This window comes from Dermacentor silvarum, chromosome 1 (genome assembly GCF_013339745.2).
Source record: "Dermacentor silvarum isolate Dsil-2018 chromosome 1, BIME_Dsil_1.4, whole genome shotgun sequence".
NCBI lineage: Eukaryota > Metazoa > Arthropoda > Arachnida > Ixodida > Ixodidae > Dermacentor > Dermacentor silvarum.
The window spans coordinates 225572766-225857197 of record NC_051154.1 but is presented as its reverse complement, the minus strand read 5'-3'; the positions used below and the strand labels follow the sequence as shown (position 1 = coordinate 225857197).

The 284432-nt window shown below is 46.4% G+C and overlaps 3 protein-coding genes and 1 pseudogene across 5 annotated transcripts; 3 read left to right on the top strand and 1 right to left on the bottom strand.

Annotated features, from left to right (window-relative positions):
* The first annotated feature begins 6701 nt into the window (after positions 1-6701).
* Positions 6702-48418, top strand: LOC119436848 (WD repeat-containing protein 46-like). 3 transcript variants are annotated; one of them, XM_049660033.1, is made up of 14 exons: positions 6714-6860; positions 7696-7826; positions 11415-11633; positions 11735-11847; positions 11925-12074; positions 17394-17649; positions 19652-19787; positions 27929-28028; positions 42958-43111; positions 45444-45591; positions 47095-47189; positions 47321-47416; positions 47926-48015; positions 48274-48418. In XM_049660033.1, exons 3-14 carry the CDS (start codon positions 11415-11417, stop codon positions 48370-48372), a joined length of 1656 nt encoding a protein of 551 aa, XP_049515990.1. In that variant the 5' UTR covers positions 6714-6860; positions 7696-7826; the 3' UTR covers positions 48373-48418. The 3 variants fall into 3 exon arrangements, with proteins under 3 accessions (XP_037559780.1, XP_049515990.1, XP_049515991.1); XM_037703852.2 differs by lacking the exon at positions 7696-7826 and having other exon boundaries at positions 6702-6860; XM_049660034.1 differs by lacking the exons at positions 6714-6860; positions 7696-7826 and adding an exon at positions 8620-8641.
* LOC119436849 (uncharacterized protein C1orf131 homolog) lies at positions 48384-51491 on the bottom strand. The gene is made up of 6 exons (XM_037703853.2): positions 51351-51491; positions 51032-51291; positions 48891-49064; positions 48740-48826; positions 48602-48651; positions 48384-48521 (listed from the first exon to the last, which is right to left on the bottom strand). The coding sequence occupies exons 1-6, from the start codon at positions 51391-51393 to the stop codon at positions 48431-48433; spliced, it is 705 nt and encodes a 234-aa protein (XP_037559781.1). The 5' UTR covers positions 51394-51491; the 3' UTR covers positions 48384-48430.
* Positions 51492-53853: 2362 nt separating this feature from the next.
* On the top strand, positions 53854-233287 carry LOC119437479 (ribonuclease 3-like). Its single transcript, XM_049660036.1, is given in 33 exon segments — positions 53854-53952; positions 56739-57010; positions 60374-60466; positions 63426-63486; positions 69724-69825; positions 77356-77724; positions 86332-86467; positions 92309-92465; positions 96132-96268; positions 96487-96654; positions 106850-107156; positions 111312-111448; positions 118108-118265; positions 143004-143065; positions 143068-143131; positions 155783-155795; positions 161409-161474; positions 164366-164473; positions 172832-172970; positions 179422-179642; positions 183546-183648; positions 188993-189108; positions 192790-192843; positions 197990-198093; positions 199303-199408; positions 215634-215705; positions 215707-215739; positions 215741-215767; positions 218910-218990; positions 226281-226387; positions 228074-228166; positions 228594-228646; positions 232203-233287. Coding segments are annotated over 33 exon segments (4020 nt in total). The 5' UTR covers positions 53854-53926; the 3' UTR covers positions 232478-233287.
* On the top strand, positions 88594-90584 carry LOC125942084 (uncharacterized; annotated as a pseudogene).
* Positions 233288-284432: the final 51145 nt, after the last annotated feature.

Here is a 284432-nt window from a genome sequence, read left to right as displayed (position 1 = left end):
TTTTAAAAAGTTATAAAACAGGTACAGAGTGCATACAGTAGGGTTTTTTTTTTTTTTTTTTTTTTTCTACACTTCGTGCAGGCTCGCGTAGATTAAAGCCCCTCCATACATGTTTCCGCCGCCCGGCGGTGGCGCGTGGTTAGTAGCAGTAGTGATTTTATTGAAGAAACATGACGCTTATTTCTGGTGCCCAATATGGAGCACGGCGCAGCGTCAGGGGAAGGGGAACAATGAGATGAAGAGGTTGAAAGGAAGGGAAGAGAAGGAGAAGCAGCAAGAGTGTCATCCGATCATGGAGGAGGCTGGTGATGGAGGCGGTGGCCCGCTGGGGGCGAGCGCTTAGCGATGGGCGGTGATCCCGTTCAATTCCACAAACTCCATGAGGCCATGGAGGGCTCGGAGGTGGGGAGGCGACGGGAACAGGAGGTCGCTGGTTGTCGCAGCAGGTAGACCCTGTTGCCTGTAGGCAGTGATCACCCTTGAGCGGTCCTGTGCCAGCGCTGGGCAAGCACAGAGAAGGTGCTCGAGGGGCTCGGGGTAGCCGCAACGTTCGCAGGCCGGTGAGGTGGAGCGTCCCTTGGCGTACAGCCGCGCCGCCATCCAGACACAGCCCGTGCGCAGTCGATGCAACGTTGCGCGTTCCCTCCTGGTAAGGCCACCCTCTGGAAGTGGCCTGAGACCCTTGCCGTTTGCCACTATGGCATCCGGGTCGATGGTTGCGAGCAGTTTTTTTAGGCACTGCCTCGAAAAATCAGAGGAAGCGACTGCACGTGTGAGCGGCACTTCAGCTGTGAAAGCAACTTTAATACGGGACTCCAGATTATAAAGTACCTGCAAGCATTTTTTAAAATGTAGTTAAAATAAACATGTTTAGTTATAGATTAGATCATGCTGTCATGCACATATACATTAAATATTACACCTCCAAGCAAGGAATGTATTGTCTTCCTCAGAACATGGCGTAGTACGTGTCCTTTCCTGCAGTCATTTTAAATTGCTATGATGTTTTCAGTAAAACAGTGATGCAAGTGCTGAAAATGACTTGTTTTTGCTTTCTACGAAGAACACATTGAAGCTGATGGCCATTTTTAAGAACTTAATTCTGTTCAGCCCGATAAAAAATGTCGCAGTTTCACCAGAAAGGCGAAGCATGAATTGCGATAGCAACTTAGTAGAGAGCTATACGGAGTAAGGATAGTAGTTTTATTAGCTGTATAAACTTGGACATGCAGCAGTAGCACAAACAATGCGCAGAACTGTTGTTGACGCCATCGCCGTTTTGCCCGCGTTCGCACCGAACGCGCGCGGCGTTGGTGGCTGTTGCCAGGGCCTCTGGGGGCGGCTCGGGGGTTTTCGACGAGATCAGAACGGGAAACTCGTCGAGCAGCGTCGGAAGTTTTTACCACCTTCTCGCCTCGCAACGTTTTTATATAAATACGCATTTGGTGCCGCAGCTAAACGTCGCCTCCCCTCCCTCCTTCCCTCCCGCCCCCTCAGGGCCTTCGCGCGACGGAAGAAGTCGCGTTTGCTCTCTATATATATGGTGATTGTGAAGGAGGAAAGAGACGCTTAATTCTGCAGCCCTTCATGGAGCACGGCGCTGAACGCGCGTTTGTTCTCCGCCGTTCGTTCGCTCCCCGTGAAAGCGCGCGTCCCTCGTGCCCTTTCACTCGCACATACAGCGTCCGGCGCGCGGCGACGATTTCATCGCCGTTGACGTCATACGGAACCTCACGGCGACGGCGACGACGGCAGAAATCCTTTTTGAGTGTCCATATAATTGCTATCACAATAAATACATTTATCAATTTTATTGGGCATGGACTGTTAGGAGAGTTACTGTGACATGCATAAATGGTAAATCTGTGAATGCTTGCAGATTTAATTTTTTTTCTTTTAATCTTATACAATGCCTGTGACATGTATGTGACAGGTATTTTCAATAAGTTGTTTTCTAATACACAGAAGCCTCTTGTCTTGCCAGAGATGTTACTGTATTACATCTCGATGCCACCTTAGAAGTGCAGAAATGGTGCTCGCTGGATGCCGCAAGTGAGCAATAACGATAATCATGAAGGCAGCAGGAAGGGGAAAGCAGAGGAAGCACACATGAAACAAGCAAGCTGAAATGCCAAAGCAAAAATAATTAGCACAAGGCTGCACACAGTATAATGTCACATTGCTTCATCATGTTGAAAACGTTGCTTTTTATGAAAAGATGAAGGCACTAGACAGCAATTATAGCATTTATTACATTGATGTGAAGGCACATAGTATGCAAGCAGTTTTAATGACTGTTTCTCACTGATTACTACACCATTTTGTGCAACTTTTCCTGCCAATTAAAAGTATAATTTTCTGTTTAATAACATCGCAGTCATTTCCATCAGTTTGATGATGAAGGAGGAGGAGGTGGAACAAAGTTTTATTGAAACCAGCAGTTTAGTTGGCTGGGCCTAGGCCTCCCACGTGGGGACGTCGAGGTCTTGCCTCTTCGCCGCCTCGCAGGCTTGCTGGGTAGCCCAGAGTTGGTCGTCGAGGTGGGAGCTGCGCAGGGCGGCGTGCCATCTCGACGAGAAGGTCACAGTATTAATTGTCGAATATTGGTCTTTACATTCCCATAGCATGTGGGGAAGCGATGCTGCTTGAGTCTTACAGATCTTGCAAGTGTTACTAGGGTAGGTGTCTGGGTAGATCCGGTGGTAACGTGTTAGTGATGGGTACGTGTTTGTCTGTAACAGGCGAAGGGTGGTTGCCTGTGCTCTGTTTAGCTTGTGATGAGGGGCGGGGAAGGTTCTTCTTTCGAGATAGAATGATTTCGTAAGGTCGTTGTAGCTGGTGAGGCGATCGCGTTCCGCGGGTGCACCTGCGCTGTCTCCGGCACGGTTGACAAGGCCTCGTGCTACGGAGTGAGCAGTAGCGCACCCAGGATCTCTGCCAGGGGGCGTTGACAGTTTGCCATGCATGATTCTAGTGACTCTAGTTTTGGGGGGATAGGGCGACGGCGACGGCAGCGCCTGGGGCAGCCTGTAGATCTGCTAACTTGATTCAGGCAAGGAAAACTATTTTTGACAGTCTCACGTACCATGTTTGCAACCCATAACTGGGTGCCCCATTTGGTACCACATTTAAAGCAGCCGTTTAAGCTGCTCAGTTTAGCGGACAGACATTTGGGAACGGCATTACATTTATGTATGGATATAGGATAAGCGTAATATGTTTTTCTCGGAAATCAGACTCGAGAATAATTTATTTTGTTTACACTCCTAGAAAAAAGCCGAGGAACGCAGCCACCTGTTTTTTTTTTTTTTTTTTTTTTTTTTTTAGTTTAAACAAATTGTTGGGTTTTATGTGGCAAAACCACGATATGATTATGAGGCACCTGGTTTAGATTTCTCCACCTGGGGTTCTTTAACGTGCTCCTAAATTGAAGTACACGAGTGTTTTGGCATTTGTTCCCATCGAATTCCGCGACGGATTGAACCCGCGAGCTCCAGTTTAGCAGCGCAACGCCGTATCCACTATACCGGGTGTTCAAAATTAAGCTTTAGGGAATTAAAAAAAATATCGCCTGTGGCAGCTAGCACAATTCTTATTGATGAGCTGGGTTATTCGAAGAGGCGGACATTAGTAGCACGAGAAATCGAAACACGTACATAGTCAACTTATTAACAAAAATTGATTAATGAACTTCTTATTTAATTACTTTACGACACATATTGCAATTTACGAATTGTAGCTAGCCGGTGAGGTTGCAAAACGCATCCACTTGAAATGAATTTCCAGAATAACACCAGAATGACACCGACCGCGATAAATGATCCCGTACCAATTACTCCGCATTCTGTTGCGCGAGGAAGGCGGAAACATTGAATAGAATGTTGCGCTGCAGTTTTTTTTTTTTTTTTTTCGATAACAATGCTTCCCGTAAATCTGACTACCCGCCGCGGGGGCTCAGTTAGCTAAGGCGTCGCGCTGCTGAGCACGAGGTCGCGGAATCGAATCCCGGCCGCGGCGGCCGCATTTCAATGGAGCCCTCCACTACGGCGTGCCTTATAATCAGAACTGGTTTTGGCACGTAAAAACCCCCCAAAAGAAGAAAGAAATCTGAGTACAAGGTGCGGGATGGGGCAGATATGTTTTACTTGTTTGAAGCGGCAAGCAGGAAGGTTACATATATGTTTCCCTGTCCGCGTTTCGCAAGACCTACTGATGGAAAACTATATGCGGAACAATATACACGAGAGATACACGATGCTTGAAGAACGAGCAAAATATTTGTTCTCCAAAGGGAACCGTACAACATAGTAGAATGAAAGCCGACACTGCGGCCGCAATGCACGCGCAATCGCCGAGCGGCATTAAAGAATAAAATAAAGAGAAAGAAAGGCATTTATTCTTAAGGCATGAATACATGTCATATTCAATTATGAACACCATTTGAGCGGTATGAACGCAAATACCAGCGCGCGAAGTAGTACGAATTACTCTGCCGAGCAGTATCGCCGGATGGATGGATGGATGAGGCTGAACCCTTTAAACCGGGCGGTGGCATACGCCACCTAGCCATGACTATTAACATATTTTGTACTTTGTGGTGGGTGAAATTTCACCCCTGCCTTGATTTTATCCACCAATCAGATAACCTCTGTTTGGTTATTTCTACCCGCTTAAAGTCTATTTTGCCTTCACTGTCCCTAAACCCCAATGCTTTGAAAAAATCAGCCCCGTTGCCTTGCACTGTAGGGTTAAGCCCTTTACAGAAAAGTATGAGGTGTTCAGCCGTTTCCTCTTCTTCTCCACACGCACAGCACAACGTGTCTATACCTTGGTACTTGACTCGGTACATATCTTAGTCCTCAATACTCCCGTCCTGGCTTCAAACAAGCAGTTTGAAACCAGCAGTTTGAAACCAGCAGTTTCCAACGGCGCGACCTACCGGCAGGCCACAATGACGTTTCTACGATCCACGTTGGGATTGGTTCCCCGTACTTGCCGCATGTGCGTTTTCGCAGAGACTCCGAACATCGAAAGATCGCACGCGTGAAGGGTCGGACGGCCCATTTGCCGCAAGTGCGAAAACGAAGTCAAATTCGCACCATGTGAAACGGGCTTAATAAAGCGGATGAGGCCAAAGACACATTGTCCGCGTCTTTATCTTGCGGTCGCCTTTTTTGACGACCACAACCAACTGCACGAACAACTGCACAATGAAATTGTGAAGTTTATTACTTATTGCAGAACGAATAATACTCTTCTTCAAGCATGTTCAATTCAGCAGCCATGTCGTCTCGCAGTGCCTTCAACCGCTGATCACAGTCTATTTGAAAAACACAGTAGCGCTGACTGTTCTGGGCAATGGAGTCACACAAATGGGAAGTCAGGTACTATTTCATGTCTGATATTAATTTCATCAACGACTCTCCAGCGCGGACCTAAGAAAAAAGAAAGTAAAGGGATTACTACATGGCGCTCTTCCGACTTGCAACCGTATATATAGAGCGCCGATCCGATGCGTACTCAAAATGTTCGCAGCTCGGACGGTCATTTCATATAATGGTGCAGAGGTCTGAATACCTGTCCCTCTTAATTCTTCGAGAGGTACACGCGTGGATTTGAGAATTTCCGTGAAATTGTTGACCATATAACTGATGTCATCCTTGAGTTGTTTGGTGTAAGATTTTAACAGGGCTTCTTTGCTTTGACTGAGTCCTTTTGCTTGCGCCATCTTGCATGTTACATACACTAATCGAGTACAGACGTCATGAAGTTGGTCCAGTATATAAGGGTACAAGAAATTTTTGGAAGAGAGGACGATTTGGCCGTGGTAAAGTAGATCGCGCACAAATCGCAGCACAAGTCGAAGAGCAGCTAGCAGCTTGTTAATTGTAGCCTATCTCGAATGTGGCTACGGGGGATTGGCCAAGAAGCCGGCGGTTAAAGCAATGGTTAAAGGTTAAAGGGAAGGGGGAGAGAGAAAAACCTAAACGAAAAAGTAAATGAGGGCCGGCCTCTCTGCCTTTCCTGTCAATAAATTCTACTCTTAGCTAGGGAGCCTACATGCATGTAGGCTCCCTACTCTGCTAGGCCAGCGCTTCTGGCGCTTCCTCTGGTGTGACTTATGTTAGGGCACTGTATCGATGGTAGGGTAGAGTAGGGTACAGTGGGTACAGTGCTAGAGTGTACTAGTACACTCTAGCGACGGTTAGGATGGGTCAGCGTTGAATGGGTTTAATACCGATATGCGGTGGTTCGGACCAAGAAGCTTGGTTCGGACCACGGTTTGGACAATGTTCGGGCCAAGAAAGTGTGAACTAAAATATAACCAAGGCGCGAACGGTCACTTCAGAGTAATAGAACCTAATAGGACCGAGTTTAGGCGGTGTAAGAATACGCGTTCGAAAGCGACTTCTCTCTGAGTACCAAAGTATCTCGAATACCATGCTCTGCCATTCTGCAGGTACCGAAAACAATCCGTTGACGTCATAGCAGGTTTCGAATGTCACTCACTATTATACCAGAAGCGCAGGCGAAGGCAACTTCGCATTTTACTTGATAAACCAGGCAAATAACAATGCCAAGTGTCATACTGAACGATCCGAACAATTAAATGCGAGTTTGCTCCGAAACATGGCCTTCGAGATTTGTGTGTATTACTGCGAGGGAGCCATCTCATTCTTTATCATGCAAAAGTCAACGTCGGCTAAAGCCGCAGCCATACCGACCATTAGCTTTCCTTGCGTGCTGTGCCGGTTGCATGCGGTTGCGCTGTACACGTGTTTTGGTTGTGGACTGCTTTTCGTCATCTCTACGAATGTATTGCATTTCGTCCGCTTAGTGCTCAGGAGCGAACGCAAACGGTGAGATATGTGGAAGTGTTCATATTTATTGTACAATTAATTTGCTGTGTTGTGGCCCGCACTAAAGAGGTTACGTTTGTTAGCGCTGCGTGCAAGTGCGCGGATAGAGGCATCCGCGTCAGTGCGTACCAGTGGTTATTGCAATTTTGTTAACGCACGTGAGGAAGAACAAAAGCGCATCTTGTTTGTGCATGACTTTGTGCTTGTATGAAGTTCCCTTTGTGAATCGTACAATGGAAACTAGCCCAGCAACAGTGTCTACGTACGTACCTTCTGAAAAAGTGTGTACTTCTGAAATGTGTTTTATGAAACTGTCTCTGATCACTTTGTACGCAGTCCTTAGGTGCGACAAATGTGGATCCTGACATAGCTACTGTCATACAGGCGAGGAGAGAAAGGCCGGAATTCACAGAGCTTCTTCAAGAAGAAGAAAAAAAAAAAAAAAAAAAGAAAAGAATGCAGATCCAACGCATATATATTCGAATCTACACGAAGCCAAACTTTAGTAAAGCTCTTTGGATTAAATTCTATACATCTAACGGCGATACGTGCAACTGTGTTTACTTTCATCCTATGCAACGCGGAACCTTGTGCGATGGTTGTCTGTCCACCACAACAAAGGCCCCGAATTTTTAGATTTATGGACTACACCGCTCAGAAGCTCTGCCGAAAGCCGAACACCAAATCCAGCGGATTCGTGTCGTGAGAGGGTCTTGTAGCTATGTGACTGGGTATGATGCTTGACAAGGAAAGGATGGCGATGATAGGTCTATGCACAGAGATGTGCGGCACATATCTTGCTACATTTAAGGATTCTGTACCTGTTGTGTTACAGTGGCACATACGCATCCTGAAGGACTGGCGAAGAATGGGCGCACACCCAGTGGCACATACCGAATGGCTAAATCAAAGAAAATCGTGTAAATCCGAGAGTACCTTAAATACAATGTGACATTTCTTTTAAAGGTTGGTGTGCTTGAGAGATACCTATGAGCCAACATTATATGCTCAGGTTTTTGTAGGAATTTATTATGTAGAACAGAGGTGCGCTTACTGGCACCACTTTGTCGGTCAGCATATAGGTGTTGTATAAGCTCGTTTGCTGGTACTTGCATTCGGTCCACATATAACCTTCATTGTATATGTCCAGAAATATGCCAGCCGAGAGGCCAACCAACCCAGAAGCAGGCAACAGTAATCCATCCATGCCAAAGGCTGGAGGGTGGTAGGCAAAGAAAGCTTTGCTTTAAAAAACTGTTGCTTTTATGGTCACTCATATCCATAACTGCTACAGCAAAAAGTGGCAGCAAGGAGGCAAGATGTACAATTTGGCTATCACTGTGTGCTCGTGCCTCCCATACAGATCTTTCCTTGTCAGCTAAGGAACAAACAAGCAGTTTCATATTGGCTGTGCTTTGATGATCTCTAGTTTGAGTTGAACTCTGCATTTTTCAAGGTTCAGTTGCCACAACCACAATCATTGCAATTAGTGGCAAAAGATAGCAATGAACATTGTAATAATGCTCCATAAGCTGGCTATTCTGGCAGTTACTGGTTTATCATGCGTGGACTTTGTCAGAAAGAAGGACATGAAATGAAAGAACACCAATTGGTTCATAATTTTTCCCCCCTTTTTTCGTACTGATGCTTCTTGGACATGCCTTAATTTATAATTCTACAAGGGGAGACCAGAATATGCTGCATTTATTTTTACATGCCTGGCCATTTTCTTCAGGTTGTGCCTATATCTTCATCTATCCACTTTTATTGCCATTAACCAGGTAGGCCATTTGACCAGCAGATCATGACGGCATTTTGTTGCTTTGAGTAAAAGAGGTAGAGGGGTGCTTGCTTGCGCCCCCATGTTGAGATGTGATGTTGAATGTGATATGGAAGAGTGAAAAAAATTGAAGAGTTGAAGATATGATGTCTGTGCTTCTTTAAGAGGATGCATTGGGCACCACCTGCACACACCACCATCTCCTTTTACACAGATAATAATAATAATAATAATAATAATAATAATAATAATAATAATAATAATAATAATAATAATAATAATTTTAAAGTAGTTACATAATAGTACAACTAAAAATACAGCATTTATTCGAATATAAGGCGAGGTTTTTTCCCAGAATTCTTAGCTCCTCCGCCTTGTATGTGAGGCTGATAGATTTAGTTACTGTTTCAATATGCAGGCAGCAGCACCACATTTCCAGCGATCCAGATTTTAGATGGCAGCGCAAATTGTAGCAACTAATAAACCTTGGCAGGTGAGGCAGTACCCTATTTTTGTGCCTAATGTGTAAAAAAGGTAACAGTAAGGTGGGGTGTGGGTTATATGCAAATATTGCCTCATAGTGTGGCTTCACAGCAGTGTGCGCCGAGCTGCCGTAAAGCCACACTGTAACGGGAAATAACCTGCCCGACTATTCCGAGGGCTTCCAATTATATGGTATTTCCGGGAATTCCCCCCGGGCCTGAATATATTATCCATTGGCTACTCTTTATCTTGGGTCCCCCAACTAGCACCCTTGCCTTATAAACGATTAAATACGGTATTGTTATGAGAAAACAGATATTTACAGCTCCATTTTTTCTGCTTAATGTCAACTAGAATATCGGCTATCCCCGTTCTCTGATCCACACCGCTCTCTTCCTGTCTCTTAACGTTAGTCCTAAGATTTTTCGTTCCATTGCTCTTTGTGCGGTCCTTAACTTGTTCTCGAGCTTCTTTGTTAAACTCCAAGTTTCTGCCCCATATGTTAGCACCGGTAGAATGCAATGATTGTACACTTTTCTTTTCAACGACAGTGGTAAGCTCCCAGTCGGGATTTCGCAATGCCTGCCGTATGTACTCCAACCCAATTTTATTCTTCTGTAAATTTCTTTCTCATGATTAGGGTCCCCTGTGAGTAATTGACCTAGATAAATGTACTCCTTTACAGACTCTAGAGGCTGACTGGCGATTCTGAATTCTTGTTCCCTTGCCAGGCTTTTGAACATTATGTTTGTCTTCTGCATAATAATCTTCAACCCCACTCTTACACTTTCTCGGTTAAGGTCCTCAATCATTTGCTGTAATTCGTCCCCATTGTTGCTGAATAGGACAATGTCATCTGCAAACTGAAAGTTGCTGAGATATTCGCCATCGATCCTCACTCCTAAGCCTTCCCAGTCTAAGCACTTGAATACTTCTAAGCATGCAGTGAATAGCATTGGAGAGATTGCGTCTCCTTGCCTGACCCCTTTCTTGATAGGTAACTTTCTACTTTTCTTGTGGAGAACCAAGGTTGCTGTGCAATCCCTGTAGATATTTGCCAAGATATTCACGTATGCCTTCTGTACTCCTTGATTACGCAGTGCCTCTATGACTGCTGGTATCTCTACTGAATCAAATGCTTTTTCGTAATCTATGAAACCCATATAGAGAGGTTGGTTGTACTCCGCAGATTTCTCTATTACCTGATTTATGACATGGATATGATCCACCGTAGAATATCCCTACCTAAAGCCAGCCTGTTCTCTTGTTTGGCTGAAGTCAAGTGTTGCCCTGATTCTATTGGAAATTATCTTGGTGAATATTTTATACAATACTGAAAGCAAGCTAATGGGCCTATAATTTTTCAATTCTTTAACGTCTCCCTTCTTATGGATGAGTATAATGTTGGCATTCTTCCAGCTTTCTAGTATACTTGAAGTCGTGAGACATTGTGTATAAAGGGCTGCAAGCTTTTCAAGCATGATATCTCCTCCATCTTTGATTAAATCGACTGTTATTCCATCTTCTCCAGCAGCTTTTCCCCTGGTCATGTATATCAAGGCCCTTCTAACTTCATTGCTAGTTATAGAAGGAGCCTCTGTATCCTGTTCATCTCGAAAGCAAGTGAGCGATTTCTCTTCTTGCCTTTGCTAACCACTTCACATGAGCTCTCTCCTTCTTGCAACATTCTTCTATAGAAGACATATTGACAGTACAGCAATACCGAACATCACGTTGGCACTCTTTTCTTGTTTGAAAACACAATAAACTTTTGCTTATCAGTACTCCGCACTTTTTTGGCTACATACTGTTACCGCTGCACGCACAGTGCAAAATGCACTACATGAAGTCAAATCAACTGGTTGCACAAACAGGCACGCGAGATAACGCGGTAGCATGGGTATGCAACTGCATGGTATAGGTGTGCTATTAGTTGGATTGAACTGATGCCCCTCGTAGTGGGGGGGGGGGGATGGACCAATAGACAGCGTTTACCCTGGTGACGCTACGTTCATGACGCTATCGGTGCACAACGCATGAAGAAGCCACCGGAAAAGCCCAAAGGAGGAGCACACATTTAACTTGTACTCAATTTGAGGGTTAAGAGCTAAATTTTCCACTTGATTCTGAAAAGCGCCTGCTCAAGAGTCTGCGGTTAAGTCATAGTGTTTTGCAAAAGGGTCATATGGTGTAACGTTTTGTGCATCATCTACCTTTTGCGTAGTCTCAACGATTATGTAACTGCCAAAGCGGCCGTCCTGAAAGCTTCTAGTTGCATTTCTACTTTGCAGATGAGTCGCTATTTCACAACACAAGCAGATGCGTCTGAAGAAAGAAGTCACCCATTGGCACATGCAGGTGACACCACAAAAAAAGTTTTGACTAAAAATGGGAAGAAGCAAAACCAAAACGTGGTGAAGCATACAGCAAAAAAACTGAAGACTACTGTCCCATCTCCTGCTGAGGAGATTGCAGCAGCAAAGTACAAGCGATCAGGCCACTTGACAATTGTAAGTTGTGTGCTTCTTAAAGATATGATTTTGAGAAAGAAATTGCTTTGTAATTTCTGTATTTATGTGGGATGATGGATTTACTTTTGTCTGCCCTGTAGAAAGGCATCAAAACTCGTGTTCAGCGCAAAAAGATCCAAGCTGGTGTCAAAAAAGTGAGGCAGTCAGTGCTTCAAGCAGCTCGTGCAGAATTACTGCTTCCCGAGGATGTTGGGTAAGTTTTTTAAGTTTTTTAGAATTCGCTCTGTACAAGATTGTGCCTGTGAAAAAAATAAAAAAAATTTCATGCAGGTATCTGCAGGCTGATGATGGTGAAGAAACGTTTCAGCTTTTGCAGCAAGATATTGCAGATGCAGTCGACATTACCAGCTGTACAAAGTATTTTGATCTGAATCTGCCACAGTTTGGGCCCTATTCAATAAATTACTCAAGGGAAAGCCGGTAAGCAGTATATACTTTGGGACATTACACGTCTTATGGTGTGCATGCATTGTTTGGGTTCTAAATGTTGATGCCATGTTTCACTGCAACTGTAATGAATGACATTGCTTGTTTAAGGAAGTCAACATCTTTTGTCTGGCATTGCCAAATACACATTGCCTGCCTATGATTTATTTTGAGAGTAAATGGAAAGTACTGCATCCAGACATGGTACTAAACAAAATGACCCACAGAATGTTAGGTCCGTTCAAAATTTAAGCATAAACAAGCCAGCAGTTTAGTTGGAAGAGCCGTTTATATCTGTTTTTATTTGCTCAACGTTTAGTGTGTATTGTGTATGGTGCAAGAGGCAGGCTTTCTTGCTCTGCTCAATTGTCTGGTGCTTGACCTTGTTGCAGATTAAAGTGGGAAATTGCGAAAAAAAGCTTGCCAATATGTTTGAAGCTAATTTCAACTACATTCGAACCCACTTATAACAATACCGGTTTTAACAATATATTGGATATAAAATGAGCAGCCGATGCATCGTCAACTTTTGTGTGTGTTCTGTGGTAAAATAAACCACTTGCTACAATGCTCCCATGCCGTGTTGTCGGTTTTAACAATTAAATCTGGCTAGTGGTTGTGTGAGCGGAAAGGAAAAAGAATGCAAAATCCTCGAAAAAAGAAAGCAGAGTGCTAAAAGCGCGAGGTGCTGCGTCATACTCGCCTGTGTGCCGCACACTCTGCAAGGCATGCATTGCATTGCCGGCCTTGCACACCCCTCTGCCGTCCCCCTTTCACCCTCTTGCCGCCGTTCGAGGGGTGGAAGGGAGACCGGAGAGGGGCGACAAAGGCGTGCCATGCAGGGTGCGTAACACAGCGCAGACACCAAGTGGCTGGATTTATTTGTTATAGCTAATAATGTGGCATGGGGAACATTGCACTAAGTGGTTTATTGAAAGGGACTCTTAATGCAAAACACTAAATTAGTTTAGACGGATAAAGCATTCTTTGAAAACTCTGTTGTTAATTTTGAAATAATAGGTTGATAATTAGAAGAGAAAATGAAGGTCAAAGTTTCATATTTTGAATTTCGCGACGAAAACCCAATGCTGGTACGTCACTGTGACTTCACGAATTTTTAGGCTGTGTTAGCTCAGCAAACATTCTCAAAACTCGTCATGTTCAATCTGTAGCTCCTTTAGAACACAGTGTAGTCTATCGTTACTGCTAAGTAATTAGGCCCTAGAAGACGTGTCAAAATCCATGACGTCACAGCGAGCTGGTCTGGGAACTTCAAAGAGGCGTCGCCACGCGTCTTCGTTGTTGCACTTTTTGTGGCTTACCAAGCATCTTATCATGGTAAGTATTTGATATTGTTACCAAGTAATGCTCGAGACAACACTGAGGACTATACAGAAGACGACGACGCTCTCTGATGTCGCGCGGACTGGTGTTGCATCTTGTATGCTTTGTATGCCAGTGGGCACTTTGTAAATGTAGAAGGGTAATTTACTGATTCCGAAAAAAATAGTTTTTCTCTTTAGTGGTCCCTTTAAATATACAACACACAGAAGAGTGAGGGTGCAGCAGCTGCTCATTCGTACATCCGAGTATTGTTCAAGCTCGTAATGCTACCGTACTTACTCATGTAACTTGCGCAGCCCTAATTTATTACCCTTGTTTTTGAAAAAAAAAACAAACAAAAAAACTTACGTTTATTGCATATTTTCCGCTCCCTGTCCTTCCCCGCAGCAGCCCGTCGGCGCGCGTGAGCAGCCAGCAGTGTCGGCATGAAACAACCCGCACGAAACCATGAACCCAACGACAGACACTTGCGCATAAACAAAGCTCCGAACTGCGTGCGTGAACACGTGTATTTGATACAATCTGCGTGCGGGAGCTGAAAAAAAAAAAAAGGCATCGTAAACAAAGAGCATGTGGCAATACAGTAGAACCCCGCTGATACGTTTTTCACGGGACCGTAAAAAAAACCTAAGAGCCGGGAAACGCAAGAACCGGGAAACAGGAAAAATTAAGAAATGGGGAGTAGTGTTGAACTGCACACAATATTATTTTAATTCTTATTTGTGAAAAAAAAGTCGTAGTTTCGCCCGACAGCCGAAGTATCGATTGCAATAGCAAATTTTAGTAGACAGCTATACAAAGTAATAATAGTAGTTTTATCGTCCGTATAAACTTGTAAACATTCGCTTATTAACTATATTGACAAGCATGGTGTCAGCGCCCACAGGTAAACATGAACATGTCACACTCGATGAGTGCGGACACGCGCTGTCAAACGCTGGTGTGCGGAATTTGAGCATCGCTGCAGACGCGAGTGAAGTGACCTTCGTGTTGTTGCATATCGCTTCAACGCAAACTGAGCGCCGAGAACACACAGCACGCACAAAGCTACGAGCTGCCGACGCACCTACACTGTGTAGACTGCCCCCAACGTAGATCGCTTTCAAGATACGCCCTGCGTGGCCGCGCGCCGCCGCGCAGTACGCAGTTGATGCCAGAGTACAGTACAACGCTGCCCGCTATCCCTACTCCCTCGCTTCCTTGCCAGTGCCTCGAGCACAACGGAAGAAGGTGCGCTTCCTCCCTGCTTTTCTTGCGTGCGAGATGTGGACGCGGTTATCGCCCTTGGACTTTATACGGAACATCTATGAGCCAAAACTAAATTTAGGGCCGCAACGCATCATAGACACCATCTTTAGATAGCAAATACGGATCTCAAGGGCCATACTTTTGCTGGCGGAAACCCCAAATACGTCCTAAGTGTCGCCCCCGGCACTTTGGGTGGCCAATGCCATTGTCAAGCAACCAAGCCAAGCAACATGAAAAGTAAAAATGGCCGTTCGGGCCGGCGCGGGGTGGCAGTTCACAACATATGATGCGGGAATGGTTCCACAGCTGCAACGTAACAGCGGGGTTGCCAATGCATTGGGTTCTATGGAAGCTGTGCCGGGACCGGCCGAAAACAACGTAACAGCCGGGAAAACACAGCACCCGGGAATGTAATCGGTCGAATTATCCAGTGGGTTGAATTAAACAAGATGCAGAAAAAAATGCCAAGAGACCACTGATTTATTTGGCAGTATTTAGTTTAACACGCCTCCGAGTCAAACGCGCCAACTTTCTATGTGTCCGAAGTAGAAAATTAAACTAGAAATTACTTAAAGCTTCTAACCAAAGTAAAAATATATCGCGCATCTGATTTTTTAAAATGGGGGCCAGTTTTCTCAAGTCAGCTTTGCTGCATGTTTTTTTTTTAAAGTCAGCTTCGCCGAAATACAACCATGTTTTGCTTTACGGTAAAGCGTACGAATGCTGTTAAGGTGGTTTTGGTTTGTATCCGATTGTACCGCACAGGAAGTTTTCCGCCTCATTTTCTTGGAAAACAAAACGCGGCCATTTGAATCGGGTAAATACCGTAATCAAACATTGTGAGTTACCGTTATTGCTTGAAAATCGTTATTGCGTGTTCAACACATTCACTGACCCTTAAGTTCTGCCAAGACAGACACTGCCACTAAAGGGGTGGTTATTGGGGTCACCATATGGGTCAGGCTTGTGCATGCGGGTGGGCAAGTTGGAATTTTCTGGCAAATGCCAATTGTAGGATCGAAATAATGAACGTTTGGGCCCATAGAAATGCATGGACGCCGGCTGGGACCTTCGGTCAGGATCGAATTAACGAAAAAATCGAATTAACCGGACTCGAATTAATGGAAGCCCATTGTATATTCTTTTATGTTCTTTTTTTCCCTTTGTATGTGAACCTACATGTACCTGAAGAAGGCCTGTATGTAATGAAACATGCTTTAAGGCTCCAAGGTACAAATATTGGAGTAGAGTACATGTTGCGCCTGTGATTCTCAGTTACAATTAAACTTTCCTAAAGATGTGTGCAGACTGTTTTTTTACCTTATGGGAGGGGAGGCAGCGCTGCACAATCCGTGTTGTGTGTAAGTGATTGAACAGGATGCAGTTTTTTTTTTTTTTTTGTACACAGGACTAGTGCTATGTTTCTTTGTAAACATATATATTTAAAGGGATACAGACACAAAAGCTGAAAATTTTATGAAAATGCTGAAAATGAATCCTCAGTGTGCGATTACACTGAAAAGAAGTAGTCGCTTAGCTCATTTTTCAACGATGGCTTTATTTTTGGCGTTTTCATGAGCGCGCGCCACGCCGCCAGACCCGCGCTAGTTGGAAGGCCTGAGGTCACGACACCCTCGCCGGATAGGCAGCCGGCCGGCCGCGGTCATTCGAAGTGCGCCGACGCCGCCATTGCGAGCATGGATTCGAGTTCTGGTGCCTCTACCAGCGATGAGTACACGTCTGAAGACGAGGACCATTCCAACTTGGCAAGAAATATAATCGCTTACGGTTACGAGCCTTCAGCGTTAAGCGATGAAGAAGAGCATGTGGACGTGCCGGTCAGGTTTTCGCAAACCGTAGCGCAAATATTTCGCTCTGCACCATACACTTGTGCAAGAATTAGTCATTTCCACTCTACACTTGCTTTTTCAAGAGCTCACGCAGGCGAGGCAGCTGTGGGGTACTTCAACACTACGTGGATGACTGAATAGTAGTTTATGCCGTCGGCGTGAGCAACTGCACAAGAAGGTTGCAAGTGAGCGAAATCGGTACCGAACTCTTTCGCCTCCGCTTTTCAAACGTGCCGCTGATCCTTTCTGCCTTGCGTCTTCATGAGCAGACCGAGGGCACAGCGTCAGGCTTTAGTCGTTGCCGAGGCGTTTCAGTCCAACTGGGCTGGTCACATAATCATCGTCGACGAAGTGGTCTGCGCAAATGAAGTAATTTCTTAGAGGTGTCCAGGCTGGGCGTAATGGCTGACTGGCACGTATCCAAAGTTTACGCACCTTCTCATCTCTAGGAAACGCGGGAAGGCACATGTAACGCACCACCTGCGTGGAGCGCCGACGGGGATAAACGTTGCAAGGGACCTGACACCCCCGAAAGACTGCGACGGCTGTGGCCGTCCTTGGCTGCGCGTGGGTGTTATGACGTCAAATTTCAGCTTCTGCCGGCGGCCGCTTGTAGGCAAGGCGCAACAGAAAATCGCAAGAAAAAAGATGTTTCGCATTCTTTTTTTCAAAGCAGCTTGTTGTATTCATCATTTTCGACAGTTCAACTTTTGTTCTGACGCAAAACACCACCCGCCAACTTTTGTGTCCGTATCCCTTTAAGAGAGTGCATGATGAAGCCTACAATTTCAGTTCGGTTTTCAGTTCACTAGCCATCCTTATAGCTAATTTGATGAGTCTGATGAAAGTGAGTTGGTGTGGTTACCTGCAGGCACCTGTTGCTGGGTGGTGGTCGGGGTCATGTGGCTGCTCTGGACTGGGTCACCAAGCGCCTTTTATGCGAGACCAATGTGATGGAGTCAGTGCATGCTGTCCAGTGGCTGCACATGCCCACCATGTTTGCTGTGGCACAAAAGTCTTGGACATACATTTATGACAGCCAGGGAGTTGAACTGCACTGCCTTAAAGCCCTGGACAATGTGCTACGCATGGCCTTCCTGCCTTACCACTTCTTGCTTGTCACAGCTGTATGTTCCTTTTGTTTATTCCTTTTTTGATGCGGTTTTCTTTATTACTGAGCCTCCTGAGCCCTTTTGTTCATTCACTGCCACATGTATGCATGTGAAGTCTTTTATTGTAAGGCAGGTGTTGTCTTTTATTAGTAATTAAGGAGCCACAAGGCTGGTGATTGAACACTGTTACATTGAAAATAGCAAATTCTGCATAAACAAGCCTTTCATTGTGCTCTCTTAGAGAGAAGTACTTTGCTTTACTAAGCATCATCTGTACTGTAATGTTAGCACATATTCAGTTATACTGTAGCGAAATTCATGGTCAGGTGTTTGTTGTGAATAGTGGTAATTTTTTTTTATGCTTGCTCCCCACTGGATTGGTGCTTGACATGTACAGCCACCATGTCTTTTGAAGCACATAAATTGTGAGGGAGTGCTTAACTTTCCACCATTTTCTCGTGTCTTGTTTTTCATTCTCTTTCTGTTTAATATGAACAGGATCCAACTTTCTGTATTTCCTACAGAGCCATTTGCTGTGCTGTATGCATTTCACAAAGCATACACTGTAGTAATAGCTTTCCTAGATGGCATGCACTAAAATTCAGTTTCAGCATGCAAAGCAATGAAATTTTTGAGCAGTGCTGCAGAAACTGGAAAGTGCTTTACTTTGGTAACAAGGTAGTAGCAATAGCTAGATTTCACCATACGTTAAATTGAGATAAACCTTAACTTTGTCATTTTGGCTGATGAATGATTTTGTGTGTTTAAGTACTATTACTGTATTATTATTCGTGTAATATGCAGTGTTGGGAATGCTGCTACAGTTTCTCCAATCTGTTACGTAAATTCATGCTACAAATGACAGAAATTGCTCCAAAGCTGCTCCAGGACGAGCCGTGCCACCGCGGCTCCAACACCGCGGAGTGCTCCGCGGTGTTGTGGCTGTGCCGACTAGACGTATGAATTCAGCCACTGTCAAATCAGTTAATTGCTTGTATTTTTAAAATGCAAATTAATGTCTGTACGGCAGCATTGCATTGATTTCTTTTTTTTCTCCACATTTTTATTCGAACAAGTGGAGAACTCTATTTTCAGTATCATCGAACCTCAATGAATATTTTATTACAGACTGAAGCAAAACTGCACAGTAAACCACCCTGTGACCTGCAGGGAAGCTTCCAAGTAAACACCTGCCAACAGGACCACTTCTCAAGGCCATTTAGTCCAAAGGGTTCCGAACTGTGGCACTACATCTCGCTGCGCAAGAATTTGCGCTTGCGGGTCGCGTAGCCTTGCTTCTGTTGCACAGAACAACTGAAACAGAGTATAGCTCAGCTATTTTAATAAAGTTAGGCAACTTTAGGCCTAAAATAATTTTGCTTGAATGGCCATCTTGCATACCACGTGACTGTATTGCCGTGAGTTTTTTGTGCCTTTGTGCAGTTTGATTTACCACTGTGGACACATGGTATATTTTCTGTTTCGAGTGTGCAGGTCAACTCAGTGTCGCTGCATGATGGTTGTAATTTGTTCTTGAGTGGTTGCATACGTGGATTATCTTCTTCGAGAATATTAGCAGTGATGTGAGCCGGTACTCTGGAACTATTTTTGAAGTGCAGGAATAGTGCCTGGCCGATAACCATTCAGAATCATCATTGTTGACTGCTACAAAATCTGCTCCAAAATGCCTTTGGCCATTCCCATCACTGAATTATGCCAACTGCTGGTATTAATAGTGTAATCATTTTTTTACTATCTATATATTCCTTTAAAATTTTTTCTTTCCTGTTTAGTAGTTTTGTTTTTCTTTGTAACATATTATAAGAGGTCTCCTTACAAGTAGTTCACTATGGGTCCTATTTCTGCAGGATAAATGTACCCATTTCTGTATTATGTATATGTACTAAATTTGAATAAATATTCAGCTTCAACTTAAGGTAAATTCTGTAAAAGCAGTTTGTAACAGCTATTTGTTATGCTCCACGAATAAATTAAGCTTTTTTTTTTTTTTTTACAGAGCGAGAAAGGTTACCTTTCTTGGCTGGATACATCCATAGGAAAAATGGTGGCTCAGTTCAACGCGAAGTCTGGCCGGCTCAATGTCATGAAGCAAAATCCACACAATGCTGTCATCCTAACAGGCCACACAAATGGTGCGTATAATGCATACCTGTGTAAATGATAAAGCTAGCCTGTGAATTGTTCAACCTCTTGTATGAGTACTGTTTGTTCATTCGCAACAGTAACAAAAGACCTTTGCTATTTTATGGCATCTCTTAATGTTTAATGGCCTGAAATTTTATTTAGTTATGAAACTATTAGTTAGGCTGATTGATGTATGCTCACTTCATTCCTTGTATGCAGTGCGAATTAGGTGGAACGATTCGTCTGTCCAGGACAGAGTGGAAACAAACACCGCATATAGTGTGAATCAGGGCGGCCTGATTGGCCCATAGCGGATATGTTGCTAAGAAGCTCCGGATATAGCATGAATTAGGGTGACCTGTGGCAACAAGTGATGCATGTGAGTGCTGACGTAAGCACCAACACGGTGTCGACATTCTGTCGTCACTTCATCACCTTCATGCCACTGGGATCATTCTTTCGCTGTCATGGCATTGTCATATTTCCATGGTCGCGGTCACTGCATTGTCATATCGTCCTTATTTTTGGCGTAGTGATTCCACTGTCATGCCATCCTCATTCAAGCTCAGTCATTCCCTTTGTCACACCATCATTGCCATGATGTTATACCATTGGCGTCATGCTATCTTCACGTCACCGTCGTCATACCATTGTCGTCACGCCAGCATCGTCATTCCATGGTCGGCGCACCGTTGTCGTCACACCACCGTCTTCATACCATCATTGTCGCTCCACCATTGTCACCCCTAGTCGCCATGGAATCGTCATACCCATGGTTGGCGCACTGTCGTCATTTCATGGTTGTCACGCCACCATCGTCACTCCAGTGTCGCCATTTCATGGTCGGCATGCTGTAATCACGCCATCGTTGTCACTCCCACGTCGTCATCTGATGGTCTTCATGCAGTCATCACCACACCATCATTGTCATGCGATTGTCGCCCCTTTAGTGTCATCACTGGGTCGTCGCGTCGTCACCTTTGCACCATGGTTGTCATGCAGTCATCATCAAAGCGTTGTGGTCATTTTGTCATAATGATTTTAGTGTCATTATGCCGTTCTCATCATGCATTTGTCATCATTTCATTGCCGTCATTGCATTGTTATCATACCATTATCTTCATGCCATCGTGATCGTTCCATCGTCGTCATGCGCATGATCGAACGCAGCATGTTTATGTTGAACGAGGCGGTTCCCAGTGAAAATGTCCATCTGGGTCATGTGGTCTGAAGTTGCAAATTGTTGCTGAGCAGCAACACCGTTCTTCACAAATACCAACGAAAGCTTCACTTAAAGGGTCCCTAAAACGGATTGGACAAATTTTGTAGATGCGTGGGGTACAGCTACAGTAAAACATTCGCACCCCAATTTAAGTGAAGTGTCTCAAGAGAGCTATGGACGATTGCAAGTTACCCTCCTCCCTAGTATGCTTTTTCTCAACTTGTTCGCCGAGCGATTGGAGCTAAGCTCCACCATCACTGGCTCTGTGCCATGATGTCACATCATGACGTCTACTTCTGGTGTTTTGGATCCAGTGCGCGAAGCCTCTCCAACCTCTGCTAGCCACTTGGCCGTCAATCACCAGTGAGAGCTATCCAAGCAGCGTGCGGTGAGAGTGTTCTGTCGCAGCGCTGAGCGTCTCTGGCATTCCGGTAAACGTACCTTAGCCCTGTGTTGGTATGGTTGAGCTCTGTGCCACCAGGCGCCTGCACCTTGCAAGCTGCTCACGTTTGAGCCTCTGCCCATCTGGCAAAACGCCAGTGCGCCTGCATTTACCGAAATACTGAACACTAAAACTCTTTATTGTGGCAGTAATCCTCTGGCTTGAAGTGGCGGCCCCAAACGCTTAGATCCTCGCGCCAATTGGATACCGACAGCTCGATGCACTACAGCCACTTCGCTCGCCTGTTGCCTTGCATAGGGACAAGATGGTGCAGCTTGACATGTCGCAGATCGCTAGATTTGCAGCCCACAGCGTAACAAAGGTGGTCTATGGTGCTCGCAAAAAGAAAGCTCGAGACCAGCGCTGACCACGCAGCCCACATCAACACGGAGTACGGTGTAACACAAGCAGCCACTTGCTGTATGCCGGAAGCGCTTCAGTGTAGCGATAAATTGTGTAGTTTCTTTCTGTTGCTTTTTTTTTATAGAAACAAATTTACCGACATTCCAACCATTATGAACAACATTTGTTCACCATTAACTTGGAAAAACTGTTGATGACACAACCTGGGTAGCCAATCAGATAGCTCGCCCATCTGACGCCACGAGCGCCAGCTACGTACAGTGTAGACCGCTTATAACGTAAGTCGCCGGTGTTGCGAATATCCGCACTATAAGCGGTACCGCACTATAACCAAATCAACAATTTTCAAGGCCCATACATATGCAAAACATGTGCACCGAGCCGCCATGCGTATGCGACAGTCGAGGGATGCGGCTAGAACGTTTGCATTCAATTTACAGTCGAATCTCGTGAATTCGAACCAAATCACGCGGCGGCACTTCCGACCAGCATTGCTCTGGCACCGCCATAGAGTAAAAGCTTAGGAGAGACCCCTCAATGTTGCGCGCGAAAAAAAAAAAAAATGCGGCGGAAATTTTACCCTCTCTCAAATGGAAAGGTCGCCGATTCTGTGTTACGCCGGAACATGCTTGTACGTGCCGACGTCTCAGCCACGCTACCATAGCCACGCGTAGAAAATGGCAGTGAACCCTTCTTTCTCCTTTATGCTTCCTCTACTTTCTAGTCACGTGTTGACCTTGCACGCTGCGGCTATGGCGCAGAGGGAAGCAGCAGCGCTCCCAGGCCGGCCAACGAAACTGCCCATGCCGGCAAACGCCCGCTTCCCGATAACGGCAGAAAACGAAACTTCGGGAAGCTGGTGCCGGGCCGGCTGGAGTGGCGGCGCCTGCACGGCGGCGGGCGCGCACGGTGACAGTCAAAAGTGAGGGAGCTACGAGGGAGGGCAAGGGGAGCCACTTAAGTGGCGGAGTTGCCGGGGCGAAATCCGCTTCCCTGCTGCCCTCCTCCCTCACATTCCACGGTCTTCACGTGTGCCCTTCGCTGTGCCGTGCCGGCGGCGCCCGCTCCCTGAAGTTTCGTTTACTGCCGTTATCGTGAAGCGAGCATTGGCCGGCGTTGGAAGTTTCGTGGCCCTCGCTCGCTATGCTCGCCGTGATATTTCACGACTCGCACTCAAGATTCTGGTTGCCTCAAGCCTCACTGGCTGCTCGTTCGCACCATGTGCCCTTCTCCGCTTCGTCTCTCTTTCTTCCTCGAGCACTCCTTGGGGCGCCCGTTTGAGGGGAGCGTTCGCCGTCTCCGCTGACTTCCGTATTCCCAGGCAGCCGCACTGTAACCGGTATTTAGTTTCCCGCAACTGCACTATAAGCGATACGTGTATACACGGAGTGCTATGAGAAAATTAACGGGAGTCTGAAAAGACCGCACTATATCCGGTCCTGCACTATAAGCAGTTACGTTATAAGTGGTCTATACTGTAGATGGTAACGAGGCAGCTGAAAGCTCAGGGGAGCGGTGTTGCTGCAATCAGTAGCAATTCACATTTTTAAAACCTTATAATAAGTTACATGCTTTACATGGAGCACTTATATGTGCCACTTTTAAAGATCAGAAAGACCTATCCTAACAACTTGGTACGTTTGTGTAACATCGTCAGAATCGTTTCAGGGTCCCTTTAAACCGATTCCCACGGCACGTGAGATCCTCAGATTTTTTTCTTGTTTGCACGAGATCTAGCGGCCGTAAAACATATTAATAGGATCATAGTTTGCCGATGTACTGAATGTTGTTGCCGAAAGATTGTGTATTCCGGGAACGTATTAACCAGTAAAAAAGAAGCATGACTGTGTTGGGTCATTTTTTGTGTTGTCGGTTGGAAATGTTGACACTAGGAAATTGTACGAAATGGGGTCATATCAATGAGATTCTACTGCATATTGAACTGTACACATGAACATTAACTACTTCCAATATTCCTGTACTTATTGTATACTTATTGTATATATTTATTCTGTACATTCTACAGTTTTTGTAGTGAAGTGCCTCTAAAAGTGAACTGCTTCTGTCTTTACTGGCATTAGTCATCCGACCCGCCGGGGTGGCTCAGTCAGCTAAGGCATTGCGCTGCTGAGCACGAGATCGCGGGAACGAATCCCGGCCGCGGCGGCCTCATTTCGATGGGGGCGAAATGCAGAAACGCCCGTGTGCTTGCGTTGTAGTGCATGTTAAAGAACCCCAGGTGGTCAAAATTAATCCGGAGCCCTCCACTACGGCGTGCCTCATAATCAGAACTGGTTTTGGCACGTAAAACCCAAGAAAGAAGAAGGCATTAGTCATCCGAACTCTCGGCCTCGTGGTGTCAGTGTCTATCTAACGTAAACTCAGTGCACAGCCTACAGGAGTGGCTGTTCCAGGAATGTTATGTGCTAATTTCTACATTCTACAAGATAGTAAATGTTATTGTATTACTCTTGCAAAAATGTGCTGTTGCTGTATTTTAAATGTTTCGCGTACACAGCATGATGCTGATGCTCCCAACTAAATGTCATCAAGAATTTAAAAAAAGCAGGGCCTTGTGCAAACAGCACCCACTGTGTGTTAATGGTCGTTGTTCATGTTTACCAGAAATATGTTGTGCAAACAATTTTTCAAAATTATGTTTAATTAATTACCTTTTAATTTACTTACATATTGACAAGGTGTCGATTCAAAAGTTTTGAGGATGTTGAGAAATGACCAATAGCAGCTAGGTTTGTGGTAGTCTTTTTTTTTTTTTTTTGAGAGAAAAAAATAAGACGGCTAAAATAAAAGTATGTGACAATGCACCGACACATCAGCGATTGCAGCATCCCCAACATAAACCTCGTCAAGTACTGGCCTAGCTTATCATGCTAGTAACAGGCGGACGCACTCATTCCTTGACATGTCAGCAGTTTCCAGTGGCCATCTTCAGTCATGATCAAATGCGAAACCCTGGCTTCCAACCTACGTAAGATGCATAGTGTATTAGATGACAAAGCTTACGTTTGAGACCGCTGTAGTCGCTGGCGTACAGACATGTAATCCTTTTTTTTTCTTCTTCCCCGCGGGATCAAATCCCGGCCATGGCGGCCGCATTTCGATGGGGGCAAAATGCGAAAACACCCGTGTACTTAATGCGAAAACACCCGTGTACTTAGATTTAGGTGCACGTTAACTCTTTCCCTACCGTGGGGAAAATAGGCCTTTTTTGTAAGTTACGGCAGATGTTTTTTCCTGAAGGAACTACTGCACTCAATATTTAATGTAATACATAAACAGAGAGCAAAATGAATGCACTTTTCACGCATAATAATTTTATTAACGAGATGTATGTCACAAAAGAAGATATAAATTGTTAAAATCAAGATTGTGCAATAAAAGTTAACAAAGTTTGTAAAGACACGCTTGTATCTACTAAGAAAAAAATGTTATGAAAATTATGAGATATACCAAATGTATTGCCGTCTATTAGGCACTATTTCCGAAAAAATCAAAATTTTTCATTGAACAGGTATTGCGCTACAGAAAAATTAAATTGCAAGCACTTCAGTTGGGCGTGCCGGGCTGCGGCCGCCGATGTTCCTGGCTGGTTTGTGTCGTCGTCGCTTTCAGACTCAAAGTCCGACGAAAATCCAGCATCCTCTGACTCGCTGCTATTCGATGTATTGATAAGATCAGCTGCAGAGGCAGTGGAATCGCGATATCTGCGATCTCCCGAAGCGCGCGCGCTGTTTGCGGAGCCGGACATTTTTGCATTCTGCTTTGACGATCGCGAAACTTCGGAGCGTGTTTAAAAATCACCACTTGGCGGGAAAAAAGCGAACTGTTTAGAAAACAAAAATATAGTTTCTCCTCTTTCACGCCTGATGGTGCAGTGTGTCCGTGAGTGGCGCGGAAGGTCTCGAAAGCGGCGTTTCAAACCATCGATAGCGGGTGGCTATTTTTTCGTTCTCCTTTGATGATCGTGAAACTTCGGAGCGCGTTTAAAAATCACCGCCTCGCAAGAAAAACGCGAACTGTTTAGAAAACTAAAATATAGGTCTCCTCCGTCACGCCCGATAGCGCAGTATGTTCGTGAGCAGCGTAGAAGGTTTTGAAAGCGCCGTTTCAAACCATCGATAGAGTGCTAACGATGCCCAATGGGTGTGGTACAGAAAGAGAAGAACCCCGGGTGGTCCAAATTATTCTGGAGGCCCCCCACTATGGTGTGCCTTATAATAAGATCATGGTTTTGGCATGTAAAACCCCTAATTTTTTTTCTTTTGTTTTCTTTTTTTAAGTTTGCGGTTTATTTTCAAAGGAAGATAAAGACAACAAGAGGCCTAGATTGCTTTAAATTCTGTTATCAGTGATTTCCCGGCATCCTCCACAACTTCTGCATTGCCACCTTATCGATTATGTAAGTTACTTAAATGTTAGATAATCAACTAAATTGAATTATTATTTGTGCACAATGAAAAAAAGTACTCCTGACTAGCACGAACAGTGCCCATCAACATGCAGTTAGTGCCTTTTGCGTAAAGCCCTTTGTAATTTTGTATTACTTGGCGAAAATTAGTTGGTAGAGCCGGTGTAATTTAGAAAACAAAAGATGACACAGCAGGATTGCAGTCACTTAACCCTTTGAAGGTCGAATTATTTAAAAAAAAAATTTCCCAGATGGTCAAATTACTTTATTGCGGATATTGAATGTACAAAATGTATAAAGTCGGGAATAAATAGTGAAAAAAAATTAGAAACAGTATTTTGATGTCGGCATCACTCAGAACTCCAAATGTTCAATAATATTTCAGTGTGTGGTATTCCTTGAAACACGGTTCTACGCACAGCGCCTTATCGCAGTCTGCACACCAAAAACGCGTGTCTGTTCTCCTCTTGGGTTGACAAGTTGTGTTGGCACACACATGACATCTTCTCTGCGTGCGGCTGCCTTGGGCAGAGGTCTGAGGCACCCTCTGAGCGAGAATACCTCATGAGCGGCGGTGATAAACAAGCTAAGAGCAGCGCCAATCAAGGTAGAAATCAGCTTCCGCCGCATCTGCAAGAGAGTGCCAACAAAGAGAAAACTCACGTTTCGCGCGCCTCTGTTGCGATCATTCGGCGGAACCGAAACCGCGTAAGCGTGTTGCCGTAGAGAGCGAGAATACCTCGTGATCGGCACTGATAAACAAGCTAAGACAGCGCCAATCAAGATAGAAATCAACTTCCGCCGCCCCTGCAAGAGAGTGCCGACAGAGAGAAAACTCGCGTTTGGCGCGCCTCCGTTGCGATCACGCGGCGCAACCGAAACCGCGTAAGCGCGTTGCTGCAGAGAGCAAGAATACCTCGTGAGCGGCGCTGATAAACAAGCTAGGACAGCGCCAATCAAGTTAGAGATCAACTTCCGCCGCCCCTGCAAGAGAGTGCCGACAGAGAGAAAACTCGCGTTTGGCGCGCCTCCGTTGCGATCACGCGGCGCAACCGAAACCGCGTAAGCGCGTTGCTGCAGAGAGCAAGAATACCTCGTGAGCGGCGCTGATAAACAAGCTAGGACAGCGCCAATCAAGTTAGAGATCAACTTCAGCGCCACTGCAAGACAGTGCCGACAGAGAGAAAACTCACGTTTCGCGCGCCTCTGTTGGATCACGCGCAATACCGAAACCGCGAACTGCGCGACGCACGCGCTGAAACTAGAAATCAGTTCTGTTTATCTCTGCAAGAAGGTAGCACAAATGTCAAACGCTTCTTGTAAGTCCTAAAAGGTGGCAGCACCTCCCGGTGAGCATGCATCGTCATTATGGCGCGAAATTTCAAACGGAGGATTGAAACCGTACCCGTACGGCAATGACCTTGCGGGACAGAAAACAGCCGCCATACAAATACGGCAAAAACCTTCAAAGGGTTAATACATTGACTCAGCAAATGGTTAAGTCTGCAGAACTGCAATAGTGCAAGTGTGCTAACTTGTGTATGATGAAGTGCGCTTTACTCTGACCAATAGTAGTGTATTGGTTGAAAAGTAAAAACAATTTCTAATACTTTTCATAATGTTGCCATATTGTCTGCTTAGTGCTGTCTGCTTAGTGCTGTCACAACAGCGCAATAAGTATCTCCTGTTGCAGGTGTCGTCAAAATGTGGACGCCTAACATGAGGGAAGCAGCAGTAACCATGTTGTGTGCTAAGGCACCTGTGAGGGACCTTGCAGTGGACCAACGCGGCCTGTGAGTAATCTGGCCCTTGCTTAATATTTGACTCAAGGACAAATGGAAATCAAAACAAAAAAAATTTAGTTCATGCTGTAGCATGTTCACATTCATGAATTTTGGACCACGTAAAAAGCCTAGTTGCAGATTTCAGATTATGTAGGTGCAGGGGAGCCTGTGCGGAAACTTTTACGATTGAAATACGAGTGGATACGTCACGAAAAGCTAGCAAAAATATACACTTTTGATACTGCCAATGAAGGTATGAACCTGGTTGTATAATACATTTATATTGCATGTCGATATAAATGAGCCCTGAAAGTGAAGATTGTCCACCTGAAAGCATGAAATTTGGGTGTCTCAGTGCTCTTGGTAACAAAGTACACAAGTGCGAACATACAAAAAGGGCACTTATTGTTCCTTTTTTTTTCTACAATGTTGCCAGCTAGCCAAATTACCATATTTACACTATTCTAATGCGCCCCTGAATCTAATGCACACCCAGTTTTAGTGAGTTGGAAGTAAGAAATTAAAAGTGCACCTGAATGTAACATTCCCCTGATTTATAAAAGAGTAATGTGTGGCATTCCCCCCATGTTTGTGATCAGAAAAAAATTTTTAAAAAAGAGAAATGCTGAATTTAACTTCACAGAGTGAGTGAGTGAAAACTTTATTGAAAATGTCCGGCGATTTAGGCGGGTAGGGGAAACAGAAGGGAAAGTTTTTTCTTGAAAATATGGTTTCGTAATGAAGGCGGCGCGTTGTCGTCGTAATTTGCACTTTATTGTTCAAGATACCAAGCACACAGGGTCAGCGTTCGTGAGCGTTCACATTTAGAGATACTGTCACTTTCGCGACATTTTACGTGACGCTGAATCGGATTTGTTAAAGTATGCAGCCAACAGCATTCCTGGCACTGTGCGCAGAAAGCGAGTAAGGTGCCTCGCCCCTCCTCCTCTCGGCAGGCGAGGAGGCCATCAAGGCACCTAATAGCAAGCTCGGCGCAGCGCCAGAAACACTGCGGGCCAAGTACGCCTACGAAACGTGTGCCTAGTTGCGCGAAATCTTGTGAAAGTTGTAGTGTCTTCAAAATGATTCTTCGAAGTCTAACGGAAAGCTTTTCATGGGACAATCCCGTGAAGCGCGCCGAAGAGTGCATGCTCGGTTTGCAAATGCAGCCGTCTTGCAGCCAAAGATTAGGAAGGAAGTTGCTCTGACACCCGAGTTATCCATGCCATCAGGTGGTGCTCACATAGGAACACTCACGCCATCTCTCGTTGCAGCTGCGCAGCTTATGACGCCGACTTCCGTTGTCGCCTGTGTGTCACACGAGGAAGCCGAATGACACGAGACGGGGAATATAGGGAATGTTGGGGAGGGGGCCCTTATTCGGAACTGCCCCAAAATTCAAGATGGCGGCCAAAAATGGCCCCCTCTTGAATGTGAAAAAATTGGGTGCACTGTAACTAAAAGGCTTTATTGAAGGGCATTCATTCTAATCGCTTTCGAAGCCATCAAAAGATTCTTTCGAGTCAGATTCGAAAGTTACGCCTAGGCAATCTCTCTGCAAGCCCTTGCAAACTTCTGATGCCACGGCGCCGATTTTAACAGCTTCTTCAGTGAGAAATCTGTTGCTTACAGCATGTCCTGTGCTTCTTTCCTGTTACAGAAATTCAAAAAGAGCGTCATACACTTCCTCGCTAAACACCGCCGCTCCGTTGCTCAACTTCCGCTGAAGCTTGGCCTTGCCAAAGTTCTGCTGCAGCAAACTCTCATACTTTTTGTCCCACTCGCAGCTCCTTTTTCTATCTATATTGAAGTGACAAGCTGTCGTATGCACATTCTTTCCGGTTCGGCGATGCCATTCCATGACTTCGATTTTCTTTTTCACTGTATCTGAATGCATGTCACGAAGTCACAGCCACGTTTGGCACCACCAGTGACAATAACAAAATGGCAAGCGTCGTGCGGAGGTTCTTTGATTCAATTTTCGATTCGACAGAAGCGTAGCCAGAAGCACGGTTTTGGGCACGGTTTTGCTAGTGTTGGGATGAGTTGGCAAAGAGAGGGGGGCAAAATATCAAGCAAAATATCACCACACTGCACCAAAACCAAACCAGTCTCAGAATTTGGTTGTATCTACTGCCTCTGATAGCACCTCTGCTGTGATAAAATGTGCATTGCCTGACAAGCTCCATACAATGCATTCCCTGGTGCTCAAGATTCTCATTTCTTCGTAACTGTGCAATGCTAGAGAAAGGGATCACAAAAGGATTAGCGGCGAACAATAAAACGCGCAGTCAGTTCTCAATATTGTGCGGCTAATGTGACAGTTTTTCAGCACTGCACAGAACTGGCAGCGCATCTGCTCAATGTTGCCATAGCTCCAAAGTTGACACACACAAATAAGCCACTAAACATAGGCCTGGTGAGTTAGTAAATGTGTTATCGGAGTAGGTATTGCAAATTAAACATTAACCACACACTAATTTTATTTGTTGTCTTAAAACACTACGCAATTATAAAATGACAATGCGCATCTCAGGCCACTCAGGCCCGGCAAGCTTGACGTGCATTAATGCCTCATGCCACAACGATTCATACCAAGTGTGCACGTCGAGACTTCCCGCCAAAATGCCCCACTCAAAGAAGCTGCTGACTCAGGTCGAAGTAGAGGAGTGCAAACGTAAGGTTGCCGAAGCCGTATAAACAAAAACGCACGGCTTAGACCCTGCATGCTCAATGCTCGTAGGTGTCTTGTGCAGCAACAATTCGCACTGAGTAGGCACGTGACCCAGCCCAAATTCGAGAACCGCAAATGTAAGTTTACCACAGCTGCAAAAAATGACAGTGCACGTCTCGTGCCGCTCTGTCCTCACCAGCGTGGCGGGCGTCGGCACATGGTATACGTGCTGCAATGATTCACGGTACACTTCACATTACGTAGATGTCAACTACAGTTGAGTCTGCCTAATTTTCTTAGTGACATTGGATTGTATGTTTTCCCGGTTAGTATGTAGGTATTTTATCGCATATTTTTGCCAAACGTATGAACGAGGTTCTATTCTATATTTAAGCGGCTTTCGCTTCGTGAAAAATGGCCATAAGATCGATTTTTTGAAAATCACATTTTCAGTTTCTGTAACTCTTTTTCTATCTGATTCCGAAATATCATCACTGAAAAGCACGTAGAAGTGCTCTAAGAATTTGTTGTATCAGCCAAGGTGGTGAAAAATTTCGCGGAAATCACGAAAGAACACCGTTTTTCAAGCCACATTATCTCCGGAACAGCGCAGCCGAGCGCTGCCATCTTGGTCTCGTCGGAAAGCGCATTTCTCCATCTTCAAATTTTCCGCTTCAGCTATCTCCTCCATACAGAAACAACCTCACAAAAAGAAAATGATTGGAAGGTCGTTCCGGAGTCTCCAATTGGCTGCGCCCGCCACGTGACACCATCGCGATTCGCCATTGGTTGGGTGCTCGCTCCGTGGTGGCGTCGAGAGGTCTTTGCACCTCTCGAGCTTTTGACAGTCTCCGTAATCTCAACGAGTGTCCAAATGGCCGCTGCGCGGACATCGCATTAGCGTGGCCGATCTCTCCGCTTGTGGACGTCTCACACCCGCGGCTAAGCATGTCGAGCATCGGCGAAATGGACTTCGCGCACGGAATCCTCAAACACGCGGCTAAGCCTTCCAGCTATTGGTGTTTCGGAATTCGCGACCATGCACATTGCGTATGCAATCCTCAGACCCACGGCTAAGCATTTCGCGCACAGGCTTCTCTGACTCAGCGATCAAGCACATTGCGCGCGGACTTCTCGAACCCTCGCCTAAGCATTTCATGCATCGGCACCTCCGACTGTGTGACTAAGCTCATCGAGCGCCGACTTCTCATTCCTGCGGCTAGGCATTTCGCGAATCGGCACCTTGGACCTGCAAACAAGCACGTAGCGCGCCGACTCTATTATCATATTGTCATGATATCTTGTAACATTAGCTATCATACCACCCCTTCATAAAGAAGACCTCATCATGAGCTCAAGTTCACTAGGCCCTTTGGGATGACATAGACACCTGGCTGCAGCAGTGAGGCATATCATACAAAAGTACAAGATGCAAAGCATCTAGCAGCAGCATTGCTGCCTATCTATCAGTGGCTCTCTGATCCCAAGCTCCACAGCCAATGTCAATGGAAGATGTCTCGGAAAGTTGCTGAGAGCCTTCATTCAGTAACATGGTCGATTCTACCTAAAAGAAAACAATGCCTCACTGATTGCACTGGAGACTATCAATCAAGCAGTCTGCAGGCGCCACACTGGAACTATATTCATGCCCACACACAGTTCTGTACCTCACTTGGTTTGAAACCGAGGCACCATGCTCTTTGTGGAGCATAAGTAAAGAATGCTGTACAAAAACAAGGAGGCGGGGGGGGGGGGGGGGGGGGCACATGTGACCAGAGGCCACATGTCTAAGAAGCCCCACATCACAAAACACACCAAAGACTACCAATTTGGAGCCTTTTATTGAACTGAAGAGGTGACACTTTGAGAGCCGTTTTTTCAAAACTGTTTTTTGCCCTTCTGCACAGTTTCTGGAGCTGATTTCTTTGTTACCGTTGAGCCTATTTTGACTCCGTTTTTTTTTCCCACATTCCTTGGCCTACAGTGCAAGTCGTGACTGTCTCGCTTTTTTATCTTGACTTTTTATAAATTTATGACGTGGCTATTCGTTCATCATGAAAGTGTGCTTGACGCGAAGTTAACATAAAAAATGCCACTCCGAAAAATTTGTTTAGCAAAATAAAAAGCAAGACTGTCACCACCTTCAGCACGCATTTAGCTATGCAGTCAATACTTAACGAGCCTTCCATCGTGTTTTTTAAGCACCCCAAGCCCTCCAGAAAGTTCCAGAACGTTTAAGGGAGAAAAACTCTGCCCAATAAAATGTTCTCAAGGTATCACTCTGTAACTTCTATGGAAGCATCAGGGAGACATTCTAAACATGTGTGCCAATTTTCATCAAAATCCATGAAGAAATAAGGAAGTTGATTTTCAAAGCCACGTCCCCCGTTAATGCAAGCATTCCTTGCAAACTTCAAGCGTTTTCACTGTATTTGTATCTATCTATCCTCCTATGTATGATGCAGTCGTGGTTGTTTCTTCAGCTGGTTATATATCAGAAGAGGCATGGGGGGGGGGGCATGACATGCTTGCATGTATAACATGAATGACATGGTGTCGTCATGGTCGTTTCATTAACTCAAAACAGTATAGACCACTTATAACATAACCGCTTATAGTGCAGGACCGGATATAGTGCGGTCTTTGCAGACTCCCGTTAATTTTCCCATAGCACTCCGTGTATACACGTATCGCTTATAGTGCAGTTGCGGGAAACGAAATACCGGTTACAGTGCGGCTGACTGGGAGTACGGAAGTCGATCAGCGGAGACGGCGAACTCTCCCCTCAAACGGGCGCCCCAAGGAGTGCTCGAGGAAGAAAGAGGGACGAAGTGGAGGAGAAGGGCACGTGGTGCGAACGAACAGCCAGTGAGACTGAAACCAGAATCTTGAGTGCAAGTCGTGAAATATTACGGCGCGCATAGCGAGCGAGCGCCACCGAAACTGCCAACGCCGGCCAACGCTCGCTTCATGATAACGGCAGTAAACGAAACTTCAGGGAATGGCCGGTGCCGGCACGGCATGCCGAAGGGCGCACGCGGAGACCGCAGAATGTGAGGGAGGAGGGCAGCAGGGAAGCGGATTTCGCCTCGGCAACTCTGCCGCTTCGGTGGCTCCCCTCGCCCCCCCTCGTAGCTTCCTCACTTTCGACTGCCCGCCGCCGTGCAGGTGCCGCCGCTCCAGCCTACCGGCGCCCGCTCCCCGAAGTTTCGTGTTCTGCCGTTATCGGGAAGCGGGCGTTTGCCGGCGTGGGCAGTTTCGTTGGCCGGCCTGGGACAGCGCCGCTGCTTCCCTCTGCGCCGTAGCCGCAGCGTGCAAGGTCAACATGTGACTAGAAAGTTGGAAGAATAAAGGAGAGAGAAGGGTTCACTGCCATTTTCTATGCGTGGCTACGGTAGCGTGGCTGAGACGTCGGCACGCACAAACATGTTTCAGCGCAATGCAGAATCGGCGACTTGCCATTTGAGAGAGGGTGAAATTTCCGCCGCATTTTTTTTTCTTTCTTTTTTTTTGTTTTATTTGCACGCGATATTGAGGGGTCTCTCCTAAGCTTTTACTCTATGGCGGTGCCGGAGCAACGCCGGTCGGAGGCGCCGCCGCGTGATTTGGTTCGAATTAACGAGATTCGACTGTAAATTGAATGCAAACGTTCTAGCCGCATTCCTCGACTGTCGCATACGCGTGGCGGCTCGGTGCACATGTTTTGCATATGTGCGGGCCTTGAAAATTGTTGCTTTGGTTATAGTGCGGTACCACTTATAGTGCGGAAATTCGCAACTCCGGCGACTTACGTTATAAGCGGTCTACACTGTATCAGGATATCCGTGACATGAATGAAATCATGACATCAGTGACATTAATCGTTTGAATTACATGCCATGCATTTCTTTACCTGGATATACAGTCGAATCCCCCTACAACGAATACTGCTACTATGAAATTTCAGCCACAACGAAGATTTTCCGATTTTGCGTCAGCTGCCCATAGAAAGTAATATAAAAAAAGTCCCTTCATAAGGAAGGCGTTTTATTCGGTATTTCCGCTTCAACAAACTTTTCGAGAATGAAACTGGGACTTAATTGAAATTGGAACTGCCGAGTAGTCAAATTAGAAGGCCCTTCCAAAGCTGTGACGATCATATGTCCTTTTCAACGAGGTTTTCGCGAACGAAGGCGCGACAATAGCAGCGAGCGAATTGACCTCCATGCCGTCTCGCTTCCCCGCGAAGTAAACATCGAAAGCACAGCGCACACGACTCTACCGGCACTAGTTGCACTTTGCCCACATTGCAGATCGCTTTGAAGATGAGGCCCGCACGGGTGCTCACTTTGTGCACGTCGCAGATTGCTTTCATGATAGCGTCCGAGCAGCCGCGCCGCAGCCGCTGTTGTCAACAAGATGCTAACGTCTCTTCGTCTGGGGAAAATGACAATCTGCTAGACACACTGACTCCGGCGACTGCTTTGAAAGTAATGGATCCTTTTCACCTCGTCTTAAAAGTTATCAGAACCTACGACAATGACATTGCGATGGCTCTTTTAACGGACTGTGGGACTCGCGTAACGCGTTTGCTTGCCGTGAAGCGTAAGAAATCCAGGCTGACCGACTTCTCGAAATAAAACTTCCGGTAAGCGCAAGCTTGCCAAGCTTTCTGACTTTGTCATAAATATGCAGTGAAATTGTGATAATTCAAACCGCTTCATTGCGACGGTGCATGTGCTGCAAAATGAGTGTTGAGTGTGTCTCAACCTTTGGCCCCACGCCATTGCGAAGATTTCCTGGATGATGGTTTCGGTTCCGTTCGCAGCTTTGCCGTTTGGCGTACGTATATACTACATACCAATTTCGCGTTAACGAAGTTCCGCCACATCGAAATTTTTCGCGTGTCGCGTGAACTTCGTTGTAGCGGGACTCGACTGTATTCTGAATATGTATATTGTGACATGCATGTCCTCACATCATTGGCATGGATGCCATGAATGCATATTATGGCATGTCTGTATGTCAAGCCATGACATTATTAGCATGAAAAGAACTTATGCCGACCCAGTGAGCCAAGTTGTCTACTAGGGCCCATGGCTTTATGCTCGTCTTCGTAATGCCGTGATGGTCATCGTCATTCCAGCTTCGTAATCGGACTCTCACCTCTGATTCTCGCGCGCTAGCTGGGCTCGAGCCAGGTGGCAAGCGTAAGATTCTGGCATCTTGGCCGCAGAATACCGGGTGGTGGTTGCATTTGTTCAAACAGCTATTGAAAAGCAAGTTCCCCATGAGCGTTAATTTCCGAACGTCGGACAGCAACGCACCACCTCCTCATTCCTCCGGAAGCTCGTACTTTCACGGCCCTTCTAGTCTTACCGGACCGCTTAATGAAACATTTAGGCCTGCTGCACCAAGGCGAGCCTGTACCATGCCACTGGTTTGAATGGCTATAAAAGGACGCGTGTGCTACAGTTTCACCGTCAAGCCACCCGTTTGTGTTCTCCAAGGGATACCACGGGCTGCCGTCCGTGATACTTTAGTTTTTTGCGTTCTTACCCACCTCGCACCTCCATGCCTCTCTTTCACATGAATTAGATAATTCATAGAAATCTTGCACTTGTCGGTACTGTTGTCGTCTTGCTGCTGTCATCACACACACACACTCAGGTTAATTCTAGTTCAGTGAACTCACGTCGCCCACACAAATGCTGGATTTACACAAACACATTGGTCAGCCTGGTAACACTTTGCAGAATCCCAAATAATGGCGCATAACCAGCTGCCTGCAAAATGCTTTGTATAACGTCAATTCCCGCAGTGCGTGAGATTTGCACATTTCTATTTTTAGAATGCCTAGCTTCTGAGTGGTGTACAGGGCACCGCCCTGGTGCAATTGTGCACCTCTAAGCTATGACAATGAACGGTGCTGAGGGTTTTCTATCCATTATCTGTTTCGAGTAATTTGGGATAACATAGTAGTCTGCATGCTTTAGAGATACCTATGTACCATGATTTATGGCATGATTTATTGTTTATATGGAACAGAGATGTGCTCACTGGCAGTACACTGCTGGAACAGCTGCGCCAATTGCGCTAAAAGCAGTTTTTGCGCCATCCTGCTTCAAAACAGCATTTTAGTGGAAAATTGCACCTGGAACAGCTGCACCAATTGCGCTAAAAGCAGTTTTTGCGCCATCCTGCTTCAAAACAGCATTTTAGTGGAAAATTGCACCTGTCCTGCGCCAAAGAAGCTAAAGAACGAACGTCCATTTCATTTATGCTGCTTGCTAGTAAAACTGAAACCAAAACTTAATGTGTATCATCGTCATCATCATCCTGGAGGTCAACTGAGCAGCCATAGCCATAAATATAACCAGCGCTGTTTTGGCTCTTTTCTTGCATTTCAGTGCGGCAAAAATTCCTTTGTACTCTGTGCAGTCTTGTTTATGTTGCAGTTGTGTATTCCTCATACTATTGTGGCCTGGAGCTTGCTGAAAGAGGCTGTCGGTTCAAACACAAGCCTCAGATAATGTCCGGTCACAGATTATTTATCATGGTTCTTGATGGTGCCACCGTGTCACTTCATAATTACCGTGTTATATGTGTACTCAACTGCTGGCACATAACTTGCTATTAGTGGGAACCTTCCTTGCAACCCTCCATGATTGGAAGAGCAGATCCCGTGGTTGTAATATAAACGGCTTTCTCATGATTAAACACGGTTATGCAGCAGAGATTTTGCATGTTAGAAGTAAAGAAGCGTCTGGACGTCTTCATTGTGACTTTGGTTTAGGCATGCGCATTCTATAGGGCGTCATCTTCCTTTCAAGCCCTTGTTCCACTATCTTTTGAGTTTTGCGTGCTTGAAGCGTGGCAAACGCAAAAATGCCTGTTGCAGGTCGAAATGGTAGACGAATCCATCCTATTAAAAATTAATTAAACTTGTTAGGTCATTCTTATCCCGAAAACTGCAAGGATGTGATAAAGTCAGCCCTGCTATATTTATTTATGAATTCAATTGATATTTAGACCATATGGTGTATAGATATACATTCAACACTGTGCCATAAGTGCTTATCACTGTGCCAAATCAGCGTTTTGCGTGCACCGAGGACCGTGACAAAAGGTCAAATGGTTGTCCTACCACTGGCACTCAGATTGTCATGCCATATTAGCTGGTTTGCTGGGGCTTGGATTGTCCAGTGATGCTACCGCTGTGCCAATTGCGCCGAACTGCGCCGAGAGGCTAACATTGCTACATCCGGCTACATTTCAGCACAATATGAGAAATCTGCGCCCACTTTGCGTTGAAAGGGTTGTTCGGGCTTTCAAAAACGGAACTATGCCCTCAAGCGCCGTTTTACCCCACCATCTGAAGTGTCATTGCGTAGACCAGCAGCTGCATTAGCTCCGTGGTGAACCGAGTCAAGGGATCGTACTGCTGTTTCTTCCGTGGGTTACTGTCTATATTCAGTACGTTCCACCCCTACGTGAGCCTGAGCAGCGAGCGATCGTGCTGGTGCCAAACCTTACCCCTATTGCGACTCGGGGTTGGGGACGAGAGACTGAGTCTTGAAGCATGCGAAGAGGAGACGAAAGTTTTATACAATATGTACAAATATGTACAGATATAGCAGGAATAGCAGGTAATAGCTGGTAATAGCTGCCATTAGCTGGGGATAGCTGGCCAAAGCAGTAAGAGCTGGTAAGAGCGCACCAGACCGACGGGGCGGCCGGTGGCGACTCTCTCGGTTAACAATGGGCCGGTTCCTCCTTAAATCCCCTTGGCGGAGGCTCCTCGTCGACAGGAGGAAGAGGGGACGGTTGCTGACGTCACTCGCGTCGCATTGTGTCGTCGCGTCCCCCTGGCGACTCGTCGACAGGACCCCGAGGTGGCGATGATGGCCGGGGCTGCTTGCACGTCGGCAGGACACAGACGGGGCAGTTGCCGAGGTCCCCCCGCGCCGTATTGTGTCGTCGCGTCCCCTTGGCGACTCTTTGGCCGGATCCAGACGGGGCGGTTGCTGAGGCACCCGCGTCGCATTGTGTCGCCGCGTCCCGTTGGCGACTAGTCGGCAGGACCCAGAGGGACGGGTGGCGATGATGGCAGGTGCTATGGCACAACACCCCGCACTCCTGTATGACCAATGTAAAACTGCTGACCGAAGTTTCGGACGCTGTGTGGTGTCTCGATCAATTTTTCAAACATAACGCACACATTGACGCGGACATGGTGGCCGCGAACAATTTTTCGCAATCAATTTCCCGTGCGTATATTTCACAATTTTTCACAGTCAAAGGTCCCATGCTATATATCTGCACTCTGTGACGGTGTGAGATGTACATCGAGCTGCGCGACGAGCGAAAGCGAAACGCTACGGCAGTGTCGACCATCGCAGCATTTCAAGAACAGTCAACGACCGATTTTCCGGACACCTTTGCAGCACCGCCACGTTCCCCGTATACAGTCGAGTCCCGCTACAACGAAATTTACGCGACACGTGAAAAATTTCGTTGTGGAGGAACTTCGTTGACACAAAATTAGTATGTATATGTGTACGCCTAACGGCAAGCCGCAAACGAAACCGAAACCATCGTCCGGGAAATCGTCGCGATGGCGTGGGGGCAAAGGTTGAGACATACCGAAGGCGGTCAATAAAGTGTCAACTTCACGAGAGAATGCATTTCTCACCGCTGTTACAGCATTTTTTGTACATTACGGCCAATGCCTAACTGAAAGCGTGTGCCCGGCCGATCGCGAAACACTCATTTTGTGGCACATGCACCGTCGCAATGAAGCGGTTTGAATTATCACAATTTCATTGCATATGTATGACAAAGTCGGCAAACTTGGCAAGCTTGCGCTTACCGGAAGTTTTATTTCCAGAAGTCGGTCAGCCTGGATTTATCATGCTTCACGGCAAGCAAAGCCGTTACACAAGTCTCACACTTCGTTAAAACTTAAGAGCCATCGCAATGTCCTTGTCGTGGGCTCTGATAACTTTTAAGACGAGCTCAAAGGATCCATTACTTTCAAAGCAGCCGCCAGAGTCGGTGTGTTTAGCGGGTTGTCATTTTCCCCAGATGACGAGACGTTGGCATCATGTTGACAACAGCGGCTGCGGCGCGGTCGCCATATCTTGAAAGCAATCTGCGCCTTGCACAAAGTGCGTGCCCGGGCGGGCCTCATCTTCAAAACGATCTGCGATGTGGGCAAGGTGCAACTAGTGCCGGTAGAATCGTGTGCGCTGTGCTTTCGGCGTTTAGTTCGCGTTGAAGCGAGAGACGGCATGGAGGTCAATTCTCTTGCTGCTATTGCCACGCCTTCTCATCCCAGCGTGTTGACACCGAGTTTCCGCTGTCATCGAGCGAGTTGTTTTCATATTTACCCGTGCGCGCGTCACACCATGCTTGGTAATTTTGTTCGTAAGTGAATGTTTACAAGTTCATACGGCCGATAAAACTACGATCCTTAGTTCGTATAGCTGTCTGCTACTCTTCTATTGTAATTGATGCTTCGCCTTTCGAGCGAAACTGCAAAATTTTTTCCTTCCGCTTTCTGCCTTGGAGATCATATGTGCCTTTTCGAGAGAGAGAAATTTACGCCTCTTCATTGGCGTAGCCATTTCGATTGGACACACATACACACCACAGAAAACAGCAGCGATTGTGGTGATCTCGTGCAGTCTGGCACAGGCGCGTGATGACCACGCATGGCTTGATTTCGCGAAAGCCTCGTTTGAGCGGACATACGATCGTCACAGCTTCGGAAGGGCCTTCTAATTTGACTACTTGGCAGTTCCAACTTCAATTCAGTCCCAGTTTCGTTCTCGAAAAGTTCGTTGAAGCGGAAATACCGAATAAAACGCCTTTGTTTGGGAGTTACTTTATTCTATTACTTTCTATGGGCAGTTGATGGGGAATCGAAAAATCTTCGTTGTGGCGGAAATTTCGTTGTAGCGGCATTCATTGTAGGGGGATTCGACTGTATAGTCAATGTAAAAAACATCTAAAATGATGGAAGAACTCTTCGCCGTCCGATTTTTGGGACTTTTTTCCATGACCACAGGTCCGAGACGACTTTATCGAAGCCACCACTGCCGCCATTTTCATTATCTCGCCGCCTCGAACAGGCGCTCTTGCATGCAGATCTGTTGGCAGCCGCAGCCACCGCCGCGGCAACGCTAGGCATACCTGCTTCGACGTTCGCTACCAAGGCTCTTCCTTTTCGGTGCCGTGTTTATCATTTAAAGAATTCGCCGCTATCAGCAATGGCATCGTCTCCACCTTTGTAATCATCGCCAGTGGCTTCCAAGCTCAGAAAGCACAACGCATTGTATAGTGTCTTCTCCTGAAACTCAGCTTCGCCTCAATACAGCAGTCTTGCGCAGTACGTGAAGCATACCAAAAGTGGGTAAGGGCAATTGTCACGGGACACAGTATGTATTCCTTAATTATACATGTGGGCATCTGCCGTCTCCTATCACAGTACGAGCACACCGACACGCCTTCAGAGCTATTTCCGATGCATCTCTGGTGATTTGAGCCCCTGAGGGCAGGAAAAGGCATACATTAATTTTTTGTGGACTGCCTGACTTTTGGATGTTTTCGCGGCCCCTAGAGAGTCCAAAAAATTGGACTTCGACTGTAGATGCTTATCAATGAATCGCAGCACAGGAAAAACTATGTAAGCTTTTCATACCGCTGGCGGTAACTTTTTACAAAGGAGTGCTCCATCTTAGAGGATATATTTATGGGAGCAAAATCACGCTGAAGGTTGCCAAACGTTTCCGAATTCTGCACGTAGCCCATCCAAGTGCTTCTGTGCTTTTCAAGCACATCTTAGGACACCACCGCTTTGTCGCAGTCCATACTAAGGACTGCGATAAAGGGGGGAGTGGGGGGTCATCCTTAGTGTTTGGATTGAATTTATGAACCAGCGACCACTTACTGCTTTCACATGCATTGCCCACTGTAAAAGCCCCATATAATAGTTTGCAATCGCTTTCATAAACCTGCTCCGAAAGTCCATTTTACTGCTCCAAAATGTATTTTTGGCTGCTCCAAAAGCTGTTCCGAAAGGGGATGGGCCAGTAGCATCACTGATTGTCTGCAATATGAGCAATGCATTGGTGATGGTGGGCAAAGTTTTATTTTTATTTTATGGTTAGGGTGAAACTATTGATAAGGAATTGCTAGTAACGATATAACATTGATGACTTGATGATAATGGGCCATTTTCAGCATAGTGGAAAGGATGGATGGAAGGACAAAGCAAACCCAGTTTAGAGCTTTTAACTGCTACTTCAGTAAAATTCGGTTTGCGTTTTAGGGCTCATGCTGTCATTAATTCATTTGCTTCAACTTTGGTTTGGTTATTGCTTGAATTATCTTTTTGCAACATAGATTGTTACGTTTATAGCCCATAAAAGAATTGTTACCTTTGCACTCTCTACCCACCCCCTCTTTGGGTTTCTTGTATGTGTTTTACATTTGTTTTATTTTTCTTGTTTTTCTCTCTTCATCCTATTTTTTCATCCTATTTAACACCCTGCACACCATTGTGCAGGGTAGAAAACATGAAACTTGCATTTGGTTAATCTTCCCGTCTTTCCTATCCCTCTCTCTCTTTTTTCTTCCTATTGCTACTTAGGGTATTTGCCGTGGTTATCGTACAAACTTAAAGTGTGTGCACCTGCATACCTGCCAACTCTGCTGATTTGTCCGGGAGACTCCCAAATTCCAACCAATCCTCCAGATTATATAGTCACAGGTATAAATCTCCAGAAAAGTTGTCCCCAACCTCACTGCGAAAAAAAAACCTCAACATAATTGCAATTATATCCTAGTTAGCTAGCTGACATTAGGTTTAAACACAAGCCATTTGGGTGTAGGCAGTGTAGGCCTAACTATACTATTTCCATTCACTTCATATAGTGGAATGCATTGAGAAGTGTGTGTGTGTAGCAAGGGTTATTATGGCTGTGTTTTTATAAGTGTGCTTTGCCACAGTAAGCAGCGTTATGCGAAAACACATAAGCAAAATACTGCCGTGAAGCATATCAAGAGTGAAAAAGCTTCACTGTCGTGGGACATGGTCAGTGTTCCTTAGTTGTAAAATTTGACTTTTTTTGTCATTGTTACTTCCCCCCCCCCACACACGCACGTTTCCGCTCTACGCATAGGTTGGCAGGTATGCAGCTGGGTAATCTAACGAAAGTTTTCTTTGGCTATTACACTTTCGTTGTTGCAACAATACTGATTTTAGTTATGCCATGTTAGGTACCTTGCGACGGTTGCTGCTGATAGGACGTTGAAGATCTGGGACGTAAGGACATACAAGACATTGCAAGCTTACAAGCTTCAAGCTGGTCCTGGCCATGTCAGTTTCAGCCAAAAAGGGATGGTGGCCTTATCGCTTGGCAGCTATGTAGAGGTATGTATGTTTTATATTGTGTTACAGTCAGGTGATGAGAGTGTAAGTGCATACTGTGAAAGATGAAATTAAGTAAACAAATTTAATGAAATTCTGGGGTTTTACTGGTCAAAACCATGATCTGATTATGAGGCACATTGTGGTTGGGGACTGTGGAACTAACAAGTTTATCTGTGTATCTATTGAATAAAGTGGGTTAAACTTGCGTGAATGCAGAAAGCTCCAAACTGAATTCGTGCAACACAACCTTATCTATCGGTGTCACATCTGCACTTTGCGGCATCACGCAACACACATTGGGCTACTTGATAGGTGAACATGAAACACCCCTCCATGACCATCAGAAAATACTAGTAGACTGAATGAGAACACAAAAAAGAAGTTTGCACATGAAATTTTCTGTACTGGTAATTTTGTAAAAAAAGAAAGATATTTAGACTTTTTTAGAGTAATTCGTCTTTAGACTGCCTGATTATTTGGCCATTTCTTAGTGTCCAAAAAATTGGTTGGCAACTGCATGCGTTTACAAAAAATTAAAAAAAAGTTTCTATTCTTAGCTTTATCGTTGGGAGATTCGCTCAAAGAACTACTCCAGCCATCATGATGGCTTTCTTATTAAATGAATCTTTATTTGGTCATCAACAAATGTAGAAACAACAATAGATGAGCTGGCATTGAATAATGCACATCCATAAATACATGCTGCATACTCAATGGCGAGGGTTAGATTGAATAGAATACTTCAGCTGTAGTATTAATGGCAGCTGAACTGAAGGTAACAAAGAAGCATTGCTGCACTTCATGATAAGCCTAAAGTATAAACCTGGTGATTGCTTCAGGGGGGCCTAATTCTAGCATATTACATACTTGCAGCAGTCAACCAAGCCGGTGTACTTTTTTTTTCTTTTTGCGTAAAGAGATTATCTCAGAAACATATGTGATTGTTATATGCAGGCTCTACTCATTTGTGAAGCATTTTTAACAGCCTTTTAGTGAATGTTAGTCTGTCATCCTTATAAACTCTAAAAGCACTAATTACAGATTCCTCCATTTGCCAAACATTGGCCTGCAGTCTTCTGTTCACTACAGATCTAAAATTTTTGCTATGCCTGACAATAGAATCATTGTTGAGGGTTACCAAGAATGCATCATCAAAAGTCGTATTTTCCAATTGTTACAGTACATTCACACATTCGTATAACACTTAAAAAGAACAAGCCACCAGTTTCTTGCCCTGTGGAGATGGGTTTGCACTAGGCTCACTCTACGAGTGACGGTCAGGAAAGGGCACGACGCTCCTCCACTTTGCAACGCACAAAGGCGCTACGGCAGGTTTCATCGACTCTCCGACACGGCGCAGAGAAGGCTCCGGAGTCAGTTTGCCAACGGACACGGGTTTATTTACCCAAGATACAGCACAGTGCGACAGTCACGGTGCTTATGGGCAAAGGCTCACCGCAAGACCGATCAAGTACGCGTGCCCACTGCACTAGGGCTGATCGGGTAGCGTTCCACCCTCACCGCAAGACCGATCAAGTACGCGTGCCCACTGCGCTAGGGCTGACCGGGTAGCGTTCCACCAAGTGCGAGAACGAGGAGTCGCGAGAGAAAGGTCTCACGTAACCACCTCGTTGCGAGCCTGTGAGCATCTCCCGCAGCGATGAGGCGCTCAGCGAAGAGAGATCGGGTGAAGAGGGTGCCCAGGGGCCGCCAGTCGGGAGGCTAATCAGGGCGCGTCATGTGTTCTTGCGCGGCAACTCGATTCTGGGGAGGGAAAAACACGGGAAATTGGCTCCGGCGTGCTAGCCATGTCTGCCATGTTGCCGTAACGGCGGTGGTTCCCGGAGATCGAGCTAAGCACAACGTGCGAGCTTGGGGATGAGGCGCGGAAAGGCACTTCGATCCCCACAGCCCTTGTTTCTTGTATATATAGTTTTTCGGTGAATTGCTGTTAGCAGAGCTGAAAGCTGTATTGAGTTTATGCTTTCACATATGGCTCCTGCACTGCTGTTTGCACGAACATCAAACTTCTTTCCACACTTATAGCCATTGTTCTCTCGGAGTGTTTTTGTTCGCCTGGCCAATAGCATCCCCTGACTTTGGGCACCCTAATCTTGAGATCCCCATATGGCATCTCTCATAGATCGTGTGTTGCTTTTGGATAGCAAACACCATAATTTAGTTTTACTTAATTTTGTTGACAAGTAACTGGAACATAAACTTCCTGCTTTAGAGTAGGAGCAGCCTACTTTAGCCTGAGGTAGTGATGTTTTTACCAGGAGCATTGATTTTTTGTTTTTAATATGAACTTTGTGGTCTCCGTGGTGTTCAGGTGTACAAAGATTGCTGCCGCAAAACAGTCAGCGCACCCTACCTGCGCCACAAGGCCCCTGGCACAGTTTCTTCACTGGAGTTCTGCCCTTATGAGGATGTACTGGGGATTGGACATCAGAGAGGCTTCACCAGCATCCTAGTCCCAGGCTTGTTTTGATTACTCATTTTTTACAGTGCTTTCGTGATGACCTTCAGTAATTAAGTTACCAAGCTCCATTTACATAAGGTCAATCTGCATGCAAATATGAGGAACTAATAGTGATTCATTATCCATGTTTTACATCATACCATGCGTTGCTGCAACAGAAACGAACTTGATGCATTCATAACATTTTCTTTTTGTCATGTGGTACAGATACTATACCGGTATAACAGGTAATACTTTTAAGTGGGGGTGTGCAAATATTAAAAATTTCAAATACGAATCAAATGGTATAGACTGTTTAAATAGAATAGTCTTGACTATTCAATTCATACTTGTATTTGAAAATTTACTATTTAAAATGGACGAATATTTGTTTCTCTTCGAATATAAGGAATAATAGCATTGATTTGAGCTTTGGAAGAGAAAGGCAGTTGCAAATTATTTTGCTGCAGGAGACCTGCGGTAGATGTGCAGAGGTACCAGCTCCTGTGTAAATTCATGAGGCAGATACCGTATTTTTTTGCGCATATAACCCGCGCCGAAAATTTTAAAAAGTTAGCGGTAAAGTTGGGGTGCGGGTTAGTATCCGCGAATTTTACTTGGAGGTGGGGCTTCAAAGCAGTGCGGCGCGCGCTGCAGTGTAGCCACACCTCGGGCAACGTTTTCCGCCATTTATTTTAGTTATCTTCTAGGGAATCCTACCCTCTCCCCACCATTGTGTGTTGAAGATACCTTTTCCCCTTTATCATGGTCGTCCATTCTCCTCCTTTTTACGGGTCGGCATTTTGCGTATAGCGAATAATGCACGCGGCCAACGTGTCCGGCCAACACGAAACTTCAGGGAGCAGGCTAAGCTGGCGCCAGGCGGGCGGGAGTGGTGGCACCGGCACGGCAGCGGGCGTGCACGGAGACAGTCAAAGGTGGGGGAGCTACAAGGGAGTTGAGAGGGAGGGCGAGGGGAGCCACCGAAGCGACGGCATTGCCAAGGCCAAATCCGCTTCTATGCCGCCCTCCTTCCTCACCTTCGACGGTCTCCGTGCGCGCGCGCCGTCCCGCTCTCTGAAGTTTCGTTTTCTGCTGTTATCGGGAAGCGAGCGTTGGCCGGTGTGGGCAGTTTCGTAGCCCTCACTCGCAACATGCTTGCGCACCGCATTTTCACGACTCGCACCGTTCGTACTTCGTGCTATGGTGCACGAATACTACAAAAATAAGTCTTTCTTTTAATTCGAACTTCTTTTAATTCGGACACATTTTCGGGCCCCTTTGAGTTCGAATTATCGAGATTCGACTGTATATTATGCATTGTTCCCTCTTCGTACAACCAAGCTGCTAAGTCAGCATATAGTATACTACCTGCCATGGAAGTTTACAAAAATTAGCTGAGAAAAAAAGGTAGTAGAAAGACAGTAGGCTGCACGCTGCATTTGGTAGTTGAAATGTGTTGGCAAAAGGGATAATTGAAGTTTTTGCTTAATGGTATGGTTATTTTTGTGATTGTTTTCAGGCTCTGGAGAGCCGAACTTCGATGCACTTGAGAGCAACCCATACATGACGAAGCAGCAACGAAGAGAAATGGAAGTAAAGGCTCTTCTAGAGAAAGTATGTTTTTTTTCTCGATATTGAAGTTTCCCATAACTATCACAATTTAGCGTTCTCTGGGCTTGTTCAGATAAACTAGGGTTATTTTCACAGGTGCATTGTTGTCATATCAAATATATCGGTGGTTTCAGGTACAACCAGAGCTCATCTGCTTAGACCCCAAGCGCCTTGGCCAGGTGAACGTTGAAAGGATGCAAGCAAAAGTGGATGAATCCAACAAGAAATTGGTATGTCAATATTATTTAAAAGCAGCTTCATGTACTGCGTGCAGGCAGGAAACCAAGTGTGGAAATTTAAATGCCCACAATGGGCACATTCTCTACAGTTGTCACTTACGTTTCATTGCAAGCACTTTGGAAGAACATTTCCAACGTGTGTAGATGCGAGGCCAAGCTGTGTGCATGTCATGTGTTCTTGTGTAATCAGTTATTCATTAGAGCATTGCTGAAACTTGGCAAAGCTCCTTGTTGCGATCGTGTTCACTCATGCTCTCCTTGATTTGCTGTTCTGGACTGCCCGAGATTCTCCTTTCAGCCAAGCATTGGCGTACATGCTGTCTCATGCAGCCTAGCATGGTGAATCGGAGAGACTTTAAGTAGTCTGATGAATGATCTCCCTATGCGATCTGTTCAGACATGGTGACCTTGAAATGAAACTTCAAGAGTTTCACTAGAAAAAACATGGGTAATAGCTGTAATAAAGCTTGTAACTTAATGCTATTTTTCTGTGTTTGCAGTGGGTAAAGCCAAGGACAATTGACTACACTCCCAAAGTTGGGAAGAAGGCTGCCAAAGTTAAACAGGCACTGAAAGAGCAGAATGTCAAGGTAGAGTTCATAATTTCTTGCTTCACAGCAAACGTTTTCCATAACTTGATTTTAAAAGGGCTCATTGTGAAGTATTCCTCTGTTTTTCTTTCTCTCAATTTGTGTCTGCCACCAATGTATGTCACCAGCATTCACTATCAGTACAGTCTACCGCTGTAGGCTACATCATACGCACCTTCGCACGAGTTTGTGCTCACATGTGGCAACCAGAGTTTCATATTGTATATAAGTGTGGTACAGTGTTCTTTTGCTATGCAGGAACACATTAAACAGCTTCGACAAGAGAAGAAGGCTGAGGTGAAACGACAAAAGGACAGGAGCTCAAGCAATGTCCTGGACCGGTTCAGGCCAAAGTGACTTAGTTGTGCCATTTGTACAAATAAAACAAATTTTATTAACCATATGTACAAGCAGCTTACTTTGACTTTGCTATTTTGTGCTTTACTTGTGATAGCAACTCTTTACTGACATAATGCACACCTTCATGTTGTGCACGGCTTGTTTTCCTGCAAAGAGATAAGTTCCTTGTTTTATTCATGGCTTAGCTAAGTGCAGATGAAGTTGCAACTGCTAGTATGCAGCTTACCTTTGCCTGACATTTCCTTGCCTTTTGGGCTTCAGACCCATCCTTGCATTCTGAAATAAAACAAAACGGTTAATGATTTAATATAAATGTGTTTATACTAGATCTTCTGTCAAGTTTGGTAAGCAAAGGGGGACCCACCAGAATTCGCTCTTCCCGTTCCTTCACTTTTTTGTCTTTTCTGTCATTAATGAGCTCCTTGTAATTCAAGTAGTTGTTCTTCGGTGGCTAAAAAGAGAGCGAGAGGGGGAATAACTTGTTTCCATGTGAAGCATGAGATAAAAGGACTCACCTTGGCTCCAAGCTGCACAGCTAGAGCTATCTTGGCTTCTTCTTGTTTGGGTTTTTCCAAGCCTTTGATGCCAAACTTCAAAACATCATGTCTTGCTTTCTTGAAGCTTATTTCATTCACATCCTGATGCACGTTACTGCAAGTGTTCTTCTCCTCAAGCTTACGTTTGTTTGCCTAAAAAACAATTTAAAGAAAAACAGTGCATGTAAGTTTTAACCCATTCTTGTGCTGCATGTGAAATTGTACAAACCAAGATCAACGCCTCAAATTGGAAAATGAAAATAATGGTGTTTAAAATATGTTGCATGCTTCTGGTTGGACCTGTCACACAAGATGTGTGTTGCAGAAAAGGACTTGAAAGACTAGTTTGCTGTCAACGCCAGTACCTGGTTATGTAGCAGGTTCACTTTTATTGCTTTTGACAGTAATGACTTGTGTCGGGTAAATTTCTGATGTCACTCGGTGTTTTTCAGGTGCAATGCATGTGAAATAGTTTTTGTGTCAAAAGGTGTGGAGTCCATGTTTATGGACTCAATAAAACTCAACCAATTAAAGCTTCCAAAAATCCACCAGCCAGAATTTATTGATTTTTGGTACTCGACGACCTTTTCACACTAACTGCATTGTGAGAATCTTATGAACTCTGATTTCTTTTTAAGGTATGCTAGACCTTTATTGGAACAAAACCCAATGCAGCTAGAAATATATATCTTTTAACTTCATAAAACAAAAATGCTTGCAACAAAGAGTCCAGCCACACTTTATACAGGCCCACTTAGCTTTCCGATGGGATGCCAATATTCCAGTTCTAGTGGCAATTATTTTTTGTTTGTTTTTACTGTTCCAAGTATGTTGATTTCTTGCATTAGAATCCTGTTGGGATGCTTTGACAACATCCACAAAAACATTTTTGTTAGAATTTTCTGGCCTATAATGATATGGACCACCTATTGCTTCAAATGGTCATTACGAAAGTTTTATTACATAGCTCATTTGATTTAGCAGAGGAATGTACATTTACGTTTCCCTCCGACTTATACGGTTTCACACGGTGCTCTTTTGATCACGATCGAGCCCGATCAGGATCAAATTTCTTGGTTGTGATTGGTTTCTTTGCTCAATTGCAATCGAAAGTGGCCATATGACAACCGGTATTACTTTGGAATCTGCAATAAAATCATTCATAAGTAATCTCTCCCTATCAAATATCTAAGATGTCCAAATTGATATTGATTAATCTAAAGTTACTGCAACATTGTTTGCTATTGACTGTGAAGGCAAGAGCATAATCTTTCTTGACAGAAGGAGAGGTAGAAATGGGGCAGGAGAAATAACCGAGTTGATTTGACACTTATTCTGTCTTCATACCTGCAACTGTCTACGAGTTTTTGTAGTCAGTAAAGACACTTTTAGAGGTAAAAAACCATCATGTGTTTTGATAACAAGCAAGTCTTTCTAGCATACTTTATAAGGTACATCTGCATTTATTTTCTTGAAATGCTATAGTATGCCTTCATCATTCATGCCATTATTTTTCTAAACCTTGCACATGAGTATCAGCTTCGAGAAACAAATACTAAGCATGATAAAAAATAAGCTGCGCGCCTGCTACATTCAGTGCTTACAAGTTAGCCAATGCAGACATCGAAGACATCATACACTTGACAAAAATGTGTGGTCACTTTGGCAAGACCCCTTCCCTTAAGCTGGGCGTCAATGGAAATATTTACGTAATCAACATTTTTATGGCTTCCTTAAAAAGATGTTGAAAAATGTGTTAAAACTAAATTATCAATAGACAGAATGACTCCCGTTGGGGTTAAAGTTCCAATCAATGTAAGCCAGTAAATTAAAGAAAAAAAAAATGTGTTGTACATAACACGACCAGTTCCTGTCAAAATCTGAAACTGGCGATGTTTTGTACCACCTTTTTTTTTTTTTTAAACTTGTGCACACAAAGTTATAAACATAAGCAGTAGTAGTTTTTGGTGCTAAATGATGCGTAGTAAAAACGGCAGACTGCAATACATCTACCATGCAGGAACGGATGTGCAGTACGACGAGGCATTTCTGACCAAGAATGCATTGACCATCTCTGTGCATGTCAAATAACGTTTTGAAAGTTGTGCGGAAAAGCAAACCTTCCGTTTCGTAGGATCTTTGAATACTACTATAGGCACTCGATCTTCGTGTGCTGGCTCTGTCTGTGCGTCAGCAGCTGGCTCATCGCAAGCGTCGTCAAGGCCAAGTTCCAATCTCATGCGCTCTATCTCGGTAAGCTTCGTTGCTGCAGTGGTGCACTTTCTACGCTTATCGGTGTTCGAGCGTCTTGATTTCTTTTGGCCAAGCTTGGATGCATCTGACCGGGTGATTCCGTCCCTGTCATCCAGAAAACTGTCTCCTGAAAAGATAATGACGCCTTTTAATAAAGTCTGGACAGCAGTAGCCGTGCACATTTACCGTAATCGTACAGCTTCTTCAATAATCTGCTTGATAATCCCATTGCAGCATATGACAATTGACGTGCTTCGGGGACGTAGTCGACACGCACGTGGCAAAGCAGCGGGCGCAACCGGAACACAAACAAACATGAAGCCTGGAAGTACACTAATGATGACGATGATGATCTGGATTTTTTTTTTTTTTCGGTTGATCCGCGAGAAAACGCTAAACGAAATGTGGGGGGTCAGGTTACTAGAATATGGTGTGGTGTGGCACATAGAGTTTGCTTCTAATATTACGTTTGCAGGAAACTCGATGGTGTGGTAAGCACTTTGGGCTTTGGCTTGGCTAGCCGGTGAGCAGCTGTTTGTGGCGGATGGCTGCGCCCATCTCATGCCGCTTGTTTGCTTGGTGCTTTGGTCGAAGTTTTCAATAGAAGTGGCATGTGAGGTGGTACGCGTTGTTTATGACCTTACCTCTTTAGCGTTCTTGGGCGAAAATAGCCCACGGCTGTTTTTTCTCGTGATTAATTAGCACGCACCTTAAAAGCAACTTGTTTTTGAAGTTTCGTTGTTTCAAATTAAAATGGTGAACCAATGCGGAGTCAGTCAGTGGTAGATGTTAAATATCCGACATTTAAATGTCGACTTTAACGAACTTTGTCACCGATCAAGAAACAACTTAGCTGCATAGGTCCGAGATGCACTCATCAGGGTGAGTCGTGCATTTTTTGGTGTCCTGATTGGTATCCTCGCGTCAAAACAATACTAGTCATTACGTGAAATAGACTACAATTTTTTTTTTCCTGGAAGGAATTGTGGTTTTAAATAAGATCAGTGAATTGAACGGCCTGTCGATGTGTTATCCTTGTCTCCGTTTTTTGGTGCTTTGTTCCTCCTACTCGCATGCGACAAACTAGCCCAAGAAAAGGTTTTTTTTATAATAATGTAAGTCGCTTGTTTTCTTTCTTTTTTTCGATACAGTCGTGCGACTTAAATGGTAGGTTGCCGTTGCAGTTTTATTGCGTTCTTCTTTGTTGTTGTTGTTGCCTCGAACCATGGCTCGTTTGTTTCCTATCAAGCATGTGGCGTCTACCTACTTGTCGCAGCGACAATTTCATTCTCTCTCTCTCTCTCTCACACACACACGCACGTACACGCATGCACCAACGCCTCCTATAGGCGTTGCACGCACGCACGCACGCACGCACGCACGCACGCACGCACGCACGCACGCACACACACACACACACACACACACACACACACACACACACACACACACACACACACACACACACACACACACACACACACACACACACACACACACACACACACACACACACACACACACACACAAACGGTGCTAAAATCACGTATTGTTCTTTTCAAAACCTTCCACTTCGTTTGTGTTTTCGAGTTAAATAATTGCCAAAGTTGAACTTACTTTGCCAGTGTAGTGCATGCATCCATTTCCTTTTTTGTATGATGCAAATACTGAAATTTTCAAGGTGCCAATTTTATTGCTGGTGTGTGTAAAGTGTATGCTCATAATTGCAGTGTGCTTGTTGCCTGTGCAAACGTTATTCTCAAAGAATGTCACTTGGGCAGTTCAGGGTACATGAAATTTAATATGCATTGTGTTTTGCACCCCTTTTACACAATGGCTTTTAATTATGCATGAGTCAATACTGATTGAACGCAGTGCAGACCAAGTGTTGTCTCAATAATTTTCAAGCGTGCCTCTCAATTCGTCATGTTCATCTACTTGTGCTGAGATTCTTGAGCAGAATCAAAAGTTGCTGTTGGCACCATTGTAGTAACTGGGAAAGTAGATGCCATACAAGAGCAGCAAATTTAAGAAATGGTGATCTAAATAAAGTTAGGTTGTTTCAGCATTATTTTCAGTCAAAAGAGCCAAAAATTCAAATGACAGAAAAACGATAAAAAAATTATATCACCTGCTGCGATAGCTGAGTGGCTATGGTGTTGTGCTGCTTAGCACAAGGTTATCGGTTCAATCCCGGCTGTGGTGGCTGCATTCCTATGGGTCCAGAATGCAAGAGCACTCATGTACCATGCTTAAGGTGCAAGTTAAAGAACCCCAGTTGGTCAAAAGTAATCCGGAGCCCTCAACTATAGCATCTCACATAATCACCCATGCAGTTTTAGGACATTAAACTCCACAACTGAATTTTAAATGATAAGTAATGGGGGGTCGCTATAATAAAACTTTACCTCTCTGTTAACATCTGCATATCTTACTAATTCGACAACTGTTTTATCGTAAGTTGTCACTCATTACATTTTGTCTCTTTCATTGTGACATACCTCTAGACAGCCTTTCTTTTGACATTCCTGTAAACAGAAATAATACAAGGTTCTCTGAGTGCAATAGCCGTCTCTTACCTAAATACTGATCTAATGCGCAAAATTTACACTTTGCTTCTGTGGTATTGTACTTTGAAATTGCATCCCTGCTAATATTAAATCACTTGTTTCCTTACATCGACATAGAAAAACTTTGGTCTTCAAATGCCATTTAGAAAATTATCACAAAAGAAAATGTGACTTTTCCGTGATGCTAAGTGGATGAAGTCATCTTCAGAGTGGGAAATGTATGCGTACTTAAATACACTGTCCTGCTAAAAAAAATTACAAAAAGTTCATTTGTACTTACAGCATATCTTGTGTGAAAATCCTACTAAGTTTTGGAGGGCTGAAATTGAGCAGCGGTTCCCACAACATTTGCTTGTGTTATCTAGATAGCTTTCAGGTTCCACGAGACCTGGGTTCAGATGTAACATACACTTATTTTTCCTCAGTTATCATCTGCAAACCCTCTGTTACAAATTTCATTCTGCCCAGCTATAAATTAACACTGATGCCCCCAAATACCATGACTAGTGAAAGCATTGGAATGCTCATCGACAACATTAAAATCTCAAGTGCTCCAGGGTCAGACAATGTTACTGCAAAGATTTTTAAACATACAAAACCCTTTTCCAGCCATATCCTAGCAATACTTTTTTCACAGTTTCTTGAACATATCTTCTAACGCATGACTGGAAAGTTAGTAAATTTACCCTGTTTTTATATCAGATGTCTGCTGTAATTCATCTTATTATCACCCCATTTCTTTTACCTGTATGGCATCCAACTTCTTGAGCACGTAATATATTCGCACATCATTTGCCACCTTGACAATCAGTCATTCTTCAGCCACCAGCACAGGATCCATCCCGATCTTTCATGTGAAACTCAATTGTTCACATTTCCAATTTATCTACACTTAAACATTTCAGACAGATGTTATCTACTTAGGCTTTCCAAAAGCCTTTTCCATGTCAGAGACTAATAGAAAAGCTTTCCTCTCTCCACCCTTGCATGTATTAGCTGCTTCCTCATTGGTCACTCACAATTTACTGTTGTTGGCACTGGTTTTCCAGACACCATAAAAGCAATCTCCGCATTCTGCAGGGCTCAGTCTTGAGCCCTCTGCTCTTTTTAATTTTGATTTACAATATTTCCAGTACCATCTCTTTCCCAATCTGACTCTTTGCTGATGGTAGTGGCGTTTTATCATCATATAATTTCTCTAATACCAAATAGTGCTGCAAGAACACCTAAAAGCAATTAAAAGCTTGGGCACTCGCTCTTTAATGAAGCTCAACATTAACAAATGTGAGCTCATTCAAGTAATGCACAAATTCTACGCTCAGCTACCCCTACTCTTTAAACTCAACATCCATAGCATTAGTTGACTTGCATCATCACCTAGGCATCACTATTACAAATAAACTTACTTGGTCCTAATACATAGATAAAATAGAATCTGGTACTTCAATATCTCCTACAAAACATTGTGTTGTGCCCTCTCTCCACTTGAAAGCTAGCCTTTGAAACCTTTATGCGACTGAAGCTTGAATGTGCTTCTGTGATTGGAGTCCTCATCAAATATAGTTTACACATTGGAAGCAATTCAAAATTGCGTGTTTATCACATCGACGTACATTGATCAGCAGAGCATTATGCAAATTAATGTGTCTGTTGGACTCGATACATTACACCACCACCACAGAATCACCAGACTTTGCCTTTTTCATAAACTGTACTCGACTTCAATCATTTACATGGAAAACTTCTAATCTCACTTACCTGTACATCACGCCTGCTTTTTAATTTTTGAATATTTTAGTATACAGCGTATACAGGGTTCGACTAACAGCTTCAGTTGGTCATTTTTACCATTAGCAATTGAAAAATGGAACAAGCTACCAGATCAAATTATCAACGAATGTAACCTCCTGAAATTCAAGCAATTATTGACACTTAGGTTCAGAAATTAATACTCAAAGTTATTCCACTTGCATTCATCTGAGCCTTATGAAATATATAGTTGTTATACATGTTAGGATAGCCAGGTTATGATGTATCTTTTCTTTGAACCCCCTTCTTATGTAGTGCGCTACATAAGAGTTGAATAAATGGTGGTGACGATAATAAACTCGAACTTCTGCTAACTTTTGCCAGCATACTTACTGTTTGCAGAGTTGCTGTGGGCTCTTGTGGAATCACACTTTGATACAGCTGAACTATAATGAACTAATTGTGATTCCTGAACAGATATCAGTAACATTGAATGATTTCTCAGGAACAAGAAAAATGTGCTTATTGTAATTATCTGTTGTTAAAATGCTTTCAGATTTGTTGCTGGTGTTTGCTAACAATCATGTTTTATTTGAATAAAACTCTTCACTTAGGATACAGAATTGCATGTTTCAAAGTTGTGTTCATATGTGTGGGCTCTGTACACAAGCATGAACGGTGTGAACCCAGTTTCTGGGTCAATCTCCAGAAGATGAAGGTAGCCCCACCAAACATGAGGTTCGACAATTTTTGAGATGTTAAAAACAGTTTAAATAGGACAGTGGATTTGAAGTTAATGTGTGAAACTTTCGCTAGAGTCAAGGATTCAAAAGGAGAAGAGTCTTTGCATGTTACCAAAGCTTCCATATTACATCAGACTGAGTGTCAGATGCCATTAATTTCCTTAAGCAACGTGGTGCTGTTATTGAAGGATATGAAAATGGATTATTGCAGTACTACAGTATGTGCAAACTCATGCTAAAACCTGCACAAAAGTTACATTTTTTTCTCCACAAAAGGTTTTCTTGTTTGCAAGATTTTTTTAGCTTTTTTGGTCTTGCATAGCTCCTGATTTAATGAAGTAATTTTCAGTGCCTACCAGTTTGGTTGGACCGACATTTAATTTTAGCATTGAAAAAGGAGCACAGCTCCATAAGTGAAGGCAACGCTCGCTGTTTGTTCCATAAAGGTTTGATTAATACTTTGCACTCTTGGCATTCTTAATGCACACCTGTTTCTGTTTCATTTGCTGCAGCATCAACCTGACTAATCAAGCTACTCCAAGTGCCTTGGTCCATGCAGCCCTGGCATCTTGCAGTTCACAACAGCAGCAGCAGCAACACCAGCAACAGCAGCAGCAGCAGTTAGGTGCTCAGGCTGCTGCACTTTATCATGCAGCCAACCCTGCTATGGCCAGCATACCTCACTGGGCAGCCCCAATGGCAGCACCGCCATTTCCAGTTGCCCGTCCAAGCATTCCCCCACCCATTCCCTACAGAGCTGTGCCTAGGGCAAGCTATGATGCAGGTAATACTCAGATTTTTTTTCATAAACAAAAATGATATAGAAGTGAACTTGACTGAGAAAACCTAAACAATATACTTATCAACTTACCAGGGCCCGCAGTTAGGCAATGTTACTCACTCTAGGGGTATTGAAGGGCCCCTCGCCAGGCCCCATTTGAAATTTTTGTTATACTCGGGAAATTCTAAGGTGCCATCTAGGGAGTGTGTTACCAAAATAATTTTTCAAATTGCTTCATTGTTAGAGGAGATGTAAGAAATTAAAATGTTATGTTGCCATACCACTAGAAAACAAGCTTCACTGCCAGCGGAGACTAGCATCCGCAAGCGACATTCGTTCCCTGCCTTCTACCATACGAAAGCGGAGGCACTGTGTCACGTTCATGTCACAAGCTTTGCTTCTTTTTTTTTTTTTTTCTTCTCTTCCTTTTTTTTGCTGCACAGCACACTTCCAGTGGTGGCATTGCTCATGCTGCATTGGATGACTTACTGAAGTTACGTGCCATAGTCTGTGATTTTGCTGGTAGTGCATCTTACATAAAGGCATTTGTGCATGTGACCTTGACTCATTGGAAGTAAGGCTCCCTTGAAAGGAAGGAGGTGTGAGCTCTTGTTTGAAATTTTGGCTGTTCTTGCACCGTGCATTGCTTCGATACTTTGCAGACAGGATTGTCAGTGCATTATCTATGCACTGCACTTGTCTGTTTGCAGTGTCCAGATGTGGTGAGGGCCCCTTTTAGAAAATAGTTCAACCCACAGGTCTCTTCAAACAGTCTTAGATAGAAGTAGCCTATTAAAAAAAAAAATGTGCATAATTACATCTTGGCATGCTTTCAAGTGAATAGTTTGTCATGGCAGCTATGATTAAAAAACGGCCTCTTTATCTGCACTTCTCCAGCCTGTACAAGATGTCTTGATTGAAAACTCCTTACACTACTCCAGCTTTGTATTGTCTAATGAAAAAGAATGTCCACAAGTAACACTACAGTAAATTCTCGGGAACTTGAACTCTGATACTGAAATATCGGTTAAGTCAAAAATTTTTTCTGGCCAGGGCGTCAACTCAAGTGTTTTTCACCCCTTATCTCGAAAAGATTTGTGCTGGAATCCAGATACCTTGAAACCTCAACTTCAAAATACGAGCGAAAAGGCAACATGGAAGCGTTGGCAGTGTCACTAGCACTCTCATTTTACCCAGCGGTAGTTCGCTAGCTGAGCCAGACGCTATGCTTGCACGGCGCTTCCCACTTATCTTTTCCCCTTGTTTCTATCATTGCTTGCGCGCACTTGCTCAGCTGTTGGCTGCCATTTTATTGAGGCCTCGCGCAGCAGCGGTAAACTGAGAGTCGAAGTCTTTTTTTTTTTTTCCCCCTCTCATTAGGACGCTGTCAGTGATGCATCAATATGGTCACAGTGTATTAGTTGCGACTTTCGGCAAGATGATCGGCACTTTTGATCAGGAGCAATCAGCCCACGTGCTGCGCCCAAAAGAAGCCAGCATGCAAGCCCACAGCGTTTCAGCGGAAATCGCGGCTTGATAAGAATGCTTACTTCATGCTCGCGCGACAGTGTGGCATTCACTTGTGGGTGTCTGTTAACAGCATGACAATTGCGCTCTTGGGCAGTTCAGTTTCGGTTTTCGAAGTGAAATTGTCCAAAATTTGTTATGATGCAGAAATTAGCAGTGTCAGCTTTTTTCATGTCTAGAACCAGTTATGCTTGGATGACTGGCTTAAAATATTGTATTAAAGGGCCCCTCATCAGGCCAAATAGAAAATTTTGGTTATACGCTGGAACTGCAAGAGTTTTTCAAATTAGCTCATTAATAGTAGAGATAGAAATACTTGAAGTGCCTCACACCTATGATTTCAGGAGGCGAACGTCACTGCCAACATAGACACTGTTTCCACTTGCCCCGTCTAGCCTCCGCAAGTGAAATTCCTTCCCTGTCTTCTCCCATACCAGAGCCAGAGGATCGTGTGACGAATATGTCACGAGCTCCGCCTTCTTTTTTTTTTTTCTCTCTCTCACGATTTTGCTGAGTGGTGCACTTCCGGTGATGGTCTTACACGCGAGCTGTTGCGATGGTCTCATTTCGCGCACAGGACGATTTTGCGCGCTCTGCACGAGAACACCTGATTAGCGTTATAAGTCAGTGCCACAATCACAAGCACTGAGGCAGGCATGAGAGGTGAAAGAGCATGATCGTGGCGCTGGAACATGGTAGAAAATGACACAGTTTCATTCTCTGGGCACATGACTGCATGACGTGAGAACAAGTGGACGAAATGGAAGTGCATTTCTCTTGCTACGGTACGAAATAAAACAAAACATGCAGACATTCAGTTTGTATGTTCTATTATTTTTCTAAACTTTAATTCGTCTATTGAAGCACCAGATAAAACAAATAACTTATCTTGCCTTAAATAATTCTCGAAGTTGTGTGTCACTGTAAGTGACATTACAGAACTTCCGTTTACATAGGCGCACTTGTGCGATTGACGTCGACTCCCCGGCTGGGAGCGCAGTGCCTGCGAGGAGAAGGGTGCACAGCATTTGGTTTGAAATTTCAGCCCTTTTCGCGGCGCATAGCGCTGTAATACTTTGCAGGCCTGATCATTAGCACGCATTGTAAGCACTGCGCTTGTCAGCTCGAAATGCCCAGACCTGGGGCAGTATTCTGTAAGAGTCTACCTAGTGGACTGTCCATTTCGGCTGTCGCTGATTGGCTGCTGCTTGACATGCAGGAAGGTGCCAGCGAGTCTCCTTCCTGCACGTCAAGCAGTAGCCAATCAACGACAGCCGAAATGGACAGTCCACTAGGTAGACTCTTACAGAATACCGCGCCTGGTGAGGGGCCCTTTAAGATCAATCGTCTGGACACAGTTCCAGTGACCGAGAATATTATTGGTGACCTTTTGGAAAGGCCCCATGTGGTCTATGCATGGCCAGCGAGCTTCTATTTTCCTGATTTCGCTTATCTCAAAACTCTGCTTATCTCTAAATGTTTTCGATCTTTACAGCTTCAAGTTAACAGGGGTTTACTGTACACCCTTGTTTACTGCACACAGTCTCAACTCCACAGCACCTAAGCTTGTGCAATATGTGCTGCGACTGCTGCCAGCAGTGACTTAACACATATGATATGCAGACTTATTTTATTCTGTGGACTAGCTGGCCTTAGTTTGTTCCACAAGCTTTGCAATTTCTGTCGAGGTTGACAATGTGAAGCAATGACAAAGACACCACATTGTTAGGGTGTGGTCTTTGTAATTTGTGCGCTTGCCTGAAATGACCATAAACTGCATTGAATCTGCTCTGCTTGTGTGCAGAGTTGGCCTGTAATGGAATTTTATCTGTTGCACAGGCATGCTCCGTTCACAAGGGCAACTGCCGTTGCAGGCGCAGCCACAGTGGAACGCATCCTGTGTCCCTGTTCTTCCAATCTCTTCTTTGTCTAGTAAGTGTTTTTTTTTTTTTTAATGAACAGAATGAGCACTGTGAATGTACAGGGCCAAACATCTATTGTATTATTTTGCAGAACTTATTGTTCTCTCCTACCAGTAAATTACAGTCAAAAATCTTTATATCAAAGAGTGCCGTGATCACAAAATAATTCAATATAGCTGAAGATTAAATGTATAAAATTTCTAACGAAACAGACCGATGAACACGAAGGTTTAAAAGTCGGAAGCTCATGATTGAACAAACACTTAGAGCATTCAAACCATTTATTGAGGGGAGATTAACTGTTGCAGAGAAGCTTGTTTCTTAGAAATATAGTCACCGACGGATAATTCGTATCGGCGGAGGACCAGGAGTCGTAAAAACAGATTTGCCAGATTATTATGTTAATGTGATTAGTTAGCATTGTTAGGGTAGTTCACTCGCTTTCCATGGGCTGTCTATCTATGTCTCTCACCGTCTTCCCACCAACCTGGGTCACTGGGTAGTCCATGTTCGAATGGGTAGGGCATCGGGCTGCTGTGCGGAGAAGGAAACGGACGAAGTGCTGTTCAGCTTCGTCCGTTTCCTTGTGTCTGTCCGGTCTCTTGCACTGTTATTCTATCTAGAAAATGACAAATTTCGAAAGAAAAATCAGTTGTGTCTTTCATTTTGTTAATTTATGGCCTTTTGCTTTGTCTTGTGCTTTGGTGAAATTTTTATTGGTCAGTTGCACTAAACCGGTTCACATTGGCACATTGTGCTGCCTTATTGTTGCATGTGGCATTGACTGCCTGACAGTGGCTGTTTTCCACAAACTCAGTTCAAAGCTTCCTGCCTACACACTCGCCTTTCCTCGTTTTGTTGATTATGTGCGTAGAACTAATTTCTAGGCACACTCGCAGTAGTTGTCGGCCTTTTACTGTGGGCTGAATGTCATTGTACACCCGTGTGCACAACCTCAGGCCTGATCATAGATGAGCCACTTGTTTGAACAAAATAGCGGAAAGTTTCATCGAAGGCATGTTGCATGGCACCACGTTGGCCAGTGGCGAATTTTCACCACGGCCACAGCCAGCCATTGGCCTAATCGCTGTAGCTTCTTCGGATGTGAACGACAAATTATGGTTTGGTTCCTAGTAGATACAGGTGTAGTTGCAGCGGCCACATGCCACTTGCAAGAAGCCACCTTTCCGTTGAAAGCGATAATACGGCAACAAACTGAATGGCACAAATTAACTTTGTTCACTGCCTCCATCTTTGAACCTTGAGCATGAGTGAGCGTAACCGTAGTATCTGAAATTTTTGTTGCTGTTATTGGTTGTGTGAAAAAGTGGTTGTGCCCTAAGGAAACCTGAATAATCAAGTCCATAAAAAATTATTGGCAAAAAACATGCAGATCAACCTTCATAGGAAAAAATTAATAAAACATATTGCACATATAGATTTTTGTAAAATGCAGCTCACTCAGGTTTTTGTCTGCAAAAGTGACTGCAGCTCAGGAATAAAGCATAAATAACTGGGACAGATCTGAGCACAGACTTCCAACTGACAGTTTATGTTCAGTATCACAGATATATTGTGCAGATGCATGAATTCATGACCCCCAATCGCAAGACAAAGGCAAAGTAAAACAAAAACAAAACACCGATAGAAATCATACAAATGCAAAACAGTAAATATCTATGATGGAACATTACATGTCGCACTACCCAAGTTTGTCAGTTCTTTTTTTGTGGCAGGAAATCGGTAGTTTGCTCGCACTGCCATCTCTGGTTGTGACTGCTGCTTCTATGATTAATCTTGTACAATAATTGTGATGTTTGGCTATAATGCTCGCATCTTGAAACTGTGGAATGCAATGCAGTGCAAGGAAACCCTTTGTGCCTTTTTTGCCTTCAGGTTATGTTCTTTCAGCCAAATGTTCACACATCTGTTGGTGTGCTCTATGTACCTCAGTCACAACTCCTTCAGAACAGTAAAAAAAATTGGCGTTTGTGCTTACCAATGCATACATTCCTTTCTTTCCTGACTGGGCATGTTGTGCCACATAATTGTGTGATTCTGGAAGGTGCCAATCAGGGCGTTTGATTGAGAGAGAGAGAATGAACTTTGATAACAAGGATGGCTCAGTGGCTCAAATAGAGGTGAGGGTAAATGGTGGGGATCATAAAATAAGTAAATAAGCAAGGAAATATAAAAGAAAGAACATGATCGTAACCTTCTGGTCAATCTGGTCTCGCACGTAACTCCCATGGAGAATTTATAGCTTGCCGGGCATCGGCCTGAGAGTGTGGCGCAGTCCTTGCCTCCAGTGATGTAATGCCACATTCCTTGTGCTTCTTTTTTACCATCACAAGATCAGTTCACTCTCGCAATAGGTGCCTGACTATTGGATGAGCACCAAATGTTTACAAATTCACGAAGTTTACAAATTTGTAGTTCTGCACCAAGAACAGATATCGCACTGCTGTAAACTGCATCCATTAGATCATCCAAAGCGGACAAATTTGATATGTCAATTTATATCTTACATGAATTTGTTACATTGTTTACAAGGGTTTTGCAAAAGCTCTACTCACATAATAATCGTTTTTTTTTTAGGGCCATGTGTAATTGTATCAATTTTGTCCACTTTAGATGTACTATTAGGTGTAATTTACAGAACTGTGATAACGTCTTTATTGCTGAGATACAGAGTTGTAAACGTGATAGTTTTGTTTTCTAAGTATTGCGGTTTTTGCCAATTTTTATTAAAGAATTGACGACTTAAATAAAAAATTCACGACCAACAGTCACTAGATTTTAACTTTTTCTTTTAAATGCAACAAACCTCATCAAATTTGGTGTAGGGGTTGCTGAGAAAAACGTTTTCTCCTTTCCCATGTATTTGATAGGAGGCCCCGAGCTAAAGCGTCCTCTTAAGAGCACACGTGTTTGTCAATTATCTTATTGTATAACATTTCCTTTGGCAGGTCAGTATCGCAGCTATCAGGCTGCTGCTCTACAACAGCTAACATCTCAAGCTTACTCAAGGTGAGAATGACTTTACTCCTTGTGTCGGATGGTGAGCAACAATCATTTCATCACACCAGTAATGAGTCTTTCTGTATTATCTCCAGAATGGACATTTTGACCAGTACTAGAAGCAGGGTCCGCCATCAGCATGTACTAGCTTAGCCTTTTCCCTGTGAACTTTTTTTTTTAGAAAACCACCAAAATTTTTGGATTTTTTTGTGACTGATTTATTGTGAACCGTTTTCATTATTGCAATATCAGCAGTTCATTTGTTGTTTTTGGTTGTCGTTTACTGCCAATTATTATTGCTATGGCAGTTATATGGACACTCCAGTGAATTTCTGCCATAGTCGTGATGTTCCGTATTACGTAAGTGTCTAAAGTTTCGTGTAGCATCTGAGCGAAAGCTTGCGAGGGTGAGCTGAGAAGGATGGTGGCTTGTTGTGGTGGTGTCTTCTCACAAGGAAGGAAAGCGGTGAGGGTGTGTGCCGTCGTCTCAAATGCACAAGCGGATGAGCAGGGAGATGTGTGTGCGCTAGGAGGGGGATTGGGGGGAGGGCGCAGGTTAGTGTGCATCTCCTTTTCTACTCCAGTTGCGGCAGCTGAGTGCGGCAGCATGCATCGGATCTTGGAGGCAATCTGTGCTTGGCTCGAAGGCTAGCTGACCGGAGATAGCTGATGGCTTCGTGTGTGCTTGTGTTCTCGCGCGCCTAGTTCGCGTTCAAGTGAGAGGCAGCACGAAGGGAAATTCGCTCGCCGCTGCTACTGCTCTTCATCACGCCAGCATTCTGACTGCGAGTGTCTGCGGTCATCGAGTGATATGTTCATGTTTGCCTGTACACGCGTGACCACTTGCTTGTTAATTTACTTAGTAAGCGAATGTTAATATCAATTTATGCAGCTGATAAAACGACTAACCTTACTTCGTATAGCTGTCTAATACTTTGCTATTGCAATCAATGCTTTGCCTGTCGGGTGAAACTGTGACTTTTTTTTCTTCATGTTCTTGAGTTGCACGTAGGCAAGACCATAGAAACAGTCTATATAATGTGTGATACTTCTTGAAACAGGAGTCAAGCTTGATTTTGTTGTTTGGTGTGCGGTGCATTATTGCTGGCCCGGTGAGGAATGGAAATCGCATAGGTGCCAGAATCAAAGTACAGTATAGACCACTTATAACGTAACCGCTTATAGTGCAGGACAGGATATACAGTATAGACCGTTTATAACGTAACCGCTTATAGTGCAGGACCGGATATAGTGCGGTCTTTTCAGACTCCCGTTAATTTTCCCATAGCACTCTACGTATACACGTATCGCTTATAGTGCAGTTGCAGGAAACGAAATACCGGTTACAGTGCGGCTGCCTGGGAGTACAGAAGTCAGCGGAGACGGCGAACGCTCCCCTCAAACGGGCGCCCCAAGGAGTGCTCGAGGAAGAAAGAGAGACGAAGTGGAGAAGGGCACGTGGTGCGAACGAACAGCCAGTGAGGCTGAAACCAGAATCTTGAGTGCGAGTCGTGAAATATCACGGTGCGCATAGCGAGCGAGGGCCACGAAACTGCCAACGCCGGCCAACGCTCGCTTCACGATAACGGCAGTAAACGAAACTTCAGGGAGCGGGAGGCGCCGGCATGGCACGGCGAAGGGCGCACGCGGAGACCGTGGAATGTGAGGGAGGAGGGCGGCAGGGAAGCGGATTTCGCCTCGGCAACTCCGCCGCTTCAGTGGCTCCCCTCGCCCTCCCTCGTAGCTCCCTCACTTTCCACTGTCACTGTGTGCGCCTGCCGCCGTGCAGGCGCCGCCGCTTCAGCCGGCCCGGCGCCAGCTCTCCGAAGTTTCGTTTTCTGCCGTTATCGGGAAGCGGGCGTTTGTCGGCGGGGGGGGAGGGGGGGCAGTTTCGTTGGCCGGCCTGGGACAGCGCCGCTGCTTCCCTCTGCGCCATAGCCGCAGCGTGCAAGGTCAACACGTAACTAGAAAGTAGAGGAAACATAAAGGAGAAAGAAGGGTTCACTGTCATTTTCTACGCGTGGCTACGGTAGCGTGGCTGAGATGTCGACACGTACACGCAACTTCCGGCGCAACGCAGAATCGGCGACCATGCCATTTGAGAGAGGGTGAAATTTCCGCCGCTTTCTTTTTTTTTTTCTTTTTTTTGTTTTGTTCGCGCGCGAGATTGAGGGGTCCCTCTTAAGCTTTTACTCTATGGCAGTGCCGGAGCAATGCCGGTCGGAGGCGCCGCCATGTGAATTATTTTGAATTAATGAGATTCTACTGTAAATTGAATGCAAACGTTCTAGCCGCATTCCTCGACTGTCCCATACGCGTGGCGGCTCGGTGCACATGTTTTGCGTATGTGCGGGCTTTGAGAATTGTTGCTTTGGTTATAGTGTGGTACCGCTTAAAATGCGGATATTCGCGACTCCGGCGGCTTACATTATAAGTGGTCTACACTGTATTCGCGTCGAGCTGCCTCCACTTCTAGAGAGGCTGCGAGAGGCTTGAACGCTTGCTCACAATCGTCATACTAAGTTGAAGCTTCAAACAAGACTTGCTAGAGCGTTCCAGGTCTAATTGTTTACTTGAGGTTAAAGAGCATTCTAAAACACCACGATTTCGGCATTGCGAGAACCGGCCATTGTCGCTGCAGTCGCCTCACTTCGCGCCACCATTTTTAATGCCAGGAGAGCGAGACTTCCTCTTTGTTTCCGCCCACGACAAATCAGTTTTCTGGGAAGCTGGTACCATTTTGCAGCATTCACACCAGAATAATGAAAAGACTGCCACTCAGTAGACGAAAGGAAATCCCTGAGACTTGTCACTGGCATATATTGGAGATAACGCCTGGAGGAGTGAAACTCTTCCTTGGCACGGAAAGGGTTGAAGGGATGAGAAAAAAAAAGAAATCTCTAAGATTATATTAGTAACTTACCATTCTACAATACCAGAAAAGCTACTCTTGCTGTGAGAGGAGGCTTGGTAAGCCAGAAAAGATTAAAAAAGCAAAAGACAGGTGGTGATGGTACCTTGAAGTTTCTGCACTGGCACACTCTGACGTCATGGAATATCACAGCCTCTGTCTGCACCTAGTTAACTTTTTGCACTGCTAGATGGACGACATTGTAAGTTTTGAGAATTTCTGTTCGGCCATCAACGGCCCAAGTGCAAGAAAAGTCTTTGAAATTTGTGATGTCACACTTTCACACCAGCACTGACGTTTCAGCTGGAAAAAAAAAGGAACTTTAACATTTATTTTTTCTTCTGGTAATCAACCTCATACTTTTGAAAGAATACGGTATCAATTTAAACTGATTTAGGGGTGCTTCTCTTTAGCGTCCCCTTAACATTTTCTGGCCTGAATTTTTTTTCCTGAAGAAAAAAGTATTGTATAATTTATTACTTCCAGAAAGCAGTAATAATAGGATAACTTTTCCTAAATAAAAGTTTAGTTGTGTTTAGTTGTATGTCAACAGACCTGTGAAGATGCTTATAGACACCCGTGTCTGCTACTGTGCATGTGAACTTTCTTTCCTTTTTCATTCTTTCTTTCAGTTCGTCATCCTCTTTCCCTCGTGTAGGTGCTCATCCGGACGCCTGTCTGGTTAATCTCCCTGCCTTTCCTTGTTTTCTCTTTTAGTTGCATGTGAGCTTCAAATTCATTGTCTATTTAAAGCTTTAAATTAATTTTAAATGTCAGCACAGTCGAATCCCCCTACAACGAATGCCGCTACAATGAAATTTCCGCCACAACGAAGATTTTCCGATTCTCCGTCAGCTGCCCATAGAAAGTAATACAAAAAAAAGTCCCTTCAGTAGGAAGGCGTTTTATTCGGTATTTCCGATTCAACGAACTTTTTGAGAACGAAACTGGGACTTAATTGAAATTGGAACTGCTGAGTAGTCAAATTAGATGGCCCTTCCAAAGCTGTGACAATCATATGTCCGCTCGAACGAGGCTTTCGCGAACAAAATCAAATTCAAAGTACCGATTGATACTGCAATCCATAGCCACGCTTGGTCATCACGCACCTGTGCGAGACTGCAGGGGATTAACCACAATCGCTGCCGTTTTCAGTGGTCTGTGTCCGGTCGAAATGGCTATGCCAACGAAGAAGCGTAAATTTTTCTCAAGAGAGAGAGAAATTATCACCGAGGCAGAAAGCGGAAGGAAAAAATCTCACAGTTTTTCCCGAAAGGTGAAGCATCGATTGCGATAGCAGATTAGTACACAGCTATACGAATTAAGGATAGTAGTTTTATCGGCCGTATAAACTTGTAAACATTCGCTTACTAACTAAATTATCATGCTGCACGCACAGTTGTCATGCACGCATAGGTAAACATGAACACATCTCGCTCGATGACCGTGGAAACTCGGTGTCAACATGCTGGAGTGAGAAGGTGCGGCAATAGCAGCGAGCGAATTGACCTCCATGCCGTCTCTCGCTTCACCGCGAACTAAACGTCGAAAGCACAGCGCACACGACTCTACCGGCATTGAAGAAAAATTCGTCCTGGTCCGGGACTTGTTTGTTCACAATATCACTTAAGCTGTAACTTCTAGTACGCTGAAGTTTTCTTTGCCATTTCCAATAGTGACGTTCAAAAGACAGATAGAGGGCACCATACATCTTTTGGCACTGAAACAGGGTTGCCTGTGCTTTTTTGAACACCAGTGGTTCGTGAGTCGTGAGTGGTCTGCGACAAGAAGAAAAAGTAGTGACTGTGGGGAGCACACGCCGCCACCTTCTCCCGCGGGCGCTCACCGTCGCTTGCGCACGTAGCGAACGCGGCGGGAGCCGGGCGGACACCTTCTCCCGCGTACGTGCGTCGTCACAAGCGTGCGCCGGGCGGACACGAGAGAGAGGCACTTTGCCCTCTCTCGGTTCTCACTCGCCTCTCGCGACGTGCGCACCCTCCTAGGAAGAGGGAAAGTATCCGACGGGCGAGGAGGACCTTCCCCTCGTAAAAAGGTAAAAAGGTATAAAAGAGCGCGACCGAGAGACCCCCGGGCCTCTCTGACGTCGCTTGACCTACCTGCCCATACAGATTTACCCGCTGAAACCCGTGAGTGACCTCGTTTGCATGACTACCACACTTGACGAGGCAAGCCTATTTTATTACTTATTATACAGAGTGGACTTCCCTCTCAAGTGTGTTTTATTGCCCACAGCAATAAACGTTGTTGAGTTGACTCGCTTGTTGCCTTATTCGCCCGAACCCTACGTAGCTGCGATTACACGCGCTACGGGTTGGGGAAGACCCCCACATTTGGCGCCCCACGTTGGTCGCCAGATGTGGTGTCTCACACATGCTCTTGGGACAAAGGAATGACAACACAGTAGTGTAAACAATCAAAAGGGCATTTATTGCGCCTTTCATACACCAATGCCTTTCATACACCAAGCCGAATTACAACCAATAGAACATTCACATGGGCGCACGACAAATCAAGGAAGTCCGACTCACCGCGACCGGATAGCGAGTGAATATGTTCGCCCCATGCTATGACACCAACGCCTAGTCGTTCACGTGTACGGTCACGTGAACGGTGGCGCATTTGAACGATCCGTGTTCGTCCATACCGGTGTCCTGCTCTTAGCCTAGCGCGACGGTCGCGCGAAGCGGGCCGGCGCACGCGCGGAGCGTTCATCCGTGTTGGCCGCCGATCCCAAGCCAAAGAGGAAGCGCCCTCGACCTTTTTCTCCCAAGTCACCCCGCCGTTCGGCGGCATTAGCATCTCGACACTCGCGCCATCTCCCGCAATGCACCGCAACCACCACGACTGCCGCTGGGCTTAGCCACACGGAGAAGCCGGACTACAGGAGACATGCGGGGAAAACAACATCAGGGGATGCGTGAGAGTCACGCATCCCCACACGACAGACGCTGAGCACACTGCACTGTTGAAAGAAGAAAAGCCATTGAAGGTGGTGGCACCACAGGTAGTAAAAGACACTATATGGTAGCCATTTAATGCTCACTTCTACTCCAAATTACGGGAGAGCCAGCATTTTTTTTTTTTTTAATTATTGTTGCCCTCATTTTCATGGGTGCACAACTCACTTGCTATCATTTCTGCATGTAGTTTGAAATGTATGTGTAGAGATGGGGACACAAGTCCTGAATCTATTGGGTCAAGTCATTGTTTGTTGTAGCATGTGCAACCATACTGCGTTTTTACATGTGTATGTCATGGCTAGGAAACAGCAGGAGAGGGTACATTTAGAGAGTATGCACTGTATATGTTTGCAGCACGTCTAGTCAGGCTTGTGCAAGCTGGAAGCAAGAAAATACCAGTGACATGAAAAGTAGCAGTACGGAGAGACGCAGGAGCTCCTATCGCAGCAGAGACAGGTATGGTTTGTTCTATTTTTACTATATTGGCGGGAGGGAGGCTCTGCAAATTCAGCTTTTGGCCACGAGTACACCCGTGAGCGAATGTATACAGACCATAGGCTCACAGTAAAAACTGAATTTATTCAATATTCATATGCACAAACTGAAATTGATGTGTGCACTGGAAAGCTCGCAATGCCCAGTTTAGGACTGCAGTCAGGCAGAGAAGATTGTCATACCACAGAATTCCAGGTTTATGTGTTTTTGCTCATTACTGAACAAAACTTGAATGAAACCTGAAGTGCAATACAGCTGAGTGAATGATGAGTGGCGACGCCGCTCTGAAGTTTCCGCAGTGGCTCGCATTGGGTCGTTAATTTTGACAGCATATGCTTGTGCTTAGTTAATATTTTATTGCAGAAGTTTACCTACATTTTATTCTAAACGAGCCAAAAACTGAACTTAGGAAGTTTTGGGGTGTTTTACTGAGCCATAACAGCTGAAATACAAGAAAATAGTACTGAAATACATGATGATGCATAGACGTACCAGTGCTGGTGTTTCGGCATGAAATTCAAGAAATGGAAGTTTGGCCTTGACTTTATTTTGTAACGAACCTCTTACTGTAAAATCAATGAAGGTCGAGCTTTTAAAGAATCCTTTATCAGTATAAACAAATTTAGTGTTTCTGTTTAGTGTCTCTTTAATTTGGCAAACTGGATGCTTCAGGCTGAGGGAGTCACTACGATTGCAGTGTTCTGGCATATGCACATGTGTGACTGCTTTTCAACATCAAGCTATGCCATGGTGTGTGTGACTGTAATCTTGTTGGCTTGCTCAGCCTTTGCCTTCACAGTTTTCAAGGTTAAGTGAAGTAGGGTGTATGTAGGGTTTGTTTTCGGATTTTATTTGGTCACTACGGTGAGGGGGCCCATCATAATAGTATGTGCACTATTATGATACCCTTCTTATTTCATCGCATGTTATGTGCACGAAGTTTTGCTAGTCAGTAGTGCGCCCATCTTACCGGGGGGCACAGTAACAACATAATGCATCATTATTTATTGGTCTGCGGCCAATAAAGTGGCATCTACTCAAGGCTACCACCCCCATCCCCCTGGGCTACACAACGGGCTGCTTTGCTCCCCTTGGCAGGAGCTTTCCATTTCAGGCGTGGTGGTGAAGCTTAGGACAAAATAACAAGTATGGCAGAAGTCAAACAAGAAAAAAGCACTTAACCTTGCACTCGGCCGCGCAATGCTTGAAACAGCGAGCTGGGCGGTCGTAGCCCAGCATTTTCCTGAAGTGCATGCAAACTTTTAATCTTATTACTCATGATGATGATAATTTCTTTTCGCGCGTCTCGGACTTAGGGCCGTCACTGTGCGTTGCATAGCACAGCTTGCAACATTGACACCGCGTTCCAATGCCGACACCACGTTCCAGGAGACCCGCTTCGTGAATGCGTCTCTGCCTCTCTCTCTCTCTCTTGCTCTCATAGCGCGCAAAACCTCTTCACCTCGCAGAGCTTCCACCCAGGATGTCATGCTCCTGCTCAAAACACAGATCATAGACTCTCAAAGCAAAGATGTAAAAGGGGTACTCGCACTAGATCTATCCAAGGCCTTCGATACAATTACACATGACTATTTCCTTAAGGAGATATCAGCCTTTAACTTGGGAGTTAAATTCTTCTCCTTCGTTGAATCCTTCCTTGAGAGCAGGACGGCGGTCATAAAGTTGAGGCAATCAGTGTCCGAGTCTTTCACACTCGGAAGAAGGGGTACTCCTCAAGGGGCAGTTATCTCACCACTTCTGTTCAACATAGCAATGCGCAAATTGTTGGAAATCCTTGCAACAATTCCTTATGTTGGTCATGCATTATATGCCGATGACATTACAATCTGGTGTCCCAGAGGATCGGAGGCGACGGTCAAACAAGCTCTACAGGAGGCTCTAGACGTTACAGAGTCTTTCCCGGACGGTACGGGACTGGCACTCTCGCCTGGAAAGTCGGAACTCCTGCTGTACAGACAGGCTAGACGAGGTGCTAGGGGACTCACCCCACTCGATCAGGTGCCCATTAGCGTTCGTACCAGGGATGGGTATACCATCCCTAGAGTAGACTCTATCAAAATCCTAGGGCTTTTATTAGACACGAAGGGCTGCAACGCAATGTTTATAGCTTATCTCACCACAAAAACGGAGAACATTCTCAGATTAATTATGAGAGTGTCTAACAAAAAAAGGTGGCATAGGCGAGGATATACTCCTTAGGGCTCACCATGCTTTCCTCATGAGCCATGTCATGTACATAGTCACGGCTCTCAATTGGACCAAAACAGAGAAAGATAAATTAGACACGCTCATGCGCAAAAGTGTCAAAAAGGTGCTCGGCGTTCCAATCACAGCTAGCACAGAGAAACTCATGAAGTTGGGAGTACACAACACCACTTCGGAGTTAATTGAAGCACAAAGATCAGCACAGTTTTTTAGATTATCAAATTCCAAAGCAGGCAGAAGACTGTTGGATGCGGCAGGCCTCCGTCCTAGTTTTAATCAGGGAGAGACCACTCAACTTGATAATCAAACAATGAATTCCTTTATTGTAGACCCTTTTCCAAGAAACGTCCACCCACAACACAATAAAGGTCGAAGATTGGCAAGGGCTAGGGCTTTCCTAAAGAACTTATCCGGAACGGAGACCTTTGTTGACGCGGCGCGACGCACCAGCTCTGACAAGTTTTCAGTAGCTATAGTCAATGACAGGGGAGATCTCCTCTCGGCAGCTTCGCTAAAGACCTCGTTGGTCGACGTGGCGGAACAGGCTGCTATAGCTCTCGCATTACTTGACACAACACGCACTACAGTGTACACAGACTCCCGAGTGGCAATTAGAGCGTTCGCATCGGGATTGATAGCCAAACAGGCAGCCAGGATTATCAACGGCAGACCCTCCTCAGACAGTATTCATCACATAGTCTGGTTCCCAGCACACATGGGACCAGACGTATTACCGGGTCACCTGAACCCGAATGAGATAGCCCACGACCGTGCGCGAGGTTTCATATGCCGCGACGGGACGATGTCTCGGGTGAGTTCGGGAGAGCTCTTCCACAGTGATCCTCTAGTTACTTTTCACGAAATCACATCACATTACAGAAGGGATAGGCAGAGTTTTCCCTCCCCCCATCATAAGCTCAACAGATCACAATCTAGTACACTCTGCATGCTCCAGACGGGGTCCTACCCCTCTAGGGTCTTTTTGAACAAGCTTCACCCCGACATCGATCCAGTCTGCCCAGATTGTGGCACTGAATTTTGCTCATTAAATCACATGCTCTGGCAGTGCCCTGTGTTACAGGATTTTAACCAAGAAGAAGACTGGACAAAAGCCATCACAGATCCCAGACAAGACGTCCAACTCATGGCTGTCCAGAGGGCCCGTGAACGAGCGGAGAGGCACGGCCTCTCTGTTCCGACATGGGACTAGCCAACGGCTAGCAGGCCCCCCTGCCTAGCTTCTCAGGACCTAAATAAAGTGTTTACTACTACTACTACCTCACAGAGCACGAGAGTTCGAACGCGCAAGCTGTGGACAAAGACGACGACGACGACGCTCGAACGCAATCATATGATTCGCATAAATGCAGGTTCTGCAAGCGTGGCTGTATATCCTAGTGGTTACGATGCTCGCTTTGGGACCGGGGTACGCAGGTTCGAATCCCGCCTCTGCAAGTTTCTTTTCTTTTCTATCTTGGTAGTTTCTTGATACGTACCACAAATTATGGCTCGCTTAAACAGCTTCGCTGTTAAAATAATAATGCAGCAACATTAAAAAATGCCGGCACGACCTGATTCGAAACCAGAACCCCCACAATCATGAGCTCAACGCTTCTCTGCAGCGCCATGAAACCAGTTGGAAAGGTCCACTATTACACAGGTTCTGCATCGACTGCTGTTGCCCTGTTACTATAGTGTTAAGGCTTTAGTGAAGGGCCCCCTCACTATAGTCAGTTCCTTTATATTTTTTTTAATTTGGGGGATAAAAATCGGGTGTTATTAAAAAAAAAAACAAGAAAAAAAAAAAAAACGGGACCAATCAAGTGTTTAGTTGTCTGGCAGGCAAACCAGGGAGGAAACCAGGGACATTTGTGCCTGGCAGCCCAAAGTTTGAGGTTTATCTAGTAACCTTTACTACACAGTTAACACAAGCAATTGTCTTCCTTTGGACAGAAACATTCTATACAATCAAGTGAAATCACTCACAGGAACTTGTAATGTCAAAGCAAGCTGCTCACAAATCATGTGACAAACTCATTTCTACAAATCCTCATTGTCAGGCATTGTTAATACATTTAAAAGAAACTGCATTTACGAAAACAACAAATAGAGATGGGTTTGGCAATCCCTTGTTTAGTTGGTTCTCTGCTCTTCTCTAACAAAGGAAAAATGCAAAAAGTAGTGCACATGGGCATGTTTCACAGGAAATGTAATGCTTTTAATTTCTTATATTACAAGCCCTTGTTGCTGTTCAATATCTTGTGGATTTTGAGCATTTCTGTGTCCATACTAGACCTGTCGGGCCTTTAGCCCATGTCTGTTCTGTTTTATTGGTTCCCAGTACTATTGACCCTTTTTGCGGTGCTTCCATGGGCGCTGCCATGTTTGATCACGTGGTGATGCGTCCATTGCTTGCCTCAGCTGCCTCCGTTGCCTCTGTGTTTACAATGCAAGTGCGTGACGCTGGTGCGGCACAGCAAACCTTCGTTTCGACGCATATCGTAGACGGTGAATGTGGGCACAACACGAAGCTTTGGCCACAGCTTTAGAGGACATATAAGTGCTTTCAGAGCTCATTATGCCTTGTCCAAACGGTGCTAGCAACGTATACGGTGCTTGTACTAAAAGCGGGGCTAGAAATGTATTCCTAGTTGTCCAAACATTCCACTTATGTATTAAATCGGGATCAATGTGCTCTTCGTTCTTTATTTGGCAAACATTTTGAAGCAATGGCTTGTCATGTTTCTGACTCAGTAAAGTTCATCGATTCCTTGGTGCTGCCACTATCTGATTATTTTCAGCCTAATCGCTCACGGGTATGCTCTGCTGCGATAGGTTTCTTTTTGCTGTGCACAAAGCTTGGAATGTAAATGTTCTGTACTTTGCAGTAGCTTGTAGCAAAGACGTATTAACGCGAGTCCCTCGCTTACTCTGTGGACCGTCACGAAACATTCAGCTTCGAACATTTGTGTGCTGTCGGTGTAGTCGCCGTCACTCATGCTTCAGCACATTGATTCAAGTGGGCGCCCATTCACTTATCCCGATACGCTGGTGAAGTGTGGGCCCATTCACTTATTCCTGATACGCTGGCGATAGGGTGAGGGTAAGGTAGAGTGCCAGTTGATGTAAATGAGTGTAGATAACGTGTGAGAAACTTACTACAGTGCAGACCACTTATAACGTAATTGCTTTTAGCCCGGGATTGGTTATAGCGTGGGTTTTTTTGACCACTGATATATCTCCCATAGAACTCAATGTAGAGGCGGACCGTTTATTGCGTAGGCGCGCGAAGCAGAATACTGGTTATAGCGCAGTTCTTCTAAGCGCGCGACCATGAAATCGGCGCACGTAGCACGGTCTTTTCTAGGAGGCATTGAGCACGGCCGCACGGTTATCGGGCGCATAAACGTGGAGTGGGAGCGCGGGCGTGCATGTGGAGACCAGCTGCGAAAAGCGAAACAAAAAGTCGCAGTTTCCCCCGAAAGGCAAAGCATCAATTGCGATAGCAAATTTACTAGTAGAGTATACGGAGTAAGGATAGTAGTTTTATCACCTGTATAAACTTGAACACGTCTGCTTACTAACTGAATTAACAAGCATGGTGTCAGCGTGCACAAGCAAACATGAATAGATCACACTCGATGACCGCAGACAAGCACTGTGAAAACGCTGACGTGAGCAAACGCGGCAGGAGCAGCGACCGAAGGTTCGTGTGGTCCGGAAACTGAGCGGCGAAAGCACAGCGAATACAAAGGTCAGAGCTGTGTGGAGATCGCTTTCAAGATATGGTGCGTGCGACAGCCCTCAGGCACGCAAAGTACGCAGTGGCTTCCAGAAAGCCGCGCCCCCTCCCTCCGGCGCTGCCTTCGCGCTTTCCTCATTTCGCGTGGGAGCTTGAGTTGCCAGTTCCCCTCGCGACCGGTCGCAAGATTTAGGGTCGTACTAACGCACACGCAATTTTTGGACCTGTTTTATCGGAAAAAAAGTGCGCATTAGATTCGACTAAATACGGTATTTGTGGCTTGAGGGGAATGTTTGCAGTCTAGAATGACTGCCAAACTTCCAGGCAGCCGCACTGTAACCGGTATTTCGTGTCCCGCAACTGCACTATAAGTGATACGCTTATACATAAAGTGCTATGAAAAAATTAACGGGAGTCTGAAAAGACTGTATTATATCCGGTCCTGTACTATAAGCGGTTAAGTTATAAGTGATCTATACTGTATTGTTTAACTTGCCTAGTTCATTCACCGCAGTTGCTGCAGCACACAGGTTGCAAGGACCTAGGTGAGGGCCCCTATGCACCCTCTGCGTACCGCCTCTCCGCTTCTCATTTTCTGCGCAGTGGCACAAAAGACAGACACAAATAAGAAAAATATGTAAAGATATCCTGAGCGACAGGCTGATGCTTGACCTTGGCCTCACGAGGCTCTTTGCATTACAGGGAGTGCTTGTAAGCTAGCAGCTGTGCATGCTCCAATCACTGTTTTGGCGGTCTGGTAAACTTGCTTTCGCTGGCCCTTTTTTCGCTAAAACCAAATTCGGGAATTCTGGAAAAAAAATTACAATATTGTCATACTTTCATTGTCTTTAATTTTAGTTTAAGCTTGTATCGCTATACTTTAAGTATAGGCATTCTAGACACTGTGCTTGATGCTTCAGTATGTCCGAACCTGTTTATGGGCTTAAGTTTTCACCCGCTCAAAGGCATTTCAAAATTATTTTTGTTACTTTCAATTGCGTACACTTTAAAAAATATTTGATGGTGTTACTTTTTTCTTTATTGTTATGTCTGCAATCTTGTGTTATATTTCTTTTCTTCAGTCATATGCTTGCTTCCACCTGAACTTGACTTACTTATTTTGCACTAACTAGTGCTGCATATAGCTGTAGCTCCATCATCCAAACTTAAGGTGCGAACTGTTCTTTCCTGATTTTATTCAAGGGGTTATGCTGTGTCTTGTACTTTTACTTTAGATTTTATGCATTTTTTGATACTTTGCCTGTCATTATACCTTTACATTTGGCACCATGAGGCAAAGTATGCAGGAAGTTGCAGCTGAGTGGAACACATCACATTAGCTCTTCTCACCCTAATGTAGCACGTGTAATGTGGTAAGGCATTCAAGTAGCTGCAGGGCCTTTCAGATATTGTCTGCATATTTTTCTGCCTCATATGCTAATGCTTATGATACATTTTACAACGTTAAGAAAGAGGCTGCTAGCAATCTCGTAGGTGACAGTGTGCTTCTGCTCTGCATGCAGGTCACGGGAGAGGCGAAGAAGTCGTAGCCGGGAGAGACACCGCCGGAGTTCGCCTGGTGGTAGGCGAGATGTCCGGCGGCACTCGCGAGATGGTTCTTCAAGGCAGCATAGTTCACACCGAAGCCTGTCACATTCCCATTCACCGTCTTCCAAAGACCGCCGTCGTGACTCATCTCGCCCAAGGTCATCTAATTACAGTGGGGCTTCATCACGTTCTCACTCTTCACGAAGACTAGATCGACATACAGACAGAAAACGTGACTGCCATGAAGAGAGACGAAAGAAGGATGGAATAGAAGAGAAGGAGAAGAGGCGAAGCAAAGGCAGGAGTGCTTCAACAAAAACTAGCAGGCAATCTCCAGAGGAAGGGTGAGCAAAGAAAACAGTGCTGCATATTTTTAATAGCAATATGCCTATTTGTTTGTGCGAGCAGAATCAGGGGAACCGAGGGTCTCGATTAACAACCATATCAAGCGAAGACTAATGCCAAGGAAAGCACTTCCACTTTCGTTTCCATTTTTCTTTATATTAAGGATATGAAACTTATTGCAATTTTAACCCTTTCGTAATTCTTACATTTCAATTTAAATAAAGTTATCCAGATTCAATGCACGTTTTATAAATTAGTAAGTGTGAGGTTGTGGGTTTGATTCCTAGTTACTGAGGCTACATTCTCATGGGGGTTGAGCGCTAAAGCGCATGTGTACGTTAAAAGACTACCAACAGCGGAATTTTTTTTTGTTTACTTTTATGCTTTGATGAGTTGATCTGTGTCTGATAATCACGGAAGGAAATCGTTAATTCTCTGACATGAAGAATAATGAATGATAACATAATTAATCATGATTGTCTCTGAGGCAACTTCAAAAGGAGTGCCAAAAAAAATAATGTCACAGTTTCGCCCTAAGGGCGAAGCAATGAATGCGATAGCAACACAGCAATGTCATACGAAGTAAGGTGAGCGGCTTTGGTAGCAATATGAATTGTAGTAAACATGAGCTGATTAAGTAAGCAGGTGTGCTGCGGCGTAAGTAGACCGACATGAAGAGAGACTCGATGACCACGAGAAGGCGCCTGTGAAACGGTGGTGTTGATGAGAAGCGCTTCCCGTGGGCAGCGCGTGCGAAGGGACACATCTGTAGCGCTGCACTGCCGATCCGGGCAGCATTGCATGTGTAGCGTGCGTTGGAAAATGTGACCCGACTATTACGAACTGAATGAACAAGCGTGGTGTGAGCGCGCACAAACAAACACGAATAGATCACACTGAATGACTGTAGACAACGACTGTCAAAACACTGGCAGCAAGCATACGCCACTGCGGGCGAAGATACGTGCGATCTATCGCTTCAACGAAAACTGAGCGGCGAATGCACGGCGCATAAAGGTCAGAGCCGTGTGGAGATAAGAGATGGTGCGGACGAGCGACGAGCGCGGTTGTTGGCGGAGTAGAAGTGCGCCCTCCCCCTCCCCCCGCTCTTTCCGGCGCTGCTTCCTGCTTCCTGCTTCCTTGCTTGCGCGTGGGAGATTGAGTGCGTTCGCTCTCCGTGATAGCGCGCGTCCCCGCACGCTTCCACTCGGGCATACGGCGCGCGGCGAAGATTTTATCTATAGGGAACCTCACGGCGACGGCGACGGCAGAAATTCGGTTGGAGTGTCCATATAATTGCTATCGCAATAAAAATAGTTAGCCAAGTGCCGCACCGTGGTTGCACCATGATTGCAACTGACTGGACACGTTATCACGTGGGCTGACAAAACAGTGATGTTGAAGAGCAAGCTTTTTGATTTGCCAGTCGCAGCATTTGTCTTCTTGTCGCGAGTGTGTTGCACTATGTTGTCCCCATCAAAATCATGGTTGTTGCCATTGTGCTATTGTTAAGTGAGGCTGCCGATTTTATGCAAATCAGAATCGCTGCCATAGTCGATGTAGGGAACCATTTCCAGTTAGGCCCCCGCAAAGCAGTGACGTGCTGATGCTAGCCATTTGGGTAAGCAATCATTGACTGCCAAACAGTGAGCTTTTGGCGTCATAAGCACTAATTGCTGTTGAAAGGGGAACTGGGAGACTGTGTATTCGAAATATAGGAAGTGAAAGTGGGAAAAGTACAAGTGTGACAGAGCAGATATAGTGGAAAAGTATGCACTCTCGAGTTCATTGACACTGGTCTGTTGGTCCGCTCTGTGTAACTGTACTGTAGGGGCTACCGTATGACCGAGTATATTGAGTTTCCCAATGTTATTCGTGAAAAGTGTGCTATCCCTAAGTTTATTGGGGAAGACAGCAGCCACACCATTGCCGTAATGTTACCAAGGCTCTTGACTGTTAGCCACCACACTTAAGTGTTGCCGTTATCTCAAATATGTAGCTGCTCTTCATGCCAAAATGTGCGCATAAATATAGTGTTAGAAGCGGCAACTTCACCATTGTGAACAATTAGGTGCCCTGTTGATATGAAAAATGCACCTGTTCAGATGTACTTAATAGTTTGCACACATTTTTGAATAACACCAATGGTGGAGGGGTGCAGCTACTTGATGCAGTTAACTTCATTTAACATGAACAAAAAGAGACCTTTTAAATCTATTTGTCTCCTAAGTACAGCTTAAAAGATGTGCACTGAGTCTACAGGAAACCTAAAGGCTACATTCAACTAGTTCTTACTGCACTCCTACCCAAATTGAAATGCTCAATTTTGACCAGCCTAGTAATTAGCATAAACCATTCAAAAGTAACCAGTTTAATGTACTATAGGCAGAGTTTCCTGAACTGTAATAGTAATAATAATAATCTTTATTTTTCATCATCACACTGATAAAGGAAGCTGTAGGTAAAAGCTGCTCTTTTTAGTGGCAGCTTGACAAAGGCCCACAGCTACCTTTGTACAGAACAGTCAGCAACGGCAATTACAATAAAATGCAAATAATACAGCAATTTCAATTAAATGCAATACACAGCAAATCTGCTTTAAAAAAGTTACAGAGAAATATCTTAGTCTCATAATCATACAAAGCACAAGAACAAGATAAAGGTGAACAAAGGGCCAATGTAATTTAAAAATCTAGCATATGCAGCTTTCGCAATTCAATCAGTGTGCATTGAAGAAAATCTATACCAGCTTTCACATAGTTATTTAGTAATGTTATTATTATGTAGGAGAACTTATCGACGGAATAATTTGTTTTCGGGGTTGTAATTTCCCACGGTTCTTTATTTCGTGTATGAAACGTTGTAATGTTTTGCTGTAGATGACAAAGGGGTCATATAGAAAATGTCAATTTTCTTTCACTTCGCATCTGATAGCTACAACTAATTTAAAAGTATAGAGGTTGTGGATAGGTAAAATTCCAGCCTGCTGAAACAATTCACCCTTGTGGGCATCATTCGGTAAGTTAAAAAGCATTCTGATATATTTTTTTTTGCATCAGGTGTAATTTCTGCAAGTTTGTAGAAGTTGTGGAGCCCCATACGAGAAAACAATAGGTGAGGATTGAATAAAAAATTGATTTATGAAGTAAAAGCTTTACTTTGAATGGCAACACTGATTTGCAGCTATATATCATACCAACAACGTGTGATAACTGCTTCAGTCGATATGTTGTCGATATGTTCGTTTCATAGCATATTGCTTGAAAACGTAACTCACAGAATTTTTATATGGTTTACCAGCTCAATTTCCGTATCACCATACGTAAGACGCAAATTTTCGTTTATTGGCTTATTTTTTGTCTAAATAATACCGCCTTTGTTTTACTTGTGTTTATGTTTAAATTACTAAAACATGACCATTTTTTAGTTTTGCAAGAATCTCGTTCATTTTTTCCTGGGATGTTATACTGTCTTCAGCCGAAACAAATATGCTGATATCATCAGCATATAGAACATATTTGGCGTCGGGATAAATGTAAGTTAGATCATTTATGTAGGCTATAAAAAGAAGAGGCCCAAGGATGCTTCCCTGCGGTACGCCCTTAGAAATAGACATTGAACATGAACTTTATTAAGCCAAAGATTTGTTAGTGGTGTTTATCACTCTCAAAACCACCGTTACTCAAAACCACCGAAAGAACTACAGAAAGAGCGCATCGACGCTGCACCGGCGCGTTGCCGCGACCGGCGACACGAACATTGGTTATTGGTTATGCAGCTTCTATTCCAGGCAAACTTATATCCGCTATAGAGTAAAGTGACGCGTAATGTTCACTTTATTAAAAACCATATGTCCACGGTGAAACGTTTAGCGCTAATGAGAGTTCCGATACAAGTGAAGCTCAGCTGCAGTCCATGGGTACCGACGGCGGACAGCGAACCGCGGCTCGGCCATGCTCGTATCGCAGCTGGTGGCGCCGCAAATATCAGCATGTTTACTTCATCGTGAGAAATTATTGCGAGGAGAGGGTAAAGCGGCCACGGCGGTAACAAAACATTGCTGCTTGGGAGCGTCGGCGGTTCGTGCTGAAGCGCCGTCTGCTACAGATTCGAAGTGAACTGAATAGAAATAGACTAGCTCCAAGCAGTTTCTGTTACTCTCGACCATCTGTTTGCGATCTATTAGATAAGATTTCATTAAGTCTAGTGGATGACCACGAATACCATAGCAGTGTAATTTCTGAAACAACGTAGAAGGCTTAATATTATCAAAACCTTTGATAAAATCTATATACGAGGTCTGTTACGAGGACCTTTGGCCGAAGAAAAAAAACTGGCATAACTGGAGCGTTGTAAACCTAATCACCCTCAAAGTAGTCTCCTTGGGACTCCACACACTTCTCCCAGTGATGCTGCTATTATTGGAAGCATTCCGAGAAGGCTTCTTTCGGAATGGAGTTTAGCTCAGCTGGCGTTGCAGCCATAACGTCCTCTCTCGTTTGAAATCGCGCTCCTTTCAATGGCCTCTTGATTTTTGGAAACAGCCAGTAGTCACAGGGGGCCATATCAGGAGAGTAAGGAGCCTGTTCAACTACAAGAGTATGGTTTTTTGCCAAGAAAGTCTCAATCAAGTGCGAGCTCATGTGCAGGAGCGTTGTTGTGATGGATACGCCATTTACCGACAAGAGCACTGCGCGCTACCTCACTCATACGCTGCGTCCCAGCGATTGACGCTATCGGCAGGCAGGAAGAAATTTGCGCATGCGCACGAAGGTTCAAGGTCGGCTTTTGCAAGCGCGCTTGTTTCATATCCATCAGGTATTCGCAAAAAAAATAATAATAATAAGGTCGGATACTTTTCTAACAGACCTCATACATACCTAGCACAACATGTTTGTTTTCAAATTGGGATAGAATGAACTCTTTTTGCTCCAGTAGTGCCATTTCTGTAGATTGGTGTTTTCTGAATCCAAACTGAGTAGGTGAAAGCACATTATGTTTTTCAAGGAATTGGTACAGTTGACGGTGCATAAGTTTTTCTAACCCTTTCGAAAACACTGGCAGTATGGATATGGGCCTATAGTTTCTAACATAATTTTTTTTCACCCTTTTTGAACTGAATGCTGATTTTTGCTACCTGTATTTGTTCAGGAAAAACTACACGCGACAAATAAAGGTTAAAAATATGAGTGATATAAGGGAGAAGAATATCCAGCGCATATTTGATGGGTCTAATCTGCATGCCATCAACATCACGAGATGAACTATTTCTAAGTTGCGAGAAAACGTAATAGATATCTTGTTCCACTACAGGCTCAAAAAACATGAAGATGAATTTGGATCAGGAAGAAATTGAATTAAATCATTAGACATCACGTCATCTGTAACATTCACCAAGTAGTCATTAATTATATTTGCAAGTTCGACTCCTGATATTTTGTTTCCGTTGATTGTAAGGTTTTCCACACTTTGCCGTGATGTATTTTGGTTTAGAAATAAGTTGAGTTTTTTCCACAGGACGTCAGTCTTATCTGCGCTTGCTTGTATTTCTGTGTGTATATAGTGTGATCTGCGCTTTCTAATTTCCTTATTTATTCAATTTCTGTACGTCTTGTATTCTTAAAGAGTGGTGGAATTTCTACTTACCACGAACTTGTAATAGAGTTCATTCTTATGTTTAATTTTACTTAGCAGATCAGGAGTCATCCATGGCTTACGTTTTTTTTTTTATTCACATGGAATTGCTTTTCTGGGAAGTGGTGTCTATAAGTGTTGGAGATTCGGCGTAAAAATTTATTGTAGGCTTGTTCAGCGCTTTTTATCAAAATTATCTCATTCAGATTACTCTAGACTAGACCCAGAGATATCTTGAATACAAACCATCTGTTTCTTACGTACCCGTGAACTGCACTTTTTTTATGAACAGAAAAATAGGAAGGTGATCGCTGATATCCTGTGACAAAACTCCACCAAAAATGCTGTTACTGTTGATATTTGTGATAAACAACTCCAGCAACATTGCACTTTTTTCTGTAATTCTGGTTGGTGAAGCAATAGCAGTAGGAAAACCATTTGATACAATCAGTGTATCCATAGTTTGCTGTGACTCAGAGTGACCTAGAATATCTATGTTAATGTCGCCTGCAGATACCAAAAGATACAGGTTGTCAAATGAAAAAATAAGAGCTTTTCATAAAAGCAAAAAAAGCTGCCAGGGTTTCCGTCTGGTGGCCTTTAACACACTGAAAACAGATATTTCCTGGCGCGAGCAGTAAGTATTTCAAAATCATAACATGTGACGTAAAAGTCTGAAAATAGTTCGCATTGCATGTCTTCCTTCATTAGTAACATAACACCGCCCCCACGGCGCGTTGCATGATTCAAACAGAAAGATTGATAAGAGATGAATGTGGGTGCGTCATCCTTATCTTTTCCCCACATTTCAGTAAGCAATGTGACATCAAACAAGAAAGAAAATTCAGGGATAAAAAATTGAAGATCGGCTTGTGTATTCCAAAGGGTACAAATGTTTAAATGTAAACATTTCAAGGAATTTTTGTAATTTGTGGCACTGACACCATTTAGTTATTGCGAAAAAAATGCAAAATTTTTTTTTCTTCATCCATCTTAGTTAGAATGGCAAGGATATACAATGGACCGAAACAAGCTTAAATGGGAAAGTCATGTGCGTTTCGTACAATGATAGCACGCTTGCCATTTGCTCTGCACACAAAAATCTTTCCGTTCCTGTGCCACACATAGTGAAAGGCATTTTCTTTCGACCATTCTTTCGCGACGTTAAGCAACTGCCTGTTGTGATTAGTTAGGTTTTCCTACACAAAGACATGACACCCTTTTTCCCTCAATTTTTGCCGGTTTTCCAGCCACAGGTCTCTCACCACCTGCCTTGTGCACTTCCCAATTATGCCTGGAATTTTCCCCGGTCTTGCAGGCAAACAATGAATGGCAGCAACTTCTAGTTCTGAGAGTTCCGGCACACTCATCACATCAGCCAAGTTGTTTACTTTTTATAGCAGGTTCTCAGTTTCAGTTACCGGGATGCCATGAAATTCTAAATTTAGCTTCCTGTTTCGCCACTCAAGGTCATTTAGTTCAGTCATTCAACTATCATCTATCAAGGTCATTCAACTTATCAGAGAATTCATTTTTAACAGAGTTCACATTAAAGGAGCACTTATACAAACAGGTTGTGGCCCGCCTTTTTTGCTTTTTAGAAAGCTGTCGACTCAATAATTATTGGGTACAAAGCCTCCAAACCTTCAAAATAGCCACAAATGACTACAACACCCTTTATGCAACCTGTTCAAAGCGCGCTTCATGTACATATCCCATTTTTAAAATGATGTGTTTATGGTCACTCCCTATGCTGCTATCCCCTTCCTCGTCAATGACCATTTCTTTCAGCTTATCATAAATTCCTTCTATCATCAGACAGTAATCGATGGCCGATTGTCTATTTCGGCCTTCCCATGTGATCTGGACATCACATTTTGGCCCCTTGTTCGCGATAACGAGGGCATGTTGCTCACAGAGATCTAGCATTAACCTCCCATTGTTGTTGGTATAACCATCTAGATCCTGTATGTAGGCATTCATGTCACCCAACAGGATAATTTTGCCCTCCATCCCGAAACTCATAATGTCAGCACTTAGGCATTTCACTAACTCTTGATTCTTTTCTTTTCAATTTTTTGCTGTCCATAAATACGTCACTCCCAGCCAAGTTTTCTTTCCACTGACTGTGCCTGATAGCCAAACATGCTCTTGACACTTTGAATTTACTCTTCCCCATTTGCCCCCCTGATGTATGATGAAACACGCTTCATGTGCAGTGCGGCTTTGGACTGAAAAAGCAGACTATGTATTGACATCACTGAAAGTGGAGGTGGCGGTCACGTGATATCACAAACAAATAAGGAGTTTGCCAGTCAGTCTGGTGCGATGGTTGAAGGCCATATAACAACCGTGTTGCCGAAGAATGCCAAATGGGCCTTTCAATTGTACACTTCTCTTGAAAACACAGGGGAGTGCTCTCTCTCCTCTTGTCCAGTCAAGTGCTGAATAGACACGGCTTTTGGCAGCACAGCCATAGTGTGTGTGTGTGTATGCATCAGTGGTGTCTGGTGCCACAAGACGGCAGCATCTGGTTTCGCTGACCTGAATGGTCTTCATTTTCATGTCCAAAACTGCATTGCACTTGAGAATATTTTGAACTGGTTGCGTTAAAAGGTAACTTAATTATTATTTGTTGTGCTCTTGAGGAATTGAGGCCCCATAGCGTAATTAGTAGTGACAGCTTTTCAATAAAAAATTAAAATGGAACAAAAATTTTCTCTCAGTACTCCTAGCTTGATCATCTCAATGATTCAAAGCTTCGCTCATGCAATTTAGCAGAGTGCAGGATGTAGTATAATAGCTACCTTGGTTTAAGTTGTGTTGAAGATTAGAGGCTGCAGATTTCACTATGGATATTAAAATGTGAATGTGTCATGACTACTGCTTATGTTTGCCGTTTAGAAGTGCCTCAAGAGTTCCAGTTCTTTCAAATATGTGTTTATTGTGTTTTTTTTTTCTTTTTTGGCCAGTGATCAGTCAGATGATGAAATGTCTGCTAGTCAGGAGCCTGAGCCAGATGACCCAGAAGAGGAAGATTATCTTTTGGAGTCTGCACGCTGGATTCGTAGCAGTCCTGCAGAACTGTACTACCAAAGAGATGAAAAGGTATTCAACATAGTGAAACCAGGACTGAGGCACATAGGGATAAGTGAGGCATCCTGATTACATTTTTTTTTAACCTTTCAGTAGTCTGTGATTTGGTGTGCATGTACGTGTAATTTACGGTTTATTATTATACAATACAGTAAAAGCTCGATGATACGAATCTCACGGGGTCACGAAAAATATTCGTATTAGCCGAAATTCGTATCATCGAAACACAATTAAAACTACTGTCGAATCTCGATAATTCGAACTCGAAGGGGCCCGAAAATTTGTTCGAATTAAAAGGACGTATTTTTGAAGTATTCGTGCATCATAGCACGATGCACGAATGGTGCGAGTCGTGAAATATCGCGGCGCGCAAGCGCATAGCAAGCGCGGGCCACGAAACTGCGCACGCCGGCTAACGATCGCTTCCCGATAACGACAGAAAACGAAGCTTCAGGGAGCGAGCGGGCGGCGCCGGCACACGGGTGCGTGCGGAGACCGTCGAAGGTGAGGGAGGAGGGCGGCAGGGAAGCGGATTTGGCCGCGTCAACTCCGCCGCTTCGGTGGCTCCCCTCGCCCTCCCTCTCAACTCCCTCGTAGCTCTCTCACCTTCGACTCCGTGCGCGCCCGCCGCCGTGCTGACGCCAGCTTATTTTACCCGCCCCCTGAAGTTTCGTTTTCTGCCGTTATCGGGAAGCGAGCATTTGCGGGCGTGGCAGTTTCGTTGACCCGACTGTGCCTCCGCCGCTGCTTCCCTCTGCGCTGCTGCCGCAGCGTGCAAGGTCAACATGTGACTAGAAAATAGAGGAGAAGGGTTCACTACCATTTTATCCGCGTGGCTGAGACGTCGGCACTAGTGTGTGCTAGGATATGGTTGTCTAGAACACTCTAGTCGGCACGTACACGCTTGTTCCGGCGCGATGCAGAAATGGCGACCTTGCAATTTGAGAGAGAAGGAAATTTCTGCCGCGGGTTCTTTTTTTTTTTTTTTTTTTCCCCCATTCCTTCGCGCGCGGCATTGAGGGGTCTCTCCTGAGCTTTTGCTCTATGGCGGTGTCGGAGCAATGCCGGTCGGAGGCGCCGCCGCGTGATTTGGCGCGCTGCTAAGAGCATTGTCGGTGCGCGGTATGTTCGAAATAAGCGTGTTCGAATTCGCTTGCTTCGCGTTGACGTTGAACGAAAGCACGTTTTTCATGATAGTCTCGCTGTGCAACAATTGTGCTCAGTGTTGACGTTGCGAGGCCTAGCTCCTTAGCCAACTCCGTCCGCTTCCTCTTGGGATCCTCATCGACCTTTCAAAGAATGTCTAATTTCTCTTTAAAGGAGAGTGCTTTCCGCTTGCGAGACATAGCTCACTGCGACTAGGCAAAATGGCGCAAACACAAAGAACGCGGCCCGAAGCGCAGCAGCCACTCCATCTGATGGCTCGTAGAAAAGGAGGAAAAGTACAAAAGCACCAAAAGCGCCACCGCTTCAAACTCTTCGCGCCCAGTCGCGACGTCCGCGCTGTCCGGCGCCGTGCCTCCGCACTAAAAGAGAAGGAGAGAAAGCGCGTGACTGCGCACTGTTCTCTTTCGCGGCCGTCGGTGGGGCGGCGTTTATTCGTATCAACCGACGCAGGCTGAAAATCGATTCGTAACAACCGTTCTCTAGCACGTTGCAAAGTAATGGGGCTCGGCCGGGACCACAGAAAAATTCGTATCATCCGGAAATTCATATTAGCCGTGATCGTATCATCGAACTTTTACTGTATTGTTATACAGGATGCATTTTAGTGAACACATTGTTTGATGGGAAGTGGCCTTTTGATAGATAACAGCAAATGTTCCCATGTCTTAGTACAGTCAAAGCTCGATATATCTAAACACAGATATATCGAATTATTGCATATATCGAACACTTTCTATATCACCAGGATAATCGCATGCATTTTTTATTTCGAACGGGGTCGGACGTAAAATGGATATATCGAACTCCGCCACCCTAGAACAAATGCGCTCTGTTCACAGGCAGTGAGCTTTTCCGCAACACCCTCGAAGATAGTGGTGGCGCGATGGGCGTTCTCGACTGCTGTGCACTATAACTGCACACACCAATAGCGCCGAGGCCACCATTTGAATGTAGCGGCGTACGCACGCGGTGCATTTGCTGCACTGACTCTTCGATGCTGCTGCTAGTGCTAAGCCAGTCGTTGTTATCGTGTGATTAGAGTTAGGCCTGGTGTGGTGTGGTTGGTGTTGTGATGGCTGCAAACATGAAGAAGCGAACAACCCTGACATTTGCCGCAAAATTGCAAGTCATTCAGCGCGTTGAGAATGGCGAAAATAAGTCAAGCGTCGTCGATGCTTTCAACATACCAAGAAGCACTTTCGAGTACGCTACTAAGAAACAAGAGCGACATCAAGGCCAAGGCAGAACAAAACCAGCACTCAGGCACGCGGTGTGTTCGCAAAGCTGCCTTTGAAGATGTTGAGAAGTAGCTGCACAAATGGTTCGTCGATGCAAGGGCCTGGAATATTCCTTTATCAGGACCGATGCTACAGCAGAAGGCTAAGAACTTCGCATTCATTCTCGGCGCCGAGAACTTCAATGCCAGTAGCGGTTGGCTGCAACGTTTTAGGCCCGCTTCAACATTGTTGGGAAGACAGTCTCGAGGGAAAGTGAGGATGCCAATGACAGAGATGTCAAGAAGTGGCTTGAACAAAAGTGGCCCCAGGTTCTCGCCATGTATGAGCCGAACCAGATATTTAATGCGGACTAAACAGGCCTGTTCTGGCAAATGCCTCCGCACCCGCTCGATCCCCGCAGGGACAAGTGCCACGGCGGCAAGCAAGGCAAGGCTCGCATAACAGTTCTGTTGGCTGCTAATATGGACAGAAGCACGAAGCCACGGCCACTTGTCATAGGCAAGTTTCTAACCCTGAGGTGCATGCGCAACTGCCCCACTATTCCGGTGACATATGCCTGGAATAAGAAGTCGTGGATGACTCGGGACATATTCCAAAAATGGCTAAAGGCATGGGACTCTGAGTTGGTGTCAGGGACGGAAGGTGTGCTTTATCATCGATAATCGCACGGCACACTAAACCAATGTCCAGCTGAGCAATATTGAAATTAAGTTTTTGCCGCCGAACACAACGTCGTAGCTGCAGCCATTGGACCAGGGCATTATCCTCACTTTCAAGTCCATCTATAAGCGTCGGCTAATTGACATTTTGCTTGTGAAGCTCCGGATGGGCCAAGAGCTAAAGATAGACCTTTTGGGTGCCATTCGAATGCTGAAAGCCTCTCTGGACAACGTCAAGCAGTCGACCATAGTTTACTGCTTTCGGCATGCGGGTTTCGTTGGCCGCACTTAAGAAGCTTCTGAGGAAGCAACCGAAGAGGCAGGATTGGATGATATGGAGGAAGAATGCCAGCTTGAAGAAACATGGAGCAAGCACGTTGTAGCGCTTTGTCAGTGCTGAGCCACAAAGCATGTGCATTGAAGGCTTCGTTGGCGGTGATGACAGCACCGGAACAATGGCGGAGTTGACGGACGTGGAGATTGCAATGGAAGTTACTGCTGAGCGGCCAAGCGAAGATGCTGCCGAGGTTGATCCCACAAGCTCTGGCGTTGCCCCGCTCCCGACTTCAACCAAGGCTGTAGCTGCGTTGACCCTTGTACACCACTACAGCAGCGCAATAAAAGGCACCGGCCTATCACTTGTGGATCGCTTAGACTATGTTGAGGACGCCGTGGTTAAGCACGCAGTTACCAATACAGCAGGCTACACTGCTGCAGTACTTTCAGCCAAATGAATAAATACTTTGTTTGAAACTTCAAGTCAGTATTTACTGTGCCACTTTTGGTTCATTGATTGATTTTTACAAGTTTTTAATGTGTTTTTTTTACGTGATTTTATATATCGAATTCTGGCTATATTGAACTATTTCGCGATCACCGCGCTGTTCGATATATCGAGGTTCGACTGTATAGTGTGACATGGGGAAAAATAATCCATCTCGGCTTCATTTCATTTCCTATTCACGTTTACACTTATCTAGTCCTGGCATTGATGTTATTGGAGCATGGCTCAACCACCGTTTCACACTTCAGAAAGAGAAGTTAACTTTTTAAAAATACTCCAGCTTCCTTAAAGGCCGGCTTGCTGCAGGCATGAAATTGTAGAAAAGATTAATCCATTCCAAGCCTATGTACTTTATTTTTTTAATTTGCAAAGAAAATTATTTTACTCCATTATTCTGGCTGAAAAATGTGTACTGTTTTCTTTTTCATAAAGTTTGCTAACATTTTAATTAAGTGTCCTTGCATTTTTCATACCACACACGCCACGGTTAGTTTTAACTTACTACAGTGTAGACCGCTTATAATGTAAGTCGCCGGAGTCGCAAATATCCGACTATAAGCGGTACCGCATTATAACCAAAGCAACTATTTTCAAGGCCCGCACATATGCAAAACATGTGCACCGAGCCGCCACGCTTATGCGACAGTCGAGGAATGCGGCTAGATCGTTTGCATTCAATTTACAGTCGAATCTCGTTAATTCGAACCAAATCACGCGGCGGCGCCTCCGACCGGCATTTCTCCGGCACCGCCATAAAGTAAAAGCTTAGAGACCCCTCAATGTCGCGCGCGAACAAAGAAGAAAAAGAAAAAAAAACGCGGCGGAAATTTCACCCTCTCTCAAATGGCAAGGTCGCCGATTCTGCGTTGCGCCGGAACATGCGCGTACGTGCCGATGTCTCAGCCACGCTACCGTAGCCACGCGTAGAAAATGGCAGTGAACCCTTCTTTCTCCTTTATGATTCCTCTACTTTCTAGTCACGTGTTGACCTTGCACGCTGTGGTTACGGCGCAGAGGGAAGCAGTGGTGCTGTCCCAGGCCGGCCAACGCCCGCTTCCCGATAACGGCAGAAAACGAAACTTCGGGGAGCTGGCGCTGGGCCAGCTGTAGCGGCGGCGCCTGCACGGCGGCGGGCGCGCACGGTGACAGTCGAAAGTGAGGGAGGTACGAGGGAGGGCGAGGGGAGCCACCGAAGCGGCGGAGTTGCCGAGGCGAAATCCGCTTCCCTGCCGCCCTCCTCCCTCACATTCCACTGTTTCTACATGCGCCCTTCGCCGTGCCGTGCCGGCGCCGCCCGCTCTCTGAAGTTTCGTTTACTGCCGTTATCGTGAAGCGAGCTAGGTCGGCCTTGGCAGTTTCGTTGCCCTCGCTCGCTATGCGATCCGTGATATTTCACGACTCGTACTCAAGATTCTGGTTTCAGCCTCACTGGCTGTTCATTCGTATCACGTGCCCTTCTCCTCCACTTCGTCTCTCTTTCTTCCTCGAGCGCTCCTTGGGACGCCCGTTTGAGGGGAGCGTTCGCCGTCTCCGCTGACTTCTGTACTCCCAGGCAGTTGCACTGTAACCGGTATTTCGTTTCCCGCAACTGTACTATAAGCAATATGTGTATACATGGAGTGCTATGGGAAAATTAACGGGAGTCTGAAAAGACTGCACTATATCTGGTCCTGCACTATAAGCGGTTACGTTATAAGTGGTCTATACTGTATATGCAAAATTTTATTTCACGCATCCTGACTGAATCAAGCAACCTTCCATTTCCCGTTTCAGATTGCATTAATCACTAACAACAATCCCTTTCATTGTTGTCTTTTCTTCAATACTTGCCTTTTAATTGTATAACATGGTATTTCCTTAATTATTGCTCCTGGGACTGACATGGTGACTACTGTGGTGATTGCTTTACGTTTTCTTTTTTTTTTCAAGTTATCTCTGTAATGTTTTTTACAGCTTTGTTTGACAGTGTCAACAATTTTTTCATGTGGTTTTGCTGTGGCTGCAGGTTTCAGGGCTTGTGACAGGAACAGCCAAACTACACACACTGCAGGATAAGTTCAGGCATGAGTTGGTGGAACGAGCAGCATGGGTCAAAAGCAAGCAAGAGCCATACAATCCTCCTCCTCGAAAGAACAAGCTCTGCAACCCCAAGTCTCACCCTAGTGAGTTAACTTGTCATTCAAAACAAGCTTCATGCATGGGAGCTGTGAAGATGTGTTTTGCAAGGTTTTATTCAGTTTAAGACGAGGATTGCATTTTTGGTACACAACATTCAGAAAAGCACACGGCATGGCAGCAACCTCTCCCCCTTCTCCAGTTGTGTCCGTGGGATTTTTGTGAATTCTAAAGTTCGCAGATTGGCTGGTATGCGAAAGAGAAAATTAATTTCAGCTGTATTGGTTAAATACCCTTCTGCAATACAATCGAACTTCGTTGATTCGACCCTGATGGGACTGACAAAATTGATCGAATTATGCAGCAGGTCAAAATAAACAAGATGCTCTAAAGAACGCCATAACACACCACTGATTCAATTGGCAATATTTTCCCAGTTCTCACTTGCCCAGGAATCAAACGTGCGCCCAATTTTTATGTGTCCAAAGTAGAAAACTAATGTAGAAACGACGTTAAAGCTCCTGAACAAAATAGCAATCTAACACGCACCCGATTTTTCAGCAAGAAATATAGGCAATGATCTAATACGAGTTTCATAATGGTGGCCGGTTTTCTAAAGTTTGCTTCGCTGCAATACATCGACGTTATGTAGTAAAACATAACCCCACGAAGGCAGTTTTGGTATCGGGTCTGTTGGCCCAACTTTTTCTGGCAAAAGAAGATGCATGTTAGAATCGGATAAATAACGTAATCAGAGATTGTGAGCTACAGTTTTTGCTTTAAAGTTTTCCTAGGGCAGGTCAAAAATAGGCGTTTTCGACGGGAGATGATGTGTGATCAACGCATTCACTGCCCCCTAAGCTCCGCCAAGAAAGACGCTGCCATTAAAGGGGTCACTTTTGGGGATTACCATAGGGGTCACGTGCGTCCGTGCTGACTGGTCAAGTTCGAATTATCCAGCGAAGGCCAATTTTAGGATCGGAATAACGAAAGTTTGGGCCGACAGAAATGCATGGGCACTGGCGGGTACTTTTGGCCGAAGCAAATTAATAAAAATCTTCTGTACCAAGAAAGATACTCTTGCCATGAGAAGAGGATTGGTAAGCCATAAAAGAAGCAAAAACAACATGGGTGGTGATGCCACCTTGGAAGTTCCCTCACTAGCTCGCTGTGATGTCATGGATTTAGAGGCCATCTGCTTGAGCCTAGTTAACTTATTAGCAGTTAATGTGGCCTGCAGTGTAGAGCACTGCATGGGCTCGGGCTTACCCAAAAGCCCGGGCCCGGCGCGGCCTGTGGGCCGGGCTGGTTAGGGCAGTTTTCTCACGGGCTCGGGCCAGGCTCAGGCATGGTATGTGCTTTTTGACCCGGACCCGGGCCGGGCTCGGACTTTAGTTTGGTGTGCATGTAATGTGCAGCGAGTTAATCTTCGCACGTCTCAACTCTGAAAAACCTGTTGCTCCGGCGCAGCTGGAAGCTAGCAGTGCTACTCCTCTGTACTTTCCTTTTCTTCTTCTGTTGTATTTTGCTCTGTTTGAACAGAATGTAAATGTCCAGAAAGACCGAAGTCACCTCAAACCAAAGGATGCCATTGTATTCCTTACCTAAATCAATGTAATTAATGCTTTCAACGCGGTGCAAGCGCTTTCGCGATTTGCTGATTCTTCAAAGGCGAATTGGTAAAACGATGACTGGTAAGATAAGATAATTCGTCACGCGACGAAAATATGGCGCTGCCTTTATCCATGATTGCATGCATGTTCTCAACCGGCTGCCTAGGAACAGCGCATTACGCTACCCCATGGAGGAAAGAGAAGCTTTCTTTCTCCATATACTCCATCCATGCGCTGCTGTGCTCACGACCGGTCGTGGCTGCACTTCGGCTATAGTGTACTAGAATACGGTTGAGTGGGACGAGAGGCTGGGGCGGTGCATGCTTTGCAGTGAGGCGCCCGACGTGGAAAAATACTGTGGTGGCGCTATGATAGAAGTGCAATGGGCCGCATCAAGGTCGCGCCGTTGGAAACCCCTGGTGATACTGCTCGGCAGGGTCATTCGTAGTACTTCGCGCGCTGGTCTTTGCATTCAGACCGCTCAAATGGTGTTCATAATTGCATATGACATGTATTTATGCCTTAATAATAAATTCCTTTCATTTTCTTCTGTATTTGATTTTTTTAAATCCCGCTCGGTGATCTTTCTTGGTCTCGGGCCGGTTTCGAGCCGGTTTCGAGCCGGGCTCGGGCCGGGCTCGGGCCGGGCTCGGGCCTAAGGTAAAGGGGTGGCGGGCCGGGCGGGTAACGTAGATTATTTCTGGGCTCGGGCCGGGCCCGGGTCTCGCCATAAAACTTTTGGTCGGGCTCGGGCGGGCAGCCCAACGTAAAAACAGGCCCGGGCCGTGCCCAGGCTGAAAAAATCGGCCCGTGCAGTGCTCTACTACACTGTATCCTTAGAGAGCGAAAGACTGTACTTAGCAAATTTCAATAACATTTAATACTGAGGCACTATGGCTCAAAAATATATTGAAATCTGTGACGACATGCTGATATACTGGTGCTGCGATTTAGGCATGAAATTTGAAAAAATGGAAGTTTGGCCTTCATTTCCTTTTTTGAATTCAACCCATTACCATAAAATAATGTTAATGGAGTTTTGAAAGAATACTTCCTGTATAAACTGATGTAGTGTTTCTATTTTAGCTTCCCTACCAGAAATTTTTCTTACCGTGCTCAAAAACTGTTGCAGTGACGCTCTTCTTCCGTGCAACACCTTCTCGTCAAAACTGAGAACACACTGGAGGGAGTGTGGTGCCTTTTAATGAACATATTCTCATAGCAACTAATAATAATTTAGATGTAATGAGGGCAATGTTTACTTTCCCTGTTCCTCTTCAGCACATTTTCTCTGGTGATAGCACTGCCTTGTTTATTGCTCTGTTCTTGCTTTTTTCTTTCCACAGTAAGGTGGAACCCTTCAAGGTTATTGTCTGACAAATGTGCTGGAGAGCTATAAAAGAGCCGTGACAGGATGGGTGGGGCCCGTTAACTGCCACTTCGTCGTTTGCTAGAAGATTGGATGGGTGTGCATATGTTGGTTTTGAACAATCACCCAATGGCTGGCATCTATGGGCCATCGTACTATTTTATGCAATTTTGTGGGCTCCCTGTTACGTGTAATTGAATGATATTTGGCTCGCATGTTCATGGCAGCATGAACCCTAATCAGAGCAAGTAGTGGCACTCTCCTTCCCAGTCTCACTTACCTGCTAGCTTGTGCACAGCACATGTACCATGCTTTTTTCTAGCTGCAGCACACCCACAGAACTGAACAGATACACCAATAAGTTTTGAAATTTCCATAAGGATAATCATGTTCCGCCACATTCACACCCTGCTCTTTTTATTGTAGTTGGAGCAAAAAATATTTATGTTCACATTTTATATCATTAAAAAGCATGAGTTGTATTTTCACTTGGCCTCAGTCCAGTAATACCCTAAAATGGAAATTCTTTTGTTTTTCTATGTGGAAAACTCAGTACTGCTAACTGATCTGCGTAACATACTTGCATTGCTTTCATGCAGCAGTAGTTGAGCATTGCTAGCGGCCTATGCATGAAACCTGTGCTGTAAAATAATTTATGTAAGGGTCCTTGAGTACTGCTAGCCATGAAGAACTCCAGAGACTCCCAGATGATCAAGTCGTTCCATCTGCAGTTGCCAATCCTGGTACGAGTGATTCCTCAAGCAACGAATCTGAATCAGATGATGACAATGCCATGGAGGAGTTAGAAGTGAAAAGAAAGCATCCATACCGACTACATCAGGAACTGTGGTACAATGACCCTGGGGAGGTAAGCAGCTGCACTGTAAGAAGAAAAGCAATATTGTAAAGATCTACCTCAGCAAAGTCATGTGTGAGCATAGTATAATGTCTCATTTCTAATTGGGAAATAGTTCTCTATCACTAATCACAAAAGTACATAGTGATGCATCATTTAAACATGAGAGAAAATGCAGGTGGAAAATATTTTCGGCTTAACAGCGGTTTACTGTATTATTTTCCTTGCAGATGAATGATGGTCCTTTGTGCCGATGCAGTGCCAAGGCTCAGCGCTCAGGTATTCGGCACGGAATTTATCCTGGTGAGGAGCCACTCACTTCCTGTGACCCCAACGCTAATAATGTTGGACGGCTGTACCATTATCGTGTTGTGGTCACTCCTCGTACAAATTTCACTGTGAGTATGGCAGTGGGCCGCTTGCTTCTCTGGCTGGTGTTTGCAGCACCTTGTTGCTGTGTCATAAGTTCACCAAAATTTACCCATTGTGGACCACCTGATACCTTGACAGATCATTTAGGGACAATCCTTCAACTATACGTCATCTCAGTAGTTAACTGCAGCACTGTGGAGGCTATGAACATTGCTGGTCAGTGTGGAAGGCGAATGCCATCGAAAACATTTTCATCGATGCCATGCCTTCTGCTTGTTGTCTGCTTGAGGCATTATAACACTTGGCTGACATGACACAGATGCTGACAACACAATGACGTTGACAATTAGCTGACCAGTTGGCAGATTGCGGAAAGATCATTTTCCCATACTAGGCTGAGAGTGACGCCAATACATCCGATGACGATGAGTTGTCGCAGAACCTTTGTGTCGACACCAACAAAGCTAACCTGCCAACCCTCTTTGGACTGGTCTCCACATCATCAGCTGCTGAGCAAAAACATTCCACGGTCAACATGATTGTGCACCAACTTTGCTTGTATGTATATTCCCTTCAGGCACAAAAAATGATGCATCAAAAGTAAAAGCATTGACAAAAATAATTATATGCAGAATGTGTCACATGCATCATGCAACGCTTCGTATTTTTCCTTTGCTGCAAGTTTGAATCATATGCGTAAAGTCAATTAGTAAAATGAGTTCGAAGGAAAACGATTGGTTGTTAGGTCATGGCGTCAGGATGCTGTCATTAGCGGGTTAACTTTCATTGTCTCATGTTTTGCCTATGGCATCCTTTTTAAGTGGTAAGATAGATGCTTTTCAAGTGGCTAAATATATGTTTTTCAAGTACCGTATTTACTCGAACCTGACGCGCACATTTTTTCCGATAGAGCAGGTCCCTAAATTGCGTGCGTGTTAGGATCGAGTACAGTAGAACCCCGCTGATACGTTTTTCACGGGACCGTTAAAAAAAAAAAAAACATAAGAGCCGGGAAACGCAAGAGCCGAGAAATAGCAATTGGGAAAATTGGCAAATGGGGAATATTAGGAAATAAAAATTGGGAAATGCAAGTACAGTTGCCGACCGATTTTTTGTACTCCAAAAATTCGGACTTGTTGGATATTCCGGAGTTCATAAATGCACCGTCAGGGTTCCCATAAAGCTAATGTATTTCCGCAACTGATTTTTCGGACGAATTTAGGCTCCTAAGTTCGATTTTCCGGACTAAATTGTTCGTCCCGAGCCACGCTACCTGTTCGTGGAGGCCGCCATGTTGGATTTTCCGCTCGCTTGCCCAGGCTTGGCTTCCAGTGGCCCGCTGTATAGCCTCCAAGATTGGAAAACACACGAGAGCGTGCCCCATTTTCCCATCTCGGAGGCCATACCTGCTCTTTCTTTGCGGATAAAATACTCTAGGGGATGGCACTTTTTGCTTTTATTAGGTCATCAGTATCGTCATAAACGCTTTTTGCGAAATCTGTTTATTATTACTGTTTTAAAGTTCGGTTGCTATTTTGCACGTGGTGTGCGCGCCTCAGAGACGTGGGTGGCTTCGCATTTGTGCGATTGGCGTCACCTCCTGTGCCTTCGTGAGAGCCAAGTGGTGCGAAGTGTAGCCTCCGCGATCAGCTCCGGCAGCGCGTCGTTACTGAGCTGTTACAGAGTTAGCAAGATTACACTTCTCCACTGGGCTATGCGCAGAATGGGAATGAATCAATGAAATCAACTTTATTCAAGGTTCTGCCGAATGTGAAGGCCGGAGCGAATGACGCGATGCCGAGCTGATCATGGAGGTCACGCGTGAAGTAACAGGGCTCATTTCTTCGATCTCAGTGGCGATTTCCGCTAGCGGTGATTGCCAATGTGGTGACGCTCTTGTCGACTGTATGCGGAGACAACATCAGTCTTGCGCAAATCCGAGCAAACCTGATGACCTCCAAGTGTAGTACGAGGCAGGGCATTATTAAAGATGTTTTTTTATGCCACTTTAAGCCTAATAAATTTTGTTTTATAGGGTGAACGAGTTTTTTAGACTATTTTTCGGTCCCCACGAAGTCCGGCAAATCGGTTGGTGACTGTAGTGTTGAACTGCACACAATATTATTTTAATTATTACGTGTCAAAAAAAGTCGTAGGTTCGCCCGAAAGCCGAAGCATCGATTGCGATAGCTAAGTAGTAGTAGACAGCTGTACAATGTAAGGATAGTAGTTTTATCGTCCATATAAACTTGTAAACATTTGCTTATTAACTATATTAACACGCATGGTGTCAGCGCGCCCACAGGCAAACATGAACACATCACACTCGATGAACTCGGACACGCGCTGTCACACGCTGGCGTGAGGAAGTGCCGCTACAGCAGCGACCGAAGTGACCTTCATGCTGTTGTCTATCGCTTCAACGCAAGCTGAGCGCCGAGAACACACAGCACGCACAAAGCTACGAGCTGCCAACGCACCTATACTGCCTAGACTCTGCCCTCAACATAAATTGCTTTCAAGATACGGCCCGCGTGCCGCCGCGCAGTACGCAGTTGATGCTAGAGTACAACGCCACTCGCTATATCTTCCCTCCCCCCTCGCTCCCTCGCCGGTGCCTCGAGCGCAACGGAAGAAGGCGCGTTCCCTCTCTGCTTTCCTTTCTTGCGCGTGTGAGATTTAGACGCAGTCGTCGGCTCCCCCTTTCACTCACACATACAGCATATGGCGCGCGGCGACGGCGTTATCACTCTTGGACTTTGTGCAGAGCATCTATGTGCCAAAACCAATTTTAGGGCCACCAGGCGTCATAGACACCATCTTTAGATAGCAAATACAGATCTTAAGGGCTATACTTTTGCTGGCGGAAACCGAAAATTCGTCACAGGTGGCGCTCCCGGCACTTCGGGCGGCCAATGCCATTGTCAAGCCACCAAGCGATGCAACATGAAAAGTCAAAATGGCCGCTTGGGCCGGCACGGGGTGGCAGTTCGCAACGTATGATGCGAGAACGGTCCCACAGTTGTGACGTAACAGCAGGGTTACCAATGCATTGGGTTCTATGGGAGCTGTGCTGGGACCGGCCGAAAACGACGTAACAGCTGGGAAAACGCAGCACCCGGGAATGTAACAGCGGGGTTCTACTGTACGACCCTAAATCTGCGTTACCATATAGCCGTCGGCATTTCAAAATGGCCACCTCGCACGCGCTTCGAGCCTAGCTGCACTCTAGCTGCACTCTAGCCTAGCTGCCATAGCTTCCTCCGTGTGCTGCAGTACATGTGCTTAGGCATTAGTCTGCCGTCTTCCTGTTTTCTGCATCTGCTCTTCCTTGAAATGCCGAGTTCATCATGATGCCGCATTTTAAAGGAAAGTGATCATGTGGGCGGAGACGGACCGAAATCAGCCGCATCACAGGCGTTCGGAGAATCCGAAACTTGCGTGCGGGACTGGCGCAAACAGAAGGAGAGGATTTTCACCAGCAAAGCAATGTGCAAGAGTTTCAGTGGACCGAAGCAGGACGTATTCTGCGACGATCCACTTCGGCGATACGATCGCCTTGGCCCTATCTTGAAAGCGATCTGCGACAGGGAATGTCCGCCGTGCGCTGTGCTTTCACCGCTTATAGTTAGCGTTAAAGTGAGAGGCATACTACCACAAAAGTCAATTCGCTCGCCGCGCTTCGTCACTCAAGCATTTTGACAGCGAGTTTCCGCGATCAACGAGCGAGATGTGTTCATGTTAGCGTGTGTGCGCATGGCACCGTGCTTGTTAATTTATATTTAGTAAGCGAAGGTTTGTACATTTATGCAGCCAATAAAACTGCTATCCTTACTTCATATAGCGGTCCACTAATTTGCTATCGCAATCAATGCTTCGCCTTTTGGGCAAAACTGCTAGTTTTTTTTATTCATCGCAACATTAGTGCATCGGGAGTAAATCTTTGTCTTTCCAAATGAGAGAAAGTTGTATTTCTGTATGAAAGCATGAGGTGTGCAGTACTGTAAAGGCTTTTTTTTTTTTTGTCACGGAAAACGGGTGCGCGTTACAATCGAGGGCGCATTAGAATCGAGCAAATACGGTATGCTAGACATGATCTACAGTAAAAAAATGTGTACTGTTTTCTTTTTCATAAAGTTTGCTAACATTTTAATTAAGTGTCCTTGCATTTTTCATACCACACACGCCACGGTTAGTTTTAACTTACTACAGTGTAGACCGCTTATAATGTAAGTCGCCGGAGTCGCAAATATCCGACTATAAGCGGTACCGCATTATAACCAAAGCAACTATTTTCAAGGCCCGCACATATGCAAAACATGTGCACCGAGCCGCCACGCTTATGCGACAGTCGAGGAATGCGGCTAGATCGTTTGCATTCAATTTACAGTCGAATCTCGTTAATTCGAACCAAATCACGCGGCGGCGCCTCCGACCGGCATTTCTCCGGCACCGCCATAGAGTAAAAGCTTAGAGACCCCTCAATGTCGCGCGCGAACAAAAAAGAAAAAGAAAAAAAAAACGCGGCGGAAATTTCACCCTCTCTCAAATGGCAAGGTCGCCGATTCTGCGTTGCGCCGGAACATGCGCGTACGTGCCGATGTCTCAGCCACGCTACCGTAGCCACGCGTAGAAAATGGCAGTGAACCCTTCTTTCTCCTTTATGATTCCTCTACTTTCTAGTCACGTGTTGACCTTGCACGCTGTGGTTACGGCGCAGAGGGAAGCAGTGGTGCTGTCCCAGGCCGGCCAACGCCCGCTTCCCGATAACGGCAGAAAACGAAACTTCGGGGAGCTGGCGCTGGGCCAGCTGTAGCGGCGGCGCCTGCACGGCGGCGGGCGCGCACGGTGACAGTCGAAAGTGAGGGAGGTACGAGGGAGGGCGAGGGGAGCCACCGAAGCGGCGGAGTTGCCGAGGCGAAATCCGCTTCCCTGCCGCCCTCCTCCCTCACATTCCACTGTTTCTACATGCGCCCTTCGCCGTGCCGTGCCGGCGCCGCCCGCTCTCTGAAGTTTCGTTTACTGCCGTTATCGTGAAGCGAGCTAGGTCGGCCTTGGCAGTTTCGTTGCCCTCGCTCGCTATGCGATCCGTGATATTTCACGACTCGTACTCAAGATTCTGGTTTCAGCCTCACTGGCTGTTCATTCGTACCACGTGCCCTTCTCCTCCACTTCGTCTCTCTTTCTTCCTCGAGCACTCCTTGGGGCGCCCGTTTGAGGGGAGCGTTCGCCGTCTCCGCTGACTTCTGTACTCCCAGGCAGCCGCACTGTAACCGGTATTTCGTTTCCCGCAACTGTACTATAAGCAATATGTGTATACATGGAGTGCTATGAGAAAAATTAACGGGAGTCTGAAAAGACTGCACTATATCCGGTCCTGCACTATAAGCGGTTACGTTATAAGTGGTCTATACTGTACTTTCTTGAGACCTTATTGACCCTTTTCGCTGAACAGTTTGCTCTAGAGCAGGGGTTCTCAAGCATGTTCGTTCCGGGGAACCCTGCTAAGCTCCATGAAGCGCCAAGGAACCCCCCCCCCCCCCCCCCCGAATTAACCGAAATAAAATGTCCTAATTAAACTAATGTCGAATTATCCAGAGTATCAAGAAAACAATAAATGAATGCTTACTACATCAACACGCTTTTATTTACTGAATGCATCATCAAATCTTGTTTCTATTTTGCACAAAAGCGGTGAGGAAGCTGAAATTCTTGTTATCTCATGACTGATTAATGGCTAGCAGCGGCGAAGGCCTCGATCCTTTGCAGCGCGGCCGCGGCGCAGGTCTTCATCTGCAGACACGCTTTTCACTACCGCGCGCACATCCGGTTATTTTTTCGCTAGGGAGCTGGTCGCCAACAAATCGTCCGTCCATCGCGATGTAGCTGGTGCTCTTAATCTTTGACATTTTTGCACTGAGTCAAAGCGCAACTACTGCTTGCCGCAACCGCTGCTGACGAAACTGCGGCCGTTATCGACGCAATTATGGATGGCGACCTTCCGGTTCAGAAGACAGGCGGCCGACGCACACACCAAGTCAAAACGAAACTACCATTTGCTGCAACAAGTATGGACGAATCCGCAGTTGCTATCAACGCGATCATGGATGGCAACTACGCAGTTATTAAGGCACACAGTCGACGCGCGCACCGAGTCAAAACGAAACTACTGTTTGCCGCAACCGCTGCAGACGAAACTGTGGTGGCTATCGACGTGATCACAGATGGCGACTACGCACTTATGGAAGCACGCGGTGTTACACGTGGCGATTAACGCAACAATAAGGGCTTTGAGGGCACAAATAAGCACAAAGCATTCCGGCGTTACTGTCAGTCACGTATCGCCTACGATTGCCGCTGAGGACCATGGCGATGCGGACTGCGCCGCTTCGTTTTTGAGCGCTAGCGCCGTTTTTGCTCTTTCCCGACAAGCGTTTGTGGTGCTCCTCGCATTAATTTTTTTATTCCTCCGATGTATACGTCAGTGCGCGCGCTATCGGCACCTACCCTATCTACAAACGGGAGAAATGCGCATGTTGGTAAGTTGCGGCCTCCGAGATTCAAGTGCGAAAGCTTAGGCGTACTGCCTGTTTTTGAAGGTTGGGTGACTACAAGGTGCTTGCGGATTTATTGCGCAGTTCACGCATTGCCGTTACGCGCTGTGATGTGCTTTTTGACACTCGGGCATGGGTAATGGAAGTTCTGTGGATCGAGCACACCTCTTGTTCGCCGTTTTAGCCACTTAATTGGCGAGCGCGGGACCACGGAAAATTTATCAGTGGCTCGCGGAACCCCAAGCAGGGGCCTGCGGAACCCACTTTGAGAACCCATGCTCTAGAGAAATGAGATGGTGTTTTCGGCAGCGCTCCGCACATTGCCTCAGCTAAAGCTCACAAATATGAAACTATTACCGCTTCTGCCCTGCTACTGTGCAGTCGGCTGTCGGAAATGCAATTGGGTGTTCCCTAACGCCCTGTGCTCCATTCATGCTGCAAAGTGTTGAGCATTAGATGGAAGACGTTTGCAGTAATTGGCTGGAAAAATAGTGATGGGCATATTAAGGAATGAAATGAATTTCTGTGACCAAGTCCACAGACGACGGCTGCTACATAAGGACTGCCTGCGTTGCCGGCCACCCTTTAAAATACAGAGCTTTTCTCAAGGATAAAAAATATCACTTATCTACCAGCATTGTATCGGTAACCTCCAGAGAACAAACTTCAAACCCGGAATGTCAGCAAGAGTGTGTACTGCTCGGTACAAAGGGAGTAGTGCCGCTTCCTGGCATAGTAAGCTTCTCCCACGTTATCTATACACATCCACCCCAACTCACACGAATACTTACGCCCACTATGTCGCTCACGTACCACAAGTGAATAGGCGAACACTTGATTCAATGCATCAAAGCATGGATGACGGCAACTACACCGACAGCACACTGTTTGAAGCTGAACATCTCGTGACAGTTTACAGAGTCAGCAAGTGACTAGCTATAATATGTCTTTGCTACAAGCTATTGAAAAGTACAGAACATCTATGTTCCAAGTCCTTATGCGCAGCAAAGATAAATCTACAGTAGAACTCCACTGTTACGTTCCCGGGTGCTGCGTTTTCCCGGCTGTTACGTCGTTTTCGGCCGGTCCTGGCACAGCTCCCATAAAACCCAATGCAGTGATAACCCCACTGTTGCGTCGCAACTGTGGGACCGTTCCCGCATCATGCGTTGCGAACTGACACCTCGTGCCGGCCCAAGCGGCCATTTTGACTGATTAGGCAGAAAATAAACAACAGATAGTGATCGCACACCGAGGAATTTTACTGAGTCAGAAGCATGACCAGCCTTGGCTCCAAACTGTTTGCCAGATAAAGAACGAAACTCAAAACACACTGATCTTGATTTAATTCATAGGCAGAATGTTTGGGAAACATTTGTAGCCCTGCTTTTAGTGCAAGCACTGTACACACTTCTCACGCCGTTTAGACAAGGCGTAATGAGCTCTGAAAACGCTTATAGTATGTCCTTTGAAACTGTGGCCAAAGCTTCGTGTCATCCACCCCGTCACCGTCTACGATATCCACCGACGCGGAGGTTTGTTGAGCTGCACCGGTGTCATGCACATACTTTGTAAACATGGAGGCAGCTGAGGCAAGCAATGGATGTGTCACCACTTGATCAAACATGGTGGTGCTGAGCTGCACTGGAGTCATGCAGATACATTGTAAACATGGAGGCAGCTGAGGCAAGCAATGGATGTGTCACCACTTGATCAAACATGGTGGTGCCCACGTTATCGCCGTGAAAAGTGTCTATAACACTTTGTGGGTTATATTTCGAGAAACACTGCTCTTTCTTTGTAAGTCCTTTGATTGACTTGCTGGTTACAGAGTGTTTTTTCCTTAACTGGAATAATATTACTATGCCCCTCTAAATGAGCTCAACAGTGGTTGTTGTACAGTTAAACCTGCTTATAACGAACCTCCATATAACGAATTCCTGGATATAACGAAGTTTTTCTATTCCCCGCCATTACTCCATAGAAGCACATGTATTTGAGACCTCTACGTAACGAAGTTGCAGCAGGAGACCCCCTTGATATAACGAATTTCCCCCTCCGACAACCTAGAGATTTCGCCCCAAATATTGTCATTTTTGCGCGAGCGGCAACCGGAAGCACCCTGTCCGCCGCGACGGAATGCGAAGCGAGCGCACGTGTGCGTGCGTGCGTGTGCGAGACGGGCCTGCATCCCTCGACCTGGCGATCTTGCCGCCACGGGTGTGACCTTTCCCCCTCCCTTCATTCAAACGTGATCCTGCCGCTTGCTGCAGCTGGCCTAGCCCGCCAAGCCGGCACTCTCTCCTTTTCCATTTGATGTTGCCGACGCGCTGGTACACGCTGTGACGCATCACACTCGATGAGCGCGGACACGCGCTGTCAAACGCTGGCGGCGTGTGGAAGCGCCGCTGGAGAAGCGAGCGAAGTGACGTTCGTGCTGTTGTCTATTGCTTCAACGCAAACTGAGCGCCGAGAACACACAGCACGCGCAAAGCTACGAGCCGCCGACGCACCTACACTGCTAGACTCTTCCCCAACGCAGATCGCTTTCAAGATACGGCCCGCGCGACCGCGCGCCGCCGCGCAGCATGCAGTTGATGCCAGAGTACAGTACAACGCCGCCTCGCTATCCCTCCCCCCTCGCTCGCTCGCTGGTGCCTCGGGCGCAACAGAAGAGGGCGCGCTTCCTCCCTGCTTTTCCTGCATGCGCGAGATTAGACGTGGTCGTTGGCTCCCCTCGCACGTTTTCACTCGCACATACAGCATACGGCGCGCGGCGACTGCGTTATCGCCCTTGCAATTTATACGGGATATCTATAAGCCAAAACCAATTTTAGGGCCACAACGCGTCATAGACACCATCTTTATGTAGCAAATACTGTTCTCAAGGGCCATACTTTTTCTGGCGGAAACCGAAAATACGTCATAGTTGTCGCCCCCGGCACTTTGGGCGACCAATGCCATCGTCAAGCCACCAAGCCAAGCGACATGAAAAGTCAAAATGGCCGCTCGGGCCGTCGTGAGGTGGCAGTTCGCAACGTATGATGCGGGAACGGTCCCACAGTTGCGACGCAACAGCGGGGCTACCAATGCATTGGGTTCTATGGGAGCTGTGCCGGGACCGGCCGGAAACGAACAGCCGGGAAAACGCAGCCCCCGGGAACGTTACAGTGGGGTTCTACTGTAACACTATACGACGCTACAACGCCATCGTGACGCTCGCTCTTTGTTTCCGATGCCTCGTGCTTGTGCGAAACGACACGCGTCCACGCATCCGGTACCTGGTGTGACATTCCAAGGATGAGTGCTTCGATGAAAACGGAAAACGGGTGCGCGTTACAATTGAGGGCGCGTTAGAATCGAGTAAATACGGTAAGCGTTGCTTTTTCGAATTTTCGTGCCGAACCTGCATATAACGAAATCCTCTTTATAATGAAGTTTTTCGGGAATTTTTCAATTTCGTTATATCTAGGTTTAACTGTATTCTCAAACTCTTTGATACTAAGGTTAATTCATTTGTATTTTTTTCAGTAAATATTAAACCAAACATTTGAGTACAGTGATATGCATACTTTCTTCAAAGGCACAGCTCTGCTTTGTATTAAACCTTGTGATTCATTTTCTTACCGCTTTATTGTTTCCTCCCATTTTTTTTCTCTTCAAATAGATGAAGTGTCCGACCACCATCAAGCATGATGGACATGAATTTGCATTTGAGGGCTTCTCTCTGCTTTCGCACTGGCCACTTCCAAAGCTGCCTACATGCCGAGTGATCCGATTTAACATTGAGTATGCAGTACTCTACCTAGAAGAGCAAATGCCTGAGAACTTTACTGTTGAAGGCCTTGAACTCTTTACACGTTACCTGTTCTTTGAAGTGCTTGAGATGCTTGACCTTGACTGGCATGCACATGGAGATAAGGATGGGTGCCCTCGATTCCACTTCATGCCTCGCTTTGCACGAAAATTAGAAGGTGAGTGCAAGTTGTGTTGTTCAGTTTAGTAGTATATATGCCTAAACATTTACAAGTATTCTTTGATAAAAGCCTTTTTCAGAATATAGTGTAAGCAGTTTGTTGATGGAATTTTTTTTTTGTAACTGCTGGTTTTGAGCCGTCCTACATATGGGACACTAGGCAAATGTACTTCTTATTGGGAGTGATAGAATTTAGGATATTCCTTCTCAACTCCGATGTCACATTTCTCACAATGCATGGTAGTTTTCTCATGGTAGTGGCAACAAATTGTTCATTTGTCCTGCAGAATTGCAATGTGATCTCATTGGTCAAATCAATTTTGTGTTTTCAGCAAATACTGTTGGCTCTTTGCATGCAATGACTTATAGATATAAGCTTTCTGGTATATGACTGCTATGGGACTTTGAAATGCGAGCATGTCAGCTTTATCACTTCCTATCCTGTAATGCTAGACTGCACTCTCACGCATCAAGAATATATGTAAGTCGCGAAAAATACCGCTTATTTCTCATGTAGCAGCGGAGTGTATTGCTGATGGTTTGCTGAAGTCTCTTCACTCCACCTTTGTTAGCTTAGATCGGGTAATTATAAAAGGCTCTTGACCACGACATTTGAATAGCTTTCTATCTAATGTTCTGTATTACCAGGTTCTTGGGTTCCACACCATGAGCGTTAGATTCACCTTCAACATTACTGTAGCATTTGAAGTGATAGACGATTACCTCAGAATCACAATCAGCTCAGTAATCGAAAGCTGGTAGCCGTAATTTGAAAATTACTTTAAAAAAGTTTCACTAATTCTATATGAGTCAAGGAAAGACTCACAGAAAAGAGAGCGCCTGAAAGCTCTTCAACCTGTCTCACGTATCGTTTAAGCATAGATTATTTTGCTGTGCTTGTTTGTGGTATATAGAGGAAAGGCGACTAGTTTATCTATGAAGATGTTTTTTGGTGTATTCATTCCAGTCATCGATTGCTTCTTCATGAATTGGCGTGCCACAGGTCTAGGTGTTAAGAAAACATGTTCAGGTCACGCTTGTGCTCACTATCTGCATCTTTTTAATTTTACTGGTGTCTCCGTGATAACCTTGTCATCATCACTGCATTATAAAGCTTTGCCTATTGCTTCGCCACAAAAGGGCTACCCGGTGAGTAGTTCATGCCCGTGGCATATTCATAGATCTTTAACCTTGCACATTGTCTGTGCTAGCAGTATTTTTTTTTTAGAATCACTTGAGTGGTGCCTTGCTGTTTTGAATGGTTTATGTGGGTTTCATGAAAGCTCATGAAATGTGATGTCTTTGTGATGTCATTATAAGAGCTAGCAATCACAGAAAATTCTTCACTATGAACTGAACCATTGCGAAGACATCACACTGTTTAGCAGTAATTTCATCTTTTCATTTTCAGAGTTAGACATCATTATGTGGCTCAGATGGTCATGATCTAATGCTTAAAGGGACACTAAAGAGAAAAATGATTTCACTTGTATTAGTAAATTACCCTTCTACAGTACAAAAACAGCACTATTACCATCAAAGGAGGCTTGGTACACCAGAAAAGGTGCGAAAAGAATTGGCGCATCTTCACACAAGTGGTGCGAAGGTTGGGCAAACAGCGAAGATGGTGACCACACCTAGCTTTATCTTGGATCGGCTAAAATTTGCAATGTTATTCTTCGAGCCTCGACCAAGTCTTCGCGAGAGGGGTCACAGCAGGAACGGCCGGTTCTTCACCCTGTGGTCAAGCCAGGGTAGGTGGCACCTCCCGTCCGTCGGCACCTCCCGAGGCATTCCTAACTTGTCACCAGAAATTCTCCATCACCTGCAGGCCCAGGTCGTTTTGGCGTCGCTTCTGCATGCACAAATGAAGTCGCTCGTTTTCACGAGCTCACAGCTCTGGATCTTCCACAATTCGCTGTCGCTTGGCCGCCGCTTCACCGGCGCTCAACGCACAGGCGACGCTGTGGGAGCTGGGGGTCGTGGTCTCGGAGTCTGGCGTCACACAGAAGGTTGCGCTCTAGCCTACGCCACCGGTGCGTCACGTAACGGATAGCTGGCCTACGCTACCGGTGCGTCACATGGAGGGTTGCTTCGTCCGTGATGAGTACGAGGTTGAGAGGTAGGGTAAATGGAACAGGGGGTTTATTTACATGGAAGAGGCAAACTTATTTACTGAACAAGGGGATCATCATTGTACTGGCCAGAGTACGGAGTGCTGTACATCGTAGCATGTCAGCGCTACTACATCTCAGCAGACTACATCGTTCCGGAAGAGCATTATCTACATGACAGAGCAGATGGTAGAGCACTAGCTACATCTCGGAGAGCACTCTGCTACACCTCAGAGCAGTTGGGAAAGCACTCTAGATGAGCCGCAAACGTCTGCTTAAACGCCCTCTGTCCTCCCTAGATCCCTAGGCCAGGGAAACCTGCGGACACACCTTCCTCGAACCGGAGCGTCTAAAGTCACTGAAAGCTCCGCTTTGAGGATGAGGGGGTGCATAAACACTGCGGTGCTTGTATTCCCCGAACACACTGGGAAACGTAGCTTCGGGCGCACACGACTCACTGTCACAGAGAATGGAGGGGATGCCCGTAGACAGGGGGCGTCACGTTTGACCCAATCTGGCGTGTCTTGGTTCCTGGGATGGCCCAGCCATTAGCGGGTTCGTCTGTCGAATGGCCTTGGCGGATAGCCACGACCGTGGGGAAGCACCGCACGCACTTTTCCACGCATTGTTTGGTCCCAGCGTCGTGGTCGGCGGCCGGGTGACATCCATCAGCCCCGTAGCCATCAAACGTGTCTCGCCTTGGTGTCACCGCTGATCTCTCCGATGCAACGTATAGTGGGCCTCACCAAGCTGATTCATCTCAGGAAATCAGAAGTGGCTTGAAGGTTGCTTCCCCCGCTGGCCGATCATAACAACACTGACTCGCGCAGCGGTGCGTCCGTCACCTTCCTCTTCTTCGGGAGTGACGCTCTTCTTCTGTTGTCGCATCTTCGTCGTCGCAGGCACGGCGGAGGCGGTTACGTCGCCGCCGCGGCGAAGCGGAGCTGCTTTTATACCCCCATGGTGACGTCACGGCTTAGCTCCGCATCTGCGCGTGTGTGGCCAGGGGAAAGCTACGGCAAAGTTCTGCTGTCGCGGGTGATGACGTCGCGGCTAGCACAGCTGTGGCGGAGACGCAGCTGAGGCGAGTTGTTGCTAGGCGGCGCATGGTGACATCATCGCCAGGCAGAGGTTTTGCGGCGCACACGTAACGGAGGAACCTCAAGGTTAAACAGCTCTGGCGGAGGCGCAGCTGAGGCGAGGTGTTGCTAGGCGATGCATGGTGACGTCATCGCCAGGCAGAGGTTTTGCGCCGCACATGTAACGCAGGAACCTCAAGGTTAAACAGCTTCGCTGTTAAAAGAAAGGACTGGTGGCGACGACAACTTCTTGACGTTTCTGCACCAGCTCGCCGTGACCTCATGTATTTTGACAGTGTCCGCTGGGGCCTAGTTAATTCTTTATCAGTAAATATGGTTTACATTGTGTTTTAAAGGAGCCAAAGATTGAACATGGCAAGTTTTGGTAACATTTACTGACCCAACATGATCCAAATGTGGAAAAGTACTTTGAAATTCATGTCCTAGCACAGAGGTTTCAGTGCGAAATGTAAAAAATGGGATTGTAACTTCCATTTTCTCTTTTCATAACCAACCTGTTAGTGAAATTAATGAAAATAAAGTTTTCAAATACTTGATTAGTCTAGACTAATTTAGTGTTTCTCTTTAGTGTCCCTGTAAGTCTTTGAGGGTCATTTTCCTGCTCCTCCCTCCGAATGCGCACCCCATGGTCCATTTCTTTTTATTTGTATATACAGTAGCTATGGTTAATTCTTCAGTGTATCAATACACTGTAATAATTTTTTTTTCTTCTAAATAGTAAAATTCACTCATTTCCATCTTTGAAATAGCCGTGAAGAGCCAGCACACATGTCCTGCACTCATCCTCACATGGTTAATTATTCAGCACGTATAACTGTGGCCATAAAACCCATTTTAAAGCAATGTTAGTGTGATAAAGTGATGTAGGCAAATACAAAACGGAGGAAGGATTCACATTACTAAACATGGGTGTTTTTTCCCACCATTACTACCACCCAGACAATGGAAAAGAGTTGCTGTCACTGAATGTTGTGCTGAACTACCTTCTGACCAAGAATGTGCCCCTGGTGTCAGCTTCAGAGCTTCCCCACCTTTTCGAGACATCCCAAAGCAAGTGGCAGGCATATGCTGACCAGGTAAAATTTACCACTGGGGATTCTGTGGGTGAAGGTTGCTGTTTTCAGCAGAAGACAAGTTGGGATCATGAATGCTTGAAAAAGAGAGCTGGTAACTATGTTATAACTTGTGCATTTCATTTGCATTAAGTGGCAAATGACGAAAATTATTACCTGTGTGCTTTCTTTGTGTCACTTGTTTGGCATTTCAAACTAGGAACTGTATCTTGAAATGCATGCACATCTTTTGGAATGCACACCTTTATGGGTGTGCAAAAATAAAATTAACCATTTTTTTCTCTAGCCTCACCAGACACAGGGGTTGCTGAAGAAGGTGTTAGTTCTGTAATAGTCATTAGAGTATTGTGCAGACAGAATTGAGATAAAGAATTTCTGCATGACCAAGCAGCCATACATGAGCCCAATATGGACCTATGGCCCTAATTTTTTCTACTCAGTGTGTACACGTGTAGTATGGAGCCAACACTTGTTCTCAAACAGGGCCTGGAAGGCGGCTGTATCTAATATGCTGTTAGACAAAGCAAGTCTAAATGTGAGCCAGGTGTATTCAAGCTGCTAAGATATATGTATGGTTCTGCACTTTATAATTCATCCGATAAAATTTGAATAAACACTCATCAGTAAAAATTTACGATTCGGATTTGTCCCAAAAACTATTTCGGGGCCCTCGGTTGTGATTTCGGGACCATGCCGTCACTAGTTTTGCAGTCGGGAAAGCATTCGTCGTGGCAACAAATTTCTCGCACAACCTGCTCATCGAGCTGAAGTTCCTAAAGCCGCAGATATACTCCGTTTGAATAGCTCCGTTTATAGTTTTCACGCGCCGCGCCTCGTTGGCCACGCATCCCAGCATTCATCGTGTGGAGCGGGCAGAATGATGCAATGACAGGAGTGCGCGAAAGTGCGTCCACCGTGGCGGCTTAGCAGTGCAAAACGTTAGTGCAGTTACCGCCATTTGTAGTATAAAGTGTCTAAGTTTTGCCCAGCTCATCGTTGCTGACGCTACATAGCTAGCTTCGGCCGTCGTGGTGCGGTGCTCTGAATGCTCTGGTGAATATTGGACGCTTAACAGAAAAGTTTAACGAGTTGCCGTTTAATAAATGTAAAACTAGAAGCTGACTCTACTCTTTTTCATGATGTGTACTATCTACTCACCATGAGTGTTCAGGTGCTGCTAAGTCGATGAAATGACTTATCTGCGAGTACCTTTGCACGAACGTCGACTGTATGCTTGACATTGTAGACGAAGAGAAGCTCTGTGAAGTCATTCATAGCTTATAAGCATACCATGCTGCGGTTGCAGAAAAGGGGAGCCATGCCATGCAGCAAAACATTCCTCGCAATTTATATTACAACAATGAGTCATATTCTCGTACAGTACTCAGATTGTGAACCCAAACACGAAGGCGGAACTGCCAGCAGCATTCGGCACATATGAGCAGTTATTTTCTGCCATTTTACCATGGGCAGGACGCTACCTTCCTGGCATGACAGTTCTAAGTATATCAGGCATATGCTGTTGAACAGTGCTCCCACTCCTGCGCCAAATGCGCCAGATTACGCCATACGAGACTTCCTGCGCCATCCTGATAAAAATACATGATTTTGCACTGAAGTGCACCCAAATTAGCGCCTGCGCATTACGTGTGTGGCCACAGTGGCCCACAGACGTGTGTAGTGCGCATGACTAAAGCGGCTTCGTAAATCGAACGGTGACCGATAATTCAGGCTCGATGGGGACCGCCTAAAAGTCCAAATAATTGGGAGTCTGAAATATCAAAATTCGCCAGAAAAGAACTGTATTTACTCCGCCAGTGGCTAAAAAAGACATTATTCTCGGGTGACCACTTTCTGGGATACGTTCACGCGAGATTTCGCGTCACTAGCAACAGCGTCGACATACTTGGTGGTGTGCCAGGAATGCTATCATCCGTCGACGTGTGCAGTGCTAGTCGCGCGAAATGTCGCGAAAGTGAAAGTATCCCGGAAAAGGATCGTCCAAAAAGGAAGCCGAAGTTTGTCAACGCGGTCCTGCACGCACGTACGCTTGCCTACGATCTGGTCAGTCCATATCTCTACCATTGTTATTCTGTCGCCACAGAAAGATGAAAGTACAATTAATGCATGCATCGAATCTTCAACCTTTGGCAACAGGACCGCGATTTTGTAGCGGTGCCTTTTCCGCTGCCACTCCTTGCGCTTTGTCAGTGGTATAAGAGCGGCGCTCCGCCTGCGTTATGTGGTATCAGCCGGCAGAGAACAGTGGACGATAAGGGCGGCATATAGAATCGAGCGGAATGCATCACTACAAAATCGCCAGGCAGGAGTCGACCGCGCTGTCATAGCCAAATGACGGCGTTTTTTTTTTTTAACAGTCACTGTCCTCTTTGGCGGAGACATCGAGGGTGTAGTCGACGCCGCCTAAACATCTGCGACCGTGTCGCTAGTTAACACTCAAGGAATAAACGCTGGACGCGCGGAGCCAACCCGAATGCCCTCCCGAATGGCTTGCCAGAGTTCGCTTGCCCTACGGTTTGGGCGCGGTCGGTGCTGGATTAACTAGGCTTTGCTAGTTTCGGTTTCCAGGGGGTGTCGGCAACATGGCCGACCACCATGCTGCGGCGATACCAGCGACGTATCAACGCCAAAGTATTGCTTTTTCCACTCAACTCGGTGGTCAAATTAGCACACAGTTGTGCAGGTGGAGTCCGAATTATATAGAATGGCGTATTTGAAGGTGTCCGAAATTTCGGTCGTACTTATAGTACTTTAAATTTATGGGCCAGTGATGGTGCCTCAAAGTAGTCCGAATAATCGAGCTTGTTTGAATTGCTGGTGTCGAAATAATCGGTCGACACCAGTTGTGAATCGGCCAGTTGCTGAACAGAGGCTTCAGCTTTACGAGGAAAAACAGACAGTTGAAAAATACCTGGTGTCGTCTGAAGCAATGACTGAGCATTACGAGGGGCTCATTAAGGCTGGCCTGGCTCAGAAAAGCATTGATGGCATAGAGTCTGGCCAGGTGTTTCTGACTGATGCTAGAGCCTTGCTGAAAACATAAAGTGTCAGCTGTCGATGAAAAAAATCATACGATGTAAAAGGCAACATCTGAGCAGCTTCACTCAACTTGAAATAAACTAATTACAATACACTGTGTGAACAGGTTTGTTGTCTTCATTTAAATTAAAGGGAAGCTCGTGTATTTAGAGGCAGAGCAACATTGTTTTACAGCAAGCTAATACTTTCTGGAATAACGCTTGTCAATTTTAAGTGTTTGAAATAGCTTAGAACGTGTCCAGCAGGTGGCATTTATTAGCTCCAAAGTGCTCCGAAATCTGTATGTGGATGCTCCAAAATGCTCCAAAATTAAGATTTTGCTGCTCCAAAAATTGCTCCAAATCTCAGTTCGACAGTGGCATCACTGTGTTGAAGAAATTGTTGACAGTGTTGCCAGGTTTGGCTATATATAGCCAAATTGGGCTACTGGAGAATTTTTTTGGCGTCGACTTGGACGAGTTGGCTATGTGGCTATATTTGGGCTTCTGAAAATCTGTGACTTGGCTGTGTTTGGGCTATAGTGACGCCCTAATCCACGCTCCAGAAGGGGCTCTGATCGGGTAGAAGCAAATCTCGAAGGCTGTGTTTTAGCTGGCTGAGCCCGCCGCGTGGCTGTGCGTGTGCGCGAAATGACCTCCAACCCATCCCCCTGCCTTCCCTTCCCTCTCTGCGTCGTAGTCTGAGCCGGTGGCTTTGATCTTTGATGCACTTAAACTTACACCGTGCTTGACCCTTAGGCACCCGATCCCCGGGCATCGGTATGAACCTGGGAGTAGTGAGTTTTTCACAGTACACTGTACTAACATGGCGATGCTCAGGAAGGGAGAGCAATAACGTACGGTCGGGGCCGTCGGGCGATTGTGGCGCCGACATGAAAGAAGGGAAGCACGGATGGATGACACGCTGCAGTGTGCTCATGGCCATGTCTTCCGGATGAAGTATCGCGCCGGGCACAGCTTTCGACCAACTCCACGTTTCTGGCGCAAAGCTTTACTGGCATTTTCCTTTTCCTGCTAGATTAATTTTTCGTCGTGCTTAGATTCGAGATTCCTTTCGATAGGTTGGACGTAAGATTGGATCCTCTTTAGAGAGGAGAATCCAAACATGGGCAAGTGGGCCAAGTATGCGAGAACGTATAAAAAAAAATGGGAGCAAGACCCCGAACCAAAGGTGGGTTCTGGTGCCTTTACTTCTAGATGGTTTGCCCATAGCGTCATGTATGCAGATACTCATTCTGCTAATATCGAAACATGTTTGCCACGATGACATCAGTGCACCACGTCACATGAACTTCACCCACCGTGTTAGCTTAGCTTGTGGGGTGTCGTGCTGCTGGCTCGAAGACGCAGGTTTGATTCCCGGCTACGGCGGCCGCATTTCGATCAAGGCGAAATGCAGGAACACCCGTGTACTTAGGTGTACGTTAAAGAACCCGAGGTGACCAAAATTAATCCGGAGTCCCCCATTGCGTCATGCCTCCCAATCATATCGTGGTTTTGGCACATAAACCTCAGCAATTATTACTGAGTTTGAGAATAGGGGCCTCAAACCTATTGGGGCCCCAAAGAAATAGCGTCGAAGGCACTGCGCATGCGCAAGGCGGAAACTGTGTTTGGGTTTTGCGTCAGGCACGCTAATTCATCGATTTAGCGGGAGCCCCAAAAGCTGCCCCAAAAGCTTTCGTCAACAAACATGGCGGCGCTCATAGAAGCGACGGCTCTAACCTAGCACAAAACTGGGCTCGATTCGGGGTAATGCATGAAGTTCGTAAGCTAGAAAAAGTAATTGCGGTTATTGCTTTCTCTCAACCAACATGTGTAATGAAGATTGATTCATTATACGCCCCGCTGATTCCGAATTCAATTGTCGATTTCATGGCTCGTAGGCCTATCACGGATTGACTTGGCTGGGTGAAGGTGCGTAAAGTTGGTTACTCAAAACTAAGCGCAACAACTTGCATGCTGCTAATAGAATAAGTTCTAAATTGTAATTAAAAGCGAAAACACGAAAGTCTAAATTACTTATCATAAAACTGTATATTTTATTTTAATATTTATAACAGCTTTTCTTTGACGCAGTGACGCGGCAAACACAACACGCTATCCGCAAACGAAAAACGCCTATTCCAAAACTCTTCATTCCTGCATGCCTCAACGCTAACGCCCGCAAAGCTTTTTGGGGCCCCAAACTTTAGAGGCCCCTATTCTAAAACTTTATTAGCCCATCAACATGGTTTGCTTTTTGACAGTAGCGTTTGCACAGCATAACCACTGTTATCAATTTGTTGTTTACCTTTGCTCTTTGTGCGCCGTCGCGGCTTTTACCATTTCGAGCGAGTTAGTTCGGGACGTGCTCGTTGCCGAAAACGACTGCGCGCTTCTTACACTGGTGTGCCGGTTCGCGCAGTATTCTTTTAAAGCTCCGCTTACACCGATTCAGACAGTGAGTGGCATCTGTTGCCTGTCCCTTTTCTTAACGCATGATCTTGAGGTGCTAGAGACCTAAGATGGCGGCCAGGTTGATGTAAATTGACACTATATAGGTAGTGTGCGTCCCAGCTAATCCGGGCCAAGCTAATTGAAAATCAAAAATAGAAAAATGAGAAAACAAGATAGGACATCATAGCGCGAAAGACTTGTTTTAGCTCATCAAAAAAGAAGCCGTGAGCACGTCGCCGTCGCAGATCGCTGGACACCTGAACTTCTACGCCGTATTTAGCAGAGGTAACGTGAGAGATCGATGAAGCTGAACATTAATTTTTGTTCACGACAACTAAAAAGCAGAGTTCGTAGTCAATATTACTGTAAATAACTAAAAATAATAATTTAGTACTATCTGTCATAAAATAAAAGCACTGATGTCGTCCTCTGCAGCGATTCGCTGGAACTTAAGAGCTTCCGGAGCCAACCAAACAGTGCTCTATGCAAGCATGATGTCGCTGTTGTTGATGTAAAGGGCCGACCGTCACAGCAACACGGATATTTTGTTACGACGGGTTGTGCAATAAAAGGATTGCGCGTAGTCGAATGTGAAAATGTATACACAAATAAAATTGCAAATAAAAATGGCTATATTTGGCTACGAAATATTTTGAAATGTTTTTCTGTTTGGCTACATTTGGGCTACAACTTCTCTAGCTTTTGGCTACGCCACCTCGTTGGACCTGGCAACACTGATTGTTGAGCACACCTCGGGTGTGCACCTGAAGGATGCACACCCGAGATTGGCCCATCCTTTCACATACTGGGCTAGGTCTGCTGACTTTTTCTGCACCCACTGTGAAAATTCTGCATCCAGCAGAATGTTTGCACTGAATTTCTCACAGAACGTTCGCACCCAGTGCAAACATTCTGCACCCAGCATGCAGCAAGTACCATTCCAACATTGGTAAATATGTACATTAAATTGTAACAAAGATAAATCCTTCTGCCAAGCACGCAGTCAGGACTTTCTCAAAGGGAAGGGCGTGTTTGTATTGCTAGCCACTCCAGCTAAATCAAAATGCTGCAAAACAAGGTAGCAAAGGGAGGGAGTAAGTGTGGAGAACAACCACATATGCCTGTATCAATGCGTTTACGAATGCCTGTACATGCTCCTTGCAGGTAAAGGGCATGATTGTCGTAAATCCCGGAATGAAGCCATGTGCTCTTCGTGTGGATCAGCTGGACCGGGAGTTGTGCAACGAAGAAGGCACTGTGTTTCCAGAAATCGTGCACTTTGGCATCCGACCACCGCAGCTCAGTTATGCTGGAAATCCCATGTAAGTGCTCATTCCTATGGCCATGAAGCACAGAAATACAAAGACAGTAATATTGACACATGTATGTGCTTATCTTTTTCCGTAGACCGCTTTTAACTGGCTAACAAATGTTAAACGTTATCGCTCGATGCAAGGCGTACCTGCATAATCTGTATTCTTGTAGCTGATTCTATCTATTGTCCGTGTTGTCGCCGAACCTATTGTAATCAGATATGCTGCATGTGCGACACGAATTGTGTTGTACATTCTATAATTTGTGCGATCAGCACCAATAGGTGACCTGTAAAAGAGCGAGGGATTCCGGGATGCGCCATCTGCTGGCTGCTTCCAGTTCGATGCAGCGCAGCCACCACCACCGCTTCGCCGTTGAAGCCTATTGATGCGCTTGCAGTCCGGCTTTGTCACACTCGAAGTTTACCTGGTTACAGGTGCCTAGCAAAACCATGGTTGGCTGTTCAGCCGTTGGCTGCTCAAATTCAAGCGTTAAAGGCAAATGCATGTAACTACGGCCGTGGAGGATCACTTGCCGAGTCAGCTGTGCACAAGCATCAGAGGCATGGCTGCCACTTCCAAACTGTAAGAAGGCAGAGACCATCAGTGAACAAAAAGAAAATGAACGTATACAGTGTCACTTATCAGGCGGCGATTAGCTGTGTAAGGGCCGACACGTTATGATTCCCCCAAGATATTTCTTTCTTTAACATTGACTTAGCCAACCAGCCAACCATAGCCATTTCAGTACTCGCATGCACATATAAAGGTATTATGAAACATGGTTGTAAGGCGCGAATTTAAGCTGGGCACAGCGAGATACAGTAAAACCCCATTGATACGATCACGGCTGGTACGAATTTCGGTGTGATACGAATTCGTAACACTCCCCGGCTAAAGTACATTGCTCTTAATACGAAAAACATCGGCTGTTACGAACACGTTCCGCGCCGCTGCGGATCATACGAACGCGTGAGCAAGAGCGGTGGCGGCGGCTGCGGCCGAGCCAGCGGAGCGACCGGCACAGACAAGCCGGCACAGCAAGATCTGGGCGGGATCCATAGTCGCCAAGCAACCAGCTACGTCACGCGGCTGCACAATCTCTCATTGGTCCCCACTTCGAGCGGGCTGGACCACATCATAGCCTAGCTGATGCTTTGACCAGCGAAGACGGCAGCAGCCACGACGGCCAAAACGCTCCCTGCACTCGATGTGCTGATCCGTTCAGTGGTGTGCGAAAACATTCGCGAAATCATGTGCGCGCACTTTTACGCCTTCCAGAAGGCGATCATTAACGATTTCGGCAAGAAGAAAATACACACGTATAGTAGAACCTCGTGAAAAAAGGTCGCAGTTTCGCCCGAAAAGCGAAGCAACGATTGCGATAGCAAATTAGTAGACAGCTGTATTAAGTAAGTATAGTAGTTTTATCGGCCGTATAAACTTGTAAGCATAGGCATACTCATTAAATTAACAAGCACGGTGTCATGTGCACACAGGTAAACACGAACCCATCTCGCTCGATGAGATCGCTGGAGTAAGGAAGCATGGCAGCAGCGGCTGTCTCGGCTGTCTCTCGCTTGAACGCGAACTAAACCTCGAAAGCACAGTGCATACTTAGCTATCTGGCGCTAGGCGCACTTTGTCAACATTGAAGATCGCTTCCAAGATACAGCCATACGATGCGGAGGCCGCGCCTTATCGGCGCTGTCGGTTGCTTGTTGCAACGTACAAGCTGGCTGCACCGCTAAATTTAGATGACCGCCACATTCAAACTCAACGTAAGATGCAAGAAAATTAGATTGGTGACGTGTCAAAGGAAACTTAAACAGTAGAACCCCGCTGGTACGTTTTTCACGGGACCGTAAAAAAAAAAAAAAAAAATAAGAGCCGGGAAATGCAAGAGCCAAGGAACAGGAGAAATTGAGAAATGGTAGTTGTGTTGAACTGCACACAATATTGTTTTCATTCTTAAGTGTGAAACAAAGTCGTAGTTTCGCCCGAAAGCCGAAGCATCGATATTGCGATAGCAAATTAGTAGACAGCTGTGTAAAGTACGGAGTAAGGATAGTAGTTTTATCATCCATATTAATTTGCAAACATTCGCTTATTAACTATATTAACAAGCATTGTGTCAGCACCCACAGGCAAACATGAACACATCACACTCGATGAGCGCGGAAACGCGCTGTCAAACGCTGGCGTGATCAGGAAGCGCCGCTGCAGAAGCGAGTGAAATGGCCTTGGTGCTGTTGTCTATCGCTTCAACGCAAACTGAGCACCGAGAACACACAGCACGCATAAAGCTACGAGCCACCGACGCACCTACACTGCCTAGACTCTGCCCCCAACGCAGATCGCTTTCAATATACGGCCCGTGCGCCGCCGCGTATTACGCAGTTGATGCCAGAGCACAAAGCTGCCCGCTATTCCTCCCCCCCTCGCTCCCTCGCCGGTGCCTCAAGCGCAACGGAAGAAGGCGCGCTTCCTCCCTGCTTTTCTTTCTTGCGCACGCGAGATTTAGACGTGGTCGTCGGCTCCCCTCGCACGCTTTCACTCGCACATACGGTGCGCGGCGACGGCGTTATCGGCCTTGTCCTTTATACGGAACATCTATGTGCCAAAACCAATTTTAGGGCCACAACGCGTCATAGACACCATCTTTAGATAGCAAATATGGATCTCAAGGGCCATAGTTTTGCTGGTGGAAACTGAAAATGCGTCATAGGAGTGTTGCCCCCGTCACTTTGGGCCGCCAATGCCATCGTCAAGCCACCAAGCCAAATGACATGAAAAGTCAAAATGGCCGCTCAGGCCGGTGCGGGGTGGCAGTTCGCAACGTATGATGCGGAAGCGGTCTCACAGTTGCGATGCAACAACGCCGTTACCAATGCATTGGGTTCTATGGGAGCTGTGTCGGGACTGGCCGAAAACGACGTAACAGCCGGGAAAACGCAGCACCCGGGAACGTGACAGCGGGGTTCTACTGTACAGGGAAGTCAATGTAAGATTTAGGCTGGGACCGCGAAAATAAGACGTAGCGGCCGGGAAAACGCAGCAGTGAGGAAGGTATCAACGGGGTTCCAGTATTAGCAATTTTTTCTGGTAAAAATGAATTCATTTTTTCTTGACTTTGTGTATGTTTTTATGATACGAATTTCGGGTGATACGAATATTTCACGCGACCCCGCAAGATTCGTATCACCGAGGTTTTACTGTACATACATAATACTTGTTACCAACTAGCCCACCTTAGCTCCTTCAACACAGATACAGATAATGTTCAGCCATAATATGTCGGCTATACGGCCATTGTTGACAAAAAAGTTAAAACGTCTAGCTACGTACCACTTCAAACAAACCTAGAGTTTCGACCGAGAAATGCCGTTGACAGCGTGCAAAGTTATAGAAGATTTTCAACGCTAGCTGCGCCGTTATACCGCCAATATCGGTTTTTAGCTACGATCACAGAGCAGCATGCATTTATCAGAACGCTGTAGCCATCGCCTCAGCACCTGATTTTCTAAGTAATGCTTCTATACGCTTGATAAATTATCGGATAAAGATAATTTTTTCACCTGTCTGACTGACCCACAGGCAGAGCAGTCAGTGATGGTGCGTCCAAGCAGCCGCAAGTTTCGTAGAACTAAACCTGTCAGAAATAAAAAAGGCAGCCGAAACGAAAACCAAAGCTGGTTTATGAATAAAAGCATATCCTTGCCTTTGTTGGCTTGTGATCGTCGCGTACAGAGTGAACTGAAACCTAGAAATCAGCTGCATGAATGGTATGACATTGCTGGTCGACAAAGAGGACGAAAAGCTTCGCGTGACTGACAGTCGAAACCGCACAGAAAAACATGTGCGCCCGGCATGCCGCCGCGTTAGGTGCGTCGTCCGTTTAACCGGAAGCTGCCAGCTTCCGTTGAACCAGAAGCTGCCAGCAGACGACGCGCTTCGCAGTTCCCTGCGATTGCTCATTTTGCCAGTCACCTATTACACTGGAACGTTCGATGAGTCAAGTATGAATAGCTGTTGCATCTGAGCCGCACGCCAGATTTCAACGCTCAACGAGTGTGATCGCCGCTACATATCATGGTGTTGAGTTTTACTTGTACAGTAGAACCTCGTTCATACGTTGTCAAAAGATACGCGAAAAATAAACGTACGATTCCGGGAAAACGTACGATCCGAATCCAGTAAAAATTGAAGCTGACAAGCCCATATTGAGGTGCAAGGGCAGAAAACATTTATTTCTTGCAAAACATACAGTCGAATCTCATTAATTTGAACTGACGCTGTGGTCCCGTCAAAATTATGTGTATTCCAATGGGCGCGAACGCTCAGTAATTCGAACGTGAAAGCATTTGCGACGGTTAATTCGAACATAACTGCACACCGAAAAATGCTCTCAGCAGCACGCCAAATCACGTGGTGGCGCCTCCGACTGGCATTGCTGGCAACGCGGAGGCCCAGTCCAGCCAACGAAACTGCTCACGCCGGCCAACGCTCGCTTCAACGGCAGAAAACGAAACTTCGGGGAGCGGGGAGCAGACTAAGCTGGCGCCGGGCCGGCGGCCGCGCACGGGGACAGTCGAAGGTGAGGGAGCTAGGAGAGAGTTGAGAGGGAGGGCGAGGGGAGCCACCGAAGCGACGGGGTTGCCGAGGCCACATGCGCTTCCCTGCCGCCCTCCTCCCTCACCTTCGACAGTCTCTGTGCTGCCTGCTCCCTGAAGTTTCGTTCACTGCCGTTATCGGGATGCGAGGGAGAGAGATTGTGGTTGTGAAAAGGAAGAGGCGCTATCGGGATGCGTGCGTTGGCCGGCGCGGGCAGTTTCGTGGCCCTCGCTCGCTATGTCCTTGCGCGCAGCGATATTTCACGTCTTGCACCGTTCGTACATAGCGCTATGGTGCACAAATACGTCAAAAATAAGTCCTTCTTTTAATTCAAACAAGTTTTCGGGCCCCTTCGAGTTCGAATTATCGAGATTCGGCTGTATTTTCTGCTGGTGTGTCACACCCTTGTACAGGAACAACTCCTTTTGCACACATTGCAGACCCTTGTCAGCATTTTCGTTGTCTTTCGTGTGAAAGAAGCTTTGTAAAGCTTCCAGGCCAGTAAGAGCTTCGGCGAAGTCGTAGTGCCGCGCGCGCGGCGTCCGCTTATTTTGCCGCTTAGTTGTTCACGTTGAAGCGAGGGGCGAGGTAGCGCAAAGGTCAATTCGCTCGCCGCTGCTGCCGCACTTCACTTCGGGCGAACAAGCAGTGCAGAGAAGTCACGGAGGGGGGGGGGGGGGGGGGGGGGAATTGAGCACTGCAGAGACGCTGCGCAGCGGCCGTCTGCCACTTAGCGCTTCACGAGCACATGAGAGCGGCCTTTTTGCACGCCTGAATGATAATTTTTCACTTCTGAATGTATCATACGACCGTATTTTTCCGCAATGCTGAATGTTGCTGCCGAATAATCGTATTTTCCGGGAACTTATTAACCGCAACGTATTAACCCAGTACTCTATGGGGTATGTTTATTTTTCATGATTGCGAACGTAGGAGCCGGGTAATCGTGTTAAGCGGGAACGTATCAGCGAGGTTTTACTGTATTGCTGCACGCAGGTTCGCCCAATAAACAGTTAGTTTCGTTAATTGCGATGTGCCATTGTGGTTGTTCACCATCACTACAATGTGACATTGTTGACGAATCTTTAAATGTGATGCTATTGCACTTTCAGTAGGAAATATTGCTAAATGGAAGTTCTTTTTTAGCAGTGCAAGTAGTATCATATTTCAGGAATTTAGGCTATTATGTGGCTCTGACTGCACATATCTTATAAAGCATATGCAGGGGTGCAACAGGTGCGCCAATTGCGCCAATTCGATACAATTTCGTATTTTTGCGCTGTGCTGCGCCAAAACGCCCGACCAGCCGCGAAATTTCTCGGTTACGCTAGTTTTAGTGGGAAACAAAGGCCGCGTTGGCAATCTGCAGCTTGCATATCGCCATCCAATCCAGTCCGATCCAGTAGCGCAGACAGGATCCAAGCACATGCCCAGCCGAGACATTGGCGTGTTTGGTGGTGGGCGCCAGCGGGCGCTGGTTGCAGTGAGGCGTGTTGTAAATGCAGTAAAATCTCGAGGAGACATGAAGTGCGCGTTGCTTGCAGTAACGAAAGCGGATCGCCATTGCCGCGTTGATTCAACTAGATCCTCGCCGTATCCGTGCACGCGGTCACGAGGTACGAATACTCCACGGGAATGTCGCTTGTACGGTACAGCAAGCGACCTGGCATTGACGGTGGGAGCTTTGTAGGCGACACAATGCACGAAACTAGCAAGGGTTCGGTTCTACGTTGCAACAGGCACTGCGTTGCAATGAAACGGTGCCGATTTTCGCTGTACACCGCCTAAACGCGAAAAGGTTGTCACATTCGCTGCATATTTCGACTACCGCCAGAGCGTTGCGACACATCATCAGAAAAAAAAAAACGAAAGGGAACCACTCGAGAAGAAATGCATGTGTACTTTCCACATGTTTGGCGAAAAAAGTTTCGTGCAGTGCGCTGCTGGGGCGCGATCGAGATGTTGTCCGGAGCGCGCATTCAATTTCGGCGAGCGCAGCCTAGGTCAACCGTGCACGGCAAAACTGAACGCGCGCTTACAAACAACGATCTCCAATCGCGCCCCTGCCCTCACCTACACTGTCAATCTGAATTACCGTATATTACTCTCGTAATGAACGCACTTTTTAAGTGAAGCTTTATAGGCTCAAGTTTCGGCGGTGGTGGTGGTGGTGGTGTCACGCTGAAAAGTGGGTCGATCCTGGCGATACTGCAGAAAGGCTCCAAGCTCATTGGCACATACCAGGGACAAAAGAGAGAAAGAAATAGAGAGAGAGAGAGAGAAAGCTACACAAAGAGAGAAAGAGAGAGAGAAACAAAGAAAATCACCACGGAGGTCAGAGAAAGAGAGAGAGGGAGAGAAAGAAAGAGACAGAAAGAAAGAAAATCACCATGAAGGTCATATACAGACACGATAGGCCTCCTTACCCCCAATTTTCTCGACAGGGGAAGGAGGGCTGGTGATTTTTTCCTCCAGAAATCTAATTGGGGGGTGCGTTTATTATGCAGGGTAAATTTTATGGCGTTTTATGAGTAAGCGTTCTTTGTGAAACTGCTTCAAATTTGGGATTTAATGTTCTAAAACTGAGTTTTTTTTTTCTGTAACCTGCTCCAAATTTGGATTTTCCAGCTCCAAAAATTGATCCAAATTCTATTTGGCTGTTGTACCACTGCATATGCTTGTTACATTTGAAGCAAGGCAGTAAAAATAAAACAGCATCACAGCATTCCCCCTTGACATTCAATGGTTGTGGCATCGTGTGGAATTTTTTTATCTTTTGATTGTACTATAGTTGCCACCATCTGCCTTATTTCAGCTACAAACACTATTACTGCTACTACTGGAATGCTATTTCTGGTTTATCATTTGTATTTCAGGTGACAATAACTTTGCTATTTCATTTTTACCACAGTTGTAGGTCTGACAGCTAAAGTGACATTTCTTACGGCAGATTTCTTGGTTCAAATGCTCACATGTCACATAGTGATGTTAAAAATGTTGATTCTGACTTGTGCATAGTGCAGTCATAAACAGGAAACAGCACAAAAAATTTCTTAGGCTAGCATGCTTTGTTTCTTTTTTTTTATTTGTGCCAATGTGCACAAATTTAGTGGTGCATCATGGTGATTGTGCACCATGACACACCACTACAACATCCACAGTCAGTGTAACAGGTCGTAAGTAGTGCTGGAGCGAACCTGAAGCATCTTAACTGGACCTGCTGAGTGCCAACTGAAGCTGACTGTGGAAACTCCAGTTGACCTGGCGATCACCGAGAGTCGATGACCTATAGCATGTGGCTATGGCTGCACTCCGGCCAACCAAGTAGCCCAACCACCAAACAGGCTTCCAGGTTTTGCTCATACCAGCACACTCATTCATGCTGCTGTATAAAAGATATGTGTAGCCAACCATCCAAATATGGGTTCGCATTCAGCAGTGTACCTTGCTCCCTGCGTCATACTCCTGCTACGCTTGAGTAGCACAAGCCTTCCAAGCTGGGGTTCACGGAGCCTGGACTCTGTGATCAAAGCGCCTGAAGAAACCTGGGCTGGCCATGCTGATGGCATTTCAATTGTTCCATGCCTTCTGCAGCGGTTGCCATGGGCCCTGGGTGCTCAATTCAGGTGATGTGACGAGAAGGTGTGTTCTGGTGAAAATGTGACTGCAAACACCTTGACAGCACCCACAGTATGTGGAAGCTTCAACAGTGAGCACGTCAGTTATGGTGAGGCTGTCATAACATTACGCCACTTGAGTCCAAGTGACTTTCAGTCTTATGGCTCAGGGATGTGGGAATCATGAAATTGCATCTCCTGCACAAGCTGCAGAAGCAAGGAAAACAGACGCCTTCCTCCTCTCTGTCCGTGTATGAAGCCAGGAAGTGTCTCCACTGGCGGTACGACGCTCTGGTGAATCGGTTGCAAAAATAGATTGTGACGTGGCCGCACAGCCCCATGCCAATTGGACTAAGCAAAAGCACGAAAAGCGGCACAACCCAGCAAGTGCTGGTGGAGAAGGCTGCCAGCTATGACAAAGAAAGGACCCCAGGAATACGTCTTGCTCCTCCTTTGTCGTTCCCGACCTTTGTTCATCGTATGGTCCTGGCAAACGCCTCGGCTACTACAAGCCTGCATCCCAGAAAGGTTTCTTGCTTGCGATATACATTGTTAGTAAAAGTGAAGTGTGCTATTGTGTTTGCTACTTGCATTTTTACCACCAAGTTGAACGCAGTTTTCTGCAGCCACCTGACCATGTGAGATGTGAGTGGACTGGAGTGTATGTGACGCTCTGCTAAAATTGTCTATTGTGTGCTGTCTACTGTGTCTTGGGCTGCTCGGGACAAGGAGTGGCTTCACGGTAACAGCGAGGCAGGGTGGCTCAAACTGCACTCAGGGGCAGAGACGAGCCAACCACTGAGCCTGCACCTCAGCAGTGCCAGGTGGCTCTGACACAATGCATTTGTTTGCGAAAGGCACTCAGGTCAGCAAAATGCCAGCAACTGAGTTTACACTAGCAGCACTGTGTGGTGGCTGTACTGCAGCGTATTGAACACTGCTGCGCTCGGTGCAGGGAAAGCTCTGCAAATAAAGCAGCACTGGCAGAGCCGCGAGGTTTCAATGCGGAACACAGCACAGAGAACAACACTCGGGACTACAATATGCCAGCAAGCGTACTCACACCAACAGCTCTAATGCAGCATGTGGAACACTTGGCTGTGCTCAGGGTGGAGGGAGGCCCGTGAACGAATATGCAGCTGCGGCAGGGCGCGGCGACTCTGACACGGCACATAACACAATGAATGATGCTCAGGAGAAAGGCAAGTCGGCAACTGTATTATCACCCAACAGCGAAGCAGGGTGGCTCCGATGCGGCCCATTGGGCACTCAACTGCGCTCAGAACATAGGAAGACCAGCAAGTGGGGACAACGTGTCTGGGGGGGCCTGGAAGGCACCTGCACCACCACGCGTCTCAAACGGATGAGAGAACCCATAACCAGCATGGCTCGAACTAGGGCACACATCCGAACAGTCAACATCATAAAAGCGCGCTTAAACGAAGCGATCGCTCCCGGTGGCCAAAAGCAGAGTGTTGCTAAGGCGAACGTACTTCATGCTCTCAGTACCGTCTGCGTTAAACGACAATAAGGACAATAAACCAAGGGGGTCTAGCAGGAACGAGGACCATGATTGGGCCTGCTCTGGTCTCATACCAAATCCAAGTTGGGTGCCTATAATGTGTGAGTGGGTTAGCACGAGGCTTACTCAGCAATCAACAGTCAGACAAGTGCATAACGTTTCTCCACTAGTTAGCACACAAAAGATGCTATGGCAGAGCTCATCAAGTTTCGAACACGGTGCAATGAATGCTTCCGAGTCAAATCACCAACAAATGTTGATTTAGTAACTCAAGATACATCACAGTACGACAGTCACAGCCTGGGGGACCCATTTAGCCACTGTGCTAGGCTAGCTGGGCAGCAGTCCACAGAGCATAAGAAGTCACTGGAGCTAACGTCCCATGTAACAACTCGTAGCAGGCCTGTGAAGCATCTGCCGCGATAAGGCAGATGCCACGGTCTCTCAGTGGTCCAGAGCTTGGGGGAGATGATGCCCGGGCGCTATCATCATCATCATCAGCCTATATATTGCCACCTGTAGGTAGTGGGTCGAGGGCAAGAGTGGGTCGAGCCCAAGAGAAGAAAGAAGACCGCGCGCCCCCTTCTCTGCTCGAGCCAGCCCCGACGGTCGCGTCTTCCGAGAGCCAGCTGCTCTACGGGTTATTAAACCTTCAAGTTCACTTCTAGAGGCTCGTGACAAACTGGTGGAGGTGCGGGGTAAGCGTCCTCACGGATGTTGCAGACCCCTCCAAGGATCCGCGCTACGAATCCAGTGCCTGTCGACACTCCCGTGCATCGGGCCAGCCGCAGGATCAGAGGACTGTCCCCAGAAGTCGTCGACGCTACGGTTCCCACCACATCGACCGGTATGACCAGCGCCACCCTTCAAACCGCCCCAACCGGTACGGGAAGCACGATGTCGAACCGTTACACACTTGAGAGCCCACGGATCCCAAAGACGTTTCATGGCACAGTGTTCGAAGACGTCGAAGACTGGATGGTCGAATACGAGCGCGTGGCCTCCGTGAACGAATGGAACGACACGGAAAAACTCAGACACGTCTACTTCTACCTGGAGGATGGCGCGCGTACGTGGTTTCAGAACCGCGACGGGCAACTGCCGTCGTGGCGCGAGTTTTGTCGTCAGCTCCTGGAGACCTACACCAGTTCTGATCGCCACGAACGAGCGGAACGAGCGATTCAGGCCCGTGTCCAGTTGCCAAACGAAACTGTGACCACGTACGTCGAAGACATGACGCGCCTCTTCCGACGAGCGGATCCAAGAATGACGGAGGAGAAGAAGTTACGTCATCTGATGCGCGGGGTCAAGGAGCAACTCTTCGCTGGCCTCATACGGAGCCCTCCGAAGACGGTCGCGGAGTTCTTGTCCGAGGCCGTAACCATGGAAAAGATGCTTCTGCATCGCTCGAACTTGTATGAGCGGCAAGCGAACAGCATGTCTGCTGCTGACGTTTTCACGGCCATAGGAAGCAACGGCGACTCACTGCGAGAACTCATCCGCTCTGTAGTGCGTGAAGAGTTGCAAAAGGCCGCTGTAACACCGCAACCTACGGTAAGCTCCATAGCGAGCATTATCAAGGACGAACTGCACCAGGCGCCTCCTGCTAACGCTGCGGCAGTACCTCCTGAATACCCTCGTGCGACCTACGCGGAAGTCCTGAAGCGCCCTGCTTCCTCTCCGCCGCTATTCGTTCGTGCTCCTCCTACGGTGTCAGTTCAGTCGGTGCAGCCGATACCGTACTACGACGCTGGGTACACGCCGCCGCCCGTTGTTCATGTCGCTCCATTTGCCCATCGTACGGAGCAAGCGGTTCACTACGTCGACGATAGACGCCCGCCCCCTCGGAAGTCGGATGTTTGGCGCACACCCGATTCGCGGCCTCTGTGCTTCCACTGCGGTGAAGCTGACCACTTGTACCGCCAGTGCCCATACCGGCGCCTTGGGATTCGCGGCTTTTCCGCATACTCGCCACCGCCCCGATACGGCCAACGACCCCGGGACATTCAGGAATACCTGTCCCAGCAGCGCTTGCCACCGCCTGCCCGGCGGCAGTCGCGTTCGCCGTCTCCGAGACGATTTTCACCTCCGCCCCAGCGGTATTCTCCCGAGCGGTCGACCAGTCCCCGCCGGGAAAACTAACTGAAGCGATCTTTGGGGGCGAGGTCGCTGACGGTCGAAGCACTGAAGACCTCCGACGGACGCAGTTACGGAAAGATACCGACCCGACACCACCTGCAACTGAACGAGACGACCGGCTTTCGCTCGATATACCAGTTACTGTTGACGGTTATGCCGTTAGTGCTTTAGTGGACACCGGCGCAGACTACACGATACTAAGCGGCAAAATAGCAACGCAGCTGAAGAAAGTGATCACGCCCTGGCATAACTCGCAGATTCGGACGGCTGGCGGCCACATCGTTACTCCGCTGGGCGCCTGCACGACTAGAGTTGAGATTCAAGGATCTACATTCGTAGCGAGCTGCCTTGTCTTACGCGAATGCTCCCGCGACGTTATCCTTGGGGTTGACTTCCTGCAGGAGTACGGCGCGATTATCAATCTGCAAGAGCGTCGTATCACTTTCTCTGCCGAACGAGCAATCGACGTGCAAGATGGCCGACGGCGCGACGACGTACTTCGTGTTTCTGCTGACAGTGTAACGCTTCCTCCACGTGCCAGTGTCCTCGTCGACGTCACATGCTGTGGCTTACGCGATGGCGAAGCGGTGGCCGAAAGTAACTTGGAACACCTACTGAAACAAGGTGTTTGTGTGGCTCGCAGTGTTATACAGATTCGTGCTGGTCATTCGCAATTGCTTGTTACCAACTTTAGCTACGAGCACCGACACCTGTTCCGCGGCACTTCGTTAGCGTTTGCAGACGCAATAGCAGACGTTAACAACTGTTTCACGTCAGAAGTAGTGGAGACAGCAGACACGTCTCTGGGCCATCTTGACATCAATTCTGAACTGTCCACCGATAGCCAGACAGCACTGCGCAAGCTCTTGCTTGAATTCAGGACCTGCTTCGCACATTCTTCCAAGGTACGCCAGACTTCCATCACTAAACACAGGATCATCACGTACGACGACGCACGCCCGATACACCAGCAGCCTTACCGCGTGTCGGCAAGAGAACGCCAAGCCATACGTACGCAAGTCCAAGAGATGCTTGACGATGGCGTCATCGAACCTTCCAACAGCCCGTGGTCATCTCCGGTCGTTCTTGTCAAAAAGAAAGACGGAACGCTACGCTTCTGTGTCGACTACCGCAAGCTCAACAACGTGACTAAAAAGGACGTGTACCCGCTGCCGCGTATCGACGACTCGTTAGATCGACTACGGCGCGCCCAGTACTTTTCTTCTCTCGATTAAAAAGCGGGTACTGGCAAATCGAGGTAGACGAACGCGACCGCGAGAAAACAGCCTTTGTGACTCCAGATGGGCTCTATGAATTTCGAGTGCTTCCTTTTGGCTTGTGTTCAGCCCCGGCTACTTTCCAGCGAATGATGGACACTGTCCTTACTGGACTGAAGTGGCAGGCCTGTCTTGTGTACCTGGATGATGTGGTCATCTTCTCTGAAACGTTCGAGCAGCATCTTCACCGCCTACGGAGTGTGCTAGAAGCCATCCGATCGGCAGACCTCACACTTAAGCCCGAAAAGTGCCACTTTGGTTACGAAGAGCTCAAGTTCCTCGGTCATGTAGTAAGCGCCAAAGGGGTCCGACCCGATCCAGACAAGCTTGCCGCTGTGGCCGCGTTTCCAGCTCCTGCCGATAAGAAGGCCATCCGGCGCTTCCTGGGTTTGTGCGCCTACTATCGCCGGTTTATTAAAGGCTTTTCGAAGATAGCGGAACCCCTGACACGCCTTACAAGGGACGATACGCCATTTGTGTGGCATAATGAGCAACAGGCGGCTTTTGCTGAATTACGACAGCGCCTTCAGTCAGCACCCGTTCTTGCACATTTTGACGATGATGCTGATACTGAGGTGCATACCGACGCCAGTAGCATTGGCCTTGGCGCAGTGCTCGTCCAGCTTCAAGATGGAGGGGAAAGAGTTATAGCGTATGCCAGCCGCTCCCTGTCCCGTGCCGAGGCGAATTATTCGACTACGGAGAAGGAGTGCCTCGCGGTCGTGTGGGCGATCATCAAGTTTCGCCCCTATCTCTATGGTCGTCCCTTCAAAGTAGTGACGGACCACCATGCCCTCTGTTGGTTGGCAAGCATGCGCGACCCTTCAGGACGACTGGCACGGTGGAGCTTGCGGCTACAGGAATTTGACATCACCATCGTTTATAAGTCTGGCCGTAAGCATGAAGACGCTGACACGCTGTCCCGCGCACCCATTGATCCTGCCAGTCAGGAAACAGAGGATGATGACGGCTTCCTGGGCGCCATTAGTTCGTCGGACTTGAGCAGACGGCAGCGTGACGACGGTGAGATTCGACCGATCATCGATCATTTAGAGGGTCGCGACACAACCATACCACGCCATCTGTCCCACTCGCTGACGTCCTTCTGTCTGCGAGATAACGTGCTGTATAAGAAGAATGCTCGTTCGACCAGCCGTGCTTACCTCCTGGTGGTTCCAAGGGACATGCGCGACGACGTCCTCTTCGCTTGCCATGACGAACCGACATCTGGTCATTTAGGCTTTTCACGAACACTCGCTAGAGTAAGCGAAATGTACTATTGGCCCGGGCTTTCGGCAAGCGTCAAACAGTACGTTAAAGGCTGTCGTGAATGCCAGCGCCGCAAGACACCATCCGTTAAACCGGCTGGCTTACTTCAGCCAATTGAAGCACCTCACACGCCTTTCGACCAAGTCGGCATGGACATTCTCGGACCGTTTCCCCTTTCTGCCGACGGCAACAAATGGGTGATCGTCGCGACTGATTATTTAACACGCTATGCTGAGACGCAGGCGATCCCACGAGCCACGGCCTCAGAGGTAGCGCACTTCTTCATGCGCCACATCGTCTTGCGTCACGGTGCTCCCTCCACTGTAATAACTGACAGAGGGACAGCATTCACAGCGCAGCTTATGGACGAGGTTTTTGAATTGAGCAACACCAGGCATCGCAAGACGACCGCGTACCATCCGCAGACCAACGGACTTACCGAGCGACTGAATAAGACGGTCACAGATATGCTCGCAATGTACATAGACGTTCAACACAAAACATGGGATCGGATCTTGCCTTACGTGACCTTCGCGTATAACACCGCCGTGCAAGAGACGACGCGCTTCACGCCCTTTCGCCTTCTCTACGGTCGCGAAGTCCAGACGATGCTGGACGCTATGCTGCCGTGTCAAGACGCTGACCTATTGACAACTGACGCCGAGGAATTTGCAGAGCGTGCTGAGGAAGCCCGGCAGCTCGCACGGCTGCATATCGGCCAGCAGCAGCAGGCAGACGCACGACGCTACAACATCCGCCACAGGGACGTGTCCTACAACCCCGGGGACCAAGTTTGGGTGTGGACCCCCGTTCGCCGTCGTGGTCTCTGTGAAAAACTGCTAAGCCGGTATTTCGGTCCGTATAAAGTGCTCCGCCGCGTCAGTGACGTAAACTACGAAGTTGTTCCGGACACATCATCGCAGACACGGAGTAGGACACAAGACAACCGAGCTCAGACATAGTTCATGTTGTGCGCATGAAGCCGTACATTGCGCGTCCGTAACTTTTTTTGTTTTCGTTTTTTTTTTTGTTCTCTCATTCCCTTCTTTGTTTCTACTTTTCATTTATCTTTGGGAGATTGCTTCTTCGTTCATTGACTGTGCCGGCGTGACGGCTACTTTTTTTTTGTGTACTTTCGCTTTGCCTGCCTTCTTCGTCGTTGTCTTCTACGCCTATTTTTTTTAGCATCGAGGCGATGCTTTTGTTCGGAAGGGGGGATATTGCCACCTGTAGGTAGTGGGTCGAGGGCAAGAGTGGGTCGAGCCAAGAGAAGAAAGAAGACCGCGCGCCCCCTTCTCTGCTCGAGCCAGCCCCGACGGTCGCGTCTTCCGAGAGCCAGCTGCTCTAGGGGTTATTAAACCTTCAAGTTCACTTCTAGAGGCTCGTGACAATATTATGTCCACTGCAGGACGAAGGCCTCTCCCTGCGATCTCCAATTACCCCTGTCTTGCGCTAGCGTATTCCAACTTGCGCCTGCAAATTTCCTCACTTCATCATCCCATCTGGTTTTCTGCCGACCTCGACTGCGCTTCCCTTCTCTTGGTATCCATTCTGTAACCCTAATGGTCCACCGGTTGTCCATCCTACGCATTACATGGCCTGCCCAGCTCCATTTCTTCCGCTTAATGTCAACTAGAATATCGGCTATCCCTGTTTGTTCTCTGATCCACACCACTCTCTTCCTGTCTCTTAACGTTAGTCCTAAGATTTTTCGTTCCATCGCTCTTTGTGCGGTCCTTAACTTGTTCTTGAGCTTCTTTGTTAACCTCCAAGTTTCTACCCCATATGTTAGCACCGGTAGAATACAATGATTGTACACTTTTCTTTTCAACGACAGTGGTAAGCTCCCAGTCAGGATTTGACAATGCCTGCCGTTTGCACTCCAACCCAATTTTATTCTTCTGTAAATTTCTTTCTCGTGATCAGGGTCCCCTGTGAGTAATTGACCTAGATAAACGTACTCCTTTACAGGCTCTAGAGGCTGACTGGCGATCCTGAATTCTTGTTCCCTTGCCAAGCTATTGAACATTATCTTTGTCTTCTGCATATTCATCTTCAACCTGATTCTTACTTTTTCTCGATTAAGGTCCCCAGTCATTTGCTGTAATTTGTCTCAATTGTTGCTGAACAGGACAATGTCATCTGCAAACCGAAGGTTGCTGAGATATTCGCCGTTGATCCTCATTCCTAAGCCATCAAGCGTTATCAAGCGGGGGCCAATTGAGGCGCATCCCGCTGACATGTCCTTGTGCATGTGACTCAATTCCAGGAGGGAGCAACACTGTTTGCACAGAAATGTAACTATGGCGCTCTAAGCATGGCTGCTGTGTAGCCGCTTGGGTGACAGTTCTCTATGATTAAGCTTGGCAAATGGCCATCATCACACACAGCAACAGTTGAAGCAGGGGAAAGCACCTCAATCCACAGTTTTATGGATATAGTTAGGCTTGAACAAATAGTGCTTTTTTGGTTCGAAGCGAATTCGAAGGGAATAGTAATTCTTCTTGAATAATTTCGAAGTGAATACATACTTCGAATAGTAGCAAATAAAGAAAAAAAATATGGCAGAAGGCTAAGGTCTGGGATTTATTCAAGGAAAGTAAACAACTTGATTATTTATATTTACGAAAATATACAAATTTTCATGCAGAAACACTAGCTATTCCTCATGCTGGGGTTTGAGGTGCTCCCTTCTGCAGCTTACAATGGCACCTGTTGTGAAAAAAAGCCTTTCACTTGTCTGGGTGGCTGGTATCGAAAGATACCTATGGGCAGCTGCAACCAGGGTTGGGTAAAGGTGGCTGCCCTTGCTTTTCCACTGCACAAAGGGGTCTTCGGACCGGGAAAGAAGGGGGGCCTTCAAGTACCCAGCAACCTCATCCAAGATTGTATGGCTTCACTGATGATGTGCACGCGAACTGAAGTGTGTAAAAGCACTCCACACAGAGTCCCCTGATGGGTCTGCAGAGCAGGTGCTGTTCTCACTTGTTGCTGTACCATGTTGATCAACTGGCACAGTCTCTTCTGCTGCTGTTGTGAGTAGAGTGAATGCCCATTGCTTTGCGAGTCGTTCAGCATAACAGACATCTTTGTATCTAGGATCGACCAACATTGCCAATGCAGGAAGGTGTGACATCTTGATATCAGGAACCTCGTCTTGATGCTACGTAAAAGGCTTGAGGCAAGCAATGCTGCCTCACCACCTTCGGAAACATGTTCAGCTAGAACCACCTCGGTACACTGCAACAGGGGAATGACTTGTGACAGCGTGGGATATCTGTCCCGAGACAGTTCAGTTGTGGCATGGTGAAGTGGCTTCAAGACTTGCACTGCTGCATTCATATGCTTCCACTCACTTGCGTTCAAGTTTGGAACTGCGTCAGATTCTGAAGTTCTACAGTGATGACCGTACGGAGCTTCACGAGCCTGGCCATCATGGCATGCTCACTGTTCCATTGTATCGGGACATCTTCTATAACGTCGAGAGGGTCCCAGCTGCATGTTTCTCTGAATTTCCTGAAGCCGTCCTCGGGCCTTGGCACTCCGTTTGTAATCTAGCAACAATCGCTCTGGCTTTAGCACAGAGCTGCAAAAACCCTGACACTTCTCTTTTGGCATCACTGACACACAACTGAAGGGTGTGTCCGAAACACTGCACACCATTCCAGGACGACCACGCTACTGCAGAAGTAAAATTCCTTCCTTTAGCTATAACGACGAAGATCAATCACCACAGTATTGTGGGCTGGAAGTTCCCACTCCTCGATGACACCTGCGATAAATAGCTCCAGGTTTGCTGCATTGTGAGAGTCTGTCATCTCTGTGCAAGCCAATGCATGCAGTCACTGTCCATGACGTGACAAGTTACTCAAACGTAGCTGTCATTTGCCCGTGATGTCCAACCATCAGTTGTGATTAAAAGCGGCTCCACTCCGCTTGAAAAAATGTCCCGAGCTTCTTTTTCACCTTCTCTTTGCTTGATGCATAGAGGTTGTCGGGATAAAGGGGGGGGAAGCCACGGCTCTCTGCCTCGGCACACCGAGCCCTGCGGTTGGCGCATGCCTGTGCATCAACCAGGGTCTGGTACAAGCTCGAGGAAACAATAGACGACAACCACGCGTACACTCGGAAAGCATTTATTACGACTGCAACTAACACTTCGAGCAGGCCAGCTAGCTATAGTTGACATCGCTGATAGTTCCCTCGAAGAGAATAATACGCTAGGTAAAGAAGGGCTTCCGACTTACCAACTGGGCAATACGGGCGGCCGCGGCGATGCCGCTTCAAGAACGCAGTTGACTAGCCACGTGCAGGAATACGGGAACGGCAGTGGAGACTTCCGCTATCCCCGCTGGCTGGGGACCAAAAGAGACCCGGGTGATGTCAGCGGGATCTCACGTGACCCACCCGGTGGCGCTGATAGTGCTTGCGATTCCCGTGCGCTGCCCACGGAAGGAAAGTTTCCCCTCTCTCAACTCTCCCTGGTGCGCATGCGCCTGACACGACGTTCACTGCGCGTGCGGCGGTCATGGGACCCGAGGATTCCCACATCCCTCCACCCTTAAATGTTGCCCTACGGCGGAGAAATCACTGGAACGACGGCATTGACAAAGTATCCGGGCAGATGCGATGGTAAACTCCGCAGGAAATGGCAGAATCCCCGTTGATAGGCCGACAGTCCTGTGTGGCAGCCGCCCAGATATGGCAGCTGTCACAGTGGTTGACGATGACGAGGGCTGAAGATGGCTTGCCCCCAAGATGCGTGCCGCAATGTCCACCCGAGAACAGCGGTCAAAACTTTCTCGAAACGGCGCGCTGCGCCGGCACGTTGAACCTTGCACCGACGCATCCTCGTGGGAGTGTATGATGGTGGGCATCCTTCATTGTGGCTGCCATGTGCTACTGCACCGGGCCGCGAACAGGGAGGGGCCTCCGCTGCAGTTTGAGGCCGAGACAGCAGGCAGGGACGTGGACAATGGCAGCAATAGAAAGTCCAGCGGCTTTACTTGTTCTGCAAAGTCGCGCAAAATGCACTCCACAAACACTTAGAATTAAGGCAGTAGAGGCCGCCGCAGGCGTCGAGCGTCTGACACGATGCTGAACCATCCGTCTACCGCATAGCTTTATGCGGCAAACGAAAAAAAAAAACAAAGAAACAATCCAGTTCGTTTGAATGAGTTATTCGCTTCTACCGATTTTTCCGGTCCGATCCAGCGTGGAAGTGGGCGATGCTCGTATGAACAAAGCGCTCTATGGTGTCCCGCGATTTCTGTTTTTTCCGCCGCAATATATTGAGCTCATCTGAACAAAGTAAGCTTTCTGTTTCGAACGAGGTTTCTCCGAAGCTCGGCGAGTATAGTAAACCTAGCGAATCCATTTGCACCCGCTAAATGTCACGGCATGGTCCGTCTTCGAACATGCGACCGGCAGCTCCGAAGGGCCTTAGGCCAAATCACGTCCATGACAGATACCAATGCCACAAAAGACCCATAAAGGGTTCCAATGAGCCGCCGTGAGGAGATGCAGGCCTAGCTAAGTGTCCCCACTCGCTGCTCAACCCGCAGCTTCCGAGCCGACACCTGAGACTGCGCCCCCTTGACGTCCTAGCCAGCGTTTCCGGTGCTCGGCTCCCAGAGCCAAGGTACAGAAAGGAGGCTATTTACATATGTACAAGTAAAATCGGCCACCGCGACGACTGCTGCACTCACTCTCTTCGGGCATACGCTTAGGAAAAACGCGCTACAAATCTCAGCGTCTACGTATGAGTTCGGTGACACTGGTGCAAGCGTTAACTCGCACTCAAGAAGCACATGCCTAATCTAGCTAGGAATCACGCCTTTGGGTGAGGCCTAACGCTGGTGCGGACAAAGTGCTCCTCGCCCCGAACCGATCGTCGTCCCGTTTTCCAAGAGCTTGCCCCACGTTGGGAACGCCAAAATGTCGGGATATGGGGGGGGTTGCCACGGCCTTCTGCCTCGACACATCGCGCCCCGCGGTTGGTGCATGCCTGCCCATCAACCGCGGTCCGGTACAAGCTCGAGGAAACATAGACGACAACCACATGTACACTCGGAAACATTTATTACGACTGCAACTAACACTTCAAGCAGGCCAGCTATCTATAGTTGACATCACTGATGGTTCCCTCGAAGAGAATAATACACTAGGTAAAGAAGGGCTTCCGACTTACGCAACTGGGAAATACGGGTGGCCGCGGCAAGAACGTGGTTGACTAACCACGTGCGGGAATACAGGAACGGCAGCGGAGACTTCCGCTATCCCCGCTGGCTGGGGACCAAAAGAGACCCGGGCGATGTCAGCGGGATCTCACGTGACCCACCCGGTGGCGCTGATAGTGCTTGCGATTCCCGTGTGCCGCCCACGGAAGGAAAGTTTCCCCTCTCTCAACTCTCCCTGGTGCGCATGCGCCTGACACGACGTTCACTGCGCGTGCGGCGGTCATGGGACCCAAAGATTCCCAGAAGTCCTGGAATATGGCTCTCGAGAATGTTGTCCGAGACGGCACAGCATAATCCGGCATAGCAACTTCATCATGTCGAGGAAACCCGGTTCTTCAACAATGTTGTAGGGGTGCATACCACGAGTTACGAAGCGAGCTATCATTTTTGTCATCTGTTTGTCATCTTTGGGGCCGACGCTTTCATTTTCGGCTTGAAACTGCCGCTATGGATGGCTGTTGACCACTTGCCTTGCTTGCCCCCTTGAGCTTGGATGACCTTTCGCGATGCGTCCCGCTTCTCTTGGTAGTCCTTGTGAAAGTCCGGATGTCTCCTTAAATGCGTTGCTAGGGTTGTTGTTGTACTTGTTGGGGTCTTCAGGACTGCCTTGCATTTAAGACATCGAGCTTCGGTTCCCGGTGGAATTTTTACAAAAAAAGTTCCAAATCGGATTGCTGGCTGCAGGCAAGTCCCCCATGGTGCTCTCTGGAGTGGTCGAAGGCGGCTGGGATTGATCAATGCCGCTGCGGCAAAGACAGAGTTGCCCTCTAAACGCAATCGACCACACCACCACGCTGACGAGATGGGTTTTGTACGCCTTTGTTCCGAGTATAGTTCTGTTTTCCTGGCTTGGTTTGGATTGGATTGGGAAAAGTATTACTGAATCCAAAACCGAAATTTCCGAAAAACGCCTTCTCCCTGCCGCGTGTGGCTATTCGTTTAGCCGAATACTTCGAAATTTCCGAATAACATATTCGAATCGAAGTGAATATCGAATAGCACATTATTCGTTCAACTATTAAAAAATATCAAATATTTGCACAAGCCTAGATATAATGCTTTGCTGCTTTCCTGAAACAGGGTGCACTGAAGTTCACCTACACTTTGTCATGGTCGAAGTTTTCATTCTGGGGAGCATAGAAGAGCTCCTCTTTGTTGGAACCAAAAACATGCAAGGGTGCTCTTCCTTAAGCCATACGTTTTGATAATCGCCCGCCATGGTGGCATAGTGGCTATGGCATTGCGCTACTAAGCCTGAGGGTGCGAAATCAAACCACGGCCGCCACGGTGGCATTTTGATGGTGGTGAAATGCAAAAACAGCCGTGGACCATGCATTGGGTGCATAATAAAGAACCCCAGGTGGTCAAAATTAATCTGAGTCCCTCGCTACGATGTGCCTCATAATCAAATCTTGGATTTGGCACATAAAACCTCAGATTTTTTTTTTTTTCTTGTGATAATGTGCTCTTTGTCTTGAGCAACATATTGAAGGATTGCTGCTTTCGTGCAAATAAAAGTGCCATGTACGTTCCGTGCGTCATTGTTTCACATTAATTCTGCTCCATTATATGATTGCTCTCTGTGGCTTGAAATGTCAATCTCATCATCTCGTCACACTTCACAAATTTTGAACTGCTCCTTTAACTGCATGGTGACAGGAATACGAAAATGAATCACATGGTAAACATGGCGAGTGATTCCCAAATAAGCTGATTTGCCAAGCATCACTACCTGCCTTAGAATCCCAACCTTTGCTTCCTACCTTCTGGCCTACTTCTAAAGCGGTAGCTTTCTTAGCTCATTCCTCAGTTTGTGTTGCCATCGCCATCCACAGCACCGACCTTGGCAGTGCACCAAGATCGTTGTCATCATCATCATCAGCCTATATTTATGTCCACTGCAGGACGAAGGCCTCTCCCTGCTATCTCTAATTACCCCTCTCTTGCGCTAGCGTATTCCAACTTGCGCCTGCGAATTTCCTAACTTCATCATCCCACCTGGTTTTCTGCCGCCTCGACTGCGCCTCCCTTCTCTCGGTATCCATTCTGTAACTCTAATGGCCCACCGGTTATTCATCCTACGCATTACATGTCCTGCCCAGCTCCATTTTTTCGACTTAATGTCAACTAGAATATCGGCTATCCCCGTCTGTTCTCTTTGATCCACACCGCTCTCTTCCCGTCTCTTAATGTTAGGCCTAACATTTTCGTTCCATTGCGCTTTGTGCGGGTCCTTAACTTGTTCTCGAGCGTCCTTGTTAACCTGCCCCATATGTTAGCACCGGTAGAATGCAATGAGTAGAATGCAATGATTGTACACTTTTCTTTTCAACAACAGTGGTAAGCTCCCAGTCAGGATTTGACAATGCCTGCCGTATGCACTCCAACCCAATTTTATTCTTCTGTAAATTTCTTTCTCATGATTAGGGTCCCCTGTGAGTAATTGACCTAGATAAACATACTCCTTTACAGACTCTAGAGGCTAACTGGCGATCCTGAATTCTTGTTCCCTTGCTAGGGAACATCCTTTGTATCCTGCATGTTAATCTTCAACCCCACTCTTAAGCTTTCTCGGTTAAGGTCCTCAATCATTTTTTGTAATTCGTCCCCATTGTTGCTGAATAGGACAATGTCATCTGTAAACTGAAGGTTGCTGAGATATTCACCGTTGATCTGCACTCCTAAGCCTTCCCAGTCCAAGAGCTTGAATACTTGCAACACAACTCGCAACCCCACTCTAAGCATGCAGTGAATAACATTGGAGAGATTGTCTCTCCTTGCCTGGACCCCTTTTTTGATAGGTATCTTTCTACTTTTCTTGTGGAGAACCAAGGTTGCTGTGCAATCTTTGTAGATATTTGCTAAGATATTCATTTATGCCTCCTCTACTCCTTGATTCCGCAATGCCTCTATGACTGCTGGTATCTCTACTGAATCAAATGCTTTTTTGTAATCTATGAAAGCCATATAGAGAGGTTGATTGTACTTCGCAGATTTCTCTATTACCTGATTGATGACATGGATATGATCCATCATAGAATATCCTTTGCTGAAGCCAGCCTGTTCTCTTGGTTGGCTGAAGTCAAGTGTTGCCTTGATTCTATTGGAAATTATCATGGTGAATATTTATACAATACTGAAAGTAAGCTAATGGTCTATAATTATCGTTGTATGTTTGTGCAAATAGAATGTTTCCATTGGTGCAAGCACGTGCGCTTCCACGAATGAGAGAGGAGAGTTTCGATCACGTGATGCAAAGCTCGGTTCCCTGCACACCACCAGATGGTGTCGCCGTGCATGCATCATGGGTGGCAGAAGTCACCGATTGTGCCTGCAATATCGTGGAAATTTTGCCACGGTGCAGTCATGCCTCGCTTTTTCTTTACACTGCAATGTCATTGAAGAAGCAGGAACCCTATTGACCCCCAAGCAATTCGGCGAGCTCGAGATTGGGAGTGAAGATGCCCCGCCCGACAAAACAGTTTGCCTTGCGTGCCCTGGAGGCAGCAGCAAGGCGACGTAAGCAAGGGGACTTATAGGTTCAAGTCGCTGAAGCAGAAGTGAAGCAACATTGATGCAAGGACTCTACAGTTAATTACCACAGCGAACACCTTAAGTGGTCACGTGACCTACACATACCCGTCGTGTGATTTTTTAAATCTCTGTTCATACAATTGAACTTTTCACTTCAAGTGAAAGGAAATACAGTGGCTGCATCGTGAGCATGCCATGAAAAACTGATTCCCTTTATTTTCATTCAAGTTGAATATAAAATTTCATTGAATACCCCCATCCTATTTCTTTAATAACGTTATCTTGGCTGCAACACCTTCATTCCTCATTCGATGACCCAACGGCCCACGTGATGGGAAATTTATGCTGTCAGATGTAGTGCAGGCATGTGCAAAGTCAAATTATTCAGCAGGTGTGAATATCATGATTGAAAAACAAGTTTTTGCCCATGGAAATTCTTGAGCACTGGCTGAGACCTTGGGTGGGACCGAATTAACTGGAGTCAAATTAACGAAAATCAACTGTACATTTATGATGTCTGTGTACCAACCTTCCAGGTACCAGAAGGCGTGGCGAGACTACGTAAAGTTTCGCCATCTGCTTGCCAACAAGCCCAAAGTGCTTACACTGACCGGCACAAGCTACTCCAGAAGGAAGTCAAGCTTCAAGAGATGAGGCTCAAAAGGTGGAGCTGTGACGCTGCTTTGAAGTTTAGAGGCCACTGCTTCCAAGGTGGGACTGTTAAGGGGGGCTTCTTTGAAAGGGGTACAGGAGGAACAACGTGACATCAGTCACCACAGGGAATTCCTCATAGACCTCCCTTGCTCACCTCAATGAGGCGATCGGAGAGAGGGAGGTGAGTGTTATCAGGATATTTTGGCCACTTATACCAACCACACTTGATCACATTGGTGATGACGATAGCACTTGCACTTCATAGGCTCTCCAACCTGGCCCAAGTGGTGCCACATACACTGCTGGGCGGCACCGCTTACAAGAGCAAATGAAAAAGTGTCCAGTGCGCTCGGTTGCACCGGTGTGTTGTGTATGGGATACGGGCTACAAGATTGTGTCTCCTGTGCATTTGTTCGCACAAGCCTGTCGTTCAATGCCACAACAGCTTCAAAAACACTAAGAACTGATGCTCACTCATAAAATTCCACATATTTCAGGGCAGGTAGTGCAAAAAGAGGAGACAAGCGTGCAACACTGCTGTTGTTTGCAAAGTTAAGTAAGTTGCGCTTGTTTGCTTTCAACATGGCAAATTTTTACCATGTCACGCAGTCAATCGAAGGGGCTCTCGCGTGTCACTGGGGTCTTTTATTAAAGGGGACATTGAGGCTCATAGTCTCAGCTAAGTGCCACGCTGAGCACCGGCAGGCAGTGGCAGCTTCATGCAGGTGCAGCGAGTGTGTGGTGTGATGCGATATCACCACATGTTAAAAACGTAGAGGCAAAAGACTCGTCAAAGACTAAGAAAGCGTGAAGAAACTCCCATGAAAAGCCACTCACAAGTAGCAAGAGAGGTGCTTTTACCATCGTGTTGCACGACACAGCTGGGACGTCTCCGAGCTCCCGAAACCCATGACGAATTTATACCTCTTCCGCACAGACACTTTGGAATATGATCGGGTGCGAGCCTGATTGGGTGCTTCTACATGGGCCCTTTTGACCACGATTTTGCACGATCTGGATCCGTTGATCACGATCGTGGGCTGTCGTCTGCACCGTCATCCTGAGTGAGCTCAACCAACTCAATCCGGATTGGTGGACCATGTAGCAGCGACCATTCTTGATCGCAATAGAAAAATTTGATCCGGATCAGGCTTGATCGTGATGAAAGTGCCCACGTTACACCGGTATTAAAGAACGACCGAAAGCCAAAGCAATTCAAACCACCACTCCTCCTCTCGCAACCCAACTCGCCTCTTCAAGATGTCACGCACTAAGGTCGGCATTCTTTTGACAAATGGGCTACCTTATGATACGCCTGTGCTAAAGCGCTCGACTGCTTGCAACTTGCTACTACAGAAATCTTACGATCAAGACGCATGTACAAACAGCCCCTGCATGCTATCAAGCAAACGCAAACATGAAAAAGCACAATGTGTGTCGCATGCGCAAATCAACCGGCACCCCATGTGCCACTCAAACACGTCCAAGTAGAGCTGGAGCATATTCTTGTCGTCAAGAGCAAACTGTCATGACTGAGCTACAAGGCGAAAGTAACAATGTTACCACAAAACAGCAAGCTGTCAGGAAAACAACTAACTTTGACAATCCGACTTACTTGATTCTGCGGACGGTGGTTATCGTGCCTCCTTGTGTGCCTTGTCATACCATTTACCCATTAATCTGCAAAACTTGTCAGGTGGCTGCAGGTCCCAGGTGTTTTTGTCACCATCGTGGCAGTTCACTATGCAACAGTACTGACCTCCTTAGCTACCTGGGCTTCATGCGGCCACTGCAACTATTGTGAAACAAAGGCGAGACGAGGAGCACGTTTGCAAAAGCTTGATCACGCGCCTGGTGGTGCCAGTGCACTGGCCGATGGTGACGCGGCTCTCTGCTAGGGGAAGGAGCGGCGCTTGCTTCTGGCAGCAAACTTGAGGTTGGGAGCCCCATAGAGTGGCATTGTCACCTAACTTTGCCATCCTAATGCCCACAGGTGAAGTGCACTGTCAAAATTTTGACTGGGTCTCGGCAACCACAACAACGAACCGATTGTCAAATGACTGTTGCCCTCTTACTGCAAGGCAACACCCCCTTACCCTCTGACTGCTGCATCCTCTGCCAAATGCATTTGCTCCTCTAGATCAAAAGCCCATCTCTTCAGAGATATGTGGCAGCAGCATGCCATCTCACAAAAGTGTGACTTCACGCGATGTGCACTCCCTGCACTGAGAGGCAGAATTTCTCCCTCGTATGAATACCCCTTTAGGATGAATGACTGATGGCTTATTTGCACCTTGTCGAGGCTAATTGTCAGCCTGCACTACAAATGCATTGCAGCACCTCCGCACGTGCACAACATGGTTCTCAAAAGTTTTAGAGTACACCAGAACATTGTCGAAAAATGTCATCGCAAATTTGCGATTGATTCTGTTCGGCACTCTGATTCCGTTCGGGACCCTGTCCATCAAGGTTTGAAATGTGGTTAGTCTTCCTGCCACACTGAAGGGCATCCTAGTGAATTCAAATATGTCCTGGTGGCTGCTGAAGGCAGGTTTTGTGAGTTTTGCGAAGCACGTGCTCCCAGTGATAAACCCAAGCATGGAGCACGCATGTGCCACTCTTTCCTTTGTTGCCTATCCCCTGCCCTTCCCCTCATTCTTGCCTTTAAGTTAATGAGCAAAAAATAAATGCTTACTTTCTGCATGGTAAGTAACATGGACCACTTCTTGTCAGAGGCGGCGCGGCCGCCACCAAAGTGACAGTGAGGTCCTCATTACAAACCATAATCTGGAAGAAGACTTGGGAGAGATCAAAAACTTCAGAACCATTTTGCTCGACCAAGTTGTGCTAACATCCAGTCCATTCGCGGCATAAGATGCACACATTGGTGCATACTAGTACCATACTTTCCGGTGTATAAGACGCTGTTTTTTTCTGAGTGTTTCGTCGGTGCGTCTTATAGAACGGTGCAACTTTTTTTTTTTTCTGGAAAAACTGCCGTCAAAATCGGATTCGATGTTATGGCCATGCAAAGTGCGCTGGTTGACTTAATTGCTACGGGTTCTGTGCACACTATCGAGGTGGCGGGTACGTTCTTCTCGTGATGGAGTTCCCGAGCTCGTTTTTGTTTGTTTTTTTTTTTGCCATTTTGTGGGGGGTGCGAATTATAGACCGGAAAATACGGTAGTCAATTTCAAGGTGGCAGCATCCCGATTTTTTTTTTTTTGGCAACACTGGGACATTTTCCCCTGTTCTAGCAGGTCATTGATGCAGTCCATGATTATCTATTCCTTAGCATTGACTGGGTAGAGCTTGCATCTAACCGGCGGACTGTCTCTGGACTCTGTATGATGCTGGGCAAGGGTACTACATCCGTGCCTTATTGTGAAGACTCCGCTAAAATCTTGAAGTCTTTGTAATGTGTGGGTCCACGTCTTCTACTGAAGTGTGCCTGTCCTGCTGGATGGTGATGCTGTTCAATATAGAGACTCAAGTTGGTTCCTCTGCAAAACTTCATAAAGACTTATCATATTGACATTATCATCATCATCAGCCTATTTTTATGTCCACTGCAGGACGAAGGCTTCTTCGATTTTCAAACAACGATTTTCAAGCTCCGCACATATGCAAAACATGTAAACCAAGCAGCCGCGCGTATCCGAGAATCGAAGCGTGCGACTGCGAGTTATGCATCTGTTTAAATTTACGAACGTTGAATGGTTAATGTCCAAGTACCCATGATCTTCGCATGAAGCAGAAGAAGTAATAATTAAAAAAAATGTCTCAGTTTCGCCCGAAAGGCGAAGCATCAATTGCGATAGCAAATTATTAGAGAGCTATAAGAAGTAGGGATAGTAGTTTTATCGACTGCATAAACTTGACACATTTGCTTACTAACTGAATTAACAAGCGTGGTGTCAACGCGCACAAGCAAACATGAATAGACTCGATGACCGCAGACAACCACTGTCAAAACACGGCTCGTTCGTTCGTTCGGTCTATCGCTGCATCGGAAACTGAGCGGCGTAAGCACAGTGCCTACAAAGGTCAGAGCCGTGTGGAGATCGCTTTTAAGATATGGTGCGCGCGACAACGCCGACAGCCGGCACAGGCGCAAACGCATTTGTTGGCAGAGTAGAACCGCGTCCTCCCCCCTCCCTCCTGTGCTGCCTTCCCGCTTTGCTCCTTTCGCGTGGGAGATTGTGTCGCCAGTTCGCCTTGCGCCCGTTGCAAGATACGCATTTGGTGCCGCAGCATAGCGTCGCCCCCCCTCCATCCCTCCCTCACGTACCTCTACGGCCATTCGCGCGACGAAGTTGCGTTTGCTCTCCGTGAAGGTGCGCGTCCCCCGCGCTACAGTGTACTAGAATGTTTTACCACCCGCGCGCTTTCACTCGCACATACGGCGCGCGGCAACGATTTTATCACCCTTGGACTCATGCTCCACGTCTCATACTCCTCCTCCTCCGCATCGCCCTCGTTGATCCCTCTTCCTCGGTGGGCGCACCTCGTTGAGAAGCGTGCTCGCTGCTGCCCTTGTCGGCGAGATTTTCCCGCGAAGCCGCATTATAACCTGTATTTCGTCTCACGTGGCTGCACTGTTAGTGGTATGCGTATACATGGATGCTATGGGAAAATTAACGGAAGTGTGAAAAGACCATATTGTTACACGGCTCTGCACAATATGCTACATGATGAGGAAGAGGAACACGAGCTGGGGGGCTGAAGAAGACGACGCTTCAGTGACTGACTGGTTGTGTCAATCATTGTCAATCATGTAAATATTGTAAATATATTTTCCGTCTTGCTTCTTCCCTCTGTCACATATTTGGTGGAGGTGCTGGGTGTTGTGCACGACGGAGCTCCGCAGTGGACGTAGCCTGGTCACTAACAACATGACGTGCTGGAGCCGGTGCAGGGACAGCCACCATGCCGACAGGAGCAACCACTACCCGAATGCCGACAGTCATCTTGTCCCAGCCCCGCACCCAGGCACGTTTTCCGGGACCGACAACCTTGACGTCGATGAGTGGCTCCACATGTACGAGCTTGTCAGCGCCCATAACAAGTGGGATCCAACTGTTATGCTGGCAAACATAATTTTCTACCTGCAAGGCACGGCACGGGTCTGGTTTAGAAACCACGATGAAGAATTGACTAGCTGGGAGCAATGCAAGCAAGAGCTCCGCGAGTTATTCGGCAAGCCTGTTGGCCGTCAGCGAGCTGCGCAAAAGGAGCTTGGGTCTCGCGTCCAGACGTCGACCGAATCATACCTGACATACATCCAGGATGTTCTGCCCTTTGCCCCAAAGTTGACGAGCGGATGTCGGAAGAAGACAAAGTGAACCATGTACTGAAGGGCATAGCGGACGACGCTTTTCATCTGCTCGTATATAAGAATTTTTCCACCATCGACGACGTCATTAATGAATGTCGACGCTTCGAAGAAGCAAAAGTCGTCGCTTCGCACACCAATTCACGCGTCTTCCAAACACAGCTGCTACGTCGTCGTGCGAGGATCTTCACTCTCCGCTTCAGCCGCCTACGTCTGAGAGCCTCGTTCGTGTCGTTTGGCGAGAGATCGAAGCCACGGCACCGGTTTGCTTCCAGACCTATGCTACCGATTCTCGACCGACAATTTCCCTCGTGCAGTCTGTCGTACGCGAAGAGTTGGCGAACCTTGGCATTCAGTCTGTCTGTTCCGTCAACCGATCGGATACCTATGCCTTCCCTACGATCCCTGCTTCGCGACGCCAGTACCCCTCTCGGCCTTTTCGCAACCCAGCTGAATGGCGAACATCCGATGACAGGCCGATTTGCTTCAACTGCCGACGCGTTGGCCACATTTCCCGTCACTGCCGCAATACCTGGACGTCATCGCAATATCGGTCTGCGTCCCCGCCTTACCGCCGCCCACCCGGTACTCAACCACCACCGGAAGATTCCACAGAGCCATACTACTGTACTCAGGCGTCGGCATCTACACGCAGAGTCGTTCACCCTCACCACGACGTCCCCTGTCTCGCTCACCCCACTGTTCGCCGTTCTCCGTCCCCCATGTACCGGCGCTCTACGGGAAACTGACGGGTGCAGCTCCGAGGGGTGACGCTGCTAGATCGACCCGGACTGCAATACCTCTACTGACCTTACCGACAGATAGGAATTTACTTGATGTGTATGTGGATGGTGTCACTGTTACTGCTCTGCTTGATACCGGTGCGCACATCTCTGTGATGAGTGACCAGCTTCGTCGACGGCTCACTAAAGTCCTGACACCTGCGGCGTCCTGTGTTGTGCGAGTCGCTGATGTGAAGAACACTGGCCACAATAGGAATGTGTGCCGCTCGTGTGGGCGCGCTGGCCGCCAAACATCTGTATTATTTACTCTTATTCGAGAGTGTCCCCATGATTATTCTAGGCCTTGATTTTCTATCCGCTCACTCCGCACTTATCGACTGCTCCGCTGGACTTGTTCAACTCGATTTGCCTTGCCCTGACCCACCGAGGAAGTTCCCAGCAGACTGTGCTCGGCTGAGCACATTCGACTCCCCCCACAAGCCTGACCTGCGTCCTCCTCTCCCCCGCTCCACCTGTGCCTGACGGTGACTATATGTTTCTCCTCTCACGGACGTTCTCCTTGCCCATCACGTTGCTCTTCCGCACACCGTTGTCACTATCACCAACAACTCCACCAGCCTTCCTCTCGTAACTTCGGAATTGGGGACCACGTCCTCCCGCAAGGCATAGCCTTGGGTACGCTGTCCTCCTCCCAAGATTACCAGTTATCAGCCTTGACTGCTGATATTACGTCGTCTACCCTTGACTCTGCATCTTCTTTGCCGGCTGTCTATCCAGAGTTAACAAACATGATTGCTCCCGCTTCTGCCACACCACGCCGACCAGCTACGCCATCTGCTTGCCCGTCCAGCGACATTTTTGACCTGCATGGTCGCCCTTTAGGCCAGACCTCTCTGACGACACACCGTATTGACACTGGTGACGCACACCTATTCACAGGCGACCATACCGCATGTCTTTGCATGAACGACAAGTCATTCACACGGAGGTCGAAAAGATGCTCTCTCGAGGTATCGTCGAACCGTCATCCAGTCCTTGGGCGTCCCCTGTCGTTCTAGTTAAAAAGAAGGACGACACCTGGCGCTTCTGCGTGGATTACCGGCACCTTAACGAGATCACAAAGAAAGACGTTTATCCTCTACCACGCATTGATGACGCCCTCGACTGCCTCCACGGTGCGAAGTACTTTTCTTCCATTGACCTTCGTTCCGGCTACAGGCAGATTGCCGTCGACGACTTGGACCGCGATAAGACTGCCTTTATAATGCCTGACGACTTATACCAGTTCAAAGTCATGCCGTTCGGCTTATGTAATGCTCCAGCTACATTTGAACGCATGATGGACACACTCCTGCATGACCTGAAGTGGTCCATCTGTCTTTGCTACTTAGACGACGTCATCGTTTTTGCTCCTACATTTGCCTCGCACCTGGAGCGCCTCTCGCTCATCTTCCTGCTTTTCGCACTGCTGGCCTTTAAACTTAACTCATCTAAATGCCACTTCGGCCGCCGCCAAATTGCTATCCTCGGTCATCTTGTGACTCATCTGGTGTGCGCCCAGACCCGGACCAAAGTTAGTGCCGTACAGAATTTCCTGTCCCAACCTGTACTAAAGTGTCCGGAGCTTCATGGGTCTGTGCTCATAGTTCCGCCGCTTCGTGCAAAATTTTGCGGAAGTCGCCCGTCCTCTTACTGCTCTTCTGAAGGCAGACGTTTCATTTTCCTGGGGCCCTGCGCAGGCAACCGCCTTCTCGAAGCTTATCTCGCTCCTGACGTCTCCACCCATCCTGGCGCACTTCGACCCGTCTGCTCCTACAGAAGTCCGCACTGATGCCAGTGGTCATGGAATCGGTGCCATTTTATGCCAACATTAGCGAGGTCAGACCGTGTGATTGCATACGCCAGCCGTCTGCTTTCTCCCGCTGAGCGTAATTATTCCATCACTGAACGTGAGTGCCTTGCGCTTGTCTGGGCAGTGGCGAAATTTCGCCCTTATCTATATGGCGCCATTTAAGGTCACCACAGACCACCATGCACTCTGCTGGCTTTCGTCCCTGAAAGACCCTACCGGTCGCCTAGGGCGCTGGGCGCTTACAGGAATACTCGTACACAGTTGCCTACAAGTCCGGCCGTTTACAACAAGATGACTGCTTGTCCCGCCATCCAGTCGACCCTCCTGAGTTCCTGCGACCGATGCTTCTGTATTTTCACTATCTGCTTTTGGTGACCTCGCTACCGAACAGCGCCGAGATCCAACCATAGTGGTATCATGGACAAGCTCACATCTGGGTCAAGCGATCCCTCCTTCGCTTGTTCGTACTCCAGGACGGCATTCTACATCGGCGCGCATGCACCTAGTGGACCTGAGATGCTGCTTGTCATTCCCGGCATCTTCGTACCACTGTTCTGTCCCAGCTGCACGATGTACCAACTTCTGGTCACCTTGGGGAATCTCGTATACGACCGTGTCCGCCACTATTTCGCTTCGTGTGAGTTATGTCAGCGCCGGAAGAAGCCGTCTGCGCTCCCTGCTGGTCGACTCCAACCTCTTGACGTTCCTGCCGACCCCTTCTCTCGCGTGGTGTAGACTCCTGGGACCTTTCCCCACATCTACCTCCGGCAATAAGTGATTGCCGTCGCAACCGATTATACAACTCGGTTTTGCGATCACCAGAGCCCTCCCAACCTCCTGTGCAACAGACGTAGCCGACTTCCTGTTGCACGACATCATTCTTCACCACAGCGCTCCTGTCAACTTCTTACCGACTGGGTCGCTACTTCCTCTCTACAGTTGTGGACGACTTGCTCCGCTCCTGTTCTACCAAACACAAACTTACTACTGCATACCATCCGCAGACGACGGTCTAACTGAGCGGCTTAATCGAACAATAACGGAATGCTCTCCATGTATGTGTCTGATGACCATCGTGACTGGGATACTGCTCTCCCTTTTGTCACATTCGCGTACAATTCTCGCGCCACGACACTGCTGGTTACTCGCCATTTATTGTTGTACGGCCGCGATCCCGTATTGCCTTTTGACACATACTGCCTACCCCTCAAGAGCCCGTGTCTGAGTATGCCCGCTACGTCATTGCCCGAGCCGAAGAAGCACGCCAAGTTGCTCACCATCGCCTTTGTGCTTCCCAGATCAACAGAAAAGCATTTATGACAGTCGTCACCGTGACGCTGACTATGCTCCTGGGGATCTTGTCCTTCTACGGTCTCCGACCCGCGCGTCGGCCTCTCTGAAAACTAATGTCTCGCTACTCTGGTCCTTATCGGTTCCTTCGCCAGGTGACCGACGTGACCTACGAGATCTCTCCGGTCACACCTACTTGCTCCCTCCAGACTTCCCATGACTCGTTCATGTCAGCCGCCTGAAACGCTACCAGTCCTCTTCTACCTAGGAAGCACCGGGACGGCGCTCCCACGGGCGGACATATGTTACACGGCTCTGCACAATATTGCTACATGACGAGGAAGAGGAACACGAGCTAGGGGGCTGAAGAAGAGACGCTTCAGTGACTGACTGGTTGTGTCAATCATTGTCAATCGTGAAATATTGTAAATTATTTTCCCGTCTTGCTTCTTCCCTCCGTCACATATTTATCCGGTCTTGCACTATAAGCGGTTACGTTATAAGCGGTCTATACTGTACTAAGAAAAAAAAATGGTACGAAAATTATGAGATATACAAAATGTATTGCCGTCTATTAGGCACTATCTCCCAAAAAATCGAAATTTTTAATTGAACAGGTATTTCGCTACAAACATTTAACTCCAGCGTTACAGTTGGGCATGCCGTGCTGTGGCCGCCAATGTTCCGAGCTGGTTTGCGTCGTCGTCGATTTCAGACTCAAAGTCTGACGAAAAGTCAGCGTCCTGTGACTCGCTGCTGTTCGATGTATTGATAACATCAGCCGCATGGGCAGCGGAATCGCGTGCGACATTTCCGGAGCTGGACATTTTTAATTCTGCTGTGACGATTGCGAAACTTCAGAGCGCATTTAAAAATCACCGCTTGGCGGAAAAAAGTGAACTGCTTAGAAAACAAAAATATAGTTTCTCCTCTTTCACATCTGATGGTGCAGTGTGTTCGTGAGCAGCGCGGAAGGTCTCGAAAGCGGCTTTTGAAACCATCAATAGCAGGCAGCCATTTTTTCCGTCTCCTTTGAACGATCACGAAACTTTGGAGCACGTTTAAATATTACTGGCTCGCAGGAAAAAAAGCGAAGTGCTTAAAAAACTAAAATGTAGTTCTCCTTCACGTCGGATGGCGCATTATGTCTGTGAGCGGCACGGAAGGTCTCGAAAGCGGTGTTTTAAACCATTGATAGAGGGCTAACCATGCCCATTGGGCGTGGTACGGAAAGAGTTAATGTCAACTAGAATATCCAATATGCCCTTTGCTCTCTGATCCACACCGCTCTCTTCCTGTCTCTTAGCCTTGCATTTTCGTTCCATCGCACTTTGTGCAGTCCTTAACCTTTAAGACGCTGTGTACACAATTGTGTGCGCCAAGTAAGTGCTTCAACAGCAATAATTGATGAATGTAATGGTACTTAAAATGTTTCGCATACATCTTGAAACTGTTCCGATGGGAATCGTGTTGCAAGTTTGAATAACGGGTGCAAAATGTATTAGTAAAACAAGTGGCAAGGTAGATTGATGGGTGCTTTTAACAGCAGAGCTGTTTATGCCGAGCGTAATGTGTAGGCCGAAGCGAGCGCGCACCTGCATGGGCGGTGCATGCTCGCTTCGCCCTACACAGACACGGCTCTCGCCGAGCTCCTCCAGCTGCGCGCTACTGCGCATGCGCCGTGATGTCATCCTGGCACGTCTGCGCTTGCTGCCCGTACACTGTGCATAGCTTTCGCCCCACTTTTCCTACGACTTTGCCACCAGCTGCGCAGTGCTGTGCATGCCGCGAGTCAGACGTGACGTCACGGCCAACTGTGCATGCACTCCTTCGTTCCGTATAAAAGCCAGTGCGCGGCGGCGGCGTGCCAGATGTAGACATGGGGAGACCAAGGAAGGTTTGCACTGCCGAGGAAGAAGCCGCTTACCAAGAATCGCTGCGCACTGCTAAGCGAGACTGCCAGCGTCGAAGCCGACTGGACTGTGTGATTACTGTTGCGGTGCGACTTGGCATCTGCCTTGCATTGCTTTGCATCACTATGTAAAACTTGGCATTAATTCGTATAACTTATCATCACTTTGTAAAAACATTGCATCACTTGGCATACTTCGTATAACTTAGCATCACTTCGTATAGCCAGCACCAGCTAGGAACCGATCAGCTCCACTTTGTTTTAGCCTTGCGCCTCTAGTGCAAGCTACACCGAATTTTATTCAAGCCTGCTAGACATGAAATAGTTGATGTTCTCATATGTAATGTTCTTCTAGCGAGTTTTCGCATGGAGTCCATGTTCTGTAAACTTGAAAAAACTCAATAAGAATAAACAAAAATTCTTGATCTATTCTGCAGCTGTATGCTTTTATGGTTCTGAATATGCAGAAATGCAGTGAATGTAAGTTTCCAGTCAACAGAATTCATCAGCATCTGAAGGGTTGACTTGTTCTCGAGCTTCTTTGTAACCTCCAAGTTTCTGCTCCATATGTAGCATCGGTAGAGAATGCAATGATTGTACACTTTTCTTTTCAATGACAGTGGTAAGCTCCCAGTCAGGATTTGGCAATGCCTGCCGTATGCACTCCAACCCATTTTTATTCTTTAAATTTCCTTCTCATGATCAGGGTCCCGTGAGTAATTGACCTAGAAACATACTCCTGTAGACTCTAGAGGCTGACTGGCGATCCTGAATCCTTGTTTCCTTGCCAGGCGTTGAACAATATTTTTGTCTTCTGCGTAATAATATTTAACCCCACTCTTACACTTTCTGTAAGGTCCTCAATCATTCGTTGTAATTCGTCCCCAATGTGCTGAACAGGACAATGTCATCTGCAAACCGAAGGTTTCTGAGATACTCGCCGTTGATCGTTACTCCTAAGCCTTCCCCGTTTAATTGACATAGGTGGAGGCAAACGCGCATCGGGAATAGCGAACTTCACTAATGGGGTGGAAGTGTGCCATAATATTTTTTTGGAGGGATTGACAGCTGGAACCCACGTTTAACACAAAGTGGATGCCGGTGTCTGGAAAGTATACTTTCTTCAGATGGAGAGATGAGGAACGCAACAACAGGAGAGCGTGGAGGTCTCATTCTTGTAAATCTGCAAGCCGCTGGAGCGTGAAGTTAAGAGTTGCAGAGTTTGCAGATGCGGCTGAAGGTGTCACAGCAGCAATGTCTGTGCCTTTTATGTGCTGATATTAGTTGTGAACTCAGGCAAGAATGCCAGATGACAATTTCAAGGACTGTAAGTAGTGCAGGCAGATGTGAAGGCTGTAGTTAGAGGCTTTTGATCAGTGAAAATAATGTACTGTCATCCCTTGAGGAAACATCAAAAATGCTTCACAGTTAGGTAAGTAGCATGTAGTATGCATTCGAATGCACTGTATCGTGCTGCTCATGTTAGTTTTCTGGAGAAAGAAAGCAAGCATTGGCCAGTGGCCATTGAGGAACTGCAGAAGGGTACCACTGATGGCGGATCCTCCTACACTAAACCCTATTAACTTGAAGCTGCAAAAAGCATGAAAAAATTTTTAATAAGTGATGTTTTGAGAAAAGTGAGTGAAATTGGAAAGTAGCGTACTGGCCACGCATTAACCACATGGAGCCTTTCCAAAGTAATGCCAATGAAATTCTCGGTCGATCACTTTCACATGCATCGGCACTAAGCACGTCGAATGGCACTGTGCCTAGCACTGTGCCAAGACAGCATTCTGGCACTCAGTCAGATGATTGATCCTAAGGCTATGAAGTCAGCCATCCGATCAGTTCATAACGAGTTCCAGTCATGCAAAAGTTGATGCTGCTAATTTCTATAGACTGCTCCAAAATCAAATTTGTCTGCTCCAATCTGCCCAGGAATTAAATTTTATCTGCTCCATAATTGCTTCAAAATTACTTTTGGCATTCCCATCCCTGTTTTATGTGCTTGAATACTGAGAGTTATTTTCAATATTAGATTTTGCTGCCGCGACAGGACCCAAAATGCAGTTTGGGACTTTAGTGTGTCTGATTATCGGAACTTTAGTGTGTTGGTGATAACTAGAAAGTGGAACAGAGTAAAACAAGAGATTTTCGTGCCCTCTGAAGTCAATCTATGGCTATGTAAGATACTTAAAGAATAACACTGGAGGAGTTCATTCAAAATGAAGGGTAGTGTAAAAAATTTCTTCTGCAAATGAGCTGCTCCAAATTTCAAACTTGCAGCTCCGAAAATTTGGTCCCCACCCCCCCTCTCTTCCCCCCGATAAAGGGGCCCTCAGACACTTTTTCAAGTCACTGTTTTTCAGTTCAACGCTGTGTAGATTGCTTGCCCCCAACTCAAATTTAGAGGGGTCTTCTACCCTCTTTCTCTCACCCACTGATGTAACCCCTCGTTGCCAATGGTGAGAGCCCGACGAGCCTACATAGCGGAGGTTCACTATTCCATAGTTGCCTACATAAACTATGTTCACGAACTCCGGTTACTTGGTGTGCTGACGACGCTGTTACCATAGTAAAAAAATACCTTTGCACATTCTAGCACATTTCATGTGTGCCACTACTGGTCGAGCAACCTGGGACTGTCCAACGTCTCTTTCTTCAGTTCAGCACAGCGCCACGAACAAGAAAAAAGGTGCAAAACAACAATGCACTGAGGTGAGAAACCTGCGCCACCTGAACACACGTGTGCAAAACTAGGCAGTGAGGTGACAAGGCTGCTCACGAGTGTACACAGCGAGAGCAGAAGCTTTCGTGCTCAGGAGCCAGAGGTATGCCACCATACCAGGGGCAAAAGAACAGCCATACCGTGTATTGCGGTCATAGTGACCTTATTCTTCATCTTTCTTTTTTTTTTCCCCACTATTTCTGTTTGCGTTAATATCAAAAGTACAGCAATAAAAATAAAATAAAATCTTTATGTATCACATTTTTGCTTCAGTGCTATGGTTATCTGCAACTTTGTTTTTAACCAATCATGAAGGAGCGAGTGATGATGTGATGATGCTTCTGGTGAGCGCCACCGGGTGATGATGCAGTCAGCAGCGATGTAGTGATTTGTTTGCGTGATTAAAATGTTAAATATTTCGATACTGTTGCTTTGACCTGCGCTAAAAGCATCTCCAATTGTCAGTGTCGACAACTTCCAACAGAAAGACGGTGGCTTGGGAAGTGTTCGAGGGCCCCTTTAACCTGCTCCAGTTTCAACGAAAATTGCTCCAACCTCCCCTGTAATTGGTGAGCCCTCCTCTTCTCGGAACACACAGCCAGCTTTCGTCACGTTGATGCTTCATTCCTCGTAGTTCGACCAATTGACAGCTTTTACCCAAGTAAGGGCCCAGGGCCCGGAGACAGCACCTAAGTTTGTGGCTTCCCCACCACACGAAGTGCTGCCATGTTTGCCAAATATGACCTTACAGCATCTGCACACATTATACAGCAAAATCTCTTTACTACGAACCCCACAATAACGAACTTTCCAGAATAACATATTTTCAGAAAGTTGGTTTCTTATAGTTTCAATGTAAAAATATTCAGTACTACGAACTTCGGAATGCCGAACTTTTCAGAATAACGATCGTTTAACGCCTCACTATTACAAAAATATTTCAAAATCTGGGGATTCTTAATTTCATGTATCCAGTCACGGCAGCTGAAACAGGAGACAACTGGGCTCAGAAAGCGGACGCCGCGGCACATGTGTTCGGAAAACCTGAATGGCACCTGAAGGGGAAAAATAAAAGTACGCTGGCACGCAGCATCGGCGTTGGAAAGGGGCGGCTGCCTCTCAAAGGCCAATCGCCCGCGATAATCACTCCACGAGTTCCAAAAAAGACTCGAAATCAGCGCGACAATCACACGAATCGGTGACAGCGCCATGTTGCAAGAAAAACGGCTGTCACCCGCGCGTGCACACAGGTTCTTTTGTGCACGCCTTTTCCATACAAGCCAACCATACCAGGCAGATGATACGCCGGTGCGCGTTGCACTGGGTCCGTCTCTGGTTTAGAACGACGCCCTTGCGCTCTACAGCGGTGCAGTGTGCCCGAAGGCCTCGCGTGGACGGATACTCCAACAGCGTAGCTTAGTAGAGTAGCGGGACCAGTGTGGTGAGAAGGCGCGCATCGGGTTAGGCATCACCGCAAAATACTTTAGCTCTCGACTCGCGCTTTTTCGTTCCGAGTGTCAACTGAACAGTCAGGCAAACCGTTCTTTTTGAGAAGGTCCCGAAGTGGCCATTGTCACGCACAGGACTGTTCGCACACTAGCTGAGGCAGCAATGCATCAGGTTTTGCGAGCGCATGCTCCGCCCAGACCAGTGTCGCCTAGCAACGGAAGCGCGGCTCTTTGCCCTTCTTTTTGCGCACCTGTTCCGCGCTTCTTTCTGGGCCGTACTGGCTATGCTACGTGCACGGAAAATATAACCTCCGTACTTGTGGGGTTTCCACACGGTCACACTTTGTACTTTCCGGGCGGTGTCATTTACAAATAGTTCAGGGTCCACCTCGAACAAGGCAGTTGTGGTGTTCCCGGCAAGGAAATGTGAAAAACAAACAACAAAAAACATTGTGCTTTGGAGGCGACATGGAGCGTCCTTTTTGCCGGTAGTTTTCTCGGTGTCAGCGTCTTTTTGAGCACGTTACTGTTATTACACTGTTTCGGTGGTACGTGGGCTGGAATCCATGGCAAATAGCACAGCGCGGTCCGAGAGCCAACAGCGACGTCTTCATGGATAGCTCATATGGTGACAACTTATGAACTGATGGGTTAATGGGCTGAATGGTTAATTTTGGGGCTTTCACTATAACGACTTTTCAGAATAACGAAATCATTTACCGTGGTCCCCACTCGCCACGGTGGCTCAGTTAGCAAAGCGCTGCACTGCTGAGCACGAGGTCGCGAGATGGAACCCCGGCCGTGGCGGCCGCATTTCGATGGAGGCGAAATGCAAAATGCCCGTGTGCTTGCGTTGTAGTGCACGTTAAAGAACCCCTTGTGGTCAAAACTAAAACAGGGCCCTCCACTACGACGTGCCTCATAATCAGAACTGGTTTTGGCATGTAAAACCCCAGAAAGAAGAAGAACCGTGGTCCCCTTAAGTTCATTATATAGAGATTTCACTGTGCATGTTTATTTAAATTATGTTCAAAGTGGCAGAAATGGCTTGGGGCCTTTCTAGAGCATCGGATCCAGCCCACCTAGGTGAAAGTCAACGTCTTGAAGCATGTAAGAAAGAGTTTTGCCTCTCCACCAGGACTGGCCAACTGATCAGTAGGTTGCGTGTGTGTGAGTGTTCAGAAACCACTGGTACAGTGCCTGTTCACCTTCTTTCTTGACGCTGTGTCGCATCCTCTTCTGCCCCCTGCCCACGATTTTGTTTGATTTTCGAGCAGTTTCCATGGGGATGAATGATCATTCAGATGTTCGACCGTGAGAGTCTATAATTTTGCCCCAACTCACGCACCTTCTTACCTTTGTTGTGGCCTGCTATGCTGAATTTCCCCATTATCGCTGTGTGCTTGCTCTTCCTTTCCTGCTGCATCGTGCATGGAAGTGGAGGTGTCAGAGGTCCCTCCATCGTTGTGCAAGCTCTACAATTGTCAAACAAACCAGCAGAGTCAAGTACTGGTGGAAATTAGCGCACAGTGTAGCCATCTTGCGAAACCACAGTGGCTGTATGAGGCGCAGAAGTGCACTGGAAAGGGACAACGGGACTGCCAAGGTGCCAGGGAAACACGGAAGCATGCGTCTCGTGTAACTTTCTGTCCACGTGTGCAGGCGAGGCCATGAGATGGAGAATGCTTTACCTGGCTTGGTGTTTTGAGCTGTCGATTGATGCTTCAAGGGGTGAGGAGCGCACTGCACGTATGCATGTGCACATGATGCGTTGCCATCACACGGAACTTGCAACCCCATTTAATTTTTTTATTCCTGCTGCATCATACTTTTGAAAATTATGTAACTGGCAACTATGGCATGAAAGCATCGTAGTAAGCTGTTTATTTTACTATAAAACACATTATGAATTTTATGGTGCGGTGATTTTTTCATGTTATATCTGATATATTGTTAGAAGCAGTATTGTTGGACAATACTGCTTTGTAAGTGGACTTCAACTTACAGTCAACACAGCAAGATGCAGGCGCAGAATTGGCAATAAACAGGTCTTCCATCAATCTTTTATCCCAAGCATGCCAACCTAACATTTTATTTGTAGTACACGTTGCTGCAGGAACAGGCGTTTATTGATCCACTGTGGCTTTATTTTTCAGTTAGCTTTCTTGGTTGGATGGTGTAGAAAAATTATATAACAGAATGCTACTCCTATCCAGGGCATGGTGCTACAGTAGCCACCACATTTGCACTACTACTTTGACTATGTGTGGCTTTCCACTTAGTTTCTGCTGCTTGTCAGAAGTTCTTTAGGCCACTGCTAGCAGTAAGGCACATTTTCATGAAAATTGTAGGCTATTTCTGTTCACTACTGTATTTTTAAGGTTTTCATTTGAATCATTTTTTGACTATGCACTTTGGCCACAGCAGTCAATTGGTGAGAGGCTTCCATGAAGTTTAAGTGATGCAGCACCTCTATATGTTAAGTAGCCATTCAGGATTCATTTTGATGAGCCATATTCGCTGCAGGCTGTGCAATGTTCACAGCATTTTCACTTTTAGCATCCCATTGGGCTGGATTTTCTGTAAGCCATTGTATGATTTCATTGCTTGTATTGCTACCTTTGTTAAGCTTTCTGTTATTGTTTGATTTTTTATTGTGTACTTAACTAGAATTCACTCTTACCTTTATTAAAGCATGGGCCATTGCATTGATTGGAGGTGTAAGACCAGGGCTTGCACTAAGATTTATTAGTGTTCTATTACATGTAAAATGTCATTCTAATTAGACCAACAGGAGGGAGGCTTGCAGGTCACGTACTTGTGACTGTAAGGTTCAAAATTTTATACTTTTAGACTTGTATAGATATAACTTTTTCATTTTTACCTTGAATTACACATCTTGCCAGTCACGTATGTATTGCTTGCCTGAACATGCTATTTTCTTTCTTTCTTTTATATCCACACCAGCAACTTGAAGAGGACGGTACTGTGGTAGTAAGCAGCAAGGGCTTCTACCGGACAGGCATCATGTGTGATGTTGTACAGGTATTTACAGGCTCCCGGTTGTTTCTTTTTTTGCATGGTTTTATTTCATGCATTGATCATGTTATATACTAGTTGCTAATACAAATAGCTAATTGTATGAGTGTATGGAGTATCTTCATGTGTACTCATTGCTGTATTTAAGTTTAAAAGTAGGAAAAAATAAAGAACAGTGATGGAGTGATGCTTGATGAAATTCTTTCAGTAAACTATTATCTCTGCAAATTATGGTTTAGTTTTTGGTATATTATACAATATATTAGTTTTCAAGTAGTGTCTTGGAACTGTTTTGCTGACACTGGTTTTGTTTTGCATCTAAGGTTTCGACTCTGGACAAAATAGCTCTGGCCTTTTGTGTAGGCTTTCATAAGTGCTCATAAGAACTTCAAGTTTTCAACATTTTGCCATTTTGCCTGATCCGCCAATTAGTGAAGTTATTTGCCCGCTTGCAAAGGCGCAAAGTGCCAGTACTGAGCGTGTGACCCAGTGGCATTTAAGCAGAAACCAACCGTGAGCATTGCTTCTGTAAGCAATTGATTGCAACCACTGTGGAAGAACAGACAGGTGTCTGACTGGTGCCATCTGTCTGCAGAGCAAGTGACTAGTTCTTTGTTCGTGCTTCATCCCTTTGCCGGCAGGAGCGCTGCAGTGTTGGGGGGTCATCATTTCCTGTTGTCTGCTGCCCCAGCCCGTCGTGCGAAAAGTGTAATGCCTTGTAAATTGCACAAGTTAAAAGATTGAATCGTTATAATAGTGTAAATGTAGATGCTTGGTAGCTTTATAGCGATAAGGAACAATTGAAAAAAAAAATTGATCAGAGATAATACCCATAGGGATACTAGGGCTCCATAGAAAATGCAAGGGAAGCTTAGTAGAGGTAGGCCAATGTGAAATTTGGGGGTGGACCAACTTGAAATGTGGGGGTGGGTCAACCTAAATTTGGGGGTGGGCCAACTTGAAATTTGGAAGTGGGCCAAACTAAATTTGAGGCTATGCTTACACATACTAGACACTGCAGTGGAATTTCTTGCATACTTTAAACATTGTTTTGGTCACGAACAATCGTTATCACATAATTCTAGCTATCATGTACATCATTCAGACATTAATGTATATCCCTTTGAGAAATGTCTGTATAGTCGTGCATTTGTGTTTCTTGAATTTATGCCCTAGCGTGCCGTGTTAGCATTCAATAGACTAGGGGACACCACTCGGCGTAAATAAAATGTTTGAATTGAGTAACTTGCAATATAATCCAGATTAAAATAACGAATATTAAAAGTAACTTGCACGGTTGTAGCAATGTGCATGCTTGGCATGCATGCTAACCACAAACATAGCTGCAATTGGTAAGCTGTGGGTTTATGACTTATGTGCACAACTTGAGAAGCTTTGCACTTGCAATAGCCAGGTAGTTTTGCAATTGTATCAAAGTTGAGCACTAGTAAACACGCTGTCTCTACAGTGAACTTTCACGAGTTGCAAAGCACATTTACGTTTAGATAGTGCTACTAAGCTTAGATGTTTAAAAGGATATACCTAAGCTTGCTTCCCAAAGGCTTGCCAGAGGCTTAGACTGGCACACAGGCATATATGAGACAATTTAATAGTGATTCTGTTAAGCGCACGCGTGTTTGAGGAGCCCCACGCACTGAACCAGCTGCTGTGCTTCACCCCCCTATCATCCGCGCCATCTGCTGAGAGAGACCTAAACCACAACCGAAAAAGTCATCGGTGTGGCAGCCTAGTTCAGACACCTGTCTTTGTTCTTCCCCGTGGTTACAGCTATTACTGGGGTTGGTAGGACATGCAATGCGGTGCGTGGTATCAAGATGCTTAGCACAGTCATTCAGTTGGGGCTGCGGAATATATGTGATTCTTCTGAGGGGCTGTTGAACCAGTACGTCATGGTGCCCTGCCTGGCTTTGAAAATTTGTGCATGGCACACGCCACAGCAACAGGCAAAGTTTTTTGTTTTTGCTTCCTTTATGATCAGTATGAGAATGACATGCCTGCACAAGACATCCAACTTATGGAGACGTTTGACACTGCATGGAGTTCGATCTATTAGGTGTAGATACCATTTTAGTTAATAGATATAACCCTATGTTTTGCTCTGTATTCTCACTGCAGCTTAAGGCAAACATTGTCAGAAAGTGCTATTTTGGCCGCACTGTGTGAACACGCAGTAGCAACAGCAGTTACAAGGGCTGTTATAAACTATTTGAAGAGCACCGGACTAGACTCGAGACTTGAAACCACTGTGCTATGTGGTTATTGCATATACCATCCCTTCTTCCTGTCATCATCATCTTTCATCGCTCATTTATCTCCGCTTTCCTCCTTCCCCTGTGCAGGGTAGCAGGCTAGAGCATAATTAGCTCAGGCCACCCTCTTTGCCTTTCCTCTACTAAATTCTCTTCTCCTTTGCTTTCACTGCAACGTCACAATGTGCAAAAATTGTTCTATATAAGAGATAGTTTGATTTAATTAGGTCTGATATCATATTTGGCTGTATGTGCAAAACAATTAATTTGGACATTCATTTTTTTTAAATATCAACCATTTATTGAATTATTAGAATACCATTAACATGCCATTTTGGATTTTCAGATGGTGAGTTTTTTGTGTGAGTACAGCAGTGCTCTTGATTTTTTCATTGCAGTAATCTTTTCTGATAAGGGTTAATTAGCGCCACCCTTAGCATTAGCAGTTGATGCTACGTATATACACATTAGGAGGAAAAGCACGGAGAGCGTGCCTTTTGAAAGCACACTAGAGTGGGCTACTTATTGTAATGCAAATGCTGTGCTGCAGATAGAGTTATTAAAGCTGCCTTCATTTTATTTTTTTTTTCAGCAGCATAACAATAATTCATCCTGTTTCTCACACAGCATGCCCTGCTGCTTCCCGTGCTTGTGTGCCACCTTCGCTTCCACAAGTCTCTGGACTTTCTGGAAAGCATCATTGGGACTGAATTTAAGGACCGTTATCTTCTCCAGGTGGGCTATGCATAGCTGTCAACTCTCCCGAATTATCCGGGACCCTCCCGACGTTTAAACACATCTCCCGATTCTACGGACGCGACCTCAAGTCTCCCGGAAAGTAGCCGCCACAGCACAGAGTTTTTTTTTTGTTTTTTTAACGCCCTATCGCTATAATACTATTACGCTCTATAATATAACCATTCAGGAAAGCAGTGCAGGAGCAGTTAGTCACCAGCATGCACCTTGAATCGAAGTAGTGGCCACCGGCACCACCACGAATGAGAGCATCTGACGGGCGCTGCCATATTGGATTTTCCAGATTGGCTCATCCCAGACTGGTTCGCGCTTTTTTAGCAATCTGGCCGTTAAATGACAGTGGGTGCCTAGGCTTTAGTTGGCTTTGTCAGAACGTCGAGTGTAGTGTGGAACGCCGAACTACTCTTTGTGTTTTCCCAAGTTTAGTTGGAATGATCGATGGCGTTTTCAAGAGCCAAGAAGTACTTGCAAGTACTTCTGAGATCATACACGACTTAGTTTCCGTGCATTGTCACTTCGCGGAAAGGTGACAAGTATGGATTCAGTACCACGTGCACCTGTGATATGAGCACAAAAAGAAGAAGCAAATTGAAAGGGGGGGGGGGGGGGGTTAAAATTTGTTACCCTCTTTCCCCTGCGGGGCAGTCTCTCGAATTTTTATGTTGCTAGGTGAGCAGGTATTGCTATGTGATTTTGGGAAAAAAATAATTTTTTTTAATGTGCAGTAGGGAAGCTCATATTTTTAATAGATTGTTGAGTGAGATTTAGCTTTTCTTTAGTGTGAACACTCTATGCTCATAGTTCTCCATAAGTTTTCTTCAGAAATGGCCGATTGTGTTTTTAGAATGTCTCAGAGAAAGAGTGCAGCCGTTCACATTCCGCACACCATGCGACGGTGCCTCCCGCACATTTTCTCTTAATTTTCGCGCTCATAAAATGGGACTTTCCGACGCTTCCGGCAATTGGCCGGTGGCCGCACGCGCTAGCAAGTGGCTGAGAGTGTATTAGAGTGTACTAGAGTGTACTAGAATATGGTAGACTAGGCCAAGTGGCACGGTGCTCCCTAGTTGAGGCGCAGAACAACGAAAAGTATATATGCTGAGGTCGCTGCGAGCAAACTAGATATTAGGGAGGCGCGCAGCGCCAACATTAAGTTGGTTCTAGTAACGTTGCATGGCGCAGCTGGTGGGCATTTCTGTCCCCAGGACCGGTATAGCCTAAAACTATTCTAGTCTGTGTTTATGCTCATATGGGGCTAGGTCTCAGCCATTTTGATCTACCATGAAAGGCTTATGGCGGGTTTGGAATAAAAGGTCGCAGTTTTGCCCCATCAGGCAAAGCATCGATTGCGATAGCAAATTAGTAGACAGCTTTTCGAAGTAAGGATAGTAGTTTTATCGGCCCTATAAACTTGGAAACATTTGCTTATTAGCTTGATTAACAAGCATGGTGTCAACGCGCACAAGCAAACATGAATTCATCACACTTGGTGTCCGCGGATGGTCACTGTCAAAATGCTGGCGTGAGCAAGCGCCCTGATGTTGTTTTCCCTCCATGGCTCCCGTCTCCTGCAATCCGGCTTCCTCGCATAGCTAAGCGCCAGCGGCGGTCGGCGTAGATGTTACGAGAGATGGCGCGAGCGGCGCGCTGCCAACGCCACCTAACGGCGGGGTTACTTGGGCGCAAAAGGTCAAAGGCACTTCTTTTGGGTGGGGTCGGTGAGTGATGCGGACATTCTGCCCGTGCGCCGATCCACACTTTGCGATCCACGTGGCCTCGCGGCAAGGCGCTCATGCGTGGCAACTTGCCGCTCGCGGCATGATGTGCGTTTTTTGCCGCTAGCGTGGCCGTACCCTAAACCAGATTTCAGCTGCTCTGCGGTTATGTGCCAGTGACGACGAATAGAGTAACAATGAAGCTGAAATACAGACTTCCCACGGTCATCGCACACGGCAGCAAGTAGCTTCTTTTTAAAGCATTAGCATTTCTTGGCTCGTTGCTCAGTTTTGCGCCATAGGCGCTGTCCACACCAACAGAGGCGAGAGATGCACCAGAAGGTGCTGTCACTGATGGAAGTGCATGCGACACTGTGTACACTTCCACCAATCAGAGAGGGGTGTTCCGTGACATAATGCAGAGCTCGGTTGTCTGTAATACCTCCAGACGGTGTTGCCTTCTGCACATAATGGCCGGTGAAACCCACGAAGTGTGCTCGTAGTATCGTGGAAGTTTTGCATCCATGTCACGTTAACCAGATGATGTTCACATCATATCAGGAATGCCTGTGGCAGTGCCTAGCTCGGTGCGCTGCTGCACGCCAGGCTGTGCCAGTGTATGCTTAGAAAGCTGGAGAGCACTTAAGCATTGGAGAAGAGCGTAGTAGTTTAATGAGACTACTACAATAAAACATCCTCTACACTGAAATGTCATGGAGGAAGCAGGACCATCAGACCCCAAGCTATTAGGTGAGCTCAAGATTGGGAGCGAAAGTGCCTAGCCTGCGCCATAGCTAATTAGCTAATGCTTGCATAGCTAATTTACTTTACCCGCTCATAACAGTCCAGTGACTTTACTTTTTTAGAGCAAATACAAATTTATTTACTTTTTGCTCATGTGTGGGATGCACCCACGAAGTTCAGGATGAAATTTGTTGAAAAAAATGTGAGGCCCTTACATGAGAATATACAGTATTTGGACTTACTCTTGGCACCTCCAAACCAGTGTATAATGGTAACCAAAACCTTCAAAGCTTTAAGATGTTCCACTGGATTTTTCAAACGTGATCGCATATGTGCCATTACAAACATGGGTGTCCGTGAACAAAGTTGCTACCGCTGAACTTGTAACTTGTACTGTTGCTTTCCTTAGCAAGGCTTGAATTTAGATATAATAATCAACATGACACCAAACGATACCTTAGTCACCAACTGCTGACACAACAGCACTGGTTACGCCTGGCAACTTCTCGGTGTGGCTTTGACGAGATTTTTCTCTCAGCCAGTGTGGTGGCAGGCACCAAGCAGTCACAGGAAGATTGCCACTATAATCTGTTCATACTGACACTAGTCCTGATTAGCAATCGGGCCCAAAATCACATGCATGGGCCAGACTGGTGGCTGTAGAATAGTCAAGTGTTCGACGGGAACTCGTCTGGCGAGGAAGGAACATAACTTAAATAAAACATGCACTCTCCAATTAAAGATAAAATGTAATATTATATTTGATTTTTAATGCGTGAGTGCATGTTTTAAAGCTGTAGAAATGGCTTTCGGGTCCGCGGGCAACCATTTGGTGTCTGCTGCAGGCGTCTGCCACGTTCAGAGGAATGGCGGAAGCTCTCACATAGGCAGAAAGCACTGGGCTGAATTCGTCTTGCAGTTAATGTCGCATGCAACACCTGCCCTTCATGACTTCATGGTATCGCAACAACTTGCAATGTGCATAGGGCTGTGTAACCATCACAAAACATAGAGTTAATTTACTTCACTTAAACAGAATACTGAAGAAAGGTCTGTTAACAAAGATTCTGCATTGCTGCCATTTTAAAAACATTATAAAAAGTAATGAATATTCTTTTTTCATTGAAATTAATTTTTTGGATTTCCCAAGTACCTAGACGTTTGTCCAGCCCACTTGTGTCCAAAAAATATGTTGGTGACTGTCGGTGCTGTACTGAGAAGTCAGTACAATGGAATCTCGATGATGATATGATCGCGGCTAATACGAATTTCCGGATGATACGAATTTTTCTGTGGTCCCGACCGAGTCCCATTACTTTGCAACGTGCTAGAGAATGGTTGTTACAAATAGATTTTCGACCCACGTCGGTTGATACGAATAAACGCCGCCCCACCGACGGCCGCGAAAGAGAAGAGCGTGCAGTCACGTGCTTTCTCCCTTTCTCTTATGGTGCGGAGGCGCGGGCGTGGCGCCGGACAGTGCGGAGGCCGCGACTGGGCACGAAGAGTGCGAAGCGGTGGCGTTTTTGTTGCTTTTGTGCTTTTCCTTTTATGCTTTTCCCCACGCAGGCATGGGGAAGCGCGGCCGCCACAGCGAGTGAACGTTCGTGCGGTCTATCGCTTTAACGGAAACTGAGCGGTGTAAGCACAGCGCATACAAAGGTCAGAGCCGCGTGGAGATTGCTTTCAAGATACGGTTCGCGTGAACACCGACAGCTGGCACAGGCGCAAAGTACAAGAACGCATTTGTTGGCAGAGTAGAAGCCGCCCCCCTCCCTCCCTCCCTCCTTCCCTCCCTCCTTCCCTCCCTCCCGCGCTGCCCGCGGAAGCCGCATTATAATCGGTATTTCGTCTCATGCGGCTGCACTGTAAGTGGTATGCGTATACATGGAGTTCTATGGGAGAGTAAATGGGAGTCGGAAAAGGCCGAGTTGTAGCCATTTCTGGACTATAAATGGTTACGTTAGAAGTGGTCTATACTGTAAATGCTTTTTACATACGTGTGCCTGAGTGAGTTCACCTTTGACTCTTTAATTTAGCTAGTTTTAATTGTGTTTCGATGATACGAATTTCGGCTAATACGAATATTTTTCGGGACCCCGTGAGATTCTTATCGAGATTCCACTGTAATATGTGTTGCTTGGCTAGTCAGTTTATACTGAACAATTTCACACCATAAAGCCTGTTCCACTAAGCACAAAATGGAAACAAATAGGGAAGAGAACAAGGAGAACACTAATGCGACTGTTTATTCTGCTTAAAATGATTTCCAATGTGTAGAAACATGCACTGCGCAACATATAAAAAAAAAAAAGCTTCAAACGAGCATCGCTGTGCTTGCAACAGGCTCTTGAAAAAACCGTCTCTCTGAAGGAAAGAGTGCAGCTGACATGTCACTGATACATGACGTACCTCGCTTCTTAATATGAAAAGTCTCTAATAATTCACGTGCTGCTGTGTCCCTACTTCTACCCAGAATTTAAGCAGTATAAACAGTTGAAAGAGCACTCCCATTGTCCCTTTCCCATTTTATTTCTGTTTTATGCTAAGTGGCCATATGTTTTATGCTCTGAAATCATTCTGCACTGAGAAGTGCTCGGTGAAATTACCACATGAACATATCTGACGAAGAGAAGATTTTATCCTGTGTGCTTATACTACAGTTTCAACATGATCCCAGCATTGATGGCTTAGCAGTCTACAATTCTACACTGTTAAGTGGAGCAGTCTTTTAAAAAATACTTGCTGGGCAAAAAAACTGCCCATCTTTTTAATCATAGAAATAACAGTAGCCATAATTTGAGGGCATCTACCATCAAGGAAAACCTGTAATGTCCAGGAAACTTGTTAGTTCTGGAAAATTCAAGTACAATGTAGACCGCTTATAACGTAAGTCGCCGCAGTTGCGAATATCTGCACTATAAGCGGTACCGCACTATAACCAAAACAACGATTTTCAAGCCCTGCACGTATGCAAAACATGTAGACCAAGCATGTAGACATGCTTTGTACTATCGCGCGCACATCGAGATTACGTTTTCGCCAGTGAGCTGGCGAAAACATAATAACGATGTAGCCAGTGCTCTTCAAGCTCGACAGCTTTGCACCGAGTCAAAACAAAACAATTGTTTGCCGCAACCCCTGTGGAAAAATCCGTGACCGCTATCGACGCGATTATGAATGGCAACTTTGCGGTGCTGAAGGCACGCGTCTGACGCACGCACCGAGTCTGGACGAATTAACTACCATTCGCTGCAACAACTGGGGGGGGGAGAGGAGGAGGGAGCAGTCGAAACCGCTGTCGCTATCGATGCAATCATCGATGGTGACTACGCAGTTTTTTAGGCACGCGGCCGACGTGCGTACAGAGTAAAATCAAAACTACTGTTCGCCGCAACCACTGCGGAGAAAACCGCGGCCGCTATAGACGCGATCGTGGATGACGACTACGCAATTACGAAAGCCCGCGGCCAACGCGGTGTTATGCGTGGCGGTAAACACAAGACAATCATGCGAATCGGTAAAGCATCACGTCACAAGGGAAACGGCTGTCGTCTGCACGTGCACACAGGTTCTTTCACGCACGCCTTTTCCGTATGTATTCGGATATTCCAACAGTGCAGCTCAGTAGAGCAGCAGGACCAGTGAGGCGAGAAGGCGTGCATCGGGTCGGGCATCACCACCAAATACTTTCGCTCTCGACTCATGCTGTTTCATTCCGAGGCAAGGTAACAGTCTGTCAGCTGAACAGTCGGGCGAGCCGTTCGTTCTGAGAAGGTCCCAAAGTGGCAATTGTCGCGCGCAAGACCATTCGTTCGAACACTAGCTGAGGCAACGACGCATCAGGTTTTGCGAACGCATGCTCCGCCCAGACAAGTGTCGCCTAGCAACGGAGGCGCGTCTCTTCCTTCTTTCGCCCTTCTTTCTGCATGCCTCTTTCGCGCTTCTTTCTGCGGCCCTACTTGCCACACGGTCACACTTTGTACTTTCTGGGCGGTATCATTTATGCGTGCTTGCGCTTTAAAATAGTTCAGGTGTCCGCCTCGAGCAAGACAGTAGCGGTGTCCACGGCAAGGAATGTGAAAAACAAAAACAAGAAACATTGCGCTTTGGAGGCGACATGGAGCTTCCTTTTTGTCGGTGGTTTTCTCGGTGTCAGTGTCTGTTTTGAGCGTATCACTCTTATTACACGGTGCTTCGGTGGTGCGTGTGGCCGGAATCTATGGCTAATAGCAACAGCGTGGGTCGATAGCCAACAGCGACGTCTTTGTGGGTAGCTCATATGGTGACACCTTATGATCTGATGAGTAAATGGGCAGAATGGTTAATTTTGGGGCTTTCTCTATAACAACTTTTCAAAATAATGAACCATTTGCTGCAGTCCCCTGAAGTTCATTATATCGAAATTTCACTGTAGCATGCAACCAGATTCATCATGTTTATTTTGTTCATCACAACAACCAGACACACAGTTTAACTATGTGCCATAAAACAACCTGTCATAATAAGAAACACACCGCACTCATGACTGAAAAGCTCTAGTTCCTCATGCATTGCTGTCACACACCCCGTGAACGAGGCACCAACGCCAGGCCAAATTCCAAAGCCGACATATCAGCTTCCGAAAATAATCCCACGAAAGCAAGGACAATTAATAAGGGGCCCTCTCGTGAGCCAGCAAACGCTGGTAGTGGTCCAAGGACCGAGTCAGAGCCCAGAGTTGTCAAAACACAACAAAAAGTATTCTTCAAATAAGGCTGTTACTTGCACATATACACACTTCGGCTAGGTACATCGCAATGCAATTCAGATAAGTGTTAACAAAACTCTAAAACATGATTAACGACAAGCACTAAGAGCTCAACACGTACAGTACAGAATGAATAGGAACACAAAGTGTCCACTTGTATTCACCTGTGCTGGTCTTGAGGCGGACGACCTCGGCATAGCTCGATGCAAATCTCGAAGAAGGAACTTCTTCTGGAAATGCAGACGCTCGAGGAGGTCATCGGTTAGCTTGCCGGGGAATCTCCTTCTTCCGCAGACAGTCAGTCTTCAGTTGCATCTCAGGTCACGGGATCGAATCCCGGCCACAGCGGCCGCATTTCGATCGGGGCGAAATGGGAAAACACCCGTGTACTTAGATTCAGGTGCACGTTAAAGAACCCCAGGTGGTCTAAATTTCTGGAGTTCCCCACTATGGCGTGCCTCATAATCAGATAGTGGTTTTGGCACGTAAAACCCCATAATTAAATTTTTTTTTTAGTCGCATCTCATCATTGGCGCGGTCTGATCCCCCTACTGATTCCCACACGGCGCTTTTATCGCCTTCGCTGGCGTTTCTTGAGCTTTCTGACGGAGTCGTGCTTCCATAGCATGCACAAAGCCTGGGAATCTTCTACAATCTAGACATTTCTCACGTTTTCGACCGCGGCTCCGAAGGCTCTTCGAGAAGGGTGGCGACTCATCCGTTGGCGTACGCTCGGGCTGTCACATTCCTCTCTCTCTCTCTCTCTCTCTCGGCTCGTTGTGAGTCTGGGTCTGAGAGGGTGTTTCGGTGTGTGCCCTCCCTCTCTCCTCTTAACCTTCGCGTATCTTGTTGAAGCTTCTAGACTCCGTTGATCACGTTGGCTGTCTGTGGCATATGCGCTGTCTCCATCTGTCGAAGCTGCCGCTGGGCCGATGTGCTCTTTTGCTGGCTTGCATGACACGCAGCGTGCACTTTGATTTAGCGCTTTTTTGTGACTATTGCGAAGCATAAACTCTATAGTAAAATGATGATGTCTGCTCCATATCGGGGGAAAATCTTCATGTTTAACTATGCTGAGGCCATTTGCATTAAACTGTTTCTTTTTTTTCCTTCTGTTTTCTTTTCCAGCTGGCATTGACACACCCATCTTACCGGCAGAACTTTGGCACTAACCCAGACCATGCACGCAACTCGCTGAGCAACTGTGGCATCAGGCAGCCAGAATATGGGGATCGGCGCATACACTACCTCAACACACGAAAAAGAGGTACGTTTCACGAGCTTGAAGAGCGTCACTTGAACTTTCAGAGACAGTGACATTGAAATAGGCAAACCTACACCCACACAGTATGCAGAGAGTGCTTTGCTGTCTACAACATATGCAACCGTTTGTCTACTTTAAAAGGCCAAGAAGAAGGCCTTTTTATCTGTTTGCATGTGGGTTAAAGATATTGCAACTTTATTATTTTTTTTATTGCTTCATCCAGCATGCATTTCACAATTGGCTGTCAGAAGACCAGATTTAGATGGTGTGAAAATTGCCCTATAGGGGGTGTCAATTTCAAAGAATAGAAAAACTTATTGTGGCCAAACGAATTGGTGTTTTGAAACCAATCTACGCCTGGCAGTGTTTCTTAACTATTGATTATGCTACTAAGCTTTGGTCACACACACAGCTAATTAGGAACTACCCAATAAATCGGAATATAAGTTGATCTGGAATATAGGTCAACAACTTGCTGAGAGGTACAAAAAAAAATTATAAAAATATTCCACGTTGCATTAAACTGCAGAACAGGTTCAATCGATTTGCTCATTTATCATCGGTGATGAAAACTGTGCATGTGAGTTGTCTGATCTGTGTGACTTGTCTGAACCGGGTAAACAGCACGTTTGCCAGCTTCCTTTTTCTGCGGCGTGCTGAAGGTAGTAAAATACTTTGCCGAAGGTTCAGTGGTATGCACATTTGCGAACCTCAACCGACAGTTACAACAAATGAGGAAAAACTTTGCGAAGAGAAGCAAAATACGCAGGGTCACATTCACTTTGGCATAGGTGGCAACTGCCCACTGAACTTTCTCGTCCAACGACAGCGCCAGGTGAAAGCGCAGCGCTGGATATTTCAGGAAAGCCCCGTTTTAAACGCTCACGAGTGTATTACTAGTACACCTGCTTCCTCATGGGTGACACATTGAAAACCAGCATCATGACACTGCCACATTTAAAATGACAGCAAGCTCGTGCACACTATTTATAGATGAGGCCGCAGGTTTGAGCCGCAAGTGTAGGCAATGCATGGATGAAAAGCTCCAGAGAATATGGCCAACCAGAATGCAAAACCTTTTTTAATTTAATTTTTTTTTTTTCATTTCAAAGTGAAAAAGAAAATGTGATTTAACAATTCAGTTCAATACCCTCTGCAGAACACACTGAGGTGTCGAGAGTCCACAATGCGCCCAGCCATGCTTGTCGAGTGCTCATGCAGCTCATTGCTGATTGTGCTGTTGCACATAGTGCACACATGCAATCATTAATTGTGCATGCCTGCCAAGTCTCCCGGATTACCCGGGAGACTCCCGGATTTTGACCATTTCTTCCGGTTGTACGGTTGACAGGAAAATCTCCCGGAAATCGCACTTGTGTCCTGTTTCTATCCGCGTCCAGCGCTTTGTCAGGCCACATTGTGAAAAAGAATCCAAACCAATCCAATCCAGTTGGAAGTTCATCGTGTAAAACATTACGAGCACATCATAATTGGATTAGTAGCGAAAACCCTATACATGCGCTATTTCGTTCACCTCGGAGCCGCTGACGGGGTTGTTGGGTGCCCTAGTGGGCCTAGTCTCATTAAGCTAGCGAGCGAATGCCGCGTTCCGCAGCTAGCAACACTCGACTCTCCATTGTTCTCCTCGGCATCAGCCGCTCAGGCATTGCGTAGGCCTACGGTCAGTCATGACTTTAAAATCAAGGAGTGCTAGCGCAAAAAGCATCTTCGAGTATTTTTAATGTAGTGCTCAGCCGAAGTGACGCTGGGTATTTTGTTGATACCACAGAGCAATACAGAGTGCGAGCGGCAATTTAACATCGGGAAAAATACAAGGACACAGTGCCGCTCGTCCATGTGTCGCTCGTCTAAGACGCTAGGAAACGTCATCCTCATAAAATGTGAAAGAAATGGAATTTCTTACAATCAACCATTATCTGAAAAATTGTTGAACATCCGCCATGGTTGCTTAGTGGCTTTGGCATTGCGTTGCTAAGCACGAGTTCGTGGGATCAAACCTCGGCCGTTGCGGCCGCATTTTGTTGGCGGCGAAATGCAAGAACGACCGTGTGCCGTCCATTGGGTGCACGTTAAGAACCCCAGGTGGTCTAAATTAATCCGGAGTTCCCCACTACGGCGTACCTCATAATCAGATGGTGGTCGTAGGACGTAAGACCCGAGAATTTAATTAAATTTTAAAGAATTTTGGAAGGCTAAATTAGCAACAACGAAATGCTTGCAAAAGTGAGACTGTGATGTTCATGTGTTCATTTGTATATATGTAAATAAAATGGTAACGAAGTTCTGTCATTACTTGAAAATATAGACGTCGAGGGTTGGGGGGTTGCGTAACCGACTCCCTACCCCTCCCCCCCCCCCTCGATCGGAAGATCACCCGGGTTCAGTTCCTTCGAAGTTGGCAGGTATGCTTGTGACAAGACCACGATGGTGGTGTGAGATGGCAAGTTTTCTAATTTCACCATTAATGCTGATACAGCCTGTAAACAATGCGGGGCCAACAATTGGATAATGTTAGTAAAAATCTTTAAAATCCGTAGCTGGTACATAAGTTCCCTCCCACCATCCCGTTTCTTCTTTTGTTTTTCGCATGTGTAAACTGTGGATTGATGTGACTTTGCCTCTTGCTGAAGTTTATGGTGGCAAAGAGTGCTGCAACTTAAACACCTTTTCCTTTTTTTCCTACACATGTGTTATACAGCATTTCCCATGTGTTATGTGTTCAGGTTTACTTAGTGCAAGTGTTACCTATCAATAGCAGCAATTCCTGGTCAATCAACATCCCCAGAACTAACTAGGCAATAGCAGGGTTATAATTGGGTGAAAAATACATGGCACTTATGGGAGAGGGTTCTGCACTTTTCAAATCTTTGGACTTATACAATATTTCGAGATATATGAGTCCTGAGTTGACAGGAGTTAACTGTATTCAGTATCGTATTTCCCGTTCTATAAGTAATTGGCACCTTTGGATAAGTCGCACCCCCCTCAAAACGACTTTTTTTCCGGGGGGGGGGGGACATATACAGTAGAACCCCGCTGATACGTTTTTCACGGCACCGTTAAAAAAAAGAAAAAAAAGAAAAAAAAAGATGTAAGAGCCGGGAAACAGGAAAAATTGAGAAATGGGAGTAGTGTTGAACTGGACACAATTTTGTTTTAATTCTTAAGTGTGAAAAAACAGTTGTAGTTTTGCCCGAAAGCCGAAGCATCGATTACGATAGAAAATTAGGAGACAGCTATACAAAGCCATACAACAGCTATACGTATAAACTTATAAACATTCGCTTATTAACTGTATTAACAAGCATGGTGTCAGCGCCCACGGGCAAACATGAACACATCACACTCGATAAGCGCGGACACGTGCTGTCAAATGCTGGCGTGAAGAAGCGCCGCTGCATAAGCGAGCGAAGTGACCTTCGGGCTGTTATCTATCACTTCAACGCAAACTGAGCACCGAGAACACACAGCACGCACAAAGCTACGAGCTGCCAATGCACCTACACTGCCTGGACTTTGCCCCCAACGCAGATCGCTTTCAAGATACGGCCCGTGTAGCCGCGCAGTACACGTTTGATGCCAGAGTACAACGCCGCCCGCTATCCCTCCCCCCTTGCCAGTGCCTCGAGCACAATGGAAGAAGGCATGCTTCCTCCCGGCTTTTCTTTCTTTCGTGCGCGGAATTTAGACGCGGTGCGAGGTGACAGCGTTATCACGCTTAGAATTTATACGGAACATCTATGAGCCAAAACCGATTTTAGGACCACAACGCGTCATAGACACCATCTTTAAATAGCAAATAGAGATCTCAAGGGCCATAATTTTGCTGGCGGAAATCAAAAATACGTCATAGGTGTCGCCCCTGGCACTTTGGGCGGCCAATGCCATTGTCAAGCCACCAAGCCAAGCGACAGGAAAAGTCAAAATGTCCGCTCGGGCCGGCGCGGGGTGGCAGTTCGCAACGTATGATGTGGCAACGGTCCCACAGTTGCGACGTAACAGCGGGGTTACCAATGCATTGAGTTCTATGGGAGCTGTGCCGGGGAACCGGATGAAAACGACGTAACAGCCAGGAAAATGCAGCACCTGGGAATGTAACGGCGGGGCTTTACTGTATAAGTCGCATCGGTGTATCAGACACAGCGGTTCATTCGGTAAGCGATTTAAAAAAAATTAGTGACATTTCACTCCGTGAATGCAGGCCACCTGCAAGCATATGGGTACCATTCCTATATACAGTGTAGACCGCTTATAACGTAAGTCGCCGGAGTCGCGAATATCCGCACTATAACCAAAGCAACATTTTCAAGGCCCGCACATATGCAAAACATGTGAACCGAGCCGCCACGCATATGCGACAGTCGAGGAATGCGGCTAGAACATTTGCATTCAATTTACAGTCGAATCTCGTTAATTCGAAATAATTCACGCGGCGGTGCCTCCGACTGGCATTGCTCCGGCACCGCCAAAAATCGCATTGCGACACGTGCGATTGCACCAGTTTTTTTCGCTCCAGTCGCAGCATGTGAAACGGCCTATAGAGTAAAAGCTTCGGAGAGACCCCTCAATGTCGCGCGCGAAAAAAAAAAGAAAGAAAAAACGCGGCGGAAATTTTACTCTCTCTCAAATGGCAAGGTCGCCGATTCTGCGTTGCGCCGGAACATTCGTGTAGGTGCCGACGTCTCAGCCATGCTACCGTAGCCACGCGTAGAAAATGGCAGTGAACCCTTCTTTCTCCTTTATGCTTCCTCTACTTTCTAGTGACGTGTTGACCTTGCACGCTGCGGCTACGGCACTAAGGGAAGCAGCGGCGCTGTCCTAGGCCGGCCAACGAAACTGCCCACGCCGGCAAACGCTCGCTTCCCGATAACAGCAGAAAACGAAACTTCGGGAAGCTGGCGCCGGGCCGGCTGCAGTGGCGGCGAGTGGGCACAGTGACAGTCGAAAGTGAATGAATTACGAGGTAGGGCGAGGGGAGCCACCGAAGCGGCGGAGTTGCCGAGGCGAAATGCGCTTCCCTGCCGCCCTCTTCCCTCACATTCCACGGTCTCCGCGTGCGCCCTTCGCCGTGCCATGCCGGCGCCGCCCGCTCCCCGAAGTTTCGTTTACTGCCGTTATCGTGAAGCGAGCTTTGACCGGCGTTGGCAGTTTCGTGGCCCTTGCTCGCTATGCACGCCGTGATATTTCACAACTCGCACTCAATATTCTGGTTTCAACCTCACTGGCTGTTTGTTCGCACCACATGCCCTTCTCCTCCACTTCGTCACTCTTTCTTCCTCGAGCACTTCTTGGGGCGCCCGTTTCAGGGGAGCGTTCGCCGTCTTTGCTGACTTCCGTACTCCCAGGCGGCCGCACTGTAACCGGTATTTCGTTTCCCGCAGCTGCACTATAAGCGATACGTGTATACATGGAGTGCTATGGGAAAATTAACGGGAGTCTGAAAAGACCGCACTATATCCGGTCCTGCACTATAAGTGGTTACGTTATAAGTGGTCTATACTGTAATTGCGATAGCAATGATATGGACACTACATTCACATTTCTGCCGTCATGTTTGCCGTGAAGTTCCATATAAAGTCCAAGGGTGATAACATCGTCCCCGCGCGCCGTATGCCGTATGTGCGAGTGAAAGCGTAGACGGTGAGCCGAACCGCACACAAGGGAGGAAACAGGATAGGCAGCGTGGGAGGGAGGGGGTTGGCTTGTACTCTTGTAGCAACTGAGTAGTTTGTGCAGCGGCGCAGGCCGCTTGCGTTTCTGTTCCGCCCTTCACATGTGGCGCTCGGGAACTCAATCATGAGAAGAACCCGTTACCTCGATAGCGCACACAGAACTAGTAGCAATTAAGTCAACCAGCGTGCTGCGCATGGCCATAGCATCCAATCCGATTATAACGGCAGTTTTTTCTGGGGGGGGGAGGAGACGTACATAAGCCGCACCGTTCTATAAGACGCATAGACGAAAAATTCGGAAAAAGGCCGCGTCTTATACGCCGGAAAACATGGTAGTACTTTTGTTTCTTTTTGTGCCTTCTTGTTATTTGTTGAGGCTTTGTCCTATAAGAAATGACTAACGCAATGTGTATCACTTGTAGCCCACTTGCAAGCATGTGGTTAATAAATTACATGTTTGTGTTTTGCACAAAAGTAAAAATTATGAATTCCAGCACACTTGCATGAGCGGTGCATGTTATGTGATTTTGTAACATCAAAGTCAAAAAGTTTACAAGGCTTGAAGCCTCAAATTTTCAGAGTTGCAGCCTGCAGCGTGGTCTGCTCTTGGATAAGGCATATTGCCAACTGTAAAGAAATTTAGCTTTAAAAAAAAAAAGCCTATGTGGTTTAAACTTTTCACACTGACGGTACATATTCCACTTGCGCAGCTCTTTAGGAATTAATTGTGTGTAAGCTGTACTTTGGTTCCTGCATTGCAGGCATCAATACATTGATCAACATCATGTCACGCTTTGGTCGACAAGAGGAGACGGCATCCAGCATCAGCCATAATGAGCGGTTGGAGTTTCTTGGTGATGCAGTGGTGGAGTTTCTCTCGAGCATCCACCTTTTCTTTATGTTTCCGGACCTTGAAGAAGGTGGATTGGCCACCTATCGAGCTGCCATTGTCCAGAACCAGCACTTGGCCGTTCTTGCTAAGGTAGGTTAAAGGGAAAACACTTAGGGCATCAGGGTAACAGGTATGGTTTTGAACAGAAAGTTCAGCTAAACATTGTGACTGAGCATAAACAGGTACTTGCGTGTCCTGTTTCATTCTTTTGTCTTAGTGGTCAAAGTCTTGAAAATGGATCACCATGAGAGGCTTACCCAAACTTTTGCTTAATTCTCTTTTAATCTTTTGTTGACATAGTCTAGGGCACTGCACTGGCATTTTGTCACAACCTTATGTCACAAATTTGGCTGTGTGCTATGAATAAAAAAAAAATATGCTACTTCGATGCAAGCTTTAATGTAAGGAATAATTGTATCAGACATACGCAGAAAGCATTGCAAAAGGCTCAGCCCTTTTAGACTCTGAATGATCAGTACAGTCAACTTATGTTAAGTCAACCCTGACGAGACTTGACAAAATTGACCGAATTATCGAGCGGGTTTAATTAAACAAGATGCATAAAAATATGCCAAAACACCACTGATTCATTTGGTAGTATTTGCCCTATTCTAACATGCTCCCGCATCAAATGTACACCCACTTTCTTTGTGTACAAAGTGGAAAACTAATATAGAAATGGCATTAAAGCTCCTAAACAAAGTATAAATCTAGCATTCACCGGAATCTTTAACAAAAACAGGCAAGGGTCTAATATGTATTGTACGACGGCGGCCTGTTTCCTAATGTCAGCTTTGCCGCCTGGTTTTTACAGCGAAGCTGTATATGACTCGGATCCCAGGATTTGTTCATCTCGGTCGACAGAACAGTCGACAGAAAACCATTCCACGAATTGAAGCGAAAAGTGCCCGTCTCCATTGGAATTATGCATGCGAGACAGGCCCCAGTATTCCTTTGTTTTAAAGAAAAAAAGCAGAAAACAAGTGTCAAAACCACATGAAGATGATAACGCGCCTTCGAACAATGCAAAGCACGTAGCATTCACCGCATGCATTTCCCGGTAAAGATTATGCTTGCATAAGCTGCAGTTGCCGAGAAGTGGCAACTGTCTCATATGAAGCAGGGAGTGACATCACTACACTTTTATATGTAAAAGAAGAACCTGCCTAGCAACTGATTTCATTTGTGTTGGGATAGCACCATGGGAAGGCCATGCATAGTTAGGACTGCCGAAGAGCAGCGTGAATACGATGAGTGGCGACAATAACAGCAACGTCAATATACACAACGGCATCGGCGTCAGGCTGGGATGGTGCAGCTGTTCCTGCCCAAAGCAAGTCACGCTTTGCATATGACATTCTTGATAAAATATTGATATTGCTGTCAATCACTTCGTGTAGTGCATTGCTCAATCATTCAAGGCTACGTCACATTGGTCTATCGGATTAGGTGATACCACAGCTTCTCTAGCTAACTGCCTTCACAGTGGAGATTGGAGCGTAACTTCAATAGATTGAAGCGACAAGTGACACGATAGGCAGACCATGTTGCGTCACGGCGTGGATGAACCACACAGACATGACATCGCGAAAAAAAGTGCCCACAAATTTACATTGTTGTCTGAATAAATACAATCGTGAACCCTTAGAGAAATCACAAACGTACCATGAGACCGTTTTAACCAACTCGTACAGATCTAGCTTTAAAGGGACACTAAAGTCGAATAAAAAGTCAAGCTAAAGTGATAGAGCAATACTCTAGAACGTCTAAGGCGTCAGTATAATCGCGAACAGAGCTTTAGCATTAGAGAAATTGAGGTAAATGCAGGACTCGATAAGAGACTTTCCAGGGACATTCCGGTACTTACCCGATGACGAAGGCACTCCTCAAAAAAAAATGTCACTAGTACTCAACCACTCATATTAAAAATGATTGTTTTGTTGGATTATAAGACGAAAGAAAATTCTACTTGTCTGCTTCTATTAGATTCTTAGAAAAAATACCTTTTTGGCGTTACACTTGATAACAGCGCAGGTGGTCAAAAAGTTTCGTTTTCGCTCGACTCTGCGCCTCGCCTCGCGCGCTTTCGAGTTTCAGAAGTTTCGTTATTGCGTAGTGCTGCGCTGGTGTTTCTGGCTCGCTAAACTTGCACTTGAATTTGCTAGCAGCTTGAGAGTCGCGACGGCACGTCCAGACGGTGACCAGCTTCGTCGCCCGACGTCGCATTGCTGGAGTCCTCGCTGCTTTCGTGCTCGGAAGGGCTGGTAGAGCCAGTGTCGAGGCTGCCGTCGTATTATGACACAACGACGCCAGTAGCGCGAGCCCTAAGCAGCATGTCACGCTCATCAGAGCTTCAATCGCTAAAATCGAGCCCAGCATCACGAGCCAATGTGTTGTCAGGGTCGTCGAACTAGTTGGTCCATTGCGACGAGCGTCGACGATCACCGTGTTCGCAATTCGGCGCGCACTTTACCTTTCTCTATGGTGGCTTACCACCATACTTCCATTTTCGCACTGCCGTCGGCTCTGTCTTGGCTCTGTTTCTGGCCGTGCACTTGCGCTTTCCGAAAAAAAAAAACAAAAAAAAAGCCGTAGCGCCGTCTGCGGGCGCCGTTTTACTCACCGGCGGCACAACGTCACTATATGGCCATGACGTCACCACTCCTCGCTCGGGCGGGCGATTTGAATTGCGTCAGAGGTACGCGGACGCTTCACACGCAGTTTTCTCTTCAAATAAATTTTTCTTGGCACGAAACAGCCGTTTCGAGGTTTCTGGTATGATATTTCAACAGTCCACGTTGAAATAATATTTGCCTTTAGTGTCCCTTTAATATGCTGCCACCGCCAGTAAAAATGTGTTCCATGCCGCCAGCATGAAATGATCTGTTGAGGAACACTCGAAACACTTTCGCAGCTCTCAGTCACATCTCAAAGCCTAACCACGTCAAAACAAATTACTCATCTCAATAATGACAAGCAATGTCGATACTTTGTCCTCAGCTTGAGATGAGACGTAGCGATGGCGAATTTTACTATTATTTTTTGCTGCCATGGCAGAGAGCAAATTACATGTACGAATTCAGATCAAAGCGGGTGGATTGGTTGATGCCATGTTGTTGCACAATCATTCTATCCCCAGCGGAAGTCGCTATGCAGACTTCAGGGGGACAAGTCAAATCTGGCTGGCCAAAAACCGGTGACGCAACAAGCGACAGTGACGGATCGCCCTCCGAAACACCAAAACCTGTCTCGTCGCCGTCACTTGTCACCATTGCTCGAAAATCGCTTGCGTGTGGTTGCGCCATTATGCATATAAATGCCGCCAAGGTGGTTTTGGTTTCGTGTCTGATAGCACCGCAGAGGCTATTTTTGGCCCAATATTCTATGAGAATAAAAAAGGTGCGTTATAGAATTGGGTAAATACTGCAAGCAGACATTGCGAGCTACAGTTATTGCTTGAAAATCATGCTAGGCGTTTTCGTTGGGAGAGTTTCTTTTTTCCTTTTACATGTGTTCAACGCCTTCACTGTCTCCTAAGCTCTGGCTGGACATACGCTGACATTAAAGGGGTTGCTATTGGGGTCATCATAAGGGTCAGGCATGTGAGTGCTGATTAGGCAAGTTCGAATTATCCAGAAAACACCAATTTTTGGATCGAAATGTAGAATGATCGAACCCAGAAATGCATGGGCGCCGACTGGGACCTTCAGTCGAGATCGATTTTACCAAAACTCGAATTAAGTGGAGTCTTATTAATGGAAGTCTACTGTACTTGGATTATGGTCCCATGAAGAAGTCCTCCTAGTGCAGTTGGAATATATGGGTATGTTGCAGTGCTCATTTATTTTGCTTGTTTTATTGTTTATGTGTTTGCCTGTGTAGACTAAATTAATGCCCTTGGAGCTTCCATTCTAATGGTTCCTCACCCTCCTCCTTGCCCAACCCATCCCATTTTTCGCCATATATCTCATGTGCCTCTTTCAACCTATGAAGAAACTGGAGTTGGAGAAATACATGCTTTATGCTCATGGTTCAGACCTCTGCCATGATTTGGAGCTGCGTCATGCCATGGCCAACTGCTTTGAGGCACTTATGGGTAAGGGCTGTCAAGTTGAATGGCAATTTATTCATTACCTCAGCACAAGTTATTGGTTGATTCCTTATCTCTTCATTTGTGTGCACCAAGGCATCTGATGGATGTGATATCTGCTTGAATGCCAATGATTTAAATTGAAAATGATAATGCCTGAACTCTATAGCTTGAATGTGTGCAGTAGTGGAAACATTTCTTGCTGTCCATATGAGCAAATTGCAATTGTGGGTACCGGGAATGTGTAACAAAATAAAAATTCCCTTGCAACATGGCTATCTGGTTGCATACTCATATTTGTTTATTTATATTTATGTTTATAACACATCTTTTTTTATAGCTTAGCAAAAAAAAAAACCATTTTACCTTCCACTGCTTAACATAGCACCTTGATTATGTGTAGAAAACAATGAGCATGGCAGCATAAACCAAAGCTTGGTTGTTATTGTTGTTATTATTGTTGTTATTAGTGTTAGTTTTGTTGTTATTAGTTGCAAGTTCTTTTTGTTATTATTGTTACTGTTACTATAGTTCAACCTCAATATAATGAACTGCAATATCTTTCTTTCTATCTTTGGGTTTATTAAAGGCAAATTTGGTACAAAATTGCCTTGGGAGACATGGCTAAAGGCTGAGGAAATGCCTGACTTGGCCGTGCCACCCTGGCAGCAAAGCAGTGACATGATACAGTGGGAGAAAGAAAAAAAAAACACGTAATAAATGCATGCTTATGCTGTACAGGTCAAAACTGAAAAGCAAGTTGATTGTACATACAAGTAATCGGTGTCCGCATGAGAGAAATCGCAGTACTAAACAAAATTGTGAAAGGCACTATTAGCACTATTACACAGCTATAAGGTACAACATGTCAAAGTGTTAAGGTACGTCAAATGTTTTAGACATTGCGAGAACATTCGTATTCTTCAGCTAGTAGTTCTCTTGTTATTCTTTTAAATGCTTTAGATGAAGTTCCACACCCCAGTAAATGTAGTATGGTTGGGTATTGATTCAGCATGTCTGGTATTTGATAAGTTAATCGTTGGTCTTCGTAGTTGGTGCGTCATCGAGGTTTGTATATTAAGCTCTGGCGTAGTTCATACGGGGTTTGCTTCACATGATATGTATCAAATAAAAATGATGAATTTAACCGATACTGACGTAGTATCTCCAAACATAGCTTGTGTCTGTATAACTGCTTGATAGGCAATATTTTATAGGTTTTGAAATATGGTCGTGTGCTTTCGCGGAGTGAAATATTTAAAATTGCACATATTGCACGCTTTTGAAGAATTAGGAGGGAATTAAGGTTTGTGTCAGTCGTTGTTAGCCACACCAAGGAACACTATGTTAGGCGGGAATGAACTAGAGCATAGTAAATTTGAAGCTTAACATTCGATGGAACGTAATACCTTACGTCTATTTAAAATGCCGATTATCCTGGAAAGATCTTTTTTTTTTATCGTGTCAATTTGGGGGGACCCAGAGAGATGTTTGTAGAAATGATCTCCTAAGAATTTTATTGTTGTCGATTGCTGAATCTCGCTACCTTGGAAGTAGATTGGTCTGTATGGAATGTTTGTTACTCCTTTAGGTTTGAAAAGCAGGTACTTTGTTTTAGCTGTTTTTAACTGAAGTTTGTTTGCATTTAACCATATATTTAACTTGTTCATCCACACGTTAGCTTCTTTATACAGTTCGCATACGTTTGGACCTGAGAAAAATATGTTCGTGTCATCAGCATACAATATTATTTTCTTATATCCCTCAATATTTACTATATCATTAATGAATAGCAAGAACAGGACAGGTCCAAGGATGGATCCTTGAGGGACACCATACTTAATGAATTCAACTTGAGACTGTATATTATTTACTGTAGTGTATTGCTTTCTGAATGCTAGATAACTTTGGATCAGTTGCAACGAGGTACCGCAAATACCATAGAAGGGAATTTTCCGCAAAAGCCGGTCGTGCTGTATGCAGTCAAATGCCTTTCTGAAATCCAGAAATATCCCAAGTGTATATATTTTATTTTCAATGTTGTCAAGAATATATTCTTTCATGCTAAGTAAAGCGGTCTCTATAGACTTGTTTTGGCAGAATCCATACTGCTCTTTTGCGATAATACTGTTTCTGTTAAAAAACCTGTAATCCTCTTATTTATAATGTGTTCAGCAATTTTTGCAAATACAGAAAGGACAGATATCAGTCTGTAGTTGTTGAGTTCATCAAACGACCCACCTTTAAAAATCGCAGACACTCTAGCAAGTTTCATTTGATCGGGAAAGATGCCTGAAGTTAGTATTAAATTATAAATGTGCGTCAGAGGTACAGCGATAATGTGACTTATAGCTTTTAATGGCTTCGGCTTAACGTCATCAGGGCCACATGCACAGTTATCCTTTAATGACAAAATTAAATGTTCCACTTCGTTCTGGTCAGTAGGAAACAGGAAAACACTTTACGGACAGTCTGTGGCTATATAGTTATCACAGGGCGTTTGTATGTTGCCATTTGTAAACCCTCCTACAGTTAAAAAGTGTTTCAATAAAGTATCGGCGATTTCTGCATCCCTCATGCCCGGCTTTTGAAACTTGACTCTTCTTGTGATTGCCTTTTTGTTAATTAGCTCGTTAATTGTGTCCCACAAGGGGCATGGATCTGCTGAATGAGCAGCGAATTTGCTAATATAGTATTCTGACTTAGCTATTTTCAGGTCTTTATTCAGTTTATTACGAAATTTTTGTAATTACGTAAATAATTTCCATCTCTGGAGGACAAAAATACTTGAAAAAGGCCATTTCTGAATTTAATTCTGCTGTAAAGTTCAGCTGTTATCCACGGCTTCCGGCATTTTCTGTGTTTTTTGAGGGGCTTAGGAGGGAAACACTTTTCATAAATGGATGTAGTCTAAGAATAGAATATATAATGAAGTATTTAACTTTTTATAACTTTTTGTCCATCAAACACCATGTATCTGGAACCTCAATATAATGAAGTGTTTGTATACCGTATAGACTCGTGGAAGGGCCACACTTTTTGTTGTTTTGTTTTTTTTTTTTCACAATTTTGATGAGGTGCCTTTTTGACCTTGTGGTCAAAATGGTCCCGGCTCAGCCGGCAACTTCTGCACACCCCAGATCTCCGGATGTACCATTGCATCAGAGGTGAACAGACAGCTCTTGCCATCTAGCAGCGGCACACCGAAGTACACAGTGCTCGAAAATTCGGCAATGCGCGGGCACATCATCGAGGCACCGAACGTGATTGCTTCTCCGTTGGATTTTTTTTTCTCCAAATTTTGTGCTGCCGAGTTGAGGGCACGGCACTTACACGGGTGCGGCCCTTTCAGGAGTCTATACACTACATGATATCAATATAGCTGAATTTTATTGCGGCCTCAAAAGAATGCCAAGACAATAAATGGAAATTCCCGCTGAGGACGCAGGTGCAGAAGTGGTTGAATTACAAGCGGCTGCTTGTGAACGCACCCCTCAAATCATGCGCCGCGCGGCCAAGAGCGACCGTCGAAGTGTAGTAGCATCATTTTCCATATGAAGTCTAAGTGCGATAAGGTCCTATCGCACCTCGCACTTTGTATGCTTTAGGTGCGAGTGAAAGCATGCAAGGGTAAGCTGAGAAGGATGGGGATTTGGTGAGCGTAGTCTTCCTGCGTGAGCAAGGGGAAAGGGGGGAGGGGAGCTCGCTCATGGTAATGCAATCAAAAGCACGTGCGAGAGGAGGAGGGAGGGGGAGAAGTGGGGGACAGGTTACTGAGTGCCTCCTTTTCTAGTGCAAGCCGTTGGCTGCACATGGCTGTCAGTGTGGCTGAGCACATACACCGCCCGCGCGCCCTGTTTTATAGGTAATCTGCCACATGTACAAGGAGTGGGTGTGCAGAGATGGCATGGCATCATTTGCACTATCTTCCCGCGCATTAATTATTGGAGATTGCGTAATCTCAAGTTTCTGAGATGCTTTGAAGAGAGAAGCAGACGAAGCATTTGCATCCCGCTGCCAGCACTTTAACGATAGCGCGTCCCACTGTGAGCAACAATATCAGCCGCGGAGTCGGAGTGGACACGAAAGCATGGCTGACTCTGCTTTGTATTGCCGATGTGTGTGAAGATATCGTCAACGCAGCATGAAACCGTATCTTTTGTCGCCGACTTTCAAATTCAATAAAATGAATTTACTTCTCAAAGAGGACGAAATGCGGTGTCTTATAGCTCAAAACGGCACCGATTCCGGTCACCTGTCATTTCAAAACTGCAAGTACAGCCGCCATTTTTTATTTGAGAGCTTGTGATATATTTTACTACCAGTGGGACATGACTGTATTATGCACGCGAGAGCGAAGCATTCTAGTTGGCCAGAAGCATAAACTTCAGAGATTACTGTGGCATGCTGCCATTCTGCGAAGCTCTCAGGCATCATGGTCTCGGCATTACGACAGTGCATCAGCCACACAAAAGCCATAAAATTATGTTATCAATGTCGCTTCGAGCGAATAAAATGTGATGTTCGAAAGGTCAAACGTCACCGTGAACCGTTATCAGCAATCGGCAACGTGTAAACGAAGCACCGTAGGAACTGTGATCTCCTGATAACTGCCTAGTAACCGCTGATTCTTTGCAACATGTGTGGCGGCAGCGCGTGGTGCAGCATCCTCGCCGACTGGGGCCGTGTCAACGGGAACACCCGAGCGGCTGTTGTTGCCATGGTGGAAAGACATAGATGGCCGTTCCAAATCGTTGTGGCATCCGATAGTGCTCCTACGCACATCCCGCACCATGCTGTTTAGGCTGTACGCCTCATAGAGTTTCCTACAATTACTAGCGGGAACTCTGGCGCTGTGATCGCTCTTCTTACTGTGACCGGGTTCGAAGCGTTCGTTGTATAATCGAATAATTAACATAATGCATAATTGAATAATGAATAATGTATAATCGAATAATTAAAAATTCACTAATCAAATTTTTAACTAATTACCTGATGACCCATATTGCAATTTACAAATTGTAGCCGTGGAGTTCGCAAGGCGGATCCACTTGGAACGAATTCTCGGGATGATACCAGTTTCTAGCCATTCTTCTAAAGAACTACTTAAGTCTAGATTCTTTAGGAAATAAGCTTTTCATTGCACCACAATAGAAGGAGTCCTTGAAAAATTTTTTCAAGACTGTTTAAATTGAGGTTGTGCAGCAAAGACATTAGATTTTCTTGGTAATACATGCAAAGGATATGTTAAATGTCTGCTCTCATAACTAGCTCAGCCTTTCCTGAGCAGGCAGAACTTTCCAGTCTCTTAAATTTTATCGTTGTCTATATTTTTTCATGTCTTTCTTAGGTGCCCTTTTTCTAGACAGTGGCATCAAAGTGGCTGACAGGGTCTTTTCTACGACTCTGTTCTCGGAGCCTGATCTTCTTGACGTCTGGGTCAACTACCCACCACATCCCTTGCAGGTGACAATGCTATACTTAAAGCATTCGAGTGGTGAACTGATTGTGCTGTTCACATACACTTTCCGCTGTTTATATTGAAGACCCAAAGCGCATCCCTTTTTTACTTTTGTCAGCAGTTTGAAAAGCATGTGCTGCCACTCTCCTAGTGCTGTCTGATAAATTCTCACATGCAGTCACAATGATCCAGTTCAAATTATGGCAGCACCAATGGAGTTGTCATTGGAAATAGTGTCTCCAACCTATGTAAGTCCCAGCAAAGGCGCACCTTGAAAAGAACCCACTAGCACCCATTTTTATCTAATAGGTACTGGACAATTAGCCAATGTTGGTAGGTAGGGCGTTTCACTTGTTTTGGTCATTGGCTACTGTTTTCACTTTGACATTGGTGGGAAATGAGTATTTTTTCTCACGGACGCACATCTCATGTGACTGGCCTCTGAAACCATGCAAACTACACAGCTGAAAAATTTGTTGACTGTAGTTGAATCCACTTTAATGAATCCAATTATTGTGCGCCATAAAAATCCTATATTGTGACTCACTAGCAGTTTACTATACTCCAATTACCTGAAGTGAGTGAAATCACATAATCTGGGATAGGCTGAACAAGGCAAGATTTCTTAAAATCTTAAAACCTTGTACCTTGAAACCAGGCCCTGTGATATGCTCTCACATACTCAGTGAGTGTGTGATTGCACACGTCACGTTGCAGCCATCTGGCTGACTAAAGGCATCCCACACGTAAGCAGTCTTAAGTGTCTCTGCCGAATTTTTTTCTCTCTCTCGTGTGCATTTTTACTGAGTGGCGCACTTCCTGTGATGGTCTCGTGCGCGAGCTGTTGCGTTTGTCTTGTTTCGTGCCACGGACGATTTTGCTCACTCTGCACGAGAGCACCTGATTAGCAGTTTCGCGCTGTGGACGATTTTGCTCGCTTTGCACCAGAACACCTGATTAGCAGTACAAGTCAATTCCACAATAATGAGCACTGAGGTAGGCACGAGAGGATGAACGAGCATGATCGCGGCACTGGAACACAGTAGAAAATAACATAGTTTTGTTCTCTGCATGATTGACTACTGTACAAAATGGGAACAAGGAGACGAACGGAAGTACATCTCTCTTGCTACGGTATGAAGTAAAACAAAAACACGCGTAAAAAAACACGTATGTTTTGTTATTTCTCCAAACTTTCATTCATCTATTGAAGCAACAAATTAAACAAATACCGTATTTACTCGCATAATGAACGTACTCGCATAATGAACGCGCCCCCAACTTTAGTCGTCAAAATTTAGATTTTTTTTACTCCTGTGCAATAAACGCACCCTGAACTTGTTGCCGTGAAGTAGGAGAGACACAGTACGATTCGGCGTCCGATATGGTGTTCGGCGGGTACGATCCTATCGGACGCTGTATTTCGTCGCGCGCATGGCGCCGATGGGAGTGGAGGGAGCGAGGCGGCGCAGCAGCTACATATTGCACGGGCGCGCGTGCCCTATCTTGAAAGCGATCTGTATCGGGGGCTGAGTCCAGTCCAGGGGGTTCCGGGGTTGTAACCCCCCCCCCCCCGAGGCCGAGTTAACCCCCTGTTTTGTTTAACCCTTTTTCTTTTCTTGCGCCTTTGAGTACTGCAACTAAGATTTAAGACGCGCAATCGTCTGCACACCTTCAAACTTGCGCAAAAAGCCCATTTTTTAACAATTTCCCGTGAAGAAATTGAAATTAGTGTTGTTTAGATGGTATTGGCAAACTAAAGCAAACTGTCAACCCCCCCTGGCAGAGATCCTGGGCGTGCTACTGGCTGAGTCTATAGGTGCAACGGCAGCTTATACCTTTGTGCGTGCTCGGTTATCACCGTTCAGTTTACGTTAAAGCAATACACGGCACGAAGGTCACTTCGCTCGCGGTTGCTGCCACGCTTCCTCACACCAGTGTTTCGACAGTGAGTGTCCGCGGTCATCAAGTGTGATGTGTTCATGTTTGCCTGTGCGCACCAACGCCATGCCGTTTAAATTACTTTGCAAGTTTATGCGGCCGATAAAACTACTATCCTTACTTCGTATAGCTGTCTACGCATTTGCTATCGCAATCGATGGTACTTCGGGCGAAACTGTGACTTTTTTTAGAGGTGGCCGTGGAAAGAAAATCACTCAAAATTTTACCCCACATAATAAACGTACCTCCCAACTTCGCGCATATTTTCCGGGAAAAAAAGTGCGTTCATAATGCGAGTAAATACGGTAACTGATGTCGCCTTAAATATTTCTCGAAGTCACGTGTCACTATGAGTGACGTCACAGAACTACCATGTACGTAGGCTCACTTGCGCGATCAATGTCAACTCTTCGGCTGGGAGGACAGCGCCCACGAGGATAAGGGCAAACGGCATTTAGTTTGAAATTTAAGCTCTTTCCGCGGTGTGTAGGGATGTAATACTTAGCAGGCACGATGGTTAGTGCACATTGTATGCACTGCACTTGTCAGCTCAAAGTGGCCAGCCCTGTTTAACGAGGTTTTGCTGTACAAGACATCCCAAATGCGCAGGTGCATACAAATAGAAAGAAATAGATACCCTTCCCAAAAAGCCCCACAGAACTTTCTAATGCATCCGATTAATCAAAAAAGACATTTCTGCACTGAACTGTGATATAGATGTGTCACCCACATAGGTGCTAGCTCTTCTTCTGATAAAAAGCGATTCCAAAATCTCTCAATGACATGCGTTCTTGCTTCTTCCTAGTATTTTGACAAGGTGAAATTGCGCTTCACAGGTACACGCAGTGCAATGAACAGGCAAATTGGCCCTTTCATTATTTTTTATAGTCAGCTGATGTTCCCGTGCACTGTCGTCTTGCTGGCTACCCTATGTAGGATTTTCCCCAAGTTAGTGGGATCTCATATACCACTCCGACAGAGCAGCGTACATACGGCTTTTCATGCTTTTTGCTACAGCCGCTGGTGCGTTCATCACGTGAAATATGCGAACACAACCTTGCAAGTTTTTGTGGTGCCGAAAACAATGCTGTGACGGTTCGCAACCTTCTTCAGGTGATGCATAACCCTGTGTATGTAAGGAACCATTTGCGGTTTCTTCTTTCCACACAAGACGCCTGGCTCCTCCTTTCGCTGCTTTCGTAAACGCCCTTTAAATGTCTGCAGTAGGGCCTCAACTACTGCTAGCACCGACTGCGGGAATCTGGCTGATTTTAATCTTTGAATCTGATCTAGGAAGCTGGCCTGCACGATTTCGTAAGGGCTGACTCCAAACACAAGGAAGCGATTGCAATAACCAGTTTGTATAGTCTGCGCTCGATGTTTCTGCATGTCTCTTCTTGTGTGCTGTCCTGTTTCGCAATTTTGCACATTTAGCAATTCAGCTAATCTTGAAGTTTACATAAATGTAATAGTTTGCAGACATTATTATCACCATGCTATCTATGCACCAGGCTTGCTTCTTTACAGCATCCAAACCTGGTGATGCCCCTTTAATGTTCAGCCCTGAGATCTGTCTCAGTGAAGTTTGTGTCGTGCAGGCATTTTAAAGGATGTATATTTGTAACACTCACTTGCAAATGCTCACAGCTGATGGCTTGAGCCATGGCCTCTGTGGTGCCTCGTTTGTCATTTGTGTTTCACTGAAACACAACAGCTGTGCTGAAATGTGTGTTGTATACTTACAGGAACAAGTGCCTGAGGGTGATAGAAAGTGGATTGACTCCGTTCCGCTGCTGAAGGTAAGTGCTTGAAACCGCAAAATGATTTAAGTCAGACTAGTGGGTATGCTGATGTGTGATGTAAAGTGTTGAGAAATTTATGCTAACTTATCCTTTTGCTAAGTTGCTTTTCCTGATAGTAATCCTGAGTGTCCATCTTTATGAAATAAGTTGCAGAATAATTTTCCAGGACAGATTAAAAGTGGGGGTGTGTGATTTATTAGGACTGTGCGAATATTTGGAAATTTTATTAGTCAAAATGAATATTTTAATGTAGTCAATGCTTGTTATAATGGGCCATAATAATCCAGCAAGAAAGGTCTGTTATATCCTAAGTCCATTCTGGCCAAAATTAGGGCCGCGTGATGTTGTGAAATGGCACAAATTTGCATATACATTCGAGCCCACATATAACGACCTCACTTAAGACAAACTTTCGCTTAAAACAAACGAAAGCCGCGTGACCGTCAAAGGGTACATTATTTCAAAGGCACAAAATCGCATGTACAACGAACGTCTTTGAGCCTTGCCGATCGGTTACGGCGAACGGACGGCGTAAACCCAGCGCCGCGATGTGAGCTATAATGATGGCCTCCGACGCCTTTGCGTGCGTGGAGTGTTTTCCCGAGCCTCCTCGCAGGCTAACTACCCGTTTCATGCCCCTCTCAAGCGAGCTACCCTCTCCCCGCATGCACGCCCTCTCCCAGCCTACACACGCTGTCTCTGCGCCGCCCGAGCTACCGTGCGCGCCCGCCGGGCAGCAAGGCTCCAGGGGGAGCCATGTTGGTTTCGGAACTATGTGCCCCTGTGCTACAGGCACAATGCGAAGGCGTGGATGACGCGCGATTTATTAGCAGAGTGGCTGGACGAGTTTGATCGCGACATGCAGAGGCAAGGCAGGCACGTGCTGTTGGTGCTTAACTGCTCAGCACACCACGTTCTAACTTCTCTGATGGCAGTGACTCGACTTTTCTTGCCACCCAATACGACTTCAAAAGTGCAGCCGCTTGATTTAAGCAAAATACATGCCTTTAAGCCTTAAGGCATCGTATAGGCATCGCATTGTGGAGCGCTTGCATATCGCTGTTGACTGCCCGGCTGCCAACTTGCCGCTTCCGAGTTTCACTGTATTCAGCCATTGAGATGGTGAAGGCAGCCTGGGCGGAGGTGACGGCCGCTTGCGTGCGGAACTGTTTCCACAAGGACGGCTTCGTCAACGTAGTATCTGATGGCGAGCCTGACGCTTCCGAAGAGCATCGGTCCCGCAGTGATTTGTGGCTGCGCGTCGTTGACTCCGACATGGGGGTCCATGACATTTACTGAGATGATTTTATTCCTGCTGATGAATACACTGACATTGCGGAACCGTGCATGGACGAGGCATCGTTCGTGAATTGCGGGCCGAGAGCGACGTGGAGGAATCGTATTATGATGAAACTTCAGAGTCGGCACTCATAAGTACATAGAGAGTCTCAGGCAGCTTGTCTATGCCAAGGGCCTCGGCGAAGAGCATGCTTCCGCTTTAAATATTTTAAGTGCACATCATCCTCATCATCACATATTTTAAGTGCACTTAGAAACAGACGAGCATCATGGAGTTTTTTTTTTTTTCCCCCGAAAAAAATTTTTTAAAATGTTAAGCACCTTATTATTTGTTTTTTTAGCTGTGGTCCAATTACTACGAACTTCGGGATATAACGAATGGACGCTGTGTGACGCTCAGGTTCGTTATAAGCGGGCTCGACTGTATTACCATTGTCCAGCCCAAAGACTATCACAAAAATAATGAAAACATTGAAATTAAAATAATTATATAAACGGGCTTCTAAACATAATTTCTAAACATATTCTAAACATAATAATTATATAAACGGATATTCTAAACATATTAAATATATTGCTGACCGGTTGCAAGAAAGTGTGATTCTTTGCATTTGTTTCTACTTTACCTGTAAATGTTTACCCAATTTTATGGTAAAGGGACCTGAAACAATTTTGACGATTGTGTACAAACATACACGAGTCATTAGGGTAGGTCCTTCTGATCACTAAAGGACGTATTTAAGCGCTCCTTTTATAGCGTGTAATTTATTATAAGGTTTCAAAAATGTGCATCACTACCGATGGCAGCGGCGCCACTCCCCGGAGTTTTCATCCGCCCCTTCCCACACTACGTAGCATGGAAGACTGATGTCACTCGGGCAAGTGATCCTATTGGCTACCTACATTACATCATCAGGAATGCTTGAAACATGCCGTTCCATTGAAGGGTACCTCACCAGGCCACATAGGAAATTTTGGTTATACCGTATTTATACAAATCTAACGCGCACTTTTTTTTTCGATAAAACAGGTCCAAAAATTGCGTGTGCGTTAGAATCGAGTACGACCCTAAATCTGCATTACCATGTAGCCGTCGGCATTTCAAAATGGCCGCCTTGCACGCACTTCGAGCCTAGCTACACTCTAGCCTAGCTGCCTCCATGTGCTGCAGTACACGTGCTCAGGCATTAGTCTACCGTCTGTCTTCCCATTTTCTGCGTCTGCTCTATCACCATAAAGTGCCGAGTTCATCGTGATGCCGCAATTAAAAGGAAAGTGATCATGTGTGCAGAGACGAATGGAAATCAGGCCGCATCACGGGCATTCGGAGAATCCGAAACTTACGTGCGGGACTGGCGGAAACAGAAGGAGAGGATTTTCGCCAGCAAAGCAACATAGAAGCGTTTCAGTGCACCAAAGCAGGACGTATTCTGCAACGATCAACTTCGGCATTATGATCTCCTCGGCCCTATCTTGAAAGCGATCTTCGACGTGGAGAATCTGTTGCGCGCTGTGTTTTCGCCGGGTCGTGTTGAAGCGAGGCATGCTAGCACGAAGGTCATTTCGCTCGCTGTGCTTCGTCACTCCAGCGTTTCGACAGCGACTTTCCGCGGTCAACGAGTGAGAAGTGTTCATGTTTGCTTCTGCGCGCGTGACACCATGCTTGTTAATTTATTTAGTAGGCAAATGTTTGCAAGTTTATACGGCCGATAAAACTGCTATCCTTACTTCGTATAGCAGTCTACTATTTTGCTATCACAATTGATGCTTCGCCTTTCGGGCGACTTTCGGGCGACTTTCGGGCGACTTTTTTTATTCATCGCAACTTTAGTGCACCAGGAGTAAATCTGTTTTACCAAGTGAGAGGAAGTTGTGTTTCTGTATGAAAGTGTGAGGTGTGCGGTACTGTAAAGGATTTTTTTTTTTTGGTCACAGAAAACGGATGCGCGTTACGATCAAGGGCGTGTTAGAATCGAGTAAATACGGTAAGTGGGAAGTTGTTACATGCCCTCTAAGGAGTGTTCTACCGCAAGAATTTTTCAAATTAGTTTATTAATAGCAGACATAAAAATATTTGGAGTGCCACGAACTCGTGGTTTCAGGAGGCAAGCGCCACTGCCAACATAGACACTGTCTCCACTGCCTCGTCTAGCCTCCGCAAGCAAAATTTCTTCCCTGTGTTCTCCTATACCGGAGCTGGAGGATCGCGTGACAAATATGTCACGAGCTCTGCCTTCTTTTTTTTTCTCTCTCTCTCGCGATTTTGCTGAGTGGCACACTTCTGGTGATGGTCTCGCATGCAAGCTGTTGCAATTGTCTCGTTTCGCGCAGCAGACGATTTTGCATAGGCTGCCTGAGAACACCTGATTAGCGGATAAGTCAGTGCCATAATCATGAGCACTGAGGCAGGCATGAGAGGATGAAAGAGCATGATCGTAGCGCTGGAACACGGTAGAAAATGACATAGTTTTATTCTCTGTGCTCACGACTGCATGATGTGAGAACAAGCAGACGAAACAGAAGTACATTTCTCTTGCTACGGTACGAAGTAAAACAAAAACACGTAAACATTAGGTTTGTGTATTTTATTATTTCTCAAAATTTCATTTGTCTATTGAAGCAACAAATTAAACAAATAACTGATGTTGCCTTGAATGATTCTCAAAGTCACGTGTCACCATGAGTGACGTCGCAGCACGGCATTGTACATTGGCACGCTTGCATGATTGACGTCGACTCTCCGGCTGGGAGTGTGGCGTCCATAAGGATAAGGGCAAACGGCATTTGGGTTGAAATTTAAGCTCTTTCTGCGGGGCGTAGGGATGTAATACGCAGGCACGATGGTTAGCACGCATTGTATGCACTGCGCTTGTCAGCTCAAAGTGGCCAGCCCTGGTGAGGGGCCCTTTAAAGGGGCCCTAAACCACTTTTTATCAAAGTGGAGAAAGGCATTTGAAGTGAAAATAGGCTATTCACGCAAAAAGTACTTCAGTGCGTTCAGCAGAAGCGGAGGTATTGGCAACCAAACACAGCCTCTGCTGTGCTCCTGTTCCATCTTCAATGCCTTGCACTGCAGAGGCTACGGCAGACTGGGGCGTGGCCACAACGAGCCGGCTTCTAAATGTCACCGTGGCGCGCAGTTCAAGTTTTATTTTGAATGTTAACATAGACGCCACGACTTCCGATTTTGGTGCCTACGACATGCTAAACGTAAGCCAAATGCGGTTGTCCTCAGCGAGCCGCAGTGCGCTTAGCCACTGGACTTGTGGCGGTGCCCGCAACAGTTGTGGTATCTACGCTACTGCTAAATAAAATGTTTTGAAGAAGACTAGGGGGAAGAGCCATTTTGTGTTGCAGCGTATGAAAGCCAAAGAAGGCTTCATGATGCATAATAATACAAAAATTTATAAAGGCAGCATTTTTTACATTACTGTGCATTGTAGCAATGTAGTAATGAAAATGTATTTTATGGTGCATAAGCAATTGCAAACTAAGTGTAGATTAGTCTGCTTTGAAGATAATAAAAATGAGAACATTAGTTTTTGTAGAATGAGTATAGTCAGTAATATATGGCAGCAGACACTGAATGAAATCAAGTCAATTCCTGAAAATTACATCCCCAGATATTGAGAATTTTTACTGAGTATTTATGTAATAGCAACACTTATTTAATTCACGTAACAACCATGCCCCTTACTTTGATGCTACTTAATCATTACTGTTGGATACAATTGAATGGTACAATACAATTGATTGGTTTCTCTGTATTAAACTGGTGGTATCATGTCATAAGTTATCTGGCTGCAAAATGAAGTGACTTGTTGCTGTCATTCTAATTTTTCAGAAACTGAATGAGTTTGAACAGCTGACGGGCATTGAGTTCACCCACATACGACTGCTGGCCAAAGCCTTCACTCACCGCAGCATTGGATTCAACAACCTCACCCTGTAAGAAGCACCTCATTTTAGCCATTCTTCCATGCAAGACAGTCTCAATGGCTGCACTGTAGCTCCACCAGTTTATCATTCGTTCTGCCCTCAGTGTGTGTGTAGGGTACCATAAAGCAGTGAGTTACAATAGCGAAGTGATTAAGTGTACAGAGTAAGCATAATGCAAAAAAAACATAGTATGCAAGTAGAGCAGATGCATTTAGCTATAACTAATTTGTCATGAAATTTCAAATAATCATGTTGGGCAAGCTTAAGTCTGTGTCCAAAATAAAAACTTGGCTAGGGAAGGGAGTAAAATTTAATTACTGTTTGTGACAGAAAGGGCTAATAAAATGCTTCTGTGGAATTGCTCTCTTGGCACGCAGTTATGCACATTCAATAATTTTGTGATGTAAACCTGTTTCATTGACTGTTTCACTTCAGACCACTCTACACCTTTTCAATAAGATGGGGAACTCATCACAGTAGCTACCTTACCAGGCACCAACATTGGCCCAAGCACCTGCAGAGACAGCTTTGCAGCTTCTAAACTTGGACCTTGTCCACATAGTCCTTATCCATTCAATCTTGTCACCGTCAAAAAAAAATATGCACATCCTAGACATTATAAAGCATTGTTCAAAAGGATAATGGCACCGGCCTATGCACATTTTGCTAATCTTTGACTAACTGAACACTTGTGTGTCTAAAACCAAATAAAATCCTGTCCTCGATTTTGGCTAGCTTTCATGGATACTGTTCTGGCTACAATCTTTGATTATAGTACTTCAAAATATATAATTATCTGTAAGCTCCACTGTGAAAATTTGCATTCTTCAAATCAAATAATGTACACTGATTTCATCTGTGACACCTAGCAATTAGTGCCAGAGGAGACTGAAGAATGTAAGGGAGCACTCAACGGCAGTCAGCAGCTCTTTCTGATCATTGAATTTCAGACAGGATGGAGCTCTGTCACTAGCGTAGTCATGGTAATGTAAAGCAGTGACCTCCATTACCAGAGGCCTATTTCGAGGAGCAGCTGCTCAGCCTTTCTACAGACAAAAATTGGCGCCATGAGGGTGACAGAGCAAAGCAAAAACAGCTGTGTAATGGCCTTATCATGTTAAGGGTTCATCTGAGACCCACTGCTGCTAGCATCCAAGAGATTGCTCAAAAGCTATATAGTCTTATTTAAAATTTTTCACTGTTTTATACTCTGACCAGGGGCTCAAACCAGAGGCTAGAATTCCTGGGCGACACCGTTTTGCAGCTGGTTGCATCTGAGTATCTCTACAAGTACTTCCCAGAGCACCATGAAGGCCATTTATCTGTGAGTCCATCTGCACTGTGGTTGTCTTATCTCAGCAATGGAGCGTCTTGTCTTACCTTATCAGTGCAGTGTCACATAGTAGTACTGAATATTCATTGTCATTCTCCTAAGGTTGTTTCAAAGGTGTATTAACACGCTGGTGTCGCAAGTTCCACAAAGCACTGATGCTGACACCAAGAAGCAGCACACAGTATAAAGGCTGTTTTTGCCTTTGTGCCATGTGCTTATATTTCTAATTTTTCCTGCTAGAACTTTCAATGCGACTAACTCTGATTTAATTAACCACCTTTCCAGTCATCATTGGGGGGTTGTAGCAGACCGTTACTTCTGTACCATAGTTACTACTGTATCGGTCATCGTCCAACATTGCGGTTGCTAAGTTGCAAAGTTCGACGATCACTTACAACATGTCAGAATGTCCGTCAAAAAGCCGCTATCTCTAGTTAGACTCATCACTTCGCATCTGCCAGCTTTGCAGATGGTAGGTCAGGCCATGTGCATGCGCACTACTACAGCACAGCTTAGCACATTTAAGAGGAAGCTTTAGCTTGGGCCCAACTCGATGCCGCCTATTCAGATACATGTGAAACGCAGAAATGCTTTTCTGAAATAATCCCTGGGTCGATTTAATGAAATTTAATGAATTTGAGAGAAAAAGTCAAATTCAAGTTACTGTTGAAAGTGCAAGTCTGATTTAGGACCTGACCAGAGTGGCAAGATGGGCTTATTGGTTCTTCATGAAGGCTGTATTTCAGCTCTTAGTAAGGACGAGGACAAAGAAGGAGACGTACGGACACACATGCGCTACTCACAACAATGAAGTTTATTGCCTTGACCACGCTGAACAATATAGTGCCATGGAAGTACGTCACCGACCACGTGAGCCACATTGCTCGCGGGGAGCAGGGTGACAAAAAAAACAGGGCGTGTAAACAGCAATGAAAATTTACTTGTACATGCGCAAAAAAGCAAGTTCCTTGTCACTCAACGCTAGGGAAGTCTTACTAATACAAGAGTCACCATGATAGTTTATCTGCTCACTCTCGATTATTACCTGAATTTTTTTAGAAACATCGGTGAAAATCGGCAAGTCTGAAAAAAAAAAATATAGAAGCACAATGTTTACAAATCCATAACTCTGCACCAAAAACAGATATCGCAGTTCTGTAAACTGCATCCATTAGAACATCCATAGCGGACAAATTTGATGTATTAATTTATATCTTACATGAATTCGTCACAATGTTTACAGGGGTTTTGCGAAAGTCTTACTCGCATATTAGTGCTCTATTTAAGAGCCATGTATAATATATCAGTCTTGTCCTTTTAGATGTACTATTAGACGCACATTATGGAATTGTGATATCATTTTTCATTGCTGAGTTATGTAGTTATAAACTTTATAGGTTAGTTTTTTTTTTAATTTCCTTTTTTGCCAATTTTTATTTAAAACGTCGGCCTAAATAAAAAAGTCACAAGGTTTTAACTTTTTCTTTTAAATGCAACAAACCTCATCAAATTTGGTGGAGTAGTTGCTGTGAATAACTGTTTCTCCTTTCCCATGCATTTAGATAGGAGCCCTCGAGCTAAAGCTTCCTCTTAAAGCTAGCAGGTGGTTGAACTAGTAGAAGCAGTGGTGAGAATGGCAGTATAAGGCTAAGATGACTCTTTACTCTGCCATTATCTGTCCAATGAAAACTGATAATTTCTTGTGCTCCTGGCTACAGAGGTGTGGTAAAGAGATACTAAATTGAATTTCAATCTTGGATATGCAGTAGAATCTTGTTAATTTGAACTCCGAAGGAACTGTAAATTTATTCGAATAAAACAGAGTTCGAAATAAGGAAAGCCCTTTTGAATATAGCACCCGTTCAATTGTGCAGTACAGCGTGCAAAGCCAAAACCGTCAATGGGCTTGCGTTGAAAAAATTGTCTCTCTCTTCCATCAGCATGCCATGATTTGTGCCGGAAAAAGCCTAGGCACCGTATAAAGTCAATGTGCGATAAGATTGAGCACCATTTGCTGAGGGTGCGAGGGAAAGCGTGTGAGAGTGAGCCGAGAAGGATGGTGAATTGGTGCACGCCGTCCTCCCACATGCATAATATCGGACGTCACTAGATCAAACGTTTGCGTCTGCTCCTCTACCACAGCTGTGGCTGCGCATGGTTGTCCACGCGGCTGAGCACATACCTGGCCCACACGCCATATTTTGGAGGTAATCTTCGGTAGGTGCAAAGCTGTGGTGAGCCAAGGCAGCTGGTCTCTTCACATGTGCTGTCTTCCAGTTTGCCTGCTATTGGAGGTCGCACAATCTCAAACTCGCACATCCGTTAAAGCGAGAGACAGCTTGAAACGTTCACTCTCCAAGGCCGTCGCTCATCACATTTGTATTGTGACAGCGAGTATACACGGTCATCAAGTGACTGACATCTGTTCATGTTTGCCTGTGCGTGCGTGACGACACCCTCTTCTTAATTTAATGAGTAAGCGAATGTTCACTGCAATTTATATGGCCCATAAAGCTACAAACCTTCATGTAGTTGTCTAATGCTTTGTTATCGCTGTTGATGCTTCGCCTTTAGGGTGAAACTGCAACATTGTTTTACAGCGTAAGCTATTACGGGCTCATTCCAATATTCATTTCTGTCGGCGATGTTGTCTGCCGCCGTCACCGGTGTCTGTCGCTGCTATCGGCAGAACCCGGACACTCTGCGTTGGAGTTGGCTTCTCTACCATTGCGCCACACCAGCGCTTGTTAGCAGCTGCGGAAACATGCCCTATACACGCGTCCTAGTACACGAGGAGTCACACCATGTGAGATGTGCACCATGTAGCGTCGATACGTGCGCACTTTGCATTGCAGTTGCATATTATTGCACCACGTGTCACGCCATGTTGCAGTTGCATAGGTAGCGGTAAAAGGTAGATTGAGAAGTTTTGAGGAAGAAAAAAAAGACTAAGGAGATGTATACAAAAATGCTAGAATGAAAAACATGTACAGTGGAATCTCGATGATACGAATCTCACGGGGTCACGAAAAATATTCGTATTAGCCGAAATTCGTATCATCGAAACACAAATAAAACTAGCTAAATTAGAGGGGAACGCGGCGATCAGATCGCAAAAATCGCGAGAAAAATCAATTTTTGAAAACCAGGCGTTTGGGTATCTGCCAGTAGCGCACCCAGGATCTTTGCCAGGGGGGGGGTTGACAGTTTGCCAATACCATCTAAACAACACTAATTTCGATTTCTTCACGGGAAATTGTAAAAAAAAATGCGCTTTTTGCGAGTGTGCAGACGATTGCGCGTCTTACATCTTATTTTGCAGCACTCAAATGCGTAAGGAAATAAAAGTGGTTAAACAAAAGTGGGGGTTAAGTCGGCCTCAGGGGGGGGGGGAGGTTACAACCCCCGAATCCCCCCCCCCGTCGCTGCGCCACTGGTATCTGCAACGCCTAATCTACGCTGCATCAAAATAATTTGGCTGAAAACGCACTGAAAGTGCCCGAAAAAGTTTAATTCGTCTGTGCGCAGGGCGAGAAAACAGCTTTAAATCTCACAAAATCACCGCAGTTCACGGAGCCATATCTCGTATTTCCCGCCACCGAGCGCCGCCATCTTGGTATCGTTCGAAAGCTCAATGTTTCGCCGTTCCGCTTCTCAATTCGTCCGTCGTCGCCAACTTGTAACAAACGCACAAACACCAAAGGGCAGGTCTGCGATAGGTAGTCACACGGGCCCTCTGATAAAAGCGGGCTTCCGATTGGCTGCCGTGCTGAAAGGCGTCTCTCCATTGGTTGCTGCTGTGACAGGGGCAAGATGGCAACCGCAGTTGTCTGCTTCGTAAACCACGCCGGTGTCTTCACTTTACACACAGAATTCGGATTACTGAGAACTCCCAGGTTAGTGATGGATCGTCGCTCGTTGGCGAATAAACTTTGGACGAAGCACGCCTTCGGAATATGGAAGCGCTCCTACGGCAAGAAAAATACAGCGATTAGCGGGAGAAGCTGAGGAGCACCCGACTGAACGAGCGCAACCTTGCACCGTGGATTACGTGCCGCGCTATCTTGCACCGTGTGACTCCAGCAGCAAAACCCACAATCGCCCTGTGCCATCGGCACCGATAACGCAGCCGACGGAATACATGCCAACGGAAGCTCCCGCGCCTCGTACGGCCGCGCGAATCAGCTGAGATCGTATCTCGGTAGACATAGCTCGCTGCGACTAGGCAAAATTGCGCAAAAAAGAACGCGGCCCGAAGCACGGCAGCCACTCCACCCGATCGATGGCACGTGGAAAAGCAGGAAAAGCACAAAAGCAACAAAAGCGTCACCGCTTCGAACTCTTCGCACCCATTCGCGGCCTCCGCGCTGTCCGGCGTCGCGTCCGCGCCTCCGCACCAAAAGAGAAGGGAGAAAGCGCGTGACTGCGCGCTGTTCTCTTTCGCGGCCGTCGGTGGGGCGGCATTTATTCGTATCAACCAACGTGGGTCGAAAATCGATTCGTAACAACCGTTTTCTAGCACGTTGCAAAGTAATGGGGCTCGGCCGGGACCGCAGAAAAATTTTTATCATCCGGAAAATCGGTATTAGCCGTGATCGTATCATCGAGGTTCCACTGTATAGCATACCTGAATAAATCATGCAGGCTAGGTGACTATTTGTCACTGCTTCCGTTTCATAGGGGTCCTCAATAAATCATCATCAGCAGTAGCAGCATCGTATTGGTGCCATGTGTCACATGATGTGAGATACGTGCAGCGAAGCATCGATACGTGCAAAATTTGCATTGTTGTTGCGTTGTATTCCACGAAGTTCACGACATGTAGCAATTGCATCGTATTGTGCCAAGTGTCAAGGAATGTGACATGTGAGCCACATAGTCTCGATACCTGTGTTTACTTTTCGGTACACGTTATGGCGCCTCCTCGCAATATACGAACCGCTATGAAGAATGTGAATCGTACAGCTGCAACCAGCAACGTCGGGCTCGGCAGACTGCTCTGCAGAGAGTAGCAGCACAACTACATAGGTGCATCTGTGGCAGCAGGTGTTGGGTGTGTTGCCGCACCACAGACTCAAGCACATGTGGGTTGGACCCTCCCATGCTTAACTGTGCGTGGCTTAGCCATGACCAGGGAAAAGGGGATCCTAGGGGCCTGAGTCAATGCCGGGTATTTGGAGCTTTATGGCCCTCAGCGAGGCACACACCTCTTTGTCTCCGTTTCACGTAGTCAGCACCCCCGGACTGATCTACCTGGGGAAATCAGTACAGTGTAGACCGCTTATACGTAAGTCGTGGGAGTTGCAAAAATCCGCGCTATAAGCGTACCATGTTATAACCAAGCATGCTTTTTTCAGCTTCTGCTTATGCCAAACGGGCAACCCACCTTTCAAACACAATTTATTACGTATTTCACCCACACATACATGCAATAGAATCGCACACAGCATAGAAACCAGTTCCCCTAAAAAGTGCGGCATCAGCGGAAGAACGCTGTTATTTTTGTCTGAGACTGGTCTCCATGCACACGCCCATGCTCCCACGCCTGAGGAAAAAAAAAAACAGGAAAAAAAAAAGGAGTGCGCCACCCTGCTTGGACGCTGCTATCTAGTTAACTCTAGACCACGGTGTTTCTAAACCCCATGCTTTAGACGCTGCTATAGTCATGAAACACGCGCCGTCCTTCCTCCAAAGTCTCCACCCTTCTCCTCCTTTTTGTTTCGCTTTTCGCCGCTGTCTCCACGCGCCCACGCTTCTATTCCTGAAAAAAAAAAAAAAATGCTGGGTATGCTGTATGTGCGAGTGAAAGCGCGCTAGGGGCGCTCGCTTTCACAGAGAGCGAACGTACGGCGGATAGCAAACGACGACTCGTCGGGCGGAAGGCCGTGGGGGTTTGGGAGGGAGAAGGGAGGCGACGTTTAGCTGCGGCATTCGATGCTATCTTGCGACTGGGCGCAAGGGGAACTGGCGACTCAATCTCCCACACGAAAGGAGGAAAGCGCGAAGGCAGCGCGGGAGGGTGGGGTCGGCTTTCTCTGCAGCCACTGCATACTTTGTGCGGCTGAGGTCGCGTGCACCGTATCTTGAAAGCTATCTCCACCAGTTCTGACCTTTGTATGCGCTATGCTTTCGCCGCTCAGTTTTCGTTGAAGCGATAGACCGCACGAACCTTCGGTCGCTGTTCCTGCCGCGTTTGCTCACGCTTGCGTTCCTACAGTGCTTGTCTGCGTCGTCGAGGGCGAATATTCATGTTTGCTTGTGTGCGCTGACACCATGCTTGTTAATTCCTAGTAAGCGGATGTGGCGAAGTTTATGCAGGTGATAAAACGACTATCCTTACTTCACTAGTAATTGCTTCACATTTCGGGGGAACTGCGATTTTTTGTTTCGCTTTTCGCCGCTGGTCTCCACGCGCGCGCCCGCACTCCCACTCCTTCGCGTTTGCATGCCCAGCAACCGTGCGACCGTGCTCCGTGCGCCGATTTCATGGTCGCGTGCTTAAAAGAACTGCGCTATAACCGTATTCTGCTTCGCGCGCCTACGCCTAAACGGTCCGCCTATACATTGAGTTTTTGGGAGATATAGGGTCAAAAAAAACCATGCTATAACCGGTCCGCGCTAAATGCAGTTACGTTATAAGTGGTCTGCAACTGTAGTTGCCTTCCTGTCCTCCTCTCTAATCTTATCTTTCTCTCTCACTTTCAGTCTTTGACGGTCGTCTCTTAATTTCCGTACTTACGATTCCCCAGGCAGCAAGGATTAACCTGATGTAGTCTATCCAACCTTGGGTATATAGGTTAGGTATATTAGGCAGCAAGGTTTAACCTGATTAGTCTATCCCTTGGTAGGTTATAGTAGTATACAGCTGGTGTATGCAATTCCTGTGGCTCTCCTAGTATCCCCCTTGTTGGGCTCGTTGGTGGGTCGCTGGCAAAACTTTTTTTTTTTCATCTTTATTCTTCAAGTTACACTGCTGAAAACTAGTAGACATTGTGTGGATCGAGGTGCCTTCCGTGCCTCATCCCCCAGCTCACGCATTGTGTTTAGCTCAATCTCTGGGAACTGCCGCCCCACTGGCAACATCATTGACACGTAGTGCACCGGAGCTGATTTCCAATCAAACGTGCTTCTCCCTCCCGGCATCAAGCCACCGCGCAAGCATTTGTCACCAGGGCACGGCCTGATTGGGCTACCGAGTGGTGGCCCTCAGGCGCTCTCTCCACCTGAGCTGTCTTTCGCTGAGTGCTTCATCGCCGTCAGATTCTCACAGGCCTGCAACGAGTTCGTTACGTGGGACCTTTGCTCCCGCGACTTCTCGTTCCCGCACTTTTTGGACCGCTAGATGGTTAACCCTAGCGCAGCGGGTGCCTGTACTCGATCAGTCTTGCAGTGAGCCTTTGCTCGTATGCGCCTGACTACCGCACTGTGCTCTACCTGTAGATTGTGTTTGTTGTCAATCTCATTCTGGAGCCTTCTCTGCGCCGTGTCGGAGAGTCAACAAACCCTGGCATTGCGCAGCGCCTTTGTGCGTTGCAGTGTGGAGGAGTGTCATGCCCTTTCCTGTTCGTCGCTCGTGGGGTGTGCCTCACGCAAACCCATCTCCACAACGTACATTATTTTACTTCTTATTTGCATGCGAGATCCATTATTGCTTATTTCATTTGGTTCTAATTGTATGCAAGTTTTGCCCAGTTTCGTAGAAAATTTTTGAAAAAATTTGTTCTCAGATTTTACTAAACGGATTCCAATGACATCTGCTTGTTTCAAGGAATCCAGTAAGGCCAACCTTAGTGCGCTGTTTACCCTACAATAAGAGCTGTGAGGCTTCAAAGTTGAGACCCACAAAAACTTCTATGGGTGTGAACATTAAAGCCTCGCAATTGTTCTAGAACAGAATTTAAAGGAAGCCAAAGTAATCCACCAAATAGTGTCTTTCACTTCATGAGAAATTTGGAAGATAGAGAATAAATTCATAAGGATTAAGTACAAAAAAAAAATCTTTAGAGAAAATATTTTACCACCATCCCTTCCCCTGGGTATCTTTGGAAGAATACAGAGCTACATATGAAGGCTGTCCCATGAGTTTTGGCCTAACACAAAACTTTTTCTACGGTAGACATGCCATTCAAAGCTCACTGCACAGACACTCTCGCATGTGACGTTGGGAGCAGACCCCCCATAGCTCAGTAAAAAAGTAAGCTGTCCTATTTAAAGGGACAGTAAAGGCAAATATTAAGTCAAGCTAAAGTGATAAATTAGTGCTCAAGAACTTCTACGGCATCAATATTATCACGAACAGAGCTTTAGTAATCGAGAAATTGAGTAAATGCAGGACACAATTAGAGACTCCCCTGGGACATTCAAGTACTAGCCTGTTCCTCACTATAATTCTGTCACTAGTACTGAACCACTCGTAATAAAAAAATGATTGTACAGTGTAGACTGCTTATAACGTAAGTCGCCAGAGTTGCGAATATCCGCACTATAAGCAGTACCGCACTATAACCAAAGCAACAATTTTCAAGGCCCGCACATATGCAAAACATGTGCACCGAGCCGCCACGCGTATGCGACAGTCGAGGAATGCGGCTAGAACATTTGCATTCATTTACAGTTGAATCTCGTTAATTCGAACCAAATCACGCGGCAGCGCCTCCGACCGGCATTGCTCCGGCACCGCCATAGAGTAAAAGCTTAGGGGAGACCCCTCAATGTCACGCACGACAAACCAAAAAGAAAAAAAAACGCAGCGGACATTTCACCCTCTCTCAAATGGCAAGGTCGCCGATTCTGCGTTGCGCCGGAACATGCGTGTACGTGCCGACGTCTCAGGCACGCTACCGTAGCCACGCGTAGAAAACGGCAGTGATTCCTTCTTTCTCCTTTATGCTTCCTCTACTTTCTAGTCACGTGTTGACATTGCAGATTGCGGCTACAGCGCAGAGGGAAGCAGCGGTGCTGTCCCAGGCCGGCCAATGAAACTACCCACGCCGGCAAACGCCCGCTGCCCTATAACGGCAGAAAACGAAACTTCGAGATCGTTCCACTCTGATCCACAGTGTGCACACTCAGGACTATTCAAAACCTACCAGCGCCTCCGACAACGCTACTACTGGCGAGGAATGTACAACTACGTTCAAAAGTTTGTTCGCTCATGCCCCGACTGCCAGCGCCGGAAATCTTCACCCCAGCTCTCACAGCTGGTCTGCAGCCTCTACCTGCCCTACCTGGCCGTTCGGGCACGTTGGCATCAATTTGTATGGGCCACTTCCCTTGAAGTCGGCTGGTAACGCTTGGCCATTGTGGCAGTAGATCACCTTACACGATACGCCGAAACCGCCGCTCTCCAGCAGCTACAGCGCGCGATGTTGCCTCATTCCTGCTTCGCCGGTTCATCCTGCGGCATGGTCCACCTCAAGAACTGCTCAGCGATCGCGAACGCGTCTTCCTGTCGGAAGTAGTTGAAGCGATTCTCAAGGAGTGCGACGTTGTTCATCATACGACTACGGCGTACCACCCTCAAATGAATGGCCTCACAGAAAGCTTCAACCGTACACTCGGCGACATGCTTTCAATGTACGTCACCTCTGACCGCACGAACTGGGACGCCATTTTTCCCTTCGTGACCTGCATATAATACGCTACGCAGAGCACTACACCTATTCTTACTGTATGGTCGACACCCTTCGCACACCATCGGCACCATTCTACCGTACCGGCCGGATGCATCCGAGTGTGCGCCTATTTCTGCCACGGTCAGGCATGCAGAAGAGTGCCGCGACCTAGCACGGGCCTTTACTTCCAATGATCAAGAGTGCCAGAGGAGCACTCGCGGTGACGCCACTTCCACTGTCACCTTCGATCCGGGAGTGCTCGTGGCTCTCAGTCCCTTTCACTGCCCCTGGCCTCTCATCAAACTGGTCCCGAAATATGAAGGCCCTTATCGTGTTCTCGAACGCGCATCTCCTGTGAACTACGTAATAGAACCAGTTGAGCCATCTTCGGACATGCGCGCCAGGGACGAGACATTGTCCATGTCGACCGTCTAAAGCTTTACTTTGACCCGCTCATTGTGACGAGCTGTTAGGTCGCCGGACGGCTCCCTTATCGCTCCCAGGGGTGATTGTAGCGAAGAAGAGAGACGCTAGTGGGTCGAGCGCTCTCGCTCAGCAATGGCTCTCGTGCTGGGAAGCTGTGACTGCCCTGCCCGTCGACGTTGTGCTACTCCGAGCCCTTCCAAATAAATACCTTTAGAATATATTAGATACATATATCCATGCTTCACTGATAGATATATACAGTCGAACCTCGATAATTCGAACTCGAAGGGGACCGAAAATTTGTTCGAATTAAAAGAAGTTCGAATTAAAAAAAGGACGTTTTTTGAAGTATTCGTGCACCATAGCACGATGCAGGAACGGTGCGAGTCGTGCAATATTGCAGCGCGCAAGCGCATGGCGAGCGCGTGCCACGAAACTGCCCATGCTGGCAAACGCTCGCTTCGCGATAACGGCAGAAAACGAAACTTCAGGGAGCGGGCGGCGCCGGCACGGGCGACGGGTGCGCACGGAGACCATCGAAGGTGAGGGACAAGGTCAGCAGCGAAGAGGATTTGGCCTCGGCAACTCCGCTGCTTCAGTGGCTTTGGTGACTCCCCTCGCCTTCCCTCTCAACTCCCTCGACGCTCCCTCACCTTTGGCTGTCTCCGTGCGCACCTGCCGCCGTGCTGGCGCCAGCTTAGCCCACTTCTGAAGTTTCGTTTTCTGCCGTTATCAGGTAGCGAGCGTTTGCTGGCATGGAAGCGTTCTTCGCCCTCCGTCTATCTGTGTGGCGACTCGGTGTCCCGGCAATTATCGATTCATCGTGCTCGGCCGAGGAAGTGGGCTTCTTGCGAGGAAGACCAGAACCACCGTAAGCAGCAGCAGCCGGTCCCAGGAGCGTCGCCTGGGCTTTGCCAGCATCACGAGCTTCGTGGCCGGGCTCTCTGCTCTCCCATCGTCAGAATGTAGCTGACGAAGCGACCTTCCAGTCCGAGAGCCACGACGATAATGCTGCCCGTTGCTTCTCCTCGCGGATTACACGTCGGTTCGCGTGCCTCGGGCACTCGTGCGGTTGCGAACGCTCCGCGGTCTTCTTCTACTTCGTTCTCGTGTACCATCGGCATCTGAGTCATGACAACCTTGAGGGTGAGGGTGCGCATAATCCCCCAGCGCCTTTGTTCCTGAACACATTCGGAGAAGTGCCCTCAGGCACACACTGTTCACTGCCCCACAGAAAGGAGGGACGCTCGTATACCGGCGGCTTCGTGCTTGACTCAATGTGGCGCATCTTGGTTCCCGGATGTCCCAACCATCGGCGGGTTTGTCTGGAGAACGGCCTTGGCGGCCAGCAGCGGCCGTGAGCAAGCGTCGTAGAAGGCCCTTTTCCAAGATTTCCTGCTCTTAACGTCGTGGTCGGCATCCGGATGACATCTAGTAACCACGTATTCTTTGGAACAAGTCTAGGCATGGTGTTGCCGCTGATCTTTCCCGTGGACGTTTCTCAGCTTCCCGAAGTGCTTCGGCGCAGGCAAGCACAAGATTTTCCAAGTTCGCTGCCCCCGCTGGTCGATCGTAACAATACAGGGTGTTTTAAAGGTTGCCTGCGGCAGATAGCACAATTCTAGTTTATGAGCTGGTCTACTCGAAGAGGCGGACATTACTTGCACAAGAAATTGAAATGCTTAATTGACTAATTAACAAAAATTCACTGATTAAGTTTTAACTAATTACCTTATGGCCCCTATTGCAATCTACAAATTCTAGCCACGGAGTTTACAAGGCGGATACACTTAGAACAAATTCTCAGGATGACACGAGTTTCGAGATAATTCCCAAACTTTGAGGAGAGAGAGAGAGAGAGAGTGTGTTTGTGTGTGTGTGTGTGTGTGTGTGTGTGTGCGTGCGCGCGCTTTACTATACTATACTATACTATTCTCAGTGTCTGGTGTCATGAAGCAGATGGCCAGCGTACATCGTAGTTGTTGACTTTGAAATGAGGTTTATTGACACAGAGTAGATGTAGATCCTTCGGATATACTGACACAGAATCACAGAACGGGCGGCTAAACAGTTACGTCGGGTAGCGCTCTTAGCGTTAACTTCGGCGGCGTCTTTTGCGGAGCGATCACGATGCTGCTACTGCTGGCGGTGTGCATCATCTGCAGAGCATGTTGCACGTCTTCTTCATCACAATCACCCCGGGAGAAAAAGCAGCCATCCTGGCGGCTCAAACAGTAGTGATCACAAGCAGCTCACGGTAAAGCTTAAGGCGATTGACGTGAACAATGTCACGTCCACAACAACGGAGGTCAGAGCGGGATGTCAGTGGTTCAATTAGTTCATTCACCGCAGACTTGCTGAACAATGCGATAAGGTCCATCGAAGAGGGGAAGAAGTTTTGAAGAGAGGCCAGGAGCATGCGCAGGTACTGACAGCCAGACGAGGTCGCCGGGAGAGAAGACAGGTTGCTCACTGTGAGCGTCATGGAGCCTTTTCTGGCGCTGTGCTCAGCGGTGGTGAAGTGGCGCGTTAACTTGCGACACTCCTCGGCATGACGTGCTGCAGTCAAACGGGCACACACTCAGAAGCATCGGGCTGGTAGGTTAGCAGGGTGTCCACGGTGTGGGATGGGTAATGGCCGTAGAGCAGAAGTAGGGAGAAAAGCCAGTGGTATCTGGGTTGCAGTGTTGTAGGCGAACGTAACAAATAGTAGGATAAGGTCCCAATCTGTGTGGTCAGATGCGACGTACATGGCCAGCATGTCACCCAGGGTCCGGTTGAAACGTTCCGTGAGTCCATTTGTCTGGGGGTGGTAGGCGGTGGTTGTCCTATGAATAACATGGCACTGAGCCAGAAGAGCTTCGGCAACCTCAGACAAAAGACGCGCCCTCTGTCGCTGAGAAGTTCACGAGGTGGGCCGTGATGGAGGATGAAACAGCAGAGCAGGAAGGAGGCGACGTCGCGCCAGTGGCGGCAGGTAGTGCCGAAGTTTCAGCATATCGCGTAAGATGGTCGACGGCAACGATGATCCAGCGGTTACCGGTGGGTGTCATAGGAAGCGGACCATAGAGATCAATGCCCACTCGATCAAATGGTCGGGCGGGACAAGGAAGGGGCTGCAAAGCTCCAGCTGAACGGCAAGGCGCAGATTTCTGACGTTGGCAGTCCGTACATGAGCGTACATTGTGTTTACTATGTCATCGAAATTGCTGATGATATTACCCTGCTTATCTTTCAGTGCATACATTTTGCCTTGTCCTATGCCTAGTTTTTTTCTCACTGATTTCATGCTGCGTCCATATTTTACTGCTTTCTCAATCTTTTCCACATTAATTTCGGATATCCCTTACTTTCTTTCTTGATCAGTTTTGACAGTTCAGCAAATTCTCTCTGACCTCTGTAGTTTGACATTTTCATGTTTTGCCGTTTCTTTATGAGGTCCTTTGTTACTTGGGACAGCTTACCTACTGGTTACCTTGGTGCCTTACCTCCCACTTCAATTGCTGCTTCTGAGATCAGCATGGTTACGGTTTCATTCATTACCTGTATGTTGTCTTCATCTTCCTGTTCTAAAGCTGCGTATTTTTTTGCGAGCACCAGCCTAAATTGGTCTGCTTTTACCCTTACTGCGTCTAGGTTGGCCTGTTTCTTCATGACTAACTTTATTCTTTCTCTCTTCGAATTGAGCGAAATCCTTTACCTCACTAACCTATGGTCACTGCACTTTACTCTACCTAACACTTCTACATCCTCCACTATGCTGGGATTGGCAGAGAGTATGAAATCCATTTCATTCATGTTTTTCCATTAGGGCTTTTCCAGGTCCACTTCCTGTTGCTGCGTTCCTGAAGAAGGTATTCATTATCGGAGCCTATTCCTTTCCGCAAATTCTACCACATCTCTCCTCTAGTGTGCCTAGAATCGATGCCGAGTTTCCATTGCTTGCTTGCCAGCCTGCTTTTTCCCCACTTTGTGTTGAAGTCGCCCATGGACTACGATATACTGAGCTTGCACCTTTCTCATTGCTAATTCAACATCTTCATATAACTGTTCTATTTCTTCATCATCGTGACTGGAAGTTGGGGCGTAGGCTTGTACAACCTTTATTCTATACCTCCTATTCAGCTTATTACGACGACTCCTACCCTCTCATTAATGCGTAGAATTCATCATAGTTGCCCGTTATGTCCTTATGGACTAGAAATCCTACTCCGAATTCTCTATCTGGAAGACCTCTGAAGCAGAGGACGTGGCCGTTAGTGAGCACTGTATAAGCCTCACCTGTTCTTCTCACCTCACTAAGGCCAATAATATCAATGCAATACCTGATAATTCTTCAAATAGCCCTGCTAAGCTAGCCTCACTCGATAGAGTGCACGTGTTGAACGTTGCCAGGTTCAGTTTCCATTGGCGGCCTGTCCGGACCCAAAGATTCTTAGCACCCTCTGCCGCATCGCAGGTCTGACCGCCGCCTTGGTCAGGTGCTCCGCAGGCCTGGCGACTGAGGGCCATGGGTAAATTGTAGAGTCATTTGGGAGGTAGCGGCCGAATACTGCACCAGGATGGCCAATTCCTGTTCTGGTGAGGGAGTGACTTTGTTGAAGCTTAGTGGGCCTTCCATAATTTGGTTGCACCTTGACTAGTATAGCCCCCACTAGCTCTCGGCAATGTTTTCTTTTTTTTTTTTTTTGCCTGTGTTTAGGCTCCACTTCATGCCTGAAATGTAGTGGACTGGAGGGGGATTCGGACTTATGAACTTCAGATTACTATACAAAAAAAAATGAATCGAACAGAACACTACATGTCTATGCATACAACACTAAAATCCTCCAACTTAACTGCAGAATGACCCTAAATAATTGATAATTGAAATGTCATATGTTCGTACTCTACATCCGTTATTAACGCACGTATAGTGCCACTGAGAGCCTCGTTGACTGCACGGATTGTACTATCAGACTCGCTCTCACTTTGCGGTCAAAACTCTTGCATGCGACTCGCGCATTAAAAAAAAAACTTGTGCAAATTACGCGTTCAAGACTACAAGAAGATTGACGCTTATTTATAAGTACTTCCACTACTAAAGGAAACTCAATACACGTGCGAGGACACGCACAGCCTTACACATACCCTTACATAAGACGTCGAAGAGAAATGAATATGTAGAGTATACGATTACTAAAAACGATCTGCGCAGCCAGTTCTAAGGCGCAATACTCTTTACGTGCGTGCGGGAGCAACCATCCGACGATTTCTAAATGAGCTGAAGTAGACTGCAGAATAACCAGTATCTGCCTGATACAGTGTTATTTTCAGAACTCGCGAAATCCGAACACAAGGTCTTAGTTTAACGGAAACTCACGCAAACTATTTACATACCTCTGCGAAAAAAAGAAGAAAAAAACCACTCATGTTATCCTTTCTCGAGCGTTCGGCTGTCACATTTTCCAAACGTGCAAAAGCTGGAATGTCTGCTAGTACAAAAGGAAATGTTTTTCAGCTACAAGAGCTGCTACAAGGTGCCTTTTGATTGGCTTGCCATCATTGTGATGAAGTATTAGGGTAATTAAAATTATTCACATTCTCACTGTAGAACTTGTTTTAACCAAATTTCAGAAGAGACAGATTGATGTGTTGCTGACATAACTCTCCAGCTTTTCAACACACTTTTGTTTGCCATTCTACGACCACACTTGCAGAATCCCCCCCCTGAAATTTCTGTGTACTAGGGATACCTGGCATAAAAACACGTGCAACAATTGCCTGCCTCGCCCTCCTGGGTGAGGTGAACTATGTGCTCGCCCTCCCCCCCTATAACATGTCTGGCTACACCACTGCATCGTGACTGAGTGAAGCAGAGTTGAGTACGTCTGCTTATGCCTGCAAGATGGGGGGGGGGGGGGGGTTTGAAATTAAAAGTATGTTTGTAAGCAGCTTCCTGAGCTTGTATCATACATGCAATCTACTGCAGTCCTGGTTGCACACAGTTGCCATGGCTAGCAATGCTGCATTTTCCAAGACTGCCTCAGATAAAGTGTGGCACACAGCTGCTCTTGATGTTATAGACATTGTTTCTTTTTGTTGTTTTCTTTTTCTTGTTTTCTTTTTCCCCCTTCATCTTTTTTCTCCTCTTTCAGGCTCATGTGATGAAACTAACTTGTCTGTGTATCATGCAGCTTCTCCGAAGCTCTCTGGTGAACAACCGGACACAGGCAGTAGTGTGTGATGATTTGGGGATGGTGGAATACCACTATATACCCATACCCAAAGGCTGAACTCAAGGACTAAAGATCGTGCCGACATTCTTGAAGGTGAGAATCAGACTTGTACTTACTTTCCAGACTTGTAACAATTTCCCCTAATGGGGTCATTTCAGGCAGCCACAGCAAAAAGAGTGGTCTTTGGGCACCACATATGTTTCTTGCTTGTGTTCCATTTGTTGATACTGCATGATACTGCAGAAAATACTTCGCTGTACCTTGCCATACTGTGCTGTATATGCTCAGTATGTCTTTATATACTGTCTGTGTGCTTTCAACTGTTTGTACAGTGTAGACCGCTTATAAAGTAAGTCGCCGGAGTCGCGAATGTCTGCACTATAACCAAAGCAACAATTTTCAAGGCCCGCACATATGCAAAACTGTGCACCGAGCCGCCATGCATATGCGACAGTCGAGGAATGCGGCTAGACGTTTGCATTCAATTTACAGTCGAATCTCGTTAATTCGAACCAAATCACACTGCGGCACCTCACGACTGGCATTGCTTCGGCACCGCCATAGAGTAAAAGCTTAGGGAGAGACCCCTCAATAACGCGCCCAAACAAAACAAAAAGAAAAAAAAAATGCGGCGGAAATTTTACCCTCTCAAATGGCAAGGTCGCCGATTCTGCGTTGCGCCGGAACATGCGTGTACGTGCCGACGTCTCAGCCACGCTACCGTAGCCACGCGTAGAAAACGCAGCGATTCCTTCTTTCTCCTTTATGCTTCCTCTACTTTCTAGTCACGTGTTAACATGCACGCTGCTGCTACGGCGCAGAGGGAAGCAGCGGCACTGTCCTAGGTCGGCCAACGAAACTTCTCACGCCGGCAAACGCCTGCTTCCCGATAACGGTAGAAAACGAAACTTCGAGGAGCTGGCGCCGGGCCGGCGGCGGGGCCTGCACTGCGGCGGGCGCGCGGTGACAGTCGAAAGTGAGGGAGCTACGAGGGAGGGCGAGGGGAGCTACCGAAGCGGCGGGGTTGCCGAGGTGAAATCCGCTTCCCTGGCACCCTCCTCCCTCACATTCCACGGTGTCCGCGTGCGCCCTTCGTTGTGCTGTGCAGGCGCCGTCCGCTCCCTGAAGTTTCGTTTACTGCCGTTATCATGAAGCGAGCGTTGGCCGGTGTTGGCAGTTTCGTGGCCCTCGCTCGCTATGCGCGCCGTGATAATTCACGAACTCGCACTCAAGATTCTGGTTTCAGCCTCACTGGCTGTTCGTTCGCACCACGTGCCCATCTCCTCCACTTCGTCTCTCTTTCTTCCTCGAGCACTCCTTGGGGCGCCCATTTGAGGGGAGCGTTCACCGTCTTCGCTGATTTACTCCCAGGTAGCCGCACTGTAACTGCTATTTTATTTCCCGCAACTGCACTATAAGCGATAGTGTATACATGGAGCGCTATGGGAAAATTAACGGGTGTCTGAAAAGACCGCACTATATCCGATCCTGCTCTATAAGCGGTTACGTTATAAGTGGTCTATGCTGTACAAAGAGCAAACTGCCTGTTACTTTGATTCTGGGCATTCTGGTTTGCTCAGAAGTATCACAAGGAAGCTGGTTGTGCCATCTGTCTGTTTTACATATCACAAACTAAGTGCTGCATGGGTCAATATTCTGCCCTTCCCCCCCCTTTTTTTTTATTTATTGCTTTCTTGGTGAATGCTCTGGAGTACTATCACCATCTTTAATCTTTCAGTTACCGTACTGTTTCATTTTCGGTGTTGGAAAATTGTGCCACATCTCAGAATTACTCTTGTCAGGCCTTGCAGAAAAGTCATCTAGATGCGCTGTGACCCTTGCCACGGCCGGCCACATTCGATGGGGGCGAGCTGCGAAACACCCGTGTACTTAGATTTAGGTGCACTTTAAAGAACCCCAGGTGGTCCAAATTTCCGGAGTCCCCCACTATGGCATGCCTCAAAATCAGATCGTGGTTTTGGCATGTAAAACCCCATATTTTTTTTTTTTTTTTTTTTGACCCTTGCACCAGCAATTCTTGAAACTGTTGCCCATAGGCATTGTAGGGTTCCTTGAGAGAATATGAGGGGTTGTGCACGAACTGCTATATACACTTTGCATTAACCTACCTGGTGAAGCTGCGTAGTTATGTGCATGCTAAAGATAAAGTTTGTCAAACATCTGATTTGTATGCGTTTTATTCATTATCAGACTTTGCCTGTACAGCACATAGCAATGTTTTACTCTACTTTCTCAAGGTCTACAGTTTTTTTTTTGTTTTTTTTTTTCCATTTCGTGCAATTTTGCTGAGCACGAATAAGTTTGGAGCCATTTTCAAAGAAACTAGCACTTATATTTACACTATCAATATATTTAGTATGTTGACTGGACTTCGTTAGTGTGTTTTTAGGCTTTTTGACTAATGGTAAGAGTGACAGCGTTTCATACCATCTTTCTCAACTTGGTGAATTCATGGAAAGCCTAAATTCAGCATTGGCAAACAGGACAGACAACAGAACAAAGTAAAAAACTACAGATGCACTGACTGTTAACTGGATTTTATTCAGAGTCATACAGTATTAATCAGATGACTCAAAAGCATGACATTATCTACAAATTGCTCGGTTGTCTGTTAAGAAAAGCAGTGAAAGCAAAATAATCACAGAGGGCGAGATCACATATGGCAAAAAGATTAGTTTAACATAACAAATGTACAACGCCCCAACAGGAAAGAACAAAAGAGATCACAAAAAGATCACGTATTGCAAAGAGATTTGTTTAACATAACAAATGCACAATGCCCCAACAGGAAAGAACAAATCACCAAAAAAAGATTTGTAAATGCTTGGCAACAATCAGACAAATAACCAATAAAAATACTTTACATAGTATAAAAGCATGCCTGAAAGTGCCCTTGTCAAAATTAACAGTCAGAGACTTCGTCTTTTTGTTGAAAAGAGTGACGAATAGTGCACTGATGGATGCTGCTCCTTTCGATGATGATGTGCGCCTTAAATTCAATCAAGGTGTGCTTTTCTAGAAGTCTTCACATTGCAAAAACACAAAAAATGCATCAGCTTATGCTTTATTGTTCCCAGTTAACCACCTTTTTAACCACCTTTCCTCCTGTCTGAGTTATGAAACACAATTTATTAGGGTGACATTTAATTATGACTGCAGGGTTTTTAAGCCAAATACATTTTACTTTGTTTCCTAATAACTTTATTTATATGCAGCTTTTCTGGAGCGCTGTTTGTTGACCAGGGTTTGGAGCAGCATGCGTTCTGCCAGGTGTGTTTCTTTCCACGACTGCAGGTGAGCTGGTAGCATTAATAAGCTAAGTCAGCTGTGTGCTTTTGGAACAGTTTGAGTTGTGATGTTGTCATACTGCTGCTGTTCATGAGCCTCTTTCTTTGTTCTTTTCTCGTGCTGTCTGTGTAATGAGTGTATAATGTTGCCTGTTAGGTGTTGTTTCATTTGTTTGCTCTATAAAATTGATCATTTAGTGAGCAAGTGTTGCCTAAAAAATCAGCCAATAAAGAAATGTGCTCTGATTATTTTCCACAAACATTTAAACTAAATTTTAGGCTTCAAATGAACAAAGTGCAGATGATATCACGTGAAGTTCTTTTGTAACTCTTATTTACCTGGTTGATTCATTGGGCAAAGGGGTTTCCAAAATGAATGTTTGCTTATTAATTACTTTTTGCCCTGTGTTCTTTTGAATTAATGTTTGCTTATTATTTATTCCTTTTGCCATGTTTTCTTCTGTCAACAAATTCAAATGCAAATTTAGCAGGCTTTGTGTTTTGTCTCTGTATTGTACACAGTGCATGCATAGTTTAGATACTTAGTACTATGTGTTCCCTCCTTTTACTGTAGACACTTGCTGTTTGTTTATTTATTTATTTGTATTTTTATTTATTTATTTATTATTTATTTATTTATTTATTTATTATTTATTTATTTACAGAGTACCTACATCCCTTAAAGGCATTATGTAGGGGGAACAAAACATAACTAGTAACAAAAGCTTTTGCACAGATATACTCACAAACAGAAGCACTACAATAGCATTGTTGCTGCTGACACTATTAATAGGTAAATTTTTTCTGAAGTTCTGATGATGCCTATTCAGATGAAGTTTAGCGTTAGCACTGTAATGGCACAGAATGTAAAACCTGAACTTTTAATGGAGGATCATAGTGGTACATTTAGAAGCATTAGTTTTGTGTGAAGATGGACTTGCCGCATTGTTTGTGGTGGACTTGTGCAGATTTATTTATGTAAGCTGTAGGTGTTTCTTAGTTAAAGGGGCCCCGAACCACTTTTTAGTTTTTAACTACGTTCTGAAATGCATTTGAAGTAAAAGTAGACTATTTCAGAAATACTTTGCAGCAAAAAGTACTTCGATGAGTTCAGTAGAAGCAGAGTTATTGGCAATGAAAGATCACCTTTGAACCCCTTCGTGGTCTTCCGCTCCTTCTTCAATGCCTTGCACTACGAAGGCTGTGGCGGAGTGGGGTGGTATCCACAATGCTCCGCCTACTGAACGTCACCATGGTGAACAGTTCAAATTTGATTTTGGATGTTCATGTAGACGCCGCTACTTCTCATTTGGCTTATGGCACGTCAAACTCTGAGGCTATCTGTCAACTTAAGTTAAATTCACAGTGTCTCCACAAGTTTCTCATCCCTTTGACGTGCTGTACGAGATAGATACGCACAACTGTGCTTCTCGCACCGAGTTGCTTGAGGAGCACATTTTGTTTTGCATTATTTCTATGGAAATCACATAATTTCCAAGGGTCGAACGAAACGTCGTCCTTATGTTTAGTCATGCAAGTGCGTCGGCAGTGCACACATCGGCTTAAAGGCGCAGATATAGTCTGGCATAATGCAGATAGGCATCTCGCACGGTGCAGTTATGCTATGCAGGCAAAAATTCAAGTCTAGTGTCCAGTGCAGTGGATGTGACCGGCGGTGCTCGGCACGGCTGGCGCTGGAATAGATGATGGCCTATCTCACACCAGATCCTCTAGACTAGAGTGCATCGTGCGCTAGCTGAGCTGGCTGGCAGCATGCTGGTTTACAGTTCAGGTGTACTGAAGCGAGCATGCTGAGTTTGCGCATTCACCAAATGCAAAACTGCTCGTTCACTGCGCACATGTGCACATGAATTATGGCAATAGCTGATCACCGCGCTGCTACGGGCCATGTTCAACATGCCGAACTACGAAAGGCAAATTTTAGGCAGTCCTACTGTCACTGGCAGGACGTATTCAACTTCGCCGGCCACTGCCTGGCACACTGAAAACGTTGGACTATATCTGCACCTTAAGTGATAGATGCCGCACTGCGAACTAGTGTTGAAAGTATTCCTAAGTAAAATCTCGTTACTACAAACCCCACATTAACAAACTTTTCAGATTAACGAACTTTTCAGAAATCCCCTGCTGGCTTCTTATAGTTTCAGTGTAAAAATATTTCAGTACTGCGAACTTCAGAATACCGAACTTTTCAGAATAACGATTGTTATTCAGTTTCCGTTTCATGTTAACAATGCCTCAGTACTATGAACTCATATTCCAAAATTTGGGATTCCTAGATTTCTGTGTATCCGGTCACGGCAGCCGAAACAGGAGGCTAGCAGACGACAAGGCGCAGAAAGCGGACGCCGCGGCGCACGGGTCCGGAAAACCTGAGCCCGTACCTGAGGGGGGGAACTACGCTGGCACGCAGCATTGGCGCGTTGGAAAGGCCAATCGCCCATGCACGATAATCACTCCACGAGTTCCGAAAAAGACTCGAAAGCAGCGCGACGATCACGCGAATCGGTGATAGCGGCTTGTCACAAGGGAAGCAGCTGTCAATTGCGTGTGCATACAGGTTCTTTCATGCACACCTTTTCCGCACCACCCAGCCCTCAGATGACACGCCGGCATGCGTTGCAAAGGATTCGTCCCTGGTTTAGGACGGCGCCCTTGCGCTCTACAGCGGTGCAGTGTGCCCGAAGGCCCGCGTGGACGGATATTCCAACAGCACAGCTCAGTAGAGCAGCGGGGCCAGAAGGCGCACACCGGGTCGGGCATCACCACAAAATACTTGGCTCTCGACTAGCGCTTTTTCGTTCCAAGGCGGAGTAACAGTGGGTGAGCAGAACAGTCAGGCGAGCCGTTCTTTCTGAGAAGGTCCCAAAGTGGCGATTGTCACGCGCAGGACCGTTCGAACTAGCTGAGGTGACGACTCATCAGGCTTTGTGAGCTCATGTTCCGCCGACAAGTGTCACCTAGAACGGAGGCGCGTCTCTTCCTTGTTTGGCCCTTCTTTCCGCTTGCCTCTTTTCCGGCTTCTGCGGCCGTAGTACTACGCGCGCGGAGAAATGGAACCTCCGTACTCATGGTGTTGCCACACGGTCACACTTCGTACTTTCCGGCGGTGTCAGTTACGTGCACTTGCGCTTAAAATAGTTCAGGTGTCCACCGCGAGCGAGGACAGTTCGGTGTCCACGGCAAGAATTGTGAAAAAAACAACAAACATTGCGCTTTGGAGGCGACATGGAGCTTCCTTTTTTCGGTAGTTTTCTCGGCGTCAGCGTCTGTTTGAGCGCGTCACTCTTTTTACACGTTTCTCGGTGGTGCGTGGCACCGGAATCTATGGCAAATAGCAACAGCCGCTGCCGAGAGCCAACAGCGACGTCTTTCGTGGATAGTCATATTGTCACAACTTATGACTGATAAGTTAATGGGCTGGAATGTTTAATTTCGGGACTTTCACTATAACGACTTTTCAGAATAATGGGGACCATTTACTGCGGTCCCTGAAGTTCGTTATATCGATATTTACTGCATTACGAGCTTCGACCATAGATGTCACAACTCAAAGTGTAAACTCAGGAAGCAGATGACCTGTTCCAGTCAGATGTTGCGCTGGGCCGGCTCCCCATGCGCCTGAAGTAGTACACTCTTATTAGAGCCTGATCACCCACTGAACCAGTCAAGGCATGCAGTTGTCTCAGTTAGCCGCATTGAGTCAACGAGCTGGGCTCGTCGCGGCACCCTGGCGGCGGCCGCAGGTGTACGCCATGCGCAGATGCAGCTACATGCACGTAGTGGCCAATTGTATGTGTTTACAGGGTTGGAGTGTTGCTTGCGCTCATGTGTTCCAGTCTAACCATGCTACTGTGTGGACAGTTTTGTGCTGCACCAGCTTGAATGACTGATAGTAGCCATCCAAATTGAGCATTTCGAAGAGCTAACAAAGCTCACTACGAAGCGATATCTTCCAATGCGTCAAGCCAGGAGCACCCAGAAGCACGCGCGCGCTGGCAAGCTACATGTGGTCTGACCTTAAGTTTCATGTGGTGAGGGCTAGTTGAGTGTTCATTACCAATAACATTAGCGAGACCCACGTCTGTGACACCGATAAGCATTGTGTTCCAAGTTTTTGTTTCTACGGGACGGACGTGGTGGAGCGTGAGCAGACGATAGTCAGTTTCGTTCCGGTAGTATGTAATTCTTATCGAAATTTAAACGCAGATTTGCTTACTTGAGGTTGTTTAGTAAGCTGCATAATAAATCACAGTAACAGCAGGAAGAAGTGCCTGATCAAATACCCTGATTGTTGTCAGCTATCGGCCCAAGCAGGCTTCTATGGGAATCTTGCATGTGACAACATATGCAAAGCGTCAGCAACCTTGAAGCAGGTCAGAAAGGCCCTACTTAAAAAGAGTGTTTGAAAAATGTGACCTTCGCGCTCTGCTTGTGAGCTCCATGCACGACTGCAAATTTGGCTGAGATGTCACAGCAGCATGTGATATCCGTGGGAATGTGTTTTTAACAAGGAAGCTGTTTAAGCCGCCGTAATCCGTGGTTCGTATCAAGAAACTGCCGCGCCATAGCCCTAGCAACCAGGAGGGCAGCGCCGCGCATGTGCACGCGGTCTCCTCCTCGCCAGCTCCCTCTCTTCTCCCCTCCGCGCGCGCTGAGCAAGAAAAAAAGAAGGTTGCGCAGTGCCGCGACGGTGCAGGATGAGCATAACGTTACACAGTATAGACCACTTATAACGTAACCGCTTATAGTGCAGGACCGGATATACTACGGTCTTTCAGACTCCCCGTTAATTTTCCATAGCACTCTAGGTATACGCTTATCGCTTATAGTGCAGTGCGGGACACGAAATACCTGTTACAGTGCGGCTGCCTGGAAGTTCGCAGTCAACCTAGACGGCAAATGCTCCCTCAAGCCACAAATACCGTATTTACTCTAATATAACGCGCACTTTTTTTCCAATAAAACAGGTCCAAAAATTGCGTTCGCATTAGAATCGAGTACAACCCTAAATCTGCGTTACCATATAGCCGTCGCTATTTCAAAATTGCCGCCTCACACGCGCGTCGAGCCTAGCTACTTTTACCTAGCTACCGTAGCTTCCTCCATGTGCTGCATACACTGCTTAGGCAATAATCTGCTGTCTGTCTTCACGTTCTCTGCGTCTGCTTTATCAGCATGAAGTACCGAGTCATCAAATGCCGTATTTAAAAGAAAAAGTGATCATGTGTTCTGAGACGGACGGAAACCGGGCCGCACCACGGGCGTTCGGAGAATCCGAAACTGCATGCGGGGATGGCGCAAAACAGGAGAGAATTTTCGCCAGACAAGCAATGCGGAGCGGTTTCAGTGGAACCGAAGCAGGAGTTTAATCTGCGATGATTCACTTCGGCGATATGATCGTCTTGGCCCTATCTTGAAAGCAATCGCAATGAAGAAAGTCCGCCGGCGCCATGTTTTCGCCGCTATAGGTCACGTTCAAGCGAGAGGCATGAGTAGCACGAAGGTCAATTCGCTCGCTGTGCTTCATCACTCCAACGTTCTGACAGTTTGTTTCCGCAGTCACGAGCGAGATGTGTCAACTTTAATTACTTATCTCCACCTAGCATTCCGCTGAACTATTACGTCATACACTTGCTTTGCTTCGAGTTGTCGACAAATTCGACTTCGCCCGCATCTGCTCCGCCTGGTTAGCTCAGATGGTAGAGCGGCTGCCCCAGAAAGGCGGTGGTCATCCCGGGTTTGAGTCCCGGACAGCAGACGAATTTTTCTCAACTGCGAGGCTTCTTCGAGGAACCCGTTGGGTTTCCATTGTAGCAAATGGCTACATTTGGGTGGATGTCTCAGTTTTCCTTTAATTACTTATCTCCACCTAGCGGATTCTGCTGAACTAGTACGTCACCATGATAACTGTTTGGGGAATAAAATTCCTGGGAAAATTGAGGAGAAAATTAGGCATACATAAGAAATTTTGATTTATCTGGAGAAGTGAGGAAGGTGGTGACTCGTTTAAAGGGGTGCTGAAAACACTTTTTAAACATACTAGAAAACATTGCCGATCTGTAGAAGTGGCTCCTGGAAATGCGAGCCAAATAATATTGCACTGCATGTAGCAAAAATTTACAATCTAGTGTCAAAAGCAGTGAAAAATCGCTTGCTCTTGCCTTCGCAATGTCGTCATCACAAGCAGGGAAGCCACCAGCAGCTATTGGCTGATTTCGTGATCGCGAGAACATTCTCAGTAATATTATTTGTGCTAGTTTTGAGAGAATAAAGGAAAATATATGTCTGCGATCTCAAAAGACAGAAAAAGCATTTCATCTTGTTACTGCCAGTTTGCTGGGCTGGCCCAGCTGGGCTGGCCAGCCCAGCAATCTGCCGGAAATAAATAAAGTTCTCTCTCTCTCTCTCTCTCTGTTACTGCCAGTCTGCGCACAACAGCGTTGCTGTGTGGCCTCCGAGATATCAGCGTCATGTTGCGTAAAGTAGATGCCGCGGCCGCCACGGGATGCCACGATGAGACACTGTAACTTTTGGGCGAAGCCTCTACCCCTTGCCACTTCCCCTGTATAGCTTCCAGTGCGCTAGTGGAGACAAAGCAGAGAGAAAGCCGTTCATCAGTGTGATAACTACATCTAACTTTGAAAGGATTTGAAACATTTTTTGCATGATGAGATTCGTGAGGCAACGTCCTTTAATAGGCAGGTGATTCTATGATTAGTTATAAAAGTGTTTCAGGGCCCTTTATCCAAATGTTTAGTTCAGACATGTTCATTCGATCCAAGATGCGGTTGCTATCGCTGGCATACAAATTTTGTCAGTAGCACTTCCTTCATTCAGTCTTATAAGTGGGTCTATAACTGTAAGTATGCTTCATAATTCTTGCACTTTGAACTGTTATGCATTGTGCACCATGGTGAAGCATACATAATTCAAGTTTGCGAGTGCCACACATGCACTCGTACCTTTTATGTGCACTAAACTTTTGTAAAAAAGTTGTGTGCTATATTGCAGTGTGTCAGTTCTGCCAAAGTGTATAAGCTCAAAATATTACATAGCATTCTTTTACTTCTGTATCTGTTAGATATCAGAGGCATGCCACACTGCATGTGACTGGAGCTTAGATAGTCCCTCCTCCATGCTAAACTCTGCAAAGTGATGAGGAATCTCCTTCTCCCCCTTCAGTGCTTTGGAGTGACATTGAGCAGCACCGTGTAGCCCAGCAAAAGCACTACTTCCCTACTGCCCCATGTAAAATTTTGCTGTTTGTGCCCAGGACTTCATTCTCAACCAGGACTGGAATGATCCAAAGAGTAAGCTACAACAGTGCTGCCTCACACTGCGATCCATGGATGGTGGAGAGCCAGACATACCCATGTACAAGTGAGTGGACTTACAATGATAACAACACATTTGTTGTGATCTGAACATGTTTGATTGGGTGCTTCTCTGGCCACTACTTCATTAGAGCCTGTAGAGCCATGGTGAACGAGGTGGACATGTATTGTAACCAACTTGTAAACTAAGACATGTATTTAACACCCCAGACAAAAATACTGATAAGCTTCTGCCTGCTCTAATTGCTATTATTGCATTTCTGCGAGCCCACTTTAGTTTTGTTTCCACGGAGGTGTATGTTTAGTGACTTTCACAAACTCCGTGAACGAGGCGCAGACGCCGGACCAAATGCCAAAGCCGATTTATCAGCTTCCGAAAATAATCCCACGAAAGCAAGGACAATTTAGAATGGGCCCTCTGGTGCGCCAGCGAACTCCGGTTGCTGTCCAAAGACCGAGTCAGAGCCCAGAGTTGTCAAAACACAACAAAATATATTACAAAATAATTACAAAATGAATAGGAACACTAAATGTCCAATCGTATTCACCCGTGTTGGTCTTGTCAGACGATCTCGGCGTAGCTCGGGGCAAATCTCAAAGAAGGAACTTCTTCCGGAAATGCAGATGCTCGATGAACTCGTCGACTAGCTTGCCGGGGAATACCCTTCTTCCGCAGACGCTCGGTCTTCACGTTACATCACTCCACCGGTGCGGACTGAACTCCACTGACGATTTTCGCACGGCAGTTATATAGCTTCCACAGGCGTTCTCGAACCTTCCTATCGGAGTCGTGCTCTCGTAGCATGGCCAAAGCCTGGGAATGTTCTCGTCTTTTCTCGTACCTTCGACCGCTGCCGTCGAAGCGTTGTCGAGGGGGGGGGGGGGGGGGGTGATGACTCATCCCATTGGCGCACGCTCACGCTGTAGCAATCTCTCTCGACTCGCCGGGTGAGAAGGTGTCTCAGCGCCCGTGTGTGCTCTCTCTCTCTCTCTCCGGTTAACGTCGCTTCGTCGATGCTCTTCTAGACGTCTAGGCGCCGTTCGCGTCACTGTTTGAGGTGTATGCGCTCTCCCCCTCTGTTGAAGTTGCCGCGGGGCCGGCGTGTTCTTTCGCTGGCTTGCGTGATACACGGTGCGCTTGGAATACGCGCTCTTTTGTGACAGTGACGTCATGACACAGGAGGTGGTCATGTGGGATCAGAACATCACATTTTACCACTTGCTCCAACTCACTCGGTGGTGTTTCATGCTGCTACATCGGGCCTCTATGTAACGATAAAACTTTGATATAACGAAGTTGTACTTGCTGCAAAAAACTTCATTATATCGAGAATTTCATTATATCGAGGTTTCGTTAGTTCAATAGAACTAAGATAGGGAAATAAGAATAGTTTCTTACATCGCGAATTTCGTTAAATCGAGGTTCGTTATATCGAGGTTTGACTGTATAGCCAGAAACGTCATACTCAATATCAAAACTCAGCATACCGGAAAAAATTTTGGTATGTTGCCTGTAAGCAACATTCGTCATTAAAGGGTTAAATATGGAAAACTACAGAAATATCTAAAGCCAGATTGTAAAGTCTTTTAATAAATCATTGTTCATGGTTTGTTTTGTTTAATGCTTGGTGAAAATTTTTTTATTTAGGCACATGAGCGTTCAATGGCAGCTCTTACATTGCTGGTGCCTCTTATTACATTTGTAATGCTTCCCTGGCTCCTGTACTTCCAGAGTGATTGAGTGTAAGGGACCAACCAATACCAGGGTGTACACAGTGGCAGTCTACTTCAGGAGAAAAAGGCTTGCCACAGGATCTGGTCACAGGTGAGCTTTTGATTTTCTTGTCTGTGGCCTTTTTCATTTTATGTGGACATGTCCTTTTATTGCACCAAACATACATCAATTGTTTTCTTTATGTTTACACATTTGCCATTTTGAAAAATATTGTTGCACTTGACAGTGGCATTCTTACCCCTACTAGTTTTCTTTTTATAGACGGTACAGTAATTTTTTTTAGTACAGACATGAAGGCATCTGGGAAGGTTGGCTGAATGGGAATGTATTGAATTTAGAGAGAACATAACAAAGGGCCCTGGGCTGTTATCAGAGAATTTATTGCAAGAAACTACTGTAGTAACCATCACACTGTCATCACGCACTAACTGGCCCAGAAAACCACCCTGCTGAATAATGTAGAGTTATTATACCTAGCAATTTAATGATAGAGGATTTGAACTTTTATTTCTTTCAGCATCCAACAAGCAGAGATGGCTGCTGCCTCAAAAGCTCTGGAAGCATACAAAGGTATCTATCTGTACCCTTGGTGGTGTATTTTTACCTGTCTTTTATATTTATAGTATAGTATTTTCCGCTGAGTCTGAGACTTGACAGTGCTATTTTAGAATTTTTTTCATCGCAGTTATATTTACTTTTTTGACTTCAAGCAGGTCTTCTCTTCTTAATACTGTGAAAGTCAAGTTTTTTGCCAACTGCGACTCCCAGGAGTCTATGTATTTTATTTCAGATATAAAATCTGCAAAGTGGCCTATTTCTAAAAAAACATTTACCGTAGAGATGGGCTTGCATAAATACTTATAGTATGAATTAAAAAAGTAGATACACTGGAATAGATATATTCCGATTCGGCACTTGGCAGAAATGCAACTTGCAGGCATGTCCATAGCACAAACGAACCGTGTGTGTGAGTGCATGTAAGAAAACTCTATGGTCGTGCGCCCATCAGAAAAACAATGGAGTCAGAAAGTTGCAGTTATCCTTCGTCCCATCGCCAACAGGGGCAATCAGTTTTCGCGAATTTAAAAAACAGAAATGCAGGAATGGCAGCATTGTTTGTATACGTTGGTATCGTTTGTATGTACCAACACTCTCCTGTGAACAGATGTAATTGCAGCCCTATGAGAAATAAAATGAGCGTGCATGTAGTGGTGACCCTTTGAGAGATTGTCATTTATGCACAATGCCCCTTTGAGAGATTAGAAACCAAATAGACATCAGTATTTGTGAGCACGACAAACGAAAACAGCCCGTGAGGTGATACCAAAACTAACTGTCTCGCACGCAAGGGGACCACAAGCAGTCGCCAACGCGCCGGTGTAAGCAAGCCATGGAATTCAAACCTAGAGACTATGGAGTAAAAAAAATGTTTTTCTTGTATCCACACAGGGTGGCAGCACTTCATGGGCAACAGAGTTTAAAAATTGGTGCGTTTTTCAAACACACAGACACCATCGTAAATATGTGGCATCGACTATTTGGGAATTTTCAACGCACAGTATATTTACGTCCTAGACCCTCGAAGGGTTAACGGCCATTCCGACTAACCCTTTCCTTACGGGCCCAAAGAAATTGATCAATGTGATCAACAGTTTTCTGACAGATTGTTAAACATAGCTGTTGGAATTCTTCCACGAGCAACGCCATGCACAGTATGAAATGACTGCGCTTTAACTATTGATCAGATTTGACAGGTGGTTTGACTTCAGAGTCAGATTTGACTTCCCTAAGGGAATCAAACGATGCAAAATTTGCACTTTGGTCTGTTCGACAATTTTTAATGGCAGCAGTAATGACGACGCAGAAGCTTCTGTCGGGTTGTCTAATTTTCCAATGTGATTTCTACGCTGCTTTAATGATGCCTTAAACATCGGGGCTCAGGGGTGTGTGTTGTTTTGATGATTGTGTTCCACTAAAATCATGTGCAACTTTATTTTTTCCCACTGTGGGTTTCTTTTATCCATCAGAATTTCTATAACTTATGTATGTACTACTTATTACGGCAATCCTTACCATTGTGTGGAGTTTTCACTCACACAATGGCACACAGTCGATTTCAGACCGACTTTCAGCAGAAGCTTGACTAGCATTGTAATCTCTTACCTTTTGAACACCGCCTGTGCAAATGCCCGTATTCGTAACTCTACAATATACTGTAGAACACTGTAAATTACTGTACAGTACTGTACAAGTACTGTACTGTGCATTGCCCCCTCCAATGACGGATGTTTTTCTCATCGATGTCGAAGTCCCACCCGGCTTGAACGTTTGACGATGCCTCTACGGCTGTACAGCAGTTAGAAAATGGCACTATAGTGGCATCGCCTTTTTGGTGCCATTACGATAACACCACGCCGCACGCTGATGCTACACCATACCGATACTACCGATACGACACAGGTCAAAATGGCTACTGGCGCGGCTAGTAGTGGCTGCAATACTGACTTTTCTAGATCACGCTAACTTTACACCATATTTATCAGTTTCAGTTAAAAACTGTCGCGTTTTTCAAAATCCTCGAATCTAAGCCGACCCTAAAGTTTCGTATATGATTATTTGAAAGAAACTATTGGCCTAGATTCGAATAAATACGGTAGCTAATCATTACTTTGATTCATACTTCTTGATGTGGTTCTTGCAAGTTTCACATGAGAATTCTCAAAAACTCTGTGAGCAATTATTTCCGATTTACTTCCATTCAAAACACCTCTAATAAGGATACACTTTAATGTATCATAGTAGATATGTTGCGACCAATACGCCTTAAAGGGACACTAAAGGCAAATACTAAGTCGACGTGGACTGTTTAAATACCTTTCCAGAAACCTGAAAATGCTTGTCTCGTGCAAATAAACGACTTAGTTTACGAGAAAATTGGATCTGAAGGGTCCAAATACCTTTATTGCAATTCAAATCACCCGCCACGCCAACCGAGGAGTGGTGACGTTGCCTACGCCATTTTCTGCCGTTGGTGAGTGTAACGGCGCCCGACAGATGGCGGTACAGTGCGCGCTGCAGCTGATTTTGGTGAAGTGGCGTAGACCGTTCGCACATTCCGCGACGTCGCATGGAAGTGGAATTCTCTGCTACTTGCAGTTAGTGCGAGGTTCGTGAGCCAGAAAAACTGAAACGCAAAAGTGCGGGCGGCGCAAAGTCGAGCGAACACGAAACCTTTTCACCGTCCGAGTCGTTGTCAACGCTGTAATGTCAGTTAGTTCTTTTTTGTAAAAGTGTAATAGAACTGGTGAAGTAGTATTTTCTTTCTTCTTATAATACAGTACAATGATGTTTTTATAACGAGTGGTTCAGTACTAGTGACACAATTTAAATGAGGAGTGCCTTCGTCATCGGGCGAGTACTTGAATGTCCCGGGGGAGTCGCTAATCGTGTCCTGCATTTACCTTAATTTCTCTATTACTAAGGCTCTGCTCGTGATGATATTGACGCTTTAGAGATACTCGTGCACTAATACGTCACTTTAGCTTGACTTAGTATTTGCCTTTAGTGTCACTTTAACCCTTCGGAGACCCTGTGTGCAAAATTGTGTATGCCAAGATTGTGCAGCAACAGCAAAAGCATTGATGAAAGTTACGATATAAAATGTGTTGCATACATCTTCAAACACTTACGATTGGAATTGTGCTGCAAGTTTGAATAACATATGCCCAAGTGAAACGAGTAGGTATCTTTAGTCAAAATGATTGGGTATTTTTCCTCAGTGTGAGTCCTAGGACTGGGAGACCTCACTGCGCTCCACGGACCCGGCAAGGCAGAAGATCGCCGCCATCCGGGCTGCTAGCGTCATGGACATGTTAAACATGAACGTTTGAGTGCGGTGGGGTCGCGCGGGGACCCAGGGGACCTGGGAGGTCCCAAATGCCCTGTCAGAATAAAGTTTTTTCCTCCTCCTCCTAGGCGGAAAGTTGTCATTTTTCCGGGGGGGTGAACTAGTGTCAGCAATATTTTTCACATGCGCAAGAGACTTGCATCAGCAACAGACAAATACCAGCATACACACATCATAACATTCATAATCTTAAGGGTGTGATGTTGCTTCCTTGTGCAGAACTCTTCCCCCAGCTGAGCCATCAGCGAAGAGTCCTCGAAAGAAGTCTCAAGCAGCGAGCTCCAGGCAAAGAGGATGAACACAGTACTCCAACAACCAAGAAATTGCGGGACAACTCTTCTGCGGATTCACGAAGCAGGCACAATTCTTCGTCATCGCGATCACATAGAAGTCTTGACAGAAGGAGGACAAGTCGCGAAAGGAAGAAGAGGTCAAGATCAAAGAGCAGGGACACCACTAAAGCAGATGCCAGAAAACCAAAGGAAGTGCTGTGATTCATCATTTTCAGAGTGCGCACATCTTCATCTATCAGTTTGTAAACTGTGAAATGCAGCTTTTTTACAGCATTTCACTGCAGAAGTACAGTATAGACCACTTATAACGTAACCGCTTGTAGTGCAGGACCGGATATAATACGGTCTTTTCAGACTCCCGGTAATTTTCCCATAGCACTCTATGTATACGCGTATCGCTTATAGTGCAGTTGCGGGACACGAAATACCGGTTACAGTGCGGCTGCCTGGAAGTTCGGCAGTCAACCTAGATGGCAAACGCTCTCCTCAAGCCACAACTACTGTATTTACTTGAATATAACACGCACTTTTTTCCTATAAAACAGGTCCAAAAATTGCGTGCGCGTTAGAATCGAGTATCGTATCTGCGTTACGATATAGCCGTCGGCATTTCAAAATGGCCGCCTAGCTACTCTCGAGCCTAGCTACCGTAGCTTCCTCCATGTGCTGCAGTACACGTGCTTAGGCAATAGTCTACTGTCTGTCTTCACGTTCTCTGCGTCTGCTCTATCAGCATGAAGTACTGAGTTCGTCATGATGCCGCATTTAAAAAGAAAGTGATCATGTGTGCGGAGATGGAGGGAAATTGGGCCGCATCACAGGCGTTCGAAGAATCCGAAACTTGGGTTCGGGACTGGCGCAAACAGAAGGAGAGGATTTTCGCCAGCAAAGCAATGCAGAACGGTTTCAGTGGACCGAAGCAGGACGTAATCTGCGACGATCCACTTCGGCGATACGATCGCCTTGGCCCTATCTTGAAAGCAATAGGTCGCGCTGAAGCGAGAGGCATGATAGCACAAAGGTCAATTCGCTGTCCGCGCTTCGTCACCTGAGCGTTTTTACAGTTCGTTTCCGCGGTCAACGAGCGAGATGTGTTCGTGTTTGCTTGTGCGCGCGTGACATCGTGCTTGTTAACCTAGAGCACGGTGACAGCGACGGCAGAAATGCGGCTGGAGTGTTCATTATCGCAATAAAATAGTCGTTTTGGTTATAGTGCGGTACCGCTTATAGTATGGATATTCACGACTCCAGAGAACTACGTTATAAGCGGTCTACACTGTATTGTTATTTAGAGCAAAAATGTGACCATGTAGCCAAACAGTATCACTTGTGTATTTTTCATGTGAAGTGCTCACAGTATCCGATGTGATTTGCATGGAAGCAAAAAGGCTTGGAGCATCAATAGAACATGTGTTTGTAATAGTGTTTAGATCGTTGTTGAAATGTGTGTGCCCGACTAATATCGGTGTCACACGGCCATTCCAAGGCCTTTGAAACTATAGCCTATCGACTCATTGGCAAAGTAGGCGCTGCCACACGGGCAGTTTCAACGGCCATTGAGTCACTAGTCTATTGAGCGATGGAGTTGCGCTAAACTCTTTGCTATTGGTGTCATTGAGTCTATCGAAACCTAAAGCCTTTGAGCAGTGGACATGGGCATCCTCGTCAACAGCATGTTTATTGTGGCGAACGGTAAGCGATAGACTCAGTGAAAAAGAAGAGCGAGAAACTGTTTACTTTTTAGACATAATTTTTTTTTCTTGTCGCAACAAACGCAAGTCTGATGCCATGATGAAAACACTGCAGTCAGCCGCTTCAGTGTTGCCAGAGTGCCCTGATAAAACCGACAACATACCATACAAAATGTGAAAATGTGACTACCACCTAACTAAACATAGTACATTTCAGTATGTCATTTAAATTCCCTACAGCAATGAAAACACACTCTTTAGGTGCAGTAAACCCTCGTTATAACGAAGTGATGGGACGGTGAAAAAATTTGATATAGGAGGTAATTCGATAAAAGCAACTTCTCCATAAAAGCTAAAAAGTTGAGCTGAAATAGCACAACCTGCGGAAGTCTAATGTGAGTGTATCCACATGGCGCATTTTCCATCGTGATCGAGCCAGATAGGGATTGAATTCCTCGGTCGCAATTGGCTCCTTTGCATCAAGCTGCGGGAGGGAGCCAATAGGGTCTTGGTTCAGGCGACTTTGGAAGGCGTAAGGCGGCATGGAGTAACATCTCAGTGATAACAATGACGTCGTATAGATAAGCTATGGACATGCACTGCCAGTACATGGCTATCCTAAGAAAGTGTCGAATGCGTCCTGTGGACATCCCTCTCATGACCGTTTGGCCGCACTTTCTGTGTCCCGCGAACATGCAAGGTCCCGCCGACATCCCTTGCATGTCCGCGAGGGATATTAGGCTGACATGCTGCGTACATTTTGCAGACATATGTCAGGGCCTTTTGCGCAGTTTTTGCCATAATGTAAATTATGGTCGCAACACACGCTGTTTGACAGATGCAATTAACGGGCAGAGCGCCCATGCTTCAAGAACAGATACATTGTGTGCACACACCCGCCGTGGTGGTGTACATTGCGCTACTAAGCCCGAGGGCGCAGGATCAAATCTGGCTGCATTTCGATGGGCGTGAATTGCAAAAACACCCGTGTACCATGCATTTGGTGCACGTTACAGAACCCCAGGTGGTAAAAATTAATCCGGAGTCCCTCACTACTGCCTGCCTCATAATGAAATCGTGATTTTGGCACGTAAAACCCCAGAATTTATTACATTGTGTGCACACTTTACGCACGCATGCATGCATGTGTGCGGAAGGGCAACATACTCCTCATTCTTGTAGGCCTTCTGCCACGTGCAAGAGGCTTATTGAACTAACAAATTGCAATAGAAAATTTGATTGAGTACGACGTACACACGAGCTGCAGACATGATAGCTTCGGAATGTTATTCGAACATGCGAGGAAAACATAATTCTTAGGAAATTTAGACAAAGTCTCAATTGGAGGACAAATATTCACATGTCTGTCAAAAGGCCCATGTGGGAGAACCTTGTGACATTCATGGTAGAATATTCGAAACAGGTCCATGTGCAATATCCTTGGAACATCTGTAATATAGGATCCGAAATGGTGCATCGACATTGGGACATGATTCGGAGGTCCTATGGAGGAAGAGGGTGGCAACTGTTGGTGTAGCTGGCGACAGAGAGGGTCCCTCGCTCACCCGGCACATAACACTTCGCTCGGCACGATAGGCGCGGAGCGCCGCCATGAGTGTGCACATGCCCCTTGACAGTTCTCTCTAAGTGGAGCAGCTTATCGATATGCTTCGTGTAATCCAGTTTTAAATGCATGCGTTTGGGTTGGGACTGGGAGAAATTTTGAATAAACGATAATTCAAGTAAAGCAGCTTTGTTATAACGAGGGTTTATTGTATTTAGAATAATTGTTAGGGCCATTCACTTTCAGGGATCCAGAATCGTCGCTTACAACGGGCCACAAGTGCTTGGTGTCAGATTGGGGAAACATTTCGATGGCCATCAAGTATGCTGTGTAGCAGTGATACAACTCTTTAAATTCGAATTAAGAATTTCGAAGGCGATCGACGTGATAGCCATTGAGAAATGCCCGTGTGACCCGGTTATAATACTGCCATTTTCGCTTCTTGGTTGATTCTACAAGTGACTGCTTTTCCACCCCACTGCATTAAGGGGCCCAGCGACGCGGCAGGGAAAGCTTGTTGAGCTGCACCGATAGCATGGCCTCGATCCAGTGATTCGTGAACTTCATAGACAGGATTAAAACGTCAAAGAGTGATGCTATTATTATTGGTTAAAAATGCAGTGTGCGATTTACGTACGCGTGATTTGCGAGTTCTGCAGAAAAGCTGCAGAAACCGCATTACGGTTTAGAACCATTTTAAGTATCGCACAGCCACGGTCGAGGGTTGCAAGTATGGGAACAATGGCACTTTGGCAAGTATGGCACTTTGGCGCGCCAACGGCGCCTGGCGGAAGCTGTTGTAACCATAAAGGTGGCGCGATGGTCTCTGAGACAGGCCGCACACCACCCGGTCCCGGACGCCGTGGAAACACAATCAACAGGCTGAGCAGGCCTGACAGCTGTGGCGAGCTAATGCCCTGCTGCTATTGGCATCACCACATGACGTCATGGAAGAGTGAGATATGGCATCCAGAGCCACAAAATTTTAGTGAAGGGTAACTCTAATTTTTCTTGTATTTTAAATTTTTTTCTGACCAATAACTTTGTTTTATGTGGGTCAGTTTTCAAAATTCCTTTAAAAAATTTTGTGGTTTTACGTGCCAAAATCACAATATGATAATGAGGCATGCTGTAGTGGGGGACTCTGGATGAATTTTGTCCACCTGGGTTCTTTAACGTACACCCAATTCACGTACATGGGCGTTTTTGCATTTCACTTCCATCGAAATGCGGCTGGGATGCCATCTTGTGCCCTCGGGCTTAGCAGCCATAATGCCTTTTTCTCTGTGTTCTATGACATGTTGAGAATAGATCTAGAGTAAATCTGGGGACTCGGAAAAAAGCGTTGCATTGCCTCTTAAACATTAGAAGTATGTGAATTTATAAATTTTGGATATTTCTTTTTGCTGATCGATTCAGGAATCTGATATTTGAAATGTATTTTTTTGTCTTCTTTCATTTCTAGACAGTGTACTGCATTCTAGTGATACATCAGTTTAGATGGTCTTTGGATTTGGCATTTTCACTGTGCTAGCACCACGGAAGTGATGTATAGTGTGTGATTTGTGTTATAATGAACAGAACTTTTGTCATGCACTTTTGGATGTGAATGTACAATTTTTTCTTTCATTGTAATCATTATCATGTAAATGCTCTTGATATTTTACATGTTATTTGTTTGGTGCCTTATTGACCTTACTTGCATTTGGTGGCATCAGATATAGTGATAACAGTACATTTCCGTTAATTCAACTCTAGTTGATTCAATTTTTTACGGTTAATTAAAGCCATCTGTGTTTTGAGAAAGCCAGCAAAAAGGAGGCATCAAGATGAAAAACTCCTAAAGTCGAGGGGACGTTTAGGGCCAATTACATAGCGGGAGTTTATCTAAAACTGTGAAGGCCCGTCAGTAAGCCTATTAAGTGTATCAGTGCTCATACTGTGACTGGAGACGGCGCATGTCTGTGTGTAAATTCAGCAACACTTGCTATGTCCCGTAACGGTGGCACCTCTTCCAGCTTGGTATGCTTCACTGCATAACACGGCTGTATTGTCGCGAAGCTAACTTTAAAGGCAAGTACTGCCAAGTAAATAAACGGCAGGTATTGGCGTTTTTCTTTTCTGTCTTTTGTTGAATTCGACCCGCCGGATAATTCCACCAGTTTCTTCGGGCCTGTCAGGTTCGAATTAACGGTAGTTGACTGTATAAGCTTTGTCTACCCTTGCTTCTTGCATCATTTTTTCTACTTCTAAAATATTTGTTAAAGATACCTAGTTTCTGTTGATTCCTGCATTCAATTTCTCGGTATGCAAATTGCCTAGTGCACACTGACTGCTGGATGATGGTTGAAAAGTAAAAAAGTGAGAAAGATGTGCAGAAGCTACATGCAGGCTTTTCACATCGGCCTTGGTTCGCAGAAGAACAATATTTCATGTTTTTAAACTTGTAGAACTCAAGTCCAACTTGTTGCATGCCAAAAATTAAAGAGCAGTGCTGGTATGATCCGGTTTGTGGCGGCTCCGTACTTTGGCTTGACATTGTCCTTCAGGTGAGCATTAAGTACAGCGCAGAGACTGACAAATCACTGAGTAGCAGGTACAGAGTAACAGGAACGTGTGTGTGCATGCCCGAATAAAGGTGCTGTCCAAGAATGCTCACCCTAATGAAGCTTAACATATCGCCGTAGGGCAAGCATCCTCACACCCTGCCAGCAGATCAGATGTGTGCAACTCTCTCTGGTGATGACTGGCCAATGGCATGCACTGTTGCATCAGTAATGCTTCGGCCACACGCTAGCTCCTGCGTTCTTGTTAAGTTGTCTGAGCTCTGTACCTTGCATCCATCTGTTTTGCACTAGAAGAGCAGTGTTAAATATTGCCTCAAGTGCAGACTGTCCAACTACCGTGAAGCTTTCACTTTTTTTTTTTCCTCTTCGGTGAAACCAACGGAATGCATTGCAAAGAGCAGATATCACTTGGCATGGAGGACCTGTGCTCTCTCTTATATAATGCAATGTTGCGTAAATCGAGGAGACAAGTATTAATTGGTCATTTGCCTAAAGCACTGGCTTGTTCGCGGTCAACGGAATTCTCTCAGTGAAAAGAACCTTTATGCTATATCTCTCTTTTTGGTGGAACACGGGTCACACCGCGCCACTTTCGTGCATGGTGCTTCACCGAAACCACAGTGGAAAAAGAGATTGGTGTTTGAACGATGCTCGGGAATGCGTCATTTCCTTATAGTTTCCAACACACTCGCCAAGAGCACAACAGGTCGGCGCATTAGTGTCCCTGTATATGCTCCCAAACGGAGCAGAGTTGCGGCTTTCTTTTCCCTGTGCGCTATACTTGCCGAGCGCCATCACATAATCCAAAATGACGTCAATTGTTCCGCCGCGCTGCAGAGAAGCCAACTTCACGGATGCGACGCTGACTTTTCGTTTCCTTCAGTGCCATCAACATCGCAAACAGCCACTTCCGTATACATGGCGTGACCTGAATGGCATGACATAACATGATCTGCATGAAATGACAAATTGCATGACATGTCATAACATTAATGACATGCGCGCCCATGTACCTAGTGGCTGAAGCTAATGCAAGACATGGCAAAATAAAAAGAAAGGGTCAGTCAAGTGTTGACACTAAGGAGGACAAGGTCGACATACATGGGGGTTCAAATGATTTGATGATTAAATGTTGATTATCTCTCTCTAATCTGTCTCGTTTTGCATTCATTATTCACTCATTTCGTATCTTATTCATGTTGTATATTTCACGCGTAATTATGTTGTCTTTAATTGTCTTTAGCATTGATGCTTAATTGGTTGATCATTTTTTTTTTACCAAGAGGCCAAGTGGGCCGATCCAGAAATAGTAGAGTCTATGGTGCAATATGGTTAGTTTTCGTCCATATCGGCGCTACTGTGCCCGTACCGTTAATTTTACTTCCTGTGTGACTAATTCTCGTTTGTCTTGTTGAGACTTACATTTTGATACCATTTGCGACTCACTACAACGCTCTGGAGGCACGAAAGGGGCTTTTTTTCTCGAGGTGGTTACAAGATACACAGATACGCCAAGCACGTGTAAAGTCAGCGAAGAAACCCTTCTCTTCAAGAACTGGAACACCGTCTAGCTTCTTCCGCCAGGCCCAGTTTAGCTCCTCCGCATGCGAGGAGTGGCTTTATAGTGTAGCGTTGGAACAAAATGGTGGACCTTTGCGCAACTCTGCTCCATTTGGGAACTATGGGTCATTGGGAGCCTGGTTTTGGCTCGTGAAACCCGAGAATTTAATTTAAAACCAAAGTAACAATTTCGCGCTCAAGATAAAGAGCACTTATTACCTTGGTTGTTTGAACACAAAAATTTGCCTCCTTTTTATGCACGCTCTCGGAGACCACACCATAGGGTTCCTTTTCCTTGCCTTTCGCACTAGGAAATGATGCTTCCTAGGGGTCATCAATTAAGACGTATGATATGCTGGATAAATGCACTGCAAATCAAAATCGGTAGGTGGTTTAAGATGCACATACTGTTTTTTTCCGCATGTATCAAGGGCAACGGTAATACAGGAACGGCAAGAACTATATTAGTGCCACAGAAGCAACTCCGCGAATTTTAAGGGTATTTGAAGCTCAACATCTGAGTGCAGGGCCTCACGGAGCTAGCATACAGACAATTATGACCCCTAGAGTTACTTTATGTGCTCCCTGCAAAGGGAGCGATATACGATAACTCTAATGACCCCAACACTACCGTCCTGCTGGCGGAGGAAGGAAGAGTGAACAGGGACGTAGTCACCGCACTCTGCAGACCGACGGTGTCGTTGAGACACCTAGGGCTGTATTCTGTAACGCTTCTGTTTTCGAAGAATTCGCTTTGCGAGCAGCGATTGATCGCCGCCTGGGTGACGCCATCGCCTCGGCGTGTGCACACATATTATGATGACTTCACACACATGTCAATCATGCGGAAACCGAATTGGCGTCTGCTACGAAGCAAAGTGGCGCGAGATGCTTCGGTATATCTTCGGTGTGATTTGAAGGCGCCGTGTGCCGTGTGCAGAGCCTGTGCGTGCCGTGTGCACGGTCGAGATCGGCGTTCCTAGCAAAATGACAGCAATTGTGATCCCTGCGCTGCCTGCGTTCGTGCTTTTAGCGAGCATTTGTGAGAGAGAACGACGACCTTGACATCGAAAAGACGCATTTGAGATGACAAAGAATTCAGGCGGCAATTATTTTTTTATTTGCCAAGACGCATTCCTAATTTACTATATTTTCCCTTGGTTTGTGACGTTCACTTCCAGAAAAAAAAGACTGTGCGCCGATTAGCCTCTGTCCTTTCTCCCGTACTAATTTCTCAGCGGACTACCCAAAAATGACGCCACCGCCAAACTGAATTATTCGAACGCTGAAGCGTTACAGAATACGTCCCCTGTCTATTTTTTCACCGTGATCAAAAATGCAGTCGGTTAACGGTAGTGTAAACTCGATATAACGAGCATGGATATAACGAAGTAAATGTAAAACTTGATCGGCCATACTTTATTTCAATGGAATATTCACCTGCTATAACAAAACCGAAAATGCAGGATCTAAAATTGCGGGAACCGAAACGGTATCGGTTGTAGCGAAGCAAATCTTGGCACACGGCCCAAAATACGTATTGTGGTACAAAATATATCAAATATAGTCCCCGACCGATTTTCTAGACCTTAGAAAATATTGTGACAAGTGTCAGCGTGCCGTCAATAATAGCGTTTATAGAAACGGTTTTGATTTCATTTCGTTGGAGTTACTCGGGCTGTTGTTTTAACAGCGGAGCTATGGTGGTAGCAGGGCTGTTTAAGCCAACAGTTAGTTTATGCAGAGTGAACAGAAAATGTGGGCCAATCTTGGCGGTAGTGCAGAAAGGGTCCAAGCGTAATGGCACATACCCTTGTGAATTAGCGAAGGTGTTTAAGCTCGAGGATGGTATGACCAATTGGTAGTGCTTAGCCTAGCCCAAATACGTGGCCAATACCTTGTGATAGCTAATCGACCAATAATCAATAAATTCCGGAAAATGCTGGGGGTGACTTGGTAGTGCTTAGCCTAGCTCAAATATGTGGCCAATACCTTGCAATAGTCAATCAATAGCTAATCTATCAATGAATTTCGTAAAATGCTGGGGATGACTTGGTACTGCTTAACCTAGCCCAAATACGTGGTCAGTACTTGCGATAGCCAATCAATAGGTAATCGATCAATAATCAATAAATTCCAAAAAATGCTGGGGATGACTCGGTAGTGCTAGGTGCCAATCAGCTCCGCTGTTTCTTTAGCCTTACGCCACCAGTGCAAGCTACACAATTTTTTTGCCTACACTTCGTGCAGGCTCATGTAGACGAGTGTAGTGCCTGGCAGAGGCTATGACGTCGTGTGCTGCACTTGGTTCGCTGGGCTGTAGCCAATCAGAGCAGACTGCGCGTCGTCTTCGCGAATGCGTAGTGCACTAAGACAACCTGTCAATGCGTATAATACAGCGCGGAGTCTCAAACAGCCTGCACCATCAGTGAATAAGATAATTTTATCTTCTTGGAAGATTGGCTCACCTGCTTCTGTGACACAAGGTCACGCCAGCACTTTGTTACTGTCCTTGCAGCGAATATTCAATATCGTCACTATATCAGAGCCAACAATCGCAGACAAAATGGCGCCACGCGTTTGCAACGCCAGCTTGCTTGTTTGTCGTCTGCTGCCTACGCCTCATCAAACCACAGTGTAGAAAGTGTAGTTTTCATGTTACACTACATCTATAAAAAATGGCTTCGTGTAGGTAGACGAAGCTTCACGTTTCTTCACCAAGTAAAAAAATGGCTATTTCCTACACTAGCTACACTCCTGTAGCCAGTGCAGGTAAAAAAATAGCCCTACTGTATTGGCTCCCTTTATTCAGCCAACGAACTAACACCCTCCCCCCCCCCATCCCCCCTTTCGAAATGTTTGTCTACCAAGGATACCTAGCATAAAACAACGTGCGATAACACCCATCTGCCCGGCGCCCCTTGAAAAAGGAAAAAAAAAAAACATGATCGGCGAGTCTGAGATCAGGGCAGTGTTACATAAGCTCAACACTAAAGCGGCGCCCGGGCCCGACGGAATCACAAACAAAACGCTCAGGAATTTAGATGATAAATCCATAAAGAAACTGACGGAATACGTCAATGCGTGCTGGGAAACCGGACACGTACCGCAGCAATGGAAGACAGCACACGTCGTGCTGATACCAAAGCCGGGCAAGCGACTGCAGCTAGAGAACCTCAGACCGATCTCCCTGACTTCGTGCATGGGGAAGGTAATGGAGCACGCGGTCCTCACAAGGCTGACCAACTACCTCGAGGACTGCGACCTGCTCCCCCACACTATGTTGGGGTTCAGGAGAAACCTCTCTACGCAGGACGCGATGCTACAAATCAAACACCAGGTCATAAACAGCCTGACCAGGTCCACTAAGGCCATACTCGGCCTGGACCTGAAGAAGGCCTTTGACAACGTAACGCACGCAACCGTACTGGCCAAACTGCAGGAACTCAGCCTGGCGAACGAACGTACAATTACGTTCGAGACTTTCTGACGAATAGAAAGGCCAAGCTTACTCTCAGGAGCTTACTACCGAACAAATAGAGTTGGGTAGTGCCGGCACCCCACAGGGATCGGTGATATCGCCCATGCTTTTCAACCTAGCTCTCGTGGGGTTGCCGCCCAAGCTAAACGAAATCGAAGGGCTCAATCACAGCCTCTACGCCGACGACATTACGTTGTGGGTTACCGAGGGGTGCGACGGCCAGATAGAACACACGTTGCAACGTGCTATCAAGACGGTCGAAGAATACTTGGAGAACACCGGACTGACCTGCTCCGCAGAAAAGTCTGAACTGTTAGTTTACAGACCTACGCGAAGAGGCCGCAAGCCGAATGGCGAGACGAGTGACGAGGATCCCGGTAGGGACATACGACTAACGACGTCCGACGGGCGCCCCGTACCCAGGGTAGATAGTATGCGGGTTCTGGGCTTACACATCGCGGCCAACGGACATAATGGCGAGACCATCAGGAGACTGGAAGGCGCGGTTGCACAGACCGTCAGGTTACTCAGACGCATATCCAACAGACACAGCGGGATGAAAGAAGGTAGCATGATCAGACTAGTTCAGGCCTTCGTAATTAGCCGAATAACGTACGTGGCACCATACCTCAATTGGCACGTTGTGGAGAAGACAAAGATGGAACGCTTAATCAGAAAGGCTTACAAACAGGCAATAGGGCTAAAGATCAACACAAGCACGAACAGGTTACTGGATCTAGGTCTACATAATACGCTGAGGGAATTGATAGAGGCACAGAACATAGCGCAATACGAACGTCTTTCCAAGAGCAGGACGGGCAGATACATATTAGAAAAGTTAGGCATCGGGTATCACGCTTAACACGGCATCAAAGTCGACGTACCCAGCAGCCTCAGGGACAAGTTGGTCGTCCCTCCGCTACCAAAGAACATGCACCCGGAATACCACAGGGGTAGAAGAGAAAAGAGAGCGCAGGACGTACAGAGGAAGTACGGCAAATGCGAAGACGTGGTGTTCGTGGACGCGGCCAGGTACGCGCGCAGGCGCGCCTTCACGGCCGCGGTGGTAGATCACGAGAACACTTGCAAAACTAGTGTCACGGTACGCACGGTGCACGCGGAAACTGCGGAGGAGGTGGCCACCACCGAGGCCGAAGTGATCATCAGCGACTCCCAGACGGCAATTCGCAACTACGCCAACGGCCGCATCTCCCCCGAGGCGTTACGAATACTACTCGCGGGCAAAACCGAGAATAAGAAGTTTACATCGTATGGGCACCCGCCCACACCACATCACTCGCCGGCAACGAGGGCGGCGCACAGGGCGGCTCGAGGGCTTACGGACCGAGCCGCCAACCACACTACCGCCGCCTCGGCCACGACGTCTGGTGAGGGGTGGAGTGGGAGGATCGCCTGACGAATTACAGAGAAATAACGCAACAATACATACTGGCGAGGTGCAAATTTCCGCCACCACACCAGAAACTGAACAAGAGACAGGCGGTCGCATGGCGACAGCTGCAGACAAGAACGTTTGTAAACCCGGTGATCTTGAATCTCTGTTACCCAGAGCTTTATTCGTCCAACCAATGCAAGTTTTGTGAGGCCAGGGCAACGCTGGAACACATGTTATGCGAGTGCAAACAAGGGGGGGTTCCAGACGGGGACGCAGCCTCGAGCCGAACGCGCTGGGAGACTACGCTGCTCAGCTCCGCCCTCGAAGACCAACTCTGGGCCATCCAGCGGACCGAGGAAGCCGCCAGAGCTCAAGGGCTCCTGGCCGACACCTAGGCAGGGGTATTCGCCCAAATCCCGAATAACTCGCCGGATTATAAATAAGTTATTCATTCATTCATTCCTGGCTGCGCCATGTGTATGCCACTCGATTATTGGGACATGACTCGCACGCGCGATGCCGTAAACATGGCGATTGTGAACAAAGATTCCGCGACGTCTACTTGCCACAAATCCGTTTGGTTGTCGACTCACGACAAAGCCGCGGTGGTTAGACCTCGCGCAACTAACCACACGTCTGTAACCAAATTGTCGTCATTATTCTCAGTTGAATCCCTTAGTGGCTTTTTCATCAACAACATCGTGCAGACAACCATGTGAGCAGTTTGAAAACAATTTATTTACGCTGGTGGGCCTGGTCAAACCTTGCAATAGCACTAAAACGAAAACAAAAATTTTATACAGGATCTGGATAATATCGGCTACAAATATGAACACAAAGAGAGGGGGGGGGGGGGGCGATCGCCCAACCGCTCCTACCCCCCTTCTCCCTGGATCCGCCACTGATGCCATGTGATCACATCGATATCGCACAGTTGTTGCAAATCGGATGTACTGTTGACCGATTCTGTAACAGTACCGCGCGAGCGGCTACTAGCCAACCAGCCAGCGCCTTTTAAGGTGCAACCACATGCACGCGATATTGTGATCTCGGCGTGAAGCGACGAGATCAGCAATAGTAGCGCATGCGCACAAGGTTCACTCGAAGCGCAGTTTTGTCTTCTAGGCTCTTCCCACCAGCACAACACAGCCCCTGGCACGATTAATTCGGAGCAAGCTTCCCAGCTTATTGGAGATAGCTGGAGTGTGTGCCCTGGCTTATGTCTTTTTTATTGCAATAGCAATTATATGGACACTCCAGGTGCATTTCTGCCGTCGCCGTCATTGTCGCTGTGAGGTTCCGTATAACGTCCACAGGCGATAAAATTGCCGACGCTGTATGTGCGAGTGAAAGCATGCGATGGTGAGCCGGCAAACCCGGCTCCCCATGAAACACACAAGCAGCTATTTGATGTCTAAAAGATGTCTTGAACGGATAATTCAAAAGTCTAATAGCTGTCCTGGTCAAGACATTTTTAGCCGTGGACGTCTACAGGTACTTCAGTAACCCTACTAATGTTACGCTAAAAGTTGACTAATAAACATCTCAACAAGAACAACTTCAAGAATTGTATTAGACGTTCCCAGAATTCTGTAATAATGGCTTCGGAAACATTATGCAGGCTTTTATAAAACATCTTGACAAGAACAAGTTAAGAATTTTATTAGACGTTCCCAGAATTCTGTTATAAATTCTGTTATAAGTCAGCCACCAAGCAGTGACAACGATGTCGCCCTGGATCCTGGGACAACAAGCTACGGCAGCGTGCCGGACAATGCAACGCAATTGCGACGCAGGTCAGATTTGTCATCAGAGGACTGTTTCCTTGATGTTTGTGCGCATCAGCGTGAGGCTCTTCGATGTGACACTCAAGTCATTTTGGAAGTGATAAATGGCGCGTCGGCAGATGCCTTCAATCAGCGGAGCTGTGCCGATGTTTCATGCGGCGGGCGTCGTACGATTCAAGAACATATACAACCCAGTTTTGTGTCCGCGGAAACGGCACAAGCGCGCATGTCCGCTGTTCGCAAGTCGCTCGGTGCGATGTCGGCAACTGAGCGGAAGTTCACGCTGACAGTGCAGCCGGAATGCGATACTACGCCTGCACCAGATGAGTTTGTATTAATTCAAATGAGCGCTCTAAATTCGCTGATTAGGAATGCTCTCTGCCCGATTTGCCAGAGGCCAAGCCTAGCAGTTGACCGAGACACCAGACTTGGACTTGCGGCGAAAATGATGCTGAAATGTTCCTGTGGTTTTATTAGCTCTCAGTGGTCCTCGCAAAGAAAGCAAGGTGCTAGGATTTTTGATGTGAACCTCAGATCTATGCAGGCAATCCGGAGCATTGGCAAAGGGCCCACTTCTCTGAATGACTTCTAGGCAGTGATGAATGTTTCTCACCGAGGACTACACCAGAAGACATACCAAAAGCATTTGAAGAAAGTGCTCAAGCCAGCAGCTGAAGTGGCTGCACAAACAGTTTTTGCAGATGCTGTGAAGGCTGTCAAGGATGTCTATAAAAAATGGAAGTGAACACCACTAAGAACATTACAGTGGTGTATGATGGCACATGGCTGACGCGTGGGCACAGCTTGCACATTGGCGTAGGCTGTGTAATAGAATTTTACACGGGTCTTGTGCTTGACTGTGCAGTCTTGTCGAACTTCTGCCTTGGATGTAAAATAGGGCCAACCGAAAGCGAACCCGCAGACCATGAATGGGAGAAGGCATACCAGTGCCAAAAAAACACTGATGTCAATGCAGGACGCATGGAAGTTGAAGCCGCACTGCAGCTTTTTGGGCGCTCCCTTAGCAGAAACGACCTCAGATACACAAATGTAATCTGTGATGGAGGCAGCCGTACCTACCTGGCCCTGTGCAATGAACAGACATATGAGTTCGTACCTCTCACAAAGGAGGACTGTGTGAACCATGTTCAAAAAAGGATGGGCACAGCACTTCGCTCTCTTGTGAGCAAAGCCAAAAAGGGAGAGGCACTCGGTGGGAAAGGTGGCCTGACACAGGATTTGATAAAAATATTGTTACGATGGGGTGATGGAGACCGTCGCGGAGATGGAGACCTGCGCTGGCGTGAAGGCGGCGGCGTAAAGCTCCGCACAGAAGCTGGTGAGTCGCTACGGTAATTCGCCTGGTAGAGCGTTCTGCTATCTGAATCAGAGGACCAATGTGTCTCGTCACCTTGTCGGTTGCCCCGCCGATAAAAAGTATGCGGTCGTTCATAGGACGGTGGTGACGTGCGACGGCGGTGAGGACAAAATCGGGCGACGTGACCGCGAATGCCGCATTGGAAGCAGATGGGGCGTTCACGGGACGCACTGAAATTGTCAGTAGGAGGATAACTGGCACGGGCCATCCCACTCTTGAGGAACTGCAGGCGGTCTGCGTGAGTAACCGTTGTGAAATTGGTAACTGGGATGCGCGTTCGTAGTATGGTTTGACACTCCTGGACGAGGCGCGAAGTTGTAGGCATCTACGGAGGCGGCGGTAATGGACGTCTCACCAAAGTCGCCGGAAGAGAAAGGCTCTCAAACCCGAGCAGTCGAGAGGGAAACCGCCTGGCGCCGGTCAAGCTCTTCGCGCACCACTTGCCGAATCATTGAGGCGAGGTCGGATGGAGCTGGGACCACGTCAACACTGGCGACGTTAGTCACGTTGGCCAGGGCGACCGAACTTCGATGTGATACGCCGAGCTCTGAGCGTTTCAAATGTGCGGCAGTGTAGAACGACGTCCGTTACGGATTCCAGACGGTCTTTTCCTATGAGGAACTGGTACACGTCCTCAGCGATCCCTTTCAGCAGATGGCCAACTTTATTCCTCTTCTGACATCTGAGGGTCCGGGGCCTTGCACAACTTAAGCACTTCCTCGATGTACGTAGTGCAGTTTCGCACGGGGACTTGAGCTCGCTGCATTAGCGTTTGCTCTGCACGCTTCTTTTAGCTGTCGGATCTCCGAAAGACTTCTTAATTTCGTCTACGAACTTCTCCCAAGTTGTCAAGCTTTCTTCATGGTTTTCAAGCCACACAGACGCTGTTCCCTTGAGGAAGAAGGCGACGTTGTTAAGCTGGGCGGGTGGCCTTCCAGCGTTGAACCGACTTGCTCGTTGGTAGAAAGCTGAGCCATCCGTCCACGTCTTCTCCGTCTTTTCCAGCGAAGGTGCGTGGCTCGATGTAGGGCTGCCATGGAACGCTGGTAGAAGGTGGCGGATTGTCGCCGTCAGAAGCCATCTCTGGTGGCAGACCGGCAATTCGGCGACTTCGTCGAAGCTCCACGGATTGCGCCTCAGCGGTCGGTTCGTTGTCGTTCTTCGGGGGCGCCGTTGTTTTACCCAGCACCGTCCACCAAAACTGTTACGATGGGGTGCGTTTATTTAAAGATGAATCGATGAAAAATGGCAAAGGGTTGCCGCGCCGACACCGAGCCGCTCCAAAGACAAGCGCACTTCGTTCTCCTCTTCTGTCCTTCCGTAGCTTTTGCGTAACAATATTGACAAGTTATTATGGCCTAGCTCTGTGAAGTAACACAAATGTGGAAGACATGCAAAAGGCAGTGATGGCAACACTACATCACATCGCATCCACAGATGCTGAGCCCCATCACAATCTGTGCCCACCTTGGGCCCGCACCGTTCAGCTGAGGCAGAAGGCAAGCCACAACCTCCACACAAGTACAATCTTCCCAGCAGAGTTGTGCAAGCACTACTGCCAGTCTACGAACGCTTGTCCGACCCTCATTTACTGGCTCGATGTAGTGGCAACAAGACACAGAACGCTGCCGAAAGCCTACATTCAGTGATTTGGTCACTAATATCTAAGCAGCAGCATGCCTCCCTCTTCACTGTAGAAGCAGCAGTATGCGAGGCAGTTGCTAGCTACAATGCAGGCAACTTGCGAGCTTATACTGAGCTTTGTACCACACTGGGCATATAACCTGGTTCCCTTGCCCTTCAGAGGGCTGCAGAAAAAGACCACCAGCGAGCCAGAAAATCGTCTTGTATGCACGAAATCAAATGGCAGAGACCCAAAAAGTCACCTGTAAGCAAAGACAGCAAGAACTACAATCCTGGTGCATTAAGAGTGACCTGAACTGCTTCGAAAACTTTGAGAGCTGTTTTCTCAAAAGTGTGTTTTGGGCATTTTGTGTTGTCTGTGGAAAGGGTAGCGTGGCAATGCCTGGACCAATTTTGATCCTGTTTGTTTTTATGTATTCCCTGAAGTGTGCTTGAGGGTATGACACTCTTCAATAAATTGCCGAGGGCTTAGTTTTTTTTTTCGACGTATCAATTTGTGAATGACAAGTTTTGGTACAATTAGTAAAGGTGAGCACGATGTTCTGTGTAAAAAAAAAAAATAAAGGGGCTAAAAAACTTTTGGAACTGTTGTACCCTGTAGTGCTCTTTTCAGCAAAGATTAAAACTAAAGACAGCTCCCTGGCATGTTTCATTGCAGTGCCAGGTTTTCCACAAGCAGAACACATGTAACATTTTGTAACTTGTAAACTAGAGAAGGTATGGTAATGACACTGCATATTTCTTCATTTAAGACACCTTCAAGTGTGACTGCCAAATTTCGTTGCTCTAGGCCAAAGAAAAAAAAAGTTAGCTCTGATCGCCACCTCCCCACTTAAGCTATAAAAGCCTGCATATTGTTTCTGAAGTCATAAGGTATAATGGCTTCAGAAACAATATGCAGCCTTTCATAGCTGTCTTTAAAGCAGCATTTATAGATTGTCATCCTACAGTGACATGGTAAGCAAAATTAATGGCCACTTCTTCAGCATACCATGCATCTGTATGCTAGCTTCATAGTACACATGTTGCTATATAGAACTGAATATTAAATTGAGGCATTACATTATATTATACCTTCCATAAAATTTTAACATATATCAAATGTGCAATACACACAAAGCAAATGTGCATAACATGCAGAAAAAATTGCAACCTGACATTGTGAAAAAGCAGCTTTATTGACTAATAAATTAAAGGACATGCAGAATGATTTTACAGCATATTTAAATACAGTAGAAAAGGTGACCACATAAAATAAGACGTAGCTGCAGTAACCACAGGTATCCAGGTCCCTTCCCTCTTGGATACCACTGGCTGCCCACAGAAGTTTGCTCTGTAATACAACAGTGAAGAAAAAAGTGAGTAAGCCACACTCGATTTACAATAAAGATGTGCAATTCGGTATTTCAAATAGCAAAATATGTGCCGTTGTTTTACCTCGGTCACATTTACTTTATAAATTTAAGCAATACTTTCTCTCAAAATCTTATGCTGTGCGATGACGTTCAGAATTAAGTTGCAGATATGAAAAAGCTACTGTAGAGTGAAATGAAATTTGCAAATGGTTTAATCCACACAAGACTTGCAGTAAGTCATTAGCAGTTAGATGGTTTGCAAACAAACCTCTTGCAAGAGTACGTTACATTTATTTGGGTAGTGGTGTTGGTGAGTTGTAGCAACAGGTTTAGCCTGGCAATCAAGGCCGGCAACTGCTCCTTCCTAGTGTCTCTTACAATATCACTGCGGTAATGTCATCATCATCAGCCTATATTTTATTTCCACTGCAGGACGAAGGCCTCTCCCTGCGATCTCCAATTACCCCTCTCTTTCGCTAGCGTATTCCAACTTGCGCCTGCAAATTTCCTAACTTCATCATCCCATCTGGTTTTCTGCCGACCTCGACTGCGCTTCCCTTCTCTTGGTATCCATTCTGTAACCTCAATGGTCCACCGGTTATCCATCCTACGCATTACATGGCCTGCCCAACTCCATTTCTTGCGCTTAATGTCAACTAGAATATCAGCTATCCCCGTTTGTTCTCTGATCCACACCGCTCTCTTCCTGTCTCTTAACGTTAGTCCCAAGATTTTTCATTCCATCGATTTTTGTGCGGTCCTTAACTTGTTCTCGAGCTTTGGTACATTACCGCATTGGCATGCGGTAATGTATCACATGCCAATAAAACCATTCTCTTCCTAAAGGGACCCTGAAACACTTTTAACTAATCATAGAATGGCCTCACTATTAATTAAAGGACGTCGTCTCACGAATCTCATGTCGCAAAAAGTTTTCCAATCCTCTAACGTGAAGTTACAACACCAATGCAAGACTATTTTCCTGCCTGGTAGCGTGTTGGAAGCTACACAGAGGAGAAGCCAAAACAGCAAAGCCCCGGTATACTACGCAATGCAGCATGCCGCTGCCATCTTAAAGGCCACACGCAGCTGATGCAGCTATGGCCAGTGCAAAGATGAAATGATTTTTGCCCTTTTGCGATTGCATTAACTCACAAGTAGGAATTACTTATTACTGAGAATGCTCTCGTGATCACGAAATCAACCAATAGCATTGGTAGGCCAGCTGCTTTCAATGTAACGACATTGCGGAAGCAAGAGCAAGCGATTTTTCATTGTGTTTGATACGGGATTGTAAATTCCCTGCTGCATGCAGTGCAGTAATATTTGGCTCGCATGTTCACAGCAGCTGCTGTGAACATTTTCTTACCGTTTCAAGAAATGTTTCAGGGCCACTTTAAGAATGCAATAAGACATGAAGCTTCTTTGCATGCTATAACTGATCCTTCTAGGAACACGAAGTTCCTTTTTTTTTGCAGATTCTTCAGAAGAATGGCCCTTTCATCTCAGTACCTTGGGCACGACCACAGAAAGTGCTCAATGTCTCATGTCTCGTCGCACGTAGTACAGTTTGGAGAATCAATACGGCCGTCTTAAATAACCATGCTGGTGTACGAGCAGATCCTATCCATACTCGATATAGAAGTGATGCTTTCTCTCAACAAAATCGCTTGGTTACACAGGGCGCATATTGAAAGCACAAGAATGCACTAGCTGTTTCTCTGAAGTGAATGTACAACTTTATTATATACCTGTGTAAAAAAATGCAAAATAGCTATTGTTTGAGATATATATAAGATAAAGCTGTACACTCACTTCAGAGAAAAAGCTAGTGCACTATTATGCTTCAATAAGTGATATGTACAAGATAATTTGGTGCAAACTATTATTAGTGCGCCCTCTTGAGGACAAAAAGATCCCTGGAACAAAAAGCATGTAAACTATATATCAACACCACAGTTGTCAGTAAACGGCAAGCATTTTCAACGGCAAAACAATTAGTTAAGCTCTGCCTTACCATGACTAACAGAAATGGCAGCCAGGCAGCCACATGGTGCGAAATAAGAAATAACAATACACAAAAGAGGTGCATAGAAATCAAAAGAAGCCACTTTTAGAACAGTCAAGCCTTGCATGCTCCTACAGGTTTACCTTAAGATTAATTAGGTGTGCATGAAACTGCGAAACAAACACTGTTTGGCCCCTGTTCATCTGTTTGCGGAACATATGCCCTACAGCAAGATGAACAAATTTGTAGCAGCATACAAATGGTCAAATGCCAAAACTATGGAAACAATGCAGAGATCGTGCACGCACATCAACAAAGCAACCGAATAAGCATACATTCAGGCTCTGGCTTGCAACCATGCGACTTACCTTAACTAGACAAAAACAATGGAAGCCAGCAGGCCTTGTGGTTCCTTGAAAGAGTACAATTGCTGCACAGGAAATAAAAAGAGTCAGTCAACAAAACAGTCAACGTCTGGCTTTCAACCATGCGACTTACCTTAACTAGACAAAAACAATGGAAGCCAGCAGGCCTTGTGTACAGTGGCTAGAATAGGGGAAGTGTGATTACTGCCCGGCAGCTCCTATGGCAACCACCGTCGCCGCCTTGTGATGCATCCGCCGGGGGGCGCTCGCACTCGTTTATACGTTGCATATCAAGTGACATTAATGAGCTAGGAGAAGGGTGCGAGATTATTATACTAGGAGATATGAGCGCACACATAGAAGACATGGACGGGTACACAGACTCAACAGGCAACATGATGCTAGATATGTGTGAAATGCATGACTTGGTTGTATGCAACAGTACTGAGAAGTGTGAAGGGCACATAACATGGGAGGTAGGGAGCCTGCAGTCGACGATAGATTATGCACTAATGTCACATAGGATGCACGATAGGCTAAATGTAATGAGCATAGATGAATATGGCTCCAGAAGTCTAGGTAGTGATCACAAACGTATTAAGGTGAGTTTTAGAAGGGAAATGAAAGTAGGTAGGAGGCAAGATGAACAACCAGGTGGGATATTTTACTCGGAAAAGCAGCTTGAAATAGCAACCCAGCAATGATGATGATGATGATTATTGTGGTTTATTGGCGCAAGGGCCAGATGTGGCCAAAGAGCGCCAAGACGATGGTAATGGCTTGTTAGTGGTAGATGAATAGGGAATTATATGATCATTAGATGTGGCATGGCTGTAAAGAGGCCTAAAATCAGTCGCTGTAAAGTGCGTAAAATCTATAAGTAATAAAATTATGGCAATGACTGATTATGTGTACTATGGACATGAACAATGCATTGCGAAGGAATGATAAGACTTACAAAATATTAAAGATACAAGAATTGACCAGAAGCACAAGTGCCTAAACAGAGCCCTTGAAACACAAGGGCCTGGAGGCATGTGCTATAAAAACTATCACGGCAACACCCTCTGGAGAGAGGATGCGCTATGAACTTATTGGGCTAATAACATGTAGCACAACATCCTTCAAGAATGCAAGGACTGCGTTGGTGTTAAAAAGTGGTTCTTTGCCAAGAAACATAGCGGGATGCAGAGGGACACAATAACGATATGCGAGAGGAAAATGTTTCTTTCTTTCTCTTTCGGCTTCCCGACACTCCAGGAGGACGTGGAGGACGGTGAGCCTGTTGCCACATCTACCGCATGTTGGAGGATCATTTCCATTCAATAGAAAATTGTGAGTACCATATGTGTGTCCTATTCTGAGACGACAGAATAGGACATCAGTTCGTCTTGTTTTAGTTGTACAGGGCCAGAACCCTAACTGTGGCTTAATCAAGTGGAGCTTATTATTTGTTTCAGCGTCCCACAGGCGCTGCCAGTGGCCTCGCAATTTCCTTCGCAAAAAAGGCTTCAGATCTGTGGAGGGAATAGCAGCGGCAGGATTATTAGCTTGCGATGTAGTTGATGTGGCCAACTGGTCTGCTAGCACATTGCCCTCAATGCCTCTGTGGCCAGGCACCCAGCATATTATTACACGTCTATGAGATTGGTAAATGTTACACAAGAGTGAGTAGAGCTCAATAAAAACAGGATTTTTATGCTTTTGTAAAGATGTTAGCGCTTTTACAAGACTCAACGAGTCTGTGAATATTATTGCCTTTTGTAATTTCAATTTCTCTATATATTTCACCGCAGACAGTACTGCGTAGGCTTCTGCGGTGAAGATGCTTGTTAGGGGGTTCAATACGTCAGATTTAGAAAAGGAGGGGCCAACAGCGGCGTAAGATACGCCAGCATGGGACTTGGATGCGTCGGTATAGAATTCCGAGCACGAGTACTTCGATTGAAGTTCGCGGAAATGCATTGCAATTTCGAGCTCGGGAGCGTGCTTTGTGACCTCTACAAAGGATAGATCACATTCTATCACCTGCCACTCCCAGGGCGGTGAAAGCTTAGCTGGAGGCATTAGGCGATGTTCTAGAAGTGGGATATCCATCTCTTCGCTAAGTTCTCTTACACGCAATGAGAAAGGCCGCCTCATAGAGGGTCGATTATAGAAAAGCGTTGCACACTTCAAATCATTAAGGGTTGTAGAACAAGGATGTTCACGATCGGAGTGTACTTTGAGAAAATAGGTGAAGCTGATGTATGTTCTCTGTAAATGGAGTGACCACTCATTGGATTCTGCATATAAACTTTCGACGGGGCTTGTTCTGAATGCGCCAGTGGCCAGGCGGATACCTAGATGGTGGATAGGGTCTAGCATTTTTAGTGCGCTCGGGGCGGCAGAGTGATATACTACGGCACCATAGTCCAATCGTGACCGAATGAGGCTCTTGTGAAGGTTCATTAAACACTTCCTGTCGGTGCCCCAGGATGTGTGAGATAAAATTTTCAGTAAGTTCATTGTTTTTAGGCACTTCGCCTTTAGATGTTTTATGTGGTTAATGAAAGTAAGCTTAGAGTCAAGTATGATGCCTAAAAATTTGTGTTCTTTGTTCATAGGTATTTGTTGTCCATACATTTCGATAGTTGGATCTGCAACAAGACCTTTCTTCCTGGTGAAAAGAACACAAGAACTTTGTGGGGGTTTACTTTGAACCCGTTTTCCTCTGCCCACTTAGACACTTTGTTGAGCCCCTGCTGTACCTGCCTCTCGCACACTGTGAGGTTACAGGACTTGAAGCCTATCTGTACGTCGTCCACGTAGATGGAATAAAATATAGCTGGTGGTAAAGAAGCACGAAGCGTGTTCATTTTAACGATAAAGAGTGTGCAACTGAGCACGCCTCCTTGGGGTACACCAGTTTCCTGCACAAAAGGTCGTGATAAAACATTGCCAACTCGAACACGGAATGTGCGATTCAGCAGATAACTCTCAATCACATTTAACATATTACCACGTATACCAAAGTGGGAGAGGTCTCTCAGTATGCCAAACCGCCATGTGGTGTCGTAGGCCTTTTCTATGTCTAAAAATACAGACAAGAAGAACTGTTTGTGAACAAAAGCTTCGCGTATCTGCGCCTCAATACGTATCAAGTGGTCAGTGGTGGATCGACGCTCGCGAAAACCACACTGGTATGGATCAAGCAGTCTGTTCTGGTATGGATCAAGCAGTCTGTTTGATTCTAGGAAATGTAATAGGCGACGGTTTATCATTTTTTCGAAGACTTTGCAGAGACAGCTTGTTAGCGCTATGGGCCGATAACTCGATACAGAGGATGGATCCTTCCCCTGCTTCAGGATAGGGATCACTATGGCCTCTTTCCAGGCAGAGGGGATCTCGCCGGAGGTCCATATAGAGTTATACAGACAGACAAGGGTTTTCTTCGTTTCAGAGGGTAGGTTCTTCAACATTTCATATAATATGCGGTCAGAGCCTGGGCAGATTGGTTACAACAGGCGAGTGATGCATGAAGCTCTGCCAAAGAGAAAGGTAAGTTATATGGCTCGTTCCCGGTGCTCTTTCGGTCTAGTTTTTGTTTTTCTATTGCTGCTTTGTATTTTGTGAATTCTGGAGAATAGTGCGATGAACTCGACACATGTTCAAAATGTGCACCCAGGTGGTTTGCTTGGTCTTCCAAGCTGTCGCCCTGTGTATTTACCAAAGGGAGTGAATATGTTTGTCGTCCTCTCACCTTGTTAACCCTGTTCCATACTTTGGCCTCATCTGTATACGAGTGTATACCTGATAAAAACTTCTGCCAACTCTCTCTTCTGGCCTGTCGGCGCGTTCTCCTTCCTTGTGACTTCATCTTCTTAAAGTTGATAAGATTCTCCGCAGTAGGTGAATCACGTAGCAACCCCCACGCTTTGTTCTGTTTCCTACGAGCGTTTCTGCATTCGTCGTTCCACCATGGGACACGGCGTTTGCATGCCACACCACTTATTTCGGATATGCATTTAGAAGCGGCATCAATTATGAAGGCAGTGAAATACTCTACAGCAGCATCAATTCCTAACGAAGACATGTCAGCCCAGGAGATATTGCTAGTAAGAGTTCGAAATTTCTCCCAATCTGCTGTATCAACCTTCCATCGAGGGGCTTGTGGTGGAGACTTATTTTCTGTGGTTGTCCTCAGTAGTATGGGGAAGTGATCGCTTTCGTAAGGATTTTTGGTAACTTCCCATTCAAGTTCAGGAAATAGACACGGGGAAGATATGCTAAGGTCAATAGAAGAAAAGGTTCTGTTTGCAATACAGTAAAATGTAGGTTCCTTCTTATTCAGGAGGCACGCACCAGACGAGAAAAGAAATTCTTCAACAAGACGACCTCGCGCATCGATACGAGAGTCGCCCCACAGACTGCTGTGCGCATTGAAATCGCCAAGAACAAGATAAGGTTCTGGCAATTCGTCTATAAAGGACTGAAATTCATGTTTGTGTAAGTGGTAATGTGGGGGTATGTAAAGCGAGCAAATGGTGATAAGTTTGTTTAGAAGAACAAGTCGAACTGCCACTGCTTCAAGGGGCGTTTGTAGCTGCAAACGTTGGCATGCTATGCTTTTGTGTATTATGATGGCAACACCGCCTGATGATGCGAGAGCATCATCGCGATCTTTACGAAACGTAACATACTGTCGGAGAAAGTTTGTATGTTTTGATTTTAAGTGTGTTTCCTGTACACACAGCACTTTTGGATTGTGTTGGTAAAGGAGTTCTTGGACATCGTCGAGGTTCCTAAGAAGGCCTCTGACGTTCCACTGCATAATTTGCGTGTCCATAGTGAAGGTAAGTTGGTGCTGTGTGTACGAAGAAGAACGTGTTTTAGCCTACAGAGCCGTTTGCGGCCCTGTAATTTTGGTTCTGTCTTTTCTAGAGCGGTCCAAAGAATTTGGCCGCTCTTTAGGTGCTGACTGCACCACCTTGCTTGGAGTAGTGTCCATAGCCTCTTCCGAAGCGCTGGACACTCGCTCTAACGAGCGATGTGTACGTCGTGTAGCCTTCGCCTCGAGGGACGAAGGCTGTGGCCTCACCAGCCCGGAGGCCGATGGGTCCTCCTTAGCCTCTGAGCTGCGATGGCTGCTGCCAGCGCTAGTGGAGGCCTCTGGTGTGGCCGATTTCGAGAAGGGCAGGGCAGCCTTAGCTGCTCCCACCATGGGGGCGGGTGGCAGTCGCTTCAGTACGCTGCGCGTACCTTGGGCGACCGCCGGGGTCCGTCGTGATGCTGCCCCCTGTTGCACCACTTCGGCAAAAGAAGTTTTCATGGAAAATGAAGGCGAAAGACGCTGTCGTGCTTCCCGGAAAGTGATATTCTCTTTGACTTTGATCGTAATTATCTCTTTTTCTTTCTTCCAGGCTGCGCAAGATCTGGAATATGCAGGGTGGCTGCCATCGCAGTTTGCGCAATGGGCCTCAGCAGTACATTGATCAGCAGAGTGATCTTTTGCAGCGCATTTCGCACAAGTTTGTTGTCCTCGGCAGCGTTGAGAGGCATGGCCAAACCTCTGACACTTGTAGCAACGTCGTGGATTTGGAATGTAAGGTCTTACACGCAGTTTAAGGTAGCCTGTTTCTATTGCATCTGGGAGTGTGCTAGAGCCAAAAGTAAGTACTATGTGTTTGGTTGGTAGTTCTTTGTTGTCGCGCCTGATTTTTATGCGTTGTACATTTATAACGTTCTCTTCTTTCCATCCATTCAGGAGTTCTTCGTCAGTCAAATCCATGAGGTCGCTGTCTGAAACCACACCCTTGACGGTGTTCATTGTTCGGTGTGCACTGACAGATATGGTTTTTTCGCCAAATGCCACCAGGTTTGTGAGTTTCTCGTACTGCATTTTGTCTTTTACCTCAATCAGAAGGTCACCACTTGCCATCTTGGTGGCTTTGTAGCCACTTCCAATGACCTCCGTGAGACATTTTGACACTAAGAAGGGTGAAATGTTTGTCGCTTTTTTGTCGGCGTTTTCACAGTGAATCACGTGGAAACGTGGAAAAATTTCGGTGGCCTTTGTGAAGAAGTTGAATGATTCATCGGTGCGCCCTCTTTTTATGAGAGGGCGATCAGGGAGTTTGGGGTATAAGGAAGCCATACAAATTAGTGACTTCGGCAGCGGTGCCAGCCGCCCACCACGGAGCCCAACAAGGGGACGCGACAGGGTTGTTATGTACAAGACCTGCCAACGCCAGCTGTACACAACCACTATAACCAAATATGATATAACCAAGGTTGGCTATCTCACACAAGGTTAACCCTAGCTGCCTGGAAAATGAGAATATAAGAAGTAAGAAGGAGACAGGAAAGATTGAAAGTGAGCGAAAAAGACGAAGATTGAAGAGGAGGATAGGAAAAGGCAACTGCCGATTTCCCCCGGGTGGGTCAGTCCGGGGGTGCCGTCTATGTGAAGCCGAGGCCAAAGGGGTGTGTTGCCTCTGACGGGGGGCCATAAAGGTCCGAACACCCGGCATCGGCTCAACCCCCAGGATCCCCCTTTCCCCAGACACGGCTCAGCCGCGCACGGCTACACGCGGGAGGGTCCAACCCTCATGTGCTCGGGTCCGTGGTGGCGCAACTCACCAAACGCCTGCTTGTGCAGACGCCCCTGCGGGGTAGCAACCCAGCAAATTGAGGAAGTAATTTCAGAGGATACAAAAACAGAATGGACATATGCAAATTTAACAGGACTATTTGAGCTAGAGCTTACTAAGGTACGAGTCAGGACAAAAGGGAACAGAAGACGTAAACCCAAGAGCTGGTGGGATGAGGAGGTTAAGAAGGCCATAGAGAAACGTCAGGAAGCATCCAGGGAACACAGATATTCAAAGCAGAGGGGTGAACCAGAAGCTGATGTAGGCAGAAAATGGAATAACTTTTTGAACTGTAGAAGGGAAGCATCCAGTTTGATCAATGAGAAGATCAGAAGAAAGGGGAGCCAATGGTTGTCAGAAGTAAACAAAAAGGATAGAAAAGCAGCGAAGAAATTTTGGAAACATCTCAACTCCTTGAGTAATAAGACTAGTCTAGAGCAGAGGTTTATAGTTACAGCTCAAGGTGTTCCACTAGAGGGAGATGAGGCAATGGAACATATAAGAACAATGATGACAGAAAAATTTAAAGAATGAAACATAGCATGTGCTCAATCAGGTGAGGATGGACTAGTCAGCGCAGTGGCTCCACTGGCACAAAGCGAGTGGGAAAGGGCAGAGAAGAGGGTTCCTAGTAGCACGTCGACAGGTCCTGATGGCATCCCAATTATGTTGATAAAAGACATTGGGCCCAAAATATAAGAAAGCATTAAGAGAGGCAGTGAGCAAAATGATAATGGACGGTAAAGCCCCCGACGGCTGGAGACTGAGCAGGATGAGCATGATATATAAGGGAAAGGGGGACAAAGCCGACATAAACAACTACCGTCCCATAACAGTGACGTCAGTGGTTTACAGGGTGGTGATGCAGATTATAAAGGACAGACTGCAGGCATGGGTGGAGAGCGAGGAGGTGCTGGGGGAACTACAAATGGGTTCCGAAAACAAAGAAGGTTAGAAGATAATCTGTTCTCATTGACACAGTGTATTGAAATAGCAGAAAAGGAACACAGGCCCCTATGGCTTGCCTTTCTGGATATCAAGGGAGCCTATGACAGTGTAATCCAAAAGGATTTGTGGGACATACTGGGCACTCTAGAGGTGGAAGTTGGAGTAAGAAATCTTTTAAAAGATATCTATAAAAGTAACAAGGTGCTTATAAAATGGGAAAACAAGGTATCTGGGCCTATAGAGATACAGCAGGGGCTTAGGCAGGGGTGCCCTCTGTCACCTCTGTTGTTCATGCTGTATTTACAAGGATTAGACAAAAAATTAGAGAGGAGCGGACTTGGCTTCAACCTTTCCTATTTCAAGCAAGGAGAATGGATTAAACAGTCATTACCAGGACTGATGTATGCGGATGACATTGTACTTATGGCTGACAGCAAGGAAGACTTGCAGAGATTAATGGACATCTGTGGTAAAGAGGGAGATAGCTTAGGTTTGAAGTTTAGTAAAGAAAAATCGGCAGTCATGACTTTTAATGATAATCAGGGCAGCGAGCATAGGATACAGGAGGTTACGCTGGAGGTGGTGGATAAGTACAAATATCTTGGAGTGTGGATAAACAATGGGGCTGAGTACCTAACGGAACATGAAAAATATGTGACGGCTAAAGGTAGCAGAAATGCAGCTGTGATGAAAAATAGGGCACTGTGGAATTACAATAGGTACGAAGTGGTGAGAGGGATTTGGAAAGGGGTGATGGTCCCTAGTTTGACTTTCGGCAATGCGGTCCTGTGCATGAGATCAGAGGTTTGAGCAAGGTTGGAATTTAAGCAGCGAGGGGTAGGTAGACTGGCTCTGGGAGCACACGGAAATACGCCAAATCAGGGGGTACAGGGTGACATGGGATGGACGTCATTCGAGGGCAGGGAAGCCAGCAGCAAGATAGAATTTGAGGAGCGATTGAGAGAAATGGCAGAAAAGCGGTGGGCAAGGAGAGTTTTCAGTTATTTGTACATGAGGAATGTTGATACAAAATGGAGGAAGCTGACCAGAAAACTGTCAATCAAATATTGGGACTGCAGGAGGGGTGCAAACCAGGAAACAGCGGTTAAGAAAAAGGTTAAGGAAACAGAGACGGGTCTGTGGAAAACAGGGATGCAGACGAAATCAGCACTGAGAACATACCGAACTTTCAAGCAAGAAATTGCAAAGAAAATATCTACGATAATTCTAGGGGAAGCTCTTTGTTGTTTGAAGCCAGGACGGGAGTATTGCGGACTAAGATGTACCAAGTCAAGTACCAAGGTATAGACACGTTGTGCTGTGCGTGTGGAGAAGAAGAGGAAACGGCTGAACACCTCATACTTTTCTGTAAAGGGCTTAACCCTACAGTGCAAGGCAACGGGGCTGATTTTTTCAAAGCATTGGGGTTTAGGGACAGTGAAGGCAAAATAGACTTTAAGCGGGTAGAAATACCCAAACAGAGGTTATCTGATTGGTGGATAAAATCAAGGCAGGGGTGAAATTTCACCCACCACAAAGTACAAAATATGTTAATAGTCATGGCTAGGTGGCGTATGCCACCGCCCGGTTTAAAAGGTTCAGCCTCATCCATCCATCCATCCATCCAACCATCCATCCAACCATCCATCCAACGTCGAGCTGCGTGCCCGATACGAATTGGTCCGCGAGTTTCTCCCGCTTGCTGTTGGATATTCTCGTGCGAAGTAATGTTTCGTGTGGAGCCGACAAGTGCTCATGAGCCGCCGTCAAAGTCGCTGTTTTGTGCCTGTCTGCACGACTGGTTACAAATCGTGCAAAAAGAAGTTGTCGCTCTTCGGGGTACCGTAAGATGAGGAGACGTACCGAAAGTGGCAGCGCAACATACCTCGGGTGGACAAGCCACTCGAACGAAATGCCGCTTTGTACGAACTGCATTTCGATCCGCAGTTTGTGTCGCGTCACTTTGACACATCATCCGTGGTGAGCTGGTGCGCCTGAAAAGGAGCAGGCCATTGCTACAGTCGCATGCGATACTGGACGATTTTTCCAAACGTCCCCAAGTACATCTCCAAGCCAGTGCCTAAGAAAAGGATTCCGAAAGAAAGGTTGGACCCATAGTTTGCACCTCCACAAAAAAAAAAAAAAAACGCGAATCTACGTGGCCTCACCCGACACATCGGATGAAGCACCCACGCTTGCCGCCAACTCTGGATTACCAAAATGTGATCGTGCCGTCCAATCAGTAGGGTAAGCAAGTTTTTTTCTGCAACTTCCCTTTTTGTCGCATATAGTGTCTGCCTACTGGGGCCAATCATTAGCTTGCTTCACGCCCAAAAGCTTGTGCTGTTTCGTTGCGGGGACAGCATGATCGAACACCAAGTATTTGTACGTGGTGTCGAGCTCTCACTTGATGAGCACTACGATCCTCCATCCCTCCAAGAGGCTGTTGACAGCATTCAGCTCTGTTCTGGCGCTGCGCGGTCGGTGGAGTTCCCTCTTGCGCGCAGCTTCAACATGACAAGCTGGTATGAAAGCCTCTACCCCAGGAAGTGCAAGGGGCTTGTAAGTGGCCCTGAGAAGTGCTGCATCGCCTCCAAGTACCTCAGAAGGCTACTGCTCAACCAGAGGTGTCGTGCTAGGCAGCTAAAGCGTAAAAAAAAATTACGCCAGGAAGCTAAGGCAAGGAACCCAAGCTACGGTGCGCCGCCTAAGAGCCAAAGCGAAAAGCTTGGACGAGGCTCTCACGCAGCAAAAACAGGCAAATCACGCGATTGAAGAAAGTGCACTGAAGAAGATCGAGAAGCTAACACCCAAACAGAAGGCAGCAATCATGCAGTGCTTTGAAGCTGCCCCCCCCCCCCAAAATGATCAATAATTGCCCCATATTTCGCTTATAACATACCAGTTTTCAAGAAATCTTGCAAACGTGAAAATATTGAGCGAGCCAAGGCAAATTGTATGTAACATAATCATCGGTGCAAGCCAATTAAGGGCAGTTACCTATATTTAAGTGAAATTCTTTCTTTAACGAACAACTCGGACTAAATTCATATTTGCAAGCAAGCACAGTTGTTTTTGTTCAAGCGTGCGTTTATAGACAGTAATTTGGCGCGTAAAATAAGACCGCAGTGAAGAAAAACTCGAGGCGTGTCCGCGCGGCCTCCGAGGTAAACATGCCAAGACGGCCTAGATCTCGCAAGCCAATGACGTGTTGTACACAAATTTATAGGGCGCATATGTCGCTATAATGTTGCTGCGATCTTCGCGAACACGAGTGGCTGAGCAAGATGTGCCATTTGAGGCAAAGAAAAGGAAATTCGCATCGCGAATCGGGGCGCTTATCCGGCTAGTCGATCGTCGGGCCTGGTCGGGCGACGTGGATGGATGGATGGATAGATGAGGCTGAACCCTTTAAATAGGGCGGTGGCATACGCCACCTAGCCATGACTATTAACATAATTTGTACTTTGTGGTGGGTGAAATTTCACCCCTGCCTTGATTTTATCCACCAATCAGATAACCTCTGTTTGGTTATTTCTACCCGCTTAAAGTCTATTTTGCCTTCACTGTCCCTAAACCCCAATGCTTTGAAAAAATCAGCCCCGTTGCCTTGCACTGTAGGGTTAAGCCCTTTACAGAAAAGTATGAGGTGTTCAGCCGTTTCCTCTTCTCCACACGCACAGCACAACGTGTCTATACCTTGGTACTTGACTCGGTACATCTTAGTCCGCAATACTCCCGTCCTGGCTTCAAACAACAAAGAGCTTCCCCTAGAATTATCGTAGATATTTTCTTTGGCAATTTCTTGCTTGAAAGTTCGGTATGTTCCCAGTGGTGATTTCGTCTGCATCCCCGTTTTCCACAGACCCCTCTCTGTTTCCTTAACCGCTGTTTCCTGGTTTGCACCCCTCCTGCAGTCCAAATATTTGATTGACAGTTTTCTGGTCAGCTTCCTCCATTTTGTATCAACATTCCTCATGTACAAATAACTGAAAACTCTCCTTGCCCACCACTTTTCTGCCATTTCTCTCAATCGCTCCTCAAATTCTATCTTGCTGCTGGCTTCCCTGCCATCGAATGACGTCCATCCCATGTCACCCTGTACCCCCTGATTTGGCGTATTTCCGTGTGCTCCCAGAGCCAGTCTACCTACCCCTCGCTGCTTAACTTCCAACCTTGCTCAAACCTCTGATCTCATGCACAGGACCACATTGCCGAAAGTCAAACTAGGGACCATCACCCCTTTCCAAATCCCTCTCACCACTTCGTACCTATTGTAATTCCACAGTGCCTTATTTTTCATCACAGCTGCATTTCTGCTACCTTTAGCCGTCACATATTTTTCATGTTCCGTTAGGTACTCAGCCCCATTGTTTATCCACACTCCAAGATATTTGTACTTATCCACCACCTCCAGCGTAACCTCCTGTATCCTATGCTCGCTGCCCTGATTTTCATTAAAAGTCATGACTGCCGATTTTTCTTTACTAAACTTCAAACCTAAGCTATCTCCCTCTTTACCACAGATGTCCATTAATCTCTGCAAGTCTTCCTTGCTGTCAGCCATAAGTACAATGTCATCCGCATACATCAGTCCTGGTAATGACTGTTTAATCCATTCTCCTTGCTTAAAATAGGAAAGGTTGAAGCCAAGTCCGCTCCTCTCTAATTTTTTGTCTAATCCTTGTAAATACAGCATGAACAACAGAGGTGACAGAGGGCACCCCTGCCTAAGCCCCTGCTGTATCTCTATAGGCCCAGATACCTTGTTTTCCCATTTTATAAGCACCTTGTTACTTTTATACATATCTTTTAAAAGATTTCTTACTCCATCTTCCACCTCTAGAGTGCCCAGTGGGTCCCACAAATCCTTTTGGATTACACTGTCATAGGCTCCCTTGATATCCAGAAAGGCAAGCCATAGGGGCCTGTGTTCCTTTTCTGCTATTTCAATACAATGTGTCAATGAGAACAGATTATCTTCTAACCTTCTTTGTTTTTGGAACCCATTTTGTAGTTCCCCCAGCACCTCCTCGCTCTCCACCCATGCCTGCAGTCTGTCCTTTATAATCTGCATCACCACCCTGTAAACCACTGACGTCACTGTTATGGGACGGTAGTTGTTTATGTCGGCTTTGTCCCCCTTTCCCTTATATATCATGCTCATCCTGCTCAGTCTCCAGCCGTCGGGGGCTTTACCGTCCATTATCATTTTGCTCACTGCCTCTCTTAATGCTTTCTTAGATTTTGGGCCCAATGTCTTTATCAACATAATTGGGATGCCATCAGGACCTGTCGACGTGCTACTAGGAACCCTCTTCTCTGCCCTTTCCCACTCGCTTTGTGTCAGTGGAGCCACTGCACTGACTAGTCCATCCTCACCTGATTGAGAACATGCTATGTTTCGTTCTTTAAATTTTTCTGTCATCATTGTTCTTATATGTTCCATTGCCTCATCTCCCTCTGGTCGAATACCTTGAGCTGTAACTATAAACCTCTGCTCTAGGCTAGTCTTATTACTCAAGGAGTTGAGATGTTTCCAAAATTTCTTTGCTGCTTTTCTATCCTTTTTGTTTACTTCTGACAACCATTGGCTCCCCTTTCTTCTGATCTTCTCATTGATCAAATTGGATGCTTCCCTTCTACAGTTTAAGAAGTTATTCCATTTTCTGCCTACATCAGCTTCTGGTTCACCCCTCTGCTTTGAATATCTGTGTTCCCTGGATGCTTCCTGACGTTTCTCTATGGCCTTCTTAACCTGCTCATCCCACCAGCTCTTGGGTTTACGTCTTCTGTTCCCTTTTGTCCTGACTCGTACCCTAGTAAGCTCTAGCTCAAATAGTCCTGTTAAATTTGCATATGTCCATTCTGTTTTTGTATCCTCTGAAATTACTTCCTCAATTTGCTGGGTTGCTATTTCAAGCTGCTTTTCCGAGTAAAATATCCCACCTGGTTGTTCATCTTGCCTCCTACCTACTTTCATTTCCCTTCTAAAACTCACCTTAATACGTTTGTGATCACTACCTAGACTTCTGGAGCCTATTCATCTATGCTCATTACATTTAGCCTATCGTGCATCTTATGTGACATTAGTGCATAATCTATCGTCGACTGCAGGCTCCCTACCTCCCATGTTATGTGCCCTTCACACTTCTCAGTACTGTTGCATACAACCAAGTCATGCATTTCACACATATCCAGCATCATGTTGCCTGTTGAGTCTGTGTACCCGTCCATGTCTTCTATGTGTGTGTTCATATCTCCTAGCATAATAATCTCGCACCCTTCTCCTAGCTCATTAATGTCACTTGATATGCATTCCAGCATTTTTTTGTTTTCCTCTTTGGCATTTGCTCCTGTCCACAGGTATACAAAGCCAAGGAGTGTCTGCTCTCCTGCAACTTTCCCTTTTAGCCATAAATGCTCCTTGCATTCCTGTTTGACCCTTTGCCAGTTCATACTTTTATGAATGAATGCACCAATTCCACCCCCTTTTCTGCTGCCCTCTGTTCTATTGCAATATTCCCATGCAAAGTCAGGATTACAGGGAGGTTGCTCCATGTCCCTAAGATGTGTCTCCACAAACCCGTATACCATCAGCTTTTCTTGCCTTAGTTGCTCGTCTATCTCCTCCCACTTCAGCCTATTCCTGCCACCTTGCATGTTAATATACCCTATGTCAGAATGACCTTGCCCCTGGTGCTTACGTCTATTTCTTCTCCTAACGATTATGCGTTTCTTGAATCCTGGGGCCTCTCTGGGTCCGTCTTCGTCTACACTGGTGGTCTTAAGGCTCTGGGTCCCCCCAAAAAAGCCGTAGCTTGGCGCCCTATCCTACTACCTACGCTCCCGCCCGTGGCACCACTGTAGTGAATGCCATCCTGTGCAAAAGGGTGGGAGCCAGACTCGTACACTTGCCGGTTTACCTCCATTATGCTGTACCCAAGTGGTCTGCTCAGACCCCTAATGACCCGGTTAGCCTCAAGCACCCTCCGTTCCATCCCGCTAGCCTGGCCCCGGACATGTGGGATTGTGCATATGGTCACATGCACATTCGCAGAGGTTTCTCCGAGTTTACGCAACCCAACCTCTAACTGTCCGTTTAGGTTCTGGCTCCTTCCCTTCAGCACATCGTTGAGACCAGCATGGATAACGACCAGATGTTCATGCTCGAGGTTGTCCGACCTTCTGAGCTTTTGCCATTGCGTCAACCATGCACTTCCCTGACTGGGCCTCCACCCTCACCCGCCCGTCTGCCTTCACTGTTGTAAGGACGCCCTCCTTAACCCTAGCTACGTTGGAGTCCCCACCACTAGGACCCTTCGCTCTAAACGTTTGCCTCCCGCCTGCGATTGTCATCCTCCAGTTCGCATTAGCTGGTTCTCCACCCGCCGTGCGCCACTGACACGTGACGATGTGCTCCCTGCCATTCGTCCCTTCCCACCCGAAGCCTGCCGCACTACCTCGCTGTAGAGTTGTGGAACCGCCGTGTTGCCGCCGGCTCTCGCCTGCTGTTCAACGGCCCCTAGGCGTCCCTCCCTGCTCTCATGGCATGCCTCTGCCTGAGTCTCCACGCTGTCCCCGCCGCCCGCCTGAGCTGACCGGGGATTACGCGCCGCCTGTACCATTAGCGCCTCCACCCGCTCTTCCAGCACGGCCCGCTTTTTCCCGTTCTTCTTGTAGCTCGCCTGCTATTCGCTTTACCAGGACGGCCTCGGCCCCCTCCCTGTGAAGCAACTCGCCGATCCGAGTTTCGAGCTCAATTCGCCGCTCTCGCTCCACCTTCAGCTCCCCTTTGAGCTCTTCCACACTGGCTGCCCATTCCCCTTCCATCCGCCGCACAGCTCCCTTAAATCCTTCACACAACCTGCACGCGAAGCTAGCCTCCTCAGCGTCGGCTAAACTGGCGAAGTGCGTCTCGTCCAAATAACACCAACGTTTGCACTCCTCGCACTGCACCAGCTCGTCATCACCCCTGTCCTTCCTAGCCGGCCGCACCATTGTCCACCCGTCCACCTAACAAGAAAGCCCAATAAAATACCTGAACAAAGCCCCACGGTAAGCCGTACGGCAAACTCGCTATCCGGCTACCTCCGCTAGCTTCCCTAACGCGGTTTAAAACTGCCGCTTTACACTGCTTTCACCATGCAAGACGTGCGCCACAACCCGCTTCCAAAAAAAATTTTTTTTAAATTGAACTATTCGCTACCTACTAACGTCCTACCAAACTAACCAAGAAACTAAAAAAGCATGAAAAACAATATATATAGATAGCTCGGGCACCCTAACACTTCTATCAACCAAATAAGAATAAACAAAATTGAACTTATTCACTGCTGCGCTGAGCTCCACTCGGCCACGACCGTCCTGTTCGGCTTCACTCGAGAGAGTGAATACAAGCGTCAGCGCCGCCTTGCGGCTGCATCTGAAACGCGCACGCGAGCGGCGGGGCCTTCGTCACACTTCCCTATTCTAGCCACTGTACCTTGTGGTTGCGTGAAAGAGAAAGAGCTGCATAGGAATTAAAAAGAGACACTCAACAAACAGTCAAAGTCTCGCTTGCAACCATGTGGCTTACCTTAAGGGGGGACGCGGCTTTCACATCGCGAAAAATGGCTTAAAAATCGATTTTTTGAAAATCAAATTTTCAGTTTCTATAACTCTTATTCTATCTGATTCCGAAATATCATCTCTGAAAACCAAGTAGAAGTGCTCTAAAAAATTGTTGTATCAGCCAAGGTGCCGAAAAATTTCGCGGAAATCGCGAAAGAACGGCGTATTTCAAGCAACGATATCTCCGGAACGGCGCAGCCGAGCGCGCCATCTTGGTCTCGTTGGAAAGCGCATTTCTCCGTCTTCAAATTTGCCGCTTCAGCTATCTCCTCCATACAGAAACGAGAACACAAAAAGCAAATGATTGAATGTCGTGCCAGAGCCACCGGTTGGCCGCGCCCGCCACGTGACTCCAGCGCGGTTCGCCATTGGTCCGGTGCTCGCTCCGTGATGGCGTCGTCTGCACCGCTTGTTGCGGTCTCCTCGCGTTCCGTAATCTCGACGCGTGTTAAAACAGGCGCTATGCGTAGCGGACATCGCAGTAGCGTGGCCGATCCCGCTTTTTGTGGACGTCTCAGACCCGCGGCTATGCATTCCGAGCATCGGCGACGCGGACTTCGCGACCAAGCTTCGGGCACGGAATCCTCGGACACGAGGCTAAGCCTTTCGCGCGTAGGCGCCTCCGACTCGACAATCAAGCACATCGCGCGCGGACTTCTCGGATCCTTGCCTAAGCATTTTGTGCATCGGCGCCTCCGACTGCGCAACTAAGCACATCGAGCGTGGACTCCTCGAGCCCGCGGCTACACATTTCACGCATCGGCACATCGCTCATCGAGTGTCGACTCCTCGGACCCGCGGCTAGGCACTTCGCGCGTCGGCATCGCGAGCGTCGACTTCCCGAGCACGCGGCTAGGCGTTTCGCGCGTCGGCACCTCGTACTGCGCGGCTAAGCTAATCGAGCGTCGACTCTTCGAGCCCGCGGCTAGGCATTTCGCGCGTCGGCACATCGCTCATCGAGTGTCGACTCCTCGGACCCGCGGCTAGGCACTTGGCGCATCGGCACCTCGAGCGTCGACTCCTCGAGCCCGCGGCTAGACATTTCGCACGTCGGCACCTCGGACTGCGCGATTGAGCTCACCGAGCGTCTATTCTTTGGACCCGCGACCAGGCATTTCGCACATCGGCACCTCAGACCCGCGACTTAGCACATCGCGCGCCGACTCTATTATCGTATTGCCACGATATCTCGTACCAATGCCTATCATACCACCCCTTCATAAAAGAACCTCATCATGAGCTCTGTTCACTAGGCCACTTGGGCTGGCACAGACACCTGGCTGCAGAAGTGAGGCATAGTAGTAGTAAACACTTTATTTAGGTCCTGAGAAGCTAGGCAGGGGGTCCTGCTAGCCGTTGGCTAGTCCCATGTCGGAACAGAGAGGCCGTGCCTCTCCGCTCGTTCACGGGCCCTCTGGACAGCCAGGAGTTGGACGTCTTGTCTGGGATCTGTGATGGCCTTCGTCCAGTCTTCTTCTTGGTTAAAATCCTGTAACACAGGGCACTGCCAGAGCATGTGATTTAATGAGCAAAATTCAGTACCACAATCTGGGCAGAATGGATCGATGTCGGGGTGAAGCTTGTTCAGAAAACCCCTAGAGGGGTAGGACCCCTTCTGGAGCATGCGGAGCGTGCTAGATTGTGATCTGTTGAGCTTATGATGGGGGGAGGGAAAACTCTGCCTATGCCCTCTGTAATGTGATGTGATTTCGTGAAAAGTAACTAGAGGATCACTGTGGAAGAGCTCTCCCGAACTCACCCGAGACACCGTCCCGTCGCGGCCTATGAAACCTCACGCAGGGTCGTGGGCTATCTCATTGGGGTTCAGGTGACCCGGTAATACGTCTGATCCCATGTGTGCTGGGAACCAGACTATGTGATGAATACTGTCAGAGGGGGGTCTGCCGTTGAGAATCCGGGCTGCCTGTTTGGCAATCAATCCCGATGCGAACGCTCTAATTGCCGCTCGGGAGTCCGTGTAAACTGTAGTGCGTGTTGTATCAAGTAATGCGAGAGCTATAGCAGCCTGCTCCGCCACGTCGACCAATGAGGTCTTTAGCGAAGCTGCCGAGAGATCTCCCCTGTCATTGGCTATAGCTACGGAAAACTTGTCGGAGCTCGTGTGTCGCGCCGCGTCAACAAAGGTCTCCGTTCCGGATAAGTTCTTTAGGAAAGCCCTAGCCCTTGCCAATCTTCGACCTTTATTGTGTTGTGGAAGGACGTTTCTTGGAAAAGGGTCTACAATAAAGGAATTCATTGTTTGATTATCAAGTGGTTTCTCCCTGATTAAAACTAGGACGGAGGCCTGCCGCATCCAACAGTCTTCTGCCTGCTTTGGAGTTCGATAATCTAATAATTTGTGCTGATCTTTGCGCTTCAATTAACTCCGAAGTGGTGTTGTGTACTCCCAACTTCATGAGTTTCTCTGTGCTAGCCGTGATTGGAACACCAAGCACTTTTTTTGACACTTTGCGCATGAGCGTATCTAATTTATCTTTCTCTGTTTTTGTCCAATTGAGGGCCGCGACTATGTAAATGACATGGCTCATGAGGAAAGCATGGTGAGCCTAAGGAGTATATCCTTGCCTATGCCGCCTTTCTTGTTGGACACTCTCATAATTAATCTGAGAATGCTCTCTGTTTTTGTGGTGAGATAAGCTATAGACATTGCGTTGCAGCCCTTCGAGTCTAATAAAAGCCCTAGGATTTTGATAGAGTCTACTCTAGGGATGGTATACCCATCCCTGGTACGAACGCTAATGGGCACCTGGTCGAGTGGGGTGAGTCCCCTAGCACCTCGTCTAGCCTGTCTGTACAGCAGGAGTTCCGACTTTCCAGGCGAGAGTGCAACTCCCGTACTGGACGGTACGGGAGTTGCACTCTCGCCTGGAAAGTCTCTGTAACGTCTAGAGCCTCCTGTAGAGCTTGTTCGACCGTCGCCTCCGATCCTCTGGGACACCAGATTGTAATGTCGTCAGCATATAATGCATGACCAACATTAGGAATTGTTGCAAGGCTTTCCGACAATTTGCGCATTGCTATGTTGAACAGAAGTGGTGAAATAACTGCCCCTTGGGGAGTGCCCCTTCTTCCGAGTGTGAAAGACTCGGACACTGATTGCCTCAACTTTATGACCGCCGTCCTGCTCTCAAGGAAGGATTCAACGAAGGAGAAGAATTTAACTCCTAAGTTCAAGGCCGATATGTAGTCATGTGTAATTGTGTCGAAGGCCTTGGATAGATCTAGTGCGAGTACCCCTTTTACATCTTTGTTTTGAGAGTCTATGATCTGTGTTTTGAGTAGGAGCATGACATCCTGCGTGGAAAGCGAAGGCCTGAAACCCACCATATTGTACGGGAATAGCTCATTCCGCTCGATATGTCTCAATATCCTGTTATGCACTGCATGTTCCGCTACTTTGCTAATGCAAGAAGTAAGGGAGATAGGACGGAGGTTCTCAAAGCTGGGTGATTTACCTGGCTTGGGGATTAGGACCACTGTTGCCTTTTTCCAACTGTCAGGTACGACACCCTCCTCCCATACCCTGTTTATCTCGTTCACTAAGGAATGAATGGCTTTGTCGTCCAAATTTCTTAAGAGCCGGTTGTGACTCCATCGGGGCCTGGGGCAGACCTTCCGTTTAGATTATGCAGCACTTCCCTGATCTCAGCTTCCGAGAAGGGAGCGTCCAGCTCTGGGGCAGGCGCACCCTCATATGGAGGGTGGGAATAGCTTGAGCTTTGGTCAAGTGGAAGGTATTTGTTGGCTAGTTTCCTAAATATGGAGGCATTCTGAGATGCCGTCCATTAGCTCCTTATTAATAAGTCGGTCTATGGCTAGTCTCTAATTACCTTTCGATTGTCCATCGTCTAGGAGATGTTTGAAGAGGCTGCATTTACCGCCTTTTCGCATTTTCCCGTCCGCTGCCGAGCAGGCGTCCCTCCATTGCTGCTTATTTAATTCGGAGCAATGCTCCTCAATGTGCCTATTGAGCTCGGCGATCTTTTTCCTTAGTCTCCGATTGAGTCTTTGTGTTTCCACCTCTCGAGGAGAGAGCGTTTGGCTTCCAGTTGGTGCGCTAACCTTGCATCCATCCCAGGGGCATTAATTATGTGACCATTTCCTTGGTGGCCTTCTCGACATCCTTCTGGATCTGTACAAAAAGTTCACTGAAGGTGTCGTGTACTGCCTCATCTTAACCTCTTATTTTCCTAAAGAGGTCCCAGTCTGTGTATTCGTAGGTTTTTTTTTTTTTTTTTTTTTTTTTTTTTTTTTTTTGGGGGGGGGGGGTGCTATTATTTCCATCCTGAGTTCTATTGTGTAGTGGTCGCTCCCCAAGTTAACTCTCCTGTAAGTTGGACCATTTCGCCTCCGCATTCTTAGTGAAGCTGAGATCAGGCGTCGTGTCTCTGGCGACCGAATTTCCCAGCCGCGTTAGAAAACGTGGGTCCGAGATTAGCGTTAGGTTTAGGTCTGTACCAGCTGCAACTAGATTGGCCCCTTTCTTTGTTCGTGCTACATAAACCCAAGCCGGGTGTGGAGCATTGAAATCTCCAGCCACTATAGATTAAGAGGTGCGATCTCGCGGTGGTTACGACTCTATTTAGGAGTGAGTGGAGGTTATGCTTATAAGCCGAAGGAGAGCTGTACAAGTTGAGAATGAAAATGTTACGCCGGATTTTGCCATTGGGGATATGATTTCAATTATTTGTGCCTCGAGACCGGATCTCTTATCCGAGTTACAAATTTTGACTTCGTGCTTTTGAAAAGAGATGTCTTTCTTGACAAACGTGGCGATACCTCTGCCATTCTCTCCCTTTTGGCTAACCGAACGGTAGCCCGATAGATTTACATTATCGCTAAGAGTTTCCTGCAAGATCAGGACGTGCGGCATTGACGCTTGTGATTTGATGAGCTGCAGTAGAGCAGCTTTACGCCTTAAGAAGCTTGCACAATTCCACTGCCAAATAATTATGTTGCCGGTTTGTCCCGCCATTTTGAATTCTATCAAAGTAGCAAAGCCTGCAGCGAACTCGTGTTATCCGGATCCTGCTGTACTTTCTTGGCTTTTCTAATGGTGCTAGCGGTGGTGGTCTTGATTTTGCTAGAGTCTATCATTTTCATTTTAGACTCGAGGATTCCTATTCTACGTGTCAGGTGGGAGATGTTCCCGTCCATGTGCTCGATAGTGCTTGATTGAATGGCTAAGGCCTCTCTCATCTGCTTGAGGGATTCCTCAATAGCCGCTAAAGACGCGAGTACGTTTGGCTCTGGCTTAGGGATCTGAGCGGGGGTCTGGTCAGTTTGCATGGCCTCTCTTTCCGTATTCGCGGGGGGAGAAAGAGCTTTGCGCTTATTCGACCCTTCTGCTTGAACCGGGATGGGTAAGTCTATTTCGGGGGGTTCACGTGAGTTACGGAAGAGCTCGAACTCGGACCTCAACGTTCGTAGTGCCTCTTTAAGTTCTGCATTTTCTTTCTTAAGCATTAAAATCTCAGATTGTTCTTTCTTATGCTCCGGCGAGATGCCCTGTGTTACCTTTTTGCCGCTTTGGATGTTCAGCCTGGCCTTGTCCGCCCAGGACATTGGTTCCTGGATTCGGACCCTGGAGCTACAGTGGCTACTGTACTGGAGCCTGAACGTCCTCTCGAACGGGATCGTCTGCTGCTATTGTCGCGCCCTTTGGAGCGTGAGCACGATCTGCTGCCGGGGCGCCCCCTGGAACGAGAGCGGGAGCGCCCTCTAGATGCCGATCCATTGCGGCGGGGGGAGGAAAATGTCTTCTCTCCCGTCATTGCTTCTCCACCCGTCCACCGCCAGATGTGTCAGAGCCACGTGGACCTGACGCCAGCTGTGTGTGCTGTGCGCGCCTGCGGCGCCGCCGTCTTTGGCGCACAATGTACGGCACCTGAAAGCGCTGTCTGCACTTGCGGTCAGCCGTTTGGTGTGCGCCACCACAAATTGCGCACTTGGGATTGCATTGATGATCCTCAGATGGTGTCCGCATTCCGCATCCGCGGCATTTTTTCTGATCTTCGCCCTTCGGGCAAACATCGGCCCTGTGGCCCAATTCTCCACACGCGTAACAAACGTCCATTTGCCTGCGATACAAGGAACAAGGGTAGCGAACACCATCACACAGGACGTTTTTTGGGGGACCTTTTGTCCGTCGAACAACACGATCACTGTTGGTGTCTTCTTGATTCTTCGAACCCCCAGAGCGCCGGGGTTCCTCCGGTTGACAATCATCTCCGTCAGTTCTGCATCACTGAGATCCAGGTTGATTCCGCGGATCACTCCTTTACACATTGTGTCGTCGGACGCAGCCACGTAGGCCGCTACTGCTATGACGATATTACCCATACAGATCTGTTGGGCCTGGCGTAGGCGCGCACGTTTGCCTCGAATGGCGTGGCAACCACAAGAATGTTCTGGAAGGGGTTCGTGCACAACGTGTCGTCGAACACCTGCTCCGCTGTTAGGGAAGCCGCCTTGGCGAGCGCACGCTTGAACATAATAAGGTCCGTGTTCTTAACATCCAACCCTCCACGAGGCCGTATAATGGTCTTAAAGTCATCCCTAGGAAGGTTCGGGATTCTGGAAGCTTCCACGACTCGTCTAAATACGTTCTGTGGGGCAGTGCGGCAGCCGCCATTACCGCTTCCTTTCGCTGACGTGGGCACGTTAGAATCAGCCCGCTCGGTGTGTTTCTTCTTCTTGCTCACGACTTCGATCCAGCCTGAGCACTCCGCTTCCTCCGGATTGATTTCCATGCCTTCTACAAGTGATGTGTTGGGGGCCATTCTCTAGCTCGACGACGCATTGGGCCTAGGCTCGCCGCCCGGCCGACCGCACCGTCTGGTTTGGCACGTTAGGCGTAGCTGCGCGCTAACGTGGCGTGGGGTAAAAGGTCTCGGGGAAGACCGAAAAATCCACCCACCGGTAAGATTCTGGTATCCGCTTGTTCCTTGCAACAAACTGCGTCGAATGATGGACAATTCTTGCGGGCTGAGGCAAAAATCCGATCCAGAACGTTTGTAGAGACGGGAGCCGATGTGCTCGCACATGTGCGTTCGTAGTCGTCGTCTTCTTCCCAGGGTCTTCTTCCCAGGAAGTGAGGCATCATACAAAAGTATAGGCTGGAAAGCACCTAGCAGCTGCATTGCTGCCTATCTATCAGTGGCTCTCCTAACATCCATAGCCAGTGTCAATGGAAGATGATCCAGAACGCTGCTGAAAGCGTTCATTCAGTAACATGGTCGATTCTACCAAAAGAAAACAATGCCTCACTGACTGTACTAGAGACTGCTATCAATGAGGCAGTCTGCAGGTACAACGCTAGAGCTACTGTATATTTATTCCCACATAGTTCTGCACCTCACTTGGTTTGAAACCCAGGCACCATGCTCTTTAATTGTAGAGCAGCAGTAAAGAATGCCATACAGACATGAAAAACGCAGAACAAAGGCACAGCAGACCAGAGGCCACATGTCCAAGAAGCCCCACATCACAAAACACATCAAAGATGACAAATTTGGTGCGTTTTAGAGAACTGAATAGAAGGTGAAACATTGAGAGCCGTTTTCTCAAAACTGTTTTTTCGCCTTTCTGCTCAGTTTCTGGAGCTGATTTCTTCGTTACCGTTTAGCCTATTTTGATTCTGTTTTTTTTTTTTTTTTTTTTTGTCACGTTCCTTGGACTACAGTGCAGGTCGAGACAGTCTCGCATTTTTATCTTGACTTTTTATAAATTTATGGTGTGGCTATTCGTTCACTCCGAAAGTGTGCTTGGTGAAGGTAACTTGAAAAATGACTATCTAAAAAATTTGTGTTGCCAAAAAAAAAAGTAAGACTGTCACGACCTCCAGCACGCATTGAGCTATGCATTCAATACTCAACGAGCCTTCCATCATGTTTTTTAAGCTCCCCAGGCCCTCCAGAAAGTTCAAGAGAGAAAAATTCTGCTCAATAAAATGTTCTCGCGGTATCATTCTGAAACTTTTATGCAAGTATCAGGGAGACATTCTAAACTTTTGTGCCAATTTTCATCAAAATCCATGAAGAAATCAGGAAGTTAATTTTCAAAGCCACGTCCCCCCTTAACTAGACAAAAACAATGGAAGCCAGCAGGTCTTGTGGTTCCGTGAAAGCAAAATAACTACATAGGAAATAAAAGAGACAGTCAACAAACAGTCAAGAGAGAGAGAGAGAGAATAACACCTTTATTATGTAAATGCAGCTTTGGAGAGGCGTCCTCATTCCCGAATGCCTTGAGCTCGGGCCGCGTCCTGGGCCCTCGCAATCAGCCGTTGCTGATCTTCAAGGTCGGAGCTGGCCAAGGCTGTCTCCCAAAGCTCGTTGGTGTGATAAGGGTTCGGAGGATTGAGTGGTGCCTCTCTGCAACCCCCTACTATGTGGCTGAGGGACCGGGCTCTGCGCAGAAGCGGCATTGCGGAGAGAAGTGTGTAGGGGCTATGAGGTGATTTCTGGTTGGGTGGGGGAATGTATTAACTTGAAGAGCTCGGAGGAATCGCTCCTGCTCTATCGGTAGTGACTTGTGTGGGGGTGCATATGTTCTGCGGGTTAGCTTGTAGTGATGTGTGATGTCTTGGTACGAGACTAGAGGGTGCATGCGCTCGGGTTCAGATTCCTCGGCGTCGGCTCGGTGGGTCAAATCTCGAGCCACGTGGTTGGCGACCTCGTTGCCAGGAATGCCGTGATGAGCTCGCGCCCAGATGACCAAAACAGTCAAGCCTAGCATGCATCTATACGTTTACCTTAAGTTTGATTGGTGAGCACCAAACTGTTGAAAAACACGGCTGCTTAGCCACCGTTGAACTCTATTTTCGTTCGAACTTGTGCCCTACAGCATAGGCGCCGACTACGAGGGGGGGCTCCGGGCTCGAGCCGCCTCTAAAGTTTTCCGAGGGGGGGGGGGGGGGGGCGAATTACTAAAATGTCATTACCAGAGTCCTGTTACCCAAACCGTTTATGGTTTCTTTTGAGTTGCCTCTACATTTTCCCTTAAAATGTTATTGTGGCTAAACGCGAATTTCATCATTGTTGACGCTGGCGTTCACGGCTTGTATTTATAATTTCACTTTATTTCTGAAAATCCTGGAAATATAGGAAAACAAGCGCATTAGAAGCACCAACGGCGGATCCCTCATCCGTATTTTTTTCACTTCAACTTGTTATTTTAATTTCCAGTGGAACACCATATGTACAGGCACATTATATTTCAATGTGTACACACGACAAAATTTAGATATTTTGAAAGAGAAAGAGGTAGATAACTAACAATAATTTCTAATGATATGTGTCACGGAGCTGCATATTTTCGAGAGTGTTCGAGGGTTTTTTTTGACGCCAATTAACGGCCGCCAACAACGTGGTGCACTCACTATGCGGCGTATAATTTCGATTAGTGACTGTCACGGAGCGACATATTTTGAGAGTGGTTTTGACGCTGATTAGCGACACGCCGAATTACGGGCGTCAAAAACGTGGGGTCTTCACTATGGGGCGTATAATTTCGATTAGCGACACGCCGAATTGCGGGCGTCAAAAGCGTCGTGGCCTCACGGGGAAGCATCTCGATTCGAGTCGCGACACGCCGATAACGGACCGAGAAGTGTGCGTGTACGTCCGCGTGGTATGCCGGGCTCGACCTTGGCCCTTGACCTTGTGAGAGAGGAGAATCTGCCATTTTTCTATATGGTGAAAGGGGCGCGGCCAAGACTTTTGGGAGGAGCCGTGAATTAATTAGGAGAACTTTGCATACCGGCAGTTTCCCTACATAGGGAACTAGGGAAAGGAGAGGCTGTTTAAGCGCAGGTTTGGGGCCCTGCCGATTAGTCTAGACAACGCCTCCTATAAATAGTCTTTATAGGAGGCGTTGGTCTAGAAGCTGAACCTATGCGCTGCTGAGAAGCCGTCGGGGGGGCTAGTGCCGTCCAGTTACCAGTATCGCCTGGGCCGCCTGGCCACGTCGGAACTCCGAGGAACTTGTTGACGTACGAGACGTCAAACCAGCGTCTGCAACGAAGTTCACGGTAGTTCGCCTCAAGTTAGCTCAACCTGCTTGAGGGAAGTCGTCAGATCTAGACTCCCGGGAACCCAGCCCAGCAATTCGCATCCACCTCGACAAGATCGGACCGCCGGCAATCTTCGGAAAGCTTTGTGCACCGACTTCACAGTCTATGGACTTGCTGCTGCTGCCCGGCCACGCGTATGACATCGTTTGTTTCTTTTGAACTTTGACTTCTTTTGGACTTTGTTTGAGTGAAATAATGTTAAGTGTATTCTTGTGTAAGTGGTCCTCGCACTGTTTCATTTTTATATCTAGAGTTAATGCTCGTATTTATTTGTCTTCATCATTGTGTTATATTACGTTCAGGTGTGTTAGTCTGTGTTGTATTTTTATTTTATTTATTAATTTGTGTATATTATCAGCCGATAAATATCTTGCTTTTTGTTTACTCCCAACTCTGACTCTTTTCACTGTGTTCGCTCGAGTACGGAACGACCAACCGGCTTGTCTACCCCGTCGATCGACTTCGCGCCGACGTCGAATCGGGGACAGCTGTGACAATATGGATAGCTTATGTCTAGAGGATCAATATGTTGCTGTATGTTCAACTCGCTACAAATTGCTTTGCGCACTTTTATGACACTGAAAAAGACCTGCAGACTTCAGTGACCCCTTCGGCAGAGTCTTTTATCAACGGTGTGTGAAATACACGTGAATGATATGTGTGTCGCAGCATTGCTTCTCTTTCCAGTAGGTAATGCTAGCGACTCATGAAAAAAGAACTTATAATAATTTACAATATTTATGGGGGATGGAAACTGCGCACGTGCATGCACACGCCATATATATATATATATATATATATATATATACTATATATATATATATATATATATATATATATATATAATTTAGTAACCGAAGTGAGGCCAAGCCGGATTCACTCGAAATCAGAATAAATAGCAGTCATGTGCAGCAGAACTTCTACTAGGACTCAGAAAAAAAAAAAAAGAAGAGCTAGGTTGCAGTTTTGTCGGAAAGGCGAAATAGTATTAATGATAGCGCAGCATAAGACAGTTACACTAGAAGATTCTTCCCGTATAAATCCGCGTAAGAGCCGCACCCCCAACTTGAAAGCAAATATTTTTTTAATCCAACCGAGAAGCAACCGCGTTCAGCGCGATTCCGATCCCAAGCAAAAAGAAAAAAAAAAAAAAAAAAAAAAAAAAAAAAGAAGAGCTCGGCAGGAAATCTGGCGGCCACCCATGGCCAGGTAAAAAGACGAAGGCCCGATCTCGGCCTTCTGGGTCGGGCTGGGCTCGGTTGTTGCACGCGGCCAGTCTGTTTGCCGACCACCGGCAGGTGGTCGGCAATCGGGCCGACGTCATGGCCGCCGGTACTTCATTGTGGCCGTGGTTGGCCACCGTACGGCCCAACGACTTCCGCACGACGGTCACAACGTGGCTTGTCCACGGCCAGCATTCTATTGCCGGCATTTATATGTAGGGATTTTTTTTTTTTTTTTTTTGCTGACATGCACTGTTTTTTTTTTTTTTATGTCGATTTTTTTAGGCCCCTGCTGTAGATGCCAAATATTCCGCTTGTTCAGCAGAGTTACCTTAACTGCAGACATTACATTCTGGATAACTTGCAAGTGCAACAACATTTAATTGAGAGTCGCGCTAATTATATTTTTAAATAATCGCTTTAGGGTACATGTCGCAATGGTGAACGCCGTAAGCGCGCAGGACATATTCAATCGGAACCAATTTTTTAACTAGCACCAATTTCGACACATACGAGGTCAAATTAAGTCAGCAAAATGAGTTGGGTGTCCTGAATACTACCCTCGAGCATTGCATATATTCACAGTGCCGCAAGAAAATACAAATGACACCAATGCATTTTTGCCACATATTTTGACGTATACCTTGTAACTGCATTGTACTAGTTACAAAATTGGTTCCAACTGAATAGGCCCTGTATGTTAATGGGCTCATTTCCACCATTGCAACATGTGCACTAAAGTTAATAATTAACAAGATAATTGGCACGGTTTTGTCAATTAGCAACTTATGCACTATACCGCTCATTTAGAAAGTAATGTCCACCTGTTAAATGCAGCTCAGATGAAGAAACGGATTGCTGGTATCTGCAACAAGAATTCAAAAAATGTATATAGTTTGACATAAGAAAGGACACCCTGTATAATTCGCTAGTTAATTTATGCACACGTTTGTGTCTTCAAGCGCGCTATATCTATATATAGAAGGCGAGCACTTTGTAGACAATTATCACTACAGTTGATTTTTGTTGACTTTTATTGAACTATTTAGATACAAGCACAACAGAAACTGGAATACGTTGTTGTGAAATGCTGTAATAGTTCGTTAGTGGTTGTGACAAACATAAAGTGGGAATTAATCAATAACAGTCTTGTACGGATACTTGAAAATGCCCGTCCTTGAATTGCGTAAGCACATTTACCCGAGAACTGTGCAGCCAGGTCACTTCATTGATTCTACTATGGTCCCGCTCTAGTATTTGAATACAGACATGTACTACGTAAGTTTCAGAAATGGGGACATGTATAACTATAATATTGGACCAGATGCTTCGTGGCCTCTCAATAATTCTTTAAGCATTGTACTTAATTATGAACAAGTTCTGACAAAACCCTGATTTTTCATGACAAACCCTAAATACGCATCGCACAAGCAAATGCAGTCTCACATTATTTAGCCTCAAAACAAGCGTCGTGAAATGCCACGCTAGCGTGGCGAAATTCGCCTTTCATTAAATTACCTGCACCACGACTGCAACGTGGTACACACATCGTGCGCACGGCATATACTAGTATAGGGTGTCCCATGCACCAGAGAGAGAGAGAGAGAAATAAACTTTTATTTTCCGAAACGGTAATCCGAGTCAGGACCCGGTTCACCCTAGGTGGGAGGATTCCTTATTCCAGGAACCTTCTGGCTTGGGCTGCCTCCTTGGCCCGGGCGACAGGACTGCGTTGATCGTCCAGGTCGTCAGAGGAAAGCTTCGCCTCCCACGTTTCAGTGGTGGTAGAGAAGTGCGTTGCAGGGGCGTAGCCAGAAATTTTTTTCGGGGGGGGTTCACCGGCCCGACCGGGGGGGGGGGGGGGGGGGGGGGTAAGCTTCTGGTTTCCTCTAGGTCACGTGATCGATAATCAATGTCGGTAGTTTCAGCACACTCTATACATGTATATCAAAGACATTCAGTAGACCAGTCTCGAAAACGCATCATTGAGACGACCCGCCCGATCGGAGAAGACATCGTTAATCGTTGATCTCCGTTACGCGTAGATGGCGTCGTCCTCGTCGGGGCGAAGTGCGTTTCACAAGTCAAGGACGGCTATACGCGTGAAAATGCACGTGTGACCAGGCTATACCTACTCCCATAGAAATAGCTTGTTCGCTGCGTCTTTGCGCTAGAAACCTAAATACGCGCAAAAAACGCGTAAGGCTCTTTTTTTCTTTCGAAGCTTTCGTCGCCCTGCTCCCTCATACGAAAGGGTTGCATTTCCTGCGGCAAGTGCTTGGGCCGCTGTGTCTTCCGTTGTGTGCGAGCGTGCAGGCGTAATTTGCCTTTACGTCAACAGATTCAGAATGTACAGAATATTTCACCGCACACCATAGATAGGGCACGTGTACGTACGCATTTTAAGTACTGCGTGCAACTCATTTCTGCTCACTTAGGCCCGGTGCAAACAGGAAGCGGCCTTGTTCCTACAGAATCTCGACTGATTGTGTACTAGTGATGCAGGAATGAAAATCCGGTCTTGTTCAGTGCATAGTGCACATAATCAATTTCTCAGACGCGTGAACTCCGACGAGAACTGTCAGCACCTGCAACAAGAGTTCACTTACGCTGTACTGCGCACAGCAGTAATTCATGCTTGTCGGCTTCTGTTTCGTGCATTCTGTTGCGAGTCGGTGGAATTCCACTGCTGTCATCAACCCCTTCGTGTGTACATTGGGTTTGGGATTCCACAACAAAACAGCAACTACCAGCCTTCCGTAATTGCTGGTTTGGGATTCAACCACACAACGGTAATTACCAGCCTTCCCTATAGGGGCGCAATCGCAAACAAGAGACGTTTCTCGCGCAGACTAAGCCTACGTTCAACTTGGGAAGCGGCAAGCGGGCGGAAAGGCCAAGCGGCCGGAAAATTTTTTCCGCGCCTGTCCAAGTTGTTTACATTTGTTTTGCTACCGCCGCGGCCGCCGCTGCCGTTTTCGTCCAGATCCATCTAGTCTGCGTACGTTTGTCGGCGTGGTGGGCGCTCATTATCGCATTATGTCGAGCGCTATGTTCATCTTTGACCCACGTACCGTCATCAAAAGTGATCATTTACGCAACTTCGCGTGTCATCTGCGACCTTCGGTAAATTCCTCGTTGGCGTTCCGTAATTCTCCGCAGACGGGCGCGGTAGCGCTGAGTCACAGGTTGGTGCCTAGGCGTGAGAATATTTCTTTAATAGCTTTTATTTACAATTTGTAATAACATTTCATCATTTCGTATTGTCGGCGCCTCCAGGACACCAAAGGGCAACGGGAACACCACAGCTAAACCCCGGGCTGTCCCTTGTGTTGGGGCTCGCCAAAGCCTGCGTATCCACGTGAGACCTACGCTCCCATCTATCGTCGCGACGAGAATGAATGAAATGAATGAAAAACTTTATTTTTACAAAGAGTTTTCCCGGCGTGGACTGAAGGCCACAGGGGCCCTCAGTCCAGGGCCCCTGTGGCCTTTGCCATCTTGCGAGCTCTGTCGATCAGCTTGAGCTGTTCTTCAGGCTTCGAGGATAGCGCAGCCTCCCACTGCTCCAGTGTTGGTGTTTTGTGTACTGGCGCTACCTTTGGTGTTTGGCAAGCCCATGTACGTGACGAGAAAGCACCCCGCGACTTCTGCAACATACCGTACACGTGCGAGGAGAATTATGGAGCGCCAACGAGGAATCTGCCTAACTATTGTCTGCCGTGGAAGCGGAAGAAGAAATGGCTTTTATACTTCTACCTACTTGTTTTCTAGAAATGGACAATTAATAAACGGAAGACGCGGACACCTCGGAAACGGCGGTGGTGGGTTCGCCTGCGCTTTGCAAA

Bases quoted from the DNA above. Each gene is read 5' to 3' on its own strand.
- LOC119436848 (XM_037703852.2), top strand. From the start codon at position 11,415: ATGAGTCGCTATTTCACAACACAAGCAGATGCGTCTGAAGAAAGAAGT. The intron at 12,075-17,393 runs GTAAGCAGTATA...GGTTACCTGCAG, and splicing joins AATTACTCAAGGGAAAGCCG to GCACCTGTTGCTGGGTGGTG. The intron at 43,112-45,443 runs GTATGTATGTTT...CGTGGTGTTCAG, and splicing joins CGCTTGGCAGCTATGTAGAG to GTGTACAAAGATTGCTGCCG.
- LOC119436849 (XM_037703853.2), bottom strand. From the start codon at position 51,393: ATGGGATTATCAAGCAGATTATTGAAGAAGCTGTACGATTACG. The intron at 51,292-51,350 runs GTAAATGTGCAC...TTATCTTTTCAG, and splicing joins GAAGAAGCTGTACGATTACG to GAGACAGTTTTCTGGATGAC. The intron at 49,065-51,031 runs GTTTGCTTTTCC...ATTGTTTTTTAG, and splicing joins AAGATCCTACGAAACGGAAG to GCAAACAAACGTAAGCTTGA.